Here is a 288,358-nt window from a genome sequence, read left to right as displayed (position 1 = left end):
AGGCTCAGACTGTGGTGGAGGACCTCCTCCTGGCCTGCTCTATGGTGTACAGGCTCAGACTGTGGTGGAGGACCTCCTCCTGGCCTGCTCTATGGTGTACAGGCTCAGGCTGACAGACTGTGGTGGAGGACCTCCTCTATGGTGTACAGGCTGGCTCAGACTGTGGTGGAAGACCTCCTCCTGGCCTGCTCTATGGTGTACAGGCTCAGACTGTGGTGGAGGACCTCCTCCTGGCCAGCTCTATGGTGTACAGGCTCAGACTGTGGTGGAGAACCTCCTCCTGGCCTGCTCTATGGTGTGCAGGCTCAGACTGTGGTGGAGGACCTCCTCCTGGCCTGCTCTATGGTGTACAGGCTCAGACTGTGGTGGAGGACCTCCTCCTGGCCTGCTCTATGGTGTACAGGCTCAGGCTGACAGACTGTGGTGGAGGACCTCCTCTATGGTGTACAGGCTGGCTCAGACTGTGGTGGAAGACCTCCTCCTGGCCTGCTCTATGGTGTACAGGCTCAGGCTGACAGACTGTGGTGGAGGACCTCCTCTATGGTGTACAGGCTGGCTCAGACTGTGGTGGAAGACCTCCTCCTGGCCTGCTCTATGGTGTACAGGCTCAGACTGTGGTGGAGGACCTCCTCCTGGCCAGCTCTATGGTGTACAGGCTCAGACTGTGGTGGAGGACCTCCTCCTGGCCTCCTCTATGGTGTACAGGCTCAGACTGTGGTGGAGGACCTCCTCTATGGTGTGCAGGCTCAGACTGTGGTGGAGGACCTCCTCCTGGCCAGCTCTATGGTGTACAGGCTCAGACTGTGGTGGAGGACCTCCTCCTGGCCTCCTCTATGGTGTACAGGCTCAGACTGTGGTGGAGGACCTCCTCCTGGCCTGCTCTATGGTGTACAGGCTCAGACTGTGGTGGAGGACCTCCTCCTGGCCTGCTCTATGGTGTACAGGCTCAGACTGTGGTGGAGGACCTCCTCCTGGCCTCCTCTATGGTGTACAGGCTCAGACTGTGGTGGAGGGCCTCCTCTATGGTGTACAGGCTCAGACTGTGGTGGAGGACCTCCTCCTGGCCTCCTCTATGGTGTACAGGCTCAGACTGTGGTGGAGGACCTCCTCTATGGTGTGCAGGCTCAGACTATGGTGGACCTCCTCCTGGCCAGCTCTATGGTGTACAGGCTCAGACTGTGGTGGAGGACCTCCTCCTGGCCTCCTCTATGGTGTACAGGCTCAGACTGTGGTGGAGGACCTCCTCCTGGCCTGCTCTATGGTGTACAGGCTCAGACTGTGGTGGAGGACCTCCTCCTGGCCTGCTCTATGGTGTACAGGCTCAGACTGTGGTGGAGGACCTCCTCCTGGCCTCCTCTATGGTGTACAGGCTCAGACTGTGGTGGAGGGCCTCCTCTATGGTGTACAGGCTCAGACTGTGGTGGAGGACCTCCTCCTGGCCTGCTCTATGGTGTACAGGCTCAGACTGTGGTGGAGGACCTCCTCCTGGCCTCCTCTATGGTGTACAGGCTCAGACTGTGGTGGAGGACCTCCTCCTGGCCTGCTCTATGGTGTACAGGCTCAGACTGTGGTGGAGGACCTCCTCCTGGCCTGCTCTATGGTGTACAGGCTCAGACTGTGGTGGAGGACCTCCTCCTGGCCTCCTCTATGGTGTACAGGCTCAGACTGTGGTGGAGGACCTCCTCCTGGCCTGCTCTATGGTGTACAGGCTCAGACTGTGGTGGAGGACCTCCTCCTGGCCTGCTCTATGGTGTACAGGCTCAGACTGTGGTGGAGGACCTCCTCCTGGCCTCCTCTATGGTGTACAGGCTCAGACTGTGGTGGAGGGCCTCCTCCTGGCCTCCTCTATGGTGTACAGGCTCAGACTGTGGTGGAGGACCTCCTCCTGGCCAGCTCTATGGTGTACAGGCTCAGACTGTGGTGGAGGACCTCCTCCTGGCCTCCTCTATGGTGTACAGGCTCAGACTGTGGTGGAGGACCTCCTCCTGGCCTCCTCTATGGTGTACAGGCTCAGACTGTGGTGGAGGACCTCCTCCTGGCCTGCTCTATGGTGTACAGGCTCAGACTGTGGTGGAGGACCTCCTCTATGGTGTACAGGCTCAGACTGTGGTGGAGGACCTCCTCCTGGCCTCCTCTATGGTGTACAGGCTCAGACTGTGGTGGAGGACCTCCTCCTGGCCTCCTCTATGGTGTACAGGCTCAGACTGTGGTGGAGGACCTCCTCCTGGCCTCCTCTATGGTGTACAGGCTCAGACTGTGGTGGAGGACCTCCTCCTGGCCTCCTCTATGGTGTACAGGCTCAGACTGTGGTGGAGGACCTCCTCCTGGCCTGCTCTATGGTGTACAGGCTCAGACTGTGGTGGAGGACCTCCTCCTGGCCTCCTCTATGGTGTACAGGCTCAGACTGTGGTGGAGGACCTCCTCCTGGCCTCCTCTATGGTGTACAGGCTCAGACTGTGGTGGAGGACCTCCTCCTGGCCTGCTCTATGGTGTACAGGCTCAGACTGTGGTGGAGGACCTCCTCCTGGCCTCCTCTATGGTGTACAGGCTCAGACTGTGGTGGAAGACCTCCTCCTGGCCTCCTCTATGGTGTACAGGCTCAGACTGTGGTGGAGGACCTCCTCCTGGCCTGCTCTATGGTGTACAGGCTCAGACTGTGGTGGAGGACCTCCTCCTGGCCTCCTCTATGGTGTACAGGCTCAGACTGTGGTGGAGGACCTCCTCCTGGCCTTGCTGTTCTGCCTCCTGTAATGGCTGAGACAGACAATTGCTGTTTTGATTAACAATGAAGTGAAATGAGCGCGTACAGTCACGTGGCCTGAGCGCAATTTACTGCCCAAGTGTCGCGATATTTGGACGATTCCATGACCTGCTTGTAACAATAGTGGTCGCGCATTCATGTTCGCCCCCACGATACTCTGTGCAACCAGCGTGTGTATCAGCGTCTGCAGCAGACAAGCAGTCAGTACGTGCCGGTATCGGCGGAGGGATAGGCGCGGTGGATACCCCCGAGAGTGACCGGACCGGCGGCGGAATGGACAGGAAACGCTGGGAGTGCTCGGCTCTGCCACAAGGCTGGAAAAAGGAAGAGGTGACCCGCAGGTCAGGCTTGTCCGCTGGCAAGAGCGATGTCTACTATTATAGGTTGGTTTGCTTTGCTCTAGCGGGGATACACGCCGTTGTAGTGACACGGCCAGCAGTGAGAACAGCCCCGACACGGCGGCGCCCCCAGGTGGCGCTGCACGTTACTGCACCGCGCCGTGGCGAGAGGCGGCCGCCGCTAGGGCTTTGTCTGTGTGTCTGTCCTCTGTAACTTGTGCGCTGTCTGCGCGGAGGGGAGAGGACACCAGCACAATGTACGGCCAGGACAGGAGGCTGTTCTCACACTGCGGTTAGCCTCCATGTGTATGACCCCAAAGCCAGGATTCAGACGGCACCAGCGACTGCGTTATTCCGTGCAGCCCTGCCGCGTGTGGCCTCCAGTGGGGCCGGCGGGGAGGCCACGGGAGGTTACGGTTGTGTGTGATGGCTCCTTCGCTGCTTCCATCTGAATCCATTCATTGTTTTAGGAGGGGAGAGTAGGGGTCCTGGGAGTGCGGTGAGACCCCATAGTGACAGAGGGGAGTGAGGAGATCAGGGGTCCTGGGAGTGCGGTGAGACCCCATAGTGACAGAGGGGAGTGAGGAGAGTAGGGGTCCTGGGAGTGCGGTGAGACCCCATAGTGACAGAGGGGAGTGAGGAGAGTAGGGGTCCTGGGAGTGCGGTGAGACCCCATAGTGACAGAGGGGAGTGAGGGGAGCAGGGGTCCTGGGAGTGCGGTAAGACCCCATAGTGATGGAGGGGAGCAGGGGTCCTGGGAGTGTGGTGAGACCCCATAGTGATGGAGGGGAGCCAGGGGTCCTGGGAGTGTGGTGAGACCCCATAGTGATGGAGGGGAGCAGGGGTCCTGGGAGTGCGGTAAGACCCCATAGTGATGGAGGGGAGCAGGGGTCCTGGGAGTGCGGTGAGACCCCATAGTGACAGAGGGGAGTGAGGAGAGTAGGGGTCCTGGGAGTGCGGTGAGACCCCATAGTGACAGAGGGGAGTGAGGAGAGCAGGGGTCCTGGGAGTGCGGTAAGACCCCCATAGTGACGGAGGGGAGCAGGGGTCCTGGGAGTGCGGTAAGACCCCATAGTGATGGAGGGGAGTGAGGGGAGCAGGGGTCCTGGGAGTGCGGTGAGACCCCATAGTGACGGAGGGGAGCAGGGGTCCTGGGAGTGCGGTAAGACCCCATAGTGATGGAGGGGAGTGAGGGGAGCAGGGGTCCTGGGAGTGCGGTAAGACCCCATAGTGATGGAGGGGAGCAGGGGTCCTGGGAGTGCGGTAAGACCCCATAGTGATGGAGGGGAGCAGGGGTCCTGGGAGTGTGGTGAGACCCCATAGTGATGGAGGGGAGTGAGGAGAGCAGGGGTCCTGGGAGTGTGGTGAGACCCCATAGTGATGGAGGGGAGTGAGGGGAGCAGGGGTCCTGGGAGTGTGGTGAGACCCCATAGTGATGGAGGGGAGTGAGGGGAGCAGGGGTCCTGGGAGTGTGGTGAGACCCCATAGTGACAGAGGGGAGTGAGGAGAGTAGGGGTCCTGGGAGTGTGGTGAGACCCCATAGTGATGGAGGGGAGTGAGGAGAGCAGGGGTCCTGGGAGTGTGGTGAGACCCCATAGTGATGGAGGGGAGTGAGGGGAGCAGGGGTCCTGGGAGTGTGGTGAGACCCCATAGTGACAGAGGGGAGTGAGGAGAGTAGGGGTCCTGGGAGTGTGGTGAGACCCCATAGTGATGGAGGGGAGTGAGGAGAGCAGGGGTCCTGGGAGTGTGGTGAGACCCCATAGTGATGGAGGGGAGTGAGGGGAGCAGGGGTCCTGGGAGTGTGGTGAGACCCCATAGTGACAGAGGGGAGTGAGGGGAGCAGGGGTCCTGGGAGTGCGGTAAGACCCCATAGTGATGGAGGGGAGTGAGGGGAGCAGGGGTCCTGGGAGTGCGGTGAGACCCCATAGTGACGGAGGGGAGTGAGGGGAGCAGGGGTCCTGGGAGTGCGGTAAGACCCCATAGTGATGGAGGGGAGTGAGGGGAGCAGGGGTCCTGGGAGTGCGGTAAGACCCCATAGTGATGGAGGGGAGCAGGGGTCCTGGGAGTGCGGTAAGACCTCATAGTGATGGAGGGGAGTGAGGGGAGCAGGGGTCCTGGGAGTGTGGTGAGACCCCATAGTGATGGAGGGGAGTGAGGAGAGCAGGGGTCCTGGGAGTGTGGTGAGACCCCATAGTGATGGAGGGGAGCAGGGGTCCTGGGAGTGTGGTGAGACCCCATAGTGACAGAGGGGAGTGAGGAGAGTAGGGGTCCTGGGAGTGTGGGGAGACCCCATAGTGACGGGTGAGGAGAGCAGGGGTCCTGGGAGTGTGGTGAGACCCCATAGTGATGGAGGAGGGTGAGGAGAGTAGGGGTCCTGGGAGTGCGGTGAGACCCCATAGTGACAGAGGGGAGTGAGGAGAGCAGGGGTCCTGGGAGTGTGGTGAGACCCCATAGTGATGGAGGGGAGTGAGGGGAGCAGGGGTCCTGGGAGTGCGGTAAGACCCCATAGTGATGGAGGGGAGCAGGGGTCCTGGGAGTGCGGTAAGACCCCATAGTGATAGAGGGGAGTGAGGGGAGCAGGGGTCCTGGGAGTGTGGGGAGACCCCATAGTGACCGGTGAGGAGAGCAGGGGTCCTGGGAGTGTGGTGAGACCCCATAGTGATGGAGGAGGGTGAGGAGAGTAGGGGTCCTGGGAGTGCGGTGAGACCCCATAGTGATGGAGCAGGGTGAGGAGAGCAGGGGTCCTGGGAATGCGGCGAGACCCCATAGTGATGGAGGAGTGTGAGGAGAGGAGGGGTCTTGGGAGTGCGGTGAGACCCCATAGTGATGAAGGGGAGTGAGGAGAGCAGGGGTCCTGGAAGTGCGGTGAGACCCCATAGTGATGGAGGGGAGTGAGGAGAGCAGGGGTCCTGGGAGTGTGGTGAGACCCCATAGTGACGGAGGGGAGTGAGGAGAGGGGGGGTCCTGGAAGTGTGGTGAGACCCCATAGTGACAGAGAGGTGTGAGGAGAGCAAGGGTCCTGGGAGTGCGGTGAGACCCCATAGTGATGGAGGAGGGTGAGGAGAGCAGGGGTCCTGGTAATGCGGTGAGACCCCATAGTGACAAAGGGGTGTGAGGAGAGCAGAGGTCCTGGGAGTGCGGTGATACCCCATAGTGATGGAGGAGGGTGAGGAGAGCAGGGGTCCTGGGAATGCGGTGAGACCCCATAGTGACAGAGGGGTGTGAGGAGAGCAGAGGTCCTGGGAGTGCGGTGAGACCCCATAGTGATGGAGGAGGGTGAGGAGAGCAGGGGTCCTGGGAATGCGGTGAGACCCCATAGTGACAGAGGGGAGTGAGGAGAGCGGGGGTCCTAGGACTGCGGTGAGATCTCATAGTGACGGAGGGGAGTGAGGAGAGCAGGGGTCCTGGGAGTGCGGTGAGACCCGATAGTGGCGGAGGGGAGTGAGGAGAGCAGGGGTCCTGGGAGTGCAGTGAGACCCCATAGTGACGGAGTGGAGTGAGGAGAGCAGGGGTCCTAGGAGTGCGGTGAGACCCGATAGTGGCGGAGGGGAGTGAGGAGAGCGGGGGTCCTGGGAGTGCGGTGAGACCCCATAGTGACGGAGTGGAGTGAGGAGAGCAGGGGTCCTAGGAGTGCGGTGAGACCCGATAGTGGCGGAGGGGAGTGAGGAGAGCGGGGGTCCTGGGAGTGCGGTGAGACCCCATAGTGACGGAGTGGAGTGAGGAGAGCAGGGGTCCTAGGAGTGCGGTGAGACCTCATAGTGACCAGGCTCCATCTCCTGGTCTGCCCAGTGTCTGGGACGCTCCTATATCCCCCCGACTCTGAGAGTGGTTTCTGTGACACATTGTACTTTATATTAGTGGTAATCTTAAGACAGTATAATTATAACTAATGTTTATTTGTGATAAAATTGGAAATTTCACAAAAAAAATATGGCCTTAAAATTGAGCAATCCCAAACAGTGAATTTTTAGACCCCATACTGTCATCTCACACAATAGAGGTGGTCTGCTGCCCTTTCCATCGATTTACACCTTCTGAATAAGTATTTTTGTAAATACCTGTTGTTGCCACATGTGGCGCTATCATAGCTCCTCGCACAGTCCGCGTCTCATGACCTCGGCTGAAGCGTCACGTTAATTTCTGGATTTCCTGGATTCACCTAGGCGGGACCCAGTCGCACGCACCCCCAATTGGCTGGGCTGTGGGGGTGTTTCTCACCTCTGCTTTCCTTGGCCGCAAGCGCACACTGGATATTGGGTGAAACCTTGTTTTTCATTATTTGTCAAGGAAATTTATATAACATTTTTTGATGAATCTTCAGTTTTGAAGTTTAACAAAAATCTACATTTTTTTTTATTTTTTTTTATTTTACACTAAAATGTTGCTTACAATCTAAGGCTTCTTTCACACTAGCGTCGGGCTCGGCCCGTCGCTGTGCGTAGGGCCGACGTTCCCGACGATAGCGTTGTCCCCGCCGCACAACGGGGGCAGCGGATGCATTTTTCCAGCGCATCCGCTGCCCCATTGTGAGGTGGGGGCGGAGTTCCGGCCGCGCATGCGCGGTCGGAAAAAGCGGACCGTCGTGAGCAAAAAACGTTACATGTAGTGTTTTTTGCTCCTGACGGTCCGCCACTGCACGACGCATCCGTCGTGCGACGTGTGGCAATCCGTCACAATGCGTCGCTTAATGTTAATGGTGAAAAAACGCATCCTGCAAACACTTTTGCAGGATGCGTTTTTTCGGCAAAACGACGCATTGTGACGGAATGCAGTTAACGCCAGTGTGAAAGTAGCCTAACAGGTGACCTTAGCTTGCAGATCAGGGGGCAATTTCTCACCTCAGGTTGCCATGGCAACCATCTGAACCACATGACTGCAGGGTGCCGATGAGATTAGAGGGGGACACCTCTGTTAAATATTTTCTATTGACGCCAGAATGTATGATGGAATCAGATGATCATGATCGGTCATGGTCGATGCAGCAGGATGTCCGCTTTAGTATACAACGGACACCCACTATATTGTCACCTGTAGGGGGCATTCTCTTATTCCTAAGGCCAGCAAAAAGGCATGATGTGCATTCTGGTGCCACCTTGTGGACCTGTGCTTTTAAAGGGGTTCTCCAGACTGTTGAATACTGACATATGATGCACACACTGTTGGGGTATGTGCCGACGATCCGGAAGTGGCAGCACTTTGGATGCGGTGCATGTTCGCTGCATCCAAAGAGCTGCCGTCTATTGATCGCAGGTGACTCCGCATGTGATCACTGAAACGTGCAGATTTTCCGCATCCAATACATTGTATGGGTGAAATCTCTCTTGTATGGGTGAAATTGCCATTCTGCAGTCTGGAGATGCGCCGCATGTCTATTTCTGCTGGTGAGCCTCAGGCTTTTGAGGACACATAGTGGGCATCGGATTTCTTAAAACCCCATCCACTATGCTGTAACATCTGGCCGCTGCACAAGTACACAGGGTCCCACCCGCAGCATTTACTGATCGTGTGCACATAGCCTTGGGATTTCACTGTATTTCAAGCAGGCAAGTATGTGCAAACAAGGAGTGATATGCCGACTAGATGCCTGCACGTCTGCCATGGAGCCATGTACCGCTGTGGGAGGCTGTATGTAGAAGGAGGCTGAGGAGCCATGTACCGCTGTATGTAGAAGGGGGCTGAGGAGCCATGTACCGCTGCGGGAGGCTGTATGTGGAAGGGGGCTGAGGAGCCATGTACCACTGCGGGAGGCTGTATGTGGAAGGGGGCTGAGGAGCCATGTACCGCTGTATGTAGAAGGGGGCTGAGGAGCCATGTACCGCTGTGGGAGGCTGTATGTAGAAGGGGGCTGAGGAGCCATGTACCGCTGTGGGAGGCTGTATGTGGAAGGGGGCTGAGGAGCCATGTACCGCTGTGGGAGGCTGTATGTGGAAGGGGGCTGAGGAGCCATGTACCGCTGTGGGAGGCTGTATGTGGAAGGGGGCTGAGGAGCCATGTACCGCTGTGGGAGGCTGTATGTGGAAGGGGGCTGAGAAGCCATGTACCGCTGTGGGAGGCTGTATGTAGAAGGGGGCTGAGGAGCCATGTACCGCTGTGGGAGGCTGTATGTAGAAGGGGGCTGAGGAGCCATGTACCGCTGTGGGAGGCTGTATGTGGAAGGGGGCTGAGGAGCCATGTACCGCTGTATGTAGAAGGAGGCTGAGGAGCCATGTACCGCTGTATGTAGAAGGGGGCTGAGGAGCCATGTACCGCTGTATGTGGAAGGGGGCTGAGGAGCCATGTACCGCTGTGGGAGGCTGTATGTGGAAGGGGGCTGAGGAGCCATGTACCGCTGCGGGAGGCTGTATGTGGAAGGATGCTGAGGAGCCATGTACCGCTGCGGGAGGCTGTATGTGGAAGGGGGCTGAGGAGCCATGTACCGTTGCGGGAGGCTGTATGTGGAAGGGGGTTGAGGAGCCATGTACCGCTGCGGGAGGCTGTATGTGGAAGGATGCTGAGGAGCCATGTACCGCTGCGGGAGGCTGTATGTGGAAGGGGGCTGAGGAGCCATGTACCGTTGCGGGAGGCTGTATGTGGAAGGGGGTTGAGGAGCCATGTACCGCTGCGGGAGGCTGTATGTGGAAGGGGGCTGAGGAGCCATGTACCGATGCGGGAGGCTGTATGTGGAAGGGGGCTGAGGAGCCATGTACCGCTGCGGGAGGCTGTATGTGGAAGGGGGCTGAGGAGCCATGTACCGCTGCGGGAGGCTGTATGTGGAAGGATGCTTAGGAGCCATGTACCGCTGCGGGAGGCTGTATGTGGAAGGGGGCTGAGGAGCCATGTACCGCTGTGGGAGGCTGTATGTGGAAGGGGGCTGAGGAATCATGTACCGCTGTGGGAGGATGTATGTGGAAGGGGGCTGAGGAGCCATGTATCGCTGCGGGAGGCTGTATGTGGAAGGGGGTTGAGGAGCCATGTACCGCTGCGGGAGGCTGTATGTGGAAGGGGGCTGAGGAGCCATGTATCACTGCGGGAGGCTGTATGTGGAAGGGGGTTGAGGAGCCATGTACCGCTGTGGGAGGCTGTATGTGGAAGGGGGCTGAGGAGCCATGTACCGCTGTGGGAGGCTGTATGTGGAAGGAGGCTGAGAAGCCATGTACCGCTGTGGGAGGCTGTATGTAGAAGGGGGCTGAGGAGCCATGTACCGCTGTGGGAGGCTGTATGTGGAAGGGGGCTGAGGAGCCATGTACCGCTGTATGTAGAAGGAGGCTGAGGAGCCATGTACCGCTGTAAGTAGAAGGGGGCTGAGGAGCCATGCACCGCTGTATGTAGAAGGGGGCTGAGGAGCCATGTACCGCTGCGGGAGGCTGTATGTGGAAGGGGGCTGAGGAGCCATGTACCACTGCGGGAGGCTGTATGTGGAAGGGGGCTGAGGAGCCATGTACCGCTGTGGGAGGCTGTATGTAGAAGGGGGTTGAGGAGCCATGTATCGCTGCGGGAGGCTGTATGTAGAAGGGGGCTGAGGAGCCATGTATCGCTGCGGGAGGCTGTATGTAGAAGGGGGCTGAGGAGCCATGTATCGCTGCGGGAGGCTGTATGTAGAAGGGGGCTGAGGAGCCATGTACCGCTGTGGGAGGCTGTATGTAGAAGGGGGCTGAGGAGCCATGTATCGCTGCGGGAGGCTGTATGTAGAAGGGGGCTGAGGAGCCATGTACCGCTGCGGGAGGCTGTATGTAGAAGGGGGCTGAGGAGCCATGTATTGCTGTGGGAGGCTGTATGTGGAAGGGGACACTCATTTTGAATGCATCTTCCCACCTTCTTGTTTTCCCTCTATCTCCACCCCATCCTCCTCTTTGACCGTTTTGGCTCGATATCGCCAGATAGAGAACAAGTAGGTGGGAAAGTGCAGAAGTGGGAAAATACCAATCGACATTCTCTCCCGTTGCAGGCCTCAGTTACAGAAGAACTGTGATACCAAAACGCTCGCAGCCTGTGCTGGTGACAGCAGGTGAGTATTCCAGGTTTTGTTATTTTTACCCTAGTCATGTTAATAATAATGTTCTTATTTAGACTAGATCACCCATTTATCCAAATAATTAACTTTGGCGGCTCTCCATGTATGATGGGGTCCTCCCTCACTAAATTCTCTGCAAATTGGATGCCATCTTCATGGCAGATATTACTATTGATATAGAAGAGACATCAAAACAAACATGTTGTGCCTACAGACTGAGAGACACCCATACATTTGTGAATGGATTCCGTTTACGGCCCACCATGACCTTTTATATGACCTCTGGGCAGATTCCCAGTGACTGACCTATTCTAGCTAGCAGTTGCATTTTGACAGCTGCCGGCCCTTTAATTTATTATCTTGTGAGGACTCACATGTAGCATTCACTACAGAATGCTGCAGCACGTGCAATGGAAGGGTACGTTGGTCGGAAAATACTGTGGGAGGAGTTGTCGCACAAAGTGTGACTGTCCCACAAAAGAGAACATGTAGGTGGGAAAGTGCAGTGAACAGTCATTCTGTGCTGACAACACCTTTAGGCTATGTGCACACGTTCAGGATTTATTGCAGAAAATTCCTGAGAAAAACCTGAAATTTTCTGCAAAAAATCTGCATGCGTTTTTTTGCGCATTTTTACCCCGGTTTTGGTGTGTGTTTTTTCCAGACATTTCCCAATGCATTATATAGTGGGAAATCTGCAAAAAACCCACAAAAGTAATGAACATGCTGCGTTTTTTTCGCGGGAAAAAAAAATGCATCATGTGCACAAAAATTGCGGAATTCATTCTAAATTATGGGATGCTTAATGTATGCTTTTTTGCGGTTTTATAGCGAAAAAACACGAAAAATCAGCAACGTGTGCACACAGCCCACAATGAGTTTTTGGTGAGTTTTTTTTTTTTTTTTAAGCTGCTTAGCTTTGAAAATATGTAGGTAACTTACTTTATTTAACTCCTTTCTGACATGTGCCATGATAAAATACGCACATGTCAGTTACCCATGTTTGGTGCGGGCTCCGACACTGAGCCCGCTCCTTTCCGGGCACATGGCAGCTGATCTATACAGCCTGCGCAGGGGATCAATTCAGACAGTACACATACAAGGGCGGACACTGAGCGTGTAACAGCGCGATCGCACAACGTATGCCTGGGATTACAGCACCGACCAGCTCAGTGTGATGCTGATGGGAGGGGGGTGACAGTATAACTGAGGAGGCAGGGATTTCTTCCAAGCACCTCACGGAAGAAATCATTAATAAATTATACATCAATTTCTCAATGTGTACAGCACATCTATTAGACATACAGGCAATACTTGTTTAACTATTCAGTTACCTGTGTGCCCATAGTAATAGCTCAAAATCGTCCAGGTGGTGACAGATTCCTTTTAATGGATGGAAAAGAATGAGGCAGAAAATCTGCATCATCAAAAAGAGAACCTGGCAGCTCAATTTTGTAAAGTAAAGACATGACTGTATTGGTGCTGTAATACTGATTACATTGATACCTTTGGTGATGAAATCAGATTTTTTTTTTTGGTTCTTGTAAATCAGCATTTCCAGTTTTCTGCTAGTTAGATTTCGGTGCACAGGGGTCGGACTGTGCACTGGGTCTCTTCCTCCTGGTCTATGATTCCCCGGCCCCTCCAGTTCACTGTTCATTCACAGAGTGGAGGCAGGTGGGGGGCTGGGGAATAGACAGGGAGGAGAAGACTCAGTGCACAGTCCGACCCCTGTGCACCGAAATCTAACTAGCAGATAACTTCAAATAGTGATGAAAGAAGAACCACAGAGTCTATTTCTTCACCAAACGTGTGAATGTAATTGGTATTACAGCCATGTCTTTACTTTACATTCCAAACTGGCGCTGATAGGTTCTCTTTAAGTAACAGAACTGTAGAGTGAGGTATTTGAGTACTGTGAAATTACCAGGCAGCTGAGGCTGAGCCTTTCTTCCAGCTAGTCTCCTTTGGGCTTGGACTTTTGTCTCTCATCTGAGTTGCCACCTAAAAGTATAAAGATAAACCTCTGATCTGAAAATAAAATTTGCAATTTAAAACGGTCTTCCTTCTAAGATTAGAAAAGAAAAGATGGCTGACGTTAAAGGGATTATATTTCAAGAAATAGTCAACTCTAGCCTCCTTTTCTTAATGTACTTCCCTACTACCTCCTATGCTCCAAAAGAAGAAAGTTAGGTGTGGAATAAGTCAGATTGAGTCTCGAAACGATACCAATATCAAGACTGACAAACAGAAATCAGGTGTGCACAGGTGCTTACTAAGAGTAGCCATCTCTACATAACTAACAAATAAAGCAGCACTCTAGCGCTACAGCATGAATACATAAAATATAATACGAAATGTGAATAGGAAAAATTGAGAACACTTAGCCCACATATTGATCAAGAAATCTCAATTTTTCCTATTTTCTAGAGAAGTAATGCAATTCAAATGTTGTATATTTCATGGATTCATGCTGTAGCGCTAGAGAGTGCTACTTTATTTTATTAGAAAGGATTCCTTACCTGAAGAGATTTTAGAAGCCGGGGACTGAAGGGAAATCTGTCATTAGTCGTTCTGCCCAATCCATGGGCAATGTGAATCAGATACAGACTGTGCGATTGCTGCCTTCTTGGGACTGTTACAGAATATACATGCTTTGAAAAGCTTTCCTCAGAAACCTTTTCCAGAAACTTTCCTCATTCTAGTCATCCCAAACTTGGTCACTTGGTATCCTGCAATTGAGCGGCGGCCAGTGTCTGATTCATACCGCCCGTGGTTTGGATATCATGAATCTGATGAACGTTTCCCCTTAAAGGGAGTCTATCATCACAGAATGACTGTTCAAACCAAATACAAGTACTTGGTGCGCACTTTCCCCCCCTTTCTTTGATTGACAGCTGTAGCTTCAAGAAGCCAGAGAAGAGTGGAGGTAGATGGAAAACAAGCAGGTGGTAAAGTGTATTTAAATGTTTGTCCACGGCAAGGGTTGACCAAGCACTCTACTTGGTTTAAACAGTCATTCTATGTTGACAGTCCCTTTAATTTTGTCCATGGTTGTTCAGTAAGAGAAGTACTACATTTCTTCAGAAAACATGAAAGAATTGCTTAGCTCAGTAAAAATCACTATGGATGTAGAAGTGATGTTCACCGTTGGAGTTAACCTAAATTGAGTAATGGAGCTTAGTCTGAGTTGACTTAAGACCTAAAAGTGAAGTTGCGCTCTGTAGTGCTAAGGCATGTAAATATGAAATGTATAACATATGAATAGCATTGCTGCTCTAGATAAAAAGACAAAAATGGAGATACTTAGCACATAATTTGGCCAATTCATGCATGCCCATCAGACAACGACAAGGTGGTTTACTGGGAACCAGTATAGTGTGAACACCTCTTAGGCTAAAGTCTGAATTTATGGATACCATAGGTAGAATCTTGCTGCAGTTAGAACCGCCACAGACTGTCCATATTTACATGCCTCAGCACTACAGAGTGCAACTTTATTTTTTTATGTTTAGAGATGGCTACTTATAGTTCGCACCTATTCACACCAGTTTTCTGATTTGGATGTGCCAGTAAGTCTCTTGTTATTTGACTTAAGACAACTAATGAATGTGGAAGGCAAAATATCAGATTTTTACCCGAGTGTCAGAAGAGATTTTTCCAAAGCACGAATCTTTTAAAATCCATCAGGGTAGGACTCAAAATCAATTTTGTAACCAACCTCCAAGCAATGTTAAGAAGATCACCTCCATTCTCAAGCACAGTTCCCTAATCTCTGGCATTCAGAAACTCCTGGCCCTAGGCATTCTCTACAGACTAATCTAAACCGGAATCTTGACATTACTCTTGTCTCTTGTTTGTGAAAAAAAACGGGGAACTTCCAGAATAATAAGTCTTCAACCACGGAACCTGTTCTTTGTTCAAGACTGAGTACGTAAATGTCACAATTACCTACGCGGGACTCCGACCCCGTGTATTTGTCAATGTGTTTTGAAGTTACAAGCTTTATCAGGACTAAACCACACCATGGTTGTCCTGAAGGAGTCTGACTTTGAAACACGTTGACAGGCTAAATTCACACTAGGAGTTTTTGCAGCGGTTTTTGATTTATTTATTTTTTTTATGCAAATTTTCAGCTGCATTTTACAGGACCAGCCAAGGCTAAAGGTACCGTCACATTAAGCGACGCTGCAGCGATAGCGACAGCGATGCCGATCGCTGCAGCGTCGCTGTTTGGTCGCTGGAGAGCTGTCACACAGACCGCTCTCCAGCGACCAACGATGCCGAGGTCCCCGGGTAACCAGGGTAAGCATCGGGTTGCTAAGCGCAGGGCCGCGCTTAGTAACCCGATGTTTACCCTGGTTACCAGCGTAAAAGTTAAAAAAACAAACAGCACATACTCACCAGCGCGTCCCCCAGCCTCTGCTTCCTGACACTGACTGAGCTCCGGCCCTAACAGCACAGCGGTGACGTCACCGCTGTGCTTTCACTTTCAGTTTAGGGCCGGCGCTCAGTCAGTGTCAGGAAGCAGAGGCTGGGGGACGCGCCGGTGAGTATGTGCTGTTTGTTTTTTTAACTTTTACGCTGGTAACCAGGGTAAACATCGGGATACTAAGCGCGGCCCTGCGCTTAGTAACCCGATGTTTACCCTGGTTACCAGTGTAAAATATCGCTGGTATCCTTGCTTTTGCTGTCAAACACGGCGATACACGGCGACCTAGCGACCAAATAAAGTGCAGACCTTCTAGCAGCGACCAGCAATTTCACAGCGGGATCCAGATCGCTGCTGCGTGTCAAATACAGCGATATCGCTATCCAGGTCGCTGCAACGTCACGGATCGCTGGCGATATCGCCTAGTGTGACGGTACCTTAAATTTCAGAAATCTCATACACACACTTTTTTTTTTTTTTTTGTCATCAGGACTTTGTGCTTTGCATGGTTTTTAATTACAATTTGGCAATGAATGCAACTGATCCTTAACTTTAAGATGGCTAAAAATTTACTTTTAATAAACTATTTAATAAGATAAGATTGTCTGTTTGCATGTTTTTTTGCACAATTGATCATGTCACTTTTTCAGTGTTTTTCACCCATTGAACTGAATGGATGGTAAAAAAAAAAAAAACACTGCAAAGACACAGGTATCAGGTCTTGCTGCGTATTTTGTGCCAAAACCTGATTCTATAGAATAGTACTAAGCACTAAACTTTAGCAGCATGCTGAAGAGACAAATCTAGGATGCCAAAACTGCAGCAAGAAAGAACAAGGAAAACATGCTTTTTTGCTGCAGGAAAAAAAACGCTGAAAAAACTTCTAATGTGAACTTACCCTTACCCAGTTTTGAATATCCTTTGGTTCCTGGATCCTTGGAAGTTCAGCCGCGGCAGTATGTTGAATCCTCGTGCATGCCTCAGCAGGTGATACTAGACGCCATATTTGGGTTGTCACACATACGACCCCATCAGGTGAGCATGTAATACTTGGGTAAGACCCTATTCATTTGCTGCGTTCTTTTATAGCATTAGATCGGTGTGAAGTGACAGGTGGATGGAAGCTCTGCGAATCTACGGTACCTTTCAGGATCCCTGGTGTAGCATTTGATTAGCGGCACTGGTGCGATCTCAACATTGCATTGTGACACAGATGACGTGGCGCCAGCCCAAGCAATGAAAAGTTACATCGGGGATCGTGGAAGGTAAGAGATGTGCAGCACTCCTGTCCAGCGGTCACAGAATACTGATCTGGCCGATGGACCAGTGTCCTGTGAATTGACCAGCTCAACTCTACTTGTTTTGGCATGTCCCCTTTTGGTGATGTTGATTTGAGGAACTAGATTTCTACGTATTGGTAATTCATTTTCTAGGCACCCTCCACCACAGCATGGATATTCCCTCTGCTCGGGATGTTTTCCGTGAGGTCAGATGCTTTAATACTTATTTAGAAATACACTAACGTGGGGAGAGTGTATGTAAACTGTTTAGCACATATTCATAAAGACTGGCATTTTGTACACCAATCTTTAACGAGGGACGTGCAGGAATAAGGTGCGACAACTTCTAGAGGTGCAGTGATTCAGCCCATCTTATCAGTGGCATGTGTCTGTCTGCAGATATATTACTTCTGTCAGGGGCACATTTCTGGCACAAGAAACGCTGTCCCTTACCTTGAGTTTGACTGACAGATGTAGTCATGCCATGTGCCTCCCCAAATTCTGGCAGAGCTCTTTGAAACTGGCGGGAAAATGCCAAAAATACTTGGGAAAGTAATCAGTTTCTTAATCGGTGTCATGTCATGAGCCATCAGAGCTCCAGTAGCCATAAGTTCTCCACTGCCTGCTCATAAGTTAGGGTCCATGAACACATTACCGTACATGGTGGGTCCTCTATCCAGAACAGGTGAATGAAACGAAGCTGGCTTCTGCTGCTAAGCAGCCATGTAACGCGACAGGCTTAGGTTAGGCACCCAATGGAAATGGATGCATAATTCAGTTATCAAGCTGCACATTTAGATGGTAGAAATGAACGTGACTGAACTATGTCGCACTGTGACTGACAGAACTTATTCAGTAAACGTGACTGAACTATGTCGCACTGTGACTGACAGAACTTGTTCAGTAAACGTGACTGAACTATGTCGCACTGTGACTGACAGAACTTGTTCAGTAAACGTGACTGAACTATGTCGCACTGTGACTGACAGAACTTGTTCAGTAAATGTCAGAAGGGCTCACAGTCGTGCTCACATTTTCATTAGAAGCCAATTTATCTTTTACTATATTTCTTGGAGTACCCGTGGAAAAATCCACACAAACACAAGAGCATGTTTCCCTTAGTTGGATTTAAATCCAGGAACCCAGTGCTGCAAGGCAATAGTGCTAACACGCATTCACATTAACAAAAAACTGCACTACTTTAATCCCCATAGTTACTCCCTTAGGTTAGTTATAAAAGCTATTAAATTGATTTGTGGGTCAGTTTAAAAAATTCAAGGGTTGTGGCCTAAACATAAACATTACAGGGGACATGGATGGGGAGAAAATACCAATCAGGCATTCTCTCCCGTTGCAGGCCTCAGTTACAGAAGAACTGTGATACCAACAAGCTCGCTGCCTGTGCTGGTGACAGCAGGTGAGTATTCCAGGTTTTGTTATTTTTACCCTAGTCATGCTCCTGGTAATGTTCTTATTTGGACTAGATCACCTATTCAAATAAATAACTATAGCTGATCTCCATGTAGGAGGGGGTCCTCCCTCACTAAATTATCTGCAAATTGGATGCCATCTTCATGAGATACTACTATTGATAGCAGAGACATCAAAACAAACATCTTGTGCCTGCAGACTGAGAGACACCCATACATTTGTGAATGGCTTCCATGTACCACCCACCATGACCTTTTATATGACCTCCAGGCAGATTCTCGGTGACCAAAGTGTTATAGCTAGCAGTTGCATTTTGATAGCTGCCGACCCTTTAATTTATTACTCTGTGAGGACTCACATGTAACATTCACTCCAGAACACTGCGGCTCATGCAATGGATGGGTACGTTGGTCCGAAATAACCATGGGAGGAGTTGGCACACAATGTGTGACCGTCCCACAAAAGACTGCAGCAGAGTCTCCAGTGATGTCTACGCCCCGGCCCAGTGTCTCCAGTGATGTCTACGCCCCGGCCCAGTGTCTCCAGTGATGTCTATGCCCCGGCCCAGTGTCTCCAGTGATGTCTATGCCCCGGCCCAGTGTCTCCAGTGATGTCTATGCCCCGGCCCAGTGTCTCCAGTGATGTCTATGCCCCGGCCCAGTGTCTCCAGTGATGTCTATGCCCCGGCCCAGTGTCTCCAGTGATGTCTATGCCCCGGCCCAGTGTCTCCAGTGATGTCTATGCCCCGGCCCAGTGTCTCCAGTGATGTCTATGCCCCGGCCCAGTGTCTCCAGTGATGTCTATGCCCCGGCCCAGTGTCTCCAGTGATGTCTATGCCCCGGCCCAGTGTCTCCAGTGATGTCTATGCCCCGGCCCAGTGTCTCCAGTGATGTCTATGCCCCGGCCCAGTGTCTCCAGTGATGTCTATGCCCCGGCCCAGTGTCTCCAGTGATGTCTATGCCCCGGCCCAGTGTCTCCAGCGATGTCTATGCCCCGGCCCAGTGTCTCCAGCGATGTCTATGCCCCGGCCCAGTGTCTCCAGCGTTGTCTTCCCCCCCACCCGTGTCTCCAGTGTTGTCTATGCTCCCCGCCCTGTCACATGTCACACCTAAGAGTAGCAGCTCCAGCCATCACCTTAGGGGATATTTAATTACCAGTAAAAGTTTGACCAAATATATAACACGATCATAATCAAGTTGATACCCCAGATCAGGACCCCAAAAGGAAGAAATATCCAAATGGCCCTTTGCAGAAAAAAGGTTCCCCATCCTTGCCCTGTAGGTTGTAATTAGCAACAGGTATCTGTCGGAGCTAGACAATATTTATTTGTGCTAGTTATTTTACTACTATGTTTATTTACCCTGTCTGGACCACTGTTTCCAACACTGACTTATTAATCTCATTTTTACAATTCATGATCATGTTTTGTAATTGCATCATATGAATTTTGAGATGTCATAATTATATTGTAGTCTCTGGAGATGCTGCCGCCTATGCAAATCCATTTTTAATGTTTACTCAGTAAGCCATAATTGTACACATTTGTCTGCCCTTGAATTTGTAGGAGTTAGTATTGGAATTATCCATGCAACTCTCTTCTTATTCCATTATGTCTCTTTGTAAATGGGTTTTCCACTGTATCGATGGCCTATTCTTAGGAAAAGCCAGAAGTAACAGACAGTGGGGGGGCAACACCCAATACCCTCACCAATCTTCTGCAGGTTACAAGCTATGGCAGTGGCCATATGTAGACTGCGATTAGTGCAGAATACCCCTGCACCCCACCATCTGTTGTTGAAGACATGTCCAATCGGTAGTTCATTACACAGGTCAACAAAAAAAATTTTTTTTTCTGGTGTCCAAAATATTTTAATGAATTTGGGGTATTTTTGGGGTGCTGATTCTGAATATGCTATCAGTTTTGCCAGATTGGCTCAAGTTTTTGACATTTTTGGTATCTTATTTATAGCACTTGTTGGTAAATGCGACGCATCATCTCATTAATTTCTTTGGATTAGTACTTGAACTGAGCAGTTCTCAATATAGTTTTGTGTTAATTAGTGTTCTAAAAGTTTGTTCATAGCTTGATTTTTGCACTAACTTTATGTTGTTGTCTGTTTTCCAGTGAAAAGCATGAACTCATCAAGAAGAAGTTGTCTTAACGATCCAGACTCATTCTGTTACATTTGTGGTGAATACACACTGCCAAAACATAGAAGAAACATAACAGACTTGGTAAAAAAAAGTGTATTTTGCCTATTTTGGGGTTATGCTTGGGGACCAAGACAAGTTTTGGGCACCACACATAGTGTGCAAAGCATGTATCGAATTATTACGAAAATGGCGCAAAGGACAAAGAAAAAGCTTCAAATTTGGTGTTCCAATGGTGTGGAGAGAGCCAAAAAATCATCATGATGACTGTTATTTCTGTGCAGTGCAAGTGCAAGGATTCAATAAGCATAAGAAATGAAAATGGGAGTAACATGGAATCTGCAAGAAGGCCTGTCCCTCATTGTGAAGATGTGCCTGTACCTGTGTTTACCATAAATAACAGTCATCATGATGATTTTTTGGCTCTCTCCACACCATTGGAACACCAAATTTGAAGCTTTTTCTTTGTCCTTTGCTCCATTTTCGTAATAATTCGATACATGCTTTGCACACTATGTGTGGTGCCCAAAACTTGTCTTGGTCCCCAAGCATAACCCCAAAATAGGCAAAATACACTTTTTTTACGAAGTCTGTTATGTTTCTTCTATGTTTTGGCAGTGTGTATTCACCACAAATGTAACAGAATGAGTCTGGATCGTTAAGACAACTTCTTCTTGATGAGTTCATGCTTTTCACTGGAAAACAGACAACAACATAAAGTTAGTGCAAAAATCAAGCTATGAACAAACTTTTAGAACACTAATTAACACAAAACTATATTGAGAACTGCTCAGTTCAAGTACTAATCCAAAGAAATTAATGAGATGATGTGTCGCATTTACCAACAAGTGCTATAAATAAGATACCAAAAATCTCTAAAACTTGAGCCAATCTGGCAAAACTGATGACATATTCAGAATCAGCACCCCAAAAATACCCTAAATTCGATGAAATATCTTTGGCACCAAAAATGCTGTTGACCAGTGTTATTGGTGTAGTGGAAAACCACTTTAAGGCTACGGTCACACGATTAGTATTTCACATCAGTATTTGTAAGCCAAAACCAGGAGTGGGTGATAAATGCAGAAGTGGTGACGTGTTTCTATTATACTTTCCCTTTGATTGTTCCACTCCTGATTTTGGCTTACAAATACTGATGTAAAATACTAGTGTGACTATAGCCTAAAACTGAGAAATTATAAATTCTTCTGTATGTGTTCCAAGAGACCATACGTTTACCCCTTTCTTTTCCTTTTCACCAGTGTCTTCCTGTAAAGGAAACCAGTACATCTTAAATGGCAGACTGCTTAATATCTCTAGCCCCTCTCCCCAAAATGAAGCAGACTAAAGCTGAATTGAGACGTGTGCAGACAGCAATGAACGGACTGGCTGCAATCACCTGGATTGTGCCCCACTGCTGTCTGAATTTGACCTTACAGAAGTACTCCTGTCTATAGTTTATTTAATGTGTGTATACGTGCATGTAAGTACGAGTGTAATAATATACTCACCTACAAACCTGGTCAAAATTGTTGGTACCCCTCGTTTAATGACTCAAAAACCCACAATGGTCACAGAAATAACTTGAATCTGACAAAACTAATAATAAGGGTAAGGTTCCACGTTCCGGATTGCCGGCGCTTTGGACGGAGAAAACTCGCGCCGCCCCTTTCTATACGCGTGGTGATTCCGGATGTGTTCATTGCACACATCTGGAATCTCCACACCCCATTCATAGAGCCCTGTGATTTACCTTGCGTCGCCGCAAGGTAAACAGACATGCTGCGTTCTAAAAAGACGCGCCGCATGTCCGGTAACGCAGGGCCGCCGGGTGCGTGTTCGCACGCATAGTGGAGACGGGATTTAAAAAAAAAAAATCCCCTCCACTGTGCTGTAACATCTGGACGCTGTGGATTGAACGCTGCGGTTGTACGCAGCGTTCAATTCGCAGCTAATCCGGATGTAATCCAGACAGTGGACACGCACCCTAATGCTGTGTGCACACGTTCAGGGTTTTTTTCGCTATAAAACGCGAAAAAAACCACATACATTAAGCATCCTATTATTAGAATGCAATTTGCAATTTTTGTGCCCATGTTGCGTTTTTTTCCGCTGTGGAATCGCATTCCGGAAAAAAAACGCAGCATGTTCATTCTTTGTGTGGAATCGTGGCAATTCCGCACACATAGGAATGCATTGATCCACTTACTTTCCGCATGTGGCTATGCCCACCATGCGGGAAGTAAGCGGATCATGTGCGGTTGGTACCCAGGGTGGAGGAGAGGAGACTCTCCTCCATGGACTGGGCACCGTATAATTGTTAAAAAAAAAAAAAAAAATTAAAATAATCATGATATTCTCACCTTCCGTCGTCCCTAGCAGCGTTCACGCTCCTCGCAATGCTTCCGTTCCCAGGGATGCTTTGTGGCAATGACCTGTGATGACGTAGCGGTCTCGCAAGACCGCTATGTCATCTGAGGTCATTGCCGCTAGGCATTATTAGGAACGGGAGCATTGCGAGGAGCGGGAATGCTACGAGGGACGCCGGAAGGTGAGAATATCATGATTTATTATTTTTTTTAATTATTTTTAAAAGATCTTTTTACTATTGATGCTGCATAGGCAGCGTCAATAGTAAAAAGTTGGTCACACCTATCAAACACTGTGTTTGACAAGTGTGAACAACCTGTCAATCAGTTTTGCAAGCAATGCTACAGATCGCTTGGAAAACGCTGGCATTCTGCAAGCTAATTACGCTTGTAAAATGCTAGTGTTTAGTGGGAAAACGCTTGCCAATTCCGCATGAGTTTTACACGCAGCACAGTTGCGGAATTGCCGTGGAAATTTCCGCGGCAATTCCGGACGTGTGCACATAGCCTAAAAGATCTGTGAAAATGAACAAATGACAGACCTTGCTTTTCAACCATGCTTCCACAGAATTTAAAAAAAATATAAATAAAACTCAAATGTGACAAAAGGGACATGTTAAATCAAGTTGTGTCCACTAACTAGTATCACAGGTGTCTACAATCTTGGAATTAGTGAGTGGACCTGTATATAGGGCTACAGATACTGTGCTGTTTGGTGACATGGTGTGTATCACACTCAACATGGACCAGAGGAAGCGAAGGAAAGGGTTGTCTCAAGAGATTAGAAAGAAAATTATAGACAAACATTTTACGGATAAAAGTTATAAGACCATCTCCAAGCAGCTTGATGTTCCTGTGACTACAGTTGCACATATTATTCATGGGACTGTAGCCAACCTCCCTGAACGTGGCCGCTGTAGGAAAATTGATGACAAATCAAAGAGATGGATAATAAAATGGTAACAAAAGAACCCAGAAAAACATCTAAATTAAAGGTGAACTTCAAGCTCAAGGATCATCCGTGTCAGATCGCACCATCCGTCACTGTATGAGCCAAAGTGGACTTCATGGTAGATGACCAAGGAGGACGCCATTGTTGGGAAAAATATCATAAAAAAGCCAGACTGGAATTTGCCAAACTGGTTGTTGACAAGCCACAAAGCTTCTGGGAGAATGTCTTATGGACAGATGAGACAAAAATTGAACTTTTTGGCAAGGCACTATATTCACAGACTGAAAAATGAAGCATATCAAGAAAAGAACACTGTCCCTACTGTGAGACATGGAGGAGTCTCTGTTGTGTTCTGGTGGGTGATGCTTTGCTGCATCTGGCACTATCAGGGGATTCTGTGCTGCCCAGTGTCAGAAAGTTTGGTCTCAGTAGCAGATCATGGGTCTTGCAACAGGATAATAACCCAAAACACTCAGCTAAAAACACCCAAGAATGGCTAAGAGGAAAACATTGGACTATTCTGAAGTGGCCTTCTATGAGCCTTGACCTAAATCCTATTGAGCATCTTTGGAAAGAGCTGAAACATGCCATCTGGAAAAAGCAACCTTCAAGCACGAGACAACTGGAGTAGTTTGCTCTTGAGGAGTAGGCCAAAATACTGTCGAGAGGTGCAGAAGTCTCATTGACAGTTACAGGAATCGTTTGATAGCAGCGATTGCCTCAAAAGGTTGTGCAACAAAATATTAAGGGTACCAACATTTCTGTCCAGACCTATTTCATGAGTTTTATTTTTTTTTATTTTTTTTTTTTAATTCTGTGGAAGCTTGGTTGAAAAGCAATGTCAGACTTCCATTTGTTCATTTTTCATTGATTTATTTATTTATTTTTATTTATTATTTTTGTCAGATTCAAGTTATTTCTGTGACCATTGTGGGTTTTTCTGTCATTAAGCGAGGGGTACCAGCAATTTTGATCACGTGTTCTTCTCTTCGCGGTGACGTCACCACAATTGCGACTAGGCGTCTGTCTCTATGCGTGAGCCGAAGGTCTCTTACAATGACAGCCTATAAGGCCTTGTTGTGATGCTCCATAGGCTTGCATTATACAAGTCATTTTCGGGTCACACAGCGCCCAGTGTGACCCGGAGGAATCTGCAGAGCAGTGACGTAAATCGGAAGAGAGCTCTAAATACCAGAGAGAGCAGCAGTAGAACAGTATATTAATACACTCCTACTACACTCATAGTGTAAATTCACCCTTAGTTAAGAACACATGTCTGCTGATAGCTTGTCTCTATTGGACATTGAAACCAAAAGCAATGAACTGGAATATGCAGCGTTCACACTGGCCACTAAGCCGACAAAATCCAAGACAAAACCCAAATTAGTATATAACTACAGCAGTAAATAGCAATAGTGCATGAAAATATAGGGTACTTGGTTAACATAATTTTGATAAAAAATACGGTAAAGCCATCCCACCACGTCACGGTGACTGTATTCTCGATGGTCCTAACCTCTAATGTTAAAACCTCAACATGTGTCTAATGACGTATGTGTGAATAAGGGCTGAGAAGGACCGCGGCCCCCGACTAATGGACACCCAGCAGTGGGGAGCTTTTTAAATGTAATGTCCAGCTCAAAGTAAAGGAAGGTTATGCCCCTATTTGCACAGTGTTCAACAACTGATTTAGGATGTATTGGGCATTGCCTGCTATTTGGGAAGCCCCTATTCGCATTAGATAGGCATCAAGTGGGTGAGTTAGGCTGACTTTTCTCTAAGGGGACCCGAAGACAGCTGGCTGCAGAGAGTGCTTATTCCGTCACCCCAGAATGTATTTCAGGATTTTATGGAAAATCGGACCGGGATCTAAGAAGTATCGTTTCTCCTTGCGGAGAGTGACATGCCAAGATGAGGAGACTTAAAGCCGCAATGCTCCTCTGGTAAATATGCAAATTGTCTCTTCAGAGAGGAAGAAGACTAGAACTCTAGTGCCAACTATTGGAAGTAGCAATCCTAAAAGTTGACCTTTTAACTAGCCTTGTCACACAACTAAGGATAAAAGCCAAACCAGATTTGCAGACACTGTGTTTCGGGGTACTGCCTCTCATCAGATCCTGGTCAGACACGTCTTATATCCAAACCAGATCTCACTCTTTGCACTGACGAGGGGCAGTACCCCAAAACAGTGTCAGCAAATTGAGATTCTGGTTTGGCTTTTATCCTTACTTGTGTGACAAGACTAGTTAAAGGGTCAACACTGACTGGTAGAATTGCTACTTCCAATAGGTGGCACTAGAGTTCTGGTCCTCTTACACTCTGAAGAGACAATTTGCATGGAAAATCTGACACACAGTAGGGGCAAGTTTAACTTCTTTTTACTAACTTTTTCATTTCTAGCTTTTATGTTCCCTTTTACAATAATTAATTGAAGTCAAACTAGGAAAACGATTTTCAGTCTTGCCTTCATTTTCAGCCCAAGTGGTAAGAAGTTCCGTAGTAAGCCACAACTGGCACGATACCTTGGAAACTCCATGGACCTAAGCACATTTGACTTTCGGACTGGGAAAATGCTGATGAGCAAAATCAACAAGAACCGCCAACGTTTGCGATACGATGGACTAAATCAGGCTAAGGTAATTTAGTTAAATCTTAGGAGTACCAATTTGAAATCAAAGTATTTGCTACCTAATTATTATTATTATTTATTGTTATAGCGCCATTTATTCCATGGCGCTTTACATGTGAAGAGGGGTATACATAATAAAAACAAGTACAATAATCTTGAACAATACAAGTCATAACTGGTACAGGAGGAGTGAGGACCCTGCCCGCGAAGGCTCAAAATCTACAAGGGATGGGTGAGAATACAGTAGGTGAGGATAGAGCTGGTCATGCAGCGGTTTGGTCGATCGGTGGTTACTGCAGGTTGTAGGCTTGTCGGAAGAGGTGGGTCTTCAGGTTCTTTAAGATTTCGATGGTAGGCGAGAGTCTAGAGGGTTCCAGAGTAGGGGTGATACGCGAGAGAAATCTTTTAAACGATTGTGGGAAGAGGAGATAAGAGGGGAGTAGAGAAGGAGATCTTGTGAGGATCGGAGGTTGCGTGTAGGTAAGTACCGGGAGACGAGGTCACAGATGTATGGAGGAAACAGGTTGTGGATGGCTTTTACGTCACGATTAGCGTTTTGTACTGGAGTCTCTGGGCAATGGGGAGCCAGTGAAGGGATTGACAGAGGGGAGAGGCCGGGGAATAGCGGGGGGACAGGTGGATTAGTCGGGCAGCAGAGTTTAGAATAGATTGGAGGGGTGCGAGAGTGTTCGAGGGGGGGCCACAGAGCAGGAGGTTGCAGTAGTCAATGCGAGAGATGATGAAGGCATGGACTAGGGTTTTTGCAGATTCTTGGTTGAGGAATGAACGGATTCGTGAAATATTTTTGAGTTGAAGTCAGCAGGAAGTGGAAAGGGCTTGGATATGTGGTTTGAAGGAGAGATCAGCGTCAAGGATTACCCCGAGGCAGCGAGCTTGTGGGACTGGGGAGAGTGGGCAGCCATTTACTGTAATGGTTAGGTTCGTTGGGGGGGGTCGCGTGAGATGGGGAAAGATGATGAATTCTGTTTTGTCCATGTTAAGTTTCAGAAATCTAGCGGAGAAGAAGGATGAAATAGTGGACAGACATTGAGGGATTCTGGTTAGTAGGGAGGTGATATCTGGTCCAGAGATGTAGATCTGTGTGGCATCAGCATAGAGGTGATACTGAAAGCCATGAGATTCTATGAGCTGTCCCAGGCCAAAGGTGTAAATGGAGAAGAGCAGGGGCCCAAGGACTGAACCTTGTGGGACTCCGACAGATAGGGGGCGAGGTGAGGAGGTGGTGTGTGAGTGGGAGATGCTGAATGTCCGGTCTGTTAGGTATGATGAGATCCAGGATAGGGCCAAGTCTGTGATGCCAAGAGATGAGAGGGTCTGTAATAAAAGGAAATGGTCCACTGTGTCAAAGGCAGCCAACAGGTCGAGGAGGAGGAGGACAGAGTAGTGTCGCTTGCTCTTGGCGGTTAAGAGGTCGTTGGTGACCTTAGTTAGGGCAGTTTCAGTGGAATGGTGTGACCGGAAGCCAGATTGTAAGCGGTCAAAGAGGGAGCAAGAAGAGAGATGGGAGGACAGTTCAAGGTAAACGTGGTGTTCCAGTAGCTTGGAGGCATAAGGGAGAAGTGATATAGGGCGATGGCTAGATACAGAGGATGGGTCAAGAGAGGGCTTTTTGAGGATAGGTGTGATGGAGGCATGTTTAAAGCTTGAGGGGAAAACACCAGTTGTTAGTGATAGGTTGAAGAGATGGGTTAGGGTTGGGATGAAGACTGTGGTGAGGTTTGGGATGAGGTGGGATGGGAGCGGGTCAAATGCACAGGTGGTGAGATGCGATCTTGAGAGTAGAGTGGAGAGTTGATCTTCTGTAATGGTGGAGAAGTTGGGTTTGGAGGTGGAGGGCTGGGAAGTCGGGAGGAAGGGCTCTGGGGGTTGTTGACCAAAACTGTCTCTGATGCTATCAATCTTCTGCTTGAAAAATGAGGCAAAGTCTTCAGCAGAGATAAGTGGGGAGGGAGGAGGTGCTGGGGGACGGAGGAGAGAATTGAAGGTGTTGAATAACTGTTTAGGGTTGTGAGACAGGGAGGATATGAGAGATGAGAAGTAGGTTTGTTTAGCTGTGGCGAGTGTGGTCTTGAAAGTAGTGAGGGACTGTTTGAATACGATGAAGTGCTCGTTGGAGTGGGATCTTTTCCATCTGCGCTCAGCAGCCCTGGAAGCTCGCCTCAGTTCTTTAGTCAGGCTGGTGTGCCAGGGCTGTCTGTTGATTTTGCGAGCTTTGGTATGTGTAAGTGGGGCAGCAGATTCCAAAGCTACAGCTATTGTGGTGTTATATAGAGCGGCAGCGTCATCCGCATTGTGTATAGAGCTTATGTCTGTGAGAGGGAGGAGGGATTCAGAGAATGAATGTAGGTCAAGATGTTTAATATTTCTGCGAGGGTGTGAAAGTTTGTGGGGTGGGGATTGTAGACATGGAGTGGAGAGAGATGAGAATGTGAGAAGGTTGTGGTCAGAGAGTGGAAGAGGTGAGTTAGAGGTTAGATAGGGAGCAGAGGCGGGTGAAGATGAGGTCCAGTGTGTGACCATCTTTGTGAGTGGCTGCAGAAGACCATTGAGTGAGGCCGAAGGAGGAAGTGAGAGATAGAAGTTTAGTGGCAGCTGAGAGGGAAGTGTCAATGGGGATGTTGAAATCGCCCATGATGATAGTGGGGATATCCGCAGAAAGGAAATGAAGTAGCCAGGTGGTGAAGTGGTCAAAGAAGGTGGTGGCTGGCCCTGGGGGGCGGTAAATGGCAGACAGTTGGAGGGGGAGTAGATGCGCACAGAGTGCACCTCAAAGGAAGGGAGGGTAACAGAGGGTGGCAGTGGGATTGGGGTGAAGGAGGAGTTATCTGACAGGAGAAAACCAACTCCTCCGCCATGCTTGCTGCTGGGGCGGGGTGTGTGAGAAAGGTGGAAGCCACCATAAGAGAGTGCAGCAGGGGAGGCTGTGTCAGAAGGGGTGAGCCAAGTTTTGGTGATGGCGAGGAAGGAAAGTTTGGTAGTAACAAAAAGATCATGGATGTAGGAAAGCTTGTTACAGACAGAGCGAGCGTTCCACAGAGCTCCTGTTAGTGGGACAGGGGAAGCGGTGGCTGGGCAAATGGGTATAAGGTTAGAGAGGTTACGGAAGTTTGTGATGGAGCGTGGATGGGAGGTAGAAATTACTGTGGGAATATGGTGAGGAGGACCAGGATTTGGAGAGATATCACCAGCAGTGAGAAGGAGCAGAGATAGTGTTAGCAGGTGGGAGCAGGAGAGGGCATGAGGGGGCTGCCTGTGCTTTGAGACAGAGGATTGTATGTTAAGGAACAGTTCTGAGGAGGAGGTGAGATGGATGGGGAGGATTGAAGAGGAGATGAACAGTTCCTTACTTGGTGTGGGGATTGGGGGAGGTAGCAGAAAGTGAAGGATTATAGGGGTAAAAGTGAAAACAAACTGAAACATTGTTAATTTTCGTTAAGTCCAAGTTGGGAGGTTTCACTGGGGGCATGTACTCCTTCTTGTATGATGCTGACCAATCATAAGAAGGCAGCATCACAGCAGAACAATACCACTTCCCCCACAATAGCTCAGGGCAGGTTTTTCAATGTCTTGAGATGTACTGGTCTAACATCCTACGTCAGTGAATGTGGGGGGAGGGGCAGTGCAGCAGAGTTTACCTGCGTCACACTATAAACCCTTCTGGCACAGACATTTCTGCTTTACTGCCCCCATCACGACCACGGTCTGTCCAAAGCTGAGAGCACTAAGGTGGCAATGGCACATGTTTGTAATCCCTCTGCAGTGAGATCAGAACAGGGTGTCATTTCAGCTCACACAGGAGTCCAGAACAAGTGGGTTGCTCCTGAGATCTAATGACAGCCTGATCTCACTGCGAGTGTGATTACGGACGCCTGAGTGTTGGGGCCTGCTTATGATTGGTCAGCGTCATACAGGAAGAACATTATGAAAAATTTGGTGAAAACTCCTCTTAGAACAGGAGGCCTGTATACACAGAGCAGAACCACTGGAAAAAAGTGAAACTTAACTGTTCCATTTACTTCTTAATCATTTTGTTTTTGTAGGGCAAGCCTGATCTGAACACCGCACTTCCAGTTAGACAGACTGCCTCCATCTTCAAGCAACCAGTCACCAAAGTGACAAACCACCCTACTAACAAAGTGAAAAGTGACCCCCAGAAAGCAGTTGACCAGCCACGTCAGGTAGCAAATTACATAATGGATTTAAAACCCCTTTTGAGGAGTACACCTTTCCAGGACTAAACTTTTACTTCTTTATCCTTATAAATAGCTTTTTTGGGAAAAGAAATTAAGTGGCTTAAATGCTTTTGACATAGCTGAGGAACTTGTGAAAACTATGGACTTGCCAAAAGGACTTCAGGGTAAGTGCTTTTTTCTTACACTGTTCTTTTGTAGACACTTTATTCGGTACGTTTGTTCTTTTCTATCTATGCCATCTATAAAGGATCCAGCTCTGTTTTTAGATACCCTGATTTCTGATTTCCTTCTTCAATACAAAAAGTGAAACTCGCATATTATAGTCATGACAAACCGTGATCTATTTCAAGTGTTTATTTCTGTTAATGTTGATAATTATGGCTTATAGCCAATGAAAACCCAAACGTCATTATCTCAGTAAATTAGAATAATTAACAAAAAACACTGCAAAGGCTTCCTAAGCGTTTAAAAAGGCCCCTTAGTCTGTTTCAGTAGGCTCCACAATCATGGGGAAGACTGCTGATTTGACAGATGTCCAGAAGGTAGTCATTGACACACTCCACAAGGAGGGTAACCCAAAAAAGGTATTTTCTAAGAGTGCTATATCCAAGCATATTAACCCCTTCATGACCTTGCCCTTCTTTGTTTTTGCATTTTTTTCACTCACCTTCTTCCCAGAGCCATAACTTTTTTTATTTTCCAACAATATGGCCATGTTAGGGCTTGTGTTTTTGCGGGGCAAGTTGTACTTCTGAACTACACCTTTGGTTTTACCGTATCTTGTACTCAAAAATGGGAAAAATTTCCAAGTGCTGTGAAATTTGCAAAAAAGTGCAATTCCACAAGTTTTTTGGGATTTTTTTTTACCATGTTCACTGAATGCTAAAACTGATCTGCCTTTTTATGATTTTCCAGATCATTGCGAGTTCATAGACACCAAACATGTCTTAAGTAGGGTTGAGCAAAACGGATCGGTCATTTTCATAAGTCGCCGACTTTTGGCAAAGTCGGCGTCTCATGAAACCCGACCCGATCCCAGCGTGGGGTCGGCCATGCGGTACGCGATCTTGGCGCCAAAGTCGCGTTTTGAATGACGCCTTCCCCGCCATTTTTTCAGCCAATTAATTGTGGGCAGCGTGATGACATAGGTTCAGCCATATTACCGTGAGAGAGAGAGAGAGAGAGAGAGATTCACACGATCCGACTTTTGAGAAGGTTCGATCCGAAAAAAGCAAAAGTCGCTCAACCCTAGTCTTAAGTTCTTTTTCATTTGTCGTGAAAAAAAATCCAAACTTTAAAAAAAAATAGCGCCATTTTCCGAGACCCGTAGCATCTCCATTTTTCGTGATCTCAGGTTGGGTGAGGCCTTTTTTTTCCGTGACGAACTGACGTTTTAATTGATACCATTTTAGTGCAGATACGATATTTTCATTGCCTGTTATTGCATTTTAATGCAGTGTCGCGGCGACCAATAAAAAGAAAACGTAATTCTGACGTTTTAACTTTTTTTTTCTCGTTACACAGTATAGCGGTTGGGTTAATGTAAAAAAAAAAAATATATATATATATATATATAATTTATTGATCAGGCGATTCTGAACCCGGTGATACCAAATATATGTATGTTTTGATTTTATTTTTTTCTTTAATTTTGATTGGGGCAAAAGGGGTGGGTGATTTAAACTTTTTTTTAATATATTTTTTAAAAAACATATTTATTTTTTTTACTTTTGCCATGCTTCAATAGTCTCCATGGGAGACTAGAAGCTGCCATAACCCGATCAGCTCTGCTACATACAGGCGATGATCAGATCCCCTGTATGTAGCAGAATACCTCACTTGCTATGAGCGCCGACCACCGGGCGGCACTCACAGCAAGCCGGCAGTGACCACCATAGAGGTCACGAGGAAACCTATGGCTGTCTTGGTGACCCGTGATCACGTGACGGGGTTCACCGATGGCCAGAAGTGCACGTTAAATGCCGCTGTCAGTTTGACAGCAGCATTTAACTGGTTAATAGCCGCAGGTGGATTCCACCCGCGGCTGTTCCGGGCACATGTCAGCTGTTCAAAACCGCTGATGTGCTGGAAAAGATGTGAGCTCAGCGCCAGAGCCCACATCAAAGGGAGATAAGCGACATGCGCTTGTGCGAAGGGGTTCATGGAAAGTTTAATGTAAAGAAAAAGTGTGGTAGAAAAAGGTGTACAAGCAACCTGGATAACCACAGCCTTGAAAGGATTAAGAAAAAGCCATTCAAAAATATGGGGGAGATTCACAAGGAGTGGACTGCTGCTAGAGCCATTGCTTCAAGAGTCACCACACAGACGTATTCAGGACATGGGCTACAAGTGTCGCATTCCTTGTGTCAACCCACTCATGACCAAGGGACAACGCCAGGAGCGCCTTAACTTGGGCCAAGGAGAAAAAGAACTGGACTGTTGCTCAGTGGTCCAAGGTGTTTTCAGATGAAAGTAAATTTTGCATTTCATTTGGAAATAAAGGTCCCAGAGTCTGGAGGAAGAGTGGAGAGACAGACAATCCAAGCTGCTTGCGGTTTAGTGTGAAGTTTCCACAATCAGTGATGGTTTCGGGAGCCATGTCATCTGCTAGTGCAGGTCCACTGTGCTTTATCAAGACCAAGGTCAGCGCAGCCATCTATCTGGAAATATTAGAGCACTTCCTGCTTCCCTCTGCTGACAATCTTTGTGGAGATGGAAATTTCATTCTCCAGCAGGACATGGCACCTGTCCACACTGTCAAAAGTACCAATACTTTTGCCAGTGTGGTTTAAAAACAGTATCACTGTGCTTGATTGGGCTGCAAACTTGCCTGACCTTAGCCCTATAGAGAATCTATGGGGTATTGTCAAGAGGAAGATGAGAGACACCAGACCCAACAATGCAGACGAGCTGAAGGCTGCTATATCAAAGCAACCTGGGCTTCCATAACACCTCAGCAGTGCAACAGGCTGATCGCCTCCTTGCCATGCCGCATTGATGCAGTAATTGATGCAAAAGGAGCCCCGACCAAGTATTGAGTGCATTTACTGAACATACATTGCAGTAGGCCAACATTTTGGATTTTAAAATAATTTTTCAAGCTGGTGTTGTAAAGTATTCTACCGTATACACTCGAGTATAAGCCGAGATTTTCAGCCCAATTTTTTGGGCTGGAAGTGACCCTCTCGGCTTATACTCAAGTCATTGTCCCAGGGGGTCGGGGGAGTGGCAGCTGTCAAATCATACTTATCTGCTCCTGGCGCGTCTCTGCACGTTCCTGCTTCTCTGGCACCTGCAGCTTCTTCCTGTGTTCAGCGGTCACGTGGTACCGCTCATTAAAGTAATGAATATGGACTCCTATTCATTACTTTAATGAGCGGTACGATGTGACCGCTGAACACAGGAAGAAGCTGCGTGCGCCGAATATCACCTGTCAGTGAGAAGCTGCCAGAGACCGCGCCTGGAGCAGGTGAGTATAATGGGGACTGGAGGGTGAGAGGGTATAATGGGGACTGGAGGGTATTGCGCGATATTCACCTGTCCGCGTTTCACCGCTGGGCGCCGCTGTGTCTTCTGCGTCGTCTGCCTGTGACTTTCAGGCAGACTTTGACAGCGGTGGGACAGGTGAATATTGCAAGTGTTGGGGGCCTGCTCAGGACAAGAGGTGAGAATGTGATTTTTTTTATTTTTGTTTTGTAATCGCAGCAGCCGGCTATGGGGCAATTGTTTCTATGGAGCATTTTATGGGGCCATAATCAACCTATGCAGCATTATATGGGGCATATTTTCTATGAAGCATCTTATGGGGCCCATCATAAACTTTATGGAACATTTTATGGGGCATGTTTTATTATGGAGCATCTTATGGGGCCATCGTGAACTGTATGCAGCATTATATGGGGCTCCTGATTCAATATGGATATTCAAAAACACGTAACCTACTGATGTCTCAATTAATTTTACTTTTATTGGTATCTATTTTTATTTTTGACATTTACCAGTAGCTGCTGCATTTCTTTCTCGCTTCATTGGGGGACACAGGTAACCATGGTGTATGCTGCTGTCACTAGGAGGCTGACACTATGCAAATAAAGAAGAAGTAACTCCTCCCCGGCAGTATACACCCTCCGACAGGCACCAGGCAACTCCGTTTTTTGCTTAGTGTCTGTAGGAGGCGGACCTGGATCTAACACCAGATCCGCATTTCTTTTACAGGGATTTGTTGTGTGTTTTTAATCATTTCCCCTTTCTTTTTCAGATACTTTCTTCAGGGTAACAGGGTGCAGTTTTTCTCACCCTGTTTTCCCCACTTTGAGCGACCGAGAGAGCAGTGTGGTATCACCCACATCGCATCCTCTCGGACCCGCTGGGCAGGACTTTGTCCCCTGTCACCCATTTGGGTGTTCAGGGTGACTCTTTCCTCGGTGGCCAGTCCTGCCCGTTTCCCCTCCTCATCCCTCTCCTCGGAGCGGGCTGAGAGGAAGACAGTGGTCACATCCAGTGACCCTCTTCCCCTGTTCAGGGGTCGACGCCGTCTTCTGCGCCGGAGAGTCGTGGCGCGGGAAGGAGGACTACTTCCAGGACCCTCTATCTACCAGGGATCCTGATGATTCCTCATCTGCAGGTAGGGAATCTTCAATCAACAAAATCCCCTCCCCTCCCCCACCAATACTCTGCCCAGCGGCGATCTCCTCTTACCATAGGGGAGCATCTACAGGGAAGTGGGCTGCATATTCGGGCGTTGAGACCACGTAGGAATGGGAGCAGGAAGGCTGGCATCTTTTCCCCCTCCTTATTCAAACTTGCAGGCTCGTTCGCCCGCCATTTCTCTCTGCCTCATGTTTTTGCTTTCTTAGCGCTTGAGCGCCCTCTGGTGGTGGCCGGAATTAGTGCGGCCGGGATGTGTAGCGTCTCCCTGCTTTTCCCTTTCTTGCCGCTTGAGCGCCCTCTTGTGGCGGTCGACGGTATAGCGGCCGGATTGCTTTCAGTTTTACAGGGGGCGTTCCTTTCTTTCCCCCCTTCGGTCCTGTGCACGCCCACAGCGTCGCACTTTCTCCGCGCTCTTTTCTCCTGCTTCCTGCTCCCTGTCAGCGTGTCAGCGTCTGCTCATCGCGAGGGACACAGGATTTCTCGGGGGAACACAGGCACCTGCGGTTACCGCTGTCTTTCACCAGGCTCAGCGCTACCTCCTACTCCACCTGGCAGTATTCTCTGGGGACAAGGTAATATTCACCTATGTCCGACCCCACCCCGGCCTTTGCCCCTACGGCCATCCATTACGCCTGCTCTCACTGTAAGAAAAAGTGGGTTTCAGGTCAGCCTTCTCCTTTCTGCCCGTCCTGCGTTCCTCCCACCATGTCAGCTCCCCTGGAAGCTTCAGGGTCCCGGGACGAGTGCACCCCCCCTCCCCCGGAGTGGGCTGTTGCTATGTCTCAATCTGTGTCCGACCTGACTAAGGTTTCTCAGTCCCTGGTCCAGACACTTGAACGCATCCCGCTTCTCTCTAATGCCACCAGTGCCACGAACGCCTCTCACGGCGATTCGCCCGCACCTGTCCTAGACTCTCACAGAGGCAGACCGGACAAAAGAGACAGAAAACGGACTTTATCTAGATCCTTCTCCAGTTCACCGGACCACATCGGGATTCCCCTATCTGCCCGTTCCCCTTCCTCACAGGCGGACCTCGGGTCTGACGTAACTTCTCAGTCGGAATCTGACTCGGATGCAGATCAGACTTCCGGAACACAAGACATGGTTGATAGCCTTATTTCAGCTATCGTTCAGACGCTTGATCTTAAGGAGGATGAGGCAAGCTCTCAGGATGTCTCCGTTGCTTTTAAACGGATTAAACGTCCCTCTAGGGTTTTCCCTAATCACAAGGAGTTTGACAACACTACCGCCACTCACTGGGAAAACCCTGGCAAGCGTTTCCCAGGCAGGAAACTGCTTGATGTGTTATACCCTTTTCACTCCGACCTGGTCTCCAAGTGGTCCGAGTCTCCTAAGGTCGACCCGCCTGTGTCCAGGCTATCCTCACGGACAGTTCTGTCTATTCCGGACGCGGCTTCCCTTAAGGACCCCTCGGACAGACAAATCGAGGCGCTAGCAAAATTAGCATTTGAGGCCTCCGGAGCCTCCCTTTGCCCTATTTTCGCCTCATCATGGGTAGCCAAGGCTGTATCAGCCTGGGCCAAGACCCTGCGCAGGGGCATTTCGGCCTCTGCTCCTGCTGAAGAACTGTCTGAATTAGCGGATCAGATTTCACTGGCAGGAAAATACCTGATGAATGCCTCCCTCGATGCAGCGGCCTGCTCTACCAGGGCTAATGGCAACATTGTCGCCATTCGCCGGATTCTTTGGTTAAAGGCGTGGAACGCTGATCCCGCATCTAAGAAATCGCTCACTGGTCTGCCCTTCCAGGGCTCCAGACTCTTCGGCTCGCAGCTAGATCAAATGATCTCGGACGCTACTGGCGGTAAGAGTACCTCCTTACCCCAGTCCAAGCCTAAACGTCTCTTCAACAGGAGGGGTCCCCAGTCCTTTCGTCCCTTTCGGTCTTTTGCCTCTTCGGGAAACCCCGTCCAGGACCGTTCCTCCTCACAAGGGGACCGTAGAAAACCACCTTTCAGGCCTCCGCCACGCTGGAGAGCCAAGAGCCACCCCGCAAAACCATCGGGATCTCGGGGCCGCAGGTTTTCTAATAAATGACGGGTCGCCCCCACCTGGAACTCCTTCCAGGGTGGGAGGCCGCCTTCTTCTATTCTCAGAGGTTTGGCTTTCAGTAGTCGACGACGCCTGGGTCAGGGAGATCGTCACGTCAGGCTACAAAATAGAGTTTTCTTCGCCCCCAGGAAGACGTTTCATGCTCTCTCGTCCTCCCAAACAGCCCTCTCATCTTCCAGGGCTTCTCCAGGCCGTCGATTCGCTCCTCGCCTCGAGAGTCGTAGTGCCGGTGCCTTTTCGCCAGCGGTTTTCCGGGTTTTATTCAAACCTGTTCGTGGTTCCAAAAAAGGACGGCTCTCTCCGTCCGATTCTGGATCTCAAACGATTGAACCGCCACCTTCGGATTCAACACTTCAAAATGGAATCTCTGCGCTCGGTGATCGCGTCCATGGAGCCGGGAGAGTTTCTGTGCTCAGTGGACATTCGGGATGCGTACCTTCACATTCCTATTTGCGTGCAGCATCAGAGGTTCCTCCGATTCGCGATCAGGGAGCATCATTACCAGTTCACTGCCCTCCCCTTCGGGCTGGCATCTGCTCCCAGGGTCTTTACGAAGGTCATGGCAGCTGTCATGGCCATCCTGCGTTCAAAAGGGATTCTGGTAATCCCATACCTCGACGATCTATTGTTCAAGGGCTCATCCCAGGGGGATTGCAGCCAGAGCCTCCATCTTACTCTGGACACCTTAGTTCGCCTAGGCTGGTTGATCAACTACCAGAAGTCTTCCTTGATTCCAACCCAGCGGCTGGAGTTCCTAGGCATGGAATTCGATACCTTTCGGGCTCAGGTCTTCCTTCCCAAGGAGAAGTTTCTTTCTCTTCGTCGGGGTGTCAGAGCGCTAAAGGGTCCGAGTCCTCTGTCCCTTCGTCTAGCCATGAGAGTTCTGGGGAGAATGGTCGCTTCTATGGAAGCGGTCCCCTATGCTCAGTTCCACTCTCGTCCCCTCCAGCTGGCTCTTCTGTCTGCCTGGGACAGGAACCCGCTTTCCCTGGACCGTCCGTTTCGCCTCTCCCCCAGGGCGAGACAGTCTCTCTCTTGGTGGACGCTGTCCACCTCCATTCTGCGCGGGAGGTCATTTTTACCCCCCCACTGGCAGGTGATTACCACCGACGCCAGTCTCCAAGGTTGGGGAGCGGTCTTTCTCCACCTCACAGCCCAGGGCCGCTGGACTGCTCGAGAGGCGTGCCTCTCGATCAACCTCTTGGAAATCAGAGCCATCTTCCTAGCCCTCATCCGCTGGGAGTCCCTCCTTTCGGGAAAGCCGGTCCGCATTCAGTCGGACAACGCCACGGCCGTGGCATACATAAATCACCAAGGGGGGACTCGCAGCAGTCAAGTCATGGCGGAAGTAGCAAAAATTTTCCGCTGGGCGGAGGGTCATGTTCCCTCTCTGTCAGCCGTCCACATCCCAGGGGTGGACAATTGGGAGGCCGACTTTCTAAGTCGCCAGGGCATCGTGGCGGGCGAGTGGTCTCTTCTTCCAGCAATCTTCAGCCAGATTTGCCAGCGGTGGGGCGTTCCAGACGTCGACTTGATGGCCTCCCGGGCAAACCACAAAGTTCCCCAGTACGTCGCCAGGTCTCGGGACCCGATGGCCGTCGGATGCGACGCTCTCGTGATCTCTTGGGCCCAGTTCCGGATGCCCTATCTGTTCCCGCCTCTCCCTCTGATCCCAAGGGTCGTAAAGAAGATCAAGTCGGAAGGGGTCCCCGTACTCTTGGTAGCTCCGCGGTCCTGAAGAACGCGGGTTTTTCTCATAGCGTCATCCAGACTATGATAAGAGCGAGGAAACCGGCCTCATCGCGTGTCTACCACAGATGTTGGAAGGCCTTTTTCCGGTGGTGTCAGGATAACAATCTGTTTCCTATGACCTTTTCCCTTCCTTCCCTTCTCAGCTTTCTTCAAACGGGCCTAGATTCGGGTCTTTCCCTTAGCACCTTGAAGGGTCAGATCTCCGCTCTATCAATTCTTTTTCAAAGAGACCTGGCTTCCCTGCCTCAGGTGAGGACCTTCATCCAGGGGGTCGCTCATATAGCTCCCCCTTACCGGTCTCCTGTTGAGCCTTGGGATCTCAACCTCGTCTTAGATGCCCTGCAGCGGCCGCCCTTTGAACCGCTTCAGGATGTTTCCTTCTCGCTTCTATCCTGGAAGGTAGCCTTTTTGATCGCCATCACCTCCATTAGAAGGGTTTCAGAGCTGGCGGCTTTATCCTGTCGTTCTCCCTTTCTGGTCCTGCATCAAGACAAGGTGGTTCTTCGTCCGGTTCCTTCCTTCTTACCGAAAGTTGTCTCATCTTTTCATATCAACGAGGACATTGTCCTCCCGTCCTTTTGCCCTTCCCCGGTTCATCCATTGGAGAAATCCCTTCACAAGCTGGATGTGGTCAGGGCTATCCGGATTTACATCGCCAGAACTGCCTCTTTTCGTCAGGCCGATCCTCTGTTCGTCGTCTCGGATGGGCGTCGAAAGGGTCTTCCGGCCTCCAAGTCCACGATTGCTCGTTGGACTCGTTCGGCGGTTTTGGAGGCATACCGCGTCCAAGACAAACAGCCTCCTTCGGGGGTGAAGGATCACTCTACCCGGGCAGTGGGAGCTTCCTGGGCAGTTCGTCACCAAGCTTCGGCCTCGCAGGTTTGCAAGGCCGCTACGTGGTCTTCCATGCACACCTTTGTCAAATTCTACGGGGTGCATACTCAGGCTTCCGCGGACGCGAGCCTGGGTAGGAGGATACTGCAGGCGGCGGCTTCTCACCGGCCAACCTGACTCCTCTTTTTCTGCAGAATACCCGCCCTAGGGACTGCTTTGGGACGTCCCATGGTTACCTGTGTCCCCCAATGAAGCGAGAAAGAAAGAGGGATTTTTGGTTCTTACCGTAAAATCTCTTTCTTGGAGCCTTCATTGGGGGACACAGCACCCTCCCTTGAAGTTGTACCGTGTTGGCTAACATGCCGTTGTTGTGGGTTGGTACATAGGTTGAGTTTTATATTGCCTGTTCCTACTACTGCTTTTGCACCAACTGAGTTGCCTGGTGCCTGTCGGAGGGTGTATACTGCCGGGGAGGAGTTACTACTTCTTTATTTGCATAGTGTCAGCCTCCTAGTGACAGCAGCATACACCATGGTTACCTGTGTCCCCCAATGAAGGCTCCAAGAAAGAGATTTTACGGTAAGAACCAAAAATCCCTCTTTTCCACCCTAGGCTTATACTCGAGTCATTAAGTTTTCCCAGTTTTTTGTGGCAAAATTAGGGGTCTCGGCTTATACTCGGGTCGGCTTATACTCGAGTATATACGGTAATTTACTGAGATAATGACTTTTGGGTTTTCATTGGCTGTAAGCCGTAATCATCAACATTAACAGAAATAAACACTTGAAATAGATCGCTCTGTTTGTAATGACTCTACATAATATATGAGATTCACTTTTTGTATTGAAGAACTGAAATAAATGAACTTTTTGATGATATTCTAATTTAGTGAGAAGCACTTGTATAATTCTAGCTGCCTACAGCCCACCGTGTGAGGTTCTCGCTCTGCTGGCATTATTGAGCTTAGCCTGACATTACGTTGCCCAGATTCAGCTGGAAGTGGCTGCACTTAGCCTACATTTTGTCTTCTAAATGCAGACCAGCTGGTGTTCAGACACCTCCATGGGTATGCCTCTATCATGAGGAAGGTGAGGGTGGCTGCAAGTATGTTACATGGTGATCATCTCTCTTAGTTGGTGGTTTTACATTGCTAATGATGGTGTTCCTGACCTTTTCTCCACTCCTAGGTGTGGGCCCTGGATGCACTGATGAAACTCTCCTTTCTGCTATTGCTAGTGCCTTACATACGAGCACCATGCCAATCACTGGGCAGTTGTCTGCTGCAGTGGAGAAGAACCCAGGAGTGTGGCTTAATACTTCTCAGCCACTTTGTAAAGCATTTATGGTGACAGATGAGGACATCAGGTAGATGTATATTTGTATACCACTACAATATGTTGTTAGAGCTATACATGGAAAAGTGCATATAGATAATCGCAATGCTATTCTATTCATGGTAAATATCCTTTTTTTTTTTCTTCACTTCTTTCTGACCTCGGACGGGATAGTACGTCCGAGGTCAGAACCCCCACTTTAATGCGGATTCCGGCGGTGAGCCCCACATCAAAGCCGGGACATGTCAGCTGTTTTGTACAGCTGACATGTGCCCGCAAAAGCGGCGGGTGGAATCGCGATTCACCCGCCGCTATTAACTAGTTAAATGCCGCTGTCAAACGCTGACAGCAGCATTTAACTAGCACTTCCCGCCATCGGGCCGGAAATGAGCGCATCGCTGACCCCGTCACATGATCGGGGGTCAGCGATGCGTCAGCATGACAACCAGAGGTCTATTGAAGACCTCTATGGTTGTTGATGCCGAATTGCTGTGAGCGCCACCCTGTGGTCATAGCAATGCAGCAATTCTACTACATAGGAGCGATCTGAGCATCGCTCCTATGTAGCAGTGCCGATCAGGCTATGCCAGCTTCTAATTGAAGCATGGCAAAAGTGAAAAAAAAAAATGTTTTTAAAAAAATATATATAAAAGCTTAAATTGCCCCCCTTTCTTGCCCCATTCAAAATAAAACAATTGTACACATATTTGCTATCGCCGAGTTCAGAATTGCCCGATCTATCAATAAAAAAAAAGGATTAACCTGATCGCTAAACGGCGTAGCGAGGAAAAATTAGAAACGCCAGAATTACGTTTTTTTTGGTCGCCGCGACATTGCATTAAAAGAACGTATCTGCACCAAAATGGTATAATTAAAAACGGCAGCTCAGCACGCAAAAAATAAGCCCTCACCCGACCCCAGATCACGAAAAATGGAGACGCTCCGGGTATCGGAAAATGGCGCAATTTTTTAGCAAAGTTGGCATTTTTTTCACCACTTAGATAAAAAAGAACCTAGACAAGTTTGGTGTCTATGAACTCGTAATGACCTGGAGAATCATAATGGCAGGTCAGTTTTAGCATTTAGTGAACCTAGCAAAAAAGCCAAACAAAAAACAAGTGTGGGATTGCACTTTTTTTGCAATTTCACCGCACTTGGAATTTTTTTCCCCATTTTCTATGGTAAAACCAATGGTGTCGTTCAAAAGTACAACTCGTCTTCCAAAAATAAGCCCCAACATGGCCATATTGACGGAAAAATAAAAAAGTTATGGCTCTGGGAAGGAGGGGAGCGAAAAAGGAAATGCACTGTGGTATATTAGTATTGCGAGTAAAGTGAAAAACATTCAAGTCCATAGAGGGACTAAAACACAATCTAAATAAAAAAACAACAAAAAACTTTCACTACAAAAAACACATCTTATGTGTAAAAACTAAAAAAAAAGTACACAATTGGTATTGTCGTGTCCATAACTACTAAAAAAAAAAAATTGCATTATTTATGCTGCAAGGTTAACAGGGAAAAAATAATAAAATCTGCTAAAAATGTAGCGCCTTCATTGTACTGACATGCAAATATGAAATAAAAAAACGATTAAGAAGTCATATAAAAAAAACATTGAGAACATCATGACTCTTAAAAAATCAAGCACTCAGATGGCTCTATAAATGTGAACTTTAGGCTTGGAAGCAAACAGAAAATGTTATAAGCCCCAAAATGTTGCCACTAAAAACTTTAACTTTTCCTTGAAAATTTTAGTATACACTTGGATGTTTTATCTGGAAAAATTAGAGGGGTTTACATTATAGAGGCACAAAAGCTAAGGTTAAAACTAACGCCTCCCAAAAACTGACCAGTGTTATTTCCTTGTAAAATGAAATGGAGGCCTTCAGTGTTGGGCTCTGTTCACATTAGGCTTTGAGCGTTCCACCAGAGAAATACACCTGGATGCCTCGTGATGTAGATCCCTAACAGGAGGCTGTAACATGCACCACTGTTTACAGTGGGATTCACCTCCATATACTGCCTCCAGGCAATACTGTCATAACCCCAGGCCATGCCCAATTTCTCACCGGGCAATTCCATGTATTCTCCAGCAGTCTGTGATTGGATGACAGTGACCAGCCTGTAGCTTATGATTCTGTTAAAAACGCTACAGCCAAGTCCTTACCTGTATCTACAAAGCCCCATTCCCTGTCCCCTCCCCCTGATTTCAGTGTACTTACAGGGGTTGTCCACTTTCAGGAAAATAAGCCCCAAATTCTGTCAAATCTAAAACTATGCAGGCACGTTTCCCCCCTGGATTCAGTGCAGGCCCTGTTTGGCTGTAACGGTAATGTCCCCGCTGTAGGCGCTCTCGAGCTCAGCTGTAGGAGCTCTGAACCTTGCGGCAGCGCACCACAGCTGAACTCTATGATCAGCTAGAACAGTACCGTATGCTATTGACATTATGTGATGTGACATTACCGCTACAGGCAAGGTGCAGGGACAGTCGGTGAGCCCAGGGATGGCGAATAACTGATGAGATCCTTTCAGATATTTTCCAGAAACTGGGGCACACTTTCCTAAAAGTGGACAACCCACTTAGGCTGGTTTCACACTTGTGTTGCTGTGACCTGTGGATGGTAGGGTACTACCTCCTTGCTTCCTCCGTGAAGCTCCACCTACTGCCTCCTGCGCGCGCGCGCGCGCGCGCGCGTGTGTGCGTGTGTGTGCGTGTGTGTGTGTGTGTGTGTGTGTGTGTGTGTGTGTGTATATATGGAGAGAGAGAGATACACACACACACACACACACACACACACACACACACACACACACACACACAGTAAGTATGTATGTATATAGATAGATATAATTTTTTTTTTGTTTTTTCCTTTACACCTCCAATTGTGGAAATGTATTTATTTTTATTCCAAGATGCATTGATTTAAAGTGTGCTTTATTTGTGGGACAACCCCTTTATGTTTGGTGCCAATTTATTGGAACCGCAAAGCTTCAGGACACTTTTGATTTCCATCCAGCAGTAGAAGTGTATTTTTTCCTCCGAATTGAGTGACTCCATAATTTTTCCCTATGCTTGGTTAAAAAAAAGTAACCATTACTGACTACCAGATTTTTTGTTCTTGATTTCATTTAGTGTTTCTTAAAGCCAGAAAGTTGCCATTTTATATGACTTTAGTTTTGTGCCATGTCTGTGATCTGCTTTTTTTCTACAAAATTAAACAACTGAATGACCATCCTCCAAGGCCGGTGATGCCATAATTTTTGCCAGGGGTTGTAGATTTGTCATGGGCCAGCTAATATGTCATTGACACTCAAATGTTTAACATTTTCCAGGAAACAGGAAGAACTTGTGCAGCAGGTGAGGAAAAAGTTGGAAGAAGCTCTTATGGCAGACATGCTAGCTCATGTAGAGGAGATATCGAAGGACGGTGGTGCACCACTTGATAAAGATCTTGATGACGACGACGACGAAGAGGAAGATGTCCGAGGACAGGAAGCAGATGATGCATGAGTGCGAGAATTCTGTTCTCTGCTTTCAATATTGTAGACATTTGTGGTCCTTTTTTATATTCTTTCTTCCCTTGGCAAACACTTCAAATGTACAAGGGGAAGATTAGTAGATCTGGAGCCACCTTCATCTTGAACTTTAGTCACTATAGGTTTCTACAGTTTTTAAATCCAAGTACATTTGGGCTTTTGTTTTTTGAGTTAAGTTACAAATGTGGGTTGTTGTTTTTTTTTTTGCCATATATAAATCTTAGATGAAGGAACAATAAACAAAAACTGAAGATGCTTCACCTTTGTTTACCCCTTAATGACCTCCAATACGTTTTTTTACTGACCTGAGATATGAGAATAGCCTCCCCATACAGGTGACAATCCAGCAGCTGTCGGCTAAACACTATAGCTGACAACTTGCTGCATCAGCCACGGTCAGTGCTGGTACTGTCCATATAGCCCCTTAGATGCTGCTGTCAATAGTGACTACATCATATAAATGGTTAACAGAGTGTGGGGGCTTCCTATATAACCTCATCGACACCCTGAGATCATGATTGTGTGGTCCTAATGTTTGCCATCGCAATTCACGGCCAAATAGCGGCCTTAGAGTCTGCCGGCTGTTGTAACCTGTTCAGAAGTTACCAACATTTAAGTGGTAAAAATACACATTTTCATTTCTGTCATGTCACTGTGTATTAATTCCTGAAAATTGCCTGAAGGGTTAATAAACTACCTGACAGCAATTTTCAATATGTCAGGGGGTGCTGTTTTTAAAATGGTATCAGTTTTGGGTGTTTTCCTATATATAATAGGACCTTCAAAGTCACTTCAAACCTGGATAGGTCCTAAAAAAATACATTTTGTAAATTTCCTTGAAAAAATGAAACCACCTAATATGCTAACATAATAAAATAACATTTCACAAACGGTGCTGATGTAAAGCAGACATGTGGGAAATATTATTTATTCTTGTTTTTCTGTGGTATGACTATCTGGTCTGGATTAAAGGGATCACCATTCAAAGTTTAAAAATTGCTATTTTTTTTAACATTTGTCAAGCTTCTGATATTTTTTATAAATAAATACAAAACATATTGACCTAAATTTACCATTATCATAAATTATAATTTACCATGAAAATGGGTTATGTTGAAGTGTTCCAGAGTTATTACCACATAAAGTGACACTGGGTAGATTTCAAGAATTTGGCCCGGTCACTAAGGGGTTAAATTGATGCAGTGTGGACCTGGCTATTCAGAAATACCTCCCCCAACAGCGAAGTGTTAGTTTTACAGTGTAAACAATTATTTTGTTTGTTTGAAGAACTAAAATTACCAACAAAAAAAAACAAAGATGGTTGTTGTGTATAAGAGAGCCTGCCTGGTGTTTTGTTGCTGGTTTATTATGTACATTAGTATTCTTCATTTCCCTTGTCAGTTGTGTGACCCTACGGTCCGGGGTCTGCACTCCTTGGACGGCGTCAAGAGTCCCAACACATGCTCAAATGATGAAGCCCCACTTAAAGTGGGAATAACCGGAACGGCAGAATCTAGGTTCTAAAGGACTCTTCAGGATTGTTATTTCATCGAGAATACAACAAATGTGTACTGAAGTTTAAATGTCAAGAGTGCTAAATACCCCGCAGCATCATGTGCCACATTCACTTGAAGAAAAACAAAAAAAACTCAAACTTAATGGGCATTTATATTGATAATTATCAATGTGTTCTTTAAAAAAAAAAAAAAAGCTTGTTTCACTATTATCTTGCCATGTAAATAGGCTGCAGATTATCCAATAAATGAACAAAATGCTGGTTCATTGGATGAAATGATCTTTTGAGCAGCGCCAAAAAATCTTTGTTCTCAGTGGTGCATCATCCTGTGTAAACAGGGCTCGCACTGTTGAGAACCATGGCAGCCTATACGCATTGAGCAATCTATTATAGATCGCTCAGTGCCTCATTGCTTACTTTCATCTGCCTGTTTTAACATTTACCAATTGACGGTTATATTGTACCTCCGGTCGATCCATGTAGTTACTCCACTGCTTCGATATTGATGGCCTATCCTTTAGGATAGACTACCAGTCCAAATAGCGCATACCTCTGCTGATATACCTAGCTAGCGCCTTTCTCCTGCAACAGAGATCAGAGCCATCTCCAAGCATTACTGATGGTATTCATGTGGTGCAGTGTCTGCCGACACTTACCATGGTGCTCCCAAGAAGGGTTTCATATTGCAAACAGAAAAACTGACCAGCACATCCAAACTGGTGTGAACAGGTGCTAGCTAACACAACAATTGTAAAAAAAAAAAAACAAAGCTGCACTCTGGAATGTTGTGAATAGTAAATCTAGAAAATAGGAACTGCATTACTGCCGTAGAAAATGGGTGCTACATTATGTACATGTGGAATTTTGGAAAATTGGAAATGCAATATTGCCGTAGGAAAATGTACACTAAAAAGAAGGTACTTGACACATAAATTGGCCAATCTACATGAGCCCAACAGCCACCGTCAAGGCGTACCTTTATAGTTGGGTCTCTGTCCTGAAAAGACGCCTCTCTTGCGACTAAAAAGCCTACAATATATGGAGCAGGAAGGAACCAGCTAATTAACCCCTTTCTGCCATTGGACGTACTATTCCGTCCATGTGGGGTGGGCCCTACTTCCCAGGGACGGAATAGTACGTCCAGAGCGATCGGCCGCGCTCACGGGGGGAGCGCGGCTGGGTGTCAGCTGACTATCGCAGCTGACATCCGGCACGGACCGCCCCCGGCACATTAACCCCCGGCACACTGCGATCAAACATGATTGCAGTGTTCCGGCGGTATAGGGAAGCATCGCGCAGGGAGGCGGCTCCCTGCGGGCTTCCCTGAGACGATTGGTACAAGGCGATGTGCTCACCTTGTACCGAGCGTCTCCTCCCTGCAGTCTCCGGATCCAAAATGGCCGCGGGGCTGCATCCGGGTCCTGCAGGGAGGTGACGTCACAGCGCCTGCTGCTGTGTGATCGCTGATCTGACACCGTGCACAGCAAAGTGTCAGATCAGCGATCTGTCACTTTACTGAGATGTCCCCCCTGGGGCAAAGTAAAAAAAGTTAAAAAAAATAAATAAATAAATTACATGTGTGGGAAAAAAAAAATTCCTAAATAATAATAATAAAAAAAATATTGTTCCAATAAATACATTCCTTTATCTAAATAACAAAAACAAAAGTACACATTTAGTATCGCCGCGTCCGTAACGACCCGTCCTATAAAACTGTCCCACTAGTTAACCCCTTCAGTGAACACCATTAAAAAAAAAAAAGGGCAAAAAACAATGCTTTATTATCATACCGCCGAACAAAAAGTGGAATGACACGCAATCAAAAAGACGGATATAAATAACCATGGTACCGTTGAAAACGTCATCTTGTCCCACAAAAAATGAGATGCCATACAGCATCATCAGCGAAAAAATAAAAAAGTTATAGTCCTCAGAATAAAGCGATGCAAAAATAATTATTTTTCTATAAAATAGTTTTTATCGTATAAAAGCGCCAAAACATAAAAACATGATATAAATGAGGTATCGCTGTAATCGTACTGACCCGAAGAATAAAACTGCTTTATCCATTTGACCAAACGCGGAACGGTATAAACCCCCCCCCCCCCCCCCCCCAAAAAAAAAAAAAAAGAAATTCATGAATAGCTGGTTTTTGGTCATTCTGCCTCACAAAAATCGGAATAAAAGGCGATCAAAAACTCACGTGCCCGAAAATGTTACCAATAAAAACGTCAACTCGTCCCGCAAAAAACAAGACCTCACATGACTCTGTGGACCAAAATATGGAAAAATTATAGCTCTCAAAATTTGGTAACGCAAAAAATGTTTTTTTGCAATAAAAAGCGTCTTTTAGTGTGTGACGGCTGCCAATCATAAAAATCCGCTAAAAAACCCGCTATAAAAGTAAATCAAACCCCCCTTCATCACCCCCTTAGTTAGGGAAGAATTAAAAAAAAGTATTTATTTCCATTTTCCCATTAGGGTTCGGGCTAGGGTTAGGGCTACAGTTAGGGTTGGGGCTAAATTTAGGGTTAGGGTTGGGGCAAAAGTTAGGTTTAGGGTTTGGATTACATTTACGGTTGGGATTAGGGTTAGGGGTGTGTCAGGGTTAGGGGTATTGTTAGGGTTACCGTTGAGATTAGGGTTAGGGGTGTGTTTGGATTAGGGTTTCAGTTATAATTGGGGGGTTTCCACTGTTTAGGCACATCAGGGGCTCTCCAAACGCGACATGGCGTCCGATCTCAATTCCAGCCAATTCTGCGTTGAAAAAGTAAAACAGTGCTCCTTCCCTTCCGAGCTCTCCCGTGTGCCCAAACGGGTTTAACCCAACATATGGGGCATCAGCGTACTCTGGACACATTGGGCAACAACTTTTGGGGTCCAATTTCTCCTCCTGTTACCCTTGGGAAAATACAAAACTGGGGGCTAAAAAATATTTTTTGTGGAAAAAAAAAAATGATTTTTTATTTTCACGGCTCTGCGTTATAAACTGTAGTGAAACACTTGGGGGTTCAAAGTTCTCACAACACATCTAGATAAGTTCCTTGGGGGGTCTAGTTTCCAATATGGGGTCACTTGTGGGGGGTTTCTACTGTTTAGTTACATCAGGGGCTCTGCAAATGCAATGTGACTCCTGCAGACCAATCCATCTAAGTCTGCATTCCAAATGGCGCTCGTTCCCTTCCGAGCTCTGCCATGCGCCCAAACGGTGGTTCCCCCCACATATGGGGTATCCGTGTACTCAGGACAAATTGGACAAAACTTTTGGGGTCCAATTTCTCCTGTTACCCTTGGTAAAATAACACAAATTGGAGCTGAATTAAATTTTTTGTGAAAAAAAGTTAAATGTTCATTTTTATTTAAGCATTCCAAAAATTCCTGTGAAGCACCTGAAGGGTTAATAAACTTCTTGAATGTGGTTTTGATCACCTTGAGGGGTGCAGTTTTTAGAATGGTGTCACACTTGGGTATTTATTTTCTATCATATAGACCCCTCAAAGTGACTTCAAATGAGATGTGGTCCCTAAAAAAAAAAAAAATGGTGTTGTAAAAATGAGAAATTGCTGGTCAACTTTTAACTCTTAACTCCCGAACGAAACAAAATTGGGGTTCCAAAATTGTGCTGATGTAAAGTAGACATGTGGGAAATGTTAGTATTTTGTGTGACACATCTCTGTGATTTAATTGCATAAAAATTCAAAGTTGGAAAATTGCGAAATTTTCAAACTTTTCGCCAAATTTCCGTGTTTTTTCACAAATAAACGCAGGTAATATCAAAGAACTTTTACCGCTATCATGAAGTACAATATGTCACGAGAAAACAATGTGAGAATCCCCGGGATCCGTTGAAGCGTTCCAGAGTTATAACCTCATAAAGGGACAGTGGTCAGAATTGTAAAAATTGGCCCGGTCATTAACGTGCAAACCACCCTTGGGGGTAAAGGGTTTAAAACCACCTAAAGCTGATGGGATAGGGTTTCATATTGGTCTTGAGTCTTGCTGTATACTAATAGTGACTACAAAGTTCAGCTGCTTGATGTCGATGTACACCTACTGTAGATTCCTTGATGGGCACTTTGAATCATGTTGCTATTAGACATGGCTACCAACGATCCTTGCGCTAGTGCTTGCCATCACGGCTCACCAAGCACCTCTCTGCTCTGCTCATGGTTTGTGTAGCGCTGCGCAGGATGTGTAATGGGTAGACATTACAGGCATCCTGTAGAAATATTCTATAGAGGATCAGTTGGCTGACATGGGCATGCGCAGTAAACTAGAGGAATGGGGTAGTGTGTGGATTGTACTGTACATGAAACCACAATTACTGTGTGATTTAGGAGACGGATAAAAAAAAAAATAGGATGAAAAGAGGAGTCTTGAAAATATAAATTTCAACCATAGTTACCATAAATTGGTAAAACAGTGTTTAGCAGGGAAAATCGGTTGTGATCCAAACTGTTAGGGATCCGTATTCCTATTATATAGTGCAGATGATTAGAAGCGCTGTACATCTGAACTTTCTGACGTGTAGGGAATCTGTCAACCGCTATTAACCTGCACATGGGGGTTGATCTGCAGGTTAGTGGCGTTCTAAAGCCGTGTGGCCGCCTCATTGACCTGCCGGCTGCCAGGAGGAAATAAAGTTTAATCCTGCCGACAGCTTCTGGATTTCAGTCATAGAGGAGCAGCTACAGTCACTGTTCCCTACATAGTAAGCGGTGGTTGTATCCCCACCCCTGCACTGGTTTGACAGCCATTTTATCACGTGTTGCAAGGATACAGTTGCCCCTCACTGTGGACTGAGCGGCAACTGAAGCCACACCTCACCTCACACCTCTATGACTGAAAGCCAGAAGCTGCTGGGAGGAATAAAGTTAATTTCCTCTCTGCTGCTGAGCTTTCAGTTCAGAGGTCGAGCATCTTTAACCTTTTCACCTCCAGGCGATTTTCAGTTGTTTTTTTCCTCCACTTCTTCCAAGAGCCATAACTTTTTTAACTTTTTTTTTTTCCATTCCAATAGCATTCCTTCTTTCATATAGTTTACTGGATAAAGGGGGAAGGGCGCCAAGTGTGGTGCAACTTCAGTTATGTTTTTGGTTTATTTACCAGGTTCACTATATGGTAATACTGACCGGGCAATATGATCCTCCAGGACCTAATCTGATTTTTTTAGATTTTGATCGGACATTACTGAACGCAGCAATACCAAATGTGAAGTTTTTATTTTTTTTAATTTTCAATGGGGCTTAGAGGGGGTGATTTGAACTTTTTTGGTTTTTTTTATATATTTTTAAACTTTTTTTTTTTTTAACTGTATTTAAGTCCCTTTAGGGGACTTGAAGCTGCGATCATCTGATTACTTGTGCTTTACATGGCAGTGCATGTGCGTGCAAGCCCGCATCAAAGGCAGGGACACAACATATGACATAAATGTATGTTATATGTCGTGAAGATGTTAACAGCCCTATTCAACGCTGTAAATTAGTAGCGGTTTTTGACATGACAGGTTCTCTTTAATCTTTGATATTATGAAACCTGGCATACTGTTTCGCCCCATGGCTTGTGTGGGCTCCAGAGTTGAGCCCATGTGATCATCTGTAATGGCTGAGATTGAAAAGGAGTATGATTCCGGTTATAAACCGCTAAGGGCATGTTCTGTTTTTTGTTTGTTTCCTTGGGTTACAAAAAAAAAACCTCTGTTTGTAAACCTATTTTAGGTGGGTGCAATCAATAGCAACAGCAGCATTTAGATGTTTAGACAGGGAGAGAACTATTAAAGTAGACTTCTAGTTCTATTGTATTTCTATTGCCTAATCTGTAGTGTATATGTGTTTAAAATACTTGCTGATCGCTGTCTTCTCCGGTTTGCAGCTCAAGGTCCTCTTCTGAATCACGTGATGAAAGCAAATGAGACTAGCCAGCTCACGCAAGGTTTTACTTGTGGACCCAAAGTTGCTTTTTCAATGCAAGTCTAAGCACACGACATTTCGGTGAGATGTCTCTCTGCAGCTCTATAAATTCTCAGCATATTCTATTCCACTAGTAAAATTCATTTCATGAAGAGAGATGTGGTACTCGCCACTTGTGGTTTCTTCATTGTGTACACCTGGTCAAAGGATGTTGGGGACCCAATACATTATGTTTTTGAATTCATGCCTTTAACCCCTTAGTGGCGGAGCCAATTTTGACCTTTAATGACCAAACCAAATTTTAGAAATCTGACCAGTAGAAAATACAAAAAAGGCTGAGGAGAAAAAATAGCGCAAGAATGCAGTCTTATCTGATTGGTAAGAACCAGGAATCATATCGCTATATGCTGACCTGATCCCAGGGTTGTATGGCAGCTGCGCAACCATGGATAATTTCACCAAAAAAGCAAATAAAACATGGAAAGTTTGTGGTCCATATCCGTGCGGCTGGCTAGTGAAGAAACGTCAAACGCCAGAGGTATTGTAGTAATAAGTTTCTTTCATTTTTCTACACGTTTCGATGAGTAACAGATTTCAGGAAATAAAAACATTTTTAATTTTATTTTTTTTCTGACCGCTGTCGCTTTACAGTAACTCTGGAACACTTGAATGGATCCCACTGAGTCTGGGATTGGTTTTTTCTTGACATTGTACTTTATGATGGTAGTAAAATTTGGTTTATGATTTGTGTATAGTTATGAAATAATCAAACTTGACAACTTGAAAATTTTGTAATTTTCAAACTTTTAAATTTTTATGCCCTTCAATCAGATGTCTATAATGCACCAAATTTCCCATTTGTTTACATCTACATCATTTTTGAAACATTATTTTTTTTGTTAGGAAGGTAAAGGGGTTAAAAGTTTAAATTTCAAATTTACAAAACCTGTTTCTTAAGGGACCTTTTCAGATTTAAATGGACTTTAAGGGGCCCATATATTGGAAACTCCCCAAAAGTGAGACCTTTTTAATAATTGCACCGCAAAATACTTGAACTGCTGTCTGGAAATTGTTTAACTTTTCAGGTGCTACACAGGAATGAAAAAATAGATATATATTTTTATCTCTAAAATCTTGCTTTAGCCCCAGATTTCTCACTTTTGCAAGAGGTATCATCAAGAAGTGGACTCCACAGTTTGTTACCCAGATTCTTAAGAGCGCAGCGATACCCCACATGTAGTCAAAAAGTTCTGGTTGGACAAACGGCCGGGCTCGGAACTGAAGGATCACAACTTGAATTTTGAAACACAAATTTGGCTCTATTTGGAAAATATTGTCATATTTGCAGAGCCCGTATGGTTCAAGAGCAACAGAAATTCCCCATAAATGTCTTTTGTAAATTATACCCGCAAATGTATTTATCAAGGGAAGTAGATAGTAGTTGATACCACCATTTCTATGCAATTGACACACGTTTGAAAAATTATAATTTTGATTTTTTTCACTGTCAACGTTCATGAATCTTTATTGCACTTTCGGAGGAACACACCTCAAATTTTTGTAGTAATTGTGAGTGTAAACGTGGTATTCTTGGTGTAGAAAGTGCGTAATTTGCTCCCAGACAATTTTACCCGGGATGCCAACCAGGGCCGGACTGGCCATCGGGCAGTTCTGGCAAATGCCAGAAGGGCCGGTGGCAGTAGTGGGCCGCTTGAGTGTGCCGCTGTCGGCACACTCCCCCCCCCTCCCCCGCTGTCAGCACACTCCCAGCCCCGCATTCAACTATACCGGCGTCATAGACACCGGTACAGTTGAATGCAATGATGGAGGAGAGAGACGCTCCCTCTCCCATCATTCCCCGCTCTGCCTGCCGCTGACACTGCGGGTGCGCGATGACGTCATATCATCGCGCACCTGCTGTGTGACCGGGCGGGCAGACTGCAGCTGCTGAGACCAGAGCCAGGAGCAGTGCAGGGCAAGAGGAAAGGTAAGTAGAGTGTTTTTTTATTATTATTATTATTATTATTGTATATCGATGAGTGATAACTGTATTGTGGGGCTATTGGGGGGGCTGCATTACATTCTATGGGGGCTGTGCTGTATTACATTCTATGAGGGCTGTGCTGTATTACATTCTATGGGGGCTGTGCTGTATTACATTCTATGGGGGCTGTGCTGTATTACATTCTATGGGGGAGGGCTGTATTACATTCTCTGGGGACTGTGCTGTATTATATTCTATGGAGGACCGAGCTGTAATGCTGGATGCAGCTGTGATTATATGTTATATAGTCGTGTTACACTCCCCTCACTTCTTGTAACCTAGAAGTGTACAAAGATATTATACAGTCACCATGTGACAAGTGGGCCTGTGTGACTTCAAATGCCAGGGCTGAATTTTAATCCCAGTCCGGCCCTGATGCCAACTATCTGGGGGCAGTTTGGTGGGTTAATTTAGTGGTCCCTACCTTCATGAATTAGAACGGTACACCTGTACCCTATTGTGCCTTTGCACATTTTGTACAATTTTACACCATATTTGGGGCGCATAGAGGGAATAAATTGGCAGAATGACAAGGACTTGTCGGCAACATTTTGCTCTGGGGCATAAGAACTTAGAAATTATTCTTTTAGAAGGGATATTAGGGGGGCGTGGCTATGTAGCTGGAGTGAGAAGACGTGCCCTGGGAGAGCTCCTATCATCCTGACAGAATCCTGCCGCTCAAACCCCCCTTAGTGTGGACCGCTTATGATTTGTGGCCCCCCTGGGTCCTGGAAGGTGCGAGGCTACTGTGGAGGGTGCTGCGGGGTCCGGAGGAGAGCCGGCGGAGCCCGCCGGAGCAGGAGACTGGTATGTGACTGCGGCCATCTTGTGAGCGTGCTCTGAGGAGGTATAGTGCGGCGCCGGTTCCTAGCACTCCCGGGACTCCCCCCTAAATCTTGGAGGCCTCTGAGAGACTGCGGTGCCGGCGATTGAATCCGGGTGCGCTGGAACTGGGGGACTGTGGATGGCAGTACCAGTGGGGCGGCGGTCACTATAAAAACGCGCACTCTGGTGAGAGGAGACGTGGCGCTGTGCATCACATCTGCAGCGTTGCCTGGGAGGTGGATACACATCCTGCAGTACATCAGGGAACGAACGGTGAGTGCCCTGGAAAATTGGGCCCCACGTTCCCTTATTTGAAGATACCTACCCAGCTAGTGCATGTGATTTGGAGGGTCTGGCACCCCTCCCCCCTGCTGCCTCTGCCGCTGCTGTGGTCTCCCCCCAGGTGCATAGAATCTGCTGAGCTCTAAGAGCTGCTGCACCTGCAACTATAAACACTCTATATATACTTGTGGTTGTCTCATAACACCACATAAATAATCTTTGCCGGCTCTGCCAATTATTTGTGACTGGAACTTGGCACTATTCCAGATTATAACCTCAACTACTCTGCTGCCTCTCATCTTTATCAAAGATGCAGCACTCCAAAGGATCAGGAACGGCTGATAAATTGAAAAAATTTGCCAGAGAGGACCCTCCGGACGGTGGGTGGACCCTCAGAAATACCCCCGCGCATGTTCAGCGTAAAGTTCGATCTTCTGATAGTAATGAGGAGGGGTAACAGGAGGAGTTAACTCTTAAACAGGCCTCTGAACAACTAATGCAGGCCATCTCCTTAACCAGATCCTCTCTTACTGAAAAGATAGAAGATGTACACACTGAGGTGGGCCGTCTGAGACTAGATATGCAGACCATGGGAGGTCGCATTGCTGAGGTGGAAACAAGAGTGTCACAGATAGAAGATACTATTACACCCATGGAGGCTAAATTGACAAAGGTGGCAGGTTCCATTAATGCCTGGAAACAAAAAGCGGATGACTTGGAGAACAGGCTGCGTCGGAACAATATTCGTATTATTGGTCTACCGGAGCGCTCGGAGGGCCAACGACCTGAGGAATTCCTGAAGAACTGGCTTAAAACTTCTTTGGAAGGCGAATTCTCCTCAACCTTCTCTGTGGAGAGGGCCCATAGGGTCCCCACGAAGCCCCTCCCCCCAGAGCTCCTCCGAGACCTTTCCTGGCACGTATTCTTAACTGTAAAGATAGAGATGCCATTCTACGTCTGGCACGGCAAAAGAGCCCTATCAAGTTCCACAACGCCACAATTTCGATTTTCCCAGACTTCTCCATGGAGCTTCAGAAACAGCGGGCACGGTTCCTGGAAATTAAGAAACAACTCAGAGATCGGAACGTCGTATACTCCATGCTTTATCCCGCCCGCTTGCGAGTTGTTCATGAGGGTTCCTCTATATTCTTCACTGATCCGGAGGAAGCGGCTGAGTGGTTACGGGTCCACGGGGTGTCCAGTATAAAGACATCCTAATATACTTGAGTGGATGATTACATAATGAAACTTTCCTTGTGGGTGCCTAACCTACCAACAATACCGAACGCTTAATTTAGCGAGGGTATCCCCGTTTTCATCTGATAATAGGAGCATGGGATTACGCTCCTACATTGTTTGGTTTTTGGTTTGTTTCTTTTTCTATGTTTGTTCTATCTGTTTTGTAGGTAAACTCGCCGCCAGTGGATCTCTCGGCCTCTATGTGCTATCCCTAAGTTCTGCCGGGACAATTATTGTTTATTATATAGTGATGAGTGAGTATAGGGTCTGAAATAATATACATGACCTGGAATGTACGCGGTATCAAATCTCCCCGGAAAAAGATTAAGGTATTCTCACAGATCAAGCGCTATCACCCACATATTGTAGCATTGGTCGAGACACATTTGACTAGAGACACGGCCCGATGTGTACAGAAACCGTGGATGCAATGGTCCATACATGCATTTCACACTAGCTACTCAAGGGGGGTCTCACTGTTAATTCACAGAGACGTTAGATGGGAGATGAGGGAGGCTAGGAGGGATTCTGAAGGTCGGTTTGTATTTGTGAATGCGCTAATCAACTCTCGTGAATACGTCATATTATGTGTTTATAACCCTCCTCCAGCTAATCTATCAGTACTTCGGATGGCAATGAGCTTTGCTTTAGGCTTTCCAGACACGAATGTCATCTGCATGGGGGATTTTAATCTGGTCATGGATGCCCGCTTGGATAGGCTGAGATTGGGCGACGACGTGGTGGGGGAACCCTTCTCTCAGACTCCATCCCAATTAGCTTCATTCATGGAGGGTAGTGGTTGGTTGGATCTATGGAGAGTGCGCCACCCAGGGGAAAAAGGCTGTACCTGTCACTCATCTACCAGACGATCCCTCTCCCGCCTAGATTATATCTTTGGATCTGAGGGGTTGGCAACATGGGTGGATGGCGTTGAGCATGGCAATAGGGGAATATCTGACCACAGCCCGGTTGTTCTTAAACTTAAATTTGGGCAATCAAATGGCGGCATAGTGTGGAAGTTGAATCCATTTTGGCTTAAGTTGATAGATTCCAATGATAGAACTGTGGACCAGTTGAGGGGTTTCATTTTATCCCACTCAGAGCCCCAGAATACTAATGTATTTTGGGATGCCCTTAAGGCATATCTAAGGGGGTGTCTATCCTCTACAATATCTTATATCAAAAGGATGACCTCACGGGAGGATGACGAGGTGGAGCAACGACTAAAAGACTCGGAGTCTGCGTATATATCTGACTCAACTAATGGCAATAGACTTGAGTGGCTAACGTCCCAGAGGCTATATGTTCAGCATAAAGACACTAAATCTAAACGTAAACTATTTTTTACGCGCCAATCCTATTTTGAATTGGGAAACCAGGCTAGCAAATTTTTGGCTTTCTTGGTACGCCAACACAATGTCTCCAACACTATATTACAGATTCGAACACCAGAAGGGTCATTAGTGTCCTCGAATGAGGAGATACTTTGCTGCTTTCATGATTATTATAAGTCGCTATATACATCTAAATGTGACTTTGATATCCCTGAGAACCTGGATTATTTATCAGATGTAACATTTGCCCTATTGACCCCAGCTCAGCGAGCCTTTATGGACGCGGAGTTTACTTTGGAGGAGATTGAAAATGCTTTGATGGATATGGCCTCTGGGAAGGCCCCTGGTCCAGATGAGTTTCCCATTGAATTATACAGGAAATATCACCATATACTGGCACCGCTCTTGTTGAAGGTGTTCCGGGGGGTGTGTGAGAGGGGTTCTATGCCTGACACATTTTACGAGGGAAACATCATTTTACTTAAAAAGGAGGTGAAAGACCCATTGGAGTGTGGATCATACAGGCCTATCTCACTGGTAAATGTAGATTATAAAATTTTTACTAAAATTCTAGCTACAAGATTTAATTCGATCATACTCGACCTTATACATCCAGACCAAACGGGTTTTATGCCGTGCAAAAATACCTCTATAAACATTAGACGGGTCCAGTCAGTAGTCCAGTATAGCTCATTGGTACCAGACAACTCCTGGGCATTGGCATCGCTGGATGCAGCCAAAGCCTTTGACTCCCTTGAATGGCCCTTCCTTTCAGCATGTTTGAAAAAAATATGGCTTCGGGGACAAATTTTTGAAGTGGGTGGGTCTATTGTATATGAAACCCAAGGCCCGTATAATTGTTAATGGCTCCATCTCTAAATCTTTCTTACTGTATAGAGGGACCCGCCAGGGGTGCCCTCTCTCCCCGGCCCTCTTCGCCCTTGCGATAGAGGCCCTGGCGATACGCATAAGGTCCTCTGTTGATATTAAAGGTATAAATATAGCTGGTCAGGTGGACACTATTGGTCTATACACTGACGACATGGTGATATTTATGGATGAGGCGGAGGTAACATTACCGCGGGTAATAGACACTATAGATAAATTTAGTAGACACTCGGGCCTATATATAAACTGGGACAAATCTGCGTTGATGCCTCTCTCCCATATTCCATTGTCCGGTCTTGGGACTCTTTCCTCCCTCCCTATTGTACCCAGTTTTAAATACTTGGGCATATATATTTCTCAGGGCAGTAGATTTGATCTACAACTTAACATACTCCCGTTGTCAGAATTAGTTAAACTTAAATTTACAACTTGGAGCAAACTTCCGTTATCTGTAGCCGGCCGCATCAAATTAATCAAGATGATATTGCTCCCCAAGCTCAGTTACTGTCTTCAACATAGTGCTGTGTTAATTCCTAAATCCTTCTTTACAAATTTGAACTCTCAAATTACATCTTTCATATGGGGGAAATCTAGGCCCAAGCTCAAGCTGTCTACGCTACAGAGATCAAAGTTAAGGGGCGGCGTTACCGGATTTTTATCTATATTATTTGGCTGGTCAGGTTAAAGCTCTTAATAAATGGATGCCTAATAATTGCCTTCCTAACTCTGAAAGCCATCTTCTTCATGCGTCTCAAACGGACTGTCCACTGAATTTTCTAGAATTGGAGAAAATTAATATCCCTCGTATGCTTCCTTTGCTTCGCCTGGCAAGGTCGGTTTGGAGGCAAGTTAAAAAAATTGTGGGATTCACGGATGTCGTGGCGGAGATGCCCCTGTGGAAAAATGGCTATTTCTCAACTTTATTGAATCACCCATCCACTGACTTCTGGATCAGGCATGGTGTCTCCTCAGTAGGTGATCTGTATGATTGGGGGGTTTTCATGCCTTTCAAGCAATTGCAAATCAAGCATGATATACAGAGATCCCAGTTTTTTCGATATTTACAGTTAAGGTCAGCCATACAATCATATATGAGACAGGCAGGTGCGGGTTGTGCTATATCCTCTCTACCCTTGATAGGAATTCTCAAATCGAAAGGTACTGGCTTTGCGGTGGATGGGGAGTACAAGTCCAACTAAGGGAACTTGGATTGAACTGGTCAACTCGATCATTCCATATGAACGCACGTTATATCAGAATAGAGGGTGCCCGGGCAAATTTGAAAAAATCTGGGGTAGGTGGAATTCTTCCCTTCTTACTTTATAGACTTGTTGTGGAGTGGGGATGTCGCGTGGAGGTCAGACGTGAGGTACGGCGGCGAATTCGTAGTTAGCGTAGATACAGTTCTAATTCAAGTGTTTTGGTTTTCTAAGTTTTTTCTATTTACATAATTTCATGTGTTACTATTGATCCAACAGCTTTAATAATTATAATATAACGTTGGTTATTGATGACAGCTGTATTTTATTTCAAGCTTAAGAATACGCAGTTTATATGTATTACATTTTATGTTCGACATTCTTGGATGCAAAATGTTTGTAACACTACTATTTTGTTGATAATAAACGAATTAAAAAAAAAGAAGGGATATTAGGGGTCTCAGTTTGGTAACGTGATCGTAGTTGGGAGCCATTTCTTTGGAGGGGGGGGGTCTTTGGAATTGTCATTAAAATGAAGGGCTGATTAGAGCTTCATAACTGGCTCGGGACATGACAGCTGCAAATACAGGGGTACTGTGGATAGATTTTCTTGCCCAGTAGGATCTGAGTGTTTTGTTTTGTTTTGTTTTTTTTTAACTAAAGCTATATTGCAGGCAAGGCCCCTCAATTTTTTTTTTATTTCAGGGACATTTGCAGGGATCCATGAGCAGGATTGAAAGGATGTTGGTTTTGGGAAATATATTGTTGGGCATATAAAGTGGTTTAGTGGGCAATCAATTGTAGGACTTCTGGGGCAACAAAAGTTTGGAAAAATTCATAGGGGGGTAAAATTGACTAATTTTATTCCATGGTGAAATGCAGGGAGACGGAAGAAGGAGCTTACCATGTTGAGAATGGAAATTTGTCCCTGAGTTCCTCCTGAGGGTGCTGTTCCACTGGTGATCACAGGAAGGTAGACGAAAAATGGGAAAAGATTCTGGCACAACCATTCAGGGATAAAATGGATTCTTTATTCAAACGTAGTTAAAACATTAAAAAGGCAAGGCCTCGTGGCTGATGCGTTTCAGGTGTATACACACACTTAGTCATAGGCTAACTGACTAGCTTGCTAGCCTATGACTGAGTGTGTATACACCTGAAACGTGTCAGGCACGAAGCCTCGCTTTTTTAATGTTTTAACTACGTTTGGATAAAGAATCCGTTTTATCCCTGGATGGTTGTGCTGGACTCTTTCCCTTTTTTCGTCAAATTTTATTCCAATGGTTGCGAGAAAAAGGGGCAATTTGAGGGGAAAATGCATTGTTGGGATACAACAATAGAGGGGTGACTGCGGAACTTGGCTCTGCCTCTGACGCTTCAGCAGTGACCACTACAATTGGGCTGTGAGATCCTGTGGAGGAAGAGGAGTCGTCACTGGCTGATAACTGTTCTGCTTCAGAAGGACACTCGGTTTCACTGCTGGAGCAAATGTTCTGTGCACCGTTGTCGTATTTTATATGAATGTCTTTCAAAATAGAAATAATAGTCTAACACTAGTAGACCAAACTACTAATAATCACTAGGGAGATGAAAAAAATACTGGGCTTTTGATCACTGTGATAGTTTGTCACAGTGATCAAAAGTCAGGGACCAATATAAAAGATCTCTGGTGCCAGTGGGAAACTCTCTGCGGGCACACCCACCATTTTGCTTTGGGAACAGGAGGAGAGACAGGGCCAGGGGATGGCGTAGCCGGTACCTTGGGAGGCCTGAGAACATAATTTCTCTCTGATATGTTATATCATGTCAGAGGAAAGAGAGATTATTTTCGAATCTGACTTGTGATTGCCGTTTTCCAGTGGATAACAGCGATCACGACAGCAGCAAAAACAAAAAACAAAAACCTGCCCTGATCTTGTTCTTCAGGGTTTCAACTTCCCCCAGTAGCTTAAACTTTGGAGATTTGCCAATGCTTGGGGCATGCTATTGACTTATTTCTCAGAGCTGTTAAAAGGCATATTGGTGATTGGTCAGGGGTTAATTTTTGGACTTTTCATGATAAAGCAAGTTATAGTTTTAAAGTTACTGCTTTCCTTGTCAAACGGTCAAAATTCATAAAACCCCAAACTGGCAGCAAGTGGTTAAAAAACAAACAAATAATTCCCATGACACTCCTCCTCTTACTAACTGTTATGTGAGGCTGATGTAATTACTTTAAATATCCATGTCCCGGAATGGTTTATAATCCTGATACTAGAATGAGCATTTGATGATCCAGCTAAAGAGTGAATGAGCTAATGAGTGACTGACTGATGGCTGCAGCATGTATAGACCAGTTTTAGATCTCGGCAACAGGGAGGAAGGTTATGGGCTACAAGTGTCGTATTCCTTGTCAAGCCACTCATGACCAATAGACAATGCCAGGAGCCTCTTGCCTGAGCCAAGGAGAAAAAGAACTGGACTGTTGCTCAGTGGACCAAGGTGTTGTTTTTAGATGAAAGTAAATGTTGCATTTAATTTGGAAATCAAGGTCCCAGAGTCTGGAGGTAGAGTGCAGAGGCACACAATCCAAGTTGCTTGAGGTCTAGTGTGAAGTTTCCATAATCAGTGATGGTTTTGGGAACCATGTCATCTGCTGGTGTAGGTCCACTGTGTTTTATCAAGACCAAAGTCAGCATAGCCATTTACTAGGAAGTTTTAGAGCACTTCATTCTTCCCCCTGCGGACAAGCCTTTTGAAGATGGAAATATCATTCTCCAGCAGGACTTGGCACCTGTCCACACTGCCAAAAGTACCAATACCTGGTTTAAAAACCGTATCACTGTGCTTGATTAGCCAGCAAACTCACCTGACCTTAACCCCAAAGAAGAGATGGGATATTGTCAAGAGGAAGATGAGACACCAGACCCAACAATGCAGATGAGCTGAAAGCTGCTATCAAAGCAACCTGGGCTTCCATAGCACCTTAGCAGTTTATGCCATGCCGCATTGAGGCAGTAATTGATGCAAAAGGAGTCCTGACCCAAGTATTGAGTGCATTTACTGAGCATACATTTCAGTAGGCCAACATTTTGGATTTTAAAATAATTTTTCAAGCTGGAGTTATAAAGTATTCTAATTTACTGAGATGACTTTTGGGTTTTCATTGGCTGTAAGCCATAATCATGGATCTTTCCCTGAACCTGTTATGTCTTAATGAGGAACTAGAGTATCTCTGAATCTGATTGTGTCTGAACCTGGACTTATTCCTGAAACTACTATATCAGAATCTGGACCTGTCTCTGAATCTATCAGTGTCTGAATTAGAATCTGCTTCCACACGTGCTGTGTCTGAATCAGTAACTTCCTCCAAAACATGCTGTGTCTGAACCTGTTCCTACCTCTTGCTGTGTCAGAAGACGTTACCTTTCCCGACCTGCTGTGTCTGAACAAGTACCATTAACATGCAATCTTTGTCTAAGCTCCGTCTGTCTAATCCAGAAGCTTCCCTACCTATCCTCCCCTACGATTCCATGCCTGTCTGTACCTGTGGATCCGTGTCTGCCTGCTCCTTCCTGTATGCCAGCCGTGTCTGTCCGCACTTGCAGTCTTGTACCTCTCCTGCCGGTGACCTTGTTCTCACAGAATCGGTTCCAATCTGCTCTGACTGAACTTGGTCCTATTCGTTCTGCTGTATCTGTTATTAAACTTGTCCTTCATATACCCAGACCTGATCCTGTACTGCTACCCTCACCTGTCCAATCTCAGTCAGCAGCTGTGATCAAGCACCTGTGCTCTTGAACCTCGTCTGTCTGTGCCTGATCCACTATCCCTTCTGATTACCAGCCGAACAACATCCATTCCTCCTGGTAACCAGTTCCTGGCCAGCCAATTACTCCAGTTTCACTCTTGCTTCCCTACCCTTCTGGGGTCAGCAGCTACAGCTCCAGGGTCTGTCCTGAAGTAGCACCTGACATCCATCTGGAGCAAAGTCTAACCACACCACCAGAGGCTCTAGTGAAGACTCATGTGTTTGCCTAGTTATACCCCTGAAGGCTCTCCCTGGACCATGGCCCAGTGCATCCATAATTCACGTGCAAGCATTGTAGACACAAAGTCTTAGGAAGTTCTTTTATCATAGCAGCTTATTCCTGAATGTCAGCGCTTGCATCACTAAGAATGGCGACGAGTGGGTATCTGGTGTCTCTCACTGCTGATAGATGGGGGTGTCTTTAACCCCTTAACGACCGCCGATACGCCTTTTAACGGCGGCCGCTAAGGGTACTTAAACCACAGCGCCGTTAATTAACGGCGCTGTGGAAAAAGTGAATAGCGCCCCCCAGAGTCGGATTTTCTCTGGGGTCTCGGTTGCCGGGAGTAGCCGAGACCCCAGAGAACATGATTCGGGGGGGGTTTTACCGACCCCCGAGTTGCGATCGCCGGTAATTAACCGTTTACCGGCGGTCGCAAAAAAAACAAAACAAAACGCGATTTGCCATTTAATTTCTCTGTCCTCCGATGTGATCGCACATCGGAGGACAGAGAAATGTGGTCCCCGATAGCCCCCAATAGCCCCCCAATACTCACCTACCTCCCCCGGTGCTCCTCGTGGCTCCCGATGGGCGCCGCCATCTTTTTCCGGGGAAATAATGGCGGGCGCATGCGCAGTGCGCCTGCCGCCCGGCACCCTGATGTTCTTTGGGGTCTCGGCTGCCGGGGGTAGCCGAGACCCCAAAGAACATGATCGGGGTCGGTTTTTACCGACCCCTGTTTTGCGATCGCCGGTAATTAACTGTTTACCGGCGACCGCAAAAAAAAAAAAAAAAAGCGATGTCATTCTCTGTCCTCTGATGTGATCGCACATCAGAGGACAGAGAAATAGGGGGATTCGGGGACCCTGTTATACTTACCGGTGTCCCTGGGTCCTCCTGCTTCTTCTGCTGGCCGCCGGCTTCTTGCTCCGGTAAGAAAATGGCGGGCGCATGCGCAGTGCGCCCGCCATGATCTGCCAGCCGACAGAAGAAAATTCTTCCTCTTTTTTTATTTTGGTCACTGTGAGATCATATCACAGTGATCAAAATAAAAAAAATAGTAAATAACCCCCCCCCCTTTATCACCCCCTTAGTAAGAAAAAAATAATAAAATAAAAAAAATGTATGAATTTCTATTTTCCAAATAGGGCTAGGGTTAGGGGTAGGGGTAGGGTTAGGATATGTGCACACATAGAATGGTTCTCTGCGGATTTTTCCGCAGCGGATTTGATAAATCCGCATGACCAAAACGCTGCGTTTTTCCTGCGGATTTATCGCGGATGTACCGCGGTTTTTGTGCGGATTCCACTGCGGTTTTACACCTGCGGTTTTCTATTATGGAGCAGGTGTAAAACCGCTGCGGAATCAGCAGAAAGAATTGACATGCTGCGGAATGTAAACCGCTGCATTTCCGTGTGGTTTTTTCCGCAGCATGGGCACAGCGTTTTATGTTTCCCATAGGTTTACATTGTACTGTAAACTCATGGGAAACTGCTGCGGACCCACAGCTGCGGAAACGCTGCGGATCCGCAGCAAAATCCGCAACATGTGCACATAGCCTTAGGGTTAGGGCTTGGGTTAGGGTTAGAGCTAGGATTAGGGTTAGAGCTAGGGTTAGGGCTAGGGTTGGGGCTAAAGTTAGGGTTAGGGTTGGGGCTAGGTTTAGGGCTAAAGTTAGGGTTTGGGCTAAAGTTAGGGTTAGGGCTAGGGTTGGGGCTAAAGTTAGGGTTAGAGTTGGGATTAGGATTTGGATTAGGGTTGGCATTAGGGTTACATTTGGGATTAGGGTTAGGTTTGGGATTAGGGTTAAGGCTAGGATTGGGATTAAGGATAGGGGTGTATTGGAATTAGGGTTAGGTTTTGAGGTTAGGGATGAGATTAGGATTAGGGGGGTGTTGGGTTTAGGGTTTTGATTAGGGTTATGGTTAGCTTTGGGATTAGGGTTAGGGGTGTTTTGGGGGTTAGGGTTGTGATTAGGATTATGGATCGGGTTGGGATTAGGGTTAGGGGTGTGTTGGGGTTAGGGTTGGAGTTAGAATTGGGGGGTTTCCACTGTTTAGGTACATCAGGGGGTCTCTAAACGCCACAGCCAATTTTGTGCTCAAAAAGTAAAATGGTGCTCCCTACCTTCTGAGCTCTGCCGTGCGCCCAAACAGTGGTTTACCCCCACATATGGGGCATCAGCGTACTCGGGATAAATTGGACAACAACTTTTGGGGTCCAATTTCTCCTGATACCCTTGTGAAAATAAAAACTTGGGGGCTAAAAAATATTTTTTTTGTGGAAAAAAAAAATATTTTTTATTTTCACAACTCTGCATTATAAACTTCTGTGAAGCACTTGGGCATTCAAAGTTCTCACCACACATCTAGATAAGTTCCTTGGGGGGTCTAGTTTCCAAAATGGGGTCACTTCTGGGGGGTCTCTACTGTTTAGGTATATCTGGGGCTCTGCAAATGCAACATAATGCCTGCAGACCATTCTATCAAAGTCTGCATTCCAAAACGGCGCTCCTTCCCTTCCAAGCTCTGCCATGCACCCAAACAGTGGTTTATCCCCCACATATGGGGTATCAGCCTACTCAGCATAAATTGCACAATAAATTTTGGGGTCCAATTTCTCCTGTTACCCTTGTGAAAGTAAAAATTTGGGGGTGAAAAGATCATTTTTGTGGAAAAAATATGATTTTTTTTATTTTCACGGCTCTACATTATAAACTTCTGTGAAGCAGTTGGGGGTTCCTAGTGCTCACCACACATCTAGATAAGCTCTTTGGGGGGTCTAGTTTCCAAAATGGAGTCACTTGTGGGGGGTTTCTACTGTTTAGGTACATCAGGATCTCTGCAAATGCAACATGACACCTGCAGACCATCCCATCAAAGTCTGCATTCCAAGCGGCGCTCCTTCCCTTCCGAGTCCTGATGGGTGCCCAAACAGTGCCCTCCCCCCACATATGGGATATCAGCATACTCAGGACAAACTGGTCAACAGATTTTGTGGTCCAATGTCTCCTGTTATCCTTGATAAAATAAAAAATTGCAGGCTAAAAAATCATTTTTGAGTGAAAAAAAAGGATTTTTTATTTTCACGGCTCTACGTTATAAACTTCCGTGAAGCACCTGGGGGTTTAAAGTGCTCACCACACATCTAGATAAGTTCCTTAAGGGGTCTAGTTTCCAAAATGGTGTCATTTGTGGGGGGTTTCCACTGTTTAGGCACATCAGGGGCTCTCCAAACGTGACATGGCATCCGATCTCAATTCCAGCCAATTCTACATTGAAAAAGTAAAACGGCACTCCTTCTCTTCCAAGCTCTGCAGTGAGCCCAAACAGTGGTTTACCCCCACATATGGGGTATCAACGTACTCAGGAGAAATTGCACAACAAATTTTGTGGTCTAATTTCTCCTGTTACCCTTGGGAAAATAAAAATTTTGGGGCAAAAAGATCATTTTTGTAGAAAAAATGTGATTTTTTTATTTTCACGGCTCTACGTTATAAACTTCCGTGAAGCACCTGGGGGATCAAAGTGCTCACCACACATCTAGTTAAGTTCCTTATGGGGTCTAGTTTCCAAAATGGTGTCACTTGTGGGGGGTTTCCACTGTTTAGGTACATCAGGGGCTCTCCAAACGCGACATGGCGTCCGATCTCAATTCCAGCCAATTCTACATTGAAAAAGTAAAACGGCACTCCTTCTCTTCCAAGCTCTGCGGTGTGCCCAAACAGTGGTTTACCCCCACATATGGGGTATTGACGTACTCAGGAGAAATTGCACAACAAATTTTGTGGTCTAATTTCTCCTGTTACCCTTGTGAAAATAAGAATTTGTGGGCGAAAATATCATTTCCAGGTCACCACCTGACAGCACCATGGAGGACGTCCTTCTTATCCATAGTGGGACAGGAAACCACGAGAGTTTAAAAGGACACTCCCCCTTCCACCCTTCAGTGTTTTTCCTGTCCCACTGTGGATGGGAACGACGAGAGTCATCCGTCTGTTCTGTGCAGACAGTGTGGATCGGGGGGGGCTCGGCCTCTTCCTTCCCACTGGAAGAATCTGCCAAGCTGATACCCGTACTATAGGGTCACTCAGCTTTAACCGGTGTAGCGCTGCTCCTGGTTTAGGGGTCGCTTCCCTCCCGGGGGGGGCTCTCGACCCTGGACGCAAGACCCCCGATGTACCTGTCAGCGTGGTGCTCTACCGGGTAGGATCCTGGATAAGCTCTTGCGGGAGTGAGGCAGCAGGTCATCCTGGAGCCGGGGAATCGGCGTGACTGCAGAGGGAGCGTGGTGCTTCCGAATCACGCTCCGGCGCGAGTCACTTCCGGTTCGCGGCTGCCGCGCTCGTCACTTCCGGGTCACGGCCGGCAGCATGGGGTCGGCGTTCGTCATCTCCTTCCAGAGGGAGGTCCGGAACATGGCGGCAACTGTGTTTAAAGGTATGTGTGGGCTGGGGGGCACGTTCGAGCGAGATGGAGGATAATCCTAAGCTTGAAGCGCCACAGGAGCCCCAGGCACATGTGAGTCACAGGCCCTGCTTCCTCACAAAATTATAGGAGAAGCCATGTGGGTCTTACCCCTTTGTTTGCATTATGTATTATAGGCCTCTGCGGTTAAGAGATCCGGGAGAGCCAAGAAATGTCCTCTTTGTGCCGTAAAACTGAAGGACTCCTGGCAGAAGTCCCTATTCGAGTCATGCACCAGTCGTATCTTGGGGGAAGAGCAGGCCTCTCTAATGTCGAACATGAGGACCATTATCAGAGAGGAGGTGCAGGCCTCAATATCTGGTCTATCGTTTCCTCAGCCCATGCAATTTGACCCCCAGGATCCACAGAGATCCAAGAAAAGGCAGAGAGAATCGGATTTGTCATCCGAGGACAGCTCTTTTGAATCTGACCTGGAGGAGGAGGAATTGAGCAGAGATCCCCCAGAGAGGGGGAAAAAATATCTGTTTTCATCTAGTGATATAGAAGAACTCTTGAGTGCTGTTAGACAGACTATGCAGGTTGAAGAACCCGCATCTACTCCGTCGGTACAGGACGAGATGTTTGGGGGGCTGCGCTCTCACACCTCAAAGGTCTTTCCTGTCAATGCTCACATTCGCTCTATGATAATAGAGGAATGGGAGGAAGCAGAAAAGTAGTTATGAATTCCTAAAGACTTCAGACTCCGCCTCCCTTTTGATCATGAAGATGTCAAGGACTGGGAGGATATCCCAAAGATTGACATTCCACTTGTGAAGGTTTCTAAAAGAACCGCCATTCCATTTGAGGACTCCTCTAACTTAAAGGAGCCGATGGATCGTAAGGCGGATGGACTCTTAAAGAGAGCCTGGGAGAGCTCGGCAGCGGTGATCCGCACGAATATAGCGGCCACGTCTGTAGCACGGGCAATGAATTTGTGGGTAGATGACTTGAAGGATCAGTTGTCGGCTAAAACCCCTAGAGAAACCATTATTAAGGCGATTCCTCTATTGAAGCTAGCAACCGGTTTTTTAGCAGATGCTACGGCAGAATCGGTTAGATTTACAGCCAGGGGTCAGTCTTTGTCGAACGCAGCCAGACGAGCCATTTGGTTGAAAAATTGGTCAGGTGACGTTCATTCCAAGAACAAGCTGTGCGCCATCCCTTTCTTAGGAGGAAGGGTCTTCGGACCTATTCTTGACGACATCCTGGAAAAAGCTTCTGATGAAAAGGAGGGATTTCCAGAGGAGAAAAAGAAAAAATACCAGCCCTTTCGCAGGCCCTATTATGGTCAGAGGTCAGACTACAGGGGTAAGGGCAAGCAAGGGAGGTGGAGCTATCAAAAAGGGGGGGGATAGGAACAGGAATAGGGACTCAGGTTCCTCAACTTCCAGAACAGAATATCGAAAGAAATGACGCCATCAGAATAGGAGGGCGACTATTGGGCTTTCGGGTGCAATGGGAGAAGATTACCAGAAGTCCTTGGGTCCGCCAGGTCATATCTCAGGGGTACAAGATAGAGTTCAGCTCTCTTCCCCCAGAAAAATATTTCGTGTCCAACGTACATCTCTCTTCTGTCTCCCCTATGTGGTCGGACATTCAGGATCTTCTGCAAATGGCAGCAATATCCCCAGTTCCTCAGGGGGAAATAGGAACAGGTCATTATTCAGGCCTTTTCTCTATAAAAAAGCCCTCTGGAGAATCCAGAACCATAATAAACCTCAAACCCCTAAACAAATATCTGGTGTACAAGAGGTTCAAAATGGAATCCATTCGCTCCACAATTCCCCTTTTAGGAAAGGATGTGGTAATGTGCACCTTAGATTTAAAGAGTGCATACTACCATGTTCCAATTTGCAGAGATCACCAAAAATATCTCAGATTTGCGATAGAAAAAGAAGGAAGGATCTACCATTACCAGTTTTGCTGCCTCCCCTTTGGGTTAGCAACAGCACCCAGAGTCTTTACGAAGATTGTCGTGGAGATAGTAGCTTATCTGAGAAATCGAGATATCACAATAGTACCCTATCTGGACGATTTCCTATTGGTAGGGGATTCTATAGGGCAGCTCAAGATCGACTGTCAGTTGGTAATCTCCACTCTGCAGAAATTAGGCTGGGTGGTGAACTGGTCAAAATCTCACCTAACACCCAAATCAAGAATAAAGTTTCTAGGAGTTATCCTAGACTCAAATATCAGGAAGTCTTTTCTTCCAGACGAGAAGCGGGTCGATATTATAAGAAGAGTTCGCCATTTTTCAAAAAGCCGAGTGTCCATCAGAGATGCAATGAGGGTCCTGGGGTTAATGACGGCCTGTATTCCTTGTGTCAACTGGAGTCAATTTCATTCCCGTCAACCGGAAGAGAGCAGTCCTTGCTTCCTGGGACAGAAGACAAGCATCTCTGGACAAGGAGTTCCGTCTTTCCCATCAAGTCAGACGATCCCTCCGATGGTGGACTGTTCCCAAGAACCTACAGGTCGGTGTACCATGGATCCTCTCTCCGGCTGTCACGGTGACCACAGACGCAAGTCAACAAGGATGGGGTGGTCAGGTCCTAGGAAGATTTTATCAAGGACAGTGGAATCCAGAGGAAAGCATGTATTCATCGAATCACAGAGAATTACACGCGGTCTGGAAGGTCCTATGTTCAGCTCAGGATCTGTTAAAAAACAAGCACCTGAAGATCTTCTTGGACAATACAACAACGGTGGCCTTCCTACGGCATCAGGGCGGTCCGAGGCATCTGAGATTACAGAATCTAGCAGACCGGATCTTCGGTTGGGCGGAGAGACTGGTTCTCTCGATTTCAGCAGTTCATCTGGAAGGTTCAAGGAACCAGGTGGCGGATTTTCTGAGCAGGAGGAAGCTGTCAGCCATAGAATGGGAGCTAAACAACGAAGTTTTCAACGAACTATGCCAGCGATGGGGAGCTCCAGAGGTGGACTTATTCGCCGCCAGAGGAAACGCAAAGGTCAAAACCTTTTACTCATTGAACCCTCGGGAAAGACCGGCAGGAGTAGACGCTCTTTCCCAATCATGGAGCAGGGGTCTCTTATATGCCTTTCCCCCTCTTGCACTTATTCCAAGGATCCTGAGGAAGATATACGAGGACAGAGCTCAAGTCATCCTAGTGGTTCCGTTGTGGCCCAAGAGGAGCTGGTTCCCCTTATTGAAGTAACTAGCAGTAGAGGAACCTATCTTCCTTCCGAAAAGAAGAGATCTACTCCTCCAGGGCCCGATTCTTCATCAAAACCCAGACAGCCTCCAATTAGCGGCTTGGATCCTGAACGCCAGATCTTGAAAGCGAAAGGTCTATCGGAAGAAGTCATCTCTGTTCTACAAGCAAGTAGGAAGCCAGTAACTTCTGCAATTTATTTAAAAATTTGGAAGAGATTCTGCAGTTTTTGTGGAGACACGATGGTTGATCTTGATCGCCCTAACATTCCCAAGATCCTTGATTTTTTGCAGCAGGGGTTTGAGAAGGGTCTTAAACCAAGTACTCTGAGGGTCCAAGTGGCAGCCCTCAGTGTATTTTATGACTCTTCCCTAGCCTCTCACCCTTGGATTGCTCGTTTTTCCAAGGCAGTCTTAAGGCTAAGGCCCTTGATCAGGAAAACCATCCCACCTTGGGATCTTAACCTGGTCCTTAATGAATTGTGCAAGGATCCTTTTGTTTTATCTGAGGATATAAACATCTCTAATCTTTCTCTCAAAACGGCGTTCCTAGTGGCCATCACGTCAGCCAAGAGACTAGGAGAACTCCAGGCCCTCTCTATTCAAAATCCCTATCTGCAAATATATGAGGATAGACTAGTTTTAAAACTTGACCCAGGCTTCCTTCCGAAGGTCGTCTCAGACTCAAATATAAATCAGGAGGTAGTACTTCCATCTTTTTGCCAGGCTCCCAAAAACGAAAAAGAAATGTTTTATCATAGCCTGGATGTTAGGGAGACCGTTCTTAAGTACTTAGAGGCGACTAGGGCCTGGAGACAGGATACTAATCTGTTCATTCTATTTGGGGGCCCAAATAGGGGGAAAAAAGCTTCAAAATCTACCATTGCTAGATGGATTAGATCCACTATTAGCCTAGCATATAAAGCACAGGGTAAGAATCCCCCAGACAACTTAAAAGCTCATTCATCTAGGGCGATAGCCGCCTCATGGGCAGAGAAAGGGGGAGCTTCGGCAGATCAGATCTGTAGAGCTGCCTCCTGGTCTAGTCTCAGTACCTTCTCTAAGCATTACAAGCTAGACGTAGTGTCATCCCAGCTAGCCTTTGGCAGGAAGGTGCTTCATGCAGTAGTCCCGCCCTAGGACCAAAAGGTCTCCTTTGGTACTTCTCCATGGTGCTGTCAGGTGGTGACCTGGAAAACGGTAATTAGACATACCGGTAATCATATTTCCAGGAATCCATCCTGACAGCACTGGTAGTTCCCTCCCTATGTTACATATAATGCATACTTATGTGAAGTAACATTTGTATAATGATTGTTTTGTTCAAATAAAATTCTCTTTTTTGCATCCATCCAGAGGTGTTACTTTGGAAAATCACTAAAGGGTGGAAGGGGGAGGGTCCTTTTAAACTCTCGTGGTTTCCTGTCCCACTATGGATAAGAAGGACGTCCTCCATGGTGCTGTCAGGATGGATTCCTGGAAATATAATTACCGGTATGTCTAATTACCGTTTTTTGTGTAAACAAATGCGATTTTTTATTTTCACGGCTCTACGTTATAAACTTCTGTGAAGCACTTGGGGGCTCAAAGTGCTCACCACACATCTAGTTAAGTTCCTTAAGGGGTCTAGTTTCCAAAATGGTGTCACTTGTGGAGCGTTTCCACTGTTTAGGCACATCAGGGGCTCTCCAAACGTGACATGGCATCCGATCTCAATTTCAGCCAATTCTGCATTGAAAAAGTCAAACGGCGCTCCTTCTCTTCCAAGCTCTGCGGTGCGCCCAAACAGTGGTTTACCCCCACATATGGGGTATCAGCGTATTCAGGAGAAATTGCACAACAAAATGTATGGTTAAATTTCTGTTTTTACACTTGTGAAAATAAAAAAATATGGTTCTGAATTAAAGTGTTTGCAAAAAAAGTTAAATGTTCATTTTTTCCTTCCACATTGTTTGAGTTCCTGTGAAGCACGTAAAGGGTTAATAAACTTCTTGAATGTGGTTTTAAGTACCTTGAGGGGTGCAGTTTTTAGAATGGTGTCACACTTTGTTATTTTCTATCATATAGACCCCTCAAAATGACTTCAAATGTGATGTGGTCCCTAAAAAAAAATGGTGTTGTAAAAATGAGAAATTGCTGGTCAAATTTTAACCCTTATAACTCCCTAACAAAAAAAAATTTTGTTTCCAAAATTGTGCTGATGTAAAGTAGACATGTCGGAAATGTTATTTATTAACTATTTTGTTTTACATATCTCTCTGATTTAAGGGCATAAAAATACAAAATTTGAAAATTGCAAAATTTTAAAAATTTTCACCATATTTCCATTTTTTTCATAAATAATCGCAAGTAATATCAAAGAAATGTTACCACTAGCATGAAGTACAACATGTCATGAAAAAACATTCTCAGAATCAGCAGGATCCGTTAAAGCGTTCCAGAGTTATAACCTCATAAAGTGACAGTGGTCAGAATTGTAAAAATTGGCTCGGTCATTAAGTACCAAATTGGCTCTGTCACTAAGGGGTTAAATCATTTGAGTATAAACATAAGGATGAATGACCTCGGGGAGATCAAAACATCCAACACCGCGGAGACACCATCACGTGTTTCTCAACGCAGTGATCCAGAACACTTGCCCCATCCCTTAAGGGAAATATGCAAATGCATGTAAAGAAGCCGTGGAGACACCATCACGTGTTTCTCAACGCAAGCAATGAATAGCCAGGTCTTTCATCCTTATGTTTATAGTCTTTTCACTAGGCACTGCTCCTAATAGCCAGTTTCCCACTCCACACTGATGAGGGGCAAATACCCCGAAACAGCTGTCTGTGGATGGATACCATGTTTTTGCATAGGTGGTTTTCCTTTATTGGATGCTGCCCTTCCCGTGGTTGTTCCTTCCCGGTGAAAGACCTGGCTATTCATTGCTTGCATTGAGAAACACGTGATGGTGTCTCTGCGGCTTCTTTACATGCATTTGCATATTTCCCTTAAGGGATGGGGGCAGTGTTCTGGATCACTGCGTTGAGAAACACGTGATGGTGTCTCCGCGGTGTTGGATGTTTTGATCTCCCTGAGGTCATTCATCCTTATATTTATAGTCTTTTCACTAGGCACTGCTCCTAATAGCCAGTTTCCTACTCCACACTGAAGAGGGGCAAATACCACGAAACAGCTGTCTGTGGATGGATACCATGTTTTGGCATAGGTGGTTTTCCTTTATTGGATGCTGCCCTTCCCGTGGTTGTTCCTTCCCGGTGAAAGACCTGGCTATTCATTGCTTGCGTTGAGAAACACGTGATGGTGTCTCTGCGGCTTCTTTACATGCATTTGCATATTTCCCTTAAGGGATGGGGGCAGTTTTCTGGATCACTGCGTTGAGAAACACGTGATGGTGTCTCCGCGGTGTTGGATGTTTTGATCTCCCCGAGGTCATTCTTCCTTATGTTTATAGTCTTTTCACTAGGCACTGCTCCTAATAGCCAGTTTCCTACTCCACACTGATGAGGGGCAAATACCCCAAAACAGCTGTCTGTGGATGGATACCATGTTTTGGCATAGGTGGTTTTCCTTTATTGGATGCTGCCCTTCCCGTGGTTGTTCCTTCCCGGTGAAAGACCTGGCTATTCATTGCTTGCGTTGAGAAACACGTGATGGTGTCTCTGCGGCTTCTTTACATGCATTTAAATCATTTGAGTACTTACAAAAGGAGTTCTCACTTCATCATTCTATATTTTCAGTATTTACAAGTAAGACACGCTTATATAATACAGACTCATATACACCCTATTATTATACATCATGATACTGTTATTAATAGGCTCGGTTTACAGGCATCTACAAGGGGACTAATTTCATTCGTGTACGGAGAGCTCCTTTCGAGGGTGCTATTAGGTCACCCGATGACTGCATTAGCAAAATGGGAACATCAAGTGGGGGGGATTTCGGTAGATCAATGGGAGTCAATAATGCAAATGATCCCTAAGTTGTCTCTCAGTGAGCCTAACCGTCTGTCTCAACTATATATCCTTTATAGGGTTTATAGGACTCCTAAGTGGCTGTTTGATTTAGGTCTAAGGCCAAATTCAAAATGTCCCAAGTGTACGCTCGATAATGCAGATATCCTACATATGTTCTGGACGTGTCCCTGTATACAAATATTCTGGATTATGGTTCTCAACTTAATATATATTGCCACAGAGCAGGATATTCCCAGAGATCCTATTGTCTGTGTGCTTGGATATGTTGAGGAGGCGGGAGGAGATGATTATTCACAAATAGCTGTTGCCAGAATGCTTTTTACTGCTAGAAAATTAATAGCATATCACTGGATCTCAGATAAAGTTCCCACGAGGAAAGAATATGTAACTAAGCTAAACCTCATACTATGCAGCGAGAAGGCCATTTATCTTAAACGGGGTAGACCGGCAGTGTTTGAGAAAATTTGGGCAGGACGGTTGAATGCTCCGGGCTTACAGTCTGTAAGTTTATTCTCGTGATACCATGTTTATATCACCCTGAAAATGATTTAGTCGTACTCCATGACTGGTGCCTTGGGATATGTGCCTTATCTATGTCTGTATTTTTCTTGTGATATATTTTATCATTGGACCAGGGTTGGGAAGGGGGAGAGCGGTTGGGAATGGGCAAAAGATTGTGGGGTATTTTGGAAAAAATTCTGTTATGTTCTGAAAACTTTAATCAAAAATATCTGATTAAAAAAAAAAATTATATGGGACCCTGCGTAACTTTTTTGGGGGCAGGTCCCCCCATTTTAGTAGCCAGCAAAAGCTGCGTACAAAACTATGAGCTGATATCAATAGCCTGGGAAGCTTTATAGGTATTACCCCCTTCCCAGGTTATAAACATCTGTCTTGAGCCATCAGCTTTCCCTCTGCTAGTTAAAAAAATTATGCAGGAGCCCACACCATTTTTTTTTTCAGAAAAATAATCTTTTAATAATTATATACATGTACAGAAAGCTGCACACACACTGTACTAATTGTATATGTCACTGACATCTTTATATCTATCTATTCTATGTGTATGTACTGTATGTAATCTATCTGTTCTTTCCTGTCGGGCACAGCTTTCATTTTACTTTATGCGGCTGCTGAATTTCTGGCTTTTTATCTATCTAATAAACATAAACACGTGTTTTGAAGTATATTTCCTTTTAATACTATGTGTAAATGACATAGAGAATTGCTCTATGTAAAAGCTCATATTAAAATTGCATTGCAATCAAATGGCAATCGTACTGCATTCAGATGTAAATCGGAAACACTCAAAGCACTTGGATTACACTCATCCGACTTTGCAGGAACAAAATAGGAGCGATTTTAAAATTGCTAGTGTGACTCAAGCCTAAAATGGATGACACTTGGACAACACCCACATCAAAGTCTGATCAGAATAATTTGTCTGTTCTTCTCATGTGTAGAAAAATCTGTTAAGTAAATGAGGCGTCAGAGTGTGAGTGTTCCACTGTCTGCCACAGGTTGTCGCTCTTCTCCTCCATTAGCCAGTTACTTCTCAAGCTATTTTCATTTTCAAGTATGTTTTCACTTTCACTTTCTCGGAGCACCGTGAAGCTCGGTTATGGTAAAGAAAACATTTAATATTTTGAAGGAAATCAAATCCCTGGACTCCATGGCAATATTCTAATACAGGGTACTCATCAACACAACTGGTATGTACATGTTGTTTTTGTCCACAGTGTGTGTCACATGTTTGCTGTATGTGTCCACAATCCGGAAGTAGCAGGGCTTTGGACGTAGCATACGTTCACTGTGTCCAAAGCGCTGCCTTCTATTTAACGCAGGTAAATTCGCATGTGGTCACTGAACCGTGCGGATTTACCAAATTCAATACATTCTATTGATGAAAATTGGCATGCTGCGGTCTGGAAAGAGAGCCGCATGTCAGTGTACGCCTGTGATACATAGTGGACATGTGATTTCTTGAAATCCCATCCACTATGCTGTCACAGCTGGCTGCTGCGGGTTTGACACTGCATAAAAACGCAGCAATTCTTGATTGTGGGCATGTATCCTAAGATCGGTGTTAAGTACATTGTACATCAGACTTGAAGCAGTGCCTGCTTGAATAAGATGCACAAAATTCATTAAGACGCGCGTGTCTCCTAATGAATGTGGCACATATTCCATCTGCCATGTTGCCACTCCCTTTTCCCAAATCTCTGGTAATTTTTCAAAAAGCTGGAGAAGCTGTTGCGTAAAACATTTGCAACGTTTTCTGTCTTTAACAAATGCATGTTGTTTGAGGAATTGGTCCAGGTCTTATATCCAGATGAGATCACGTATATACGATGCGTCATTCAGAAGTCCATGATTTTTCTCAGACGTAAAAACTTTTGGTTCTGATTTTTATCAGTGTTTGGTCTGTGTCAGTTTTTACCATCAGAGTTTTATCAATGATTCAGCGATTGTTCACTAATGGGAAAAAAACTGCAAAGCTCCATTCTATTACAATGTGAATCATGGACAGCACATAGATGACAAAGTGTATGCTCTGTGATTTTCAGGGACCCATAAACTTGTATGGATAGTTTTGATCAGTGATTCAGATCAAACATGTACATGTCTCCTTAACTTTTTGCAGACCACTCTCTCCGTGACTCACTGACGTCTGAGTTAGTAGAGCAAATTTTTCAAAATTCAGTTCCGATTACGATCGGCGGCTAATATTGTTTTTGCAGTTTTCACCGAACACAGCCAAACGTTATTGGAGTCAATGTGAGCAGAAACTACTGAATACAGAAGGTACGGAAAGTATTCAGACCCCTTTAAATTTTGCACTCTTTGTTTCATTGCAGCCATTTGGTAAATTCAAAAAAGTTAATTTTTTTCTCATTATTGTACAATCTGCACCCCATCCTGACTGAAATAAACAGAAATGTAGTAATTTTTGCAAATTTATTAAAAAAGAAAAACTGAATGTACAGTACTGTATTTATATGTGTGGTGGGCACCTTGAAGCCCCATGTGCTTCACAGAAGTTTATAATGTTGAGCCATGAAAATAATAAAAATCACATTTTCCTCACAAAAATGTTATTTTAGCACCAAATTTTGCATTTTCATAAGGGTAAGAGAAATTGCATCATACAATTTGTTGTGCAATTTCTTTTGAGTATGCCGATACCCCATATGTGGGGGAATACTACTATTGAGGCACAATGCAAAACTCAGAAGGGAAGAGGCACCACTTTGGAGTTCAGATTTTGCTGGAATGGTTTGAGGGTGCCATGTCACATTGGCAGAGCTCCTGAGTTACCAGAACAGAAACCCCTTATATGTGAACTCATTTTACAAACTACACTCCCCAATGAATTTATCTAGGGGTGCAGTGATTATATTGACACCACATGTGCCTCACAGAATTTAATACTACTGAGCGGTGAAGAAAGAATAAATTACATTTTTGCCACTACAATGTTGTTTTAGCCCCAAGTTTTTAATTTTTGTTAGGGCTAATAGGATTTTTTTTTTACAACAAACTGAGGTCTTTTTTTTCCTGAGAGCGCCATGATATATAATCGGGACATAATTTTCAGGCACAGTACAAAGCTCAGAAGGCAAGGAGCGCCAGATTTTACTGTTATTGTTTGAGGTGCCATGACACACTGGGAGAGCCCATGAGGTGCCAGAACAGCAGAATCCCCATAAGTGACCCCATTTTATAAAGTACACCTCTCAATGAATTAATCTAGGGGTGCAGTGATCATATTTACACCATGGGTGTGTCACAGAATTTTATAACATTGGGCAGTGAAGACAAAATAACTACATTTTTATAACTAAATTTAGTTTTTGCCAAAGATTTTATATTTTCACACAAGAAGTGGGTAAAATGGCACCAAACTTTGTCCCACAATTTCTACTGAACGTGGCAATACCCCATATGTTGCTGTACAGTACTACTTAGCCATGCAGAGAGACTTGGGAGGGACGGAACTCTATTTGCCTCCGGGAGTGCAGATTTTCCTAGAACAGTTTGCGGACTCCATATACAGAGCCCCTAATTGCTAGAAGAGCAGAATCCCCCCTCAATTGACCCCAATTGGGAAACTATACCCCTTGGGGAATTTATCTACAGGTGTAGTGACGATTTTCACTCCATGGGTATTTTCCAGAAACAAGCAGCAATGAATGTTGCAGAGTGAAAATTGCAAACTGCCATTGTAGTGAGCAGTACGCTGTAGTGACCAGCACGTTGCAGTCACCAGTACATTATGCCAAACCCGTGCTTCTGGAGGCATGCACCCATAAGTTAGGTGGGCTCTCATGGCTTGAAAAATGCCGAACGTGGACGCAATATGTGGTTTAGGTATACTGTGGGGCTCAGAAGGGAGGGGGGTATTTGGATTTGGGAGTAGAGAATTTGCTGAATTTCTTTTGGAGGGTGAGGAGCAATTTCGTGTTTCCAGAGCCTTTGTGCTACCAGTACAATGGAAGCCCCCTATATTTCCATTAACAGATGGTAGACCTGAATGAGGGCTTGCTTTTTTTTTGGATTGAGTTGAAACTTTTATTGGGAACATTTTACATAATGTTTGGGATCACATTTACACTGAGCACTTACATTGGGGTTTCCATCTAAATCTCCAAGTGACGTGATTCAGATGAAACCCCTGAGGGATCCATTCACTATAGTGAGGCAGCAGAGTTACTCTGGCCTCCGTCTGGCCTCTGTTCAGTGGTGTCCTTCTTTTCAGAAGTGCACAAAACTGTGGCCGACGGTACTTTTATGCAATCCTAAAAAAACGGACACCGCCGGAACACACGTCAGTTGGCGTCCACAGTGTCTCCATCTGCCTCACTATAGGGAATCTTTTACAGGGGGATTCCGTGTGAATCACGTTTTTCAGAGATTTACACGGAAACCTCGGTGCAGGCGCTCGGCACAGAATAAATGTGCGCCGAGACTTACTGTGATCTTTGGAGGCAGAATGAAAAAATCAACAGCATGTGAAGAATTGGTTTCACTTATTTTTTCCCCATTCCGTGTGCAGTATAAGTGATTAGGTGACTTTATTCTTTGGGTGCGATTACAGCAATACCAGATTTAAGCCTCTTTCACATGTCTGGGGCTCTAGTACGTGTGGTGACAGTTGTCACACGTATCGGAGACACATGCAGACGTAGATCCATTCAACTGAATGGGTCAGTGCACATGCCAGTGTGTTTTCACTGACTGTGTGTCCGTGGGCAAAACACGCTACATGTCCGTTTTTTAATATCAGCACCGGCTGCAAAACGTCCCGCACACGTGCACACGGATAACACACATGGATGTCATCCGTGTGACACGCATCAGCGCCAGGGAAGAATCGTTACAGTAAGCGCTGTTCCCTGTCGCCGGGTGCTGAACATGGCTCTCATCATTCTCCCCTGCTCTGCCAGCGATCGGCGCAAGCAGGGAAGAATGATGAGAGTTATATTTAAGTGATAAAAGAGACAGCAGGCGACGACTGATGGGACTATAACTCCCATCAGCCTACCCCTGCTTCTGCTAATAACAGTGACATCAGGAGCTGCTGATGGGGGTTTTCATCAGCCACCGCCTGCGCTATAAATAAATAAATGAAAAAAACAGTGTAGGTTCCCCTGTATTTTCTATAACCAGCCAGACAAAGCTCACAGCTGGGGCCTGCAACCCTCAGCTGTCAACTTCAACAAGGTTTGTTATCAAGAATAGAGGGGTCTCCATGCTGTTTTTTTAAATTATTTATATAAATAATTTTAAAAAACAGCATGGAGTCTCCTCCATTTTTGACAACCAACCCTGGTAAAGCATACAGCTGAGGACTGGTATTCTCAGGCTGGTAAGGGGCCACGCATACTCCCCCCCAGCCTAAAAATAGCAGCCTGCAGCTGCCCAGAAAACGCACATCTTTTAGATGTGCCAATTCTGCCACTTTGCCTGGCTCTTCCCACTTGCCCTGTAGCGGCGGCAAGTGGGGTTAATATTTGTTGGGTTGATGTCACCTTTGTATTGACATGCGACATCAAGCCCACGGCTTAGTAATGGAGATGCGTCTATAAGACACCTATCCACTATTAATCTTATATTTGTATGGTAAATAAAGACACAGTCAGAATAAAGTATTTTATTAGAAATAAAACAAAACACACACACACACACACACACATATATATATACTGAAAAAAAATAAAGGGAACACTCTAACACATCTTAGGTCTGAATCAATGAAATATTCTCATTGAATACTTTGTTCTGTACAAAGTTGAATGTGCTGACAACAAAATCACACAAAAATCATCAATGGAAATCAAATTAATTGACCAATGGAGGCCTGGATTTGGAACGATACTCAAAATCAAAGTGGAAAATCAAATTACAGGCTGGTCCAACTTCAGTGGAAATGCATCAAAACAAGGAATTGGTGCTTATTTGTGTGTGTGGCCTCCACGTGCCTGTATGACATCCATACAATTATAGAACCAGAAACACATGGGCCACTTGCACATTGAACAAGTCTGTAGGAACCTGTTCACACCACCAGAAAACTTGAAGACACAAAAGAGCACAATGAGGTCAAAAATACTCTGTTGTAAAAAAAAAAAAATAAATCACAGTAATCAGCAAGTGCTAGTCAAAAGATGAAAAGAAAACAGGGTATTTAGTTGATACGTTTTTTTGCAAAAAAATGTATACTAAGCTGCTCCACCAAATCGTCAAGGTATACCCTTATAGAGCAGTCCTAACTAATGTATAGAATCCCTATCTGATGTATTTAAAACCTGATCATCTGTATAATACCTGTATAAGCAGGGTTCAGAGAAGGACTATCCATGTGGACATGCAGGATGGAACAGCTTAAATGCAAATGACCCACAGAGGAGTGGTGGACTCCCCAGTCTTGTAGAAACAAGAGAACAATTATAGAACCAGAAACACATGGGCTACTTGCACATTGAACAAGTCTGTAGGAACCTGTTCACACCACCAGAAAACTTGAAGACACAAAAGAGCACAATGAGGTCAAAAATACTCTGTTGTAAAAAAAAAAAATGCATTTAAGCTGTTCCATCCTGCATGTCCACATGGATAGTCCTTCTCTGAACCCTGCTTATACAGGTACTATACAGATGATCAGGTTTTAAATACATCAGATAGGGATTCTATACATTAGTTAGGACTGCTCTATAAGGGTATACCTTGACGATTTGGTGGAGCAGCTTAGTATACATTTTTTTGCAAAAAAACGTATCAACTAAATACCCTGTTTTCTTTACATCTTTTGACTAGCACTTGCTGATTACTGTGATTTTTTTTTTTTTTTTTTACAACAGAGTATTTTTTACCTCATTGTGCTCTTTTGTGTCTTCAAGACATCCATACAATGCCTGGGCATGCTTCTGATGAGGCGGCAGATGGTCTCCTGAGGGATCTCCTCCAAGACCTGGATTAAAGCATCCACCAACTCCAGGACAGTCTGTGGTGCAACGTGACATTGGTGGATGGATCTAGGATGTGGGATTTTAGTGTTCCCTTTATTTTTTTGAGCGCTGTATATATATATTTGGACACACCTTGTCATTTAAAGATTTTTCTGTATTTTCATGACTATGAAAATTGTACATTCACACTGAAGGCATCAAAACTATGAATTAACACGTGGATTTATATACTTAACAAAAAAGTGTGAAACAACTGAAATTATGTCTTATATTCACCTCACCCCAAATCATCTCAATTGGGTTCAGGTCTGGTGACTGTGGAGGCCAGGGCATCTGGCGTAGCACCCCATCACTCTCCTTCTTGGTCAAATAGCCCTTAGACAGCCTAGAGGTGTGTTTGGGGTCACTGTCCTGTTGAAAAATAAATGATGGTCCAACTAGACGCAAACTGGATGGAATAGCATGCCGCTGCAAGATGCTGTGGTAGCCATGCTGGTTCAGTATGCCTTCAATTTTGAATAAATCCCCAATAGTGTCACCAACAAAGCACCCCCACACCATCACACCTCCTCCTCCATGCTTCACGGTGGGAATCCGGCATGTAGAGTCCATCCGTTCACCTTTTCTGCATCGCACAAAGACACGGTGGTTGGAACCAAAGATCTCAAATTTGGACTCATCAGACCAAAGCACAGATTTCCACAAGTCTAATGTCCCTTCCTGGTGTTCTTTAGGTCAAACAAGTCTCTTCTGCTTGTTGCCTGTCCTTAGCAGTGGTTTCCTAGCAGCTATTTTACCATGAAGGCCTGCTGCACAAAGTCTCCTCTTAACAGTTGCTGTAGAGATGTGTCTGCTGCTAGAATTCTGTGTGGCATTGACCTAGTCTCTAATCTGAGCTGTTGTTAACCTGCGATTTCTGAGGCTGGTGACTCGGATAAACTTATCTTCAGAAGCAGAGGTGACTCTTGGTCTTCCTTTCCTGAGCGGTCCTCATGTGAGCCAGTTTCTTTGTAGCGCTTGATGGTTTTTGCCACTGCACTTGGGGATACTTTCAAAGTTTTCCCAATTTTTCGGACTGACTGACCTTCATTTCTTAAAGTAATGATGACTACTTGTTTTTCTTTACTTAGCTGCTTTTTTCTTGCCATAATACAATTTCTAGAAGTCTATTCAGTAGGACTATCAGCTGTGTATCCACCAGACTTCTGCACAACACAACTGATGGTCCCAACACCATTTATAAGGCAAGAAATCCCACTTATTAAACCTGACATGGCACACCTGTGAAGTGAAAACCATTCCCGGTGACTACCTTTTGAAGCTCATCAAGAGAATGCCAAGAGTGTGCAAAGCAGTCATCAAAGCAAAAGGTGGCTTCTTTGAAGAACCTAGAATATAAGACATACCGTAATTTCAGTTGTTTCACACTTTTTTGTTTAGTATATAATTCCACATGTGTTAATTCATAGTTTTGATGCCTTCAGTGTGAATGTACAATTTTCATAGTCATGAAAACATAGAAAAATCTTTAAATGAGGTGTGTCCAAACTTTTGGTCTGTACTGTGTGTATATATATATATATATATGTATATATATATATATATATATATATATATATACACACACATATATATATATACTAGATGGTGGCCCGATTCTAACGCATCGGGTATTCTAGAATGTGCATGTCCACGTAGTATATTGCCCAGTGACGTAGTATATTGCCCAGTGACGTAGTATATTGCCCAGTTACGTAGTATATTGCACAGCCACGTACTATATTGCCCAGTGACGTAGTATATTGCCCAGTTACGTAGTATACAGCACAGAGCCACGTAGTATACAGCACAGAGCCACGTAGAATATTGCACAGCGACGTAGTATATACAGCACAGAGCCACGTAGTATATTGTCCAGCCACGTAGTATATTGCCCAGCGACGTAGTATATTGCCCAGTGACTTAGTATACAGCACAGAGCCACGTAGTATATTGCCCAGTGACGTAGTATACAGCACAGAGCCACGTAATATATAGCACAGAGCCACGTAGTATATTGCCCAGCCACGTATGTCACAGGTTAAAAAATAAAGAATAAACATATACTCACCTTCCGAGGGGCCCCTTGTAGTTCTGTCGCCTGTGTTCGGTTCAGGCAGCAGCTTCCGGTCCGAGGGTGTGATGACGTCGCGGTCACATGACCGTGACGTCACGGCAGGTCCTTCGCGCGCAGGGCCTGCGATGACGTCACGGTCACATGACTGTGACATCACGGCAGGTCCTTCTCGCGCAGGGCCTGCGATGACGTCGCGGTCACATGACCATAACGTCATGGCAGGTCCTTGTCGCACACCAACCTTAGCACCGGAACCTGCCGCTTGCATGGACCGGTCACCGGAGCGTCGGAAAGGCTGCGGAAGGCGAGTATAGTAATGATTTGTTATTTTTTTTAAATTATTTTTAACATTATATGTTTTTACTATTGAGGCTGCATAGGCAGCCTCAATAGTAAAAACTTGGTCACACAGGGTTAATAGCAGCGGTAACGGAGTGAGTTACCGCTGGCATTAACCCTGTGTGAGCCGTGACTGCGGGGAGTATGGAGCGGGCGCCGGGCAGTGACTGCAGGGGAGTAGGGAGGGACTAATCGGACTGTGCCCGTCGCTGATTGGTCGCGGCAGCCATGACAGGCAGCTGGCGAGACCAATCAGCGAATGAATATCCGTGATGGAAGTTGCCGACAGAAAGACGGAAGTACACCTTAGACAATTATATATATATATATATATATATATATATATATATGTATTTATGTGGGAATATATCTATTCTATCTATTCTAACCTGTCAGTGTGATTTTACTGTACCCCCGCATATGAATTACCAGCTTTTCAAAGGACACCGGTGCGTAAAAATCGGACAGCACTTGCATGGTGCGAGTGCTGGGTGGTTTTTTTTCTCACACCCATTGACTTCTATTGCGGGATGCGATCCGATTTCTGATTACAATCGCAGCATGCTACGATTTTTTCCAGTCCGATCGTGATCCGATCTGAGCTGGAAAAAAAACGCAGATGAAGACACAATCCTAGAATAACATTCGTCTGAATTCAATCCTATTTTTTATCGGATTGCATTTGTCTGATTTCATCGCAAGTGGGCATGAGCCCTTCCATAGATTTTTTACTTTCTGTAAACAATCTAAGTTTGATATGTGATGCCATTTTGTTGAGACCTTTAACATTTTAGTGTTCCACCCATAGAAGTATGAGGGTTTGAATAGATGACCAGAAGCACTGTCAGTACCTGAATACATTACCAGAATCGGTATCACTCTATCAATACATCATCAGTCATGTCAAAAGTGCGGCAGCCAATCAGTGAGTTTGGCTGTGCCAGTATAGATGGATATTCCTGCTTATAGCCACTTAGCTCACTGATTGACTGATGATATGACCGCTGGAGACTTCATGCTGGCCTGGGGCGATGAGTAAAGCTCTCTAAATAATACCCCAGTCAATGCCAAGCTCCACAATAACTCAAGAAAACTTGCTGCCACCACCAATTGCTTTACAGTCCGATTGAACACCTGTTAGAAATAGCATATGGATTTGGGGATGGGATGCAGTTTATAGAGCAAGAGGAACAAAGATATTACATTTTTATATATTTAATCTGAACAGTAAGCAATGTTTATAAAAATATACAAAAGATTTTAGAAAAGGGAAAAAACAATACAGCTTATACAATTGCATAAAATAAAAAGGAATAACAAGAACATTACTGAACCTGGGTCACGGAAATAGCTCAGATTCATGGAGGGAAGAACGTAGATCAATCCTACACAACAATGTACCTTCCTGTCATTGAGCAAGAATGATAATTGTCAATGGTTTGTTATTAATACAATTTACACCCATACACCTCCCCTCTGGTGACTCATAACAGGATTGAACTTCAGGAATTCATAGGATGTGTCTTAGTCTTAGAAAATTATGAGATTCCCAACAATTTTCAATATCTTTGCCCCTGGAGGGAGATATTGCCGTTCTCTTTCCTTTCATAATATTATCTGTTCATAGATAGGAGACATGGCATAGATGTTGTCATCTATCTGTCTGCTATCCATGTGGCAGACCCTGAGCATCACCCAGCAACGTGAAACCATGCTTTTTGTTTGCCATTTCATCACGTTTCTGAAAGTTTGACTTTCCTATCTATTATATTGATACAGTTCATTAAACCTCATTTCATAATTTCTATAAGGTAGACAAGGAATGTTATGTTTTATTTTTTCTTATTTCTAACTGTCGTAAATCTGCCATTCTCTGCATTCTTGCACATTCAAGCTAAGATTGGCCTCACATCTGCTAGCTATTAGGATTTTCATTAATTACCTATTTCCAAAGGAGGTGGTCAGCTGCATAGGTGTCATGAAAAGGTAACTTGTTAGATTGCAAGCTCTTGGCTAATTAAGGCCTCTTTCACATTTCCGTTTTTTGCCATTCGTCGCAATCCGTTGTTTTGGCAAAAAAATGGATCCTGCAAATGTTCCCGCAGGATGCGTTTTTTTGCCATTGACTTTAATTGACGACGGATTGCGATGGATGGACACATGTCGCATCCATCGTGCAACGGATGCGTCGTGTTTTTGCGGTCCGTCGTGACAAAAAAAGTTCAGGGAAACGTTTTTTTTGTCCGTCGGATCCGCCATTTCTGACTGCACATGCGCGGCCGGAACTCTGCCCCCTCCTCCCTGGTCTTCACAATGGGCAGCGGATGCGTCGTAAAACTGCATCCGCTGCTCACGTTGTGCAGAATTTAGCACAAGGTCCGTCGGTACATCGAGCCGACGGTTTGCGACGGCCCAGTACCGACGGAAATGTGAAAGAGGCCTAAGAAACTTCTTATAGATTTGCAATCATATCTATAACACATATATACACTGCTCAAAAAATAAAAGGAACACTAAAATACTACATCCTACCTTTCACTGAATGAAATACTCCAGTTGCAAATCTTTATTCATTACATAGGAATGCATTGAGAACAATAAAACATCATAAAAATGGTCAATGTAAACCAAAATTAATATCCCATGGAGGTATGAATTTGGAATGATGCTCAAAATCAAAGTGAAAAATCAAATTTCATGCTGATCCAACCTCAGTGGAAATGCCTCAACACAAGGAAATGATGTTCAGTAGTGTGTGGCTTCCAATTGCCTGTATGACCTCCCTACAGTGCCTGGGTATGCTCATGATAAAGTGGCAGATGTTCTCCTGAAGTATCTCCTCTCAGACCTGGATTAAAGAATCAATCAACTCCTGGACAGTCTGTGGTGCAGCGTGACGTTGGTGGACAGAATGAGACATGATGTCTCATATGTGCTCAATTGGATTCAGGTCTGGGGAATGGGCAGGCCAGTTCATAGCATCAATGCCTTCATCATGCAAGAACTGCTGACACACTTCAGCCACATGAGGCCTAGCATTGCCATGCATCAGAAGGAACCAAGGGCCCACTATATCTGCATATAGTCTCACAATGGGTCAGAGGATCTCATCCCGGTACCTAATAGCAGTCAGGCTACCTCTCGCTAGCATATGGTGGGCTGTGCGTCACTCCAAAGAAATGTCTCCCCACACCATTACTGACCCACTGCCTAATTGGTCATGTTGGAGGATGTTACAGGCAGCAGAACGTTCTCCACAGCGTTTCCAGACTCTGTCACATGTGCTCAGTGTGAACCTGCTCTCATCCATGAAGAGCATAGGGTGCCAATGTTGAATCTGCCAATCTTGGTATTCTCTGGCAAATGCCAATCGCTCTGCACGGTGTTGGGCTGTAACAAAACACACATTTGTGGATGTCGGGCCCTCATACCACCCTCATAGCAGCCACTGCTCCTCCTGTTTGTCCTTGCACAAAGGAGGAGGTAGCAGTCCTGCTGCTGGGTTGTTGCCCCCTTCCGCCCCCTCCACGTTTACTGGCCTGTCCCCTGGTATCTGCTTCATGCTCTGGACACTGTGCTAACTGACACAGCTACCCTTCTTGCCACAGCTCGCATTGATCTGACATCCTTGATGAGTTGCACTTCCTGAGCAACTTCAGTGGGTTGCAGACACCGCTTCAACCTTCTTTACAGTACCTACAAAGGTGAGAGAAATGACAAAATGCAAAAGTGACCAAAACAACAGCCAAATAGGATGAGAACAGAGAAATGGTTTGTGGTCACCCCCTGCAGAACCACTCCTTTATAGGGGTTGTCTTGCTATTTGCCTATCATTTCTACCTGTTGTCTGTTCTATTTGCAGAACAGGAGGAGCAATTGATTCACAATCAGTGTTGCTTCATAACTGGACAGGTTGATTTCACAGAAGTGTGGTTGACTTGGATTTACATTGTATTGTTGAAGTGTTCTGTTTATTCTTTTGAGCAGTGTGTATGTGTGTGTGTGTGTGTGTGTGTGTATATATATATATATATATATATATATATATATATATATATATATATATATATAAATATACAGTTGTTCTCAAAAGTTTACATACCCCAGGCAGAATTTTTACTTTATTGGCCTTTTTTCAGAGAATATGAATGATAACACCAAAACTTTTTCTCCACTCATGATTAGTGGTTGGGTGAAGCCATTCACTGACAAACTACTGTGTTTTCTCTTTTTAAATCATAATGACAACCCAAAACATCCAAATGGACTACCCCTGTTGAAGCTACATTTGGTAGCTACATGCGTTGGGTTCAAGCTCCTTACACATCTCAGTATATACTTGAATGTTCCTTTTGGTATTATCTGTAAGTATGTCATGTACAGTCTAGGAAAGACTAAGTGTAAGACGAAGAGATGAAGGGAAGGAAGCCCAACACTAGGGAAGGGATGAGTGGGGACCCCTTGGCAGATCTAAAGTCACCTATCTGCACCTATCGCTGAGGAGGAACTGAATCCCTGCCTGACCCTGGCAATAAGCCCTGCTTAGGGAAGGACGGGGTAAGACTAGTCAATTCCCACTGCAACTAAAGACAGTTGGGTTAGACAAACAAGGGGAACAATGATCTTGAGTAGACTCAGGGAGGTAACACAGACGTCCTCCAGCAGCACCAAAGAGGAAGATAGCCGACTACTGTAGCTCCAAGCCTCAACAGGGGAAAATGGAAATATCACCGGCGATTTCCAGAAGCAGACAGAAAGTCTATAAACACCCAGTCCAGGTGTGTCAATTAGAGCTAGGGGGAGGTTGCCACTGGTTCAAAGACTAGGACTAGGAAGGTGTCTGCAAAGCCAACCGCAGAGACCTTCTGCAGCCAGATGCTGTGCGACTGTCTGCAGCCTCTGATACACCCCTGACCAGGTATTCATATATTGATTGCTTTTGCACTTCACACTGACCCCTGTCCATACTAAGCCCCCCTTCACTCTGCCCCCCATTCTTCCCCTTCTCCATACTGAGCCTCCTTTTCACATTATACCCCTCATGCTGCCCCTTTCCTGTACTGAGCAACTCATATTTCCCTATCTTAATACAGAGCCCCTTATTCTGCCTCGTCTCCATGCTTCCCTTCTCTCCATAGTGAGTACCACATACTACCTCTTTATACAGAGAGCTCACTTTTCTGCCCCTTCTCTTCACTGAGACAACCACTCCAGCTCTTCTCTATATTCAGACTCCCCATGCTGACTTTTTTCATCATATTGAGTTAATGTGCTGATTAGTTGGCATTTCAGAGGATAGCATCAGGCGCACCCACTGATGAGCACCAGATGATATGCTTAGATGCAAAGGAGTGCCAATAAACAGGCACATGCACCATGCAACTTAGTTTGTACACCTGACCTGCATCGCTACAGGTCAAAACACATAATGTGCACACTGTGCCTTAGGCCCGCCATAGCTACCCTTCAACATTTGATATTCATTTGCTATGCTATGGGTGAAGTGAATGAGCCATGTGAGTAGCACTATGTGAATTCCAACCGTTGTCACAGACTGACCAAAACGTCAATAATTTTCTGGAGTTACAATAGACATTGTTTTCTTTCTCTTCATCCTTCTGAGTGCCAAGTTTTCATCTTTCCACAGCATTGATGAGACCTAGTTAGTATCCCAAATAAACATTTACATCCAGATACCTTATAAGTGACATCTTCTCTGTATCATTCATTCTTTAATTCTCAATCTTGTCTAAATGCCATTATGAATTTTCCCATCCACAGCTCTTTTCTGCATTCTCCGTCTTTTGTATCACATCCCCACATCGTGTCCTTAAAAATAAGAGTGTTATTAAAATGCTCATGAGTAAAGACATGTGCCTACACTAAGCCCTAAATAAGCCTCCTAATGTATATGGCCTCAACACTGTCCACCTTAATGAAAGATAACCACCCACTGTCCGCCATTATCAGCTATATCCGTCACACCATCTGTCCTTATGAACCATGACCTATACCATGACTGTCCCCCCTCCACTGGTTTCCCTTACACTCTCTATTGCTCCACATTGCCCCCCGTGCCAAGCTAACCTCTCTCAATACTGTCCCCTCATTTCAAGCTGCCCGATCTCCATATGCATTCCATGCCCTCTCTTCACACTATTCCCAAAAACTGCCCACGTTGTCCTCTCCAAACTGTACCCTCCTCACACTGTCCCCCTACATGTTATGATAGTCACCACAGCGCCCACACAATATGATATGCAGAACAGCTCCCACTCTGCAGTTTGATGTCCACTACAGTCCCCATTATATAGTATGATGGCCACCACAGCACTCTATACAATATTATGACTCCCCAGTCCCTGATACAGTATAATGGCCCCCATAGTACCCCACACAGTATGATATCCACCATAGCAACCCTATTTACTGTATGAAATTACCACAGTCCCCTATACTGTATAGGGTTACAGTATAATGCCCCCAAAACCCCTCATATAATATGTTCCCACACCATAGGTATAATATCCCCCGCTGATGCCCATATAATATGATGTCCCCCATTCTGTGGCCAAATAATGAGAACTTTTTTTAAAAAAAAGCTTATACTCTCTGTAAGGCACCGGTAGTAGCATCGTACGTAGTGAAGAGGCAGTGACCCACAAAGTTCCAACACAAAAGTCTCTTTAATGTGTTTCCTCACATCATTAAAGTCCAATTCACACAAATGCATATAACTTCAGTGTATATTATCAGTGTTCAGTTCACACCAGTTCATAGCAATACATATCATATGGCTTTAGATTTACAGTCCCTAAACAGGCCAGACTTCCCTTGTCCAGTTTCCCTGGGCGACCGCACGCCATAATACAGTCTCCATATACACAGCCTCATATGTTGCAGACACTACACACGCCAGCCCCCTCTGACTAGTTCCTGTGGGTGTCCTGCATCACTGTATCACAGTCTCTTACAGTCTATTTACTCACACAGCCGTACACAGTCCAGGATATCTCCGGATTGCAGCCAGGCACCATATCCACCTGTTTGCAATCGTTACACATGCTAGTCCTCTTTCTGGCACAGGACATCCACCTCCGTGTACAGGACTGTCCACATCCATATCTTTCGGGCACAGGACATCCACCTCCGGGCACAGGACTGTCCACATCCGTCTCTTTCGGGCACAGGACATCCACCTCCGGGCCAAGGACTGTCCACATCCGACTCCTTCAGGCACAGGACATCCACCTCCGGGAACAGGACTGGCCACATCCGACTCCTTCGGGCACAGGACATCCACCTCCGGGCACAGGACTGTCCACATCCGAGACCAGTACCATGGACGACTTTCATCGCTGTATACGCTGCGGGTGCCAGTCTTTTCAGCTGGCCTGTGCCTCCATGCACTCAGCCAGCGCTCTGCAGGCCTCTGCTCTGCACACCAGCACACACCAGACTGACACTGAGGTTGCACCTCACACACCTGACACACCCATACCTCTTACTGCAGGGCTTTTAACACACACAAACCTGAGGCCTTCAGCCACATGGAAAACCCAGGTCGGAAATCCGTGACTCCCATGCGCACCTATGGACTTCATCCGTCTGCATGCACAACCTGGGGAAAACACACAGCGACCCCTACCTGTGACATGAGTCACTGCCTCACATCTCCTAATCCAGGCTCCCTATCCATCGCTCCGCCATCTCCTGTTCTATCTAGTACATCAGTGGGCTGATGTCCCTAGCGTGGTGCTGTCTCCAAAAAATTAACACCACATATAACACAATGATAACTCTGATTACAGGTAATGCAGTAGATGTCACCTGTAGTCCTATGTAACACCACAGATAACACAGTGATAACTCAGTTAGAACTGAAAATGACATCTACTACATTATCTGTACTCAGCACATTGCTGTGCTCCACATTGCCCCCCGTGCCAAGCTAACCTCTCTCAATACTGTCCCCTCATTTCAAGCTGCCCGATCTCCATATGCATTCCATGCCCTCTATTCACACTATTCCCAAAAACTGCCCACCACGTTGTCCTCTCCAAACTGTACCCTCCTCACACTGTCCCCCTACATGTTATGATTGTTACCACAGCACCCACACAATATGATATGCAGAACAGCCCCCACTCTGCAGTTTGATGTCCACTACAGTCCCCATTATATAGTATGATGGCCACCACAGCACTCTATACAGTATTATGATTCCCCAGCCCCTGATACAGTATAATGGCCCTCATAGTACCCCACACAGTATGATATCCACCATAGCAACCCTATTTACTGTATGAAATTACCACAGTCCCCTATACTGTATAGAGTTACAGTATAATGCCCCCAAAACCCCTCATATAATATGTTCCCACACCATAGGTATAATATCCCCCACTGATGCCCATATAATATGATGTCCCCCATTCTGTGGCCAAATAATGAGAACTTTTTTTAAAAAAAAGCTTATTCTCTGTAAGGCACCGGTAGTAGCATCGTATGTAGTGAAGAGGCAGTGACCCACAAAGTTCCAACACAAAAGTCTCTTTAATGTGTTTCCTCACAGCATTAAAGTCCAATTCACACAAATGCATATAACTTCAGTGTATATTATCAGTGTTCAGTTCACAACAGTTCATAGCAATACATATCATATGGCTTTAGATTTACAGTCCCTAAACAGGCCAGACTTCCCTTGTCCAGTTTCCCTGGGCGACCGCACGCCATTTTACAGTCTCCATATACACAGCCTCATATGTTGCAGACACTACACACGCCAGCCCCCTCCGACTAGTTCCTGTGGTTGTCCTGTATCACAGTCTCTTACAGTCTATTTACTCACACAGCCATACACAGTCCAGGATATCCTCCGGATAGCAGCTGGGCACCATATCCACCTGTTTGCAATCGATACACATGCTAGTCCTCTTTCGGGCACAGGACATCCACCTCCGGGTACAGGACTGTCCACATCCATCTCTTTCGGGCACAGGACATCCACCTCCGGGCACAGGACTGTCCACATCCATCTCTTTCGGGCACAGGACATCCACCTCCGGGCCCAGGACTGTCCACATCCGACTCCTTCAGGCACAGGACATCCACCTCCAGGCACAGGACTGTCCACATCCGACTCCTTCGGGCATAGGACATCCACCTCCGGGCACAGGACTGTCCACATCCGAGACCAGTACCATGGATGACTTGCATCGCTGTATATGCTGCGGGTGCCAGGCTTTTCAGTTGGCCTGTGCCTCCATGCACTCAGCCAGCGCTCTGCAGGCCTGTGCTCTGCACACCAGCACACACCAGACTGACACTGAGGTTGCATCTCACACACCTGACACACCCATACCTCTTACTGCAGGGCTTTTAACACACACAAACCTGAGGCCTTCAGCCACATGGAAAACCCGAATTGGAAATTCGTGACTCCCATGCGCACCTATGGACTTCATCCGTCTGCATGCACAACCTGGGGAGAACACACAGCGACCCCTACCTGTGACATGAGTTACTGCCTCACATCTCCTAATCCAGGCTCCCCATCCATCGCTCCGCCATCTCCTGTTCTATCTAGTACATCAGTGGGCTGATGTCCCCAGCCTGGTGCTGTCTCCAAAAAATGAACACCACATATAACACAATGATAACTCTGATTACAGGTAATGCAGTAGATGTCACCTGTAGTCCTATGTAACACCATAGATAACACAGTGATAACTCAGAACTGAAAATGACATACTAATTGACTACTACATTATCTGTACTCAGAGTAAGCACTGTGTTATCTGTGGTGCTACATAGGACTGCAGGTGACATCCACTACATTATCTGTACTCAGCAGTATCACTGTGATATTTATGGTATTACACAGGACTGCAGGTGACATCTACTACATTATCTGTACTCAGCGCTATCACTGTGATATTTATGGTGTTACACAGAACTGCAGGTGACATCTACTACATTATCTCTACTATGTAACACCACAGATAATACAGATAATATAGTGATAATTGGATATGGGGATGCCTACCCTACTGTCTACATCTCGTCTCGGCCCTGAACTTATTTTTTTTTTAAACTAATTTTAAAAAGTAAGTACTTTTGTCATTTATATGTACTTAAACATTTCCTACCATTCCCTAATGTTTTTTTCATTTCAGATGACGTTTCCTTTGCGTCTCCTAGCATGCTCTCTGAAACTTCAAACAAATCATGAGGATGGGGCTGTGGTCACTTTTTTAAACCCTTACAGTAAATGAAGCCCCATATAAATACCTTTTATATGGATGCTCTTCAATTTGCAGCACTGTAAATCCTGAGGATATACCGGTACTTTTATAGAGAGTAATTTTATCAGTATTTTTATGTTCCAACAACACGGGGCATAAGCAAAGACAATATAATAGTTGAATATCCACTTTGGAAACAGTCATCTTTAGGCCAAAAGGCATATTTTGTTCTAGGAACTACAAAGTGTCAACTAAGAATAATATAGGTAAAGGTAAAGGAAAATGTTTTATGAGGTCATATTGTCCAATTTTCAATAGGATGTGCAACAAATTAATGCTTGAGATATATATATTATTATTATACATTTTTATAGCGCCATTTATTCTATGGCACTTTACATGTGAATACAGGGCAAATATAGACAAATACATTAAACATGAGCAAAAAACAAGGCACACAGGTACATAAGGAGGGAGGACCTTGCCCGCTAGGGCTCACAGTCTGCAGGGGATGGGTGAGGATACACTAGGAGAGGGTAGGGCAGATCGTGTGGCGGTTCAGTAGATTGAGGATCACTGCAGGCTGTAGGCTTGCGGAAGAGGTGAGTCTTCAGGTTCTTTTTGAAGGTTTCTATGGTAGGCGAGAATCTGATGTGTTGGGGTAGAGAGTTCCAGAGTATGGGGGAAGCACGAGAGAAGTCTTGGATACGGTTGTGTGAAGAAGAGATGAGAGGGGAGTAGAGAAGGAGGTCTTGAGATGATCGGATGTTGCGTGTAGGTAGGTACCGGGAGACCATGTCACAGATGTATGGAGGAGATAGGTTGTTGATGGCTTTGTATGTCATTGTGAGGGTTTTGAACTAGTCTCTGGGCGATACGAAGCCAGTGAAGGGCTTGGCATAGGGGAGAGGCTGGGGAATGGCAGGGAGACAGGTAGATTAGTCGGGCAGCAGAGTGTAAGATGGATTGGAGTGGTGCCAGAGTGCTAGAGGGGAGTCCAGAGAGTAGGAGGTTTCAGTAGTCAAGGCGGTAGATGATAAGGGCATGCACTAGCGTTTTTGCGGTGTCGCGGTCGAGGAATGTGCGGATCCGGGAAATATTTTTGAGTTTGAGACGGCAGGAGGAGGCAAGGGCTTGGATATTGTGGCTTGAAAGAGAGGGCAGATATATATATATATATACACTGCTCAAAAAAATAAAGGGAACACTTAAACAACAGAATATAACTCCAAGTAAATCATACTTCTGTGAAATCAAACTGTCCACTTAGGAAGCAACACTGTTTGACAATCAATTTCACATGCTGTTGTGCAAATGGAATGGACAACAGATGGAAATTATTGGCAATTATCAAGACACACTCAATAAAGGAGTGGTTCTGCAGGTGGGGACCACAGACCACATCTCAGTACCAATGCTTTCTGGCTGATGTTTTGGTCACTTTTGAATGTTTGTTGTGCTTCCACACTTGTGGAAGCATGAGACGGACTCTACAACCCACACAAGTGGCTCAGGTAGTGCAGCTCATCCAGGATGCCACATTACTGCGAGCTGTGGCAAGAAGGTTTGCTGTGTCTATCAGCGTAGTGTCCAGAGGCTGGAGGCCCTAGCAGGAGACAGACCAGTACACCAGGAGACGTGGAGGGGGCCTTAGGAGGGCAACAACCCAGTAGCAGGACCGCTACCTCAGCCTTTGTGCAAGGAGGAACAGGAGGAGCGCTGCCAGAGCCCTGCAAAATGACCTCCAGCAGGCCACAAATGTGCATGTGTCTGCACCAATGGTTAGAAACCAACTCCATGAGGATGGTCTGAGTGCCCGATGTCCACAAATGGGGGTTGTGCTCATAGCCCAACGCTATGCAGGACGATTGGCATTTGCCACAGAACAAAAGGATTGGCAAATTCACCACTGGCACACTGTGCTCTTCACCGATGAAAGCAGGTTCACACTGAGCACATGTGACAGACGTGACAGAGTCTGGAGACGCCGTGGAGAGCGATCTGCTGCCTGCAACATCCTTCAGCATGGACTGTCCACATCCGTCTCTTTTGGGCACAGGACATCCACCTCTGGGCACCGGATTGTCCACATCTGACTCCTTCGGGCACAGGACATCCTCCTCCGGGCACAGGACTGTCCACATCCGAGACCAGTACCATGGACGACTTGCATCGCTGTATATGCTGCAGGTGCCAGGCTATTCAGCTGCCCTGGGTGCCAGCTTCACTGGCCTGTGCCTCCATGCACTCAGCCAGCGCTCTGCAGGCCTCTGCTTTGCACACCAGCACACACCAGACTGGCACTGAAGTTGCACCTCAGACACCTGACACACCCATACCTCTTCTGCAGGGCTTTTAACACACACAAACCTGAGGCTTTCAGCCACATGGAAAACCCGGATCAGAAATCCGTGACTCCCATGCACACCTTTGGACTTCATCCGTCTGCATGCACAACCTGGGGAGAACACACAGCGACCACTATCTGTGACATGAGTCACTGCCTCACATCTCATAATCCAGGCTCGCCATCCATCGTTCCACTATCTCCTCTTCTATCTAGTACATCAGTGGGTTGATGTCCCCAGCGTAGCGCTGTCTCCAAAAAATTAACACCACAGATAACACAATAACTCTGATTACAGGTAATGCTGTAGATGTCACCTGTAGTTCTATGTAACACCACAGATAACACAGTTAGAACTGAAAATGACATCTACTACATTATCTGTACTCAGAGTAAGCACTGTGTTTTCTGTGGTGCTACATAGGACTGCAGGTGGCTGTTTTTTCCAGCAGGACAATGGGCCATGCCACACAGCTAGGTCAGTCAAGGTGTGGATGAAAGACCACCACATCAAATCCCTGTCATGGCCAGCCCAATCTCCAGACCTGAACCCCGTTGAAAACCTCTGGAATGTAATCAAGAGGAAGATGGATAGTCACAAGCCATCAAACAAAGAAGAACTGCTTACATTTTTGTACCAGGAGTGGCATAAGGTCACCCAAAAGCAATGTGGAAAACTGGTGGAAAGCATACCAAGACGCATGAAAGCTGTGATTAAAGGGAACCTGTCACCCCCAAAATCAAAGATGAGCTAAGCCCACCAGCATCAGGGGCTTAGCTACAGCATTCTGTAATGCTGTAGATAAGCCTCCGATGTATCCTGAAAGATGAGAAAAAGAGGTTAGATTATACTCACCTGGGGGGCGGTCTGATCCGGGACCTCCCATCTTCGTAGGATGACCTCTTCTTGTCTTCATGCTGCGGCTCCGGCGCAGGCGTACTTTGTCTGCCCTGTTGAGGGCAGAGCAAAGTACTGCAGTGCCCAGGCACCAGGCCTTTCTGACCTTTCCCGGCACCTGCACACTGCAGTACTTTGCTCTGCCCTCAACAGGGCAGACAAAGTACGCCTGAGCTGGAGCCGCAGCGTGAATACAAGAAGAGGACGTCATCGTAAGAAGATAGGAGGCCCCGGACTGGACCGCGACGCCCATCGGACCAGACCGCAGCGGGACCTCCCCTGGGTGAGAATAATCTAACCTCTTTCTCATCTCTCAGGATACATCGGGGGCTTATCTACAGCATTACAGAATGACATAGGTCATTACACTATGGGGGTCTTCTTTCCCAAATGGGGTAATTTTAGCTTTCTATTTTATTGTGAGCAACCACGGGATTTCAGCCAAAAAATATGGTCATTTTTAGGTCCTAATAGTAGGGATAGGAAAATGTTTTGTGAGGCAATTTTGAGCAATCAACAATGGTTTGTACAACATATGATCAGATTCATAACTTTTTAATATCCTATTCAATTTTTAAAATTATATTTTCATTCTTAAATTTGACATCATTAAATGTATTTTAGATCATATACAGGTTTAAAAGAAATAGCATACACCGGAATATTTGGTATCCATGTAATTAGAACAAAGAAATAAATCTAGAGGTGCAAAAAAAAGTAAATCTGGTAAATATTTGGCTGTTACAAGTGAAATTAAAGGAAACTGTGATTCGATTAAGGAAAAAATATATTTATATATATATTTATATATTTCATTATGGCACCAGAAGATAGCAGTGTTTCTCCTGAAAAACGGACACACAAAAAAGAACATATTTATGGGGATACATACAATTTATAGAAAGTTACAACTTGCTAAATAAAGACATGGTAAAATTACTATTTTTGGGGCATTAAAGGCCAGAATACAAGCAAGGGGAAATGGTTAAAAAAGTCACAATTTGTGCCATTATTTTCTTAGTTTTAAACAATACATTCTCATTTGTTTCCACCAATTACGTTTTTATACATAGAGAATGACACACTAACATGTCCTAATCTTTGCTTCTTTTTTAGAGAGCGATTTCTGGTCAGCAGACACCAATGGCACATGGAAGCCGAGCGGGTCACTACTCAGAAGAGTCACAATCGGTAAGTGCAATCCATTATAGTATAAATACATTATTTACAAATCACATAACTGATAAAGGTAGAGGTTCTCTATGACAGTGATTTTCAACCTTTTTTGAGCCGCGGCACACTTTTTATACTTAAAAAATCCCGGGGCACACCACCAACCAAAATGGCACAAAATTACACTAAAACAGTACATATTCTACATATAGTTAATAATATAGATTCTAAATGTATTTATACTCACTCAGTGTGAAACCTGGGCCTGTTTCGATAAACACAAAAGGGATATCCTGGCAGGAATGGTGGAAAGACACACACGAAGCTCTTCCTCAACAGTTCTCAGTCTCTCCCTGTTTTTAGTTTTTTTTTGTGCACATGCCCTAACCCTACCCCTAACCCTACCCCTACCCCTAACTCTACCCCTAACCCTACCCCTAACCCTAGTTCTATCCCTAGTTCTAACCCTAACCCTAGTGGAAAAAGAAAAAAATATATTTTCTTTTTTTTTATTATTGTCCCTACCTATGGGGGTGATAAGGGGGGGGTCATTTACTATTTTTTTTATTTTGATCACTGTGATAGGTTATATCTCAGTGATCAAAATATACCTGGAACGAATCCGCCAGCCGGCAGATTCGGCGGGCGCACTGCGCATGCGCCCGCCATTTTGGAAGATGGCGGCGCCCATGGAGAAGACGGACGGACACCGGGAGGCCCGGTAAGTATGGGGGGGGGGGGGATCTGAGCATGGGGGGTGGATCGGAGGATGGGGGGCTGGCATTGGAGCACGGGGGGAGTGGGCAGGAGGACGGGGGAGCGGACAGGACGACGGAGGGGAGCGGAGCACCGGACGGAGAACCGGAGAGGAGATCGGTGGTGGTGGGGGGGGGGACATAAGTGTTTCCAGCCATGGCCGATGATATTGCAACATCGGCCATGGCTGGATTGTAACATTTCACCAGTTTTTTAGGTGAAATATTACAAATCGCTCTGATTGGCAGTTTCACTTTCAACAGCCAATCAGAGCGATCGTAGCCACGAGGGGGTGAAGCCACCCCCCCTTGGGTGAAGTACCACTCCCCCTGTCCCTGCAGATCGGGTGAAATTGGAGTTAACCCTTTCACCCGATCTGCAGGGACGCGATCATTCCATGATGCCACATAGGCGTCATGGGTCGGATTGGCACCGACTTTCATGACGCCTATGGAGCGCCCCCACACCACCGCAGGGCCGAGGGGTACCCGGAGCCGGGCCTCTGGGTCTCAGTCCTGGAGTTGTCACGGTGGCTAGACCCGGTCCGTGGCCCTGTCTGTCAGTGGGGGACGTCCGGTGCAGTAAGTGGTGTTGTAACGGTGCAGTTGTGGGGTGCAGGTCGCGGTAAATAACGAGGACACCAGGTTGCAGTCTCTTTACCTCTTTACTGGAGATCTCTGAGTCCTCAGTCCAGAATACGGTTCACCAAGCTGCGCAAGTCCGGCCGGTCCAATGGCACCTCCAGAGTTCTCTTCACAGGTGGAAATCGGTGCCTTCCTTCTTAGCGCTATGTGTTGTAGTCCTTCCCTGCTGTGCTTACGGAAAGTACCCCACAACTGTTGTGTCTGTTTCTTAAGTTCCCTCACAACTCGATTAAATGATGTTCTTCTAATCGTCCGTCCCTTCCTGATGTTACAGTTAGAACGGCACCCGTTTGTCGGGTAGGCCTGGAGTTCTTCCGGGACCCTAGAGACGCCCCTCTCCCGCAATTGCCTCCCAAGACTTCATAGGTGATATGTGTTAGACAGCCCGCCTTAAACTGACTGTCCTGCCGCTGTTTAGAGTATTGCTTGAAGCTGAATGTTATAATACTCCCTCGGCGTTCCGGCCACCGGTAGTGCGCCTCAGTAGGGTGTTGCTCCGGTCTTACAGCACGACCCCTACTGGAATTCTCCTATCGCTTGATCTTGTTTCTCACTCAGCACAATCTATCTCGCTTCTAGTCCTTTCTTGGGCCCCGCCGCTTCCCGGAGCTGGCGCGGACCCGTTACGTTCTTTCCAATGCCAAGCCTCTGTCAGGATCCCACCCCTGACAGAGACCCTACTGTCTCTTCCTCCACAACACCCTCTGCCACTAGGTGTTGCTTCGTCCAATCCAGTCAGCTTTCTGATCTAACTTTCTGCCTGACCCCCAGTTTACCCACTATGGTGGGGAGTGGCCTAATGAATAGAACCCTTAGCTCCCCCCGGATGCCCGGCTGTGAAATGTATTGGTGTCTGTGATACCTGATCAGATGAACTCCTTCAGTGCCATCGGACGCACCATGGCTCCCCATAGTGGCGGAGCCACAGTACTGCAACGACCAGGACTCTGGGGCGCTGCACTTACGTGGCGTCAAAGGTCGGGAAGGGGTTAATGAGCTGTTGCTGACTTAATGATTATACACAGCATTATTGGCGGGCATTACCTTGGCGGCGGGCAAATGCGAGAGTCACTCCGCTCTCAGGATGACGCGCCGGCCTCGGTGACGTCATTAAGTCGCGCGAGCGTTCAAAGCTCGCGCATGTGTTATTCCGTGACTGCGCATCGCTGTGCATTGCCGGGGAACAAAACAAAGGGGGCACCATAGTTTGGGGAACTTTCCCCGCCGCACACCCGACCATGTGTTCCCGCCAAGTCTGTAGCGCCGACAACAGCTGGTGTGACATTTCTCCAAAAAGGTCCTGTAGACCACGGTCCTACAACGAGGGCAGCAGCGAACAGTCCTGACCTCTGCCCTGGCTCTTAGGCTGGAGTCCCGGCATTGGATTGGCTGTGTGTCGTTGTGGCCCGGCTGCGCACCCCTCGGAGCCCGCTGCGTATGCACCTTGCCTCTGTCACCGCCGGCGGAAAGCTGCCCAACGCAGCAGATCATCGCCTGTGTGTAGCATAGGCGATCGGACAACTGCAGCTTCTAGTCTACCATGGAGACTATTGAAGCATGCAAAAAGTAAAAAAAAAAAAGTTTTCAAAATATTAAAAGAAATATATATATAAAAGTTCAAATCACCCCCCTTTTGCCTCATTCAAAATAAAACAATAAAAAAAATCAATCATACATATATTTGGTATCACCACATTCAGAATCACCCAATCTATCAAACTATGAACAGAATTAATCCAGCCGGGAAATGGCGGAGCGAAAAAAATATTAAAACCCCAGAGTTACGTTTTTTTCGCTGCCGCAACATTGCATTAAAATGCAACAACGGGCGATTAAAAGATCATATCTGCACCAAAATGGTATCATTAAAAACGCCAGCTCGGCATGCAAAAAATAAGCCATCAACTGGCCACAGATCCTGAAAAATGGAGATGCTACGGGTCTCAGAAAATTACGCAATTTTTTATTTTTTTAACCCCTTCATGACCCAGCCTAATTTGACCTTAATGACCTGGCCGTTTTTTGCAATTCTGACCAGTGTCCCTTTATGAGGTAATAACTCGGGAACGCTTCAACGGATCTTAGCAGTTCTGAGACTGTTTTTTCGTGACATATTGGGCTTCATGTTAGTGGTAAATTTAGGGCGATAAATTTTGCGTTTATTTGTGAAAAAAATGGAAATTTGGCGAAAATTTTGAAAATTTTGCAATTTTCAAATTTTTAATTTTTATTCTGTTAAACCAGAGAGTTATGTGACACAAAATAGTTAATAAATAACATTTCCCACATTTCCACTTTACATCAGCACAATTTTGGAAACAATTTTTTTTTTTTACTAGGAAGTTATAAGGGTTAAAATTTGACCAGCGATTTCTCATTTTCACAACGAAATTTACAAAACCTTTTTTTTAGGGACCACCTCACATTTGAAGTCAGTTTGAGGGGTCTATATGGCTGAAAATACCCAAAAGTGACACCATTCTAAAAACTGCACTCAAGGTGCTCAAAACCACATTCAAGAAGTTTATTAACCCTTCAGGTGCTTCACAGCAGCAGAAGCAACATGGAAGTAAAAAATGAACATTTAACTTTTTAGTCACAAAAATGATCTGTTAGCAACAATTTTTTTTATTTTCCCAAGGGTAAAAAGAGAAACTGGACCCCAAAAGTTATTGTACAATTTGTCCTGAGTACGCCAATACCCCATATGTGGAGGGGAACCACTGTTTGGGCGCACGACAGGGCTCGGAAGGTAAGGAGCGCCATTTGACTTTTTCAATGAAAAATTGGCTCCAATCTTTAGCGGACACCATGTCGCGTTTGGAGAGCCCCTGTGTGCCTAAACATTGGAGCTCCCCCACATGTGATGCCATTTTGGAAACTAGCCCTCCCCTGGAACTAATCTAGATGTGCGGTGACCATTTTAAACCCCCAAGTGCTTCACAGAAGTTTATAACGCAGAGCCGTGAAAATAAAAAATCATTTTTCTTTCCTCAAAAATTATTTTTTAGCCCGCAATTTTTTATTTTCACAAGAGTAACAGGAGAAATTGTACCCCAAAAGTTTTTGTCCAGTTTGTCCTGAGTACGCTGGTACCCCATATGTGGGGGGGGAACCACTGTTTGGGCACACGTCGGGGCTCGGAAGGGAAGTAGTGACGTTTTGGAATGCAGACTTTGATGGAATGGTCTGCGGGCATCACGTTGCATTTGCAGAGCCCCTGATGTGCCTAAACAGTAGAAACCCTGCACAAGTGACCCCATTTTGGAAACTAGAGCCTCCAAGGAACTTATCTAGGTATGTGGTGAGCACTTTGAACCCCCAAGTGCTTCACAGAAGTTTATAATGCAGAGCCGTGAAAATAAAAAACAATTCTTCATTCCTCAAAAATTATGTTTTAGCAAGCAATTTTTTTATTTTTGCAAGGGTAACAGGAGAAATTAGACCCCAATAGTTGTTGCCCAGTTTGTCCTGAGTATGCTGGTACCCCATATGTGGGGGTAAACCACTGTTTGGGCGCACGTCGGGGCTCGGAAGGGAGGGAGCACCATTTGACTTTTTGAACGCAAGATTAGCTGGAATCAATGGTGGTGCCATGTTGCGTTTGGAGACCCCTGATGTGCCTAAACAGTGGAAACCCCTCAATTCTAACTCCAACACTAACCCCAACACACCCTTAACCCTAATCCCAACTCTAGCCATAACCCAATCACAACCCTAACCCCAACACACCCCTAACCACAACCCCAACCCCAACACACCCCTGACCCTAATCCCAACCCTAATCCCATCCCTAACCACAACCCTAACCCCAACACACCCCTAACCATAACCCAAATCACAAGCCTAATCTTAACCCTATTTCCAACCCTAGCCCTAATTCCAACCCTAACTCTAATTCCAACCCTAACCCTAAGGCTATGTGCCCACGTTGCGGATTCGTGTGTGATTTTTCCGCACCATTTTTGAAAAATCCGCAGCTAAAAGGCACTGCGTTTTACTTGCGGATTTACCGCGGATTTCCAGTGTTTTTTGTGTGGATTTCACCTGCGGATTCCTATTCAGGAACAGGTGTAAAACATTGCAGAATCCGCACAAAGAATTGACATGCTGCGGAAAATACAACGCACTGTTTCCGCACGGTATTTTCCACACCATGGGCACAGCGGATTTGGTTTTCCATAGGTTTACATGGTACTGTAAACCTGATGGAAAACTGCTACGAATCCGCAGCGGCCAATCCGCTGCGGATCCGCAGCCAAATCTGCACCATGTGCACATAGCCTAATTCTAACCCTAACCCTAGTTCTAAACCTAATTCTAACCCTAACCATAACCCTAACCCTAGCCCTAACCCTAGTTCTAACCCTAACCCTAGTTCTAACCCTAACCCTAGTGGAAAAATAAAAGTAAATATAATTTCTTTATTTTATTATTGTCCCTACCTATGGGGGTGATAAGGGGGGGTTCATCTACTATTTTTTTTATTTTGATCACTGTGATAGGTTTTATCACAGTGATCAAAATGTACCTGGAACGAATCTACCGGCCGGCAGATTTGGCGGGCGCATGCGCCCGCCATTTTGGAAAATTGCGGCGCCCATGGATCAGATGAACGGACATCGGGAGGCCTCGGTAAGTATGAGGAGGGGGGATCGGAGCACGGAGGGTGGGATCGGAGCACGGGGGGAGCAGACAGGAGGACGGGGGAGCGGACAGGCGGACGGAGGGGAGCGGAGCACCGGACGGAGGACTGAGGAGGAGATCAGTGGCGGTGGGGGGGTTAGATCAGGGTTTCCAGCCATGGCCGATGATATTGCAGCATCGGCCATGGCTGGATTTTAATATTTCACCAGTTTTCATAGGTGAAATATTACAAATCGCTCTGATTGGCTGTCTCACTTTCAACAGCCAATCAGAGCGATCGTAGCCACTGGGGGTGAAGCCACCCCCCTGGGCTGAAGTACCACTCCCCCTGTCCCTGCAGATCGGGTGAAATTGGAGTTAACCCTTTCACCCAATCTGCAGGGACGCGATCCCTCCATGACGCCACATAGGCGTCACAGGTCGGATTGGCACCGACTTTCATGATGACTATGTGGCGTCACAGGTCGGGAAGGGGTTAAAAAACTTTGGATTTTTTTTCACCACTTAGATAAAAAAGAACCTAGACATGTTTGGTGTCTATGAACTTGTAATGACCTGGGGAATGGCAGGCCAGTTTTAGCATTTGGTGAACATGGTAAAAAAAAAAAAAAAACAGTTGTGGAATTGCACTTTTTTTGCAATTTCATCAAACTTGGAATTTTTTTTCTTGTTATAAGTACAAGACATGGTAAAACCAATGGTGTCGTTTAAAAGTCCAACTCGTCCCGCAAAAAACAAGCCCTCACATGGCCATATTGACGGAAAATAAAAAAGTTATGGCTCTGGGAAGGAGGGGAGACAAAACAGAAACGCAAAAATGAAAAAGGGCTCTGTCATGAAGGGGCTGATATCTTGAATACTGCATAATAATTGTAATAATCTGCACTTTGAAGGAAACGTCCAGACTGCGATGTGGGCTCCAACAGACTTCCAGGTTGCAGTAGGAATAACGGTGTGGACAGCCATGCCCACATGAGCACTAGGATTAGACAACAGCAAGGCAGAGAAGCTGCCTAACGATCCAGGGGGACAGACCCATAGACGTGTATTGGCTTTTTTCATAAAAGGGGAAGACAGACATGTCTCCATGAGTTTTGTGCAAACACACGGTCCGTGAAAAAACAAGGACGTGTGAACAACCCCATAGACTATAATAAGCATGTGCTATGTCCGTGAAAAAAACGGATAGAACACGTTCTGCAACACGGATTTGTGATTGAAGCCTAAAGGGAAGACCATGTATCCTGCAATCTGATGTAATGAGTGCCCTGGCTCAACCCAATCTGGTTTGGGGTCACGTGATGTGCTGTATCGTGTGCTTTCATCGCAGTTTACCTGTGCCTATAGAACGTCCCATCATATGATTTGTTCGGTAACCTGGCCTCTTCTGGCGCTCTTTATCTGCCATAGTATTATTCCTATGAAGCCCAGCCCATAGTAATTTTACAATGCACTGCAATTCTATATCAGTGCTGCATATCGTATAGATAATCAAGTGATTTGAGGATCAAGTCCCATTAGGGGACTAAAAAAGGACAAAGTAAAACAAAAACAATTTAAATATAAAAATTAGAAAAATATGGAACACCTTAAATAATAAAATGACATATTTGGTATTTCCTCTTGTATAAAATATTAACCTATTGATCCAATACAGTGAAAACCAAAATGAGGGAAAAAAATAGAAATGCCCAAATTTGTGTTTTTTGGGTCGCTGAACTTCCCTTCTAAAAAATATGCAATGAAAAGCAATCAAAATATCGTGTGTGCCCAAAGTGGTATCAATAAAATCAGGACTTCAGCCCGCAAAAATAAGGTCCATCAATGGTAAAATAAAAAATTATAGGTCAGAAAATTGCAACACAGCAAACCAATTTTTTTAAATCTGATATATAAAAACCTTAAGTTTCATATCATTGTAATCATACTGATTTTGAGAACTCTGTTTATTATTATTATTATTATTATTATTATTATTATTTATTGTTATAGTACCATTTATTCCATGGCGCTTTACATGTGAGGAGGGGTATACATAATAAAAACAAGTACAATAATCTTAAACAATACAAGTCATAACTGGTACAGGAGGAGAGAGGACCCTGCCCGCGAGGGCTCACAATCTACAAGGGATGGGTGAGGATACAATAGGTGAGGATAGAGCTGGTCATGCAGCGGTTTGGTCGATCGGTGGTTACTGCAGGTTGTAGGCTTGTCGGAAGAGGTGGGTCTTCAGGCTCTTTTTGAAGGTTTCGATGGTAGGCGAGAGTCTGATGTGTTGTGGTAGAGGGTTCCAGAGTAGGGGTGATACGCGAGAGAAATCTTGTATACGATTGTGGGAAGAGGAGATAAGAGGGGAGTAGAGAAGGAGATCTTGTGAGGATCGGAGGTTGCGTGTAGGTAAGTACCGGGAGACGAGGTCACAGATGTATGGAGGAGACAGGTTGTGGATGGCTTTGTACGTCATGGTTAGGGTTTTGTACTGGAGTCTCTGGGCAATGGGGAGCCAGTGAAGGGATTGACAGAGGGGAGAGGCCGGGGAATAGCGGGGGACAGGTGGATTAGTCGGGCAGCAGAGTTTAGAATAGATTGGAGGGGTGCGAGAGTGTTAGAGGGGAGGTCACAGAGCAGGAGGTTGCAGTAGTCAAGGCGAGAGATGATGAGGGCATGGACTAGGGTTTTTGCAGAGTTTCCAAGTCACTCCTTGAAAAAGTTAAAGGCGAAATGTATGTCGGAGCTCTGGGTCCCTTTTCACTCTGGTCAACTACTCTTTTGGTATATGGTATGCTTGCATCTGACAGTTACATCTAACTATCAGCACTTTATCCCATTGAGCTATATGGTGTGTAATAATACTGTATATATAATAAAAATGTGTTTGTAGTATGTACAGTGGCTATGGAAAGTATTCAGACCCCTTTAAATGTTTCACTCTTTGTTTCATTTCAGCCATTTGGTAAATTTAAAAAAGTTCATTTTTTTTCCTCATTAATGTACACTCTGCACCCCATCTTGACTGAAAAAAACAGAAATGTAATTTTTTTGCATATTTATTAAAAAAGAAAAACTGAAATATCATATGGTCATAAGTATTCAGACCCTTTGCTCAGACACTCATATTTAAGTCACATGCTGGTCCAAAAATTAGAGGCAGCACACCACAGGTATTTAAAGTTTTGAAGGTGCTAAATTTTAATAGCACATTACGACGATGTTTCGGCTCATGGAGAGCCTTTCTGAAGCCAAGTCACATGCTGTCCATTTCTTTATGATCCTCCTTGAGATTTTTCTACTCCTTCATTGGAGTTCACCTGTGTTTAATTAAACTGATAGGACTTGATTTGGAAAGGCACACACCTGTCTATATAACACCTCACAGCTCACAGTGCATGTCAGACCAAATGAGAATCATGAGGTCAAAGGAACTGGCCAAGGAGCTCAGAGACAGAATTGTGGCAAGGCACAGATCTGGCCAAGGTTACAACAGAATTTCTGCAGTACTCAAGGTTCCTAAGAGCACATTGGCCTCCATAATCCTTAAATGGAAGACATTTGGGACGACCAGAAGTCTTCCTAGACTTGGCCGTCCAGCCAAACTGAGAAATTATGGGAGAAGAGCCTTGGTGAAAGAGGTAAAGAAGAACCCCAAGATCACTGTGGCTGAGCTCCAGAGATGCAGTAGGAGACTTTGTGGAGAAAATTCCGCAAAGTCAACTATCACTGCAGCCCTCCACCAGTCGGGCTTTTTTGGCAGAGTGGCCCAACAGAAGCCTCTCCTCAGTACAAGACATATGAAAGCCCGCATAGAGTTTGCTAAAAAACACCCAAAGGACTCTCAGACTATGAGAATTAAGATTCTCTGGTCTGATGAGACACAGATAGACCTTTTGGCAATAATTCTAAGCAGTATGTGTGGAGAAAAACAGGCACTGCTCATCACCTGCCCAATACAATCCCAACAGTAAAACATGGTCACCTTCCAACAAGGCAATGACCCTAAGTACACAGCTAAAATAACAAAGGAGTGGCTTCAGAACAACGCTGTGACAATTCTTGACTGGCCCAGCCAGAGCCCTGACCAAAACCCAATTGAGCATCTCTGTAGAGACCTGAAAATGGCTGTCCACCAACATTCACCATCCAATCTGACGGAACTGGAGAGGATCTGCAAGGAAGAATGGCGGAGGATCCCCAAATCCAGGTGTGAAAAACTTGTTGCATCATTCCCAAGAAGACTCATGGCTGTACTAGCTCAAAAGGGTGCTTCTACTCAAAACTGAGCAAAGGATCTGAATACTTATGACTATGTGATATTTCAGTTTCTCTTTTTTAATAAATTTGCAAACATTTCTACAATTCTGTTTTTTTTCAGTCAAAATGGGGTGCAGAGTGTACATTAATGAGGAAAAAATGAACTTTTTTGAATTTACCAAATGGCTGCAATGAAACAAAGAGTGAAAAATTTAAAGGGGTCTGAATACTTTCCTTACCCACTGTATGTGGTCAATACAAAGGACTGGCACATGACTTATTCCTCCCAAAGACCTTACAAAAGACCAAACAAGGTACTTAACAGAGCAGGCAGACTGTGGAATGACCTGCTGCAAGAGGTAGTAATGACAGACACTATGACAGCTTTTAAAAAATGGCTGGATGATGTCCTCATAACAAATGGCATTGTAGGATGCAGATAATGTAGTGTAGTGTATACCCAAATAGAAAAAAGGCCTGCTCACCAATAGTTGAAGACAGGTGTACAAACTCCATCCTGATGAGACGTGAATAACGAAAATGAAGTAGTGTTTCATCAGCTGACATGTGCCCCTAATAGCCGCTGGTGGAATCGCGATCCACCGTGGCTGTTAACATGATAAAGGTCGCTGTCAATCTCTGACAGTGACATTTTATATGATCACGCTGGAAGCCCCACCCATTGGCACCTGTGTCACATGATTGCGGGTCGCCTATATGTCAGCATGACAGGCTGGGGTTCGGCAGGAGACCCCTGTTGTCAGGCTGTAGCCCTGCTCTGTGTAGTACAAGGGATCAGATGATCGCAGCTTCTAGTCTCCCATGGAAACTAATGAAACAAGTGAAAAGTTTAAAAAAAAAGTTTTTAAAAATTAACAAAAAACCAAATGTTTAAATGACACCTCATTCTCCCTATTAAAAATAAAACAATTTAAAAAAAATACACGTTTGGTATCGCCGCATTCAGAATCACACGATCTATCAATATATAAAAAGAATTAATCGGTAACTGGCGTAACGGGAAAAAAAGTAAAAATAGCAGAATTAAAATTTTTTTTGGTTGACGCAATATTGGGTTAAAATGCAATAACGGGCGATCGAAAGATCGTATCTACACCAAAATGGTATCAATAAAGACGACAGCTTGTGTTACAGCTGGGGCTAGGGTTGTGTTGGGCTTAGGGTTATGTTGGGGTTAGGGTTGTGTTGCGGATACGGTTGTGTTGGGGTTATGGTTGGGGTGTTGAGGTTAGGATGGTGATGGAGTTGGGGTTAGGGTTGTGGTTAGGGTTGGGATTAGGGTTAGGATTGGGATTAGGGTCAGGGGTACAGCTGTCTTAGGGTTGGAGTTTGAATTGGGGAGTTTCCACTCTTTAGGTACATCAGGGGGTCTACAAATGCGACATGGCGCCCACCATTGATTCCAGCCAATTTTGCATTCAAAAAGTCAAACGGTGCTCCCTCCCTTCTGAGCACTGCTATGCACCTAAACAGTGGCTTGCCCCCACATACGGGGTATCGGCGTACAATGGAGAAATTGCACAACAAATTTTGTGGTCCATTTTCTCCTGATACCCTTGTGAAAATAAAAAAGTTTGGGTCTAAAGTATATTTTTTGTGAAAAAAGTCAAATGTTCATTTTTTCCTTCCACATTGATTGACATCTCGTGAAGCACCTGAAGGGTTAATAATCTTCTTGAATGTGGTTTTGCACACCTTGAGGGGTGTAGTTTTTAGAATGGTGTCACTTTTGGGTATTTTCTGTCACATTGACCCCCCCAAACTCACTTCAAATGTGATGTGGTCCCTAAAAAAATGGCTTTGTACATTTTGTTGGAAAAATGACAAGATCACTGGTCAACTTTTAACTTTTTTTATGACTTCCTAACAAAAATAAAATTATGTTTCCAAAATTATGCTAATGTAAAGGAGACATGCGGGAAATGTTATTTATTAACGATTTTGTGCGATATGACTCTCTGATTTAAGGGTACAAAAATAAAAATTTTGAAAATTGCTACATTGCTAAATTTCCATTTTTTCATAAATAAACGTAAGTCATATCGAAGAAACCACAAGCATGAAGTACAATATGTAACAAAAAATAGTCTCAGAATCAGTGGGATCTGTTGAAGCGTTCCAGAGCTATAACTTCATAAAGTGACAGTGGTCAGAAATGTAAAAATTGGCATTAAGGACAAAATTGGCTCTATCACTAAGGGTTAATCTTGAAAAAACTCCTTGGCAACTCATTATCCAGTATCTTCTCACTTAAAACTTTTACAGTGCACGAAAATATTAAGTAACATTAAGTAAATTTAAAACAAACACTTCTTAGATGTAACAATTATTGTAAATGTCACTCTCTCAGCCTCATCTGAACAATTGCAAATAACCAAATCTTGAAAGTGTGAAAATTCCACACTATTAGGACTAGTTCACCGTATTTTTGTATGAGTGCTGTCCGTGAAAAAAATTTTGTATGGGTGCTGTCCGTGAAAAAAACGGACAGTACTCTGACCAATGCTTCCAATGGGGCAGTACAAATGACCGATTTATGTTTCACTGACTGAATCTGCATGTGAAAAACATAAATGGCAGAATGCACTAATATCTCTCGTAAATTGGATGAGACTCACTGTTGGAACCCAAAATGATCAGTTTCAATAATACCTGTAATATAAATGACTGAGCTTAGAATTTGATTGACAAACTCTGTATAGCCCTAAAGATCATCAAAGAGCTAAGTAAAAGAGATAGACCATGTGTTTCATTGTCATTTATTATTTTGACCTCATAGTTCGGTTTTTTTCTTTTTTGCTAATGATCTTTTTCATGTAGATTGAAACGTCACCACAGAGGGCAGAATAACCTTAAAATTTGTTGTGCAATACCCCATATATGGTTGAAAACTACTTTTGAGGCCCAGTGCAAAGCTCAGAAGGGAAGGAGCGTCATATTACAGTGCAGATTTTGCTTCACTGGTTTGAGGGTGCCATTTCACATAAGCAGAGACCCTGAGGTGCCAAAACAGCAAAACCTCCCATAAGTGACCTTTTGTTTTATGAGTAACATTGAGGCCCCCTATATTTCTTTTAACAGATGACGAACCTGAGTGAGGACTTGTTTTTTTTTTTTGTGGATTGAGTTGAAGCTTTTATTGGGAACATTTTACATAACATACACGATCACATTTATCTGGCGCTCAACACTGAGCACTTACTTTGGGGTTTCCATCTAAATCTTCGAGTGACGTGACCATTCACTATAATGAAGCATCAGTGTTACTCTGGACTCCGTTGGGCCTCTGTTCAGTGTTGTCCTTCTTTTCAGAAGTGCCCAAAATTGTATTCGACTGCTCTTTTGTGCTCACCTAAAAAGATGGACACCGCCCGATCACAGGTCCTATGGTGTCCACAGTACCTCCATTTGCCTCATTATAGGTAATAAATGTGAGCTGAGCCTAAGGGTACGTGTCCACGATCAGGATGGCCGGCGGTTTCGTCGGAGAGGCAAACCAGCTCGGCGCTAAGCCCCGCCCCCTTCTGGGACACGATGATGCCGGATGTGTTCATTGTACACATCCGGGATCATCGCACCCCATGCATAGGTCCCTGTGTTATTCCTTGCGGCGGCGCAGCATCGCCGCAAGGAACACGGACATGCTGCGATCTTAAAAGACGCGCAGCATGTCCGGAGTCGCAGGGCCGACGGATGCGTGATTCCACGCATAGTGGACACGGGATTTCATTAAATCCCCTCCACTATGCTGGAACATCTGGACGCTGCGTGTTTGACGCTGCAGCCCCACGCAGCGTCAAACACGCAGCGTTTCCTGAACGTGGACACGTACCCTTACTGCGATCTTTGGGAGGCACAATGAGCAAATCAACAGCAGGTGAAGAATTGGTTTTATTTATTTATTACGCTGTTCCTTGTGTGGTATAAGTGATTACAGAACTTTATTCTTTGAGTTGGTGCGATTATAGAGATACCAGATTTATATTGGGTTTTTATATTTGGGTGCTGTGACACACTAAAAGACGTGTTTTATTGCAAAAACTCGTTTTTGCATTGCCATATTTAGACAGCTGTAATTTTTACATATTTCAGCCAACAGAGTCATGTGAAAGCTTTTTTTTGCGAGACGAGTTGACATTTTCATTGGCACCATTTTCGGGCTCATTACATTTTTGGTCGCTTTCTAGTCTGATTTTTGGGTGGTAGAATGAACAAAAACCAGCAATTCAGGAATTGTTTTCTGTTTGTTTTTTTTTAATATCGTTTTGCATGTAGTAAAATTAATAAGGCAGCTTTATTCTTTGTTTGCTGTTCTAATAACTGAATCAGTGTTTCCTTCTTTTATTCAGATGAATAAAGCACTACCTTTCAGTGAGGAAGAAACTGGAAGTAAGTGTACAATTTATTTTTTTATAAAAATTGTGATCAAAATATTATATGATTTATGCAGTGTGATATTTCCTGTAAAACACATTTAATCCATTATAATTTCTGTTCATTAAACTATACCAAAAAGGAAAACCTTCGGTAGTAGGATTTTGGTAAACCTATCTTTAAGTTTGAGTAAAGACACATAGAACAGAGATAAATATAAATGGGAGCATTTGAGAATAAATTGACTTTTATACCTGTAAAATTGTGTGTATGGTAGTAATCAATCCAAACAATAGATCTTGCCACATGTGGCCTTTGCGGTTCATTTTTACCAAATCCTACTGCTGCTCTAATTTTTCTGCATATGTTAATGTTTACAAAAATAGTACCAAAAATAAGTGTACTACTGTACTTGAAAATTTTGCCCCCCAAGCGCAGTTTGTTTGAAAAAAAAACCTCCCTTGGTCGAGCGCTTAGTGTCCACCGCTGCTCTTGGTCTCTGTGATTGTCTGCAGTACTTACCAATGTCACATCAACAGTGCTACAGCCAATCAGTGAGCTCAGCAGCTATGTGCGAATAGACTGCAAGAGCCACTCAACTCACTGATTGAGGTTTATTATGCTGTGGGTTCTGGATAGACCTCAGAGCATAATAAATGTGTTTTACCAACAATTCGATTAGCACTGAATAAATTCAAATTTCGATGATAAATTAGAGAAAATCTGGCAAATTCTAATTTCTGCAGATCCTTACTGCAAAATTGGAGCATACTGTGTAATGAAAAAAAATTAAATTCATACTTCACTATTGAGTAGAAAATTCTGGTTGCAGTGGGTTCTTCCTGAAACTGTAGCTGTAGACCAGCTTTCCCACACAAGAAAACACTTTTTATAATTCTCCATGACGTATGCTAGTCTGCATGGTGCGCTCTGATGGGTGTCACTGGTCTGTGCGCCTTGCCTCCTCTATCCTTGCAATCGCCGACCCTCTTGCTTTGATTGTTATGCCGAATATCTTCTACATCATCCACACAGTATGTTACACCTGTGCAACTCCTGCTCCCTCTTTAATCAAGGCAGGAGAGACGGCGATGTTGGGGACAGACAAAGCACTGAGCACAGTCTCTTTGGACCGGACCGTGCCAACTATTATACTGAATAGGATGGGAGGAATATAATGGCCAATTTCTTAGATATGAGGGGGAGTTGTGCATTTATGAACTGGTTGCTGGAGTGCTGTCCAAGACAACTTAAAGTTGGTGAATATAGTTTATGACACTTTTAGTGTTTGGTCAGTATTTTACCTCAGTATCTGTAAGCCAGTGACATCACTGGTCTCTGCACACCGGGTATTCTGACAACACGCTTTGTTGCCGGCTTGTTACAGCTGATCTGAACTGGCAACTGAGCGCGCATGTCATTGTGCACATCACACAGTGAGTATCGCACAGGGAGTAGCACAGCCCCTGAAACAAGCGTCACAGATGATGCTTCATTTCAAGGAGGGGGCAGGGGCTGCGGCAGTGACCTAGCCTCTTCCCCCTGATGTCGCTGTGTTTCAGGGAAGGGATGGGCTGTGGCAGTGACCACAACCTCTGCCCCTGATGACGCTTCATTTCGAGGAGGGAACACGAGCTGCGGCAGTGACCACAGAATCTGCCCCCTGATGATGCTTCACTTCAGGGAGAGGACAGGGGCTGCAGCAGTGACTGCAGCCTCTGCCCCCTGACGACGCTTCACTTCAGGGAGATGGCTGGGGCTGCAGCAGTGATCACAACCTCTGCCCCTGATGACGCTTCATTTCAAGGAGGGAACACGAGCTGCGGCAGTGACCACAGAATCTGCCCCCTGACGATGCTTCACTTCAGGGAGAGGGCAGGGGCTGCAGCCTCTTCCCCCTGATGACGATTTGTCTCAGGGAGGGGGCAGGGGCTGCAGCAGTGACCACAGCCTCTTCCCCCTGATGACGCTTCGTCTCAGGGAGCTGGCAGGGGCTGCAGCAGTGACTGCAGCCTCTTTCCCCTGATGACGCTTTGTTTCAGGAAGGTGACAGGGGCTGCAGGGGAAACAGTTGCCCTCTTGGCCTACACCCTCAGAATACGCCCTGCATTAGTTATGCTATTTTAGTGGTTCAGATTGTACTCCTTAGCAATTCTTTAAATATATGCGGTAGTTGCAGACCTGATCTTTCAAGCAAAACTGGGTACTTGGTAGTATAGGACATGAGTTGCTACCCTTTTTACTGATGGTAGCGTTCCTGTACCACTAGTTCTCTCCTCAGCTACTTAAAGTCATTTTATGTGTGTCCTAGGACTGAGCTTTACTATCCATTCACTTTGCATGTAAATTTCCAGTAGGTCTTAATGGTCAAGCAAGCGGAATCAATGTACCTGAAGAAATCTTGGAGGCACAAGGAGCCATCCATGCAAATTGTGTTCGAGTCATTGTGAAATTTGGAAACCTTGAACAACAAAAGGTAAAGTGAGCTAGATAGTTTCTGTTATTATTTAAGGGCTTGTTCACACGTAGAGGTTTTGCGTTTATTGAGATGTTGTGCACTTTTTAAAAAAGCTTTAGTATGCCAATTCTTTTAATGCCTTTTAGGCCGATTACACACAAGCACATAAAAAAATTGTCGGTTTCATCCAGAAAACTTAATGCAGACTTACTATTGAATTTTTCTGGAGATTGTTCTTTTCCTATAGATAACAATCTGCATGTGAATGAGTCTCAAGGCTTCCTTCACTCATAAGTTCTTTCAAAGTGTGTTTATTCGGAGTTCTTAAAAACCTCATATATTTCATGTATTTAACATTTTAGCATGCCTTAACGCATTGACTCCCATTAAAACAAAATTAAAAAACAAACAAAATAATAACACTTGGTGTGCAATTGAAAATTGTATGGTGCTTCATTATTTCTGTTCTGCTTAAATAAGGGACTATCGACACTGTGCTACTATATTACTGCTTGTTAGGGCTCGTTCACACAACTGTATTTTCGGTCCAAGTGCAGTCCGTGGAAAAAGCGCAACACTCTCAGACCATTGTTATTCAGTGGTATTGTGCATATCAGCAATTTTTTTTTCACTGACGGAATCTGTGTGGGAAAAAAATCACAGCATGCACTAGTATCTTCTGCAAATAGGATGAGACTCACCCATTCGGATCTATTCAGATGCCATATGGACCATCGGTATACGGACCACCGGAATACGGACCATCAGTATACGGACCATCAGTATACGGATCATCAGTATATGGACCATCATTATACAGACCACCAGTATACGCACCATCAGTATACGGACCACCGGAATACAGACCATCAGTATACAGACCATCAGTATACGAACCATCAGTATACGCACCATCAGTATATGGACTATCAGTATACGAACCATCAGTATACGAACCATCAGTATACGGACCATCAGTATACGAACCATCAGTATACGGACCATCAGTATACGGACCATCAGTGTACAGACCATCAGTATACAGACCACCAGTATACGCACCATCAGTATACGGACCATCAGTATATGGACCATCAGTATACAGACCATCAGTATAATGACCATCAGTATACGGACCATCAGTATACGCACCATCAGTATACGCACCATCAGTATACAGACCATCAGTATACGGGCCATCAGTATACGGACCATCAGTATACGATCCATCAGTATACGGACCATCAGTATACGGACCATCAGTATACGATCCATCAGTATACGGATCATCAGTGTACAGACCATCAGTATACAGACCATCAGTATACAGGCCATCAATATACAGGCCATCAGTATATGGACCACCAGTATATGGACCATCAGTATACGGACCATCAGTATACGAACCACCAGTATATGGACCATCAGTATATGAACATCAGTATGACATCCGATTATTACAGATACATTACAATTCTGTAACATAGGAAACTGTAAATGGTCCTGGAAATGATTAATAGCTGCAGGGTAAAAAACAGATTGTATAAGGATAGCACACGGATGACAAGTGAGAAAAAAAGCGTCCCACTGGTCTGGATCAACCATTGAATGATTTTTTTACGCTTGTGTGATTTCCTCAGTACATACAGTATAACATTATGTGTTGTAGATAATTTATTTAAAAAAATGTATAATTGGTGGAGAAAGGTTGATCTTGATGGACCGAGGTCTTTTTTCAACTATGTAACTGTGTATTGGTGATTGTATTCTCTCCAAGAGAGTAGTAGGATTTGTAGATGCTCACCTTACTAACACTTTTGTTGTCCATGTTAATATTACCATGCTTGACACTAACATTAGACCTGTTGTCAGTGGCTACATTTTGTTTATTGAGGATAGATTTGTTCTTCTGAAAACCAACCCTTCATACATATAAAAGCGATAGTCGTTTGCGAGGTACTCATCTCTCGCGCCCTGGCATGTTACATGAAGGTGGCGGTCCTTGCTGAGTGTATGGACTTGTGCTGTGGGAGCGCTACACCCTTGCAGGTCGCATGTAACCGATGTTGTTGGTTTGCCAAGACCAGATGTTTGACAATTTAATGAGGAAGACCAGAAGTCTAAAATAAACTTGTTACTCAACGATGACTTGGGGGATTATATACAGTAGATAGCAGTTACACAACTTGAAGAATGTTTCCTTTACAATACGGAGCATTTTCCACACATAGTTTCAATTACTTCCTCTTTACTTGGTTATCCTTTATTTTCAACGTTCCTCTTTACTTCACCACAACCCAGCTCAGTACTACAGTCCAGTTAGTAAGAGTCCTATTCTCAATCCGCAGCACCGCGTCTTCTTTCCCCTCTAGGGAACTCTATTGCCAGTACTTATCTTCTCTGTCTCTGACTCTCTGGACCTCCCGCCCAGGGCACTCTGTTCATCTTGCATACTCTGTCCCATCTCGGCCCAATACTTCTGTGAGTTATAAACTCGGGGTCATACTGCTAGGTGTCCTGACCAAGGACCCATCTCCAATCGATCACTCTGTTCTTTCGGTCACTTCTCTCTTGCTCTCTGCAAGGATCTTGCTATCCTCTGTCTCCTCTCTCGTTAGGAACAGCCACATCATGCAGCACTGCTCACATCAGACCTTGGGTCTTCTTTCTATGCACTCTGGGCCTATTCTAACTTTCTGACAGGAAACTGTCTTTGTCCCTTTAACTTAGTCCCTTCCACTCTGGGCTAGTCCCAAACATTAACTCTCACTTTCCCTACTGTCAAACATCACACATCATTAACACCATTAACGTATAGCATAATTCACATTGCACAGTACGATAACACTATTGTTCTTTAATGTCAGCAATATGTTCATTTCCTTACACATATATAACAGTATATAAAAAAAGAAGCCTTCAAGGTTTATTGTTATTGCACATCACAAATAATCTTACTTGAAGATGGGAACATATTTTCTTAATCAGGGAACAGATTTTAAACTTCATAATCACAGAGACTTTGTATGTGCTTCTTTTATTTGAAGAGAAAACAGAGAAATTTGCATCCACCTTGTGGGCAATTTATGTATAAGGTCTCATTTAAATGTCTATTTTTCACGTATTTGTTAACGTTGTGGTTTTACAGATAAATCGCGCCCATTATAATCTATGGAACTGTTCACATGTCCATGATTTTTTTTTAGGTGCGCGTGTCTGCAGCAAAAATTGTCTTGGGTACATATCTCCCCCTTGGGGCCATTTCTCCATCCTACAAAATAGCCTCTTTAACCTTATATATTTGTTATATAATACTTTACAGACTTCATCAACACTGTCCCCATCAGGGTTTAAAATTTGAATTTCCAAGAAGTATGTTTTTAGAGTGTGGGAGTCAACTGGAATATCTGGGAGAAACCCAAACAGGTTCCTTGCAGATGTTGTCCTTGGTGGGATTTGAACCCAGGGCCACAGAGCTGCAATGCTAACCACTGAGCCACTGTGCTGCCCTACCCACCTCTTTATTTTTTTGAGCTGCCCTCGCTTATCACTAAATGTTTAACTGTTCCATCACTCCTGCTATCATTCTCTTCCACAGCTCAGCAGACACCCTTCCATTAATTGTGACAGCTGCCTGGCACGGCTTTATTACTCGGGGCATCGGAAATTACATGCTTACTGTGCAAGGCGGGAGAAAGGAAGTCGGGTGCGCACCTTTTCTCTGCTCCGGAGAACACTGGGAACGGAAGTTACAGTGACTCTCTGGTGTATGCGCAGAACAAAATTGAAGTAAGTGCAGATAGAAAGGTGGAACAGTGCAGAGGAGCGACGGCAGGCAAAGGGATTCCTGGTCACGCACCTAACGCAACAGGCTCACAGTGAAGAGAGGGGGAGGGAGAAATGTAGAATAATGAAGCGAGGGCGCAGTCTTATCTTCTTGACCGCATACGCCCCATAGCCTTGAAGATCTAATTAACAAAGCAATAAAAGATGATTTTTACAGAATAAGGCCTCATCCATGAGGTATACAGGTGGGACTAGTTTTATCTGTCTACAACCTGTATGCCCATATTAATGGCCCAAAGGGGTGACAGATTCCCTTTTACTTACGATACTATTTGGGCACCATATGCCCCATTCATCTGAATGTTGTATAATGTAGGGCTAGGGGTTTTGGTCTATAAGTTAATGCCAATTTGTTGTATGTCATTAACAGGTTGATGGGCTTGCTTTTCCATTGCTGGCGACAAAACCATGCTTAGATTTTTTGAATATAACCAAAGAACTAAAGGTGACAGCAGGAAATCAGTTTTCTAACATTTTTTACGCTGCACTAGGAAGTAAAAGTGCACTTACAGCTGGTCACTGTATCCAACTACCTACTGCCGGAGGAAGCTATAACTTGGAGTGTAAATGTGTGATCTTCATTATTTGCAGCACGTGGAGTAAAGCAAATAACTCCCCGGAACAGGTAACATATCAATATTAATTTTATATTAATTTACCTCTATTGCTTGTTGAATTTTGTAAACCAGAATGGGAAAACAAATGCCATTTGTCACCAGGGCAATGAAAATATTAATTGAGGATTATTGATTTCAGCTCAATTACATTCATTCTGTCAAGGGGTTTCACTGCTCCATACAGTGTTATATGCATCTGGTTACTGCTCATTGGTGGAGGTGACGGGCGTCACCTCATATCTAATATAGATGACCTATCCTGAATATACAGTAGGTCATCAATATTATTGTAGTTGTGGCTAGTCATGGATTTTCTACACCCAATCCATTGCTAAATAATTTACCAGCGGAGAGAGCTAGTTGACCTGTCTTGTCACTTCTCCTTCATAAGAGTGCAGGGAATTGGTCAAAGCTCTCCCTGAACAACTAACTGTACATCATCATTATACTGTGTATATTATACTGTGGAGTACTGTGTACAGTTTTGGGCACCGGTGCTCAGGAAGGATATAATGGAACTAGAGTGAGTACAAAGGAGGGCAACAAAATTAATAAAGGGGATGGGGGAACTACAATACCCAGAGAGATTAGCAACATTAGGAGTATTTAGTCTAGAAAAAAGACGACTGAGGGGCGATCTAATAACCATGTATAAGTATATAAGGGGACAATACAAATGTCTCTCCAAGGATCTGTTTATACCAAGGAAGGTGCTGGTCACAAGGGGGCATTCTCTGCGTCTGGAGGAGAGAAGGTTTTTCCACCAACATAGAAGAGGATTTTTTACTGTTAGGGCGGTGACAATCTGGAATTCCTTGCCTGAGGAGGTGGTGATGGCGAACTCAGTCGTGGGGTTCAAGCTTGGTCTAGATGTCTTCCTGGAGCGTAACAATATTGTATCTTACAGTTATTAGGTTCTTTAGAAGGACGTAGATCTGGGGATTTATTCTGACGGAATATAGGCTGAAATGGATGGACAAATGTCTTTTTTCGGCCTTGTTAACTATGTTACTATGTAGTAGAAGTAGAAGCGTATGGTTGTATTTTATGTAGTTGTCAGTGATGAGCGAATGTGCTCGGATAAGGTGTTATCAGAGTGTCTTTGGTGTGCTTGAAAAATATGTTCAAATCCCCACGCCGGCATTCTCGCAGCTGTTCGAAATCCACAACACATGCAAGGATTTCCTGTTTGTTGGGTAATCCAAGCATGTCAAACAGCCGCAAGACATGCACCCACGCGGACTCAAACATAATATTTGAGCATGCTGATCTCCAAGTATTTTGGGCGTGCTCGGAGATTTAGTATGTGTCGCCGCAGCTGCATGATTTGCAGCTGCTAGACAGCCTGAACACATGTAGGGATTCCTTAACAAACAGGCAATCCCCACATATGTTCAGGCTGTCTGGCAGCCGCAAATCATGCAGCTGCGGTGACACAAACAAAATCTCCGAGCTCGCCCAAAATTCTCGGAGATTACCCGAGCATGCTCAGAAATCTCGAGTAACGAGCATACTCGCTCATCACTACGAGTTGTATGTTGATGCCAATGCTTACCTATATTATTGATGTATTTAGGATCTGAGAGATGGGCTCCGCAAATGTCTTAATAAATGCAGTTCTATGATGGAAGTAAAGTCGGTTGCTGTCTCAGCTGTTGGTACTGGAAAAGCCTTGAACTTTCCAAATGAATTAGCAGCCACAATAATGGGGGAAGAAATAAAGAGATTTGTCGACAACCACCCTGATACACACATAAAGGAGATCCAGATTGTGATCAAGCAGCTTCAGGAAAATGAGATGATCTACATTGTGAGTAACTTATACCCTGCATATTTAACAGCTGATAAACATGTTGATCCTTAATGTTTAGGCACACATGCAGGACATTGGTCACCCCATAAATTCTCTTAGGCTTGCGCTGTACAGTAAGGACTTATTCACAGGACCATAGAGTGGACATATTTTCTCTTCCATATTACAGCCAGAAGTCACTGAAAACTAACAGTGTCTTACGTTGTTGCAGAGTAAATATGGCTGCTGTACGGAAGGGTGAATTAGCCCTTCCAATTCATTTCCATGGGCCTAAGGCATGATCCACACAGATGACTTTGTAGCTTTTTTGGAGTGTTTTTAAAAGCATCTTTCGGTCAAAAATGATGCAGCCAGATGCTTAAAAATTCTATAGCATAATGAAAATCCTTCTTACACAGCGTCTTTGTTTTTGCCATTTGTTACAATATAAAAAAACACAAGCAAAAATTCTTAGAAAAACCACAATGAAAAATGTTTAAAACGCATGGTGGATTTTAGAAGTGTTAAAAAAGTATTCTAAAGTAATCCGTGTATAGGAGACCTAAGCACAAACCTGCTGCAAAAATACATATGTCTCTTCATTTGACTTAATTCACACATGCACTTCCGATGCAGTTTTCTTGAGGCAAAGTCAGAAATATTAGGGTTTGATCACGTGTAATATACACAATGGGTTTACCACAAAATTGCAGGTTATTACTATAGCAACATTGTGAATGAGAAAATGTGCAGCATAAATTGAGTAGTATGTCAGTTTATGATTTGGGTTTCACCCACTGTAATACAGATGCTTCTCACAAAATTAGAATATCATCAAAAAGTTAATTTATTTCAGTTTGTCAATGCAAAAAGTGAAACTCATATTTTATATAGAATCATTACAAATAGAGTGATCTATTTCATGTGTTTATTTCTGTTAATGTTGATGATTATGGCTTACAGCTTATGAAAACTCAAATGTCATTATCTCAGTAAATTAGAATACTTTATAACACCAGCTTGAAAAAAATGATTTAAAAATCCGAAATGATGGCCTATTGAAATGTATGTTCAGTAAATGCACTCAATACTTGCTGCTTTTGCATCAATGACTGCATCGCTGCGGCGTAGCATGGAGGCGATCAGCCTGTGGCACTGCTGAGATGTTATGGAAGCCCAGGTTGCTTTGATAGCAGCCTTCAGCTTCTCTACATTGAGATTTCAATTTGTGACTTTAATTTAAAGTCCACATGTTGGCAGATGGCAGATTTTTTTTAATCATTTTTTTTGCTCATAAGTCTGAGTTCTTCCTACGCAAACATCTCTGTAATGCATAAAATAATTTTTGGAATGCAAACACATACAACATAAGACTCAAAATACTTTAACTTTTAACCAAAATGGTAATCCTTCATGCATATGGGCCAATGCGGTTTGTTTGTCTGTAATTTGGATCCAATCCTGTTTTTCTTGGCTTATGAATCAAAATACTGACATGAATAAGTGACTACTGGAGCATTTTTCATTGTTTTTTTCCTTTATTTAGTTAAAATACTCCAAAGAACCACATGGAAAGAGTTTCAAAAGTTTTCAGACCTGTGAATAGAAATGAAAATCAACTAGTGATGAGCGAGTGTACTAGTTGCTCGCGTGGTCTCCGAGTATTTATGACTAGGGTTGAGCGAAACGGGTCGTTCATTTTCATAAGTCGCCGACTTTTGGCAAAGTCGGCGTCTCATGAAACCCGATCCGATCCCAGTGTGGGTCGGCCACGTGGAACGCGAACTTGGCGCCAAAGTCGCGTTTCGAATGACGCCTTCCCCGCCATTTTTTTGAGCCAATTAATTGTGGGCAGCGTGATGACATAGGTTCCGGCTCCTGCGGCATCATAGTGCTATGTTACGTTTTCGGACGTAGTAATTTCCGGAGTCAAAAAATGAGAGAGAGAGAGAGAGAGAGAGAGAGAGAGAGAGAGAGAGAGAGAGAGGGGGAGGGGGAGGGGGAGGGGGAGGGGGAGGGGGAGAGAGAGGGAGAGAGAGAGAGAGAGAGAGAGAGAGAGAGAGAGAGAGAGAGAGAGAGAGAGAGAGAGAGAGAGAGAGAGAGAGAGAGAGAGAGAGAATAAAAAAATTTTCATTGACATACATTGGGTTTCGTGTTCCGGGTCCGGAACCCGACTTTACAGTAGAATCGGCCGATTCCATACGATCCGACATCCGAGAAGGTCGGGTTTCACAAAACCCACCTCGATCCTAAAAAAGCTAAGGTCGCTCAACCCTATTTATGACTACTCGGAGATTTCGTTTTCCTTGCCGCAGCTAGATGATTTGCGGCTACTAGACAGCTTGATTACATGTGGGGATTCCCTAGCAACCAGGCAACCCCCGCATGTTCTCAGTCTGGCTAACAGCCATAAATCATCCATACTCAGAGATCACCCGAGCGTGCTCGGGAAAACTCGAGCAATGAGTATATTCGCTCATCACTAAAATCAACCAAAAAAGCACTGATGTAGAGATCTGCAATTATCTATATATTATCTATATGCATAGGACCGGAAAAAGCACCAATATCATTTCAGGTGGCTTGCAAGTCCACATAGTTAAACATTTAGTTATGCCTTGGTCTCAACTGGCTTAAAGATGTGTGCCCACAATGAGTTTTTGGTTAGTTTTTGATGCTGCATAATTTTGATGCGCAGTTCCAGCAAAGTGGATGGGATTTATAGAAATCTCATGGCCACTGTGCCTCTTTTTTACTCAGCATAACTGACCTGTGGTGCGTGTGTCAAATCCACAACATGCCACTTTCTCTTGCGGGCACTCATAGTTTTATGTGCAGATTTTTCCCACAGACTTGCGTTTTAAGGAGAATAGCCGCTGGTAAAAAAAAAAAACGCTATGCGTTACTGCTGCTGAAATGCACTATAAAATCATGTAATCTGCACATAAGTTTTTTGTCAAAGTCAAATACAAGAAAGATTAAAAAACAGAGCAGCTTTATTTAAAACAAGACATGTCAAAAAGAGACAAAGACTACAGCGTCAAAAATGGATTAAAAGTCCATGTAGAAAGACGTACTCAAAAACCCAGGGTGCAAACCTAAATCCGGGACTGTCCGCTGTATCCAGCATGGCTGTAACTAGAGATGAGCGTATCGATTCACGGGACCCCGGTCCAGCATCCAGGTCAGTGCTACCTGGAGACTGGAGTCTCTCACCTTCCGGCACAGCTTTTGATTAATGCTGGCGCAACTTCATCACATACACATCCTGAGAAAGTGATAGCATCAGCTCCTGCTTTGTCCAGATGTACGTAATTTATCCAAAGGTGGAGAGAGTGAAGTCAGCACTGATTGGATGGAGGGAATGTGTGGCATAATAACGTCACACAATCCCGGGAGAAGCAGTGCCGACACTGCTGGAACGGCGTCGGCACCGGAGGTGAGTGATATTTTATTGGGAGCAAACATAGGGATTCAAAAGGGGTTGGCTGAGTAGTGGAAAACCCCTTTAAGGTCTCTTTCAGATGTGTGTTGAGAGCTTTCACACGTACCGGAAACACCTACACACGTCGAACCATTCAAGTAAATGGGTCTGTGCACGTCAGTCTGTTTCCATAGACCGTGTGTCCATGGGCAAAATACGCTGATATGTCCATTTTTTTACCAGCAGCTGGGGCCGCAAAACGTCTCGTACACGGATGACACACAGAGATGTCATCAGTGTGACACGTACCGGCGCCTGAGAAGCAGCGGTACAGTTAGGGCTGTTCCCCAGCGCCGGGTGTTGAAGACAGCTCTCATCATTCTCCCCTGCTCTGCCGATGATTATTAGCGCGATCAGGGGAGAATGTTGAGTTATATTCAACTGATGACAGCGACCACAGGTGGCGGCTGATGGGACTATTACTCCCATCAGCCTACACCTGCTGCTGCTAATAACAGTAAGAGCAGGCGGCGGCTGATAGGAGTATTCATGAGCTGGCGCCTGCACTATAATTAAATAAATAAAAATGCCATAGGTTCCCCTGTAGTTTTGATAACCAGCCAGGCAAAACTTACAGCTGTGGGCTTCAACCGTCTGCTATCAGCGTTAGCAAGGCTGCTTATCAAGAAAAGAGGGTTTCCCATGCATTTTTTAAATTATTTAAATAAATAATAAAAACAGCTGGCTTGGGGTCCCCCCTATTTTTGACAGCCAGCCTTGCTAAAGCAGACATCTGGGGGCTGGTATTCCCAGGCTAGAAAGAGGTCACGGATATTGACCCCCCAGCCTAAAAATAGCAGCCCACAGCAACCCAGAAAAGGCACATCTATTAGATGTGCCAATTCTGGCTCTTTGCCCGGCTCTTCCGGGGTTGATGGGGTTGTGGGGTTGATGTCACCTTTGTATTGTCTGGTGACATCAAGCCCACTGCTTAGTATTGGAAAGGCATCTATAAAACACCTATCCATTACTAATCCTATAGTTATATAGTAAATAAAGTTACAGCAAGAATAAAGTATTTTATTTGAAATCAAAACAAAACACACTTTTCCATTTTTCTTTAAAAATAACAAACAGTTATACTCACCTAACACCCATTCCATTGAAGCCAATGTCTCCTGTAATAAAACAAAAATAAAAAAAACAACAGTATCCCTCACCTGTCCGATGTTCTGTACCACGCTGTAATCCACGTCTGGGGATTAATAGTTTTCCACCTGGACAGTGTCAAGAAGCGACCAGCCAGGCTGAAAACCACTGATGAATGAGCTGCTGTGAGTGCAGCGTCAGTGACTAGTGATGATGTCATAGAGGTTACCACAGGTCACTGAGGCTGTGTTCTCAGCCGGTCTGAACTGCGGTGACCTCAGTGAGTTCACCGCAGATCTTTGAGCCATTTTTTTTCTGGCAGCACAGATGATAAGGTCCAATACAAGTCTATGGGTCTGTGAAAAACAGGTACAGCACATGGATGTGCTATCCGTGTGGTATCCGTGTTTAACTTTGCAAAGTATAGAAGAAGCTTTGTAATTTTTTTTTCTTTTTTCTTCATACCGGAAAAACTCTTGATGACACACTGATGGTAAAAACTGACACACTGATGATTCTTATGGAAAACATCGACACCGGTACCAGTTTTTTTTACGTACGTGTTTTATACGACCATGTGAAAGAGGCCTTATTCTGGTCCATAAAACTTATCAGATTAGTGCATGGTGCAACTTTTTATATTTTGCCATGGGAAAATCAACCATGTGGCTTGGCACACTGTTAATAATGAGTCTGTGTGCTCTCCGTTTCAGATAAGGAGAGCACACGGCCTGATTATACGTTTATCAGAACTAGCCGTAATGGTAAGTCCATAATGAACAGCTGTGAAACGGCCTTTGTGGTTTTATTTAGTCGTGATGTAATCACTTGATTACAAAAATCAAATGATTACTTGAATTATCAAATCAAATGATTTCTGGTATAAGAAATGCCGCCACATTTGAACAATTTGATGGGCAGGCGTTGGCACTCCTTATCCTCCACAATTCTGCCCACTTTGGCAGAGCTAGACAAAAGTAATATGAAAATTCCAAAAGTCACAACACTTTTGCACAACTATTTCTATTGTGCGAAAAAATTATAATGTTGCAAAATGTTTAATGCCAGAACTCTGGCGTAAACACCTTGTTGAATCGGGGCCTATATCTTTATAAACAAATTGGAAAAGAACAATTCTATTGGATGCATCAAAAAAATTTTTATAAAATGGATGATTGTTTACTTTTGGAAGATATTCTTTTGAATGGGTTTTGGGCATGAATTTATTTTGTGGGTTAAACTTTTATATTATCGCCCAGCTTATTGAGTGTATATCATATATGCAGTTGTTCCTTATGTGGTTGTGGAACCACTGTGTGGCGGTCTAGGAAGAGCCTGGAGGGGCGTACCGAAGTGAACACCTAGTTCTTCACTAGAGCCCCTGATGGTGTGGTTACTTATACCAAGGTGGACGCCAGGTGCGACTCCAGGGCAGACCCCGGAGCCGTGACAGCTGACCCCCAAAGGGACAGGGAAGTAGGACTGGCCAGGAACTGGCTTACAGAAGGGATATTGCTGGTAAACAGATGTGGAATCAGGCATAGGCAGGACAGACACAGGAACACGAAACAGCCGCAGGTAACGGGATCACAGGTGCAGGTACACAGGTGCTGGTTCAGACGGATCAGGACCAGAACTAGGCACAGGCAGCATGGGTTTGGGTATAGGTACAGAAGTACGGACTGGAACAGGTGCTGACCGGGCAGGAAGGGTCAGGTAAATGAGACAGACAGGATCAGTTTCAGAGAGCACAGTTTCAGGGACCTTACAACTAGGTAGCAGGGTATATACTAATAATTTAAGTTGTTAAGGCACCTCCCCTTTGGGGAAGGTGCCTTAAATACCTAATATCTCCCAGCCATTGGCTAGGGACATTTTCAGAAGAACTTGGAGCCCTTTTAAGAAGCAGGGAGCGAGCGTGCGCCCTTGCATTCTCCTAGGAGACCAGCGTGCCATGTGCAGGCCCTGGGATGAGAGAGATGCTGGGGAGCATGGACAGATAAGTGAACCCACCGGTATCCCTGCACGGGAGAGGAAGGGGACACGTGCAGGGGGCGCCGGCGCCGTTCTAACAACAGTATTTTTTCATCTTTTCTAGTAACATGGGGAACCTGTCAAGGTTGCCCTTTTCCCCAATTAGGGAACCTAAGGTAATTTGACATGATAACTGTTTGCTGCATTTTGTTGCTGCATATTTTTGCTGCACAAAAAGCTGCAGCATCTTACAGTTCCAACTAAGTGGTGTGATTTAAAGTCATCTCATGCCCACTGTGCTTTTTCTATGAAGTGTAAACTGACTTGAGGTGTGTGTTTCAATTCCATAACATGTCAATTGCAGTAAATATGCACTTTATTTTTGTATTTTTGCCACTGACTTGAAATTATGAAGTATGAAATTAGGAAAATCCTAAGTAAAAAATGCCAAGCTTAAACGTAGTAAAAACTAATCCATACATGACTTTATCAATAAAGGTTTATCAAAGCTAAGTATATATCCAAAGCAAAACAGTTTAATTTAAAACATGACACACCAAAAGCATACAAAAAACGCATAGCTGAAAAAAAGTGATAAAAATGCAGGGAAAAAAATATGCAAATTGCCTCTTCAGAGAAAAAGAGGACTTAAACTCTATAGCGCCCCCTGTTGGAAGGTAGCGATCCTACAAGTCACAATCAACCCTTTAACGAGTCGTGCAATATGACTTAGGATAAAAGCCAAATCAGTATCTCAATTTTTTCTCTGAAGAGGCAATTTGCATGTTAAATTTCCCAGAGGAGCATTGCACGGCGAATAAGCCTCCTTACCTTGACAAGCCAGAGCTGGTATGTCACTCTCCACAATGGAAAAAAAAACGCACTCCAAAACATCATGAATAAAAAATGCAAGTTAACTAATCTAGTTAATGGCTGCAGAAATGCTGCAACATCAAAGGCGTACCAAATATTTATTGTGGAAACTTAGTCTTTAATCTCTCTTATTAGTTAAAATAATAAGGTGAAGGGAGCTTGCTCTGGTGATATTGCAGAAAATAAATCACTTCACACTAATTTGGCCTGATTTTTCGGATCCCATAAATTCATAGAGCGAGTGTTTGAATTAGGGATCGCTCACATTATCGTATAAAAAAAAAATCAGTCCCATTCTCATCCAGAAAAGTTGGATTCTAGTGGAATCCATATGGCTTATCTTTTGTAATGCAAGTGCAATGCAAGTGTGCGATTATTTGCTCGGCTCAGATCAGTATGCAAACGATATAAAAATGCGTTTTTAATGTCATCTTTTACATACTATATACTCTATATGTAGCGCCGGTGTCCATGCACACTACCCCTCTCCCTTAACAGGGAAGCCGACTCCTTCACCTCCGCGGCCCCCGTCCAGCACTTCCTCCTCTTTACTTGCCGATTACTGCCCGGGGTGTGCACAGGGCGCGAAGATCCCAGGCACTGTGGTTAGGTCACGCACATTCTCCCTCCTTAATGGGACCTTGCGCACCCTTCTAAAGCCAATGGCTGAGAGACACTTATTATTTAAGGCACCTGTCAGGGAGAGACTAGGTGAGCGAGAGCTAATAACCCGGGCCCCTGCAGTTTCCCTCAGACTAGGGAAATCCTGACTGACCCTCTACCTGGAGTTTACACTGAAGGTGTGCATGTCCAGGCCTCGAACCTCACCCTGTCTCCTGAGCTCAGCCCTAGGCTGAAACCTCCGCCCACCACCCAGTGAAGATGTTATTCCCCAATACCCACAGTTAACACAGACAAGGATAAAGAAAAATATACACCACGCCGCAGTCACTCAGGAATACACTATAAATGTGCAGGGCAAAATAAATACAAATATAGGAAGGAGTAAATAAGACAAAGGAAAATACACCACCAGCAACGAATCTCCAACCACCAGCTCTCCTCACCAGACCGAGATAACAACGCACAAGACAGAGTCTATAATCGGCGACGCCCAAAGATCAGGAGAACTATTTAAAGGCAGTGGGCATGGCCCAGCTTCCAATCCAAGGATTAGGTAAATTAACCCCGGAACAGCTAGATAAAATCTAGCAGATGCCAATGAGCAAATAGTGGTCAAAAGCGGAATTACCGCTGTCTGTCGGACGACCTGGTCTGAACAGCGTCCGACATGACAGTACCCCGCCTTCTACGAGGGACCCCAGGGCCCTCACGGCTAATAGGACCCGGCTTGTCTGGATGACGGCGGTGAAACAACCTGACCAGCCGGTCAGCATGAACGTCCGAGGCTGGTACCCAGAACCTCTCCTCAGGCCCATAACCACGCCAATGTACCAAGTACTGTAAAGTGCGACGCATTACACGAGAGTCAACCACCTTGGAGACTTCAAACTCCAAATTACCATCCACCAAGACTGGAGGTGGCATAGGCGCCACTTCCACAGAACCCACCACCTTCTTTAGAAGAGACCTGTGGAACACGTTGTGTATCTTATACACCGTAGGGAGCTCCAAACGGTACGCTACTGGGTTAATGACGGCGGTGACCCTAAATGGACCAATAAACCGTGGACCCAATTTAAGGGATGGTATTTTGAGTCTTATGTTTTTTGTGGATAACCACACCCAGTCATCCACACTCAGGTCCAGACCTGGCACACGCCTACTGTCAGCCGCACGTTTGTACCTAGCACCCACACTCAACAGGCACTGTTTAACTCTCCTCCAGACTGATGACAATTGTGTTCCTAACTGGTCCTCCTCTGGAACGCCGGAAGAGCCCCTCTGACTCAAGGTACAAAATTGAGGATGTAGCCCGTAAACACAAAAAAACGGAGACTCTCCAGACGACTCCTGGCGGTGATTATTGATGGCAAACTCAGCCAAAGGAAGAAAGGTAGACCACTCCTCCTGGTTATCAGAGACAAAGCAGCGTAAGTACTGTTCCAAATTTTGGTTCATACGCGCAGTCTGACCATTTGACTGAGGATGAAACGCCGAAGAATGAGATAACTTGATTCCCAGCCGTGAGCAAAACGCTCTCCAAAATTTTGCCACAAACTGAGACCCCCTATCAGACACGATGTCAGACCTCCTGCACAAATACTTGGGCCAGAGTCTTAGCGTTAGGCAACGCAGGCAAAGACACAAAGTGCGACATTTTAGAAAACCGATCAACAATCACCAAGATGACCGTGTTTCCAGCTGATGAGGGCAAATCAGTGATGAAATCCATGGAGATTTCCGTCCATGGCTTACTAGGTACCTCAAGAGGAAGTAGTGTGCCAACAGGACGGGAGCGGGGCGTCTTAGCCCTAGCGCACGTGGTACAAGCTGACACGTATGAGACCACGTCCTGTCAGATCTTGGGCCACCAAAACCGACGTGACACCAACTCCAAGGTTCCTCTAACCCCTGGGTGACCAGCCAGGACAGCATCATGATGCTCCGCCAAAACCTTTAGGCGGAGATGAAGCGGTACAAAAGATTTGTTGACGGGAAGCTCAGATGGTACCTCCTCCTGAGCCTCGGCAATCTCAGCCTCAACCTCGGTAGTGAGAGCCGAAACCACAACACCCTTTTGGAGGATGGGTACTGGATCTTCCCGAGGTTCTCCCCCCGGAAAACACCTGGACAGAGCATCCGCCTTTGTGTTTTTAGACCCCGGTCTGTAAGTGACCACAAAATTGAACCGCGTGAAAAACAATGCCCAGCGAGCCTGCCTGGGGGACAGACGCTTGGCAGACTCCAAATACAGCAGATTCTTATGATCGGTAATAACAGTTACCTGATGTACCGACCCCTCCAAGAAGTGTCGCCATTCCTCAAAGGCCAACTTGATTGCCAACAACTCCCTGTTGCCGATATCGTAGTTACGTTCGGCGGACGACAGTTTCTTGGAGAAATAGGCGCACGGACGCAAACCACTCAAAGATGAGCCTTGAGATAGTACCGCCCCCACACCAACCTCAGACGCATCGACTTCCACAACAAAGGGTTTAGATACGTCTGGCTGCACAAGAATGGGGGCGGAAACAAAACTGTTCTTAAGAAATTCAAATGCGCGCACAGCAGCCTCAGGCCAAACGGAGAAATTGGTACCCTTTTTAGTCATGTCAGTTAGCGGTTTAGCAATGATGGAAAAATCCTTGATAAATTTCCTATAATAGTTAGAAAACCCAAGGAACCGCTGAAGTGCTTTCAGGTTATCAGGACGTTCCCAACGCAGCACCGCCTGCATCTTAGCGGCGTCCATTTTAAAACCAGAAGCAGACACAATATAACCCAAGAAAGGCAACTCTTGAACAGAAAATACACATTTTTCAAGTTTAGCATACAGCTTATTCTCTCTGAGAAGCTGTAACACCTGCCTGACAAGATCTAAATGAGTATCACGGTCGCAAGAATATATGAGAATGTCATCTAGGTACACGATAACGAATTTCCCCAAAACATGCGAGAACACATCATTGATGAAATGTTGGAACACTGCAGGTGCGTTAGTCAACCCAAACGGCATCACCAAATTTTCAAAATGACCCTCAGGGGTATTAAAAGCCGTCTTCCACTCATCACCTTGACGGACTCTTATGAGGTTGTACGCCCCCCTGAGGTCAAGCTTGGTAAACCACTTAGCACCTGCCACCTGGTTGAACAAATCTGGTATCAGAGGCATAGGGTATGGATCACGAACCGTAATCTGGTTCAACTCCCTGAAATCCAAACACGGGCGTAATCCGCCATCTTTCTTCTTCACGAAGAAGAACCCTGCTGCCACCGGCGAGGATGATGGCCTGATGTGCCCTTTGCTCAAGCTTTCAGCAATGTAATCTTTTAACGCTTGTCTCTCCGGACCGGAGATGTTAAACATCCTTGCTTTAGGCAATTTGGCCCCTGGTTTAAACCTGATAGAACAGTTATAAGGACTATGTGGCGGCAACTCTGAACAACCCTTCTCAGAGAACACATCCACAAAATCCTGAAGTGACTCTGGAACGCTTGAAGTCACTGCAGCCACACATGTGGCCAGGCAATTCTCCTGGCAGAACTCGCTCCACCGAATTATGTCCTGAGTTTTCCAGTCAATTACATACATTGTGCATAGACAACAGAGGAAAACCCAAAACCACCTGAGCAGGAAGATTCCTGAGCACCTTACATGTAACCCGCTCGGAATGTAGAACTCCAATGTGGAGTTTCACCTCAGCCACAAATTCAGTAATCTCCCCCTGAGAGAGAGGAGCAGCATTGATGGTGACCACGCGGATAGGATGAGACAGTTTTTCAATCCTAAAACCTGCTGTGCGCGCAAACTCCTCATCAAATGAGATTTTTGGCTGAACCACTATCCACAAAAACATTAATTGGCAGCTCACTGCCAGCAACAAAAACCTTAGCAGGGAGCATGCACTGAGAAACCACCATGGAGGATATACATAAGCTCAGACTGGTCTCCTCCACACCCTCTGAGCTTAGAAGTTTTCCGCTGTTGCATTTTTCTTAGGCAGCAGAGGACAGATGTTAATAAAATGACCCGTTTTTACCACAGTAAAAACAGGCTCCCTGCTTCCTGAGCTCAGGGACTGGACGCTTCACGTGTGACACCCCTGCAATTTGCATAGGCTCCGTGGGCTCACCTGCAGCAACCTCATGTGAACCTAAACCCTCTCCCATAGGCGGTGTCTCATGCTCCCCCTGACGCAAACGGCGATCTATGCGGACAACCAGACTCATGGCGGAATCTAGAGAAGCTGGAGTCTCGTACATCAGAAGGGCTTTTTTAACCCTTCCAGAAATCTCATGTATAAACTGACTCCACAATGCTGGATCATTCCATTGTGTATCGATCGCCCAGCGTCGAAATTCAGAACAGTAATCCTCTGCAACTTGCTCCCCCTGGCGAATAGAGCGTATCTTAGATTCTGCTAGAGCCATTTTGTCAGGTTCATCGTAGATTTTCCCAAGACAGGAAAAAAAACTCTCCACAGAGTCAAATGCAGCAGAATCAGAGGGTAAAGAAAACACCCATGCTTGGGGATCCCCACTCAACAATGACAACACCAGGCCCACACGCTGATCCTCATTACCTGAAGATATCGGGCGCATACGGAAATATAGTTTGCAAGCTTCACGAAAAGAAACAAATTTACTGCGTTCCCCAGCAAATTTTTCAGGCAAAGGAAATTTAGGCTCAGCAACTCTTCCTGTCGCTCCAGCTTGCACATTAGACACTGCTAGTCCCTGTTGCTGCCCCCCTTAACTCCATGACCTGTAGGGACAGCGCCTCCAACTGGCGGGTTATGGAAGTCATGGGATCCATGACAAAACACAAAAAAAAAGAAACCCCTTTTTGTCAGGGAGAGACTACGTGAGCGAGAGCTAATAACCCGGGCCCCTGCAGTTTCCCTCAGACTAGGGAAATCCTGACTGACCCTCTACCTGGAGTTTACACTGAAGGTGTGCATGTCCAGGCCTCGAACCTCACCCTGTCTCCTGAGCTCAGCCCTAGGCTGAAACCTTCGCCCACCACCCAGTGAAGAGGTAATACACCAATAACCACAGTTAGCACAGACAAGGATAAAGGAAAATATACACCACGCCGCAGTCACTCAGGAATACACTATAAATGTGCAAGGCAAAATAAATACAAATATAGGAAGGAGTAAATAAGACAAAGGAAAATACACCACCAGCAACGAATCTCCAACCACCAGCTCTCCTCAGCAGACCGAGATAACAACGCACAAGACAGAAGCTATAATCGGCGACGCCCAAAGATCAGGAGAACTATTTAAAGGCAGTGGGCATGGCCCAGCTTCCAATCCAAGGATTAGGTAAATTAACCCCGGAACAGCTAGATAAAATCTAGCAGATGCCAATGAGCAAATAGTGGTCAAAAGCGGAATTACCGCTGTCTGTCGGACGACCTGGTCTGAACAGCATCCGACATGACAGCACCTCCTCCAGTGTCATTAACATTGCCTAAAACCTCCAAGAAAATTATATTTTAGGTAAATGTTCACACATTTGATGGCCTGTTTAGAGAAATGTCTTGGAGGGCCAATCAGCCAAGACTTAAACTTTAAATATTTTGTTTGATTGGGATCAGTGTGGATTGGCGATGCCTGAGATTTTTTTCTTATTTCATTGTTTGTCATCTTTAATCTCTGTTATTCTATGGGAAATCTGCTGCTGTTAGGAACTACTTAGAACTTCTTGTTATATGGGATGGAAATGCAACATATTTCAGTTGTAGAATCTGTCATTTTCTCTGTGACTCCTCTATGTGCGATATACTCTTTTCATCTTGTTTATAACATTCGGAGTTGAGTTAAGAATGATTATAATATTTCTGATGGCTTTTCATTTACTACTTTTTAACATAATCTTAATTTAAAGGAGATTATTAATATAGGTCTATTTTTTGGGGAAAATAAGGGACTGTTTAGGCTGGGACAGATACTTTGTGGAAGAGCTGTGTTTGGCTTTAATGAATTACTATGAAAGTTTAACCCGAGTAGCAAGGACTTCATTATTTTAAAATTGTGGATGCATCTAAAACAAAAAAAAAATCAGGTATACCTTGTCATCCAAGACATCGCTCCACCAACTGAGATAATTGAGTGTTTGGTTTTTTTTTCATCTAAGTGTCTTATTACAAATTGTATAAATCTCTTTTGAAAAATAAGCTGGAGATCCTTTCAATATGTTTTCTAATTGGGCCACTGATGACAGCTCTACTGGAGACTCAATCCATAAGGCCATACATTCTTGAGGCGCAGTCAGACGGCCATATAACATGGACGATGATCACATCACTGTCCTCAGCCAAGTGTGACAGCATGTATTTCTATGCAGCAGTCCGCTCGTTTCAGCAAAGCCGACTGCCAGTCCGAGGCTGTCTGACTGCGCCCTTAAAGTAATCAAAGAAGTCTTCTTTAGTGCTACTCATACAATTTCTCAATTTTACATTCTCCATAGATTGTATTATAGTCCTTGGAATTTAATAAATTCTATTTAAATTGATGTTCAAATTGTACAAAATGTGGTTGGAATGAAACCAATGATTTGCATATATTCTCGTATTGCACTGAAATTATACTATTTCGGTAGCAATGAGTCTCCCTTGTTAACAGATTATTAAGCTATATTCTTTTTAATCCTATTACCTGCACATTAGGAGATATTCTTGTCTTGGGACACCATAAATGTATCAGATGGGCTATGTCTATATTATTATTTTAGGTTAAATATTCTGTATCAGATATTAAGAAGTTGGTATATGTTACACAATCTAAGATTCAACTAGGCAAATCTGGGATCCTTAGTTTCAAGAGTATATAAGACGTGAAGACTGGATATAGTGGTAAATCTGTGATTATTTGGGTTGTTTATACTAATATGTAACGTATTTGTGTATGATTGATGTAATTATTCCAGATTATGTTGACGAAGACAGAATTGTATGTATTTTATTGTTATATTTCTTCTATAGTAAATTGTTATACTATTCAAGAAAAAAAAAATCCCTAAAAAAACTATTTATCATTGTAAACCAGAGAAAAAATATAACAGCACAATAAGCTGTTGTCGGAGTGGTGACTACACAATGTCCAATACTGTACATTGCTTTATATTGCAGGCCTATAGAGAAACACTTCTAGCAATGGACTTAGGACAGCGAATCCATCTGTGCAATGAAAATGGAGGTGATGTTTTACCAGTCATTGTCCTATTATTATGTGTCCTATGCTATTTGTAGTCTGTGTTTGGCTTCGGATTATCTCCTCGCCCAGATATCCTCTGTCGGTGAAGAATCAGACAATCCTGCTGGAAATGACAAATTTGGACCATTTTAACCTAGTATGTAAAGGGCCAGCATTATTTTGGGTTGCAAACTGGGCAGTTACCCAGGACTCCCATCCTCAAAGGGACCCTAGCTACTGGGTTGACAATCATCTGCAAAATTAGACCAGATTTTTTCTTCCATACATAAAAAAACATAGTCCACAATTTTTTTTTATACTTGCCTAAAGTACCTATTGCGAATGTGCCTAAACTAACATGCGCTGCGTTCGCAGAGAGCGGCAACGGAAAAAAGAGCACCATGCTCCAATCAGTGAAGAGAGAGGTAGAGTCATGTGACCACTTTTCTGCAGTCTGTGAGGGTGAGGGGTGTACACTCACCCAATCCTAGCTGAGCACGCTCTCCTTCAGTTTTATCCAGTTGGTCAGCAGCAACTGCAGCAAGACACAGAGGGTGGTCCTGTCCTAGACAGTGTGTCTTTCTCTTGTCTGCCTCTGACTGGGAGAGGCCATACACAGCCATGGAACAGCAACTAGCGTCAAAGCACTTAATGATATGTGTATCAAAAGCACAGAGGGTGGCATGTAGATAACATAAAACACAAGCATATGGAGTGACAGGCTGATAACAGAGAACACAAGCAAGGGAAGGATGGGGACAGGTATGAGGATCATGAAGCAGGTTGTCCCATGCAGCTGACCAGTGTCACGACGGACTGTGACATGGCCTGTGGTAGTTGCCCCACTGCTCCTGAGGTATCGGATACAGAGGAACGTGTTACCCACAGCCTGTCCTGGTGGTGGGAAAGTGTTATCCGCAGTCTGTCAGGGTGGTGGTGGGAAAGTGTTATCCACAGCCTGTTAGGATGGTGGGAAGGTAATATCCACAGTCTGTCAGGGTGAGGGGAAAGGGTTATGCACGGCTTGTCAGTCTAATGGGAAAGTGTTGTTATCCCCCGGGAAGACAGCCTACATAGCCACTGTCACCCACAGTCAGAGTGCCCAGAACGAAGGTAGCACTTTGCCCTCTGTACCCTCATCATCTAGCGGGATAACAGGACCGGTTACTGAACCAGAGCAGGTCCCAGAAGGTTCCTGTGAGATTGGGTCCTTAACGTAGCTTCTGGCTACCTCTAGCCGGGACTTTCAGACTGCACTACTCATAGATGCCAGTCTTGAGGCACTGAGTGACCTCACGGAGAAGCCCATCTCTGAATCCAAGAAGAAGAGGTTATTGTGTCATCCAGAGATCCATAAGGTGGGCTTGGGAGACAATCTGTAAATCAGTCTCCCATTCCACCTACAAAAGGGGGAGGTGTCATAGAGAAAAATGAAAATACATAAAGACATCACCAGAGAGGGGACATATCACCCTCCCATTGAACATATGGGATTAATTGTGGCTGGGGAAAAGATAAACTAATTATAATTGGAAAAATGAGAGATGGCTGACACTTCCATCTCCATTGAAGTAGAGGCCTCCTGTTGTGACCAGATAATTACAACAAGATATATGCTCTGGGAAAAAGACAATAAGACTGAGATTCATTTACGTGAAGCTTCTGGCTACCTCTAGGGGGGCTGGGGGGAGGGGGGTTTGTGATTCCTTAGTTGATGTAAAAAGACATAAAGCTTTCAAGTAGTCTTGAAAGCTTACAGTTTGTAGCCATCTTGTCAGTTAGCCATTAAAAGGTATCAACTACTGAGGACTCTCAATTTTTAATATTTTTCTATCTACTGGCTGAGACGGTACAAAGATATATATCCTTCCTGTATCAAAATATTGGGAATCAATGCACCAAAAACATACAAATCAACAGCATCTTTTATGGCACAGAGAGGAGGCATAGCCTCCACTTTTCTTGAACTGTTAACATAAAAAACACAACATTTACATTTATGTGGAAACATGGTCTTATAAGTATCACCTATCATTTTGATTAGATAATTAGATTGCTCCAAATATGTTTACATGCATCCATTACAAGTTATGTTATGCAAAATTTGAGATAAACTCCACATGAAACACATATATCCTTTACATTAGCATTTTGCCATAAATTCATTCCTATGACATTGTTTTTTCACTGAAAAATCTGAAAGTAGCCTTTGATTTTTTATTTTGGTACTCTTCCTTTTATTTCTAACACATGAGAACTGAATGTGTTACAGGTCATTTTCTAAGGATAAACCCTGGAGAGTACACACAAAAGAGCGCGGGCCGCGTCACCGTGTCTGTGGTGTATGATAACATTGTGGAGCAGGCAACAGATGCCATAGTCAACTCCACCAACTTCACCACTTGGGGTCCGAACTGTAAGTACGGTATATATGATTTATCTTGTGGAACGTAAATACATTGATTGATAAAAAAAAAAAAACTTCTACTTCCTGTAATATGTAAAATAATTGGTCTCCATTTAAATGGATAAATTAAATGAATGAAGCACAGGAAGAAAGAAAGAAAATATTACTAATTTCTGATATTTTGACCCTATTAATGGTTTTAAGTCAATAAACCTTGAAATGTAAAATAAAATGTGTGTAGAAGCCATATTGAAGCGATGTAAAACTCTAATTTAAGAAAAATCTGCATTTGATAGTACATTGGATCTCATGATCATCGCATTAACAATACATTCATTTGAACTATAGGGGTTTTCTTCTGTGGGATATATGAGAGCAGTCATTGTGAATAAATTGCTTAAGGACCAGCTCTTAAAACTGCAGTAAAAAGATTTTTTTGGCCACTGAAAGTTGATCCAAACTACTCATTTTACCTGCAGTGCCACTAAAGGGGAAATGCAGTATTTCTATTCAGACTGGTAAGCCAATGAGAAAGGCAGTATTTGTCGTGGTGATGGTAAACCGTAGTGCGAGTGTTAGACCTGTCACTAGAGGAATTTACATGGGCTATTGTTCATCCACTCAGAATCAGAAAAAGGCCATACACATTTAAATATCTCATTCACCGTCTGTAGTACTTAAAATATTTTAATATTGGTCACAGAGACCCTGACATGGCTCTAATAACTTGAAACACACTTGCTATTGCAGACTATGCTTTCTCTTGTATATATCCACTTGTATCTTTCTGATCTCTACTATGGTAGTTTTCTTTGCAGATATAACTTGGCAGCTATTTGAAAAGTTTAACATCTCTGTAAATGTTTTTCATGCTAGTATTTCCCTGAACTTACCTTCATTACTGATCAGTAATAGTGATGTCATGACTCTGTTGTCGGGTGACTCAGGAGCCGCTTCCCTGTTCATAACACTATGAGGCGCCCTAGCTCGCCCTGTTTCCAGGTTACTTCTGAAGGTGAAGATGCCGGGGCCACATACCTTGCCTTATCTCCTGAATCCGCCCTCCTTCTGTACCCTTCCCCCTATCCAGGGAAGAGGGGACTAGCAGTGCACTGCAGTACACCAACCAGACGAACAAGGCAACACAAATAAGAGAAATGGAAAATAGCAGGCATACAAATATACACTCACAAAAACAGGAATTCACCGAGGAGTGGAGGATAGGGTAAAACCAAAATAAGAGAAGAAAGCAAATTATCACACTCAATAAACCAAGCAACAGTCACCGATAAATCCGCCAAACACCTTCTCTTATAACCACCAACTACTATCCTCCCAGCCATGCAGCATAAGCTATCTCTGATGATGTGTGTCTGCCAGGACCCAGATTATATGGGGGTTAGGAGTGGCTAATAGTGCTCAACATACTCTCAACATGGCAGATTAACCCCTTTACTGCCAAAAGAAATTTGCACCGTTTAACCCCTTTCTGCCATCAGACATACTATTCCGTCCATGTACCTGCGCCCTAATTCCCATGTACGGAATAGTACGTCACATGCGATCAGCCAAGCTCACGGGGGAAGCGCGGTTGATCGTGGCCGGGTGTCAGCTGATTATCACAGCTGACACCCGGTACTAACTGCCAGGAGCGGTCATGGACCACTCCTGGCACTTTAACCCCCGGAACACTGCGATCAAACAAGATTGCAGCATTCTGGTGGCATAGAGAAGCATCGCGCAGGGAGGGGGCTCCCTGTGTGCTTCCCTCAGACCTTCAGAACAACACAATGTGAAGGTTCTTCCTGCCTGTAGACCCCCGGATCCAAGATGGCCTCGGAGTCCTTCCAGGTCCTGCAGGGAGGTGACTTCTTAGTGCCTGCTGAGAGCAGGCATCGGGAAGCCTCCTTCACTTCCTGTCAGATCACTGATCTGACACTGTGCTGTGCAAAGTGTCAGATCAGCGATCTGATTTTATACAGTGATGTCCCACCCTGGGACAATGTAAAAACGTAAAAAAAAATATTATACTGTGTAAAAATATTGTTCCATTAATATTTTAATAAATTAAAATAAAAACAATAAAAGTACACATATTTAGTATCGCCACGTCCGTAACGACCCGACCTATAAAACTGACCCACTAGTTAACCCCTTTAGTGAACCCCATAAAAAAAAAACAAGGTAAAAAAAAAACTTTAGCACCATATCGCTGAATAACACACGATCAAAAAGACGGATATAAATAAACATGGTACCGCTAAAAGTGTCATCTTGTCCTGCAAAAAACGAGCTGCCATAAAGCGTCATCAGAGAAAAAATAAAAAAGTTATAGCTCTCAGAATAAAGCGATGCAAAAATAATTATTTTTTATATAAAATAATTGTTATTGTATAAAAGCGCCAAAGCATAAAAAAAGATATAAATGAAGTATCGCTGTAATCATACTGACCCGAAAAATAAACTGCCTTATCAATTTTAGCACACATGGGACCCCCCCCCAAAAGAAATTCATGAATTGTGGATGTTTGTTCTTTCTGCCTCCCAAAAATCGTAATAAAAAGCAATCAAAAAATGTCACTCTCCTAAAAATTGTACCAATAAAAACGTCAACTCGTCTCGCAAAAAACAAAACCTCACATGACTCGGTGGGTCAAGATATGGAAAAATTATACCTCTCAAACTGTGGTGATGCAAAAACTATTTTTTGCAATAAAAAGCGTCTTTTAGCTGCCAAACATAAAAACCCGCTATAAAAACCTGATTTAAATAGTAAATCAAACCCCCTTTAACACCCTCTTAGTTAGGGAAAAATAATAAAATAAAAAAAGTATTTATTTCCATTTTCCCATTAGGGTTAGGGGTAAAGTTAGGGTTAGGGTTGGGGCTAATGTTAGGTTAGGGTCGGGGCTAAAGTTAGGGTTAAGGTTTGGATTAGGGTTAGGGTTGGGATTACATTTACTGTTGGGATTAGGGTTAGGGTTGGTATTAAGGTCAGGAGTGTCAGTCAGGGTTAGGGTTATGGTTAGAATTGGGATTAGGGTTAGTGGTGTGTTGGGGTTAGGGGTGCTTTGGGCTTAGGGTTGTGGTTAGGGTTGTGATTAGGGTTAGGGGTGTGTTGGGGTTAGGGGTGTGGTTATGGTTGTAAGTAGGGTTAGGGGTGTGGTTAGGGTTATGGATAGGGTTGGGGTTAGGGTTGGAGTTAGAATTGAGGAGTTTCCACTGTTTAGGCACATCAGGGGCTCTCCAAACACAACATGGCGTCCAATCTCAATTCCAGCCAATTCTGCATTGAAAAAGTCAAACGGTGCTCCTTCCTTTCCAGTGGTTTACCCCCACATATGGGGTATCAGCGTACTCAGGCCAAATTGGACAACAACTTTCGTGGTCCAATTTCTCCTGTGGGGGCTAAAAAATCATTTTTGTGGGAAAAAATGATTTTTATTTTCACGGCTCTGCGTTATAAACTTTATTGAAACACTTGATGGTTTAAAATTTTCACAACACATCTAGATAAGTTCCTTGGGGGTCTATTTTTCAAAATGATGTCACTTGTGGGGGGTTTCTACTGTTTAGGCACATCAGTGGCTCTGCAAACTCAACATGACGCCCACAGACCATTCCATCAAAGTCTGCATTCCAAAACGTCACTACTTCCCTTCCGAGCCCCGACGTGTGCCCAAACAGTAGTTTTTTCCCACATATGGCGTATCAGCGTACTCAGGACAATTTGGACAACAAGTTTTGTGGTCCAATTTCTCCTGTTACCCTTGTAAAAATACAAAATTGGGGCTAAAAATTCATTTTTGCAGAAAAAAAATGATTTTTTTTTCACGGCTCTGCGTTACAAACTTTAGTGAAACACTTGGGGGTTCCAAGTTCTCACAACACATCTAGATAAGTTTCTTGGGGGGTCTAGTTTCCAATATGAGTTCACTTGTGGGGGGTTTCTATAATTTAAGGTACAACTGTGGCTCTGCAAACGCAACGTGACGCCCGCAGACCTTTCCATGAAAGTCTACATTCCAAAACGGCGCTCCTTCCCTTCCGAGCTCCTTCCCTTTGGGCTCTGCCATGTGCCCAAATGGTGGTCCCCCCCACATATGGGGTATCAGCGTACTCAGGACAAATTGCACAACAACTTCTGGGGTCCAATTTCTTCAGATACCCTTGGAAAAATAAAAAATTGCGGTCTAAAAGATCATTTTTGTGGAAAAAAATGTGTTTTATTTTCACGGCTCTACATTATATACTTCTGTGAAGCATTTGGGAGTTCAAAGTGCTCACCACACATCTAGATAAGTTCCTTAGGGGGTCTACTTTCCAAAATGTTGTCACTTGTGGGGAGTTTCTACTGTTTAGGCATATCAGGAGCTCTCCAAACGTGACATGGCGTCCGATCTCAATTCCAGCAAATTTTGCATTGAAAAGTCAAATGACGCTTCCTCCCTTCCGAGCTCTGCCATGCACCCAAACAGTGGTTTATCCCCACATATGGGGTATCAGCGTACTCAGGACAAATTGCACAACAACTTTTGGGGTCCAATTTCTCCTGTTACCCTTGGTAAAATAAAACAAATTGGATCTGAAGTACATTTTTTGCGAAAAAAAGTTAAATGTTAATTTTTTTTAAACATTCCAAAAATTCCTCTGAAACACCTGAAGGGTTGATAAACTTCCTGAATGTGGTTTTGAGCACCTTGAGGGGTGTAGTTTTTAGAATGGTGTCACTTATGGGTATATTCGATCATATAGACCCCTCAAAATGACTGCAAATGTGATGTGGTCCCTAAAAAAAATGGTGTTGTAAAAATGAGAAATCGCTGGTCAACTTTTAACCCTTATAACTCCCTTAGAAAAAAAATGTTGGTTCCAAAATTATGCTGATGTAAAGTAGACATGTGGGAAATGTTACTTATTAAGCATTTTGTATGACATATCTCTGTGATTTAAGGGCATGAAAATTCAATGTTGGGATCCGTTGAAGTGTTCCAGAGTTATAACCTCATAAAGGGACAGTGTTCAGAATTGTAAAAATTGGCCTGGTCATTAACATGCAAATGGAGCGCCCCCCACACCACCGCAGGGCCGAGGGGATACCCGGAGCCGGGCCTCTAGTTCTCAGTCTCGGGGTTGTCACGGTGGCTAGACCCGGTCCGTGGCCCTGTCCGTCAGTGGGGGACGTCCGGTGCAATAAGTGGTAGTAATGGTAGCGATGGAGCGGTACGGTTGTGGGGTGTAAGTCGCGGTAAATAACGAGGACACCAGGTTGCAGTCTCTTTACCTCTTTACTGGAGATCTCTGAGTCCTCAGTCCGGAACACGGTTCACCAGGCTACGCAAGGCCGGCCGGTCCAATGGCACCTCCAGAGTTCTCCTCTCAGGTGGAAATCTGTGCCTTCCTTCTAGCGCTATGTGTTGTAGTCCTTCCCTGCTGTGCTCACGGAAAGTAACCCCACAACGGTTGTGTCTGTTTCTTAAGTTCCCTCACAACTCGATTTGATGTTCCTCTGTAATCCACCCCTTCCCTGTATTCAGGTTGGAATGGCACCCGTTTGTCAGGTAGGCCTGGAGTTCTTCCGGGACCCTAGAGTCGCCCCTCTCCCGCAATTGCCCCCCAAGACTTCATAGGTGATATGTGGTAGACAGCCCGCCTGAGACCGACTGTCCTGCCGCTGTTTGGAGTATGGCTTGAAGCTGTATTCTAATCCACTCCCTCGGCGTTCCGGCCACCGGTATTGCGCCTCAGCAGGGTGCTGCCTCTTTCAGCACAACCCCTGCTGGTATTCTCCTTCTGCTTGATCTCGTTTCTCACTCAGCACAATCTATCTCGCTTCTAGTCCTTTCTTGAGTCCCGCCGCTTCCAGGAGCCTGCGCGGACCCGTTACGTTCTTTCAATGCCAAGCCTCTGCCAGGATCCCACCCCTGGCAGAGACCCTACAGTCTCTCCCTTCACAACACCCCCTGCCACAGGGTGTTGCTCCGTTCAATCCCGTCAGCGTTCTCTCTAACTTCCTGCCTGACCCCCAGTTTACCCACTATGGTGGGGAGTGGCCTAATGAATAGCACCCTTAGCTCCCCCCGGAGGCCCTGCTGTGAAACATATTGGTGTCTGTGATACCTGATTGGAGGAACTCCTTCGGTGCCATCGAACGTACCATGGCTCCCCTTAGCGGCGAAGCCACAGCACTGCAACGACCAGAACTCTGGGGCGCTGCACTCCCCCCTGGTTAAACACAGTACTCCGGGACTGGGAAGAAAAACAACAATACAGATTAGCAAAAAGACATACAATTTTGTTGAGTGCAAAACGATAAGTATACTTGAACAAGCTTCCCTTTATGGGAGGTGAGGACACTTTTAACGTTACAAACATGGTCAACATTATAAATTACAGGCTATGCATAACTCCTGTTACCCAACCGGGTATTCTACTTAGTGCAAATTCTGGAACAATAAATTAACATTGCCTTTAAGAAACATACACTCTTAGTTTACCAAAGGCCTTCCTATAATCACATTACAGGGTAAGGTAACTTCACATTCTCCTACTTTGAACCTGCAGGACCGCCTGTCCCTATGGCACCAGACCTACTGCCTCTCCTTTCTTTTACAGGACCGCCCCGTTCAGCCAGGGCCTACTGCCTTTCACTACTATACATAGTATAGACATAACATTCCTTTCGTTTAAAGAACTCTGAGCCCGCTCTACTCGGCTCCTTTAAGGACTCACTCTCTAACCCCTACGGGTTCGCCTTCTGTCCTTAGTAACAAAGTAACTTTCTATGGGGACGCAGGGTTGACCTTCTATCCTCACCTTCATCATTACTTCCTTACTTTCAGCTATGCAGATCTCTATCTCTACCCCTACGGGCTCTCTGCATCTTTTCTTTCTGCAAAACATTATTTAGATTTCACATTTCAACAAATTCAACACATATAACTTAGCATGTAAAACAGTTACATTTCTTTTTCAAGCTTCATTATCACATCACTGTTCTGCAACAGTATCTTTCTCAAGTTCAATTTCACACATCCCCTTTAAGAGGGGACCAAGTCTTTCTGAGGTAGCTCGTCTTCTCAGCCTACCAGCCCACGCAAAGGTTCCGGTATGGTATCTTCGCAAAGTGTCTTTAACTAGAACCGGTAGGAAAGGTATCTTCACAAAGTGTCTTTGGCTCAAACCAATAGGGCAAATATCTTCGCAAAGTGTCTTTGGCTAAAACCAGTAGGGAGCACCTTTAAGAAGGTGCAAACTATTTACAAAAGAAAGTTCGAATCATGCACAGTCCATGATTTCTGCAGTTCTTTAAACTTGTGCAAAATTTTAGAAAAACTCAGAACAAACACAGGGATCCCGGGTCAACAAAGGGATCCATTAACCCTGGACAGGTTTAGCAGCAACTTAAAAGAACAAACAGTAACTATTTACATTTTCACAGAGCGAAATCTTACTCTTCTTTCAGAAGTTTCCATGAGGCGCCACCTGGCAGGCGGACCCCTGCAATTCAGGTTTCAGGTCCACTCCCACTGCTAGATACACCCCATGGGTTCGGGTCTGTTGCACGACCAGGTCGTGCGCGACGATCAAGGTCTGTGTCCCCACTTCTCTCTGTGCTGGTACGTCCGGAGCCTCGGTCACTCGAAGGGGCACCTCCTTAGGCACGACGGTGGTGGCGGCGATCGGGTGGCAGATCGCAAGTTCTGTGGTCAGGCAGGTGGGGCCGACCAGGGTGGGTACAGATCGGTCACACGGCGGCACTTTGGCCACAGGGGCTGGTTTCTCTTTCTTGTAGACGTTCAGAGCGAACCACCCCTTTTCCCCAAGATGCCGGGTGTAGGTAACACTGTCTCTCGGATAGAGGTCCCGATCGGGGTGACCCTCTCTAAGGTGTGACTCGACATCCCGTCGGTTAACAAAGACCTCCGCGTATAGCCCCGGTTCTTTAATGAAGCCCCAGCCTCCTTGGAGTTTAAAGACGGTGATGATGCCCTGCCTGCGCGGGGCCTGGTGAGTGGTGGGGTCCTTACGGGCCCGGTCCTTGACCGCCAAATCCTTTTGATGGTAGGCCTCCCGTTTAGCCTGATGTGTTTCCTCTTCCTCTCGCCACCGCTGTTCTAGCTGGATCTGGTATTCTTCCCAGCTTAGGGCCTGTACCATTTCTCCCTTCTGGGTCTCCACCCCGGGGAACCCCATAAGATTGGATCCAGGGTTCACCCAGCGGCACACCGTGCGCTCCGCGCTGACCTCACACGGCAAGGGAGTAGGGGTGATTGGGGCTCGCATACGGTGTTCCATGCCCGTGGCTTCCTCCCATGGTAACAGGCGCTGAAGTCTATGGGTCCCCGGGAGAGGTGGTGCTGCTACGGGACCCACTAACACACCCTCTGCTGGTGGGGCAGGATCGGCGGACTCACCCACTGGTACGATTCCACTTTCCGCAACAGGTCCCGCTGGTTCTTCCGATGTCCGGGAATCCACTGCCGGTCCCACCTGATGCGGGGCCTGGACTCTTACGTGCAGTTGGAGGAGCTGGTTATATAAATCCTCCATCTCGGCTCTCAGGAATTTGGTGTTATCCACGGAGGACAGGCTGCTGGGCTCAGCCGGGTAGTCAGGGGAGACTTCCACTTCAACCCCGCTGTCGGGTTCGGAGCTGCTGGCCATAGCGTCCTCCACGTGGGTCGCTTCCTGGTCTTTTTCCCGCTCTCTCCTGCGTGAGCAGTTTCGTTTTCTCTGCCTCCGCCCCCCATTAAGGATTAGGAGGCGGATCTCTGCTGCTGACGGACACGTCCTCACTGCACAGAAATATTTAGACTGGGCGGCCATTATTCTTCGCGCTCTCCAGCTCGTCTACGCCCACTCCACGCCCCTCTTCTCTTCCTGCGCTTTCCTCAGCGCTGCAATGGCGGCGGATTTTGGCGGCAACTGGCGCAGCACAGTCTTTGTAATAAAGTACAGTCCAAGCACAACAAATCACAGTCTCTAGGCACACATGACCTGATTCTTCAGGCTTAAGTAGATCCTGTTCGTGACGCCAAGTTTGGAGCGCCCCCCACACCACCGCAGGGCCGAGGGGATACCCGGAGCCGGGCCTCTAGTTCTCAGTCTCGGGGTTGTCACGGTGGCTAGACCCGGTCCGTGGCCCTGTCCGTCAGTGGGGGACGTCCGGTGCAATAAGTGGTAGTAATGGTAGCGATGGAGCGGTACGGTTGTGGGGTGTAAGTCGCGGTAAATAACGAGGACACCAGGTTGCAGTCTCTTTACCTCTTTACTGGAGATCTCTGAGTCCTCAGTCCGGAACACGGTTCACCAGGCTACGCAAGGCCGGCCGGTCCAATGGCACCTCCAGAGTTCTCCTCTCAGGTGGAAATCTGTGCCTTCCTTCTAGCGCTATGTGTTGTAGTCCTTCCCTGCTGTGCTCACGGAAAGTAACCCCACAACGGTTGTGTCTGTTTCTTAAGTTCCCTCACAACTCGATTTGATGTTCCTCTGTAATCCACCCCTTCCCTGTATTCAGGTTGGAATGGCACCCGTTTGTCAGGTAGGCCTGGAGTTCTTCCGGGACCCTAGAGTCGCCCCTCTCCCGCAATTGCCCCCCAAGACTTCATAGGTGATATGTGGTAGACAGCCTGCCTGAGACCGACTGTCCTGCCGCTGTTTGGAGTATGGCTTGAAGCTGTATTCTAATCCACTCCCTCGGCGTTCCGGCCACCGGTATTGCGCCTCAGCAGGGTGCTGCCTCTTTCAGCACAACCCCTGCTGGTATTCTCCTTCTGCTTGATCTCGTTTCTCACTCAGCACAATCTATCTCGCTTCTAGTCCTTTCTTGAGTCCCGCCGCTTCCAGGAGCCTGCGCGGACCCGTTACGTTCTTTCAATGCCAAGCCTCTGCCAGGATCCCACCCCTGGCAGAGACCCTACAGTCTCTCCCTTCACAACACCCCCTGCCACAGGGTGTTGCTCCGTTCAATCCCGTCAGCGTTCTCTCTAACTTCCTGCCTGACCCCCAGTTTACCCACTATGGTGGGGAGTGGCCTAATGAATAGCACCCTTAGCTCCCCCCGGAGGCCCTGCTGTGAAACATATTGGTGTCTGTGATACCTGATTGGAGGAACTCCTTCGGTGCCATCGAACGTACCATGGCTCCCCTTAGCGGCGAAGCCACAGCACTGCAACGACCAGAACTCTGGGGCGCTGCACAAACCACCCTTGGGGGTAAAGGGGTTAAAAAGATGAAGTGCTTCTATTCAGCCCAAGAGTAGGAGGATTAGGTGATGTGGTCTTCTGGCTCCTCTCTGTTGCGGTAACCCCATGAGTCCAATATGAATCACTGCAGCTGCATGTCTCTCGGCTGTTCAACAGCCTCAAGACATGCATTGATTGCCTGTTTGTTAGGCAGCCACAACACATGTAGCAATTGCCTATCAGCCATGAGACATGCAGCTGCAGGGACTCAAACATATTTTTTTTATTGATAACATTTTGATCACTTGTTTTAGCATGTTTTGTGGTATTGGAGTGGGCAAAAACACTTTATCTTGGCGTTCTTGAAGTTTTTACAGATCAGGTTAATAATTTTTATATCTTGATAGATTGGACTTTTTTGATTGCAGCAATACCACATATGTGTATTTTTTTATTTTTAATGGGGGATTTGCGCTTTTTATGTTTTTTCATTTTTTAAAAAACTTTGTTTTTTTACTTTTCACTGTATTGGTTAGTTTCCTTGTGGCACTTTAACCTGAGATCGTCTGATCACTTGTACTACAGTGGGTACGGAAAGTATACAGACCCCTTTTAATTTTTCACTCTTTGTTTCATTGCAGCCATTTTGTACATTCAAAAAAGTTCATTTTTTTCTCATTAATGTACACTCCCGATTTTGAGACTCTGTCCCGCTGTCCCGGCTGGGATCTTACTTTTCCCGTACTGTACATTGTACATATATTATGTAACTGTGACAGTCAAATTCTGCTATTGAGAGACTACCACTCCCAGCATTCTATGTGGCATTCTCTGGTGTATGCTGGGAGCTGTAGTGCGCACACCCCCAGACCTCTGACATGCGTGCACACAGCCCAGGAGCAGCTCCTGCCCATCAGCCGGCAGACCTTGGGTGACGACATGGTCACATGGTGATGGCGGCTCGAGGAAGGAACGAGTGCTGCTGGGACTTGTAGTTCCGTCTTTGGCTGGATGCGATGACTCCTGTTATAATGTAGACACAGGGGCAGAATGGAGACACAGAGGCAGGATGGGAGACACGGATGCTGGATGGGAGACACGGGGCAGAATGTAGACACCCAGGATGGGAGATGGGCAAGATTGGAGACATGGGGCAGGATTGGAGACATGGGGCAGGATTGGAGACATGGGGCAGGATGGGAGACATGGGGGCAAATGGAAACAAGGGGCAGAATGGAGACACGGAGGCAGGATGGGAGACATGGGGCAGAATGGAGACAAGGAGCAGGATTGGAGACACAGGGCAGAATGGAGACACGGCAGAATGGAGACACAGAGGCAGGATGGGAGACACGGGGCAGAATGGAGACACGGCAGAATGGAGACACGGCAGAATGTAGACACGGGGGCAGGATGGGAGACACAGAGGCAGGATGGGAGACACGGGGGCAGGATGGGAGACACGGGGGCAGGATGGGAGACGAGCAGGATTGGAGACACGAGGGCAGGTTGGGAGACACTGGGGCAGGATGGGAGACATTGGGGCAGGATGGGAGACACGGGGGCAGGATGAGAGACATGGGGCAGGATGGGAGACACGGGGCAGGATGGGAGATGGGCAGGATTGGAGACATGGGGGCCGGATGGGAGACACGGAGGCAGGATGGGAGACACTGGGGCAGGATGGAGACACGGGGCGGGATGGGAGATGGGCAGGATTGGAGACAAGGGGCAGGATGGGAGACACGGAGGCAGGATGGGAGACACGGGGGCAGGATGGGAGACACTGGGGCAGGATGGAAGACACTAGGACAGGATGGAAGACGGGCAGGATTGGAGACACATGGGGCAGGTTGGAAACATGGTGCAGGATGGAGACAGATAGGGCAGAAATAAGGGGGAGGATGGAGACAGATGGTGCAGGATCATGGGGAAGGATGGATACGATGGAAACAGATGGGGCAGGATCATGGGACAGATGGGGCAGAATCATGGGGCACGATGGAGACAGATGGTGCAGGATCATGGAGCAGGATGGATACAATGGAGACAGATGGGGCAGGATTGTGGGACAGATGGGCAGGATGTGGAGATCATATGGGGCAGGATGGGACATCACATGGGGGCAGGATAAGAGAACATATGGCTGGAGCCAGGAATGAGACACATGGGGGCCAGGATGGGGGATATTATTACCATAGGGGCTAAGTAAGGGATATTATTACTGCAGTGATGTATTTATTTTATTTTTTGAGGATACTGTTTTAAATGGGAGAGGCGATCCTGTTACTGTGCAGAACAACACTGTCAACTTTTTGTCTTCATCTGGTGTAGTTATTATGTGGTGATATGATGTTGTCCGGCCATGGTGTGGCAGTATTTGTTCCTTGTATGTGCTATTATTTGGTCACCATGTGGTGGTAATATGTGGTCTGGACATGATGTGGTGGTATTTGTTCCTTGTATGTGCTATTATTTGGTCACTATGTGGTGGTAATATGGTGTCTGGTCATGGTGCGGTGGTATTTGTCTCCTGTATGTGATATTATTGGTAATTTTAAAAATTGAAAAATAAATAAAAATATACCTAAATTGTATTGGATATTTCAACAAATGTTTAATAGGTTTGAGTAGAGTAGAGTAGGGCCCGGCCAAAAGAGTCTACCTTGTCGTGGTGGCGGCTTAAAAAATATTTTGACTGTAGACAGTTCGAGGGGTGGAGCATGGGCGGAGTCTCAAGGGGGCCCTGAAAATTTTGCCAGTATGGGGCTCCAAAACTCCTAGTGGCAGCCCTGAACAAAGGTATGCTGGGGCTTACCATTCTCTGCTGCTTGATTTATAATATCTCTTAAAACATCTATTAACTGGGGCTTGTGGTTCTCTTCCTAATTGTAATGTCCTCCAATACATAGCAAGGGAAGTAAAGTAACAGTGGGGGCAGTGTTACCCATAGCAACCTATCAGCACACTGCTTTAATTTCCGAAAGCACATTTGACTAATGAGAGCTGAAATCTGGTTGGTTGCAGCTACTTTCTCTTTGCTGCAGTTTTGCTGTCTCTCTGGGCCTGGACTTATTTTTCTGGCTCCTTGCTGTAATGTCCATGGTTATCCCTTCATGCCTGGGGCTACACGGTGACTTTGACAGCCAGGGCTGACATCAGGAATTTCAGGGCCCCATATTGGCAACATTTTGGGCCCCTTAAGACTCTGGCCAGGCTCCATCCCAGCTCTGCCTCCACCCCTTGAACCTTTCACAGTCCTACCACCATACCTCCTAACCATCCCAAATCCAGAGGGACAGTCCCAACTTTGAGACTCTGTCCCACTGTCCCGGCCAGGATCTTTCTTTTCCCGCACTGCACTATCATCTTTCTATCCTATCTTCTATTTACCTATCCTATCATCTATCGCAAATGCAATATAACGCAATGCTGCAGATTTGTACAAATCTGTAGCATGATGTTATAGTGCATTTGTTTGATAAACGGACATAAAAACACTACAGTCAGCGTTTGCATGGGCATTTCAACAAACGCATACTTGCAAACGCATGCCTATTTTGGTATGCGTTTGGATGCGTTTGTTGAATTCAAGCTATGGAGGCGTTAATGTCTCCATTACATTGCGTTTTTGCTGCTGTCAAACGGATGCATTATACGGACAGCAGAAATGCAATGTGAACCTACCCTTAAAGTGACAGGTATTATCTCCTCTAAGGACAAAAATAGCACAAACATAGCACAAATAATAATGTGATCTTGGTTAATTGGGGTTATCTATCCAGGACCTTTGTATTTTTTTTCTTAAGGGGCTAAGACTTCACAGGCAAGTAGTTAACTACCTGCCTGTTCTGCCCGGTGCTGATTTATGGTCACAGACGCTCCTGCCGGTCATTCTGCTTAATTTGACCTCACTGTTGAGAGAGGTGAGGGTAATGCTTCTCATGATTTCAGTAGATATGCAGAACAATAAGTCATCTATTCTCTAATTCCTCCCATTAACCAATAGCACAATATTGCTAAAGATATTTTATCTAATAGAGTGGATCTGTTATGTATCTTGCTGCTTTTACATTCTAATTTAAAACAAATATTATATTTATATTATATATATATATATATATATATTAAGTTTGCATTAATACTTTAATTCATTACTTGTAAATAAATTATTTTTTTTCTGTTTATAGTTATTGTTTCTGAAACAATGTGATCAGCAGTGCTAAATGGGTGTGGTTGGGGCGTGGATATGGGTGTGACTAGTTGTGAAATGGGTGTGGACAATAATTTGCCGCAAACTTCGTCCTTCTTTCCCTTCTTTAAAAGTTGGGAGGTATGGAGGGGTGGTGCACCTCCGTGTTCACCTCGATGCAGTGAGCTGACTGACCCAGGAAGTAGTGGCGTCGCAACCTCCGGGGTCAGAGCGGTCCCTGCATCTGAGGTGCTGCAGCGTCTGTGCATGTGAGGAGTACACAAGAGCAGGTGAGCGCTCATAGAGCTGAAGATGGGGGGGAAGCTGGTGACTGGAGGTTGTGCTGTATACTGGTGAGAGGAGGCTGGTGACGGGGAGGCTGTTCTGTATACTGGTGAGAAGAGGCTGGTGATAGGGGAGGCTGTGCTGTATACTGGTGAGAGGAGGCTGGTCACAGGAGGCTGTGCTGTATACTGGTGAGAAGAGGCTGGTGATAGGGGAGGCTGTGCTGTATACTGGTGAGAGGAGGCTGGTCACAGGGGAGGCTGTGCTGTATACTGGTGAGAGGAGACTGGTGACGGGAGGCTGTGCTGTATACTGGTGAGAGGAGGCTGGTGCTGTATACTGGGGAACAGGGGAGGTTGGAGCTGCTATATCCTGATGAGAGGAGGCTGGAGCTGCTATATACTGGTGAACAGGGGAGGCTGGTGCTATATCCTGGGGAACAGGGGAGGCTGGTGTTGCTGCATACTGGTGAACAGGGGAGGCTGGTGCTGCTATATACTGGTGAATAGGGGAGGCTGGCGCTGCCATATACTGGTGAACAGGGAGGCGCGAGCTGCTATATACTGGTGAACAGAGGAGGCTGGTGCTGCTATAAACTGGTGAACAGGGGAGGCTCTATCTGCTATATACTGGAGAACAGGGGAGGCTGGTGCTATGCAGGTTTGGGATTTGGGGGAGGCTGACGCTTTAGAATGGGGATTAGGGGGCATATTCGTATAGAATAGTTTTTATTGGTGCTATAAAGTTAAATCTACTTTATTTAATATGCAAATGAGGGTGTTTCGCAGCAGTCTCGTATTTGTATAAGGAAATCTGTCACTCCCCAGGACATATAGGACCTATTAATATGGGCATACAGGTAACAAAAATGTTTCACTAGTGCTACCTGTATGCCTCATATTAATGGTCTTGTTGCCGAGAAATCTTATATTCTCTCTTTATGTTAATGATTTCTTCCAGGCTCCGGGACGTGCAGTGCTGTAAGAAATCGCTGCCTCCTGTCTTCATTATAAGGCTTGCCTCCCATCAGCGCCAGTTACGGCCCCGAAATCCCACATCTGCACCCTGCACTCCCTCAGGAATACATATCTCATCCTCCTTTCTGTGGGCACTGCATTCAGGGATCTTCTACGCAGGCGTCAGCAACTTCCGATCCAGAGACCTCCGGTGTGCGTGCCGATAAGGTGCTCTCCCCACTTTCTCCCTGCATAGTAATCACCATGTTCCTAGTGATGACTATGCAGGGAGGAAGTAGGAAGAGCACATTTATTGGTGTGCACATCGGCGGTCACAGCGACTTGCCTGAGCAGAAGATCAATGAATGCAGTTCCCATAGAAGGGAGGAAGAGGTTCAGATTGTGGTGACTCGCAGGGCACAGGATTACGGAGCCATAACTGACGTGTAAGGAAATGGGAAAGCCAAACAGAGGGACATGTCACCTATACCAAGAACCAGGGCTAAAGTTGTATCCGGTACCTATGGGAAAGATGACAACCCATTGGGCCTTATCCTTTGCATCTGCCTGTAAATACAGTACAGACTGCCATTCACAAAGTAAAAGTTTGTTTTTTATGAACCACAAGTCCCCTGGGTTATTTGCTGCCCTGGTTCCAGAAGAAGGATTCTTGGAGTCAGAAGAGGCCTGCAGGCCAGAAGTAAGTGGAAAGCACAACATACTCAGCAGCACATCGGGACTGGGACACACCTTGTCTGTAAGGATGCCAGAGCGTATGGGGACCGAAGCTCACCCACGACTACCTCGCTTTGGCATCTTCCACAAGCATTGGCCATAACAGACATTACAACATTCGGTTGTGATTTGGTCCAAAGAAATGCCACTACTGCCTACCGTAGTCTCACGCAGGGCTGGACCGGAACTGAAATTCAGCCGTGGCATCTGAAAGTACATAGACCCACTCGCTATGTGGGGAACGTGAAATATGTTTGTGCACTTGTGGCTGATCAGAATGTAAAGTGCATTGATGAGTGATGGTTGGGAGGAAAGGACATTTTTGCATTGCAAAAGATAATGATCTTTATGACACAATTAAAAATCAATCAAGTACCACCACATAGTATTTATGCCCCCATTGTACTCAAAAACAGGAATAGATCCCCCTGTGTTCCTTCACATAGTAAAAGTGCCCTCTCTGTGCTTCACACCATATTACTAGTTCCACCCTTGTGCGATCTTCATAGATTCTACTAGGCAGCTGCAATCTGACCGATCAGTGAGAGGGCACTGGGTTTCTCTAAAGCGAGATAGATTGCTGCTTCACCTCAATAAAAATTATACCTACGCTACTTTTCTCATGACTGACACATCAGATCTCTACAACATATCATTTGTAATGGGGGACAAGACTATACAGTCATACTATGAACCCCAGAAGTGGAATGGCTTTATGCTGACAGGTTCCCTTTAAGTTACATTATTCTCCCCAATGGAATTTGGGGTGCGGGTAATTGGGATTGCAGATGAGGTATGGGTGGCTTGGTTGCATGTACTTTTGATGTGAGTTTTCATTGATCGCACCATCCATCAACCAAGAATGTAAAAATATACTGTACAACTTAATTTGTGTCAAACAATACATTATATGCTGGTTGCTCCGATTATCTGTTCCATCCTAACGAACTTATATAACTGTTGATTACAGAGGTTATCAGCTTGGTTCATATTACTTATCTTATGTATCTTCGTTCACTCCCACAGCCGTAGCTAGAAGCATATTTACAGCAGCTGGAGCTGACATTGTTAGGAAAGTCCAAAGAGGTAGGTATGCTACTGAGCGCGCCATGTTATTTCTAATTAAATTATTTACTGCAGCTTTGATATAAGAATACTCCAATTATAATCAAGAAAATCAATCATAATTGTGTTTAAATGAGAATGAGTGAGAATGGGTGAGACGATGAAAAAAATAACCCTGACCAAACCCCCTATTTTTAGGCCATCAGGCAGTTATTGCTGCAGCTTGTGAGAATTTTCGGTGTACCTCTACCAATAGTTGTGAAAATTAATACACCTTAATTAATTAAATTAAAAAATAATAAACCAATTTTCTCCATCTTTAGTATTCATCTTTGTTCCTTGGATAATTCCATCATAAAAACGTCTCATCATGTTTCTGTTCCAATTTCAGGTCATAACTCTGGAGAGAAGTTGGTAATGACTACAGCGGGTCCTCTGCCGTGTACATGGATTCTGCACTGTAACTGTAATAGTAACCTAAAAAGCATCTCTCCTCTAATGAAAGAAATCCTAGACAAATGTGAACACATGGGACTGAACTCTGTGGCTATGCCGGCTTTTGGGACAGGTAAGATTGCTTTTTGACTATGCACATTGAGGTGGCATTGATGGTGTTCCTTCTTTTCCTTATGCTTTGCAGTCCTGTACAGCTTATGTAATTCTTCTACAGCGCTGCCAGGGGAAATAAAGCATTAAAACTGGCACATAGACATGCATGTTCTCTGTAATTCATGGACATCGGGGGTCGTTCAGGGAAAGAGGTGCTACTTGTAGCCACTCTTCAATCTTTGGCTTAGAAATAAGGACCCAGAATCATATTGCATACATTTCACAGTTATACATCACACTGTTCTGAATTTTTACATAAATCTGAAAAATCCAAGGCACATGCGTTCCTTTTGTATGTGGCTTGTAAAAGGCCTTTTGTGGCCGAAACATCCCTTTTTTTTGTATCCTCTACATGCTGTATCATAATAGAGAACTTTCTGGAGGAGACCATCAGATTTAGTAACTTGGCAATATCGTTGGGAGTTGCACCAAGACTGCACAGACTTGCTGCATGGGACTATAGCATTTTGATCTGAATTTTACCATAGTAGTCACCAATGCTTTTCCAATATTGGGGAATCATGCAAATGGCAAGACTTAAAATAGTCAAAAAAAATATTTTCCTTGACCAAGTTAGAGGAATGTCTTCATCTGTGATACTTTATACCCATCAACTGTTGTTGGGCCGCTATCTTTTCTCTGGTTTTAGCATTTGTCACCTTAAGCGAAAAGAAAAATGGCATTGCTCCCCAATATGAACAGATAAGACCTTTCTATAGTGCTATATATTGGTGTCTAATAGGTGTATGACACCAAAGATTGGCCAAAGGAATGCAACATTAATCAGACACAAAGATCTTGACAGCAACCAACAATTTCATCCAATGACTTGCCTTCGTTATCTCTGATTGATGTTGGATGAAGCTTTATTTATGGCCTGAACAGACTAGAGTAACCTCACCTGCAGAACATTTTTGTACAATAATTTGCTAGATACAAATGGGAAAGGATGCATTAGCCAGCCCTGCAATAATCAGGAAGGTGACCACAGAGATGGGTCATAATAATAATAATAAAAATAATCTTTATTTATATAGCGCCAACATATTCCGCAGCGCTTTACAGTTTAACAGTTTCAAACACAACAGTCATAGGTAACAATGTTAACAATACAATAATAAAGCAAAATAAAACGACCCTGCTCGTGAGAGCTTACAATCTACAATGAGGTGGGGAGATACAAAGTACAGGTGTGTATTTACAATGATGGTCCAGCCATCTTCAGGGGGTGGGGGGTAGATGGAGATAGTGAATGGGCTACACACACAAACATAAAATGACTTTGATTAGTTAATGTGGTAGGCCGCTCTGAACAAATGTGTTTTGAGCGAGCGCCTAAAACTATGCAAGTTGTGGATGGTCCTAATATCTTGGGGTAGAGCATTTCAGAGGATTGGCGCAGCACGGGAGAAGTCTTGGAGTCGGGAGTGGGAGGTACAGATTAGTGCAGAGGTTAGTCGAAAGTCGTTTGCAGAGCGCAGCGGTCGGTTAGGCCGATAGACAGAACTGAGGGAGGAGATGTAAGGGGGTGCCGCACTGTGGAGAGCTTTGTGGGTGAGAACAAGAACTTTGAATTGTATCCTGTAATGAATGGGCAGCCAGTGTAACGACTGGCGGGTCATGCCACCTTATGGCAGATGCTGCCATGTAGGTCATCTACTCCCTCTGTGTCAAGAGTCATTTGAAACTCTACCATGATGTGATTTTTATTTCTTTATTTTTGTCGTTACAGGTGAATGCAAGTTACGTCCTGAGGCTGTAGCCAATGAAATGATGAAAGGCATCTTACCTGTTGTAAAGAATCCAAATCTCACATGCCTGTCCTGTGTGCGGCTCATTACATACAAGCCGTATATTTACCATACTTTCTGTGCTGAGCTCAGAAAACATTTCATCTGATGGATGAATAAAGTTTCATTTGTATGGGTGAGTAAAAACAAACCGTTCATACTACCATAGCCATCTCAAGAATGGACCCCCGTCTTGAATGGAGTAGAGGTGCACATGCTAGACCTTAACGTCACTCATTGTCTATGGGAAATAGCAGAACACTGTATCCTATAGACAATGAAAGAAGTGTAGACTGAGCACGTGCACAACCATTCAAGCTAGGGCCCTGCTCCTATTGTACTGCTGGGAATCCCAAAGGTTAGACCCTCAGCAATTAGTGGTCTGAAAAAGTTAGAATTACAAGATATTTTTGCTACAAAGAAAAACATTAAAGGGTTATTACTAATTTAAAAAATCTATCTAAAATCATTTTAATGAGGTGGGAGTAGATAAGATTTTTTTTCAATTAAATCATGAAGTTTTTTTTTCTTGGAAGACAACTCAAGTGAGCCCAGCAATAAGATGATTGTCCTGGGCTGGGCTTTAGTATCCTCCAAAGATGAGCTGTTGTCAATCCACCATGTACTTCCTCACCAGGAACAATGTAGTATTATCAACCATGTGATGGACAGGTTAGGACTGTGACACTAATTGCATGCAGGAACTGAACAAGCAGTGTTCATCTTCCTTGCTGGCTGGCCCTCTACATAACAATGGAAACCTTGTATGTAACAGAATCTTTCGAGAATCATAAATCTTGGTGGAGTCATCATTTTTATGTGAGAATCAATATTTGTTATATTAATAATGAAAACAATTATTTTAGTTTTTTTTGGGAAATTATATGGGAAGAAGTGATTGTATGTGATTTCTTTTTACAGGTTCATTATTTAAGAAATCCCTCACCATGTTCGTGCCAGGACTAATAAACCATATCGTTGGTGGAACTCAAGACTCATCAGGTTGCGTCAGCTATGAGAAAGTCTGCACTGACCGAACCTTGTCATACACAGTTGTCTCTCATGGGCAGGGGACAGAAAACTGAATTCAACATTTTAAGTTTTGTGATGTTTAATATCTTTCCACCATTGCCTTTTGTAAGTTTCTGATTTACACATGTTGGAAGTAAGGGAACTATATACCATACAGGCTAAATTCATAGCCCACCACAAGAAAGAAACGAACAGCGTGGTCAAGACTACGAAAAGCCAGGAGACCATTATCTAAACATATGTGCCTCTAAGTATTCCATATTTGTATTACTGGCATTCGATATTTTTTTTACTTCTGATGTAGGAGTTTGACCAGGTACAAATGTGCACACAGGCTCTCCATGCATGTGTTGTGACTGTGAGACAGCCGCGACACATGCACCTAATCAGGCGGCGCGCTCCAGGTTCCCTCTGCAGCTTATTCGGTAAGCGCTATAGCTTGCCGAATAAGGAGGGAGCCGAACATATTCATTCATCTCTACATAACCCTCAACAAAAACTAAACATATGTGTTGTATTTTCGGAGACTTGCAGTGTATTTAGCTGAAGCAAAAAATCATGTTCTGTAAACTACTAAATCCCCTCTATTCTCTTAATTTTGGGTTAAATAACTAAACATCAGCCAAAACCCCACAGGTTGAGGAAATTTACAATGATAAAATACACGACTGCCAGTAGTGAAAGGCAACCTGTCGGCATATTTTTACATATAGAAGTAGTGGAATGGTTTTAAGTATTTTCCCAAAACAAAATTAATATTTTCCTTGTAGAGCTCCAATGTGCCAGTCATAAGAAATCTTTTGTAGAAACCATATGTAAATCAGTCTGGAAGTGCACTCGGGGCATGTCAATGCACTTGGAAGAAGCAGTTCTAATGTCTTGGCATGCTTCTAGTGCCCATCCAGCCATATATATGGCTTCCTATAGTAGGGATGTGATTTCAGACTGACGTTGCATATGCTAGTCAATGAATAAGTCTCATCTTTCTCCAATGGCCCCGTCACTTAAGATGCACAAGCCACTTAATAAATTGAATGCATTGTACAAGTGTCATGACCCTTTGTCAGAGAAGCACTCAAGTAAAGGACTGGATTACATTTCAGACAAAAGTTATGCCACCATAACTTTCCAGGAACTAGATGGGTCACTGTGGCCATGCCCTGTTACGTCATTGCGCCGCCACTTTTTTGAGGCGCTGACCTAACCTGGTGGAAACCGCACAAAAATGTTGCGATTTATTGAGGTGTTTTACACTAGAACAATGGTGAGAACAGGTTAATGAGAAATACATAGTAACATAGTTAGTAAGGCCGAAAAAAGACATTTGTCCATCCAGTTCAGCCTATATTCCATCATAATAAATCCCCAGATCTACATCCTTCTACAGAACCTAATAATTGTATGATACAATATTGTTCTGCTCCAGGAAGACATCCAGGCCTCTCTTGAACCCCTCGACTGAGTTCGCCATCACCACCTCCTCAGGCAAGCAATTCCAGATTCTCACTGCCCTAACAGTAAAGAATCCTCTTCTATGTTGGTGGAAAAACCTTCTCTCCTCCAGACGCAAAGAATGCCCCCTTGTGCCCGTCACCTTCCTTGGTATAAACAGATCCTCAGCGAGATATTTGTATTGTCCCCTTATATACTTATACATGGTTATTAAATCGCCCCTCAGTCGTCTTTTTTCTAGACTAAATAATCCTAATTTCGCTAATCTATCTGGGTATTGTAGTTCTCCCATCCCCTTTATTAATTTTGTTGCCCTCCTTTGTACTCTCTCTAGTTCCATTATATCCTTCCTGAGCACCGGTGCCCAAAACTGGACACAGTACTCCATGTGCGGTCTAACTAGGGATTTGTACAGAGGCAGTATAATGCTCTCATCATGTGTATCCAGACCTCTTTTAATGCTCCCCATGATCCTGTTTGCCTTGGCAGCTGCTGCCTGGCACTGGCTGCTCCAGGTAAGTTTATCATTAACTAGGATCCCCAAGTCCTTCTCCCTGTCAGATTTACCCAGTGGTTTCCCGTTCAGTGTGTAATGGTGATATTGATTCCTTCTTCCCATGTGTATAACCTTACATTTATGATTGTTAAACCTCATCTGCCACCTTTCAGCCCAAGTTTCCAACTTATCCAGATCCATCTGTAGCAGAATACCATCTTCTCTTGTATTAACTGCTTTACATAGTTTTGTATCATCTGCAAATATCAATATTTTACTGTGTAAACCTTCTACCAGATCATTAATGAATATGTTGAAGAGAACAGGTCCCAATACCGACCCCTGCGGTACCCCACTGGTCACAGCGACCCAGTTGGAGACTATACCATTTATAACCACCCTCTCCTTTCTATAACTAAGCCAGTTACTAACCCATTTACACACATTTTCCCCCAGACCAAGCATTCTCATTTTGTGTACCAACCTCTTGTGTGGCACGGTATCAAACGCTTTGGAAAAATCGAGATATACCTCGTCCAATGACTCACCGTGGTCCAGCCTATAGCTTACCTCTTCATAAAAACTGATTAGATTGGTTTGACAGGAGCGATTTCTCATAAACCAATGCTGATATGGAGTTAAACAGTTATTCTCATTGAGATAATCCAGAATAACATCCTTCAAAAACCCTTCAAATATTTTACCAACAGTAGAGGTTAGACTTACTGGCCTATAATTTCCAGGTTCACTTTTAGAGCCCTTTTTGAATATTGGCACCACATTTGCTATGCGCCAGTCCTGCGGAACAGACCCCGTCGCTATAGAGTCCCTAAAAATAAGAAATAATGGTTTATCTATTACATTACTTAGTTCTCTTAGTACTCGTGGGTGTATGCCATCCGGGCCCAGAGATTTATCTATTTTAATCTTATTTAGCCGGTTTCGCACCTCTTCTTGGGTTAGATTGGTGACCCTTAATATAGGGTTTTCATTGTTTCTTGGGATTTCACTTAGCATTTCATTTTCCACCGTGAATACCGTGGAGAAGAAGGTGTTTAATATGTTAGCTTTTTCCTCGTCATCTACAACCATTCTTTCCTCACTATTTTTTAAGGGGCCTACATTTTCAGTTTTTATTCTTTTACTATTGATATAGTTGAAGAACAGTTTGGGATTAGTTTTACTCTCCTTAGCAATGTGCTTCTCTGTTTCCTTTTTGGCAGCTTTAATTAGTTTTTTAGATAAAGTATTTTTCTCCCTATAGTTTTTTAGAGCTTCAATGGTGCCGTCCTGCTTTAGTAGTGCAAATGCTTTCTTTTTACTGTTAATTGCCTGTCTTACTTCTTTGTTTAGCCACATTGGGTTTTTCCTATTTCTAGTCCTTTTATTCCCACAAGGTATAAACCGCTTACAGTGCCTATTTAGGATGTTCTTAAACATTTTCCATTTATTATCTGTATTCTTATTTCTGAGGATATTGTCCCAGTCTACCAGATTAAGGGCATCTCTAAGCTGGTCAAACCTTGCCTTCCTAAAGTTCAGTGTTTTTGTGACTCCCTGACAAGTCCCCCTAGTGAAAGACAGGTGAAACTGTACAATATTGTGGTCGCTATTTCCTAGATGCCTGACCACCTGCAGATTTGTTATTCTGTCAGGTCTATTAGATAGTATTAGGTCTAAAAGTGCTGCTCCTCTGGTTGGATTCTGCACCAATTGTGAAAGATAATTTTTCTTGGTTATTAGCAGAAACCTGTTGCCTTTATGGCAGTGGTTCTCAACCTTTCTAATGCCGTGACCCCGCAATACAGTTCCTCATGTTGCGGTGACCCCCAACCCAAAAAAATAATTTTGGTGGCTACTTTAAAACTGTAATTTTATTAGTTATGATTCGGAATGTAAATATCTGATATGCATTATGTATTCTCATTGCTACAAATCAAACATAATAAATAATCACAAAAACAATTATATGTTGAGAAATATTTATTACGAATTCCAATAAATAACATTTCACCATGGCATACCATGGGTTTAAATATAACAGTAAACAACAGTGCAATATTTTGCTACAGTATGCTGCCAAATTCAGTGAGATGGTTGTGGTTGCTTCTTGCTTACCAATTCAGAAATTCTTGGGGCAGTCTTTGCAAGGGCACAGCGAAGATCATTTTCCACAACAAGTCTACTTCGGTATTTAGACTTGATTACCAGCAATCTGGAAAACCCTGTTTCGCAAAGATATGTTGTTGGAAAAGGAAGAAGAAGGCGCAGCACAGTCTCAGACAGAATAGGATATAACTGTAAACTCTTAATCCAGAATTTTGTCAGTGGCATTGTAGAGAAATCTGTTCTCGCTGCATCATTGTTAATTAGGTCGATGAACTCTTCTTGCGCTGTCTCCGGAACATCTTCAACTTTCACTGTGAATGGACTTCTGGCAAGTGCAAATGGGGTGTCAGGTAGATTAGGAAAGTATGATGAAATTTCCTCTGAAAACATGTGCAAATGTTCTTTCACAGAAGATATCATCATAATTTTGTTGTCTGGCTCAATGTCATGTTCCTCAAAGAAGGCAGATAATGTAGGAAACATGTAAAAAAAATTTTTATCCAATTTATCTTTCCAAAGCTGAAGTTTCATTTGGAATGATCTCATTTTTTCAGACAAATCGAGGCACGTTGCATTTGGTCCTTGCAGTGATAAATTTAAGTCATTCAAGATGACAAAGATGTCCACCAAGTAAGCTATTTTCTGCAGCTCAGTTTTATCGCTAAACAATGCTTCGAATTGCGGTCTTGCTTTCTGATTAAAAAACGTTTTCAGTTCCTCACGAAGCTCAAAGACACGTTTTAAAACTTTTCCTCTTGACAACCATCTGACTTCAGTGTGAAATAACAGAGCATTGTTTGGCGCATCTAGATCGTTGCACAGTTGGCAAAACAGCCGACTGTTTAAGGCGCTCGACTTAACAAAATTGACACATGTTATGACGCTTTTCATTACTTCTTGTAAATCTTGCGGCAGTGTCTTAGTCGCTAATATTTGGCGATGTATCATACAGTGTGTTCCGATTGCTTTTGGCGATTCATTTTGTACCAAACGCTGAAATCCTGAGCGACATCCTAGCATAGCAGGAGCACCATCTGTGCATACACCGCAAACCTTTTCCCAGGAGATGTTATGCGCTTTTAGAAAAGAACCAACTGCATCAAAAATATCATGTGCAGTTGTTGTTGTTTCAAGCGGTTTGCAAAAAAGAAACTCATCTTTAAAGTCGCCATCATTAATATACCTTGCGTAAACCAACAACTGTGCACAGTTTGCCACGTCTGTAGATTCGTCAAGCTGGATACTGAATATTGGTAGTGGTGCAGATTTAATTTCCTGGATCACCTGATCAAGAATATCAGCAGACATGTCCTCTATTCTTCTGCGGACAGTGTCATTAGATAAGGAAATCGCATTCAATTTCTGAACATATTCATTTCCAATTATCACTCGAACTATGTCTTTTGCAGCTGGCAACAGTAAATCCTCACCAATGGTGTGAGGTTTCATAGCTCTGGCAATTCTGAGTGCCACCAAATATGACGCTTCAACAGCTGCTACATTGTGTTTATGGTACTGGCCACCAGTGTCAAATCTAGATTTCTTGAGTCCATCAGCTTTGCTTCTAAAATAGCTGATATCCTTGCTAGCAAAGAGTGGATGCTTGCTATCAAAATGCCGTTTTAGTTTGTTCGGCTTCATAGATTCAGCTGAGAGAACTTCAGTACAAATAACACATTGTGGTTTCTCAATTCCTGCTGAAATTATGGAGGTAAAACCATACTGCAAGAAATCCTCAGTGTATTTTCTTTTCTTAATATTCTTTTCTACACGATTCATTGTCATGAGACGGTTTCCTAAAAAAAAAATAAAAGATGGTCGCGTCTAAAGAGCTTGTTAGTTTCCTATTATTTACTATTCCCTGTGTTGTTTTCTATTACACACCTGTTACTATGACCAGGGGGCCGTATTCACATGCTTAAAGCGCACCTGTCACCCCCTTTGACCCTATGAAGCTGCTGCCATTACCTTGTGGGTGCAGTGAATAGCATCCTTATACATCTTTTCTTATCTTCTTCATCCTCAGGAATGCTCAGAAATTCATCTTTATAATCTTCTTGGCAGCTCCACAATCCATAACATCGCATTACGTGTGTCCGGCGCCGGACACACGTAATGCGATGTTATGGATTGTGGAGCGTCCCCCCCCCTTAATTAGACATCCTTCCTTATTACAGGGATAATTCTCCATTTGTCACTTCTTTTAGGTTTCCTATAGCTGGGTCAGCAAGCTCCATCCCTCAGCTCCTGGGCACATTTTTCATAGAAAGCCTCCCTCCAGAGTCCAGATTCATCCAGTTCCCCCCTAGCCCACAGTCAGTGCATAAGGGTATGTTCACACGTTCCTGATTTCAATCCTTTTTTTTCAGGACTAAAAACCGCAGCTCTTGGCAGAAAACGCAGGTGCGTTTTTGGTGCGTTTTTGATGCATTTTTTGATGCGGTTTTTAGTGCGGTTTTTTATGCAGTTTTCTCTGCAGATTGTCTTGTGTTTGACACAAATAAAGCTTTAACTGCAGTGGGGGAAAAAAAAAAAAGAAATTATGTCATTTCCTTGTCCAACCCTTTTCTTCTTCCATCCTCCATTTTGGGACTAAACACCAAAATGAGTGGACGTGTTTTGAATGACAGCGCTCCGCAGAGTGCTGAGCGTAGGCCAGATCACAGCCCGCGGATCCAGCTCTATCCAGCTATTAAGTGCCACGTATTTCAGTGCCACGTATCACGTATTTCAGTGCCACGTATTTAAATGCCACGTATTTCAGGGCCACGTATTTCAGGGCCACGTATTTAAGTGCCACGTATCACGTATTTCAGTGCCACGTATTTCAGTGCCACGTATTTAAGTGCCACGTATTTCAGTGCCACGTATCACGTATTTAAGTGCCACATATTTCAGTGCCACGTATTTCAGTGCCACGTATCATGTATTTCAGTGCCACGTATTTCAGTGCCACGTATTTCAGTGCCACGTATTTCAGTGCCACGTATCACGTATTTCAGGGCCACGTATTTCAGTGCCACGTATTTAAGTGCCACGTATCACGTATTTCAGTGCCACGTATTTCAGTGCCACGTATTTAAGTGCCACGTATCACGTATTTCAGTGCCACGTATTTCAGTGCCACGTATTTAAGTGCCACGTATTTCAGTGCCACGTATCACGTATTTAAGTGCCACGTATTTCAGTGCCACGTATTTAAGTGCCACGTATTTCAGTGCCACGTATTTCAGTGCCACGTATTTCAGTGCCACGTATCACGTATTTAAGTGCCACGTATTTCAGTGCCACGTATTTCAGTGCCACGTATCACGTATTTCAGTGCCACGTATTTCAGTGCCACGTATTTCAGTGCCACATATTTAAGTGCCACATATTTAAGTGCCACATATTTAAGTGCCACGTATCACGTATTTAAGTGCCACGTATTTCAGTGCCACGTATTTCAGTGCCACGTATTTCAGTGCCACGTATCACATATTTAAGTGACACGTATCACGTATTTAAGTGACACGTATCACGTATTTAATTGCCACGTATTTAAGTGCCACGTATCACGTATCCCACGAAGATCTTCCATGGAGAACAGACACATCCAGAGATATGTCTGCTCTCCACGGCTGCAGCAACACACTGACAGGAGCCATAGTTCCTGTCGGTGTGTCACTGCGCATGCGCGAGCGAGTTTACCGGCGGTCATTGACCCCGGCACTCTCGCTTAACGGCAGTGCTGCGTGGGAAAGTTCAACGCAGCTGTACTGCCGTTAACCGAGACGCCGGAGCCATTGAACTCCGGAACAGTACGCGATACACTGCTAGGAGCTTTGCTCCTGGCAGTGTATCGCCGGAGAGCAGGGGATCGGCGTGGGACACTCGTTTTATGGATTCTGCGGACAGGGAGTATGAATTTTATTTTTTATTTTGTGATTTTTTCCTTGAGGATCGAGGGCTTCGCCTACAAGTGTGCTGTTGGTGAGTATATACTCTGTGTTATATGTTGTATGTACTGTGTGTCATGTATGTGTATTGTGTGTAGGTGTTTTGTGTAACTTTACAACTGTGCTAAGTCGCCGGACACAGGGACAACTCTCCCATCCTAATACCGGATGGGAGTAGTAGTCCCATACGGCGACTTAGCACAATGGTGGCACTAGCGTCGCATGGGGACACGCACGCACACACACACACACAGACACACACACATACACACACACACATACCAAATCAATCAAACGGCCGACACGATCCCCATGCGACGGTATGCCTCCATGTGTCTCCGCCCAAGCACTTCCGGCCGCTTCCCCGCACTGCACCACAAACCGCAATAAAACCTGCAGATATATTTTTGATCTGCGGGTTTTACTGCGGGTTTGACCTCACAATGGAGGTCTATGGGTGCAGAACCGCTGCTGTTTCGGGCAAAGAAGTGACATGCTCCTTCTTTTTTCCCGCAGCTATTCAGCGCGGCTTTTTTTTTTAAATTCAGGATCATGTGCACAGTGGTTCCTGTTTTCCATAGGGTACATTGTACTGTACCCTGCATGGAAAAAAGCTGCGGAACCGCAGCGGCGAAACCGCTGCGGTTCCGCGGTAAAAAACGCACTGTGTGAACATGGCCTAAAAGTATAAAATAGGACATTCTGCTTTAAATGACCAGTTATTGAGCCACAACAATAACTGGTAGGTTCCCAATGTCTGGGAGTCTTACTTGTTACTCCGGAGGGGATGGGGGAGGTGTCTGTCCGGGGGCACACTGTAACACAGTGATGGCGGCGGATCACTGCTGGGTACCGAACGGCTCCTTTATGGCGTGCTCTTCCGCAGCCCTTCAAGCCGATTACCGATGCCGGCAGCCGCGTTCTTCCTGCATCCCTGGATTCCGTTGCCTGGTTGCCAGATACGTGCCACAGATCCCGGCTCTGTCCTGGCTGCACCAAACAAGAAGGGGGGACGTCGGAAGTTGGTATCTCCCTAGATCCGATGCGCGATCGATTCATTTTCCTGCGGGGATCCCAAAGCTATGCCGGAAGTAAAGCTAGCAGTCCAGGCATACGGGGGAAGGTGGACGGGGAGGTGAGAGAGGTGGCGACCCCTGTGTTTTGGTCGTTCGACCCCCCTCGGGGTCGCGACCCCCAGGTTGAGAACCGCTGCTTTATGGGGTTCACAGGTTTCTGTTTCCCAGTTAATATCCGGGTAGTTAAAGTCCCCCATAACCAGGACCTCATAATGGGTTGCAGCTTCATCTGTCTGCTTTAGAAGTAGACTTTCCATGATTTCTGTTATATTTGGGGGTTTGTAACAGACCCCAATGAGAATTTTGTTACCATTTTTCCCTCCATGAATTTCGACCCATATGGACTCGACATCCTCATTCCCTTCGCTAATATCCTCCCTTAAAGTGGACTTTAGACAAGACTTTACATAGAGACAAACCTCTCCTCCTCGCCGATTTTTACGATCCTTTCTAAACAGACTGTAACCCTGTAAGTTAACTGCCCAGTCATAGCTTTCATCTAACCATGTCTCGGTTATTCCCACTATGTCAAAGTTACCTGTAGATATTTCTGCTTCTAGTTCTTCCATCTTGTTTGTCAGGCTTCTGGCGTTTGCAAGCATGCAGTTTAGAGGATTTTGTTTTGTTCCAATCTCCTCGCTGTGGATTGTTTTAGAAATGTTCTTACCTCCCTTCTGAGTATGTTTTCCTGGGTCTTCTTTGTTCGAGTCTAATGTTTTTCTTCCCGTCCCCTCTTCTTCTAGTTTAACGCTCTCCTGATGAGTGTAGCGAGTCTTCTGGCGAATGTGTGTTTCCCAGGTTTGTTGAGGTGTAGTCCGTCTTTGGTGAGGAGTCCATCGTACAAGTAATTCACACCGTGGTCCAGGAATCCGAATCCTTGTTGTCTGCAGCATCGTCTTAGCCAGTTGTTCGCATCAAGGATCCTGTTCCATCACCTGGTGCCATGCCCGTCTACTGGAAGGATAGAAGAAAAAACTACCTGTGCATCCAGTTCCTTTACTTTCTTCCCCAACTCTTCAAAGTCCTTGCAGATTGTCGGTAGGTCCTTCCTTGCCGTGTCATTGGTGCCAACAAGTATCAGAAGAAATGGGTGGACGTCCTTGGAGCTGAAGAGCTTTGGTATCCTATCGGTCACATCCTTGATCATCGCACCTGGAAGGCAGCATACTTCTCTTGCGGTTATGTCCGGTCTGCAGATGGCTGCTTCTGTGCCTCTCAGTAGTGAGTCTCCCACCACCACCACTCTTCGTTGCTTCTTGGCTGTACTTTTTGCTGTCACTTGTTGCTGTGTGCCCTTTTCTTTTTTGCTTGCTGGTAGTGATTCATCCTTAGGTGTGCCATCTTCATCCTCTACAAAGATTTGATATCGGTTCTTCAGTTGTGTGGTTGGTGATTTCTCCATGGTCGTCTTGCTTCTTTTGGTCACATGCTTCCACTCATCTGCTTTTGGAGATTCTCTGACACTTTTTTCACCTTCTGTGACCAGTAGAGATGCTTCTGTTCTGTCTAGGAAGTCTTCATTCTCTTTGATGAGTTTCAAAGTTGCTATTCTTTCTTCCAGACCCCGCACCTTTTCTTCTAAAAGGGCCACTAGTCTACACTTCTGACAGGTGAAATTGGATTCTTCTTCTGGTCGATCTGTGAACATGTAGCACATGCTGCAGCTCACCATGTAGGTTGTCACATCTGCCATGTTGCTCCTAGATCCTGCTGACTTGCTGTGTGTTTTCCTTCTTGTGTAATTTACTCAGCCAAGCTTTCTTGCAATAATGTCCTACAGGCAAAAATTTGGTGATGCTTTCCAAGCAGCTGGTCCCGGCTGTACCCAACGATCTTCTTGCTGAGGGAGACTCTTCGCTTTTCCCAGAAGGCACCTGGAATATGCAAATTATCCTCCTCAAGCTTGAATCCCTGGTTGAAGAAGAAAACGTGGAAGAAAACAGAAGAATAGCTACAATTTTAAAGGCTCAGCCAATGATCAGCTCCAGGATGATCAAAGACAGTGTCAAGTTACCTGTGAGGACTGAGACAGTTAAGGCCCCGTCACACATAGCGATTTACCAACGATCACGACCAGCGATACGACCTGGCCGTGATCGTTGGTAAGTCGCTGTGTGGTCGCTGGGGAGCTGTCACACAGACAGCTCTCTCCAGCGACCAACGATCAGGGGAACGACTTCGGCATCGTTGAAACTGTCTTCAACGATGCCGAAGTCCCCCTGCAGCACCTGGGTAACCAGGGTAAACATCGGGTTACTAAGCGCAGGGCCGCTTAGTAACCCGATGTTTACCCTGGTTACCAAAAAAAACAAACAGTACATACTCACCATCTGATGTCCGTCAGGTCCCTTGCCGTCTGCTTCCCGCTCTGACTGAGTGCCGCCGTACAGTGAGAGCAGAGCGCAGCGGTGACGTCACCGCTGTGCTGTACTTTCACTTTGCGGTGCTCAGTCAGTGTGGGAAGCAGACGGCAAGGGACCTGACGGACATCAGATGGTGAGTATGTACTGTTTGTTTTTTTTTACATTTACGCTGGTAACCAGGGTAAACATCGGGTTACTAAGTGCGGCCCTGCGCTTAGTAACCCGATGTTTACCCTGGTTACCAGTGAAGACATCGCTGGATCGGTGTCACACACACTGATTCAGCGATGTCAGCGGGACCTCAACGACCAAAAAACGGCCCAGGCCATTCCGACACGACCAGCGATCTCACAGCAGGGGCCTGGTCGCTGGTACGTGTCACACATAGCGAGATCGCTACTGAGGTCGCTGTTGCGTCACAAAACTTGTGACTCAGCAGCGATCTCGCTAGCGATCTCGCTATGTGAGACGGGGCCTTTAGAAGAGACTGTGTAAAGCTAATCTTTTAGCAAGAAGTCCCTGCGCTAAAAAAAAGACATGTACTGAAGCAGATACAATTTGCCAAAGAGCACTTCATCTGGCCTAAAGAGAAGTGGAGAAACATTTTGTGGACTGATGAAAGTAAACTTGTTATTTTGGGCCCAAGGGCCACGGACAGTTCGTCAGACGACCCCCAAACTCTGTATTCAAGCCACAGTACACTCTGAAGACAGTGAAGCATGGTGGTGCAAGCATCAGGATATGGGCATGTTTCTCTTACTATGGTGCCGGACCTATTTACCATATACCAGGGATCATGGACCAGTTTGCATATATTAAAATACTTGAAGAGGTCATGCGGCCTTACGCTGAAGAATATATGCCCTTGAAATGGGTGTTTCAACAAGACAACGACCCTAAACACACCAGTAAACGAGCAACATCTTGGTTCCAATCCAACTAAGTTGAGGTCATGGAAAGGCTAGCCCAATCCTCGGACCTTAATCCGACAGAACACTTGTGGGGTGACATAAAAAAATTCCGTTTCTGAGGCAAAGCCAACAAATGCCAAAAAATGTGGGATGTAGTCCAAGTATCCTAGGCTGGAATAACAGTTGACATATGCCAGAAGATGGATGACTCTATGCAACACAGATGTGAAGCAGTTCTAAAAAAACTGTGGGTACATAACTAAATTTTAGGTTAGTGATTCACAGGAATGCTAAATTGTCATAAGAAATAGAACACATTGTGAGTTTGTAGAGACAAATGCAGACACTGCTATTTTTTAGAACAGCCCAATGGTCATTTTTTATCTTCTGTAAAGTAATTAAAAATTATATACATTTCTGTTCATGTTTTGAATTAGAAAACATTGTGCAATGTTCTCAGTGCATGGAAATAAAAACTAGTATATAGACTTTGTGATTAACTCATGTTTTTGAACACACTGCTATTATTTTGAACACTACTGCATTCCATTCTTAGCATGGTACAACTAAGTTTTAATGAGAACCCAGTGAGTTAAAAATATCTACTCAAATTGCATGGCATCAATTATAGGTAAGCTAGAATAGCCCTAGAAAACAAAAAGACCAGTAATTCTGAAAATCACCTAATGTTTCGTGGGTCAATGGGATATAGATTAAAAGAGCCTTTTCCTGATGCTTTAAGTCAGGGTGGGGAACCTCCGGGATGTGGGCCATCCATGACCTTCTGTTCGGCCCCCGGGCAGATTCCCGGTGACCGCAGTAGCTGTGCCGGCAGCTGTGTTTTGATGGTCGCCGACTCTTTAATTTCTTCTTGCTCTGTGAGCAAGCAGTGTTCACTACTGGACGCTGAGGTGCACGCAATGAATGATTACATCCTAACACCAGTATTGGGATCCGGACTTTGCAGGCGGATTGGTGCGGCCCCCAAAAGAAGTCCTAAATAAAGTTGAACAAATTTTTCAATATTCGCATTACGATCGCCAGCGAATATTGTATTTGCAATATTCGCCGAACACAGCCAAATGCCATTGGAGTAGAGATGAGTAAATATGGTTCCCCAGCCCTGCTTAAGCTTTCCCAGTACAGCTGGGTTCAGTGAGCGGGGGAAGAACGAGCGCAAGCCTGTGGAAATCCCATTTTGTTCTCAAAGTACACAGACCCCATAAGGGGTGTCGCTATGCTTAAAAGGGAATCTGTCCTCAGGTTTCTGCTTCTCCATCTGAGAGCAGCATGATATAGGGACAGAGATCCAAATTCCAGCGATGTGTCACTTCCTAGTCTGCTCAGTGCTTCATCTGTTACCCATATGCTTTCTGAATGCTGAGCTCTGTATAACCCACCCACACGACTGACCACTTTGTGTATACCACCAGTCCAGCGCTCTACTGCCGGCTTCTATTCTATTAATCTAAGCAGACAACAGAGTGGATGCTGCGCTCGTCGCACAGGGCACTGAGGGAGACAGCGCAGGTTGGGGGGCTGAGACACTCGGGGACAGCTTCATGTCAGGGAGGGGGCAGGGGCTGTGACAGTGATAGCAGCCTCTGCCCCACTGATGATTATTCCTTTTAGTATACCAGCATGTGTTAGGATACTCAAACAAATTGTCATCAGACAGGAAATAGGGGGAAAAAATACAAAAGCAGTTAGTGTAGCTAGGAAACGGTAGGGAATTTCCAAAGCGAGTATGTTAGAAAATAGCTCAGATTCTTGGATTAATTAGATAGGGTGTTGGGAGAAAAATGCGTTGCCTCCTGACCACCCCTTTGAGTTTCAGGTTTCTGCACTTAGTGCAGGTATGGTGTGACCTCCCTTTCTTGGAGCTGGACAACACGTTTATATAGCTTCCCTTTTGCTGGGTATCCATATGTGGGACCCGGTCCCGCTCGACCACTATTCACGCTGACGTCACTGACACATGGAAACATGTTTTTAAATATTAGAGGTTAGGACCATCCCGATTTGGGTACACCTTGTTTTGTTGCTGGTGGGATGGCTTTTATGCTTGCTTTTTTTTTTTTAAATCAAAAAGGTATTTTTCTTTGCTAAATACCCAATATTATTTATATGCACTATTGCTTTTACTTATTTACTTACAGCAGGGTATAGGTTTATTTTGTTTCTAGCTTAGGTTTTGTCTGTTTAATGGCCAGTGTGAACATGTGCTAATATTTTTCATGCATACCAACTTCTACTCCAGTTAATTTTTTCCGTTAAAGGCAATCTGTCACCCCTGGGACGTGTATAAACTATTAATAAGGGCATACAGGTAGGACTAGTGTAACATTTCTATCACCTGTATGCCCATATTAATAGGTTATACACCTCCCAGGGGGTGACACACTCCCTTTCAGTTTATGTAGCTTGTGCCTTCCATAGCCAGCACAAGGAGCCTTGCTTAGGTCAGAAAAGATCCACGACCATGTTTTGAGGCTACTACCCCTTAAAACGCAAAGAAAAGTGTAACGCTGCACAGATAATGTAACAGATAACAGTCCTATATAATGCCATACATAACACAGCGATAACGCTCCAAGGACTGATAATCATATACAGGCAGGGTGGGTGGCCCTTCTGAGGTGACTGATGGAGCCGCGCAGGAGAGGTCCCCAGGGAGAAGGGAGGAGGAGATAGGCATCTCAGGGACATACATGGCACAGGCTCCAAGTCCTCTTGGCTAACTGAAGTTCACTTTGGAGCGGCAACGTCATTATGGAGTACTCCTAGGTGTCACAATGTGAATCACTTGTATGAATGGTATGACTAGCAACAGCAAATAGACTGGGGGCTACACAACATCTTGGGTCATGGTCAAAGTCAGAATGTAGCCCCAGTTTTCAAAACAGCACGACCTGAACAGAGTCATGACACGGCACGTATCAAGTGCGCAAGCCCCTGGTATACCTTTATGTATTATAAATGGGCATTTATATAGTACAGTACATATTTTAATATACCTGTTCCTGTGAAGTGAGGATAGGCTCAGAGACCAGTCCACTCTCCATTCATCACAGCAGTGATGACAGGGGGCAGCAGTGCCTGTGATCCTGGAGTTCCTAGCTCAAGGGTCTGTGTGGTGTGTGGATGAGACACCTGATCCTGCACTGACAAAGATACTTCTTGGATCCCGGTCAGATGCCTCTCACTCAGCCACACCAGATCTCCACTTTGCACTGACGAGGGGCAGTACCCCGAAACACAGTGTCTGCAAATTGAGATTCTGGTTTGGCTTTTATCCCAAGTTATGTGACAAGGCTCGTTAAAGGGTCGACATTGACTGTTAGGATTGCTACTTCCAATAGGTGGCACTAGAGTTCTAGTCCTCTTCCTCTCTGAAGAGACAATTTGCATATTTCCCAGAGGAGCATTGCAGCTTTAAGTGTCCTCACTTCGACATGCTTAAAGGGAACCTGTTACCCCCAAAATCGATGGTGAGGTAAGCTCACCGTCATCAGGGGCTTATCTACAGCATTCTGTAATGCTGTAGATAAGCCCCCGATGTTACCTGAAAGAGGAGAAAAAGAGGTTATAATATACTCACCTGGGCGGTCCCGCTGCTGGTCCGCGGTCAAATGGGAGTCTCAGGTCCGCTCCGGCGCCTCCCATCTTCATTCCATGACGTCCTCTTCTGGTCTCCGCGGCTTCGGCGCAGGCGTACTTTGTCCTGTTGAGGGCAGAGCAAAGTACTGCAGTGCGCAGGCGCCCGGCCTCTGACCTTAACGGCGCCTGCACACTGCAGTACTTTGCTCTGCCCTCAACAGGACAAAGTACGCCTGCGCTGGAGTAGCGGCGCGAAGACCAGAAGAGGACATCATGGAATGAATATGGGAGGCGCCGTACCGGACCTTGAGACGCCCATCGCAGCGGGATCGCCCATGGGTGAGTATAATCTAACGTGTTTTTCTCATCTTTCAGGATACATCGGGGGCTTATCTACAGCATTACAGAATGCTGTAGATAAGCCCCTGATGACGGTGAGCTTACCTCACCATCGATTTTGGGGGTGACAGGTTCGCTTTAACATGTCACTCTCCGCAAGGAGAAACGATACTTCTTGGATCCCGGTCAGACGCCTCTCACTCAGCCAAACCAGATCTCCACTTTGCACTGACGAGGGGCAGTACCCCGAAACACAGTGTCTGCAAATTGAAATTCTGATTTGGCTTTTATCCTAAGTCATGTGACAAGGCTCGTTAAAGGGTATACATTGACTGTTAGGATTGCTACTTCCAATAGGTGGCACTAGAGTTCTAGTCCTCATCCTCTCTGAAGAGACAACCTGCACTGACAAAACAGCCCTGAGAATTGGATAACTTAAACACTGCTTGTAATCTCACTGTGCTGCCTCCTGTCGTAAATCTGACAGGCAGCAGTTAGAATTCTCAAGCCGTTCTTGAGCTCCTGTTCTGGAAGGCAAAGAGCCTACGCTTCAAGATTCTGCAGGACAGTTAGAATGGATGGAGGCCCTGATGTCTCTTCCTTTGTTCCAGCCCTGTTTGTACATATGCACAGGCTGGCAATAGTAGCAGAGAGTGGGAGAAGAGCTACACGGGATAGAGATGCGTGCCACTGAAAAAGCAGTCTGTGTGTGTGCACAGAGCTTGTGTAACATAAAATTGTGAAAAATACAGCCTTAGGGTATGTTCCCAGGTGATACAGCATAGTGGATGGGATTTCAAGAAATCCCATGCCGACTATGCATTCAGAGATGCTCGCGGCTCACCTGCGTAAATAGACATGTGGCGCGTCTTTCCATACCGCAGCATGTCTATTTATGTTGCTGAGACGTTCCATCTCCACAGAGCTAATTACCCATAGAGTTTAATTAGATGCGGTAAAACCGCATTATCTTCTTAGTCACAAGCAAATTAAGTGCAGGAACCCAGCTTACTACGCATATGTACTAATTTAAATAATGTCTTACCTTGTTTCAGCCGGAAGTTCACATACACTGCAGTTCTCGCGATGAGCTGACCGCGAGAACTGCAGTGCACGTGACCCAACTATCTCCGGTCATCAGCTTAAAGCTCCGCTGTATCTAGATGTCAGGCTGAGTGGTGGGCATAATGCCACCGTTCAGCCAAAAGCATCCAGATGCAGCAGAGCTGGACTCGTCATGGGACAGGATGTATATCTGCTCGGCGGACAGGTAAGGATATTGTTGCTTTTTTATTTTAATTCTTACAGGAGATCGAGGGCTTCGGTGGAATAGGCGATGCAGTAGTATGGTTTAATTAAGAATATTAAAGGAGTGTGTCATTATTTCAATTAAAATACTTTATTCTGGGTGTGCCTTTATTTACCATATATCTATAGGATTAGTAATGGATAGGTGTCTTATAGATGCCTCTCCGTTACTAAGCCGTGGGCTTGATGTCACCTGACAATACAAAGGTGACATCAACCCCACAAATATTACTCCACTTGCCACTGCTACAGGGTAAGTGGGAAGAGCAGGATAAAGTACGACAATTAGCGCATCTTTGGATGTGCCAATAGTGGGGCAACTGCGGGCTGCTATTTTTAGACTGGTGAGGGCCAAAATCCATGGGCCTCGTCAGCCTAAAAATACCAGGCCGCAGCTGTTTGCGTTTTCCTTGGCTGGTTAACAAAAATAAGGGGAACCCCATGTTATTTTTTTTGGAGGGGATCCCACTATTTTTGCTAATCATTCAAGGTAAGCAGACTGCTGCGGCCTGGTATTATCAGGCTGGTAAGGTTCATGGACATTGGATCCTTACTAGCCTGAAATACCAGTCGCAGTAGTCAGCTTTACTCTGGCTGGTTAACATATATAGGAGGACCCCACGCTATTTTTTTTCAATTATTATTAAAAATGAGGGGACCTCTCTCTATGCTTTCCTCCACTTGCTGTGTCATGTAATTCCGGCTGTGTCACAAGATTCACCTTATTTAAATTAGTACACATGTGTAGTAAGCTGCGTTCCAGCACTTAATGCGCATGTGACTAGGAAGATAATGCGGTTTTACCGCATCTAATGAAAGTCTATGGGTAATTTACGCAGCAGACTGAGTGTCTCCGCTACATAAATACACATGCTGTGGTCTGGAAAGACGAGCCGCATGTCAGTCTCTGCGGGTGAGCCGTAGGCATTGGTGCACACACAGTGAGAATGGGATTTCTTGAAATCCCACCCATTATGCTGTAATAGCTGGACGCTGCAGGTTGAATGCTGCAGATGTACACAGCGTCCAACCCGCAGCGTTTACTGTACTTGGGAACATACCCCAATATATCTGCAAACAGGAAATCCCTTTTTTTTTTTTTTTCCTTCCCAGAAGCCGACTTTCAATTAGCTTTATTTCAAGTGACAAAGAAAATCGCATGCAATGAAAAAACGCATAGAAAATGCATGTAAAAAATGTATAAAAAATGCAGGTGACCTGCCAGTGACATCAGATGCAGATTTGGTCCAGATTTCACCTGCGTCAAATCCTGAGCAAATACTGAGCCATTCCTGATAGTGTGCACATACACTTAGAGATCTGGACCAAATCAACGTGCCCATCAGCGACTCTGTCCAGTGTTAATGCGCTGAGATAGCAGAACGCCACAAGCCACACAGTAAGAGCATATGAGACATGTGGCTCGCGAGCCATAGGTAGGTAACCCCTGGTCTATAGTATATGGCATTTGTGTCAGTTAAGGAAAAGACACCAGCAATAAAACACAACAGAAACACTGATTTGATTAAGACCATTTAGTGACCAGCAGATCCACTCAATTTCTGCAAGTAGTTTTGTTTATTTGTAAAACTAAATAATATAAAAGCAGACATGGCTGCAGGGACAAGAGCAGATGTATTCATTTTTATATTAACAGTCCATTATACAATCAACATTTACAAGTAGGAAAATAAATCTTGTTATCTGTCATCTTCGGTAACGATACCTCTTAAAGTGGAACCACAACTGGAAAATACCATTGGAAAATTGGCAGCGAAAACCATGTCGGTGAGAATATTCCCACTCTCTGTTCACAATTTTGAAAGCAATATCCTCATATGGTGGTCCTGCATGAAATCGAAGAATTGCAAAGTCCTTATTGTCTTGGCAAGCCTCAAGAAAGTACTCAGGAGTTGATCGTTTGTCAATCAGGTCAGGGTAGAAAATATTAAACTTATAGCCTTGCACAATTTTTGGAGGAGGATTGTCAAAGTCATAGTGAGTCTGGTTATACTTATTCCATTCAAAGCCCGTATGCACACGGTTAAAAAAGCGAGGTTTTCGAGGCCTGTATTTGTCTGCCCACAGATAAGCTTTGCTTGTGACTGGAATTTCCACACTAAACTGAGCTTCATCACCATCCATGCCTTCTTTTGCCTTTCGGATAAAGATGTCCTCAGGGCTCTCACTGGCATCTCCTGGAAACAGCAAAGGTATTCCAAATTAGTGAGGCACTGACATGCCAGTAGTATACAAGTTTCATACACACAAATAGTATACACCTAACGGAACCTAAAGTATTTGTACTTCGGCTTCATATAGCCACAAGGATGATGTTCTACAACCCATTCCCATCTCAAAAAAGTATGCCACATTTCTGAGATGAGTGTTCTCAGCACTTGATAAATCTCCAGGGCTTCTCTTGAAGTTTAATACTAAATACAACATTACTGATGTCTTACATGTCCACCTCCGCCTTACCTGTCACCTGCATTTGCTGTCTGCACAACACCAGTCTCTGTTGGTCTTCCTCAAAGTCAACTACATGTGCATCAAAGGGCAACTCCTGGTTGGTCAGCAGCTTGGGACTGTATCTGCCGGCATCGTAATCATTCAGACTCTGTTGTATAAGGTCTTCTTCCATGAGGACAGACTCTCCACCTTCATCTTTACCTTCTTCATCTGCTGCCTCTTTAGATTCCTCAGGTGCTGCAGCTTCAGTGGATGAGCCAGGTTGCTCTGGCAAAGGTTCCTCCCTAATTTGTCTTTAATTTAATAGATTGGAGAACAAGAAATTGCAAAAATTAGTGAGATTATTGAGATGTGAAATAAATTTAAAAATAGATTAAGCCAATCACACAAATCTCACATCTGTACCTCCATATTTCGATTATTAAGGCTTTAAGAAGATGCAAATCTCGTCCTAAACAAGTGCTCACTTTCAACCTAGTCAAGTGGTACAAGCCGGTAACTATTATCAGAAATATTTTATAGCAAATATTTAAAAAAGGGCAGTCCAATATTAATTAAAAAAAATGACATCAAAGTAGTAGATGTGATAAAACAACAAAATACCTATTACCTGGCAGATCCATTGCATCCTGCTAATCCCACAGGGATGACATACTAATGACAAGCATGTGACTGCTGCAGCCAACTATTCGCCTGGACCTCCATCGTTGCTTTGTGGTCAGCATGTCATCAATGCAGGACAATGAACAATTGAGGATTTCCAAAAACCTGAATGACCCCTTTAACTAAATAGCAACACTACTTTATGGCTTTACCTTTCATCAGGGGAAACTGGTTCCTGTTTTATGATTGGAAACAGAGGTTCACTCTCTACCCCTTGTTCTTGCTTAAGCTTGAATAGCTTTTGACGTAAAACATCCTGGTGACGTTCTCGAAGCCTGTGAGGGAAACAAACATGTATCGCACTGTAGTAAGCAAAAAAGAAGACTGTAGGACAGACAAATGGAAACTGTTCAAGAGAAACACTGGAGAGGAACCCAACCGTTACAAGCTTACGATCTATAAGGAACATGGAAAGGTCAGAGCAGGTGTTACACAGGTGGCGGTCATGCTGAAATAGCAAGATGGAGCAACCATGAGAGACGTTTTGTATGTGTAAGAAAATCACAGTACTCTAACAATGGCAACTTTAACCCCACCCAACGTGGCATGTAGGGGGCCAACTGTAAACTAGAAAAGGTATATAGCTAAGGGTTCTAAATTGGATCCTCTGACAAAAGGGACAAAGGAAGGCAGAAGAGGAGAGGAGTTAGTCTGCTGGCGTCAGAGCTTGCACGAACATTTGGAAGTCTACAGTAGGTGAGGGGCAAGTGAACGGTACCCTCCTAAACAATGTACTGGCGCATACAACGACAATGGGATGTTTAACCCCAGCCAGCCTGTTTAACTCACAGCCAGTTATGGCTTTTTTACCAGACCACACTTCCAGGAGCCATAATTATGTTTTTTTTCCCAACATAGTCCTATGTGGGCTTGTTTTTTTTTTTTTTTTTTAGGAATAAGGTATATACAACTTTATGGGAAAGAATAGGCACAGAACAATTTTGCCACATTTTTTTAATTTTAATTTTTGTTATTCATCGTGCTGGATAAAATGTTAAAGAGAACCTGTCACATGAAAAATATACTATTAACCTGCAGATATTGGTTTAATCTGGTGGTTAATAGCATTGTTAACCTGCTCGGTGCTGGCACTTACACCCCCACATCTTATGCCGCTAGGCAAAAATATACAGTGTGTCCGTAAAGTCATGGTGCACTTTTGACCAGTCACAGGATCTATTTATAGTTTACATTTTGGCACCCTCTCTCTGGCCCAATCATGAGACCTGACCATGAGGAGAGATAACAAGAACCAATCAAACAACACAAACTCATTTAAGCTGTTGCTGAGCCCCCAGTCTGATTAACCCCTTATAAACTGAACTCTGATTAATACACTGCCAGGTCTGTGACATCATGCAACCACAAGCTTATGCCAGCAGTGTGGTTTTCCATGCCAGATGTGGACAGTACAGAGGAAAGTTCAGTGTGCTCTGTGGCTCGCTAAATTCGAATCCATGACCAAAGTGCTATGTGAATATCGGCGAGTTTATAATGAAGCGCCACCACATAGGAATAAGAACACTTGGTGGGAAAAGCAGTTGAAGTTTGGTGGAGAAACCCCGTTCTGGTAGGCCATCAGTCAGTGATGAGTCTGTAGAGGCTATATGGGATAGCTACCTAAAGAGCCCTAAAAAATCTGCGCGTGCGTGTGCTCGACAATTACACCTCAGCAAGACTACAGTAATCATAAGGTGTTAAAGAAACACTGGTTTACGGGGTACAAGTTGCGGTTGTTGCACGCTATCATACCAGCGGATAGACCCAAACGATGCTACAGATATGCTTCATGAGATCGACAATGATGCAAGATTTTGCAGAAGATTCTGTTTAGCGATGAGGTGACCTTCCATATCTGTGCACATGTTCATCAGTAACGTCCGAATATGGGCTGCTGAACATCCTCATGCCTACATTGAGTACGAACGCAACACCCCTATAGTGAACGTGTGGTGTGGCCTGATGCATGATAAGGTGATCGGTATGAAACTGGGAGAGTTTTTCTTTTATTTGGAGCAGATTTCACATTTTTATCTTTTTTTTGTTGCTTTCCAGTGACTGGTCAAAAGTGCACCATGACTTTATGGTCACACTGTATATAATGAAGTTCTTAGTTTAACATTCTGATCAGACTGTATGAAGCCCACTGCCACGTCACACCTCGTAGTGGGTCCTACCACCCTAACGGAGCGGAGCTGTGCGCCGACCACCGCCGCAGCGGCAATGCACCGGCAGGGAAGACGGCCTTGTGCCTCACAGCACCCATGCTGCAAGACTGAGCCCCTATGACTCCAGACCGCGCCGCCCCACCAGCACAAAGCCACAGCAACAATGGCCACCACACAGCACCCACAAAAAATGAAAGGAGCATTGAAACTCACCTTCCTCAAGCTCTTCAGTGAGAGCACAAATGAGCTTGACCCATTTCTTTGCAGCCTCCAGCTAATTTAAAATCACATGTGCCAAATGGGAGGAGTGCACAGCCAAAGAAAAAAGAAAAAAAAAAAAAAGAAAAAAAAAAGGACATGCAATATGTTGAAAAAAAGAATGGACAGCACCTCCAAAAATCATACATTGATCTAATTTTATTCCTCCCGGCAGCATTCGTGTTTCAGTCACGGAAGCGGCGCTGATGCTGTAACCGCGCCCCTGACCCAGACTGACACTGGCTCTGCATTAGGACCAGGGGTGCGGTTACAGCTGACGCTCTCTATACACAGAGCAGTGACTGAACCTGTGTTGGCGCCGCCCCCGTGACCGAAACCTGAAAGCTACTGAGAGCAATAAAGTTTATTTCCTCCTTGCAGCGGTGGTTTAGGTGCTGGGTAGCTTCAGAATGCCATTAACCCCTTCACCCCGATGTCTGTTTTCACCTTCCTGACCGGACCAATTTTTTCAATTCTGACCACGGTGACTGAGGTAATAGCGCTTCACGCTGTTTTTTTGTGGCATATTGTACTTCACGATAGTGGTAAAATTTGTTCTATACGGCTTGCGTGTTTGTTAGGAAAAAAAAAAAAAAAAAATGGAAACTTGGGGGAAATTTAAAAAATGTTGCAATTTTCAAACTTAAACCAGAGTCATATCACACAATTTGTTACACCATTTTTTTTTTTTATAGGAAGTTATAAGGGTTCAAAGTTGACCAGCGATTTCGCATTTATACAACAAAAATTTACAAAATCATTTTTTAGGGACCACCTCACATTTGAAGTGACTTTGAGGAGCCTATATGACAGAAAATACATTAAAGTGACTCCAATCTAAAAGCTGCAACCCGTCAAGATGCCTAAAACCACATTCACGTCATTTATTAACTCTTCAGTGCTTCACAAGAACTGAAGTAATGTGAAAGGAAAAAAATGAACATGTAAAATTTGTGGAAAAAAGTTAATTCAGATCATTTTTTTTGTTTTCACAAGTGTAACAGGAGAAATGGACCCCAAAATTTGTTGTGCAATTTCTCCTGAGCATGCCGATACCCCATATGTGGGGGGAAATGACTGTTTGGGCACACGGCAGGGCTTGGAAGGGAAGGAGCGTCATTTAACTTCTGGAGAGCAAAATTGGCTGGAATCATTAGCGGACGTTATGTCACGTGTGGAGAGCCCCTGATGTGCCTAAATAGTGGAAACCCCCACAAGTGACCCCATTTTGGAAATTAGATCCCCTCAGGGAACTTATCTAGATGTGTAGTGAGCACCTTGAACCCCCAGGTGCTTCACAGAAGTTTATAACGCAGAGCCGTGAAAATAATAATTAAAAAACATATATCACATTTTTCCCCACAAACAAAGTTATTTTAGCTCCAAGTTTATTTTATTCTCACAAGGTAACAGGAGAAAATGGACCCATAAATTTGTTGTGCAATTTCTCCAGCGTATACAGATACCCCATATTGGAGTTCAGATTTTGCTGCACTTGTTTGAGGGTGACATGTCACATTGGCATTGCCCCTGAGGTGCCAGAACAGCAGAATCCCCCACTAAGAGGCCCAATTTATCAAACTATACCTCTCAATGAATCTAGGGGTGCAGTGATCATATTGACACCACAGGTGTGTCACAAAATTACGTTTTTTACCACCAAAATTTTGTTTTAGCCACAGATTTTACACTTTCACACAGGGGAATGGGTAAAAACGGCACCAAAATTCGTCCCACAATTTCTGCTGAATGACATTTTTTGATCGCTTTCTATTCCTATTTTTGGGAGGCAGAATGAACAAAAACCAGCAATTCAGGAATTTTTTTTTATTCTGTGCAGCATGTGGCAAAATTGATAAGGAGGCTTTATTTTTAGGGTCAGTATGATTAAAGCGATACCCCATTTATATATTTTTTTTATGTTTTGGCACTTTTACATAATAAAAACTATTTTACAGAAAAAAATTATTTTTGCATCGCTTTATACTGAAATCTATAACTTTTTTATTTTTCCACTGACTGAGCTGAATGGCAGCTTGTTTTTTGCGGGATACGATAACATTTACAGCTATACTATTTTAATATTTACATTCATCCTTTTGAACGTTTTTTATTTCACTTTTTGTTCGGCGGTATGATGAAAAAGCATAGTTTTCTGCCTCTTTATTTTATGTTAACTGAAGGGGTTAACTAGTGTGACAGATTTACAGGTTGTGTCGTTCCGAATGTGCCGATACCAAATATGTGTACTTTGTTTATTTTTGTTTTTACATAAATAAATGTATTTGTTGGATTAATATTTTTACTCTGCAATGCAGGGCATTAGATCTGTGCATCACTGGCAGGGAGGAGCCGTGTCAGCTCGTGCTCTGAGCTTTAGCTTAGGATACTTTCAGACTAGTTTCGTGCACTGCACGTCGCTATGCGTCGTTTTGTAGAAAAAACGCATCCTGCAAAAGTGCTTGCAGGATGCGTTTTTTTCGCCACAGACTTGCATTAGCGACGCAGTGCGACGCATTGCCACACGTCGCAAACGTCGTGCGACGATTGCGTTGGTCTGTCACCACCAAAAAACGTTGCATGTACCGTTTTTTGGTGCGTCATTCCCGTCTGTTCCGACCGCGCATGCACGGCCGGAACTCTGCCCCCGCCTCCCCGCACCTCACAATGGGGCAGCGGATGCGTTGAAAAACAGCATCCGCTGCCCCCGTTGTGCGGCGCATTCACTGCTAGCGTCGGTACGTCGCAACGATGCAAATTCGTCATGCGTCGTACGACGCTAGTGTGAAAGTAGCCTTACAGACCACCATCCCTGGGTGAGCCCGTGGCCATATTTCGGCCCAGGGTCACGATGGAGATCATCAGCGTTGTGCCGATGGGAGCAGAGGGGGAGCTCCCACCTTCTGCGATACCCATCAATGTCACTATTGACATCAGAAGGGTTAAATGCCTGTGATCGGGTGCTTTAAGGTGTCAACTGACACCCTCATTTGATTGCGGCGTCGCTCAGCGTGAGCCCGCGTGATTGTCATGCAGTATATAAACAATGGTTTTTCGGAAACGCAGCTCGTGAACGGGTTAACAACAAACATTTTTCCAAGTTATTTTGTGTTTTCATTTTATTATTTTAATACTTAAAAACACATTTTTATTTCTCTTCCTACAGTGCTTACCAGTCCTGGGTCCTTGGACATATAATCCTTGGATCTCATGAATAATACACTGTAGAATTCTGTTCTATAATGTGTGTTATCAAGTGATTGGCTGAGTGATATAGAAGACAGTGTAAGGCCAGAGCAACCATCTGCACCCTACGATCATTCTGTAAGGGTGGCGAAGGGCTAACAAAGTGATCGATCACTATTGAGAGCTTTATCTAAGAGGTTTAAGTGATGGGATCAGAGCTTTCTTTGGTCTTGGCACACGTAGCGGACGCCAGGATGTGTATAACAGCTGGCACCTGCTGTGGATGGCACAAGCACAACTGTACGCCCAATAGTGGGAAGTCACCTGCAATCTGGACTTTGTCACATCCACTTGCAGGAAACGGTAGATTGCAATGGACAAAAGCTGACCAGCTCAGTTTTGCTTATGATCGTTATCAGGAATGTAAGACAATTGCAAGATGCAGACAATCTTTCCTTACCTAGCTCTGGCCATGTAAGCACGAAGCTGCTGGAGCAGGCTCTCCCAGTAACCGATGTCAAGATTTGGCCCACCTGCTTTTATCTTGCTCTCAATCCCTTGAGATATGACCTGTAGCTGGCTGTAGGTCTTTCCTTTAAATACAGCTTGCACATCAGTGCTGACGGAGGCATTTACCCCCTCCCGTCTCTCTCCTGAAAGTAAAAAATAAATAAAGTTTTAAATCAATGATTTTGATTCAATCTTGATTTCGTCTTTCTTCTTTTCTAACGAGGGAGGGTGTGACCTTAGGATACAACCCTCTTTACCAAGGTGTGCAGGGAGCACGTTTTCTTGAAGTTGCTATGATATTGGGGCGTTACCACAAAACCTTCAACCATTTTGTTGCAGTCAACAGGGTCACAAAAATGCGAGAAAAAAAAAATGCACATCAATTGCCAAAGATTTGAAAGGAATCAAATGTGAAGTGACTAGGAACCCATTATCCTCCAGTGCTCATACTCCAGAGCTGTAACCTCCTTGGCCAGATGTACAAGGTGCTCAGAGACATGGCCGACCACCACTGAACAAGGCACAAAAGCTGAAATGAAAACAGATTTTTTCAAATGCTTCATGGACTGATGAGAAGAGAATGACTCTTGACGGACCAGATAGATGTACCCATGGCACAGACCTCCACTTCAACTCAGACGCCAGCAATGCGGAAGTGAAGTACTGCTATGGGCTGGCATTATGAAATACGAGTTAGTTGGCCATTTTCAGGTTGCAATTGGACTCAAAAACATCTCCCAAAACTACTGACAGTTTTTAGTACACACTTTCTTCAAGCAGTGGTACAGGAAAAGTCTGCATCTTTCAAGGAAACTTTGATTTGTCTACTGGACAATGCTCCAACTGCATGCATCGAAGTACTCCACTGCTTGACTAGCCTTAAAAGATGAAAGAATAATGACATGGCCCCCTCCTCACCTGACCTAAACCCTATTGAGAACTTGTGGGCCCTTATTAAATGGGAGATTTATAGTGAAGGAAAACCGTACACTTCTCTGAACAGCATTCTTGGGAGGCTGTGGTTGGTGCTACCCAAAGGTTGATTTACTTTATTGTAAGAGCAGTGAGACTATGGAAATCTGCCACATAATACTGTAATGCAGCGGTCCCCAACCTGTAGCTCGGGAGCCACATGTGGCTCGCGGTCCCATGAACTGTGGCTCGCGGCTGTCTGCCAACTTGGTGCATTAGCTCAAGATTTAGTAAACTGGTATGAAGAGCACATCTCAAAATGGTGAGCTTTGTGAGTAGGCCTGCAGAGAAGAGCAGATCTGGGTACACATCTACTGGTCTTGGGGGTTTAGAGATAATTTAAGTATGGTTTGCAGGAGACAGGATGATACTACCGGTCAGAGGAGGTGCTTGAAGCTGGATGTGACTGTGTTGGGAGTGCGTGATGGGAGAATGCTGAATGTGGTGGGAACCCCTGGAGCTTGGTATACTGCTTCAGGGTGATTTGTGTGGAAAATCTTTGGTTATCATTATACCCGTAATAGGGGCTTTGGTTGCCACTACTGTGAGGGGGACAGGAGCTGGATGTGGCTCGCGACCCTCTTGCAGAGCTGAATGTGGCTCTCAAGGTCAGAAAGGCTGGGGACCACTGCTGTAATGGTTGATTCCCTACAAAAGTACAAGGAGGACTTTGATGCCTTTCTTGAAACATATAATAGCACGTTATGGGTACTACATTCTGTGATGTGGCGTTGATCCAGGGAACTAGTCTGACATATGTAGAGTTGGGAAGGAATTTTTTGCCTAATATGGGGCAATTGGCATCTGGATCATGGGTTTTTTGCTTTCCTCTAGTTCATCAAGTTCAGCCTAATCTGCATCATGTTGGACTAATGTCAAACATAAAAATATGAAAATAAATGAAAAATGACATTCATGTAAAATGCTGTTCAGCTTCAAATTTTTCATTTTCATAAGTTGTAATAAGAGAAAATGCACCTAGAAATGTGTACAGCAATTTCTACTGATCAATTCAATACCTGGCATGTGGTTGTAATCTACCATTTGGGCACACGGTATGGCACAAAGAAAGTAGCACTATTTGACATTTGGAGAGTAATTTTTGTCTGGAACTGATTGTGGACGCCATGTCGCATTTATAGAGCCCCAAAAGCATTGAAACAGCAGATACTCCCCGCAACTGACCCCATTTAGGAAAATACACCCCTTGGTGATCAAAAACTATTGTTTGGGCCAAGCAATGCCCTCTTTGTGAAGGGAGTCTCTGTTCAATATCATACCAGCAGCAGAGAGAGAAAGATATGATAAATGGGAATAAAAACTAACTTACTGATAACTAGAAATAGGCCCGATGCGATCGCATTGGGAGTGCGGTGAAATTAACATCTGTGTATGCTTAGTGGTGCTGACAGGAGCAGCGGACATGTCTCACACCGTTTGCGCTTTCCAACATATCTTACAGTTGTGGATGTTCCTGCGCCTGTGTGGGAATAGCGGAGATGTGTATGTCACTCGCACTGGCGCAAGTGACACTGCCACGGTGCCTTGTGGAATTTGGGGACAGCGGCCGCAAGTCCCAACTGATAAATATATATGTATGTTCGCCTAGCTTTTAACTGAAGGGGCAGCAATGATAAGCAACAGCATATTTTTATTTATTTTTTTAAACACATTTATGACAGGTCTTTGTACTACAACTCCCAGCATGTCCTGTGCTGCGCAGCTGTCAGGTCTGCATTGAGGGCGGCAGGACGCGGCCGGGTCGCACTCACCTCCTCGCTGGGGCTGGCCACACATTTCTTCTTCAGCCGCCCCCAGTTCATCAGGTTGCCCGTGTGCAGGTGCAGGGTGGCCGCTCCGTCCAGCAGGGTCCTGGCTGCACCGCTATCGGTGCCCATGTTCTGGGTGTGTGTGTTTCCTCTGCCGCCGTGCACTCACTGTGCAAAACTCCGCCTGAACTCTCTATGTAGCGTGACTGCTGCGGCACAATGACTGGGCAGCCGTCCAGCTCTGTGCGAAAAGTGCTGTGTAACCGTGTCTGCCCGCCAGCACCGCCACTACATGTGCTCCGCACTGCCTGCTACAAGCTGTCCGTGTACAACAGCACCATCTGCTACCCGGGAGTGCACACTGCCAGGGAGCCTTATGGGATTCGGGGACAGCGGCCGGAAATGCCAACTAATGATTATATATATATAGATTATTAAAAGAAACTAAGCATCTCATTGTTGAAGGAAGACCATCCTGTTCCTACTGGATGACCTTCCTTCAGCAATTGCACAGGGTGATATCGAACCATTTACTATATGGCACAGGCCCCATTGGGCATTTTTGTTATGGGAATGTTTTTTCACCCTCTTGCTCGTTACAGTGGGATTTGTTTTTGTCATGTGTCTTATTAGGCATAATTCCTATTTAATTAATTATCAAAGATAGGTTTTATTCCTATTTATCCTCATCTCTCTGCTGTTGGTAGGAAACCTATTGTTTTTACATGCAGCAGGGCTCGGAAAGGAGGAAATGCTATTTGGCTTCTGATGAGCACATTTGCCTGGGATAGTCTGTGGGCGCCACTTTCACAACCTTCAATGAGACTGAAAAAGCAGTAAACACCCAAAGTAACCCCATTTTGGAAATTACTAGTGATGAGCGAGTGTACTCGTTACTCGGGTTTTCCCCGAGTATTTGCTAGTGTTCACAGATTTAGTTTTTGTCACCTCAGCTGAATGATTTACAGCTACTAGACAGGCTGAACACGTGGGAATTCCCTAGCAACCAGGCAACCCCCACATGTACTCAGGCTGGCCAGTAGCTGTAAATCATTCAGCTGAGGTGACAAAAACTAAGTCTCCGAACAGTAACAAATACTCGGGAAAACCCGAGTAACGAGTACACTCACTCATCACTAGAAATTACACAACTCAATAAATTCATCTATAGATGTGCTGAGCATTTTAAACACTCAGGTGCTTCACAAAATTTTATATTGCTTTGTTGTGGAAACAAAAAATTCCTTTTTTTTTTCCACTAAAATGTTGTTTTAGCACTAAATGTTCCATTTTCTTAAGAAGGAATAGTAGGAAATGGACCCAAAAAGCAAAACCCAACATGTGGTCGGAAACTATTTGGCTTTTGGAGCACACATTTGACAGTAATAGTTCGTGGTCGCCACTAGCAGAGTCCACAATGCACTAGAAAGTCCCCAAAGTGACCCCATGTGGAAACTAAACCCCTCATGAAATTCATCTAGGGTGTAATGACCATTTTTATTCCAAAAAGTGTTTCCAGTTTTCTTTACTACTGAGGGTTGTGAAAATGAAAAATTAATTTTTTACCAAGGCTAGTAAGAACAAGGAGAAGAAAAAAAGGACTCAATGTATTACTCTATTTCTCCCAAATGTGGCAATACCCTACATACAGTCATACACTATTATGTGGGCGCATTGCAGGGCTCATAAAAAAAGAAGCACCACAAAGCGTTTCCTGGAGTAGTATGTGGGCACTACTCTGTCAAAACACCAAAAATCCACACAAAGTGGTTCTTTTCGCAAACTGAACTCTTATCTACAGATGTAGTGACTATTTTGACCCCACTAGCATTTTCCAAAAATAGTGCGAAGTGAATGTTGCAGAGTGAAAATTGTAAACATGTCATTTTATTGCCCAATATATAGTGCTCGGCTTGTGCTTCTGAAAACATGCACTCCATAAATTGCAGAACGGGTTGTCCAGGACTTTGCAACTGATGACTGATCTTAATACGCAATCTGATGGGTCCGCCACCAATCAGCTGAAAACTGCTCTGACAATGGCCCGAACTAAGCGATGGACGGGCAGAGCACAACAACCGGGTACATTGCTGCCAATAACCGCACAACAATCACTACAATGGGAGATAAAGCGCAGTGCTCTGCTGATGCCACCAAGTAATGTATGGGGCTGCTTTGTTACACCTGTATATCGCTAAGTTCTGGCTGCTGCCAAAAGTCACAGCTTCAGACATATTTCTATGTGGCCGCCACGCTTGGGTCAGGATAGCCGCAGCCAGTCCGTGCTCCGACCTATTTGCACAGACTGCTGAATAGAGATGAGTGAATGTGTTCGGGTTCCCTCTTATTTGCCAAGTTAGAGCGCTTACCGAATAAGCTGCAGAGGGAACCCGGATACCTGGAGCGCTGCGGCTGACCAGCTGATCGGTTCCACAGCAGCATGTGTCGCGGCTGTGTCCCTGGCACAGCACATGCATGGAGAGCCTGTTTGTTAGGCACAGCTGCGACACATGCCGCTGCGGCGCCGATCAGCAGGCGCGATCCTGGAAGTCGGGTTCCCTCTTCAGCCTGCCGAATAACAGGGAACCCGAACAAATTCACTCATCTCTACGGCTCAACAAGCCCTTGGCTGGGTTACAACAGGGTAATTTTTCCTGTTCTGCTTGTGATCCAGCAAAATCATGGTGCTGTATGTATATGGCCGTTTGGGCTAATGCATTTCTCCCTGCACCGTCCATGTATGGCGGATGTCGAGAAGGGGTTAATGAGCTAAAAACAATATAAGGAATTTTTCAGAGTAGAAGACGCCTTTTTTAACAAGAAACACTCTTGGTAAAAGTATTTGCGTCTTATAATCAGGAGGAAGCTTCCTGTGATGGAGGATAACGTAGACACTGCATCCTCCCAATCACAGAGAGCTGCCCTCTCTCCTGGAGGCTACCGGAAACGATCGGTGGCTGCAGGACCTTCTGCATGAGTAATTCCAGGAACTTTCAGGTCATGTGACTGATCACATGACTTGAAAGGTGCTTGATTTAATCAAGTGGAAGGTCCTGCAACTGCTCTGCTGCAGGAGCCTCTGTACAGATGCCGATCAGGAAGTGCAAGATGCGGTACCGTATAGTGTGTTTGTGTCTACACATGCGCATGTAGCAGAGCCGGAATGTCTACACATGCGCATGTAGCAGAGCCGGAATGTCTACACATGCGCATGTAGCAGAGCCGGAATGTCTACACATGCGCATGTAGCAGAGCCGGTATGTCTACACATGCGCATGTAGCAGAGCCTGTATGTCTACACATGCGCATGTAGCAGAGCTGGAATGTCTACACATGCGCATGTAACAGAGCCTATATGTCTACACATGCACATGTAGCAGGGCCGGTATGTCTACACATGCGCATGTAGCAGAGCCGGTATGTCTACACATGCGCATGTAGCAGAGCCGGAATGTCTACACATGCGCATGTAGCAGAGCTGGAATGTCTACACATGCGCATGTAGCAGAGCCGATATGTCTACACATGCGCATGTAGCACAGCCTGTATTTCTACACATGCGCATATAGCACAGCCCGTATGTCTACACGTGCGCATGAAGCAGAGCCGGTACGTCTACACGTGCACATGCAGCAGAGCCGGTACGTACACACGTGCGCATGTAGCAGAGCCATGTGTCTACCCATGCGCATGCAGCAGAGCCGGTACGTCTACACATGCACATGTAGCAGAGTCATGTGTCTACCCATGCGCATGTAGCAGAGCTGTGTCTATATATACACATGTAGCAGAGCTGTGAGTCTATATATGCACATGTAGTAGAGCTGTGAGTTATGTATATGTGCATATGTAGCAGACCTGTGTTGTGTGTATAACACTGCAGACAGATGCTAAATCTATTCTTATTACCTCCCTATTCTACCCTAGGACATTAAAATTAGTGATAATGACCCTTCCACTTTACATCACCAGGGAAGTTTTAATTAAAAGGAAAAATTATTTTCCTATTTTCTGCAGTCTAAACCAGGATGCGTCTTAGAGTAAGGCACGCCTTATTAGTACAAAAAAAATATGATAAATGAATCATGTAACACAAATTGCCCTTACCTGGTCCCTTGCCAGACGACTCTAGCTTGCGCAGTTTAGAAATTTCATCCTCTGTGATTGTGGTCATGTCTCTCCAAAAGTCCACATTCTTTCCCTGCTCCAACTCCATGTAGATCTAGAAAGTCAACATATAGTAAGTAATAAATATTTACATTTTTCTGTCTAAATGTAAATTAACCCAGCCTTGCCTGTACTAAGATACAAAAAACAACTCACCTGAATGTCTTCCAGCAAGTCCTCAAGATCAGAGGCTGTGAGTCCAGTTAGGAAAGTGTAAGGTTCATGCATTTCAACAGCCAAATCATCATCTTCAGCACTGATGTACTTGGCCAGCAGATCTATGGGTTTTGCACGCCCATCCCTAATGCGTATTTTAGATCTGTTTTTGAAAGATAGAAATAAGAAATCCATTAACCCCTTCGTGACCAGGCCAAATTTTTACAATTCTGACCACTGTCACTTTATGAGGTTATAACTCTGGAATGCTTTAACAAATCCCACTGACTGTTTTTTCGTGACATATTGTACTTCATATAAAACAAAATCCCTTATGAAATCATAGGGACAAGGAGGCATAAACACTGAAGTACTTAAAATATATCTTTAATTATAACAATAAAAAAACAACATTCTGCAAGGGAAATTTCTATGTTTACATACAGCCAGGAGCAACAACCGAAGCCAAGTGGATGTGGTATCGGGCAGCACTTGCGCTCAATACTAGCCATCATATTGCCATTTTTTTTTTACTTTTGAAAAACCCCTAATTCTAATCCCAACCACAAAGAACAGATACAAATTCAAAAAAAAAATTTTTTTTTAATTTTTTCTAACTAAGAGCGTGACAAAGGGGATTTGGTTTTCTATTTTTTTTTTTTTTATTTTGATTACTGATTGAACCTATCACAGTGATTAAAAGGAAATAATCTGAATTTCCTATTGTTGCCCGGTACCGGACGGCAGATCCCGGCATTCGCATTGTGTCCCCCATTTTTTTTCCATGAAGATGACAAGGAGGGCCGGAGCAGGAGGGGGCATAGGGAATGGCCGAGATACTAGGTGGCTCTAGAACCCCATTTCTTTCTTCTCTGATATGTTAGATCATATCAGAGGAAAGAGAATTGTATTTTAAAAAATTGGATTTTTTTTTTTTCATGTGATAGGGGACCATAAAAACCGTCCCTCATGTGAAAATCTCCAGGGTCTCAACTATCAGATGAGACCCTTGAGATTTTCCGATGCTGGGGGGCGCTATACCCTTATTTCTCAGAGCCGTTAAAAAGTGGCGCTGAGGAATAAGTACCCTTAACTGCCAGTGTGAAAAGGCGTATCGGTGGTCGTTAAGGGGTTACATCATGTTATTTAGTGACAAATGCCGCAGTTCAGGTTAGAATGTAGGATGTTGAGAAATGCTAATGTATCATTAACCTCAGTTGGTACCCACCGCAGTTTTGCCTGATGAAGATGAAAGTTGTCTTCTTGCTCCTCCCAGGTCTTAAAGTGTTCGGCCTCCTTTTCTCGTTGCAGCATCTCCAGTTCTTGTTCTCGCATGGCTTTTTCTCTCTCCCTTTCTAACCTTAGTTGCTTAACCTTCATAAAAGAAATAATATTTATTATAACAGCCCAAGAAACAGACACAGACACTCCAGACTGATGGGTAATTCTGGGGGAAAAAATGAAAGTCAAAGTGAATTGGTCAGTGGAATTTCACCCGTCCAACAATTTATATGCACATGTAGCTCTTTCAAAGACAAGTCCACCAACATCTTTATAAGGCCAGTCCATTCCACCATTACTGAGAAATCAGTGTTTATATTGATAAGTAAACAAGGCTGAAGATCTGAAGCCTCTATCCTTTCTAGTTCCATTTCCCATCCATCGCCTATTCCTCCTCCTACATGACTGACAGCCTCTATGCTATGTGATTTCAGGCAAAGGAGCCATCAGTCAAGCAGGAAGAGGCAGATATGGGCAGGGAATAGACCTGGAGTGACACAGGAGTCAGGTATACAATCTCATTTACATATCAATACAAACCATGATTTCTCAGTAATGGGGAAGCAGACTGGCCACGCAAAGGTATTGATGGACTTGTCTCTGTAGACCTGCATGCAGATTTAAATAGTGTGGGGGCTGTAATCCTGCCTGAAGGTTGCTTTTAACCCCTTCACGACCTTGGACAAACCTGCGTCATGGAAGGGAGTGACTTCTAGATCTTGGACGTACTAGGTACGTCACGTTTAAAATGAAAACCCACGACCGCAGTCGTGGTGATCACATTAAGGTGCCTGCTGTTTCTAACAGCAGGGCACCTGGGCTCGTCGTCAAGGAACGGTTTTGTCGGCCCTCACCCCCTGCAACTACAATCGAAGGAATTCAGCCAATCACAGCATTTTCAGAAACACTGATGTCTAGCCTATGATCGGTGCTGTAACAGCAAGGATCATAGGTTGGAGCCTAGCAAAGCCAGCATCACCAGGCCCAGCTCTGATTGTACGATCATCATAATCCGATAGCACCAATCAAAGTGCACAGACACAATGTGACCTCAGAATGACGGCCCTGCACTTCCTCATTCTAGCTATGGACATGTGCAGAGCAGTCATAGTGCTGTTCTGTCCCACTGTTCTGGGCCTTGTGGTGCCACAGACATTTTGAAGCCTGTGCCATCACTGCTGGTGTGGCTGCTGCTTCTCCAGAAAGAAAACGTTCCCGATCCTTTCCTGAACCTTGATTTTACTAATCCCCCCCACCCACTTTCTGCCACCGAGCACTGATCAGTGACGGAAATCACTGATCAGCACTTATACTTGCCGTTTTTCAGGACTTTCTCCCCTCCCCCCCCCATTTTTTTTCTCCCCTCCCCCTCTTTGCACCCTCTCCATGCGTGCGTCTTGCAGCTGCTGATCAGACACACATCAGTGATTGACACAAGTGCCCGCTTTTGGCCAGGACTTTTTTTTTGTCCTGCCTATTTTTTTGCCCCCCTTTTTGAACCACATCCGCTCGTGCAACAGCTGTTGAGAGATGGTCGGTGACGCACATCACTGATCAGCCTCAATTTGTTTTTGTGGGGAAAAAAGAATTGAATGACTACATTGTGTGCAGAATTATTAGGCAAGTTGTATTTTAGAGGATTATTTTATTATTGATCAACAACTATGTTCTCAATCAACCCAAAAGACTCAAATATCAAAGCTTAATATTTTTGGAAGTTGGAGTGGGTTTTTTTAGATTTGGCCATCTTAGGAGGATATCTGTTTGTGCAGGTAACTATTACTGTGCAGAATTATTAGGCAACTTAATAAAAACCAAATATATTCCCATCTCACTTGTTTATTTTCAACAGGTAAACCAATATCACTGCACACAATTTAGAAATAAACATTTCTGACATGCAAAAACAAAACCCCAAAAAATTAGTGACCAATATAGCCACCTTTGTTTATGGTGACATTCAACAGCCTTCCATCCATAGATTCTGTCAGTTGCTTGATCTGTTTACGATCAACATTGCATGCAGCAGCCACCACAGCCTCCAGACACTGTTCCGAGAGGTGTACTGTTTTCCCTCCCTATAGATCTCACATTTTATGAGGGACCACAGGTTCTCTATGGGGGTCAGATCAGGTGAACAAGGGAGCCATGTCATTATTTTTTCTTGGGACCTTTACTGGCCAGCCACGCTGTGCAGTAGATGGAGGCATGTGATGGAGCATTGTCCTGCATGAAAATCATGTTTTTCTTCAACGATTCCGACTTCTTCCTGTACCACTGCTTGAAGTCGTCTTCCAGAAACTAGCAGTAGGTCTGGGAGTTGAGCTTCACTCCATCCTCAACCGAAAAGGTCCCCCAAGTTCATCTTTGATGATACCAGCCCATGCCACCCCACCTCCACCTTGCTGGAGTCTGACTCAGAGTGGAGCTCTCTGCCCTTTGCTGATCCAGCCTCTGGCCCATCAAGAGTCACACTCATTTCATCAGTCCATAAAACCTTGGAAAAGTCAGTCTTAAGCAAAAACGTCAAGACTGGGCCAAGAAATATCTTATGTTTCTTGTTCAAAGGTGGTCGTTTTTCAGCCTTCCTTGCCTTGGCCTTGTCCCTGAGTATCGCACACCTTGTGCTTTTTGTTACTCCAATAACGTTGCAGCTCTGAAATATGGCAAAACTGGTGGCAAATGGCATCTTGGGAGCTTCATGCTTGATTTTCCTCAATTCATGGGCAGTTATTTTGCGCCTTTTTTGCCCAACACGCTTCTTGCGACCCTGTTGGCTATTTGCCATGAAACACTTGATTGTTCGATGATCACGCTTCAAAAGTTTGGCAATTTCAAGACTGCTGCATCCCTCTGCAAGACATCTCACAATTTTGGACTTTTCAGAGCCCGTCAAAGTTCAGCGTTACATCCTGACACTGAAGAGAGCAGACGTGTCTGTCTGCTCTCTGCTGGATAAGGACAATAAGGCGCCATGCTAGTGGCAGCCCATTGCAGCAGGAATAGTTTTAGTTTTATTTAGGAATTATTTTTGTTATGCGTGAACCTTTTTTCTTTCTGAACCTCAGTTTTTGGAACTCTAAGGAACCTTTTCCCCAGTACCTTCTCCTTCTGAACTTGGATCCGCTGGAAGGCTTCCCTTGGATTTATGCTGAACCCTTGGATTTCCCCTTGGATGTTTGCTTCTAAACCTTGGATCCTCCGATTTGTTTCCCCTGGATGCATACTGCTACCCTCTGCTTCTGGATGTATGCTTCTGAACCTGGGTTCCTTTGAAATGTTTCCCTTGGATGTTTGCTACTACCCACAGCTATCTGGATTTACAGTGCATTTGTGATCACCTTGCAACTTAGGTCTGGTTTTTATATGCACCTACGGTCGGGTGGCCACTACCTGCCTGGGAATTGGCACAGCTATGTCTGGAGGCGTGCACTGTATGCCACCCTGCACGGACATGCTTGGTGCGACTAATATGGCCAAGGTTTTGATGGATGTCTCAAAGTCTGTTCCTAAACGTGTTGCTTACTCAAAGGGCCGACTTCTGGAGCTGCGCAGGCTAATGTCTTCTCCTGCAGTGGGTAGACCACGTGTCCCTAGTGAGGTAAGGCGACCTTCAGAGGCTGCAGAGTGGGCAAAAAACTAAAGGCAAGGCGAAGACGGTTTAAACCTGTAGTTCCGTCCATCATCATGGGGAATGTTCAATCACTGGGAAATAAGTCGGATGAACTGTTGGCATTAATACGGACCCAGAGGGATTACAAGGAATGCAGTTTGATGTGTTTTACTGAAACATGGTTATGCGGCGAGATCCCTGACTCGAGTGTTTCAGTACCAGGATTTCACATGGTCCGGGCTGATAGAGACACTATGAAGAGCGGCAAAAAAAAGGGCGGAGGAGTTATACTCTACATAAACAATGGATGGTGCAACCAGGGGCATGTGACAGTGAGGGAGCGCCATTGTTGTCCGAACATTGAACTGCTAGCTGTTGGCCTCAGACCTTACTATATTCCTAGAGAATTTTCACTTGGTACTGCAATAGGTACATACCACCAACTGCAAACCATGAGGCTGCAGGTGAAGTGCTGTCAGGAGTCATTGCTCGGCTCCAGATGAAACACCCCAACTCGCTTACTGTAATCTCTGGGGATTTTAATCGGGCTAAAATTTCAACTGCTCTACCTAAATTCTATCAATTTGTTAAATGTACAACAAGTGACAACATTATTTTGGACTTACTCTATGCGAATGTCAAGAATGCTTATTCATCGTCTACCCTGCCGCCCTTGGGGAAATCTGATCACAATCTTATACTATTGTCACCAGTCTACCAACCTGTTGTTAGAAAACAGCCTGCTACAATTAAAACAGTTAAGGCCCCGTCACACATAGCGATTTACCAACGATCATGACCAGCGATACGACCTGGCCGTGATCGTTGGTAAGTCGCTGTGTGGTCGCTGGGGAGCTGTCACACAGACAGCTCTCTCCAGCGACCAACGATCAGGGGAACGACTTCGGCATCGTTGAAACTGTCTTCAACGATGCCGAAGTCCCCCTGCAGCACCCGGGTAACCATCGGGTTACTAAGCGCAGGGCCGCGCTTAGTAACCCGATGTTTACCCTGGTTACCAAAAAAAACAAACAGTACATACTCACCATCTGATGTCCGTCAGGTCCCTTGCCGTCTGCTTCCTGCTCTGACTGAGTGCCGCCGTACAGTGAGAGCAGAGCGCAGCGGTGACGTCACTGCTGTGCTGCGCTCTCACTGTACGGCCAGATCTCAGTCAGAGCAGGAAGCAGACGGCAAGGGACCTGACGGACATCAGATGGTGAGTATGTACTGTTTGTTTTTCTTTACATTTACGCTGGTAACCAGGGTAAACATCGGGTTACTAAGCGCGGCCCTGCGCTTAGTAACCCAATGTTTACCCTGGTTACCAGTGAAGACATCGCTGGATCGGTGTCACACACACCGATTCAGCGATGTCAGCGGGACCTCAACGACCAAAAAAAGGTCCAGGCCATTCCGACACGACCAGCGATCTCACAGCAGGGGCCTGATCGCTGGTACGTGTCACACATAGCGAGATCGCTACTGAGGTCGCTGTTGCGTCACAAAACTTGTGACTCAGCAGCGATCTCGCTAGCGATCTCGCTATGTGAGACGGGGCCTTTAGAATGTGGAATCCAACAAATGAACAGGCTTTGCAGGATTGCTTTCATCTTAAGGTACCGTCACACTAGGCGATATCGCCAGCGATCCGTGACGTTGCAGCGTCCTAGGTAGCGATATCGCTGTATTTGACACGCAGCAGCGATCTGGATCCCGCTGTGAAATTGCTGGTCGCTGCTAGAAGGTCTGCACTTTATTTGGTCGCTAGGTCGCCGTGTATCGCCGTGTTTGACAGCAAAAGCGACGATACCAGCGATATTTTACACTGGTAACCAGGGTAAACATCGGGTTACTAAGCGCAGGGCCGCGCTTAGTAACCCGATGTTTACCCTGGTTACCAGCGTAAAAGTAAAAAAAACAAACAGCACATACTTACATGCGTCCCCCAGCGTCTGCTTCCTGATACTGACTGAGCTCCGGCCCTAAAGTGAAAGTGAAAGCAACAGCGGTGACGTCACCGCTGTGCTGTTAGGGCCGGAGCTCAGTCAGTGTCAGGAAGCAGACGCCGGGGGACGCAGGTGAGCATGTACTGTTTGTTTTTTTTACTTTTACTCTGGTAACCAGGGTAAACATCGGGTTACTAAGCGCGGCCCTGCGCTTAGCAACCCGATGTTTACCCTGGTTACCCGGGGACCTCGGCATCGCTGGTCGCTGGAGAGCGGTCTGTGTGACAGCTCTCCAGCGACCAAACAGCGACGCTGCAGCGATCGACATCGCTGTCGCTATCGCTGCAGCGTCGCTTAGTGTGACGGTACCCTTACAGACTGGGATGTGCTGCTTGGGACAATGGATGAGTATACAAATGTTAATGAAGTGGTTAACTTCTGCATTGATATGCTGGTGCCGGCTAAAAAGATTAGGTGTTTTGCAAACAACAAGCCATGGATAACAAAGGAATTGAAGCATTTGCTCAACAGGATAAAAAAGGCATTTAAATTAGGCGACAAAGAGGAAATTAAAATGATACAGCATGAATTGAAGTATAAAATAAAGGAGGCCCAGAAAGCCTTCAGAATTAAACTTGAAAAGAAACTGTCCCACAATAATACCAGGGAGGTTTGGTCAGGAATGAAATTACTGACTGGGCTTAAGGCAAGGTCTGATCACGGAGGAGGAAAACTGGACAAGGCTAATGAGATGAACGAGTATTTCAATAGATTTAGCAGTACATGTGTACTGCCAACTGGAAGTGGAGGGGAATTGGGTGCAAATTCTGCAACATCGATATTGGAGGAGGAGCAGACTAATTTTAGAGTATCCGAAAATGATGTGAGGAGGCAGTTTAAGTCACTTAACATTGGTAAAGCAGCAGGACCAGATGGACTCAGCTCACGTGTCCTTAAAGTTTGTGCAGACCAGCTGTGTACTGTCTTTACACTCCTATTTAATGGAAGTCTACAAACACAGAGGGTACCTGTGTTATGGAAAACTTCCTGTCTGGTGCCGGTACCCAAGACTTCTTCTCCTGCAACCCTAAATGACTATCGTCCTGTAGCCTTAACATCTCACGCTATGAAGGCCTTGGAAAGATTAGTGCTTGCTCACTTAAGACCGAGGGTTAACGCTTTTATTGATCCCCTTCAGTTTGCTTACCGACATAGATTGGGGGTGGATGATGCTATTCTTTCTCGGTTACATAGCGTACACTCATTTCTGGAGACTGACGGAACCATGGTGCGAGCGATGTTCTTTGATTTCTCGAGTGCATTTAATTCCCTGCAGCCACCTTTACTACACAAAAAGATGACTGATATGAAGGTGGAGGTGGGGATGAGAAATTGGATAACTGACTACCTATCAGATTGGCCACAGTTTGTACAGATGGGAGCAGTTGTGTCAAGCAGATTATTGAACAGTGTAGGTGCCCCCCAGGGAACGGTGCTTGCGCCCTTTCTTTTCACACTGTATACATCAGACTTTCAGTATAAATCTGATCTTTGCCACCTTCAAAAATTTTCAGATGACTCCGTGATTGTGCGATGTATTAGGGGAGATCGGGGGGGATGAGGAATATAGAAGGGTGGTGTTGAATTTTGTGGATTGGTGCAATGGTAACTATCTACAACTAAATGTTAAGAAAACCAAGGAGTTGGTGGCCAACTATAGCAGGATTAAGTTGGAATGCTTACCGATCACTATTGCTGGTCAGGAGGTAGAGCAGATGGAGAGTTATAAATATTTGGGGGCCCATTTGGACAGCAAACTGGACTGGAGATGCAACTCAGAGACTGTCTACAAGAAGGGGATGAGCAGATTGTATTTCCTAAGGAAACTGAGGTCTTTTAATGTGTGCAGCAAAATGTTAGAAATGTTCTACCAGTCTGTGGTGGCAAGTGCCATCTTTTTTGCAATCACATGCTGGGGTAATAGTGTGCGGGCCTCTGATGCTAATAAGCTGAATAAGCTTATCAAAAAGGCAAGCTCTGCTGTCGGCTGCAATCTGGACTCTTTTGAGGAGGTAGTGGAGAGAAGAACTCTGAAAAAGTGTATGGCAATTATGAACAATAATGCACATCCACTATATGAGCTATTCATGAGACAGAAGAGCACCTTCAGTAACCGGCTAATACTTCTAAGGTGTAAGAAGGAAAAATATAGGAAATCGTTTGTGCCAACTGCTATGGGGATGTACAACAATAACATTAGGGTTAAATCATCAAGGTGAATGTCTACTTTATTCCTTCTACTTTTCAGTTCACCCGCGGTGTATGTCCTATTCTAATGTATAATGTTCTTCTGTCAACAAACTGTCATGTCAATTAAGTAATTCATTTTATGATTCTTATGATGTAAGTTGTGCTGCTGTGATACTATAATTTCCCACGGGATCAATAAAGTGTATCGTATCGTATCGTATCGTAAATCTTTCTTCTGACCCATTTTGCCAAAGGAAAGGAAGCTACCTAATAATTAAGCACACCTTATATAGGGTGTTGATGTCATTAGACAACACCTCTCCTCATTACAGAGATGCACATCACCTGATTTACTTAATTGGTAGTTGGCTCTCAGGCCTGAACAGCTTGGAGTAGGACAACATGTATAAAAAGGATCATGTGATCATGCCTAATAATTCTGCACACAGTGTACATTAGGGACAGTAAAAATATGCTGTAGTAATCAGCGTCTACTACAGTATTTTTTTTACTGAATATAGTCAGTGTAGTGAAAATATGTATTTGTATGGATGTATGACCGGCAATACCGTAAATTAGCATCAGTTTTTAGGCTTCAGCTCTTCACAAAGGTCATAACTAGTGATGACTGAGTATACTCGTTGCTCGGGTTTTCCCGAGCACGCTCGGGTGATCTCCGAATTTTTGTTGGTGCTCGGAGATTTAGGTTTCGTCTCGCCTCAGCTGATTTACGGCTGCTGGACAGCCTGAATACATGTGGGGATTCCCTAACAGGCATTCCTCGCATGTATTCAGCCTGTCTAGCAGCGTAAATCATGCAGCTGAGGCGAGAAAAAAAACGAAATCTCCGAGCACTAACAAATGCTCGGAGATCACCCGAGCAACGAGTATACTCGCTCATCACTAGTCATAACCTATGTTATCTTGACCCCATTTCCCACTTTCTGATGCCTTTGAAGGAAGATGCCAAATGGGACCTAGTGCAGCCTGACACTTTCTATTTACCATGGGAAAGAAAGGTTACGTCAAAGAGCATTTAGACAGGAAAAAAAATGTATTCATTGGGAAGTAGCCATGGTCCACTCACAAACCAGGAATCAGAATATTAACATGACAGGCTGGTCTAAAAATCTGATCTCCAGGCTAAGCCTGTAACTTGGGCTCTACACACAAAGTTATTCACAGATTGAGGGCATCCAAGCTGATGTGATCCATTTCATACTCCCTCCCTCCTCAAGGAACAGAATATCAGACTGCAAAGTTTAGAATCTTCTAAGGGGTACTTCCGTCTGTGTCACGGAAATCCCGCGTCGCTGATTGGTTCTCCAGTCAGTGCTCCCTCCCTACTCCCCTCCAGTCAGCGCCAGTGTGTCGCCCCATCCCGGACCAACTTTTTACTATTGATGCTGCCTATGCAGCATCAATAGTAAAAAGATATAATTTAAAAAATAATAATAATAAAAAAAAATTGTGCTATTCTCACGTTCCGACGCCCACCGATGCGCGATGCTCCCGCCAGCAGCAGACACCGATGCACGAGACCGCTAAGTCATCTAGGTAATTTCGCAATGCATCACTGGGAACGGAAGCTGGCGGCAGCATCGCGCGCATCATCGCTGAACGCCGGAAGGTGAGTATATAACTTTTCTTTTTTCATTTTTTTTTTTTTTTTTAACAGGGATATGGTGCCCACACTGCTATATATTACGTGAGCTGTGTTATATACTACGTGGGCTGTCTGTGTTACGGGGGCTGTGCTATATACTACGTGGGCTGTGCTATATACTACGTGGGCTGTGCTATATACTACGTGGGCTGTGCTATATACTACGTGGGCTGTGCTATATACTACGTGGGCTGTGCTATATACTACGTGGGCTGTGCTATATACTACGTGGGCTGTGCTATATACTACGTGGGCTGTGCTATATACTACGTGGGCTGTGCTATATACTACGTGGGCTGTGCTATATACTACGTGGCTGTGCTAAGCGCGACGTACATACATACATATGCTAGAATACCCGATGCGTTAGAATCGGGCTACCATCTAGTATTTAATAACTTTTGTATATTTGTATGTCACTTTATTTCCATATGTTTTATACCCTTTTATTCTAAGCACTGTACCTTTTCTATTAAAGCTTAAAAGACTTAAATAAGTTTGAACCTTGTATGCTCCAAAAGAATCCATAGCCTTAGAGTGTATGATCCTGGCAGACATTAGTAGTAGTACTTCCGGTACTACTCGTGTGTTCGGTGAGTGGTGGCAGCGTGTGAGAAGCAGGGTAGCGTGGTCTGTGTCAGGGTGTGATTTATGCTCCCAGAGGTTGAATGCTGGATTGAGTAGATTAACCCTTGCAAGGGCAACCCCTAGTCAGAAGCAGAGAAGCGGGTACCTGACAAATTGGTGGCAGCACTGGGATAGAATTTCTATTAGAGAATTAGTGCATGGTTTACGCAATGATTCACTGTACTAAACAATTGGTATCCTTGCGAGGAGTGCACCAGTTCTACAAGGTTCAACTTAGACATACTTGCAAACAGTTTCCAGTCCCAGTTTTTCTTTTCTTTGGCAAAAGGGTAATCATTGATATGGCAGCCCTGTACAAGCAGAGCAAGGAGGCTCCAATCGCCCTCTGAGCAGAGAGGAATAGAGACCGCCAACAAATCCAAGGAACTGCTGATACGCGCCTTGGTCGAGCAGGCCAGAGCAAAATACTGAAGCACCTGGCCAAAGAAAGAGTCCACCTCAGAGCGGCCCAGCAATGCCAGTTCTTGCAACGGAGATACCTTCTGGAAGTGTCAGTAATGCGAGTGCTGAGAAGCATATAAAATTACAAATGGCCTTACAACAGCTGGGAACAAGTGATCCCAATCTGCACCTGCAGCTTATTCTACAGTATCGAGAGGCTGCAGAACGCCGGGACTGGGATGAGACAAAGGCTGAATAAAGCCGGGAGGAGAGAGATTTTAAGCTTCAGATGGCTCAAATAGAGAGGGGTAACAGTCCTCAACTAACCCCCTCCCAGGATATAAATCCAAGAAGACCATGTTTGGAAAACATCTCTGTGATGGAGAAGAATATGGACACTTCCTTTCCTTCGGGGGTTTGAAAAAAAATGAGGTCGTAACTCTGGAACGCTTCAACAAATCCCGTTGATTCTGAGATTGTTTATTGTGACATATTGAATTTTATGATAGTGGTAAAATTTCTTTATAGTTCTCTGAAGGTACTGATGCCACCACAGCACATCAAGTTAGGCCTCATCAAGCCATTTTTCACGGCTCTTGACAAGGAGTCAGCAGCTTTCAAGAACCTTCAAAATCTCTTTCCAAAGCTGTTGGAGGCAAAGGTCAAGGCTGGTATCTTCGTGGGCCTGTCGGACCGCAGATCATGAAGATCATAGAATGTGACAAGTTTGCCAAGCTGCTGAACAGGACGGAGAAAGCAGCTTGTACCAGTTTCGTTGCAGTGGTTCATGGCTTCCTGGGTAATCACAAGGCTGAAACCTATGTGCAGTTGGTTCAGACTCTCAGAAAGAATTACGCCATAATGGGATGCAGAATGTCTCTCAAAGTCCATATCATTGACGCTCATCTTCACAAGTTCAAGGAGAACATGGGAGCTTACTCAGAGGAGCAAGACGAGCGCTTTCATCAAGATATATTGGTCGTTACCAAGGACAGTATAACAAAAACATGATGGGGGACTACATTTGTGGGCTTTTTCGAGAAAACAATTTGCAGTACACTCGCAAATCTAGAAAAAAAATGCTTTTTTCTGGATCTTTTTGAGTGATTTTTGACTGCCTTTGTCTATTTACCATGCAAGTGTTGTTTTTATCAGACTGCATGAACGAAAATATAATTTCCTTTTTTTGCCACAAATGCAAAATTTTTCTGGCATGTGGTCTTAAAATCAAAGCTTGTGCTGAATGTAGTTGTTTTTCCATAGTCTTTAAACATAAGCAGTTGAAATTTTACACTTGGAAGCCAGGAACAAAAATTGTGTTAGGCTGGTTTCACACTTGCGTTTTGATCTGCAGCGTTTTTGCCCAAAAAAACGCATGCGTTTTTTTGTGCATGCGTTTTGCCGCGTTTGTCAACGCATGCGTTTTTTATCTGCTTGCGTTTGATTGCAGAAATGCAACATGTAGTAATTTCTAGAGGCTTTTTTTGCGGCAAAAAAACATATTGCTGTCTATGTAAACGCATGCGTTTTTAAGCACATGCGTTTGTTTGCGTTAAAAACGCATGCGTTTTTATAGAAAAAAACCAAAACACACACTGAAAAGCCACCCCCCACCATCAAGGTGATAAAGGGATCCAAACCCTAACCCTAACCCTAGGGATCCTAACCCTACCCCTAACCCTAACCCCACGCCTAACCCTAGGGATCCTAACCCTAACCCTAGCTATTTCCATTTATAGTGGGTTTTTCTTGTTGATTTTGATGATTGGCAGCTGTCACACACTTCTCAGCATGCGTTTAAAAAACGCAAACGCAGGAAAAACGCATGTAAACGCGGCAAAACGCCGCGTTTTTTTTACAGCATGCAAAAACGCATGCGTCTAAAAAACGCAGCGTTTGCATGCGTTTTTTCACCACCTGCGTTTTTTTTTAAAAAACGTTGCAGATCAAAACGCAAGTGTGAAACCAGCCTGACATAGTGTAATTGGCGGATGCCATGTCGTGTCTGGAGAGCTCCTGATGTGCTTAAACAGTGGAAACCCCCCACAAGTGACACCATTTTGGAAACTAGACCCCTTAGGAAACTTATCTAGATGTGTATGGAGCACCTTGAACCCACAGGTGCTTCATAGAAGTTTATAACGTTAACCCGTAGAGGGGGGGGGGAAATCAAACTTTTCCTAGATAAATCTTTTTTAGCTCAAATTTTGCATTTTCATTACGGTAACAAGACAAATTGCTCCATACAATTTGTTGTGCAATTTCTCCTGAGTAAGCTGATACCCAATATGTGGAGGAATACTACAGCAGAGCTCGGAAGGGAAGGAGCGTCATTTGACTTTTTGAATGCAAACTTTGATGGAATAATTGGCGGACACCATGTCACATTTGAAGAGCCCCTGACGTGCCAAACAGTGGAACCCCCCCACAAATGACACTATCTTGGAAACTAGGAGCTTATCTACATGTGCCCTGAGAACCTTGAACCACCCGGGTTTATAACGTTAAGCTGTGAAAACAAACAAACAAACAACAAACATAAAAAACGTTTTTAGCTACAAATTTTGTATTTTCACAAGGGTAAAAGGAGAAATGGACCCCAAAGTTTCTTGTGCAGTTTCTCCTGAGTTCACTAATACCCCATATGTGGTCAAAAACTACTTTTGAAGCACAGTGCAAAGCTAAGAAGGGAAGTAGCGCCATATTAGAGTGCAGACTTTGCTGCACTGGTTTGAGGGTGCCATGTTACATTGGCAGAACCCCTAAGGTACCAGAACAGCAGAATCCCCTATAAGTGCCCTCTTTTACCAATTAAACCGCTCAATGAATTAATCTAAGGGTGCAGTGCTTATATTGACATCACAGGTGTGTCACTTTTATACCATTGGGCAATGAAGAAAAAATAATTTACATTTTTACCACCAAGATTGTGTGTTAGCCCTAAGTTTTACATTTTCCCACTGGGAAATGAGTAAAATTGCACCAGAATTTGTCCCACAATTTCTACGGAACGTGGCAATACTCCATATGTGGCTTTACAGTACTACTTTGCCATAGAGACACTCGGGAGGGATGGAGCGCCATTTGCCTCCTGGACCACAGATTTTCCTAGAATAGTTTGCAGATTCCATATAAAGAGCCCCTACGTGCTAGAAAAGCAGAATCCCTCCTCAAGTGACCCCAATCTGGAAATTATACCCCTTTGGGAACTTATCTACAGGTGTAGTGACGATTTTGACTCCATGGGTGTTTTCCAGAAACAAGCAGCACTGGATGTTGCTGAGTGAAAATTGCTAACTGCCGTTATAGTGACCAGTACGATGTAGTGCCTGTACATTATGCCAAACCCGTGCTTCTTGAGACACAGACCTGTAAATTAGGGGGGCTCTCATCGCTACAGAAATACCAAACGTGGGCGCTAAACGTGTTTTAGGCACACGGGCTCAGAAGGCACGGGGGGCATTTGGAATTGGGGAGCGGAGAATTTGCTGAATTTCTTTTGGGGAGCGAGGAGCCATTTCGCTTTTCCATCACCTTTGTGCTACCAGTAACGTGAAAGCCCCCAATATTTCCGTTAACAGATGACAGACCTGAGTGGGGACTTGCTTTTTCTGTGGATTAAGTTGAAGCTTTTATTGGAAACATTTTACATAATGTTTGGGATCACATTTATCCAGCGCGCTACTGATATAGAAGGGTTAATATTTTGCGTTTAAGCCCTTTCTGCCATTGGATGTACTATTCCATCTATGTGGGGTGGGCATTACTTCCCAAGGACGGAATAGTATGTCCAGTGCGATCGGCCACGCTCACGGGGGGAGCGTGGCCGGGTGTCAGCTGACTATTGCAGCTGACATCCGGCACTATGTGCCAGGAGCGGTCACGGACCGCCCCCGGCACACTGTGATCAAACATGATCGCAGTGTTTTGGCGGTACAGGGAAGCATCGCGCAGGGAGGGGGCTCCCTGCGTGCTTCCCTGAGACCTTCGGAGCAACGCGATGTGATCGCGTTGCTGCAAGGGTCTCTTACCTCCTCCTCCCTGCAGGCCCGGATCCAAAATGGCCGCGGGGCTGCATCCGGGTCCTGCAGTGAGGTGGCTTACCAGCGCCTGCTCAGAGCAGGTGCCGGGAAGCCTCCCTGCTGTGCATGTCAGATCGCTGATCTGACACAGTGCACAGCAAAGTGTCAGATCAGCGATCTGTCACTTTACTGTGATGTCCGCCCCTGGGGCAAAGTAGAAAAGTAAAAAAAAACAACAAAAAAAAAAAATTACATGTATGAAAAAAAAAACAAAAAAAACCCCCCTAAATAAATTTAAAAAAATTGTTCCAATACATTCCTTTATCTAAATTAAAAAAAACAATAAAAGTAAACATTTAGTATCGCCGCGTCCGTAACGACCCGACCTATAAAACTGTCCCACTAGTTAACCCCTTCAGTGAACACCGTAAAAAAAAAAACACACTTTATCATACCGCCGAACAAAAAGTGGAATAGCACGCAATCAAAAAGACGGATATAAATAACCATGGTACCGCTGAAAACGTCATCTTGTCCCGCAAAAAACGAGCCACCATACAGCATCATCAGCAAAAAAATAAAGTTATAGTCCTCAGAATAAAGCGATGCAAAAATAATTTTTTTCTATAAAATAATTTTTTTATGTTTTGGCACTTTTATACGATAAAAACTATGTAAATAAGGTATCGCTGTAATCGTACTGACCCAAAGAATAAAACTGCTTTATCCATTTTACCAAACGTGGAACTGTATAAACATCCCCCCCCCCAAGAAAATCATGAATAGCTGGTTTTTGGTCTTTCTGCCTCACAAAAATCGGAATAAAAAGCGATCAAAAAATGTCACATGCCCAAAAATGGTACCAATAAAAACGTCAACTCGTCCCGCAAAAAACAAGACCTCACATGACTCTGTGGACCAAAATATGGAAAAATTATAGGTCTCAAAATGTGGTAACACAAAAATTATTTTTTGCAATAAAAAGCGTCTTTTAGTGTGTGACAGCTGCCAATCATAAAAATCCGCTAAAAAACCCGCTATAAAAGTAAATCAAACCCCCCATCATCACCCCCTTCGTTAGGGAAACATAAATTTAAAAAAAAAAAAATTGATTTATTTCCATTTTCCCATTAGGGCTAGGGTTAGGGTTGGGGTTAGGGCTAGGGTTGGGGCCAAAGTTAGGGTTGGGGCTAAAGTTAGGGTTTGGATTACATTTACGGTTGGGATTAGGGTTAGGGGTGTGTCAGGGGTTGTGGTTAGGGTTACGGTTGGGATTAGGGTTAGGGGTGTGTTTGGGATAGGGTTTCAGTTAGAATTGGGGGTTTCCACTGTTTAGGCACATCAGGGCTCTAGAAACGCGACATGGCGTCCGATCTCAATTCCAGCCAATTCTGCGTTGAAAAAGTAAAACAGTGCTCCTTCCCTTCCGAGCTCTCCCGGGCGCCAAAACAGGGGTTTACCCCAACATATGGGGTATCAGCATACTCAGGACAAATTGGACAACAACAATTGGGGTCCAATGTCTCTTGTTACCCTTGGGAAAATAAAAATTTTGGGGGGGCTAAAAAAAACATTTTTGTGGGAAAAAAATTAATTTTTATTTTCACGACTGCGTTATAAACTGTAGTGAAACACTTGGGGGTTCAAAGCTGTCAAAACACATCTAGATAAGTTCCTTAGGGGGTCTACTTTCCAAAATGGTGTCACTCGTGGGGGGTTTCAATGTTTAGTTACATCAGGGGCTCTGCAAATGCAATGTGACGCCTGCAGACCAATCCATCTAAGTCTGCATTCCAAATGGCGCTCCTTCCCTTCCGAGCTCTCCCATGCGCCCAAACGGTGGTTCCCCCCACATATGGGGTATCAGCGTACTTAGGAAAAATTGGACAACAACTTTTGGGGTCCAATTTCTTCTCTTACCCTTGGGAAAATAAAATATTGGGGGCTAAAAATAATTTTTGTGGGAAAATTTTTATTTTTACGGCTCTACATTATAAACTTCTGTGAAGCACTTGGTGGGTCAAAGTGCTCACCACACATCTAGATAAGTTCCTTAGGGGGTCTAGTTTCCAAAATGGTGTCACTTGTGAGGGGTTTTAATGATTAGGCACATCAGGGGCTCTCCAAACGCAACATGGCGTCCCTTCTCAATTCCTGTCAATTTTGCATTGAAAAGTCAAACGGCACTCCTTCCCTTCCGAGCTCTCCCTTGCGCCCAAACAGTGGTTTACCCCCACATATGGGGTATCCGCGTACTCAGGACAAATTGTACAACAACTTTTGGAGTCCATTTTCTCCTGTTAGGCTAGGTTCACATTGCGTTAGGGCAATCCGTTTAGCGCATAGCGCTAACGCAATGTCACTTTAGGGATTGCGTTTGCCGATCCCGCTAGTGCAGATGCCCGATCTGCGCTAGCAAGGAACGGACCTCGGACGCTGCAAGCAGCGTCCGAGGTCCGTCCGAAAATAACGGGACATCGCTAGCGTGTGCCGAAAATGGCACGCGCTAGCGATGCGTTGGCGACCCGTTAGCACATTGCTGTCAATGGGTGCGCTAACGGACCCGTTACATGGTGCTAATTGCGACAATTTCGCCATGTAACGGAGTCTGCTAGCGGACACCCATTAACGCAATGTGAACCTAGCCTTACCCTTGGTAAAATAAAACAAACTGGAGCTGAAGTACATTTTTTGTGAAAAAAAGTTATGTTATTTATTCTTTTTTTTTTTTTAAAACATTCAAAAAATTCCTGTGAAACACCTGAAGGGTTAATAAATTTCTGGAATGCGGTTTTGAGCACCTTGAGGGGTGCAGTTTTTAGAATGGTGTCACACTTAGTTATTTTTTATCATATAGACCCCTCAAAATGACTTCAAATGTGATGTGGTCCCTAAAAAAAATGGTGTTGTAAAAATGAGAAATTGCTGGTCAACTTTTAACCCTTATAACTCCCTATCAAAAAAAATTTTTGGTTCCAAAATTGTGCTGGTGTAAAGTAGACATGTGGGAAATGTTACTTATTAAGTATTTTGTGTGACATATCTCTGTGATTTAAGGGCATAAAAATTCAAAGTTGGAAAATTGCGAAATTTTCAAATTTTTTGCCAAATTTCCATTTTTTCACAAATAAACGCAGGTAATATCAAATAAATTTTACCAATAACATGAAGCCCAATATGTCACAAGAAAACAGTGTCAGAATCACTGGGATCCGTTGAAGCATTCCAGAGTTATAACCTCATAAAGGGACAGTGGTCAGAATTTTAAAAATCGGCTCGGTCATTAACGTGCAAACCACCATTGGGGGTAAAGGGGTTAATAGCTAGAATTTGCTAGAATTTGTTCTTATGATGCACTAATCTTGTAGTCTCCGATTGAAGGATTATACACTTCTTATCTTATGTTTTCAATGGTCGACAAACAGCATGTTCTGGGTACATGGTAAATAAAGGTCAGCATGACCCAGGGTAACGGGGGAGGGGGTACATGAGCTACATTTGCTGTAAATGGTATAAAATACTGCATCTTGCTCCATTAAATCATATAAAGTGACTTGCTCGAAAGCTGTGTGCAGTTTCCTTTTTCTCCAAGCGTGCTGGTCAATGAAGGGTGTAACTTCACAATTTGACCTCACTGGTGATCTGGCTATCTGACTCTGGGTCAGAACAGAAACAGCTACAACACTACTTTGAGCACTTACTTTGGGGTTTCTATCTAAAACTCAGAGACATGATTCAGATGAAACCCCAGAGGGATCCATTCACTATAATGAGGCAGGAGATTTACTCTGGACTCCATCTGGCCTCTGTTCAGCGGTCTCCTTTTTTGAGAAGTGCACAAAACTGTGGCCAACGGCACTTTAATGCAATCCTAAAAAGACAGACACCACCGGATCACAGGTCCTATGGCATCCACAGTGCCACATTATAGGGAATTTTCGTTGGGGGTTCTGTCTGAATCACGTATTTCAAAGATTTACAAGGAAACTCCGATGTAAGCACAGCGCAGGATAAATGTGCGCCCAGCCTTACTGAGATCTTTGGGAGGCAGAATGATAAAATGAACAGCAGGTGAAGAATTGGTTTTATTTATTTCTTACGCCGTTCGTTGTGCAGTATAAGTGATTAGGCAAGTTTATTCTTCGTAGTCGTTGCAATTACAGCGATATCAGATTTATATCGGGTTTTTATGTTAGGCTGCTGTCACACACTAAAAGATGCTTTTTATTGTACATTACCATATTTTGAGCGCTATCATTTCTTTCACATTTCGGCCGACAGTCATGAGGGCTTGTTTTTTTGCGGGACGAGCTGACGTTTTTATTAGTACCATTTCCGGGAACATGACATATTTTGATCGCTTTCTATTCTCTATGGGAGAGAGAAAGAACAAAAACCAGCAATTCAGGAATTGCTTTTTGTTTTTTTGGGCGCCCAGCAGGCGCTCACAAGCCACCTGCCCTGCAGGACCTGGAAGGACCTTGCGGCCATCTTGGGGCGGGGGACTCTATGGAGACCAACTAACATAGAAAAAACTCAGAAAAAATACATACCAAGAGATACAGCCTTCCTAATACCCTGTCTGATGACAAATGCACACTTAGCAGGATGCAGCATTTGTCATCAGACAGGGTATTAGGAAGGCTGTATCTCTTGGTATGTATTTTGACTCTATGGAGACCATCAGGCAACGCGATCGCATTGCGTTGTCCTGATGGAAGCACGATGGGAACCCTCTCCCTGTGCAATGCCCCTCTGTGTCGCTGATCATGGGCGTTGCTGAGGGGTGTAAGCTGACACCCGCACGCGATTGCCGCGGCGCTGAGCGTGAGGCCACGCTGTAGTAGTACTACTGTTTGCGGGAATGCATCTGCCGCAGAGCAGTACAGCGCATGTCGGGAAGGAGTTAAAAGTACAATGTCTCTTGGAGGAAGGAAGGGCAAAAAAAGAAGCGCAAAGAAAAAAAAAAATTGCCCAGTACTTAGAGGGTTAAAGAAAACAAATATAAATATTTTTTAATATACATGTTAACCTAACCTTTTGCAGCTCTAAGCGGTTATCTTCCTGGATTAGTTTGTTCCGATCTTTCAAATCTTTTTCATTGAGGTGTCCAATTCCTTTCTTCTCCAGCGCCTATAAAAACACAAGAGCTTTGATGAGATAAGACTATATACTGTTATACAACACATATATTTAATTATGGAGTAATCTAACCTTGCTCCAGATAAAAGTGCCCAGCAGGTTATTATCTCCAAATGGGTTGTCTGTATTGGTGTACCCCATGTACTCCTCACCCCAGCCCATCTTCTCTCGCTTCTTGCGTTCTTTCGCTTCCTTCTTGGCTAGCCGCCTGGCTCGCTTTTCTTCTGGAGCCTCCATTGCCTTCATCATCTCTCTTTTTGCCTTCTTCTCCTCTTTTAGTTTCAACTGTTCTTGCAGGCTCAGGCCAGAGTCGGATAAATCACTAGGGCTCTGTGATCTAGCAGGAGATGAAGACGAGACAGAAGACATGCTGCACCTTGACCTTGATTTTCGCGCCCTGCTGTTCTCATCCTCTGATGAAGATTTTTGTTTCTTATCTTTCTCTTTGCTTCTTTTTCTAACTTTCCTTTCACCAGAAATAGACCTTAAATACATTCATAAAGGAATTATTAGAAAAAGCATTAATACTCTCAGAAAGGCATTATTAAATACATTATGCTTCTAAAGGGTATCAGCACGACTTCACCCCCAAACTAATGGGCATGTAAGTCTTTCAAAGACAAGTGCAGCAATATTGTTACATGGCCAGTCCGCTCGTACCTGAGAAATCAGCGTGTCTATTGATATGCAAATGGCTACGGTAGATCTGAAGCCTCTGTCACTCCAGCTCTATTCCTCATCCAGAGCTGCCTCCTCCTCGACTGACGGCTCATTTGCCTGAAATCACATCATAGAGGCTGTCAGTCAAGCAGGAGGAGAAGGCAGTGTTTGGGTCAGGGAATAGAACTGGAGTGACAGAGGCTTCATATCTACCATAGCCATTTACATATGAATACAAACACTGATTTCTTAGTAATTGTGAAATGGACTGGCCATGTAAAGGTATTGCTGGAGTTGTCTTTGAAAGTGCTATATGTACATATAAATAGTTTGGAGTGCAAAGTCATGCTGACAAATTGTCTTTAAGGGATTGATTACACAACAAAACGGTGGACAGAACACGGTTCCACAAGGCTGCTGCGATTCTTCCACCATTTCCCAGTGTACAATCACTTTATCTTGCAGGAAAAAAGCCATTTTACCTGTAAAACCATAGCAATATTATCATGGGGTTTTGCAAGTGAAAAAGCAGTCTCCTTGCAAGATTAAGTGATTTTAATGTTTCCCTGCACAAAGACGGCAGCGGCATAGGGCTGTGGTTAAAAGTCGCAGCATGACAGCTGCGTGTGACTGCAGAATGAGAGTTGCAATTACTTAATAGTTATGATAAGACGATTACGCTCTACGTCTGTAATTGTCACATTGCTCAGTGGCCTGATTTCTGGGGTAGTTTGTCCCCCACTATTCTCTTTGCAGCGCTGGGGTCCTGGGTTCAAATCCCACCAAGGACAACATCTGCAAGGAGTTTGTATGTTCTCCCTGTGTTTGTGGGGATTTCCTCTGGGTTCTCCGGTTTCCTCCCACACTCCAAAGACATACTGATAGGGAATCTAGATTGTGAGCCCCAATGGGGACAGTGATGATAATGTCTGTAAAGCGCAGTGGAATTAATGGAGCCATATAAGTGAGTAAAATAAATAAAAAATAAAAAGTGTATGTATCTTTTTTGATTTTGATATTTAGTTTTTCAAATATTTTTTTCTGATGCTCTAGACAGAATGTATATTTATACTTGTTATCGATCCTAAATATTACCATTAGTCCCTGTTTGGCGTAACTTTAACACCAAAGCCCGTTTTTACCTACTGACCAGGCCAGCGTGTCCTGGATTCATGGCTGAGCGGTTACATCATGCCACTGCTCAGCCATGTAATCTAGCAGATGTAATGTAGCAGAGCTGGACTTCTTCATGGGACAAATGGATTGTAGTCGGAGAGGAAAGGAATATTTATTTTATTATGTTAATTTTTACAGTAATCTACTATATAATTGTCTAAGGGGTACTTCCGTCTGTCTTTCTGTCCCGGAAATCCCACGTCGCTGATTGGTCGCAGCCGCCAGGCCGCGACCAATCAGCGACGGGCACAGTCTGGCTGAGAATTAGTCCCTCCCTACTTCGGTCCAGTCAGTGCCCGGCGCCCGCTCCATACTCCCCTCCAGTCAGCGCTGACACAGGGTTAATGGCAGCGTTAACGGACCGCGTTATGCCGCGGGTAATGCACTCCGTTAACGCTGCTATTAACCCTGTGTGACCAACTTTTTACTATTGATGCTGCCTATGCAGCATGAACAACGGCGGGTGAGTATATAACCTTTTTTTATTTTTTTTAACAGGGATATGGTGCCCACACTGCTATATACTGCGTGGGCCGCGCTCTATACTGCATGGGCCGCGCTCTATACTGCGTGGGCCGTGTCTTATACTGCGTGGGCCGCGCTCTATACTGCGTGGGCCGTGTCTTATACTGCGTGGGCCGCGCTCTATACTGCGTGGGCCGTGTCTTATACTGCATGGGCCGCGCTCTATACTGCGTGGGCCGTGTCTTATACTGCGTGGGCCGCGCTCTATACTGCGTGGGCCGTGTCTTATACTGCGTGGGCCGCGCTCTATACTGCGTGGGCCGTGTCTTATACTGCGTGGGCCGCGCTCTATACTGCGTGGGCCGTGTCTTATACTGCGTGGGCCGCGCTCTATACTGCGTGGGCAGTGTCTTATACTGCGTGGGCTGTGTCATATACTGCGTGCCTGCTATATACTTCATGGCTCCTATATACTACGTGGCCTGTGCTATATACTATGTGGCTGCTATATACATACATACACTAGAATACCCGATGCGATAGAATCGGGCCACCATCTAGTAAATGAATAAATGGGGGAAAAAAAAAAAAAAGAGGGTGGGTGGGTTTAGGTTTATTTCATATAAAAGGAGTTTTTTTTTTTGTTTTTTTTCAATTGAAGGACTTTATTCTTCCTGTGTATTTTTCACCATATGACTGTGGGGTTAGTAATGGGGTCGTCTTATAGACGCCTCTCCATTATTAACCCCTGGGCTTGACCTCAGTGGCCATAAAACAGCTGACATCAACCCCAACTCCATTACCTCACTTAACACCACACCAAGGCAAGTGGGAAGAGCGAGGATAAGCGCCAGATTTAGCGCATCCCCCTTCGTAAACTAACTAGTAAAGGCTAAGCAAACAGCGGTTACTAAATAGCCAGGGAAACTTTTGGGATATTGTCCCCTTTCCCAGATTAGTTAGATCAACCCAGCCGTGGGCTTTCCCTCTGCTGGTTATCAAGATTACGCTTAAGACTGCTCCAGTGGGCGCAAAATACAAATCCCATCATTGTCACCTGGCCGCGCTGAGCTCAGGGAGACCAGGCGACAAGGATCCGAGCTGTCCTCAGAACCCGGTGCCTGGGAACAGAGCGAACTGTACTCCTTTTCCCAGGCATCCGTGTGACATCAGTGTGCATGACCTTTTGCGGCCCATAATGCTCATAATAAACATTTGAATGGGTCTGTGTGTATAAGTGTCTCCGGTGAAGGAGTCCTAAGTCTGAGACTTTTTTTTAGTGATACATTGTACATTATGTTAGCTGTAAATTTATGTTGATACAATTTGCATTTATTTTTGAAAATATTGGATATTTGATGAAAATTTAGAAAAGGTCACAATTTTCAAACTCTGAAGATTAATGCCCTCAAAACAGGTAGTGATAGCACAAAGTAGTTAATAAATAACATTTACCACGTCTACTTTACATAAACATCACTTTTGAAACAAGTTAGAGGTGTTAAACCTTTAGCAATTTTTAAGTTAGGGCCTATGTCAGAAAACTCCCAAAGGTGAAACCTTTAAGAATTAAGGCACAGTGTAAGGAAAAAAAATGACAATTTTTTTTTTTCCATAAAAATGCTGCTTTAGCCCCAAAATTTTCATTTTTCACAAAAATCATAGAAAATGAATCTCACAAAAACTGACTTTTCGAGCACAAATATGGCTAGAAAATAAAGCAGATGCCATTTCATATTTGTATCACATACTAGGTGCCGAAAAAGAATCCGCCCCACCAACTGACATCATTTTGGAAACTAAACCCCTCAAAGAATCTAAGGGAGCGATGAGCATTTTGATTCCATGGGTACTTCATGCAATTTTATGACATTGGTTCTCGAAAATGAAACATTAATAGTTTTGCACAAAAAGTTTCTTTAGCCCCAAATTTTAATTTTCGCAAAAGTAAGATAATACGGCCCCCAAAATTTGTTGTGCAATTACTCCAGAGTATGTCAACACCCCATACGTGGCAGTAAACTACTGTTCAGGTATGATAGATGCTACTGGCAAGGCGGCAACTTTTTTTTCTCACTAGCAAGATGGCCCCCCTGTACAGTAGCAGCAATCTGAACGCTGATACTGCGCAGGCACGGCCGGCACCATTATTAAGCCCTTAACGGCCGCCAATATGCCTTTTAACTGCGGTAGTTAAGGGTACTTAAACCACAGCGCCGTTAATTAACGGTGCAGTGGAAAAAGTCTATAGCGCCCCCCAGAGTTGGATTTTCGCCGGGGTCTCGGCTGCTGGGGGTAGCTGAGACCCCAGAGAACATGATTCGGGTCGTTTTCACCGACCCCTGGGTTGCGAATGTCGGTATTGCTTCCCCTCCCCGATGGGCACCGCCATCTTCTCCCGGGAAGAAAATGGTGGGCGCATGCGCAGTGCACAAACCTGGCAGACCTCGGGGTCTCGGTTGCTGGGGGTAGCCGAGACCCCAGGAAATATGATTCGGGTCGGTTTATACTGACCCCGGTTTTGCGATGTGCCATTTAATTTCTCTCTCCTCTGATGTGATCACACATCAGAGGAGAAAAAATAGGGTCCCTTCCCCCCCCCGGTACCTCCCAATGCTCCTCGACCCTCCTGCTTCCCTCATCTTCATCTGGGAAGAAAATCGCGGGTGCATGCGCAGTGCGCCCGCCGATATGTGCCGGCAGGCACACGGTAACAATAGGAAGTTTTTTCTATTGGTTCACTTTCTTCACTGTAATAGACCGTATCACAGTTAAAAGAATAAACAAAATAGTAAATACCGCCCCCTTTATCATCCCCTTTGTTAGGTAAAAATAATAGAATTAAGAAAATGTATTTATTTCCACTTTCCCATTAGGGTTAGAGTTGGGCTAAAGTTAGGGTTAGGGTTGGGGCTAAAGTTAGGGTTAGAGTTGGGATTAGGGTTTGGATTAAAGTTAGGGTTATGGTCAGGGTTGGGATTAGGGTTAAAGGTGTATTGGGATTAGGGTTAGGTTTGTGGTTAGGGTTGGGATTAGGGTTAGGGGTGTGTTGGGGTTAGGGTTGGAGTTAGAATTGAGGGGTTTCCACTGTTTAGGTACATCAGGGGGTCTCCAAACGTGACATGGCTCCACCACTGATTCCAGCTAATTTTGCGTGGAAAAAGTCAAATTGTGCTCCCTCCCTTCTGAGCTCTGCCGTGCGCCCAAACAGTGGTTTATCACCATATATGGAGCTTCAACATACTCAGGACAAATTGGACAACAACTTTTGGGTTCCAGTTTCTCATGTTACCCTTGGGAAAATAAGAAAAAAATTTGGATCAGAAGTAATTTTTTTGTGAAAAAAAGTTAAATGTTCCCTCTTTTTTTTTAAACATTCCAAAAATTCCTGTGAAGCACACGAAGGGTTAATAAACTTCTTGAATCTTGGTTTGAGCACCTTGAGAGGTGCAGTTTTTAGAATGGTGGCATTTTGGGGTATTTTCTAGCATATAGACCCCTCAGGGTATGTGCACACGTAGATAGAACCTCTGCGGATTTTTCCGCACCTGTTTTGAGAAATCCGCACTGCATTTACCTGCGGATTTAATGCGGTTTTTACCTGCGGTTTTACAACTGCGGATTCCTATTATGGAGCAGGTGTAAACCGCTGCGGAATCCGCACAAAGAATTGACATGCTGCAGAATAAACACAGTGTTTCCACGCGTTTTTTCCGCAGCATGTGCACTGCAGATTTTGTTTTCCATAGGTTTACATGGTACTGTAAACTCATGGAAAATAGCTGCAAATCCGTAGCGTCAAAACTGCTGCGGATCCACAGCAAAATCTGCAACGTGTGAACAAACTCAAAATGACTTCAAATGTTATGTGGTCCCTAAAAAAACAAAAAAAAAAAACAAAAAAAAATGGTGTTGTAAAAATGAGAAATCACTGGTCAATTTTTAACCCTTATAACTCCCTATCAAAAAAATTTTTGGTTCCAAAATTGTGCTGATGTAAGTAGACATGTGGGAAATGTTACTTATTAAGCATTTTGTGTGACATATCTCTGTGATTTAAGGGCATGAAAATTCAAAATGGAAAATTGCCAAATTTTCGTCAAATTTCTGGTTTTTATTTATTTATTTTTTTAAATGAACTGAAGTCATATCAAAGACATTTTACCACTATCATGAAGTACAATATGTCACAAGAAAATGTCAGAATCACTGGGATTCATTGAAGCGTTCCAGAGTTATAACCTTATAAAGGGACAGTGGTCAGAATTGTAAAAATTGGCCTGGTCACCCTTGGAGGTAAATGGGTTAAAGAAAACACATCTCCATTCCAACATAGAGTGGGTTTTTCAGTGTATGAGATGTAATCACACTTTTCTGCTGTGCTCAGCCCAGGGCTGTGTAGTCAGTAAGCCAAACCTCAGACTCCTCCATTTCCCTGACTTCTGACTGCAGAGCACTGGTCACTACTGAGCATGTACATAAAGTGCAGCACAGATTCGTCCCAACTAAAAGCGGAGATCCTTAGATCAGGAACAGAACAGATACTACTAGGACATTTCAGAACTTTCCCAAATTCTAAAAAAATATTCAGCACACTGTACAGAACTACTGTACCCAAATTATATATATTTTAGGAGTCAGTCCATGATTTCACTTTAGTCAGATGTGACATCATTTGAAGTGACATCTTTTAAGTGTATCATCAGAAATATGCCAGAAATAGTCCAGGAATCGGTCAGACGGTAAGACTTATCACAGTATTCAAATTTAACTTGCTTCTCCTTTCCTCCCCTGCTATTTAACCATACTCACATTTGCCCTCACTATTTTCACTCCACTAATCCTCACCCCTATCCTTCTCACACTATGAGAAACTACCGCAATCCCTCACTGTTAAAACCTGTGCAACTGACCCCCACCCCCCTGCTTCCTCTCTCTGGGGCACTTTGGAATGCCCGCTCTGTCTGCAACATGCTCCACGTGATCCACGTTCTCTTTACTTCCCGCAACCTTTCCTTCCTGGCCCTCACTGAGACCTGGCTGACGCCCCCTGACACGGCCTCCCCTGCTGCACTGAGTTACGGTGGCCTCCACTTTACCTACACTGCTCACTCTGGCAACAGACATGGCGGAGGAGTGGGTTTCCTTTTTTCTAAAAACTGCTACTTCAACCCTATCCAACCCCCCTTCTTTTGATGTTCACTGCCCGTATCTACTCTCCCTCTAATCTCCAAATGGCTGTCATATACCGACCACCGGGCTCAGCCACTGCCTTCATTGACCAATTCTCCACCTGGCTTCTTCACTTTCTCTCTGCTGACATCCCCACCATCATAATTGGTGACTTTAATATCCCTACTGACACCCGCCAACCAGCAGCCTTCAAGCTCCTGGCCCTTACCTCATCCTTTGGACTTACTCAGTGGTCCTCCACAGCCACCCACACAGACGGACATACGCTAGACCTCATCTTCACCCGCCTCTGTTCCTTATCTAATCTCACAACCTCTCCCTTCCCCCTATCTGACCACCATCTACTCACCTTCTCTTCCTTGTCCTCCTCACCTGCCCCCCACGTCCAGCCAGTACCACATCCTCGCAAAAACCGTGCACAGCTAGACATTCAGACTCTCTTCTACCCCTGTCCTCCATATCTTCACTCCACGACACGGATAGCGCCACCGCTTTCTATAACTCCACCCTCACATCAGCCATAGACTCAGTCGCCCCTCTCATGCATGGCACAGTGCAACAAATCAATAGGCAACCCTGGCATAACAACCTCACCAAAAAACTCTGACAAGCATCCAGGGTCGCGGAGCGGCGTTGGAAAAAAAACGCGCCTGCCAGACGACTTCACCGCTTTCAAACAAGCTACACTTGCCTTCCAACTAGCCCTCATTTCTGCTAAACAGACCTATTTCACTAACCTTGTATCTTCACTATCCTACAACCCAAAACAACTGTTCAGCACATTTAACTCTCTCCTCTGCCCGCCACCTCCAACTCCCCTCATCTCTTCTGAGGACTTAGCCACCTACTTCAAAAACAAGATCGACCAAACAAGGCAAACCTTTACTGTTCCATCACCCCAACCACTCCATATGCCAGACCTCTGCCCTTCCCCAATAACTTCCCTCTCCAACATCACTGAAGGAGAACTTACTCGCCTCCTTTCCAAATCACACTTCACCACCTGTGCACTTGAACCCATCCCTTCCCACCTGCTCCCCAACCTCACTAACACACTCATTCCAGCCCTAACCCATCTCTTCAACCTATCGCTATCTTCTGGTACTTTCCCCTCTGCCTTCAAACATGCCACCATCACACCCATCCTCAAAAAATCTAACCTTGACCCAACTGCTATGCCCAGCTATCGCCCCATATCACTGCTTCCATTTGCTTCCAAACTCCTTAAGCAGCATGTCCATGGTCAACTTTCCTCCCACCTCTCATCTAACTCTCTCCTTGACAACCTCCAATCTGGCTTCCGCCCCCACCACTCCACCGAAACTGCTCTGACCAAAATTACTAATGACTTACAGCCAAAGCTAACAGACAGTTCTCCATCCTCCTCCTTCTCGACCTGTCCTCTGCTTTCGACACAATCGACCACTGCCTACTGCTACAGATTCTTTCTTCCCTCGGCATCAAAGGCCTTGCCCTGTCCTGGATTGCCTCATACCTTTCCGACCGCACATTTAGCGTTTCCCACTCCCACACTACCTCTTCACCCCGCCCCCTCTCTGTTGGAGTCCCTCAAGGCTCTGTCCTAGGGCCTCTACTTTTTTCCCCATCTATACCCTTGGTCTAGGACAACTCAAAGTCCCATGGCTTCCAGTACCACCTATATGCGGACGACACTCAGATCTACCTCTCTGGCTCAGATGTGACCTCTCCTGTCCAGAATCCCGGAGTGTCTGTCAGCCATATCCTCCTTCTTCACCTCTCGCTTCCTAAAACTCAATGTAGACAAAACCGAACTCATCATCTTTCCCCCATCTCACGTATCCTCCCTAACTGATCTATCTATTATGGTAAATGGCATCACGCTCTTTCTCACACCTGAAATCCGCTGCCTCGGGGTAACTCTCGATTCTGCCCTGTCCTTCAAACCGCACGTCCAAACTCTTGCCACCTCCTGTCGCCTTCAACTCAAAAATATTGCCAGAATCCGTCCTTTCCTCAGCCCACACTCTACTAAAACTCTTCTGCATGCCCTCATCATCTCCCGCCTCGATTACTGAAACACCCTCCTCTGTAGCCTCCCCGCTAACTCCCTTGCACCGCTCCAGTCTGTCCTCAACTCTGCTGCTCGGCTAATCCACCTCTCTCCTCCCCTGATTCACCCTTCTGCAAATCCCTCTACTGGCTCCCAATTCCCCAACGAATCCAGTTCAAACCACTAACACTGAACTACAAAGCCATCCACAACCTGTCCCCTCCCTATATCTCTGAACTAATCTCCCACTATCTTCCCTCATGTAATCTTCGATCCTCCCAAGATCTCCTACTCTCCTCCACTTATTCGTTCCTCACACAACCGCCTCCAAGATTTCTCCCGAATATCCCCCATCCTCTGGAATTCCACGCCTCAACACGTCCGATTATCCACCACCCTCGGATCCTTCAGTCGGAACCTGATAACCCATCTCTTCAGGAAAGCCTACAATAACCATTCTGCCGCCTCACCAACCACCCGAGCTGCCGCCTCACCAACCACCCGAGCCAGGGCCGGCTCCAGGTTTTTAAGGGCCCCGGGCGAAAGAGTCTCAGTGGGCCCCCCCCTTTAACACATACCACGATTCATGATCCCATATAACACAGTCATGTAGTATATAACACAGCCCACATAGTATATAACACAGCCACGTAGCATATAACAGCCATGTAGTATATAACAGCCCATGTAGCGTATAACACAGCCACGTAGTATATAGCACAGCCCACATAGCATGTAACAGCCCATATAGTATATAGCACAGCCACATATATAACACAGCCCACGTAGTATATAGAACAGCCCACGTAGCATATAACAGCCCACGTAGTATATAACATAGCCCACGTAGTATATAGAACAGCCACGTAGTATACAGCACAGCCCACGTAGCATATAACAGCCCATATAGTATATAGCACAGCCCACGTAGTATATAACACACCCATGTAGTATATAGCACAGACAGGTGGGCCCCCCTGCCTCACAGAGGCCCTATAGCGGCTGCGTGACGTGCCGCTAGCTGAGGGCCCCTGGGGGAGCGGCCTGCCTGCCCCTAATGCCGGCCCTGAATGGGCCCCCCTGTCTCGCCAGGGCCCCGGCACTTGCCCGGGTACGCCGGGTGCTGACGCCGGCCCTGACCCGAGCCACTGCCACGTCACCAACCACCCGAGCTGCTGCCTCACCACCACCAGTGCTGCAGCACACCGACCTCCTGTCTCTTCCCCATTATCCCGAAGAATGTAAGTAAGCAAGGACAGGGTCCTCTTCCCTCTGTACCAGTCTGTCATTGTAAATTTGTTTACTGTTAACGATATCTATAACCCTCTATGTAACCCCTTTTCACATGTAAAGCACCATGGAATTAATGGTGCTATATAAATAATAATATTATACCAACTTCGACTCCACCAAAATGGACACCGACTCCGTTTACACGACTCCACAGCCCTGGTGCTCAGGCAATGTGTAACCACCCAGCAATGAAATCAGGCTGTCATTACATCTCATATTGGAGTAGCCTGCCTGTTCTAGTATACTGTGCGAGATAGGACATCCTGCACTCATCTCATTGCAGAGGATTATCAGTTGAGCATAACAGACATACAGTAAGTGTGATTACTGATACTCGTCTGGATAGGCAGTGTGGGGGAGGTGAACTGCGTCAAAGCTCACTGTGCTGGGAGAGGAGGAAAGCTGATAGAAGGGTTTGTAATTTGACACATCTAAACTCAGCTGTGCTGCCCCTTCCCCTCACAGGGACCTTCTCTAAGGTTTTGTGCACACATAGTGGATTTTGCTGCGGATCCACAGCAGTTTTCCATGAGTTTACAGTACCATGTAAACCTATGGAAAAAAGAAACCGCGCTGCCCATGCTGCGGTAAAAAACGCGCGGAAACGCAGAGGTTTACATTCCGCAGCATGTCAATTCTTTGTGCAGATTCCGCAGCGGTTTACACCTGCTCCATAATAGGAATCCGCAGTTGTAAAACCGCAGGTGGAATCCGCACAAAATCCGCGGTAAATCTGCAGGTAAAACACAGTACCTTTTACCTGCGAATTTCTCAAGTCCGCAGCAGAAAAAAACTCAAAAATATGTGTGCACATAGCCTTAAAGGTGTCATCCGTGCTGTCAAATCATGCAGCTTAGACTGGGAGATCAGAGCGGTCAGTCATACACAAACTGGGAGACCTGGTTTAAGCTATGGTGTGTGGGGTCTACTGTATAGCTCAGGGGTCCCCAAACTTTTTACACAGGGGGCCAGTTCACTGACCCTCAGACCGTTGGAGGGCCGGACTATAAAAAAAAAAAACTGTGAAAATCCCTATGTACACTACACATATCTCATTTTAAAGTAAAAAAACATACAGGGAACAAATACAATATTCAAAATACATAATACATAAAGCTGTGCCATATAAAATGCTCTGCACCGTTCATTATTGCCCCATAGATGCTCCTTATAAAGCTGTGCCATATATAATGCTCTGTACCGTTCAGTATGGCCCCATAGATGCTCCACATAAAGCTGTGCCATATAGAATGCTCTGCACCGTTCAGTATGGCCCCATAGATGCTCCTTATAAAGCTGTGGAAATTTATTAAATGATAACCCAAATTAGTATTTATCGGAAAACTAAACAAGAACTAATTTAAACAATATCTTTATTTCAAAACTAGGATAAACAAACCAACACAACCCCTTAAAAAACCCTTCTATATGAGACAGGGTTAACTAACTGGCCTGCATGTACGTGGGCAGAGAGGGGTGGGATACCTGTCTGAGATCTGACACCTACACGTCCCTAGGGTACCGCCTACCTATCTGCGGAGGTTGGCACCCTCTTGGACGCAATATGGCGCCCCCGCTCCTTGACGGCTGACCCTCAATGCCCTATGGATCCCTAGTAAACAATTGTTCGTGGACACATAACACTTGCCCACACCTAGGGCCCAAACTTAACAAAACAGATGCCAGATGAGATTTTCACCAAAGTGCCACAATGACAAGCAATCACACTGCCTCTCAAGGCTCAGTTGGATAACATATGGCACACCTAGCCGTCTGCTCCAAGCCTCCTTCACTGGCTATTACACCCTTATGTGTCCCTGCCCGGACTGCCCTGCCTGACAGCGGAGGTTGGCACCCTCTTGAACGCAAAGTGGCGCCCCCGCTCCTCGGCGGCTGTCCCTTGGATGCCCTAGACAAGTCCCTACAGACAATTGAACCTGCTAAAGGAAAGTGCCTATGGGGCTATACTAGTGGGCTACAATATAAGCATAAGGCAGTATCAACAAAAAATGCACAGTGAGTCAGACCCAGTATCCATATGACATATATCGACTCGGTTTGTGAATTTATCACAAAAAACAAAGGAGATACAATACTCTCTATATACTAAAGGCACATAAATACAATATCAATATTAGCTTGGAGTGTATACATGGTGAAAAAATCAAAGAAATAAATAGTTAAAAATCTGGTGCACTTATCTGCGCCCAGATCTCGCCTCTACGCGTTTCCCCCCCATGATATGGTTCCTCAGGAGGCACATGGGAAAAAGAACCGTGTGTTACAACATCGGTGATATGCTGTGCCTGGTTGCAACCAACCAGCAGGGGCGCCACTTTGCGTTCAAGAGGGTGCCAACCTCCGCTGTCAGGCAGGGCAGTCCGGGCAGGGACACATAAGGGTGTAATAGCCAGTGAAGGAGGCTTAGAGCAGACGGCTAGGTGTGCCATATGTTATCCAACTGAGCCTTGAGAGGCAATGTGATTGCTTGTCATTGTGGCACTTTGGTGAAAATCTCATCTGGCATCTGTTTTGTTAAGTTTGGGCCCTAGGTGTGGGCAAGTGTGAGGTGTCCACGAACAATTGTTTAATAGGGATCCTGTTATGGTTCTCAATGGCAAGAGAACATAGCCCAGCAAACATAAGAACTAGCTCTTGGAAGGATGGAAACTAAACTGACCATGAACTAAACCTGCCGCACAACTAACAGTAGCCGGGTAGCGTAGCCTGCGTTTTATCCCTAGACGCCCAGCGCCAGCCGGAGGACTAACTAATCCTGGCAGAGGAAAATATAGTCCTGGCTCACCTCTAGAGAAATTTCCCCGAAAGGCAGACAGAGGCCCCCACAAATATTGGCGGTGATATTAGATGAAATGACAAACGTAGTATGAAAATAGGTTTAGCAAAATTGAGGTCCGCTTACTAGATAGCAGGAAGACAGAAAGGGCACTTTCATGGTCAGCTGAAAACCCTATCAAAACACCATCCTGAAATTACTTTAAGACTCTAGTATTAACTCATAACATTAGAGTGGCAATTTCAGATCACAAGAGCTTTCCAGACACAGAAACGAAACTACAGCTGTGAACTGGAACAAAATGCAAAAACAAACAAGGACTAAAGTCCAACTTAGCTGGAAGTTGTCTAGCAGCAGGAACATGCACAGAAAGGCTTCTGATTACAATGTTGACCGGCATGGAAGTGACAGAGGAGCAAGGCTAAATAGCGACTCCCACATCCTGATGGAAACAGGTGAACAGAGAGGATGATGCACACCAGTTCAATTCCACCAGTGGCCACCGGGGGAGCCCAAAATCCAATTTCACAACAGGATCCATAGGGCATTGAGGGTCAGCCGTCGAGGAGCGGGGGCGCCATATTGCGTCCAAGAGGGTGCCAACCTCCGCAGATAGGTAGGGGGTACCCTAGGGACGTGTAGGTGTCAGATCTCAGACAGGTATCCCACCCCTCTCTGCCCACGTACATGCAGGCCAGTTAGTTAACCCTGTCTCATATAGAAGGGTTTTTTAAGGGGTTGTGTTGGTTTGTTTATCCTAGTTTTGAAATAAAGATATTGTTTAAATTAGTTCTTGTTTAGTTTTCTTATAAAGCTGTGCCATATATAATGCTGCTGCAATTAAAAAAAAAAAAAAAATGACATACTCACCTCTCATGCTGCCCGCAGCTCCTCAGCGTACCGTCTCGGCGTCTCTCCGCACTGACTGTTCAGGCAGAGGGCGGCGCGCACACTAGTACGTCATCGCGCCCTCTGACCTGCACAGTCACTGCAAGAGGACGGGAAGACAGAGCGGCGCCCGGCGTGTGGAACGCGGACAGGTAAATATGACATACTTACCTGCTCCGGCGCGGTCCCTGGCTCCTTATCCCGGACAGCTGGTCTCCGGGTGCCGCAGCCTCTTCCTCTGTCAGCGGTCACCGTTACCGCTCATTAGAGAAATGAATATGCGGCTCCACCCCTATGGGAGTGGAGTCCATATTCATAACTTTAATGAGCGGTCCCACGTGACCGCTGAACAGGGGAAGAGCTGCGGCACCAAAGACCGTGGGACGGGCAGGGGGAGCGCCGGGACTAGGTGAGTATGCGACAGTCCTCTCTCCCCCTCACCTGCCGACCCCACCGCCGATCATGACTCGAGTATAAGCCGAGAGGGGCACTTTCAGACCAAAAATTTGGGCTGAAAATCTCGGCTTATACTCGAGTATATACGGTATACATTACCTAGCAGTGCACTGTAGCGTAGCCGCTCCCACGCTGCCAGCGCTCCTCGCTGTTCGTCTGTCAGGCCTAGATGCGCACGTCGCGCGTCACTACGTGCGAATCTAGGTCTGGAGTCTCAGTCTGGAAGATGAGCGCCGAACTCTTGCTTCTGCATAGCGCCGGGCGCTCAGAACCGAGAGGAACATGTGAATTGCGGCGGGGGCTGGGTAAAAGGCCTCCGGGGGCCGGATGCGGCCCGCGGGCTGTAGTTTGGGGACCCCTGGTATAGCTGCTTGTTTGTGATTGGACAGCATTCTATAAGGAGATGTACACACACCCCAGTGAAAACTTTTTTTGTTAGCTCATTAGGTGCCAAATGTTATGATTGCTAATATCACTGCAATAGAGAAGCAAAAAAAAAAAAAAAAAAAAAAAAAAGTCATGAAACATTTTCTGAAAGATCCTCTTTACAATTTTGTGACAACCACTTTAAATTCATTACAGACCTGTAGTAGAGGCCGAGACTTCTATGGGTGTCTTATTGAAGCTCCATACAATATGGAGCTGTAATACAACCACATGGAACAGACCCTAAGGGTGTTCAAACTATTCTTGTCATTCATGCTCCTTACCTGGATTTCCTACGCCCTTTATTTTTCCTTCCTGAATTACTGCGATTTCTGGAATGGTCTCTGGATTTCTTTTTCTCCCGCTTTTCTTCACTTTTGGAACGGGCACGATGATGTATTTTTTTAAAGCTTCCCTGACTGCTGGAACGGGAACAGTCCTTATTTAGCTTGGAGCTTTTCTCACTGCTGGAATGGGTATGGTGCCTCCTTCTCCCTCGGCTTTCCTGACTACTGGATCGTCTATAATGCCTGATTACTCTCTGGACTTCCTGACTACTAGAAAGTGCACAGTTCCTCCTCTTTTCTGAGCTTTCCTGACTGCTGGAGCGAGTGGGATTCCTCCTCCCTTGGATTTCCTGACTGCTGGAACGAGCTGGGCTCCTCTTTCTCCCTCGGCCTTCCTGACTGCTGGAACGAGCTGGGCTCCTCTTTTTCCCTCGAACTTCCTGACTGCTGGAACGAGCTGGGCTCCTCTTTCTCCCTCGGACTTCCTGACTGCTGGAACGAGCTGGGCTCCTCTTTCTCCCTCGGACTTCCTGACTGCTGGAACAAGCTGGGCTTCTCCTTCTCCCTCGGACTTCCTGACTGCTGGAACAAGCTGGGCTTCTCCTTCTCCCTCGGACTTCCTGACTGCTGGAACGAGCTGGGCTTCTTCTCCCTCGGACTTCCTGACTGCTGGAACGAGCTGGGCTTCTCCTTCTCCCTCGGACTTCCTGACTGCTGGAACGAGCTGGGCTGCTCCTTCTCCCTCGGACTTCCTGACTGCTGGAACGAGCTGGGCTTCTTCTCCCTCTGACTTCCTGACTGCTGGAACGACCTGGGCTTCTCCTTCTCCCTCTGACTTCCTGACTGCTGGAATGACCTGGGCTTCTCCTTCTCCCTCTGACTTCCTGACTGCTGGAACGACCTGGGCTTCTTCTCCCTCGGACTTCCTGACTGCTGGAACGAGCTGGGCTTCTTCTCCCTCGGACTTCCTGACTGCTGGAACGAGCTGGGCTTCTTCTCCCTCGGACTTCCTGACTGCTGGAACGAGCTGGGCTTCTTCTCCCTCGGACTTCCTGACTGCTGGAACGAGCTGGGCTTCTCCTTCTCCCTCGGACTTCCTGACTGCTGGAACGAGCTGGGCTTCTCCTTCTCCCTCGGACTTCCTGACTGCTGGAACGAGCTGGGCTTCTTCTCCCTCGGACTTCCTGACTGCTGGAACGAGCTGGGCTTCTCCTTCTCCCTCGGACTTCCTGACTGCTGGAACGAGCTGGGCTTCTCTTTCTCCCTCGGACTTCCCGACTGCTGGAACGAGCTGGGCTTCTTCTCCCTCGGACTTCCCGACTGCTGGAACGAGCTGGGCTTCTTCTCCCTCGGACTTCTCGACTGCTGGAACGAGCTGGGCTTCTTCTCCCTCGGACTTCCCGACTGCTGGAACGAGCTGGGCTTCTTCTCCCTCGGACTTCCCGACTGCTGGAACGAGCTGGGCTTCTTCTCCCTCGGACTTCCCGACTGCTGGAACGAGCTGGGCTTCTTCTCCCTCGGACTTCCCGACTGCTGGAACGAGCTGGGCTTCTCCTTCTCCCTCGGACTTCCCGACTGCTGGAACGAGCTGGGCTCCTCCTCCTCTCTGTGCTTTCTTGACTGCTGGAGCGAGGGGAGCTCCTTCTTTGTGGGCTTTCCTGATTATTGGAGAGCGCATGGTTCCGTCTTCTCCATGGGTTTTCCTGACTGCTGGAGTGAGAACGATTTCTCCTCTTTCCCAGACTTTCCTGACTGCTTGAGCGATAGTGGTTTCTCCTCCTTCCTGGACCTTTCTGATGATTAGACACTTCTTGGTTCTTCTTCTCAGGACTTTCCCGACTGCTAGAATTTGAGCGGTTTCTCCTCTTTCCCGGTTGTTGCTGACTCCTTAGTCTGGAACTTTCCTCACTGCTGGAATGGGCATGATGCTTCTTTCCCATGGAGCTTTTCAGGCTCCTGTGCCCAGCAGGATGCCCGCTGTCATGGCTGCCCTTACTGCTGTGGTTGTGGCCCCTGGCCTTTCTGCCTGTGCCCGGACTGCTGGGCCGCTCCCGACCGCTCTCCTCGCTGGCAGAACTACTGTGAGACTCGTCCTCAGAATCAGACAGCTCAGCGTTTCGGCTGCGACGCCACTTGTCAAAGCGCCGCCTTCGCACCGGAGAGCGGGATCCCTGCGGCATGAAGGCTGACTGTCCGGACCGGTTACTGAGTATCGCTGCCGTGCACGTCTCTGAGCGGGGGCTCTGTGGTCCCGACGGGCGCAGATATCAGCAGTGAACCACAGGAGCCTTGGCTGCCCTGCGCAGCGGCCCGGAAGTGCTCGGGTCCTCTCTACTTACTTTTCCGGTGCGACGCTGGAGAAGGCGGCCCTCATCACTTGTACCGCAGGTCCTCGGAGACAGACTTCCGCAGGGCCCGGAAGTGGCGGAATCGCTAGGATAGAGGCTAAATCCAAGTCGGCTAAAGGACCTCTGCTGATGTCACACCCATGTGACCGGAAGGGGCGGCGCCTCTTCCTCCATACATAGAGCAGACAGAACAGACACGAGGAAGCTGTGGATGTCATGTCGGGATTTCGTGCAGGATTTGGAGTGTTTTGTGCAGGATTTGCCTCTTCCTCCATAGAGCAGATAGAACGGTTGTGACTAAATCCAAGTCGGCTAAAGGACCTGGTCCCTCTGCCGACTGGGAAATAGCCGGCTCAGTATAGAGAAAGCTAAATCCCAGTCGGCTAAAGGCCCAGGTCCTTCTGTGCACTGGGATTTCGCTTTCTCACCCAGAGTCGGCTATTTCCCAGTCGGCAGAGGGACCAGGTCCTTTAGCCGACTTGGATTTCGCCTGTTCTATATAAGAATGCTAAATCCCAGCAGATAGAAGGACCCTTATTGTATATAGATAGATATGAATACTGTCATGTGATTTTTTTTGCAGTAATATTGAGCCGCAGACTAGATATGACATCTGATTACACATTTATTTATATGTGACAATTATACACACGAATTTTCCCCTTAATCCCAGTGTGTACAATATTCTGGTGATCATTTTTGTAGATCACACAACCACAGATTTTTTTCCATGCATGCACCTAGGAGTGTTTTAACCCTCGGGCGATTTTCCGTTTTTTAAAATTTTGTTTCATTCCCATAACTTATTTTTCCATCCACATCGCCATTGGGATTTTTTTTTTTATTTTGGCGGGACGTTCTTATTGATACCATTTTGGCGTAGCTACCATGTTTTGATCACCTCTTATTTCATTTTATTGCAATGTTGCGGCGACCAAAAAAAACTTAATTATGGCGTTTCAAGTTTTTTTCTCGTTATGCCATTTACCGATCAGATTATTTTATATTTTGATTGGTCAGACCTTTCTGAACACGTCAAGTCCCAATTTTTTTTTTTTTTTTTTCAATGGAGCTAAACCGATATTTTTTTTTCTTATATTTTTATGATATATGAAGTAACTTGTAGATCACACAACCACAGATTTTTTCCATGCATGCACCTAGGAGTGATTTAACTCTCCAGCGATTTTCATTTTTTTTACATTTTTTTTCCTTCCCATAACTTATTTTTCCATCCACATCACCTTTGGGAATTTTTTTTATTTTGGCGGGACGTTCTTATTGATGCCATTTTGGCGCGGATACCATGTTTTGATCACCTCTTATTTCATTTTATTGCAATGTTGCGGCGACCAAAAAAAAGTAATTATGGCGTTTCTAGTTTTTTTCTCGTTATGCCGTTTACCAATCAGATTATTTTACATTTTGATTGGTCAGACCTTTCTGATCACGTCAATTCCAAATTTTTTTTTTTTTTTTTTTAAATGGAGCAAAAGTGATATTTTTTTTTCTGATATTTTTATGATATATGATGTAACTGCATCATGCGTTGTGAAGGGGTCAATACTATAATTATTGTCCAAATGGACCTGGTCCTTCTGCCGACTTGGAAATAGCCGGCTCAGTATAGAGAAAGCTAAATCCCAGTCGGCTAAAGGCCCAGGTCCTTCTGTGCACTGGGATTTAGCTTTCTCACACAGAGTCGGCTATTTCCCAGTTGGCAGAGGGACCAGGTCCTTTAGCCGACTTGGATTTAGCCTGCTCTATATAAGAATGCTAAATCCCAGTAGATAGAAGGACCCTCATTGTATATAGATATATATGAATCCTGTCATGTGATTTTTTTTGCAGTAATATTGAGCCGCAGACTAGATATGACATCTGATTACATATTTATTTATATGTAAAAATTATAAGCAAGAATTTTCCCCTTAATCCCAGTGTGTACAATATTCTGCGCCAATCTCATCTGCGTCCCGTTTTATTTACTGGTGATCATTTTTGTAGCTCACACAACCACAGATTTTTTCCATGCATGCACCTAGGAGTGTTTTATCCCTCGGGCGATTTTCCGTTTTTTTTAAAAAAATTTCCTTCCCATAACTTATTTGGTTATTACCGTTGGGAATTTTTTTTATTTTGGCGGGACGTTCTTATTGATGCCACTTTGGCGCGGATACCATGTTTTGATCACCTCTTATTTCATTTTATTGCAATGTTGCGGCGACCCAAAAAAAGTCATTATGGAGTTTCTAGTTTTTATCTCGTTATGCCGTTTACCGATCAGATTATTTTACATTTTGATTGGTCAGACCTTTCTGAACACGTCAATTCCACATTTTTTTTCTTTTAAATGGAGCAAAAGCGATATTTCTTTTTCTGATATTTTTATGATATATGATGTAACTGCATCATGCGTTGTGAAGGGGTCAATACTATAAATATTGGCCAAATGGACCAGGTCCTTCTGCCGACTTGGATTTAGCCACAACCATCATGCTAGTAGTTCGGTAAATGCTAGACTGTATGGGCTCCTTCCAGGTGTGACGTCATTTCCGGGGGCGTGTCATATCGGGAGGGGGCGTGTTCTGAGCTCACATCATGGGCGTATTCTCTATTTAGTAAGGCGGCAAAGGAAAGCAGTATGGTAGCTTGTGGACGCCATGGAGGTTATTGGTTTCAGGGTGAAAAATGCTACTTGCTGATCGCTATTGGGGGGAGGCCCTGTGGTGGTCGACCTACTTGTCTGTGTGGGGGGGCGACCTGTTGCAGGTTACTGTGGGGGACCCCTGCGGTGGGATTTTGGGGGGTTCTGCTGGCTATTGTGGGGGGACCCCTGCGGTGGGATTTTGGGGGGTTCTGCTGCTGCTGGCGGCTATTGTGGGGGGACCCCTGCGGTGGGATTTTGGGGGGTTCTGCTGCTGCTGGCGGCTATTGTGGGGGGACCCCTGCGGTGGGATTTTGGGGGGTTCTGCTGCTGCTGGCGGCTATTGTGGGGGGACCCCTGCGGTGGGATTTTGGGGGGTGCTGCTGCTGGCTATTGTGGGGGGACCCCTGCGGTGGGATTTTGGGGGGTGCTGCTGCTGGCGGCTATTGTGGGGGGACCCCTGCGGTGGGATTTTGGGGGGGTGCTGCTGCTGCTGGCTATTGTGGGGGGACCCCTGCGGTGGGATTTTGGGGGGTGCTGCTGCTGGCGGCTATTGTGGGGGGACCCCTGCGGTGGGATTTTGGGGGGGTGCTGCTGCTGGCGGCTATTGTGGGGGGACCCCTGCGGTGGGATTTTGGGGGGTGCTGCTGCTGGCGGCTATTGTGGGGGGACCCCTGCGGTGGGATTTTGGGGGGGTGCTGCTGCTGGCGGCTATTGTGGGGGGACCCCTGCGGTGGGATTTTGGGGGGGTGCTGCTGCTGGCGGCTATTGTGGGGGGGCCCCTGCGGTGGAATTTTGGGGGGGTGCTGCTGCTGGCGGCTATTGTGGGGGGACCCCTGCGGTGGGATTTTGGGGGGGGGTGCTGCTGCTGGCCGCTATTGTGGGGGGACCCCTGCGGTGGGATTTTGGGGGGTGCTGCTGCTGGCGGCTATTGTGGGGGGACCCCTGCGGTGGGATTTTGGGGGGGTGCTGCTGCTGGCGGCTATTGTGGGGGGACCCCTGCGGTGGGATTTTGAGGGGGGTGCTGCTGCTGGCGGCTATTGTGGGGGGACCCCTGCGGTGGGATTTTGGAGGGTGCTGCTGCTGGCGGCTATTGTGGGGGGACCCCTGCGGTGGGATTTTGGGGGGGTGCTGCTGGCGGCTATTGTGGGGGGACCCCTGCGGTGGGATTTTGGGGGGGTGCTGCTGCTGGCGGCTATTGTGGGGGGACCCCTGCGGTGGGATTTTGGGGGGGTGCTGCTGCTGGTGGCTATTGTGGGGGGACCCCTGCGGTGGGATTTTGGGGGGGGTGCTGCTGCTGGCGGCTATTGTGGGGGGACCCCTGTGGTGGGATTTTGGGGGGGTGCTGCTGCTGGCGGCTATTGTGGGATTTTGTGGAAGGGGGGACTGCTGCTGGCTGTTGTGGTGGACCCGTGTGGTAGGCGACCTGCCTGTGTGAGGGGGGCGACCTGCTGCAGGATATTGGGGGACCCCTGACCTGCTTGTGGGGGGGCGACCTGCTGCAGGCTATTGGGGGTGATCCATTTTAGTGGGGGGCGACCTGCTGCTGGCTATTGGGGGGACCCTTGTGGTGGGGTTTGAGGGCGACATGCTTATGGTCGGATTTTGGGAGGGCGTGACCTGCTGTCTATTGGGGGGACCCTTGTGGTTTGATGTGGGGGGCGACCTGCTTGTGGGGGGGAGACCTGCTGAAAGCTATTGGGGGACCCCTGTGGTGGGATGTGGGGAGGCGACCTGCATGTGAGGGGTGACCTGCTGCAGGCTATTGGGGGGACCCCTGTGGTGAGATTTGAGGGTGACCTGCTTGTGGGGTGCGACCTGCTTGTCGTGGAATGTGGGGTGCGACCTGCTTGTCGTGGAATGTGGGGAGGCGACCTGCTTGTCGCGGAATGTGGGGTGCGACCTGCTTGTCGTGGAATGTGGGGAAAATTGGGAAAACTTTGAAAGTGTCCCCAAGTGCAGTGACAAAAACCATCAAGCGCTACAAAGAAACTGGCTCACATGAGGACCGCCCCAGGAAAGGAAGACCAAGAGTCACCTCTGCTTCTGAGCATTTTTATCCGAGTCACCAGCCTCAGAAATTGCAGGTTAACAGCAGCTCAGATTAGAGACCAGGTCAATGCCACACAGAGTTCTAGCAGCAGACACATCTCTACAACAACTGTTAAGAGAAGACTTTGTGCAGCAGGCCTTCATGGTAAAATAGCTGCTAGGAAACCACTGCTAAGGACAGGCAACAAGCAGAAGAGACTTGTTTGGGCTAAAGAACACAAGGAATGGACATTAGACCAGTGGAAATCTGTGCTTTGGTCTGATGAGTTCAAATTTGAGATCTTTTGTTCCAACCACCGTGTCTTTGTGCAACACAGAAAAGGTGAACGGATGGACTCTACATGCCTGGTTCCCACCGTGAAACATGGAGGAGGAGGTGTGATGGTGTGGGGGTGCTTTGCTGGTGACACTGTTGGGGATTTATTCAAAATTGAAGGCATACTGAACCAGCATAGCTACCACAGCATCTTGTAGCGGCATGCTATTTGCATTTAGTTGGACCATCATTTATTTTTCAACAGGACAATGACCCCAAACACACCTCCAGGCTGTATAAGGGCTATTTGACCAAGAAGGAGAGTGATGGGGTGCTACGCCAGATGACCTGGCCTCCACAGTCACCAGACCTGAACCCAATCGAGATGGTTTGGGGTGAGCTGGACCTCAGAGTGAAGGCAAAAGGGCCAACAAGTGCTAAGAATCTCTGGGAACTCCTTCAAGATTGTTGGAAGACCATTCCTGGTGACTACCTCTTGAAGCCCATCAAGAGAATGCCAAGAGTGTGCAAAGCAGTCATCAAAGCAAAAGGTGGATACTTTGAAGAACCTAGAATATAAGACATATTTTCAGTTGTCTCACACTTTTTTTGTTGCAGAATAGCCGATAGTTAATTTGTCAGCTTCTGTCAAATCATTGCAGAAGCTGACAGGATAGGAGACATAGTTTCCATACAGTATACCATTGCAGAACGGTTAGACTTATATAGGTCAGTGACTAATACGGTTAGTAGTGCGTGCGTGTGTGTGCGCGTGTGTGTGTGTGTGTGTGTGTGTGTGTGTGTGTGTAAAATTTGGGACCTGTATGTATTTAATAAAAATGTTTTCACTGAAAAAAATGGCGTGGGCTCCCGCACAATTTTCTGTGTCACAGAGGGAAAGCCAGTGACTGAGGACAGATATTATAGCCTAGAGAGGGACCATGGTTATTGCCACCCCAGAAAAGGTGCATCTGTAAGATGCACCAATTCTGGCGCTCGGCCTCTGTCTTCTCACTGCCCTGTAGCAGTGGCATATGGGGTAAATGGGTTAATGTCACCTTTGTATTGTAAGGTGACATTAGGCCAGCTTAGTAATGGAGAGATGTCTGATAGATGCCTCTCCATTACTAACCTGTGGGCTTGATGTTACTTGACAATAAAAAGGTGACATCAACAGCACAAATATGAACCCCACTGCTACAGGGAAGAATGAGGCTAAGTGCCCGAATTGGCACATCTATAAGATGCGCCATTTCTGGGATGGCTGAGAGCTGATGGTTTTTAGCCTGTGGGGCTGCCAATATCCACGGCCTCTTCACAGGCTATTAATATCAGCCTACAGCTGTCTGCCTAGCCTTTACTGGTTGGATTTTATAGGGGGACCCCATATCAATATTTTTGTGTCCCCCTGTAAAATAGCCAGTAAAGGCTAAGCAAACAGCTGTGAGCTGATATTAATAGCCTGGGAACCTTTATGGTTATTGGCTCCTTTCCAGAATATTATCATCAGCTGTCAGCTTTCCCTCTGCTGGTTATGAAAATTATGCGGGAGCCCATGCAGGTTTTATTTTTTGAAAAATAAACATATTGCATTTCACGCAGGTTTCTTAGATGATTTTTATACTCCTAAATGGGTGTGTGTGTGTCTTTAGTTAATATTAATGGGGGTATCTCGTGAAGAGGTTGAATAAGGAAAATACATCACAATTCCTTTCTTTTATTTATTTACTTATTTTTTAATATATCTTTATTTAGCGCTCTGGATTTACAGAAACGCATCAAATCCGCATAAAAAAGTACAGAATTTCCACTGCGTTTTCTGCTAAGAGATGCAGTAACCATGCAGAAATTTCCTCAAGCAAATCTGCAACGTGCGCACATAGCCTTAGGGTATGTGCACACGTCAGGATTTCTTGCAGAAATTTCCTGAAGAAAACTGGAAATTTTCTGCAAGAAATCCGCATTTTTTTTTTTGCGTTTTTTCGCGTTTTTTTTTAGCATTTTGCAAGCGTAATTAGCTTGCAGAATGCTAAAGTTTTCCAAGTGATCTGTAGCATCGCTTGGAAAACTGATTGACAGGTTGGTCACACTAGTGTTTGACAAGTGTGACCAACTTTTTACTATAGATGCAGCCTATGCAGCATCAATAGTAAAAGATAGAATGTTTAAAAATAATTAAAAAAATGGTTATACTCACCTGCAGACAGCCGATCTCCTCAGCGGCTTCCGTTCCTATAGATGGTGTGTGTGCAGGACCTTCGATGACGTCGCGGTCACGTGACCTCGACGTCATCGCGGTCATGTGACCGCGACGTCATCGCAGGTCCTTCACATACACCATCTATAGGAACGGAAGCGGCAGCATGCACCGCTGAGAGGCGGGAAGACTCCGGGGGCCATCGAAGGTGAGTATATGACTATTTTTTATTTTAATTCTTTTAAAAAAAATTATGCCCAGTCCGGGGAGGAGAGTCTCCTCTCCTCCACCCTAGGTACCAACCGCACATGATCTGCTTACTTCCCGCATGGTGGGCATAGCCACATGCGGAAAGTAAGCAGATCAATGCATTCCTAGGTGTGCGGAATCCCCGCAATTCCGCAAATTGAATGAACATGTTGCTTTTTTTTCCGCGATGCGTTTTTTTGCGGAAAAAAATGCAACATTTGCACAAGAAATGCGGAATACACTGAAAATAATGGGAGGCATATGTAAGCTTTTTTTTGTGTTTTTATCACGTTTTTATAGCGAAAAAAACGCGAAAAATACTGAGCGTGTGCACATGGCCTTAACCATTTAGGTACTTAAGTCACTTGACAGCAGCATTTAAGGGGTTTAAACAGCCAAGGTCAGTGCCAACACTGATTGTGGCTGATGCAGAATTTTGTCAGCTATATTGTACAGCCAACAGCTGCAGGATTGCCACCTGTCTGGGGATGCTATTCTCTTACATCTCAGATCAGTAAAAAGGTGTATTGGTCATTAAGGAGTTAAAGGGACCAAGTTTTCCCCGTTAAAAAAAAAATAAAATAATTGAAATGCTGTGCATGCAGCGTGTAAGTACACATTCACACTGGCCTCTGAACAGAAAAAAAAACAGACTGAAAAATGATTGAATACCCTGCAGTAAATAAATAGCTTAGTGCATGAAAATAATATAGGGTATTTTATTTAAAAAAAAAAAAAAAAGCAGAAGCCATCCCACCACTTCACGGTGACCGTAATTTGGACAGTCCTAAGTCTAAAATTAAAAACATTACTATTTTGTCATGTGACATGCATGTGGATAAGGGATGAGAAGGATTGGGCCCACCTACTGGACACCGCAATGGGAAACTACATCAATATACACTGCTCAAAAAACTAAAGGGAACACTTAAACAACACAATATAACTCCAAGTACATTAAACGTCTGTGAAATCAAACTGTCCACTTAGGAAGCAACACTGTTTGACAATCAATTTCACATGCTGCTGTGCAAATGGAATAGACAACAGATGGAAACTAGATGGGTATTTCCTGAAGGAACTACAGATAGTGCTTTGGAATGGTGCCCGGGCTGCCCCTGCAAGACTTTCACACTTGGGTGCCCCTCAGGCGCTGGTTTGGTAGTTGTAGCCCCTCAGGGTTGAGGCTTGGTGGGCCGGGTCACTCTGGGTCCCATTTGGTGGGCCGGGTCACTCTGGGTCCCATTTGGTGGGCCGGGTCACTCTGGGTCCCATTTGGTGGGCCGGGTCACTCTGGGTCCCATTTGGTGGGCCGGGTCACTCTGGGTCCCATTTGGTGGGCCGGGTCACTCTGGGTCCCATTTGGTGGGCCGGGTCACTCTGGGTCCCATTTGGTGGGCCGGGTCACTCTGGGTCCCATTTGGTGGGCCGGGTCACTCTGGGTCCCATTTGGTGGGCCGGGTCACTCTGGGTCCCATTTGGTGGGCCGGGTCACTCTGGGTCCCATTTGGTGGGCCGGGTCACTCTGGGTCCCATTTGGTGGGCCGGGTCACTCTGGGTCCCATTTGGTGGGCCGGGTCACTCTGGGTCCCATTTGGTGGGCCGGGTCACTCTGGGTCCCATTTGGTGGGCCGGGTCACTCTGGGTCCCATTTGGTGGGCCGGGTCACTCTGGGGCCGATTTGGTGGCCCGGGTCACTCTGGGGCCGATTTGGTGGCCCGGGTCACTCTGGGGCCGATTTGGTGGCCCGGGTCACTCTGGGGCCGATTTGGTGGCCCGGGTCACTCTGGGTCCGATTTGGCGGCCCGGGTCACTCTGGGTCCGATTTGGCGGCCCGGGTCACTCTGGGTCCGATTTGGCGGCCCGGGTCACTCTGGGTCCGATTTGGCGGCCCGGGTCACTCTGGGTCCGATTTGGCGGCCCGGGTCACTCTGGGTCCGATTTGGCGGCCCGGGTCACTCTGGGTCCGATTTGGCGGCCCGGGTCACTCTGGGTCCGATTTGGCGGCCCGGGTCACTCTGGGTCCGATTTGGCGGCCCGGGTCACTCTGGGTCCGATTTGGCGGCCCGGGTCACTCTGGGTCCGATTTGGCGGCCCGGGTCACTCTGGGTCCGATTTGGCGGGCGGCGCCACTCTGGGTCCGACTTGACGGGCGGCGCCACTCTGGGTCCGATTTGGCGGGCGGGGGCACTCTGGGTCCGATTTGGCGGGCGGGGGCACTCTGGGTCCGATTTGGCAAGCGGGGGCACTCTGGTCCGATTTGGTGGGCTGGGTCCGATTTGGTGAGCGGGGCAATAATGATAAGACTACAGATAGTGCTTTGTAATTGTGCTGTACTGTCACTTTAAGAGCTGATATTATCTGACAAAACTTGTGACCTGGTGGGCTGGTAGAGTTTATAGGCGTTGGCATAGTAACTGGGTCTCACTGCGCATATCAATGAGGTAATCAGCCAGGTGGCAGTTATTTTTAGAAATTGCCTCAGAAATCAGGCCCATTATAAACGTATTGGAAAATTTCCCTATTGAAATGCATTGAGACACTTTTTTCAAACGCAAATTGCGCCAAAACTACAAATCCGATCGACACGAAAAATACTTAGCACACCTCTCAGGAATGCTGGCTTCGAAATGACACCTCACTGGAGTCTGTGAGTTTAGCGGTTCGGGCCGCATTACGTGCGGACTGAATAATAATAATAAGAACTAGATGGGTATTTCCTGAAGGAACTACAGATAGTGCTTTGGAATGGTGCCCGGGTTGCCCCAGCAAGACTTTCACACTTGGGTGCCCCTCAGGCGCTGGTTTGGTAGTTGTAGCCACTCTGGGTCCGATTTGGCGGGCGGCGCCACTCTGGGTCCGATTTGGCGGGCGGCGCCACTCTGAATCCGATTTGGCGGGCGGCGCCACTCTGGGTTCGATTTGGCGGGCGGCGCCACTCTGGGTCCGATTCGGCGGGCGGCGCCACTCCGGGTCCGATTTGGCGGGCGGCGCCACTCTGGGTCCGATTTGGCGGGCGGCGCCACTCTGGGTCCGATTTGGCGGGCGGCGCCACTCGGTCCGATTTGGCGGGGGGCGGCGCCACTCTGGGTCCGATTTGGCGGGCGGCGCCACTCCGGGTCCGATTTGGCGGGCGGCGCCACTCTGGCGGGCGGCACCACTCCGGGTCCGATTTGGCGGGCGGAGCCACTCTGGGTCCGATTTGGTGGGCGGCGCCACTCCGGGTCCGATTTGGCGGGCGGCGCCACTCCGGGTCTGATTTGGCGGGCGGCGCCACTCCGGGTCCGATTTGGCGGGCGGCGCCACTCCGGGTCCGATTTGGCGGGCGGCGCCACTCCGGGTCCGATTTGGCGGGCGGCGCCACTCTGGCGGGCGGCACCACTCCGGGTCCGATTTGGCGGGCGGAGCCACTTCGGGTCCGATTTGGCGGGCGGCGCCACTCCGGGTCCGATTTGGCGGGCGGCGCCACTCCGGGTCTGATTTGGCGGGCGGCGCCACTCCGGGTCCGATTTGGCGGGCGGCGCCACTCCGGGTCCGATTTGGCGGGCGGCGCCACTCCGGGTCCGATTTGGCGGGCGGCGCCACTCTGGGTCCGATTTGGCGGGCGGCGCCACTCTGGGTCCGATTTGGCGGGCGGCGCCACTCTGAATCCGATTTGGCGGGCGGCGCCACTCCGGGTCCGATTTGGCGGGCGGCGCCACTCCGGGTCCGATTTGGCGGGCGGCGCCACTCCGGGTCCGATTTGGCGGGCGGCGCCACTCCGGGTCCGATTTGGCGGGCGGCGCCACTCCGGGTCCGATTTGGCGTTCGGCGCCACTCTGGGTCCGATTTGGCGGGCGGCGCCACTCTGGGTCCGATTTGGCGGGCGGCGCCACTCTGGGTCCGATTTGGCGGGCGGCGCCACTCTGGGTCCGATTTGGCGGGCGGCGCCACTCTGGGTCCGATTTGGCGGGCGGCGCCACTCTGGGTCCGATTTGGCGGGCGGCGCCACTCTGGGTCCGATTTGGCGGACGGCGCCACTCTGGGTCCGATTTGGCGGACGGCGCCACTCTGGGTCCGATTTGGCGGGCGGCGTCACTCTGGGTCCGATTTGGCGGGCGGCGCCACTCTGGGTCCGATTTGGCGGGCGGCGCCACTCTGGGTCCGATTTGGCGGGCGGCGCCACTCTGGGTCCGATTTGGCGGGCGGCGCCACTCTGGGTCCGATTTGGCGGGCGGCGCCACTCTGGGTCCGATTTGGCGGGTGGCGCCACCCTGGGTCCGGGTGTTGGCTGCTGCTGTGTGGAAGGAGCTCCTGGGAAGGGAGATTTTTTCACCTGGGACTCTTTGGCTGCCCCTTCCCAGGAAGCAGAGACTGTTCCTGGGACTGAGCTTCGGGGCTGAGCCCCTGGCTCCCACCCCCCGGTGCAAGCCGGCTGGGGGTGGGAGGCCTTGCATACCACCAGAGGCCCCTTGTGTCATTCAGCCAGTCCCAGGATCATGGGAAAAAATAGTAAGAACTCGGGGGGCCGCAGGCCCCAGAAGACCGGGGCCCCTAATGCCGAGACCGTGGCGGTTCCTCCTCCTGGAGGAGAGGCGGCCAGTAGAGGTGTGGCGGTGGGCCCCCTGATATGGAGCTCTAAGGTGGCAGGGGAGCCGATCATTAACTACGGCTCCCGGATACACGCGCACCTCTACGAATACGGGGAGGCCGCCAAGAAGCTGAGGCTACTCCGGGAGGAGTTGAAGGGAGCCAGGGCAACTGCAAAGTGCCGGCTCCCTGCCTCAAGAAGAGCTGAGGTCTCCGCCACAGTGGAGAGGCTGAAGGGGTCCATAATGTCCCTAGAAGACCGGAGGGCACAGATCCTGGCGGGAAGCGGCCCCTTCGAGGAGAAGTTGCGCAATGATGACCGGTTTAGGGCCATGACTGGTGGGTCTTCTGAGGGGTCAGGAGACCCCTACCAGGTGGAGGAAGAGAAGGAGGAGGAAGATGGCGGTCCATCTGCGCCATACCCACCTGAAGGCCTGGGGAGTAACAGCACCCAGGTATCATATAGCGGGATAGCCCCTGAGCAAGTGGCCCTCCCGCCAGACTCCAGTAACTCGGAGGAAAGCGGGAGCGAGGGGGAGGATGGTGGTGGTACCAGCAGTCAGGGGGGCTGCCTCATCCTGCAGCAAGTGCGGCAGATCGAGTCCCCAGCACGGTTTGGCGAGCTGTTGTTTGGGGACGAGGTCTGCGAGGATGGGGCAACCGGGAGGGGGAAAAAAGGGAAGAAGGCGAAAAAGGAGTCCGTTGTAGAGAAATTGGTCTACGTCCCCCTTTCCGGGGCTCCCCTGTCCCGTTGTGCGGAACCCGCTACCCACCCCGGCTCGGGCCCTGTTGTGGGTCCGCAGCGAGGGAGCGGGGAGAGGAAAGTCTGCCCGGATCGGAATGCCATGCCTGGTGGTGGTAGCTCTGATTCGGGCAGTGATATGGAGTGCGGTGCCGGCGGAGCCGGTGGTAGTGTTTGTGGTGGAGGTGCTCGGGCCAAGTCCTCTGTGGCAGGGGGGGCTGGCCCGGCACCTGGTGTACAGGCAGCCGGGGCCGCATCTCCGGCGGCGAGAGCTGGGGTGTCCGGGTCCCCCACATGCGGATCCACTCATAAGGCTGGATCTTTTTCGGGGACCCGGGGACCAGGAAAGGGCGCGACTAAGTCTAAGTTTAAGGCACAGTGCAAGGTACTGGTCGCTCCCCTGGCGGTGTCCGTGGCCAGGTCGGGGACCCCCGTGCGCAGAGCCAGTGATGGGTCTGTGCCGAGGGCCCTGCCGCCGCTGGACGCCGAGGGGGAGTGGCCTGTGCTGAGGGGGTCAGCGGTGGTGGCGGCTGGTGCGGGAGCTATGCCCCTTGGCGTCAGTACCGTGGGGGGCCCTGGGCGAACCCCAGGGTCTCCGATGCGGGTGGCATCGGGGGGCGTGGCTTCCCCGGCTGCGGCCCCAGTTGTCCCCTCCATGCCTGTGGCCCGTGAGGGGGGCGTGGCTTCCCCTAGTGTTGCCCAGCCCGCCGTGGTTGTGGCATGCGGGGGGGTGTGCCCTCCTCGGCTGTTGTCCCACCCGCCGCTGTGGTTGCGGCCGGCGGGGGGGCACGGCCTCGGTGGTCGCGGGACCCCCCCGCTGTGATCGCGGGCGGTGGTGGGGGCGTGGCCTGTGCGGCTGCGGCCCCGTCCGCCGGTGCTGTGGCCGGCGGAGGGGGCGTGGCCTCGGCGGGTCTGCCGCGGATGGCTCCGCCCACCGCGAATACGATAGCAAAAGCCAGCAAGGGGGTGCCGGGGTCCCCTGCCCACTTACCGACATCTGGTGGTGCGGGGGCTCCGGTGCTCCAGAAGACGCAGGCGCCGAGTTCTCGTGTGGAGCAGGGTTCGGAGGCAGTGTCCGGCCCTGCTCCAGGAAATAGTAAAGGCAAAGAAAAAAAAACTGCTCAGGAAGATCAGAACTCAGGAGGTGCTGCTGCTCCTGAGTCCAGGCAGGAAATGCAGTCTGGTCTGGGCTCAGAGGCTCTTAAAGGGGCAGTGGCACTCCTGGGCAAAGCAAGTGGCAGTGTGGCACAAAGCACTGTGAAGCAGTCGGGGCCCCCAGCAGGTGGAAAAGTAAATAAAAAAAACAACAATGTAAATAAAAATAACACCCGTATGAATGTGGCCGGGGCGAATGAGGATATGAATGATGGTATGGATGGTGTGCTGTGCGGTGGTGAGGGTGCGAATGGCGGTACAAATGTTGCAGGTGTGAATGGTGTGGGTGTCAGTGGCGCGGTGGTGGGTGGGGGGGAGGCTGGTCTATCTGCCCCCCCAGCCGCCCCTCCCCCCCTTTCTTTTTCGGCGGTGGTGGCTGGGGCTCCAGGGGGGTCGAGGGGTGCTCAGGGGGTTCCTCGAGGGGTCTCCTCGCCTCTGGGTTCCGGGGACGGCGTTTTGCAGCGCCGTTTCCTGGAGGCCCTAAAAAACGGAGAGAGGTCAATCATGGTAGAGGGAAGAGAGGTGGACCTGTCTTTCTGGCTGGAGAGACACGGCCTAGCCGCCTTCCAAGATAGAAGGGAGGGGGAAACCGTATGGTCCCTCCCGACAGCCGGGCAGGGGGTGGCGAGGAGGAATGTAGTCCGTCTTCGCTGGAGGGGCAGTGAAGCTTGCCCACCCAGGAGTAGGGTGGTAGAGCTCCTCCTGAAGATGGGCTTTGGGGCGGTTTACATCTTTGCCCTAATTCATCCTGCGGCCACCCTCTTCTTCGACATCAGTTTCGTGCGGCCGGAGGGGCTTGAGCTCTTCTGGTCAAATTACGAGCTGGTGAAGGGGGAGCCCGGCTGGCGAGACTTCGCTGTACAAGCGGTGTCTCGCCAAAATGGCGTGAAGAAAGTGACCGTGGTGACCTGTAACGAGTCACTTTCTGGGGTGGACATCTTGACGTGGCTTTCCCGCTATGGGGAAGTCACGGACGTCCCCCCAAAAAACCGGGACGAATTTGGCATTTGGTCAGGGGGCTGGACCTTCATGATGAAGTTGAAGGTCTCAGGGGGTACTGTCACCCACATCCCTTCCTCGGCGTTCATAGGAAGGGACCGGATCCTGGTCTTCTACCAGGGGCAGCCGAAGGTCTGTCACAGGTGCGGTGATCCCCGCCACTTCAGCGCAAGCTGCAAGGTGCAGAAATGTGCCTTATGTGGCGGGGTAGGCCATCTCGCTGCATCCTGTAAGGATATTCGGTGTAACCTGTGTGGTGATCTGGGTCACCCGTACAGCCGCTGCCCTCGCTCTTTCTCCAATGCTGCTGCTGGCCGGGTGGGGGGAGGCCATGAGGGGGAAACCTCTGGCGGTTCAACCTCTGCCGTGGTAGGCGGTGGTAGCGGGGGAGGGGCTGAGGGGCCAGTGAGGAGAGACAAAGCCCGAGGTCAAGCTCGAGGTCCTGCCTACCAGAGGAGGCAGGTGGTGCGCCATGAGGATGGGGGGCAGGGAGAGCCTCAGGCAACTGGGGTAATGTCTGCTCCCCCCTCTGGGGCATCGGCTGTTGTCGCTGAGGCCCCGGGGGAGGCAGAAGTGTGCGAGGAGATCAGGAGGATGGAGAGGGAGGACAACAGGGCTGACTCCGACAACTCCTCCCAGTATGAAAGTGTGGATGAGGAGGTCACGGATCAGCCGACATTAAAACAGGGTGGTAACAAAAACCGTACCAAAAAAAGGGGGAAGAAGAAAAAGAAGGTTGCTAAGCCTTCTGGTCCTTCGCCCCCTCCCCTGACCGTGGGTGTGCCAACGGAAGGGCTCACCGGCTCCCCTCTGATTGCCCTCTCCAACCGGTTCCAAGCCCTTGAGGACTCTGCTGAGTCGGAGGTCGAGGGTGAGGGGCCAGGGGCGGCACCTGGGGGGCTTTCGGGGGGCGGCGCAGTCTGTCCTCCGGAGGACGTTGTTTCCTCTGGGGGGGGGGACTGACCCGGAACCTAGAGGCGAGGACACCAATAAAATGGATACCTCATCCTCTTTAAAGAGGAAAAATACATCAGATCCAGTCCCTCCTTCGGGGGGGAAAAGTAAAGAGGATGGGGTGGGGAAGAGGAAGGCCGTCTAACTTAATCACCCATGATGGCGGAACTCACCCCGTTGACTCTGGCGTCGATTAATGTCGCCAGCATAAAGTCTGATGCGGCTAGATTTGCGGCCTTCGATTTTTTCACCCGAATTGAGGCTGAAATTTTGTTTTTGCAGGAGACCAGACTAACAGACATGGGGGTCATCCACAAAGCTAAAAAGGAGTGGAGGTGTGGGCCCTCATACTGGTCTCTTGCGGCCGAGCCGTATAGCGGGGTGGCGGTCCTCTTTAAGACCGCTGAGGTGGCATGCCGACGGGTTATTGAGATAGAAATGGGGAGGTGCCTGGTCTTAGACGTCTTCATGAGGGGACAGGAGCTTCGGCTCATAAACATCTATGGTCCACAATCTAAGTGGGACCGTAAATGTCTCTTCATGAAGATCAAGCCCTTTCTTTTTACGAGCCGACAGGTGGTCTTCGGTGGGGATTTTAACACCATTACGAGATCCCGTGATAGGGGGGGTCCCGGAGGCCGCCTGGCTTATGATAGCATAGCCCTAAATAGTCTAGCTAGTGAAGCTCGCCTGGTGGATGTCCACATTCAGCACACCCCAGGTCACGGGGGTTTCACCTTTCATAGAGGTAGCAGTAGGTCTAGAATAGACAGGTTTTTTTTTAAGGAGGACGCCATCTTTTCCGCAGTGTCCGCCGTTGAGGTGGAGTTCTCCGATCACTGTTTAATTTTCTTTTCTCTGTTACTGTTAATGTTACAGAGACCCCCCGGATGGGAAGAGGGCTGTGGAAGCTGAATTCATCCCTTCTGGAAGAGGCGGAGGTGAGACAATCCTTTGAGGCTTTTCTTCAGAGCCAGGTACCGCTTTTGGATCTCTGTAGTACTAAGTCTGAGTGGTGGGAGATCTTCAAGAAAAGGGTGGCGGGGTTCTTCCGTCAGCTCTCGAGCCTCAGAAGTCTGAACAGGCATCGCTTGTATCAAGACCTGAGGAGGAAACTCGAGCAGCTCGTCTCGACTGGAGGTGACCGAGAGGAAATCTCCAGAGTGAAATCTTTGCTCAAGGGGTGTCAGTATGATAGGCACGCATCTTTAGTTTTTGAGAGGGACTTCGGAAAGTACCGCTCGGCCAACCCTTACAGAAACTGTAAGATGTCAGTGAATTGTAAGGTGGTGACAGGACTGATCGACAGTACGGGTTCCCTGAACAGATCCAAATCAGGGATCCTGGAGGTGGTTAGGTCCTTTTACTCACGCCTCTTGAGGAAGAGGGATCTGGATCGAGATGGGATGTCGGCTTTCCTGGCTGAAACTGTTCCTGAGCCAGGAGATGACCCCTCTCTTCATGTTTTGGCCGAGGTAATCAGGGAAGAGGAAGTGAGACTGGCCATTGATGGGCTCCGGCCCAAAAAATCGCCAGGTCCGGATGGCTTAACATCCGAGTTTTACAAGACTTTTAGGGACTCCTTGGTCCCCCTCTTGACTGAGGTGTTTAATGAGTGCCTCTCCTCGGGTGCTCTTCCCAGTTCAATGAGGAAGTCGGCCCTGATTATCTTGTCAAAGGGTAAGGACCCATCCCGTATCGAGAATTGGCGTCCCATAGCGCTCCTCGATACTGACCGAAAGATTCTGGCAAAGGTGTTGTTTAATCGGCTGGTGAAGTTTGCACCCCGGCTCCTTTCGGGGGCTCAGCACTGTTCTGTTCCAGGCCGCAGTACTTTTAGTGCTGTGCTCGGTGTCCGAGAGGCAGTGGAGCAGGGCATTGCGGGTTGCTGGAAGGGGTACTTGCTGTCCTTAGATCAGGCAAAGGCTTTTGACCGGGTGGATCATGAGTACCTCTGGTCTGTCCTTCTGAGGTATGGTCTGCCGGGGAGGTTTATCAATTGGTTAAAGACCTTGTATGAGGGGGCTGAGACTTTCCCGCTCGTGAACGGTTGGGTTGGTCACCCTTTTGAGGTGAGCTCCGGGGTCCGTCAGGGCTGTCCTCTGAGCCCACTTTTATACGTGTTCGCGATCGATCCCTTCTTAAGGAGGGTAGATCGTGTACCGTTGGTGGGAGTCGGGATGGACCGGGCGGAGCCGGGGGCCACTCTGAGGGTGGTAGCGTACGCCGACGACGTCTCCCTTTTTGTATCCTCGAGAGAGGAGGCGGATTGGGTCATGTCTGAGGTCGTGTGCTACTCGGAGGCTTCCAGGTCCATGATCAACCGGGAAAGGTGCGAGAGTCTCTGGCTGGGAGGGGGAGATCCAAGTTTTGATCTCCCGGACACCCTTCCAGGGCCCCAGTCCTCCGCTAAGATCTTAGGCATCAATTTTGGCCCAGGGGACTATCCCCAACAAAATTGGGAAGGCAGGCTCAAGATTGCCGCCCAGAAGGTGGACCAGTGGAAGGGTTGGTCTTTAACCCTGAGGGAAAGGGTCAGCTTGGCCAAGGGTTATTTGCTTCCTTTGTTAATTTACTTGGGCAGTGTCTGCATCTTGCCGGAATCTCTCAGGACGCGGGTCTATAGCCTGTTCTTCCAACTGTTATGGGGGAACAGGCTTAACCTAATCAAGAGGGAGGTCACGTACCGCACGAGGAGACTAGGTGGGTTGGGTATGGTCAACCCAGTGGTGTTCTTAGTGAACACCTTTCTTAAGACCAACATTGCCAACCTCTGGACAGAGAGGGCTCCTCCGTGGGTATTCTCCTGCAAGGGATGGTTTCGGCCTTTCTTCCAGGAATGGGAGACAGGAGGGCAGGTGAAGGACCTACGAACATCACATGGACATCTCCCGGCTTATGCTACCCCGGCTCTGAAGGTGATCCGCCGGTGGGGTCTGGGAATGTGGGAAATCAGGACCATGTCGAGGAAATCCCTTGACAGTAGGGTCCTGTTGACCCATTTCCAGAAGCCCCTGGTGCTCAGAGATTGCCCAGGCCGGGATCTGGAGGGGGGGCTCGGGTTGTTAAATTCTTCACGGATCCCCTCGAAGTTTTGGGACTTGACCTGGCGCTGCTTCCATGGGAGGCTGTATGTGAGGGACAATCTGAAGTACAGGAACTCTGATGATCGAGGTTGTCCTCGTGAAGAGTGTGGCGACATGCTGGAAAGCATGGAGCACTTCCTCCTTCAGTGTCCCTTTAATACAGGGGTCTATAACCGGGTGGGTGCTTCCATAGGCTGGCCTAGGCTGGCATCCCTTTCCTATCCGGAGTGGGCTTATGGGGCATTCAGATCCCTTGGTGGCCGAGATCGGGGCACTTTATTTCTAGTTAGTGTAGTTGTTAGGTTCTACACCTGGAATGCACGGTGCCTAGTTTCAACGCAGCATAAAACCCTCCCCCGGGATGAGGTGGTTAGTAAAATCTTGGGTGACCTGGGTAAGGTGCGCTCTTTGGAGTTTGGGAGGCTGGGTGTGAGGAGGGCCTCTTGGCTTTGGAGGGGTCTCTCCTTTTAATACGTACCCGAGGGAAAGCTTGGTTTGAGTGATTAGGGAAAATCTTCCTAGGATTTCAGGAGGCCGGGTATGAAGAGGGCCTCTTCACTTTGGAGGGGTCTCTCTTCTTACTCTAGGGACAGACTGTTTGTGTAATTGGGATAGGGAAAGATAAGGTGGTGTGGGGTGTTGAGGGACAGTTATTTAGGGATAGATAGGGACAGGGAGGGACAGTTTTAGGGATAGGTAGATAGTTAGCATTGTTAAGTTAGGTAGAGTAGGGTTTAGGTAGGGGCAGGTAGGGATAGTTAGGGTCAGCTTTTTGAGGGACAGTCTTAGTTGAGTAGGGACAGGGTGTTTGTGTTGGTGTTAGGGACAGGGCCTCTTCAGACTCCTTTTTCCCGGTGGTGGGCTGGTGTGTGGCACGATTAGCTTTTTGTTTTGTTTTGGAAAAATTAATGGATATTGGGCTTACAGGCGCCGAGCTTGGGCCTTACAGGTGTGTTTATTGCATTGAAGTTGTAATGTTGTAATGTTATTGTAATGTTGTTGTAATTTCTGGTTTGTAGGTTATTATTTGTAGTAGTTATTGTTATTATATATTTTTGTTATATATTTTTTTTTATTGCAGTATGTTCAGGTGTGTTTTTTGGGGAAAATGTAGTTAGTATGATGTGGGTGGGGATAGTTTAGGTTGGGAGGGGGGGGGGTGATGGGAGGGGTTTAAAATTCTTTGAAAAAGAGGGCATATGGACCCAAAAATTAAAAAGTGGGCATGAAGAAAGAGGCTCTCTCATGGACCCGGAAAAAAAAGAATAGTGTGTTTTAGGGCATGAACTTGCATGGACCTGTGGTGGCATTAAAGGCATGAACTGACATGGACCTAAGGGTGTGGGGAAAAAAAAATAAAAAAAATAAATAAAAAAAAAGTGTGTAAAATATAAAAAAAAAAAAAAAAATTTTTTGAGTGTTAAGTTTTGTATGGCCAGGTGGGCCTTTTCTTTTCTTTTTCTTTTTTTTTGGTTTTCTTATGTATGTATGTATGTATATATATATATATATATATATATATATATATATATATATATATATATATATATATATATATATATATATATATATATATATATATATATATATATAGTGAGGGTGTGAGGCGGCGCCACTCCGGGTCCGATTTGGCGGGCGGAGCCACTCCGGGTCCGATTTGGCGAGCGGCGCCACTCCGGGTCCGATTTGGCGGGCGGCGCCACTCTGGGTCCGATTTGGCGGGCGGCGCCACTCTGGGTCCGATTTGGCGGGCGGCGCCACTCTGGGTCCGATTTGGCGGGCGGCGCCACTCTGGGTCCGATTCGGCGAGCGGCGCCACTCTGGCGGGCGGCGCCACTCTGGGTCCGATGTGGTGGGCGGCGCCACTCGGTCCGATTTGGCAGGCGGCGCCACTCTGGGTCCGATTCGGCGGGCGGCGCCACTCTGGCGGGTGGCGCCACTCTGGGTCCGATTTGGCGGGCGGTGCCACTCTGGGTCCGATTCGGCGGGCGGCGCCACTCCGAATCCGATTCAGCGGGCGGCGCCACTCTGGCGGGCGGCGCCACTCTGGGTCCGATTTGGCGGGCGGCGCCACTCTGGGTCCGATTTGGCGGGCGGCGCCACTCTGGGTCCGATTTGGCGGGCGGTGCCACTCCTGGTCCGATTTGGCGGGCGGCGCCACTCCGGGTCCGATTTGGCGGGCGGTGCCACTCTGGGTCCGATTTGGCGGGCGGCGCCACTCTAGGTCCGATTTGGCGTTCGGCGCCACTCTGTGTCCGATTTGGTGGGCGGCGCCACTCTGGGTCCGATTTGGCGGGCGGCGCCACTCTGGGTCCGATTTGGCGGGCGGCGCCACTCTGGGTCCGATTTGGCGGGCGGCGCCACTCTGGGTCCGATTTGGCGGGCGGCGCCACTCTGGGTCCGATTTGGCGGGCGGCGCCACTCTGGGTCCGATTTGGCGGGTGGCGCCACTCTGGGTACGATTTGGTGAGCGGGGCAATAATTATAATAAGACTACAGATAGTGCTTTGAAATTGTGCTGTGCTATCACTTTAAGAGCTGATATTATCTGGCAAAACTGCTGGTGTGGTCATGTACAGTTCGCAGGCGTTGGCATAGTAACTGGGCCTGACTGCGCATATCAATGAGCTAATCAGCCAGGTGGCAAGTGGCAGGTGCATTTCAAATTGCCTCAGAAACCCGGCCATTATAACCTATGGGAAAATTTCCCTATTGAAATGCATTACAATGAGGGGAAAAAACATTTTCAAACGCAAATTGCGCCAAAACTACAAATCCGATCGACACGAAAAATACTTAGCACACCTCTTGGGGACGCTGGCTTCGAAATGACACCTCACTGGAGTCTGTGAGTGAAGCGGTTCGGGCCGCATTACGTGCGGACTGAATAATAATAATAAGAACTAGATGGGCATTTCCTGAAGGAACTACAGATAGTGCTTTGGAATGGTGCCCGGGCTGCCCCTGCAAGACTTTCACACTTGGGTGCCCCTCAGGCACTGACTTGGTAGTTGTAGCCCCTAAAGGGGTGAGGCCACTCTGGGTCCGATTTGGTGGGCGGGGTCACTCTGGGACCAATTTGGTGGGCGGGGTCACTCTGGGACCGATTTGGCGGGCGGCGCCACTCTGGGTCCGATTTGGCGGGCGGCGCCACTCTGGGTCCGATTTGGCGGGCGGCGCCACTCTGGGTCCGATTTGGCGGGCGGCACCACTCTGGGTCCGATTTGGCGGGCGGCGCCACTCTGGGTCCGATTTGGCGGGCGGCGCCACTCTGGGTCCGATTTGGCGGGCGGCGACACTCTGGGTCCGATTTGGCGGGCGGCGCCACTCCGGGTCCGATTTGGCGGGCGGCGCCACTCTGGGTCCGATTTGGCGGGCGGCGCCACTCTGGGTCCGATTTGGCGGCCCGGGTCACTCTGGGTCCGATTTGGCGGCCCGGGTCACTCTGGGTCTGATTTGGCGGCCCGGGTCACTCTGGGTCCGATTTGGCGGCCCGGGTCACTCTGGGTCCGATTTGGCGGGCCGGGTCACTCTGGGTCCGATTTGGCGGGCCGGGTCACTCTGGGTCCGATTTGGCGGGCCGGGTCACTCTAGATCCGATTTGGCGGGCCGGGTCACTCTGGGTCCGATTTGGCGGGCCGGGTCACTCTGGGTCCGATTTGGCGGGCGGCGCCACTCTGGGTCCGATTTGGCGGGCGGCGCCACTCTGGGTCCGATTTGGCGGGCGGCGCCACTCTGGGTCCGATTTGGCGGGCGGCACCACTCTGGGTCCGATTTGGCGGGCGGCGCCACTCTGGGTCCGATTTGGCGGGCGGCGCCACTCTGGGTCCGATTTGGCGGGCGGCGACACTCTGGGTCCGATTTGGCGGGCGGCGCCACTCCGGGTCCGATTTGGCGGGCGGCGCCACTCTGGGTCCGATTTGGCGGGCGGCGCCACTCTGGGTCCGATTTGGCGGCCCGGGTCACTCTGGGTCCGATTTGACGGCCCGGGTCACTCTGGGTCTGATTTGGCGGCCCGGGTCACTCTGGGTCCGATTTGGCGGCCCGGGTCACTCTGGGTCCGATTTGGCGGGCCGGGTCACTCTGGGTCCGATTTGGCGGGCCGGGTCACTCTGGGTCCGATTTGGCGGGCCGGGTCACTCTAGATCCGATTTGGCGGGCCGAGTCACTCTGGGTCCGATTTGGCGGGCCGGGTCACTCTGGGTCCGATTTGGTGGCCCGGGCCACTCTGGGTCCGATTTGGCGGCCCGTGCCACTCTGGGTCCGATTTGGCGGCCCGGGCTACTGTGGGTCCGATTTGGTGGCCCGGGTCACTCTGGGTCCGATTTGGTGGCCCGGGTCACTGTGGGTCCGATTTGGTGGCCCGGGTCACTCTGGGTCCGATTTGGTGGCCCGGGTCACTCTGGGTCCGATTTGGTGGCCCGGGTCACTCTGGGTTTGATTTGGTGGCCCGGGTCACTCTGGGTTTGATTTGGTGGCCCGGGTCACTCTGGGTCCGATTTGGTGGGCCGGGTCACTCTGGGTCCGATTTGGTGGGCCGGGTCACTCTGGGTCCGATTTGGTGGGCCGGGTCACTCTGGGTCCGATTTGGTGGGCCGGGTCACTCTGGGTCCGATTTGGTGGGCCGGGTCACTCTGGGTCCGATTTGGTGGGCCGGGTCACTCTGGGTCCGATTTGGTGGGCCGGGTCACTCTGGGTCCGATTTGGTGGGCCGGGTCACTCTGGGTCCGATTTGGTGGGCCGGGTCACTCTGGGTCCGATTTGGTGGGCCGGGTCACTCTGGGTCCGATTTGGTGGGCCGGGTCACTCTGGGTCCGGTTTGGTGGGCCGGGTCACTCTGGGTCCGATTTGGTGGGCCGGGTCACTCTGGGTCCCATTTGGTGGGCCGATCACTCTGGGTCCGATTTGGTGGGCCGGGTCACTCTGGGTCCGATTTGGTGGGCCGGGTCACTCTGGGTCCGATTTGGTGGGCCGGGTCACTCTCACTGACAGCAGGATAAGGGAATGGCTGATAACAGAGAATAGACTGACAGCAGGACAAGGGAATGGCTGATAACAGAGAGAATAGACTGACAGCAAGACAGGGGAATTGCTGATAACAGAGAGAAATAGACTGACAGCAGGACGGGGAATGGCTGATAACAGAGAGAATAGACTGACAGCAGGACAGGGGAATGGCTGATAACAGAGAATAGACTGACAGCAGGACGGGGAATGGCTGATAACAGAGAGAATAGACTGACAGCAGGACAGGGGAATGGCTGATAACAGAGAGAAATAGACTGACAGCAGTACAGGGAATGGCTGATAACAGAGAGAAATAGACTGACAGCAGGACGGGGAATGGCTGATAACAGAGAGAATAGACTGACAGCAGGACAGGGGAATGGCTGATAACAGAGAGAATAGACTGACAGCAGGACGGGGAATGGCTGATAACAGAGAGAATAGACTGACAGCAGGACAGGGGAATGGCTGATAACAGAGAGAAATAGACTGACAGCAGTACGGGGAATGGCTGATAAGAGAGAGAAATAGATGGGTATTTCCTGAAGGAACTACATATAGTGCTTTGGAATGGTGCCCGGGCTGCCCCAGCAAGACTTTCACACTTGGGTGCCCCTCAGGCGCTGGTTTGGTAGTTGTAGCCACTCTGGGTCCGATTTGGTGGGTGGGGCCCCTCAGGGGCCGATTTGGTGGGCGCTGTATACTGCGGGGCTCTGCGCTGTATACTGCGGGGCTCTGCGCTGTATACTGCGGGGCTCTGCGCTGTATACTGCGGGGCTCTGCGCTGTATACTGCGGGGCTCTGCGCTGTATACTGCGGGGCTCTGCGCTGTATACTGCGGGGCTCTGCGCTGTATACTGCGGGGCTCTGCGCTGTATACTGCGGGGCTCTGCGCTGTATGCTGCGCGGCTCTGCGCTGTATGCTGCGGGGCTCTGCGCTGTATGCTGCGGGGCTCTGCGCTGTATGCTGCGGGGATCTGCGCTGTATGCTGCACGGCTCCGCGCTGTATGCTGCACGGCTCTGCGCTGTATAATGCGCGTCTCTGCGCTGTATACTGCGCGGCTCTGCGCTGTATACTGCGCGGCTCTGCGCTGTAAACTGCGGGGCTCTGCGCTGTATACTGCGCGGCTCTGCGCTGTATGCTGCGCGGCTCCGCGCTGTATGCTGCGCGGCTCCGCGCTGTATGCTGCGCGGCTCCGTGCTGTATAATGCGCGGCTCCGCGCTGTATACTGCGCGGCTCTGCGCTGTATACTGCGCGGCTCCGCGCTGTATACTGCGCGGCTCTGCGCTGTATACTGCGCGGCTCTGCGCTGTATACTGCGGGGCTCTGCGCTGTATACTGCGGGGCTCTGCGCTGTATACTGCGGGGCTCTGCGCTGTATACTGCGGGGCTCTGCGCTGTATACTGCGGGGCTCTGCGCTGTATACTGCGGGGCTCTGCGCTGTATGCTGCGCGGCTCTGCGCTGTATGCTGCGGGGCTCTGCGCTGTATGCTGCGGGGATCTGCGCTGTATGCTGCACGGCTCCGCGCTGTATGCTGCACGGCTCTGCGCTGTATAATGCGCGTCTTTGCGCTGTATACTGCGCGGCTCTGCGCTGTATACTGCGCGGCTCTGCGCTGTAAACTGCGGGGCTCTGCGCTGTATACTGCGCGGCTCTGCGCTGTATGCTGCGCGGCTCCGCGCTGTATGCTGCGCGGCTCCGCGCTGTATGCTGCGCGGCTCCGTGCTGTATAATGCGCGGCTCCGCGCTGTATACTGCGCGGCTCTGCGCTGTATACTGCGCAGCTCTGCGCTGTATACTGCGGGGCTCTGCGCTGTATACTGCGGGGCTCTGCGCTGTATACTGCGGGGCTCTGCGCTGTATACTGCGGGGATCTGCGCTGTATGCTGCGCGGCTCTGCGCTGTATGCTGCGGGGCTCTGCGCTGTATGCTGCGGGGATCTGCGCTGTATGCTGCACGGCTCCGCGCTGTATGCTGCACGGCTCTGCGCTGTATAATGCGCGTCTCTGCGCTGTATACTGCGCGGCTCTGCGCTGTATACTGCGCGGCTCTGCGCTGTAAACTGCGGGGCTCTGCGCTGTATACTGCGCGGCTCTGCACTGTATGCTGCGCGGCTCCGCGCTGTATGCTGCGCGGCTCCACGCTGTATGCTGCGCGGCTCCGTGCTGTATAATGCGCGGCTCCGCGCTGTATACTGCGCGGCTCTGCGCTGTATACTGCGCAGCTCTGCGCTGTATACTGCGGGGCTCTGCGCTGTATACTGCGGGGCTCTGCGCTGTATACTGCGGGGCTCTGCGCTGTGTACTGTAATAATAATAAGACTACAGAAAGTGCTTTGAACTTGTGCTGTGCTATCACTTTAAGAGCTGATATTATCTGGCAAAACTGTGCTGGTGTGGTCATGTACAGTTCGCAGGCGTTGGCATAGTAACTGGGCCTGACTGCGCATATCAATGAGCTAATCAGCCAGGTGGCAAGTGGCAGGTACATTTCAAATTGCCTCAGAAACCCGGCCATTATAACCTATGGGAAAATTTCCCTATTGAAATGCATTACAATGAGGGGAAAAAACATTTTCAAACGCAAATTGCGCCAAAACTACAAATCCGATCGACACGAAAAATACTTAGCACACCTCTTGGGGACGCTGGCTTCGAAATGACACCTCACTGGAGTCTGTGAGTGAAGCGGTTCGGGCCGCATTACGTGCGGATTGAATAATAATAATAATAATAAGAACTAGATGGGTATTTCCTGAAGGAACTACAGATAGTGCTTTGGAATGGTGCCCGGGCTGCCCCAGCAATACTTTCACACTTGGGTGCCCCTCAGGCGCTGGTTTGGTAGTTGTAGCCACTCTGGGTCTGATTTGGCGGGCGGGGCCACTCTGGGTCCGATTTGGTTGCCCGGGTCACTCTGGGTCCGATTTGGTGGCCCGGGTCACTCTGGGTCCGATTTGGTGGCCCGGGTCACTCTGGGTCCGATTTGGTGGCCCGGGTCACTCTGGGTCCGATTTGGTGGCCCGGGTCACTCTGGGTCCGATTTGGTGGCCCGGGTCACTCTGGGTCCGATTTGGTGGCCCGGGTCACTCTGGGTCCGATTTGGTGGCCCGGGTCACTCTGGGTCCGATTTGGTGGCCCGGGTCACTCTGGGTCCGATTTGGTGGCCCGGGTCACTCTGGGTCCGATTTGGTGGCCCGGGTCACTCTGGGTCCGATTTGGTGGCCCGGGTCACTCTGGGTCCGATTTGGTGGCCCGGGTCACTCTGGGTCCGATTTGGTGGCCCGGGTCACTCTGGGTCCGATTTGGTGGCCCGGGTCACTCTGGGTCCGATTTGGTGGCCCGGGTCACTCTGGGTCCGATTTGGTGGCCCGGGTCACTCTGGGTCCGATTTGGTGGCCCGGGTCACTCTGGGTCCGATTTGGTGGCCCGGGTCACTCTGGGTCCGATTTGGTGGCCCGGGTCACTCTGGGTCCGATTTGGTGGCCCGGGTCACTCTGGGTCCGATTTGGTGGCCCGGGTCACTCTGGGTCCGGTTTGGTGGCCCGGGTCACTCTGGGTCCGGTTTGGTGGCCCGGGTCACTCTGGGTCCGGTTTGGTGGCCCGGGTCACTCTGGGTCCGGTTTGGTGGCCCGGGTCACTCTGGGTCCGGTTTGGTGGCCCGGGTCACTCTGGGTCCGGTTTGGTGGCCCGGGCCACTCTGGGTCCGATTCGGTGGGCGGAGCCACTCTGGGTCCGATTTGGTGGGCGGGGCACCTTAGGGACCAATTTGGTGGGTGGGGTCACTCGGTCCGATTTGGTGGGCTGGGCACCTCAGGGTCTGATTTGGTGGGCTGGGCACCTCAGGGTCCGATTTGGTGGGCGGGGTCACTCTGGGTCCGATTTGGTGGGCGGGGTCACTCTGGGCCCGATTTGGTGGAAGGGGTCACTCTGGGTCCGATTTGGTGGAAGGGGTCACTCTGGGTCTGATTTGGTGGAAGGGGTCACTCTGGGTCCGATTTGGTGGGCGGAGCCACTCTGGGTCCGATTTGGTGGGCGGGGTCACTCTGGGTCTGATTTAGGGGGCGGGGTCACTCTGGGTCCGATTTGGTGGGCCGGGCCCCTCGGGGTCCGATTTGGTGGGCCGGGCCTCTCGGGTTCCGAATTGGTGAGCGGGGTAATCTACTATCTAATTATCTAAGGGCACTTCCGTCTTTCTGTCTCACAACACCGCTACGTCATCATCTCGTGAGACCGCAATGCACTCTTGGGACCGGAGCGCGCAACAAGCATCGGGTACCGGCCACTCCAGGTGCAACAAGCATCGTGTACCGGCCGCTCTAGGAGGTGCAACAACCATCAGATACCGGCCGCTCCAGGAGGTGAGTATGTAACTTTTTTATTTTAATTCTTTTTTTTTTTAACAGGGATATGCAGTATACTATGTGACTGGACAATATACTACGTGACTGGGCAGTATAACTACGTGGCTCTGCGCTGTATACTGCGTGGCTCTGTGCTGTATACTGCGTGGCTCTGCGCTGTATACTACGCGGCTCTGCGCTGTATACTACGCGGCTCTGCGCTGTATACTGCGTGGCTCTGCGCTGTGTACTGCGCGGCTCTGCGCTGTGTACTGCACGGCTCTGCGCTGTGTACTGCGCGGCTCTGCACTGTGTACTGCGCGTTCTGCGCTGTATACTGCGCGGCTCTGCGCTGTATACTGCGCAGCTCTGCGCAGCTCTGCGCTTTGTACTGCGCGGCTCTGCGCTATATACTGCGTGGCTCTTCGCTGTATACTACGCGGCTCTGCGCTGTGTACTGCGCGGCTCTGCGCTGTGTACTGCGCGTGTCCGTGCTGTGTACTGCGCGTGTCTGCGCTGTATACTGCGGGGCTCTGCACTGTATACTGCGGGGCTCTGCGCTGTATACTACGCGGCTCAGCGCTGTATACTGCACGGCTCTGCGCTGCATACTGCGTGGCTCTACGCTGCGTACTGCGCGGCTCTGCGCTGTATACTGGGTGGCTCTGCGCTGTGTACTGCGCGGCTCTGTGCTGTGTACTGTGCGGCTCTGCAGTGTACTGCGCGGCTCTGCGCTGTGTACTGCGCGGCTCTGCGCTGTGTACTGCGCGGCTCTGCGCTTTATACTGTGCGGCTCTGCGCTCTGTACTGCGCGGCTCTGCGCTGTGTACTGCGCAGCTCTGCGCTGTATACTGCGCGGCTCTGCGCTGTGTACTGCGCGGCTCTGCGCTGTGTACTGCGCGGCTCTGCGCTGTGTACTGCTCGGCTCTGCGCTGTGTACTGCGCGGCTCTGCGCTGTGTACTGCGTGGCTCTGCGCTGTGTACTGCGCGGCTCTGCGCTGTGTACTGCGCGGCTCTGCGCTGTGTACTGCGCGGCTCTGCGCGGTATACTGCGCGGCTCTGCGCTTTATACTGTGCGGCTCTGCGCTCTGTACTGCACGGCTCTGCGCTGTCTACTGCGCGGCTCTGCGCTGTGTACTGCTCGGCTCTGCGCTGTGTACTGCGCGGCTCTCCGCTTTATACTGCGCGGCTCTGCACTTTATACTGCGCGGCTTTGCGCTGTGTACTGCATGGCTCTGCGCTGTGTACTGCGCGGCTCTGCGCTGTGTACTGCACGGCTCTGCGCTGTGTACTGCACGGCTCTGCGCTTTATACTGCGCGGCTCTGCGCTGTGTACTGCACGGCTCTGCGCTGTGTACTGCGCGGCTCTGCGCTGTGTACTGCATGGCTCTGCGCTTTATACTGCGCGGCTCTGCGCTGTGTACTGCACGGCTCTGCGCTGTGTACTGCGCGGCTCTGCGCTGTGTACTGCGCGGCTCTGCGCTTTATACTGCGCGGCTCTGCGCTTTATACTGCGCGGCTCTGCGCTGTGTACTGCGCGGCTCTGCGCTGTGTACTGCGCGGCTCTGCGCTGTGTACTGCACGGCTCTGCGCTTTATACTGCGCGGCTCTGCGCTGTGTACTGCACGGCTCTGCGCTGTGTACTGCGCGGCTCTGCGCTGTGTACTGCACGGCTCTGCGCTTTAAACTGCGCGGCTCTGCGCTGTGTACTGCACGGCTCTGCGCTGTGTACTGTGCGGCTCTGCGCTGTGTACTGCGCAGCTCTGCGCTTTATACTGCGCGGCTCTGCGCTGTGTACTGCGCGGCTCTGCGCTGTGTACTGCGCGGCTCTGCGCTGTGTACTGCACGGCTCTGCGCTTTATACTGCGCGGCTCTGCGCTGTGTACTGCACGGCTCTGCGCTGTGTACTGCGCGGCTCTGCGCTGTGTACTGCACGGCTCTGCGCTTTATACTGCGCGGCTCTGCGCTGTGTACTGCGCGGCTCTGCGCTGTGTACTGCGCGGCTCTGCGCTGTGTACTGCGCGGCTCTGCGCTGTGTACTGCGCGGCTCTGCGCTTTATACTGCGCGGCTCTGCGCTGTGTACTGCGCGGCTCTGCGCTGTGTACTGCGCGGCTCTGCGCTGTGTACTGCGCGGCTCTGCGCTGTGTACTGCACGGCTCTGCGCTTTATACTGCGCGGCTCTGCGCTGTGTACTGCACGGCTCTGCGCTGTGTACTGCGCGGCTCTGCGCTGTGTACTGCACGGCTCTGCGCTTTATACTGCGCGGCTCTGCGCTGTGTACTGCGCGGCTCTGCGCTGTGTACTGCGCGGCTCTGCGCTGTGTACTGCGCGGCTCTGCGCTGTGTACTGCGCGGCTCTGCGCTTTATACTGCGCGGCTCTGCGCTGTGTACTGCGCGGCTCTGCGCTGTGTACTGCGCGGCTCTGCGCTGTGTACTGCGCGGCTCTGCGCTGTGTACTGCGCGGCTCTGCGCTGTGTACTGCGCGGCTCTGCGCTGTGTACTGCGCGGCTCTGCGCTGTGTACTGCGCGGCTCTGCGCGGTATACTGCGCGGCTCTGCGCTTTATACTGTGTGGCTCTGCGCTCTGTACTGCACGGCTCTGCGCTGTCTACTGCGCGGCTCTGCGCTGTGTACTGCTCGGCTCTGCGCTGTGTACTGCGCGGCTCTCCGCTTTATACTGCGCGGCTCTGCGCTTTATACTGCGCGGCTTTGCGCTGTGTACTGCATGGCTCTGCGCTGTGTACTGCGCGGCTCTGCGCTGTGTACTGCACGGCTCTGCGCTGTGTACTGCACGGCTCTGCGCTTTATACTGCACGGCTCTGCGCTTTATACTGCGCGGCTCTGCGCTGTGTACTGCACGGCTCTGCGCTGTGTACTGCGCGGCTCTGCGCTGTGTACTGCACGGCTCTGCGCTTTATACTGCGCGGCTCTGCGCTGTGTACTGCACGGCTCTGCGCTGTGTACTGCGCGGCTCTGCGCTTTATACTGCGCGGCTCTGCGCTTTATACTGCGCGGCTCTGCGCTGTGTACTGCGCGGCTCTGCGCTGTGTACTGCGCGGCTCTGCGCTGTGTACTGCACGGCTCTGCGCTTTATACTGCGCGGCTCTGCGCTGTGTACTGCACGGCTCTGCGCTGTGTACTGCGCGGCTCTGCGCTGTGTACTGCACGGCTCTGCGCTTTAAACTGCGCGGCTCTGCGCTGTGTACTGCACGGCTCTGCGCTGTGTACTGCGCGGCTCTGCGCTGTGTACTGCGCGTCTCTGCGCTTTATACTGCGCGGCTCTGCGCTGTGTACTGCGCGGCTCTGCGCTGTGTACTGCGCGGCTCTGCACTGTGTACTGCACGGCTCTGCGCTTTATACTGCGCGGCTCTGCGCTGTGTACTGCGCGGCTCTGCGCTGTGTACTGCGCGGCTCTGCGCTGTGTACTGCACGGCTCTGCGCTTTATACTGCGCGGCTCTGCGCTGTGTACTGCACGGCTCTGCGCTGTGTACTGCGCGGCTCTGCGCTGTGTACTGCGCGGCTCTGCGCTTTATACTGCGCGGCTCTGCGCTGTGTACTGCGCGGCTCTGCGCTGTGTACTGCGCGGCTCTGCGCTGTGTACTGCACGGCTCTGCACTGTATACTGCGTGGCTGTGCAATATACTATGTGGACATGCATATTCTAGAATACCCGATGAGTTAGAATCGGGCCACAGTCTAATAATCATAAGACTACGGATAGTGGTTTGGAATTGTGCTGTACTGTCACTTTAAGAGCTGATATTATCTGACAAAACTTGTGACCTGGTGAGCTGATGTAGATTTCATAGGAGTTGGCATAGTAACTGTGTCTGACTGCGCATATCAATGAGCTAATCAGCCAGGTGGCAGTTATTTTTAGAAATTGCCTCAGAAACCAGCCCATTATAAACGTATGGGACAATTTCTCCATTGAAACGCATTGAAAGACTTTTTTCAAACACAAATTGCGCAAAAACTACAAATCCGATCGACACGAAAAATACTTAGCACACCTCTCAGGAACGCTGGCTTCGAAATGACACCTCACTGGAGTCTGTGAGTTTAGCGGTTCGGGCCGCATTACGTGCGGACTGAATAATAAGAATAAGAAGAAGTTTACCACGGTGGAATAACAGTATAGTGCTTTGTTCCAAAGCACTATAATAAGAAGAAGTTATCCACGATGGAATAACAGTATAGTGCTTTGTTCCAAAGCACTATAATAAGAAGTTTACCACGGTGGAAAAACAGTATAGTGCTTTGTTCCAAAGCACTATAATTATTGGCAATTATCAAGACACACACACAATAAAGGAGTGGTTCTGCAGGTGGGGACCACAGACCACATCTCGGTACCAATGCTTTCTGGCTGATGTTTTGGTCACTTTTGAATGTTGGTTGTGCTTTCACATTTGTGGTAGCATGAGATGGACTCTACAACCCACACAAGTGGCTCAGGTAGTGCAGCTCATCAAGGATGGCACATCATTGCGAGCTGTGGCAAGAAGGTTTGCTGTGTCTGTCAGCATAGTGTCCAGATGCTGGAGGCGCTACCAGGAGACGTGGAGGGGGCCATAGGAGGGCAACAACCCAGCAGCAGGACTGCTACCTCAGCCTTTGTGCAAGGAGGAACAGGAGGAGCACTGCCAGAGCCCCGCAAAATGACCTCCAGCAGGCCACAAATGTACATGCGTCTGCACAAACAGTTAGAAACCGACTCCATGAGGATGATCTGAGTGTCTGACCACAGATGGGAGTTGTGCTCACAGCCTAAGGCTAGGGTCACATTGCGTTATGTGACCGCGTTTAACGGACTACGTTACACCGTGGCATAACGCGGTGTTAACGTAGTCCGTTAACGCCGCCATAGCCTGTAATGGTGAGCGCGTCGCTAGCGCCCGCCCACATTGGGCGTGCGCTAGCGATGTCGCGTCATTTGAGTGACGGACCTCGGACGCTGCTTGCAGCGTCCGCGGCGTGCCCGAGGTCCGTTCCTCGCTAGTGCAGATCGGGGATCTGCGCTAGCGGGGACACCGAACGCAACGCGGACCCTAGGGAAGCATTGCGTTAGCGCAACCCGCTAGCGCTATGCGCTAAACGGATTGCCCTAACGCAATGTGAACCTAGCCTTACACCGTGCAGGATGCTTCGCATTTGCCACAGAGCACCAGGATTGGCAAATTCACTACCGGCGCCCTGTGCTCTTCACAGATGAAAGGAGCACATGTGACAGACGTGACAGAGTCTGGAGACACCGTGGAGAGAGATCTGCCTGCAACATCCTTTAGCATGACCGGTTTGGCAGTGGGTCAGTAATGGTGTGGGGTGGCATTTCTTTGGAGGGCTGCACAGCCCTCCTTGTGCTTACAAGAGGTAGCCTGACTGCCATTAAGTACCGAGATGAGATCCTCAGACCCCTTGTGAGACCATATGCTGGTGCACTGGGCCCTGGGTTTCTTCTGATGCATGACAAAGCCAGACCTCATGTGGCTGGAGTGTGTCAGCAGTTCCTGCAAGATGAAGGCATTGATGCTAAGGACTGGCCTGCCCGTCCACTAGCCCTGAATCCTATCACGCACATCTGGAACATCATGTCTTGCTCCATCCACCAATGTCACGTTGCACCACAGACTGGCCAGGAGTTGGCGGATGCTTTATTCCAGGTCTGAGAGGACATCCCTCAGGATAACATCCATCATCTCATTAGGAGCATGCCCAGGCATTGTAGGGAGATCATGCATGCAGGTGGAGGCCAAACACACTACTGAGCATCATTTCCTTGTCTTGAGGCATTTCCACTGAAGTTGGATCAGCCTATAACTTCATTTTCCACTTTGATTTTGAGCATTATTCCAACTCCAGACCTCCGTGCTATATTAGTGGTGATTTACGTTGTTGTTTTTTAGGTTTTATTGTTCTCAACACATTCCACTATGTAATGAATAAAGATTTACAACTGGAATATTTCATTCAGTGATATCTAGGATGTGGGATTTTAGGACTGTCCCAATTAGGTTCACCATGAAGTGGTGGGATTGCTTTTGCAATTTTTTTTTAATAAAAAAAAAGTGTTAACTAAGTACTCTATATTTTCTTGCACTATAGCCGTTTACTTACTACAGGGTATTAAATCATTGTTTCTGTCCCCCCCCATATAAAGTATGACCACCATCTATATGCACTTATATACAGTATTCTAGAATGCTGTGTGTATATAGTATGACCACTATCTATATGCCCTTATATACAGCATTCTAGAATGCTGTGTATTGTAAAGCTGTAGTAGCATCGTATGCAGTGAAGAAGCAGTGACCCACAAATTCAAACACAAAAGTCTCTTTTAATGTGTTTCTTCACAGCATTAAAGTCCAGTTCACATAAATGCATATAACTTCAGTGACCAGTTTACACCAGTTCAATGCAATACATTTCACGTGGCTTTAGATTTGCGGTCCCTAAACAGGCCAGACTTCCCTTGTCCAGTTTCCCTGGGCGACCGCACGCCATCTCAGACTCTATACGTTTGCATACACACAGCCTCATATGTTGCAGACACTACTCACGCCAGCCCTCCTCTGACTAGTTCCAGTGGGTGTCCTGCATCGCTGTATCACAGTCTCTGTACTCACTCAGCGCACTGCACTCTTTATCCTCTGGAGTGCAGCTGGGTACACATAAGACAAAGTCTCTTACAGACTCTTTACTCACACAGTCGTACACAGTTCAGGATATCCTCCGGATAGCAGCCGGGCACCATATCCACCTGTTTGCAATCGTTGCACATGCTAGTCCTCTTTTGGGCACAGGACATCCACCTCCGGGCACAGAACATCCACCTCCGGGCACAGGTCTGTCCACATCCGACTCCTACGGGCACAGGACAACCACCTCCGGGCACAGGACTGTCCACCTCCGGGCACAGGACTGTCCACCTCCGAGACCAGTACCATGGACGACTTGCATCTCCGTGTACGCTGCGGGTGCCAGGCTATTCAGCTGCCCTGGGTGCTGGCTCTGCTGGCCTCCATGCACTCTGCAGACCAGCACACACCAGTCTGACACTGACGTGCACCTCACACACCTGGCCTCACCTGGCCAGACGCCTGACACGGCCTGCACGGCCTGACACACCCATACCCCTTACTGCAGGGCTTTTAAACACACAAACCTGTGGCCTTCAGCCACCTGGAAAACCCGGACTGGAAATCCGTGACTCTCATGCACACCTATGGACTTCATCCGTCTGCATGCACATTCTGGGGAGAACAAACAGCGCCCCCTAGCTGTATCAGAGGCCACAGCCTCACATATCCTCCCCCCCTGTTCATACCTTTGGGGTTGAACACTTGTTACCCCATATGGGCGCGAGATAATAAGGCATCCGTATGACCCTGTGACATCCCCGCCCAAAACAACGTTTTCAGTTTCTCCTGCCAAAACCTCTAGGGGAAGCCTATCGGGATTACACTCTGACCCTAATTTGGCGACCCCTATGGCAGGTATCTCAATATTTTCAGGTTCTACGCCAAAAACAGTACATAAACACATTCTCTGCTGCAACTGCAGCGCCTCTAGCTGTTGCTGCCAGAACTGCAGCTCCTGCTGCGCAGACTTCGTGGACCCGCCGATCCACAGCAAATCTTCGTAACCCCACCGAGTTACCGCCAGAAGCTTTCAATCTTCATGGCCCCGCCGAGCCACAGCAAGACAGTCTTGAGAAAAAAAAAATTCCAGCTGACTTTGCACAATGCTATGCAGCACGCTTTGGGGTATGCCTCAGTTCACACTGCCCGCATTCTCCACCATATGTAAAGCTGTAGTAGCATCGTATGCAGTGAAGAAGCAGTGACCCACAAATTCAAACACAAAAGTCTCTTTTAATGTGTTTCTTCACAGCATTAAAGTCCAGTTCACATAAATGCATATAACTTCAGTGACCAGTTTACACCAGTTCAATACAATACATTTCACATGGCTTTAGATTTGCGGTCCCTAAACAGGCCAGACTTCCCTTGTCCAGTTTCCCTGGGCGACCGCACGCCATCTCAGACTCTATACGTTTCCATACACACAGCCTCATATGTTGCAGACACTACTCACGCCAGCCCTCCTCTGACTAGTTCCCGTGGGTGTCCTGCATCGCTGTATCACAGTCTCTGTATCACAGTCTCTGTACTCTCCCAGTGCACTGCACTCTTTATCCTCTGGAGTGCAGCTGGGTACACATAAGACAAAGTCTCTTACAGACTCTTTACTCACACAGTCGTACACAGTTCAGGATATCCTCCGGATAGCAGCCGGGCACCATATCCACCTGTTTGCAATCGTTGCACATGCTAGTCTTCTTTCGGGCACAGGACATCCACCTCCGGGCACAGACCATCCACCTCCGGGCACAGGTCTGTCCACATCCGACTCCTACGGGCACAGGACAACCACCTCCGGGCACAGGACTGTCCACCTCCGAGACCAGTACCATGGACGACTTGCATCTCTGTGTACGCTGCGGGTGCCAGCCTATTCAGCTGCCCTGGGTGCTGGCTCTGCTGGCCTCCATGCACTCTGCAGACCAGCACACACCAGTCTGACACTGACGTGCACCTCACACACCTGGCCTCACCTGGCCAGACGCCTGACACGGCCTGACACAGCCTGCACGGCCTGACACACCCATACCCCTTACTGCAGGGCTTTTAAACACACACAAACCTGTGGCCTTCAGCCACCTGGAAAACCCGGACTGGAAATCCGTGACTCTCATGCACACCTATGGACTTCATCCGTCTGCATGCACATTCTGGGGAGAACAAACAGCGCCCCCTAGCTGTATCAGAGGCCACAGCCTCATAGTATATATAGTAGGCCCACTGCCTGTATACCCTTATATACAGCATTTTCTAAAGCACAACCACTATCTGTATGCCCTTAAGAGAGTGGCATAGTAGACTTGCCTAGCCCCATCCAATGGGCTTCGCTAGTCTTAATCCGGTGCCTTCTCTTCTATCACCATCCTTCTTTCTTTGAGTCGATGACGTGTCCTATGTCATCCACACGGAGTCTTCCATCGCGCTCCTGTGCAAGCACACTTCTTTCTGCCCTTTGCAGTACTTTGCTTTGTGCTCGGCAGAGAAGTGTTCCTGCACAGAAGCGTGATGAGGGAGGTTGTGTGGATGATGTAGAAGACATCATCCACGGGAAGGACTGCGCCGGATGAAGACCAGCGCCAAACATAACACTGAACCGCCCCTTAGGTGAGTATAAGAAGTTATTTACATTATGCACATTGGCTTAGGGACATACTGTATATACTCGAATAGAAGCTGACCCCCCTAATTTTGCCACAAAAAACTGGGAACATTTTTTGACTCGAGTATAAGCCTAGGGTGGAAAATGCAGCAGCTACCGGTAAATGTCAAAAATAAAAATAGATACCAATAAAAGTAAAATTAATTGAGACATCAGTAGGTTAAGTGTTTTTGAATATCCATATTGAATCAGGAGCCCCATATAATGCTCCATACAGTTCATGATGGCCCCATAAGATGCTCCATACAAAATACGCCCCATAAGATGCTCCATATTAAAATATGCCCCATATAATGCTGCACAAATGTTAATGGCCCCATGAGATGCTCCATAGAAACTTTTGCCCCATACAATGCTGCATAAAGGTTGATGACCCCATAAGATGCTCCATAGATTATGACCTATAAAATGCTCCATAGATTATGCCCCATGAGATGCTCCACAGATTATGCCCCATGAGATGCTCCACACATTATGCCCCATACAATGCTCCACACATTATGCCCCATATGCTATTGCTGCGATTAAAATAAAAAAATCACATACTCATCTCTCTTCGCTCAGGCCCCCGGCACTTGCGATAGTCATCTTCCACCGCTGCGCGCTGCTCTGTCTTCCATCCTCTGCTCTGACTGTTCAGGCAGAGGGCGGTGCGCACACTAACTATGTCATCGCACCCTCTGACCTGAACAGTCACAGCCAGAGGACGGAAGACAGAGCGGCCCGCAGCGGTGGAACGGGGAGAGGTGAATATCGCGCAATGCTCACCTCCCCCGTCATACTCACCTGCTCCCGGCGCGGTCCCTGGCAGCTTCTAACTGTCAGATGGTCTCCGGGAGCCAGCAGCATCTTCCTATGTTCAGCAGTCACGTACCGCTCATTAAAGTAATGAATATGCGTCCATATTCATTACTTTAATGAGCGGTACCACGTGACCGCTGAACACAGGAAGAGCTGCCCGGAGACCATCGGACATGCAGGGACCACGCCAGGAGCAGGTGAGTATGTGACAGCCGCCCTCCCCCGCTGACCCCCCCCCCCCCCCCCCCCCGACGACAATGACTCGAGTATAAGCCAAGAGGGTCACTTTCAGCCCAAAAAAGTGGGCTGAAAATTTTGGCTTATACTCGAGTGTATACGGTATGTACAGCACTCTAGAAGGGTGTGTATAAGGGCATATAGGTGCTGGTGGTACTACATATGGGGAAAACCTGGTGACAGGTTCCCTTTAAGAAACCTATGGAACTAGGTTAAAATTAGCATTTTTTTGGATGGTGAAAAACTTGTAATTTAAATATTGATGATGGCTGAACTGCAGGTGGTCTGTGTCGCTTCATAAGTTTAAGGCCGGGGTCACACTTGCGTAGAATACGGACGAGCGCTATGTGAGAAAACATCGCATGGCACTCGGACCAGTGTTAATCTATGGGGCAGATCACATCTGTGATTATTTTTTCATGCCGAATCAGCATACGAGAACAATCAAAGCATATATACCTGACAGGGGCCCATACATTCTGATATCATCAGTAATATATACCTGACAGGGGCCCATACATTCTGATACCATCACTAATATATACCTGACAGGAGCCCGTACATTCTGATATCATCACTATTGTAATATATACCTCACAGAGGCCCATACATTCTGATATCATCACTAATATACACCTGACAGGAGCCTGTACAGTCTATACCTACAGTAATATATACCTGACAGGAGCCTGTACCGTCTGTATCTACAATACTATATACCTGACAGGAGCCTGTACAGTCTGTATCTACAATAATATATACCTGACAGGAGCCCATACAGTCTGTATCTACAATTATATATACCTGGAAGGAGCCCGTACAGTCTATATCTACAATAATATATACCTGACAGGAGCCCGTACAGTCTGTATCTACAATTATATATACCTGGAAGGAGCCTGTACAGTCTGTATCTACAATTATATATACCTGGAAGGAGCCTGTACAGTTTAGTGTCTTCACCAGTGAGCCGGCTAGACTGTATGGGCAGCAGTCAGGACCTGGCAGGAGCCCATATATTCTGCTGGCTTTAATAATTTATACCTTGAAGGAGCACATACATTCTAGTGTCATGTATGGGCTGCAGTCAGGGCCAGGCAGCAGCCCATAAAGTCTGCTATCTTCAAGAATATATACCTGGAAGGAGCCCATACAGTCTAGCATCTTCAGTACTGAGCCGGCTACACTGTATGAGCTGCAGTCAGGAAATTAGGAAGGAGCCCATACACTCTAGCATCTTCAGTAGTGAGCCAGCTACACTGTATGGGCTGCAGTCAGGACCTGGAGGGAGCCCATACAGTCTAGCATCTTCAGTAGTGAGCAGGCTAGACTGTATGGGCTTAAGTCAGGTGACCTGGAAGGAGCCCATACAGTCTAGCATCTTCAGTAGTGAGCCGGCTAGACTGGGCTGCAGTCAGGACCTGGAAGGAGCCCATACAGTCTAGGCTCAACCCTAGTAGTTCCTGGGTTGCGTCTAGTTCGGAGTTGATTTTTTGTGGTCCTCAAAAAATCAACTCCATTCTAGCTGATTCACTAGTGTCTAGATCGGAGTTGATTTTTCGAGGCCTCTTTTTATCAACTCCACTCTAGACGGCTCACTACTAGATCGGAGTGGATATTTTGTGGTCCTCATTCCAGCCACTCCACTCTAGATGGTTCACTGGTGATGAGGTGACTAGGTTGGAGTTGAATTTTTGAGGCCTCACTGCAGTCACATGTTTTTGATGACCTCATTTTAGCCTCTCCACTGAAGCTGATTCACTGGTGAGGTGACTAGATCGGAGTGGATTTTTTGATGATTTTGCTGCAGCTTCTCCATTCTTGACAGTTCAGTTTCTACAGTGACGTTCCTCAAAAAATCAGCTCCAATGTTCAGAATGGAGCTGATTCCATGAGCCTCATAGACTGCAATGTAGTGGAATTGGAATGTATGCACACACATTGTGTGTGTTTGTGTGTGTATGTGTATATATATATATATATATATATATATATATATATATATATATATATATATATATATATATATATATATATATATATATATATATATATATATATATATATACACTCACCGGCCACTTTATTAGGTACACCATGCTAGTAACGGGTTGGACCCCTTTTGCCTTCAGAACTGCCTCAATTCTTCGTGGCATAGATTCAACAAGGTGCTGGAAGCATTCCTCAGAGATTTTGGTCCATATTGACATGATGGCATCACACAGTTGCCGCAGATTTGTCGGCTGCACATCCCAAAGATGCTCCATACAAGGCAGGATGGATCCATGCTTTCATGTTGTTTACGCCAAATTCTGACCCTACCATCCGAATGTCGCAGCAGAAATCGAGACTCATCAGACCAAGCAACGTTTTTCCAATCTTCTACTGTCCAATTTCGATGAGCTTGTACAAATTGTAGCCTCAGTTTCCTGTTCTTAGCTGAAAGGAGTGGTACCCGGTGTGGTCTTCTGCTGCTGTAGCCCATCTGCCTCAAAGTTCGACGCACTGTGCGTTCAGAGATGCTCTTAGGCCTACCTTGGTTGTAACGGGTGGCGATTTGAGTCACTGTTGCCTTTCTATCAGCTCGAACAAGTCTGCCCATTCTCCTCTGACCTCTGGCATCAACAAGGCATTTCCGCCCACAGAACTGCCGCTCACTGGATTTTTTTTCTTTTTCGGACCATTCTCTGTAAACTCTAGAGATGGTTGTGCGTGAAAATCCCAGTAGATCAGCAGTTTCTGAAATACTCAGCCCAGCCCTTCTGGCACCAACAACCATGCCACGTTCAAAGGCACTCAAATCACCTTTCTTCCCCATACTGATGCTCGGTTTGAACTGCAGGAGATTGTCTTGACCATGTCTACATGCCTAAATGCACTGAGTTGCCGCCATGTGATTGGCTGATTAGAAATTAAGTGTTAACAAGAAGTTGGACAGGTGTACCTAATAAAGTGGCCAGTGAGTGTGTATATATATATATATATATATATATATATATATATATATATATATATATATATATATATAAATCAGCTTTATAATTGTAATAATTTAATATTTTTATTTTTTAGAGACTTGCTTAAACTGTTATATTTGTTATGTATTTCCAAAGGGCAATTTTTTTTTCATGATTAATTAAAGTTGCATTTTATTATTGCTTTTTATACTATAAATAATTACACATAGCTGATTATTGTTTTTTGCCTGAATTTTACTTTTACTGTATTACCACCAGTCCTGGCCGCAGCACCGACATTGGACGAGTGGACGGAGCCTCATGGGGAAAAACGTAACAGAGCGCATCAACAGAGTCCTCATAATTTACAATATTGGATCGGAGTGGATTTTTTGAGGACCTCATTTTAGCAACTCCATTCTAGCTGGTTTATTAGTGAGCCGTCTAGATCGGAGTGGATTTTGTGAGGATCTCCCTGTAGCCTCCAATCTGTACAGTTTGGTACTGAGGTGACTGGAATCGAGTTTTTCAAAGAGTGAGCTGAGCTTCGCAGAGAGAAACATAACATAGCGCAGCAACAGAGTCCTCATAATTAACAACATTGGATCGTAGTGGATTTTTTGAGGACCTCATTTTAGCAACTCCATTCTAGCTGATTCACCATTGAGCCACATTACATTTTTTACATTCCCATTTGGACAACTTTGTTAAAAAAATGGTGCTGTAATCAAAGAGCAAGGAGAAAGATTTCATCAGGATATTAAGGAGATGGAACGTAAAAATGATGGGGAACAACTGCTGGAGGCTTCACAGAGGAAATACGCAGCCTTCTATTAGGGAAAGATGGAAGGTGAACATGATGGGGGACGACTGCTGGACACCTCACAGAGAATATCTGCAGCCTTCTATTACAGAAAGATAGAAGGTGAACATGATCGCCGACGGCTGCTGGACATCTCACAGACAAGATCTGCAGCCTTCTATCACACAAAGATGGAAGGTGAACATGATGGGGACGACTGCTGGAGGCTTCACAGAGAAGATCGGCAGCCTTTTATAAGAGAAAGATGGTGAACATGATGGAGGATGACTGCTGGAGGCTTCACAGAGAAGATTCACAGACTTCTATAAGAGAAAGATGGAAGTTGAAGGGGTCCAGTACTGGACGCTTCACAGAGACAATCCACAGCCTTGTATAAGACAAAAGGGAGCGAGAGAAGCTTTGAAGGGAATAATGGCAAGAATTAACTTTCAATAATGTTGCCCAATTAATGTTGAACACATTTTTATATATAATAGTCTACATTTGTGGGTACAATAAAGAGGTCTCTTATACATATAGCTTGTACGCAATTTTGTGTGCATTTTTTAGGGGGACAAAATCCATACTTTATGTTAATTTTTTTGGGGGGGAGTGGAGAGGCATGCATATTCATGACCATAATGAGCGGGGCCACATGATTGCTCGGCTGGAAGAGATGCTGGTGCCGTAGGTAGGTGAGTATAATGTGTGCTGGAAGCCGGCAGCTGCGGCTAGGACTGTGCGCTATTGCAGCAGCTGCACAGGCTTTAGCCACAGCCTCCGGCTCCTGCCTCTGTGACCCGTTTCTCCCCCTCCCCCGCCATCTTTCTGGGACAATGACTCGTGTATAAGCCAAAGGGGGCATTTTTAGCACAAAAAAAGTGCTGAAAAACTCAGCGTATACGCGAGTATATACAGTATATAGATCTGACAGTTATCTAATATGTTTGTGGGTCTTAGGCCATTGTCACACCTTCAGCATTTGGTCAGTATTTTACCTCAGTATTTAGAAGCCAAAGCCAGGAGAAGAACAATCAGAGGAAAAGTATGACAGTGTCGTGATACATGATAGCCCCTTCCAAGAAGAGCTAATTTGGTTCAAATTAAATAGATACGGTGCATCGGAGGCAAGAAAATAACACACAGCCAATGTCTGTCAGTGTACTATCGTCTGGTTCTCAGAAGCCCTGTCACAAGTCTTTATTACAACTACAGAGATAAAGAAAGTGGGAATAGCTTCTTACATTACATTATCTAAGTCAGAAAGTATTTTAGTTGGGAAAAACAAGGTTGTAAATTATGGATTATGACAAATTTCCTTTCAAAGTAGTTGTACCCAGCTTTCTATGCCTTCTGTAACAAAGAAAGCTTAAAACACAGACACCTTTAGATCCGAGATAACGCCCTGTGTTATTGCTTTTAAGAATAACACTGATAAAGCTATTACTAAAATACAAAATTATCACAGATATATAGGTAGAATTAATTGTCTAAAATAATCAAAGCAAAGAATAAATATTTACCATAACAATATAAACACGTCATCATTTCTGTATTTTTCACCCACTCCAGGTTTTGGCTCACAAATACTGATTGTGACCATATACTGAACATGTGACCATAGCCTTAAAGGTATGTAGAAAGAAAGGGAAAGTGTAATGCAACTGCAAGGCAATTGCAAGCAACCTACACCAGGGGGCATAGGTGAGGGGAAAAATGTAGCACCTACCATGTAGCACCATGGTGCAAAGCGAGGGGCATCCCCAGGAGGTGACGAAGTAGTCAGACAGGCCGGTCAGCAACAAACAGGAAAATGAAGTACCAGAGGTCTCAGCAAAGCACGAGGTCAGAGACATGGCAGAAATCGGAACCAGATGGGAGCACGGGATCCAAGACATGAGACAAATGACGTAGTCAGGGTACGAGCCAGAGAGTCAAAGCCAGATGGGAAACGTAGTAACAGAGATGGAAAGCAGGAGGCGGGTGTAATACTATTGTAGGAACTCGAGGATTCTGGTAGCATGGGGCAATGAACAGACTGAGACAAGTTTCTCAAGTGCAAATAGTGTATTTGTATCACAGCAATAACACCCAAAACAATAAACTGATTACCCGCAGTGACCTGCAATGAAACAAGTCCTTGAAACATATACAGCAAATCGGCAGAGTTCTTAAGGCAGAGTCCTCGGCAAGGTGATCAAAAGGTGAGTGTGACAGGTGACGTGGTGCAGATCCAAAACACTGTCGGTGCAGAAAGTGTCAAATCCAGGTATGTAGTAAACACAGGGAAGTCCAGAACAAGTCCACAGGTCAATCCCAGGTGTGGCATGAACACAGGTAAGTCCAGAAACTAGTTCTCAAGTTGATCTCAGTTGTGGCATAAACACGGGTAAGTCCAGAAACAAGTACACATTAAAGTATTATACTGGTGTAGATTCCAGCAGCTCCCACCGGGGGAGTAAATGAAGGATTAAGTAGCAAAACACAGTCCAGCAACATGGTTCAGAACCAGAGTTCTTACCAGGAGGAGTGAACCAAGGGTTAAGTTCCAAAGTCAACAGACTTAGAGATTGTAGCTTACATACGCAGAGAATGTCCAGAGCCACAGGTAGAAGCACAGTAGAACAAGCAGCTAAGCTGAAGGGGAACGAAAGCAGAATACTCCAGCAAGGAAGCTGACACCTGAGCCTGGTTTTAAACAAACGAACAGGAAGTAGGGCAGACAAAAACAGCAAACTCCATCTTAACAAAGGGCAAGATCATTCACAAGGTGACTTGGAAAACCCGGAATACTAACAGCGGGGTCCAAAATACAAGCAGAGTCATACACTGTAGGAAACCACCAAACGCACACTAAGTCAGAGACAGGGAAAGGGTCAGGCACAAGTATGGGTAATCAGAGGCAGAAGGTTCACAAGGGTATATGGGTTAGCTGCTCAAGCCAAGAACTGGAACTATCACTGAAACAAGCTACCAGGAGTGGCACCAATAAATAGCCACCCACAAACCAAAGAGAGGCAGAAAAGGTTAAACCCACCATAACCAGGCCAGAAAAGAAAAAGCAAGAAGCAAACCCCAACCTGGATCATGACAGAAAGAAACAGATCAACCGGGGCTGATGGAGGCAATGTGGTGAGCATACTCACCTATGGAGGGTGTGCGAGGCAGTCACAACTCTGGAGGGAAGTGAATAGGAGTCTCCTGCAAGATGCTGCTCCCCACACTGGATCTATCGTGAGATCCAGAAGCAATCACATGAAAGTGGAAAAGGAACCCGTGGTTGGAACGAGCACCTCAAAGCGAAGCATAATTCCACTAGCTCTATTAAAAAGTTTTTTATCACACACCATCACTAATGGAATTCTACTTGACGCCACAGTCCTCATTGCAACCATGGGTTTTTCTTCCACTCTCATGTGTGCAGCCCTAAAGGGACTCTGTCTGCACAGAATGACTGTTGAAACCAAGCACAGGTTCTCAATGCAGCAGCCTTGGTGTAGCCAAACATTTTAGTGGACTTTCCTACCTACTTGTTTTCCCATCTATCTCCGACCTTCTCCGGTTCTATAAAAGCAGAGTTGTCAATCAAAATAGAGAGTGGGCAGAGATACAGGAAAAAAAGTAATTGGGAAAGCGTTATTAAAGGGGTTTTCCACTACTAGGACAACCCCTTCTTAAAAGAAATGTTCGGTCCCCAATCCCCCGCTGTCGGCACTCGGTCTCCTCGAGGCTATGATGCCGTCACTGTCTCTGACTTTGGACAAACTGAACATGAAAAGGAAGACAGGGATCTGCTGTTGCCCAGACTGCCTCTTCATGTTCAATTTGTCCGAAGGCTGAGACAGTGATGCCAGCCCAGACTGGGCGCCGTGAATTAGGTGTCATTCCACCGCATCACAGGCCCGGGGACCGCGAGTACCAAGACCACTGAAATGGATCCGGCACAGGAGGTGAGTATAGGTTTATGATTTTATCGGGGCAGAACATTTAGTTTAAGAAGGGGTTGTCCTAGTAGTGGACAACTCCTTTAAATGTCTGGCCCACAAGGGTGCACAGAGCACCTGTGCTCGTTTTGAATAATTATTTTGTGCTGACAAAGTCTTTTTAAAGGGGTTGTGCAGTGAAAACAAGTTATCACCTAACTATGGGACAGGTGATAACATGCTGATCTGTGAGTATGCGACCACAGGGACCTGCACCGATTGACAAAATGGGGAACATCCCCGCTACAAAATATAGTGGCTGGTTGGATGCCGACCGCTACTCCGTTCATTCTCAATGGAGCTGCTGGAAGAAGCGGAGCTCTCTGGAGCCCCATAGAGCAAGAATGGAGCTCAAACTGAGCATGTGCAGTGCTGCTCAATTCTAAGGACTCATTCACACTAGTGTATTATCGGTCACATTCTCATCCAGGAGAGTAGGATGATTGTTTCTTACTTGTCATCCATATACAAGGTTTTTTTACTCAGTAGCTTTTAATCTTTTACAGGATCATTTACATTTTCCCATATTACAGAATTGTAATTGTGGTGAAACGGGGGGTCAGCAGATGCCCAAGTCCGCTAGCCATAACCGCATGGACCAGGGATCGTTCTACCTAACGCCTGCTCTCCCGTTAACATGGGCATAATGCTACTCAGACAAAGCAGGGTGAGGGTAAAACAGTGTGGCAATAATTTATTGAACCACAAAACAGGCAGATAACAAGTAGAACAGTCCAAAAAAATACCCAAGATGGTGCACATTACAGGGTCTCACCCTTCCGGTGATCCACCGAAATAATGACAGATGTTACATCAGAGCTCCCAGGGTCAGCTACCCCACTTGTGTTACACACACAGTGAGGAGGTAACGATAAGTGTAAGAAGATGACAGTCCCTTGAGTCCATACAAGGTCCAAAGCCAGTTGACATGAGAGTCACCACCTGGCTTATCCGAACATGTCCATGGAGCCAGGCGACCAGCGCGTCCCAATCCTGGCTTTCTCCAAACATATCCACGGTTCAGCGATGGTCAATGGAGCAGATCTGTATCTTTCCAACCGGGGACGAAAACCCCAAGGTTGTTTCCTATAGAATAATAGATCAGTGTCCCTCGTGATGGTGCTATGAGTTAAAATGGCTGCTGTCCTGTCTCTGGTTCTTTGGATGTTTTTGCAGAATGTCCGGCTGTGTCGTTCTCTCAGTCTCTGAATCTCTTTATACAGAGGCATGTAACCTATTTTTAGATTTACCCAGTGTCCTTCACTCCACCCTCACAGTTAAGGAGAAGAATGATGACGACCAAGTTGCCTTGTTTGATTATGTAATCTGTTTGCATAGATTTTCCCCCTGTTTTAAAAATCAACAAACTATCTGGGTTAGACAATGTATAATTAGCATAACAAGTTCCAGAATACACATAGGACTGGCACTTCAATTTAACAATATCAGCAATGTTTCTGGTGATGACAATAGAGAAGAGATGCAGAAAAATGTAAATATAAAAATATTTTTTATTAATCAAAGATAAAAAAGATCAGAAGAGTTAAAAAAAGCAAACAATATCTCATATGAGAGACCCCACTATATCATATAATTCAAGTAAAAAATTACCTAAAACCAGGTATGCAACCACGGACAACAATATACTGTATATACATATCCAGAATATAGTTTGAGCAGATAATCCCCTATTGCAAAACTTTCATAAAGAACTTCATAGTGAAGGGGGAAAAGGCTGCACATCAAATGTATATATAATGATTATGCAGCGCCCCAGAGTCCTGGTTGCTGCAGTACTGACGCTCCGCCGCTATGGGGAGCTATGGTACGTCTGATGGCACTGAAGGAGTTCTTCTGACCAGGTATCACAGACACCAATACACTTCACAGTCTGGCCTCCAGGGGGAGCTAAGGGTGCTATGTATTAGGCCACTCCTCACAATCTGGTAAAACTGGGGGTTAGAGAGGAAGTTAGAGAGAAGCTGACTGGGAATCGAACAGGTAACACCCTGTGGCAGAGGGTGTTGCGGGGAGAGACTCAGGGGGGTCCCTGTCAGGGGTGGGATCCTGACAGAGGCCTAGCGAACAGAGAGAACGTTATGGGACCGCGCCTGCACGAGATAGCGGCGGTACCCTAAGAAAGGACAAGAAGCGAGGTATATTGTGCTGAGTGAGAAACGAGATCAACGCACAAGGAGAAATACCAGTAGGAGTCGTGATGTAAGACGAGGCAACATCCTACTGAGGCGCGTAGCCGGTGGCCGGAACGCCGAGGAAGTATTAGGCTCCAAGCAATACTTCAAACCTACGGCAGGACAGTCAGCTATAGGCGGGCTGTCTCACACAAATCACCTACGAAGACACGGGGCAACAACAGGAGAAGGGCGACACTAGGGTCCAGGAAGAGCTCCGAGCCTACCCGTCATACGGGTGCGTCCTAGCCATATCATCTGGGGGACGAAGAAGAACATCAGAATCGAGTTGTGAGGGAACACGAGAAACAGACACAACAGTTGTGGGGACTATCCCGTAAGCACAGCAGGGGAGGACCACAACACACAAGCGCTAGAAGGTAGGCACAGATTTCCACCTGCAAAGGAAACTCTGGAGGTGCCATCGGACCGGCCGGACTTGCGCAGCCTGGTTGACCGTATTCCGGACTGAGGATCCTGAAGCCTTCAGTAAAGAGGTAAAGAGACTGCAACCTGGTGTCCTCGTTATTTACTGTGACCGGCACTGCACCACACTACCACCACCATCCACACCTATTATTGGGCGCCCCTCAGCAGGGTCACGGACCGGGTCTAGCCACCGTGACAATCCCAGAGCAGAGACTCAGAGGCCCGGTACCGGGTACCCCTCGGCCCTGCGGCAGTGGGGGCGCTACAACTTGGCGTCACGAACAGGATCTACTTAAGCCTGAAGAATCAGGTCATGTGTGCCTTGGAACTGTGATTTATTGTGACTGGACTGTGACTTATTGCAAAGGCTGTGTGTTGCCACTTGCCGCTAAAAGTTCCCGCCAAAAGCCGCCGCCATTGCAGCGCCACAGGGAGCGCAGAGGAAGAAGAAGGGCGTGCCATGGGAGGAGACAACCAAAGCGGCACCAAAAGTAGCGACCGCCCCCTCCGACATCTGCTGCGAGACGACGACCTGCCCAGCAGCAGAGGAGAACCGCCCCCTGATTTCCAACGGCGGGAACGAGGTGAAGAGGGAACTCGACCTTGGAGAAATGGCGGAGCCAGGTGCATGCGTTGCCGCCGAATGCCGGACAGCGATGACGATCAGCAAGTGCCCGAGCGACGGTGAAGAGATCCCGGCTTGCCTTCACCCACCAGAGGTGGACCCACATCCACTGCAGCTGAAGGATCTGAACTCCCCGGAGCCACTGGCGGCGGAGCCGAGCCTACCTATCCTGACCACGGAGCCAGCAGGTGCGGAGCCATGGAGAGCGGAGCCACATCGAGAGGCCACCTTGGAGGAGCCGCGGTCCGGGCTGCAGCCGATTCCAGTGTCCTTGTCAGCAGAACGGATCGACATCGGTGGAATCACATCCGGCGCAGGTATGGAAGGCGCCCCTACTCCCCCGGCCGATTCTGCTCCCCCGACCGATCCTGCTCCCCTGACCGATCCCGCTCCCGCTCCTCACCCCAACAATAACTGTTTCCTCTCGGCGGGGCTGGTGGTGCTCACCCCCGACATGATGGGGAAGCTGGTACCTCCACTACCGACCACGATGGGGGAACCCATAGATGTGAGCCCAGAAGGGGTGATCCTCCAGTGGGACACCCCCTGGACCGGGCCAGAAGGAGCTCGGGAGGAAGGCCTCACCCTTGCTGTGCTCACCTGGGAACAATATAAACAATGCCTGATCCTACATTGGAAAAACCGAAAAGACACAGAACAAACTAATGCGCCAAAAGTACAACGCCCGAAGCCTGCGTGCGGCAGGGAAGACGTGGTAAAGCGGGGAACTGTGCTGGCCTTTCACCCAAAGCGGAGTTGGGGCTCCATACAGGAACCGGGACTACCGACTGACGTCTTCGTTACCAGTTATAACGTGAAGACTCCCTGCTGCGACCAATATGGTGACCCACTATTGCAAAGGGGGGATCAGGTGACCTACACCCGCCACCGGAGTGCGCAAGGATGGTGCGATCGGAACGTCCAGCGATGTGGGCCTGAGGGGGTGTTACCTGTTGCCCCGATCATGACCGGTCCGGGCTTGACAGATCTTGTTACTATCGCTACTGTACGCCTTGTCGCGGCTACCGAGTTTGTAGCCAGGGTTAGCCTTCGAATCCAGACACCGGGTGACCTGACTGCACCCGAGAGACCAACCATTGACACTGACACTACATCAGCCGCAGACCAGGGGCCGAAGCCTGAACGGTCGAGGTGCCCACTATCGGCTGATGTCTTGTAACTTACTATGAAGCTCTAGATGCCTTATAAAATGTAAATAGTTAACTGTTTGTCCTCTTGCTGCTATGACCCGATCAAGGTAACTCTTAAAGGGATCCCTTTGTTTACCCGGGATCCCTTCTTCTGCTTTTTGTTTTTGTTTCCTGTTTTATCATTGTTGAAAGAACTGCTGGATCATGAACACTGCATGACTACAAACTCCTTGTAAATAGTTTGCACCTTCTTAAAGGTGCCCTCTACTGGTTTTATAAAAGAAAGGACTCTTTGCGAAGAAACTGTTCCTGGAAGCAGTACCGGAGTCCTTGCTGCGTACGGACTTGCAGCTTGAGAAGTTGCACTACCTCATAGAGACTTGGTCCCCTCTTAAAGGGAACGTTCACCCATAGCACTTAAAGTATAATGATGCCTTAAGAGAAATAGTGATAATGCTTACATGTAAAGTTATATGTAGTCAGACAGTTGATAGTAAGAAATGTTTAATGATGTGTCAGAGAATGAGGACAGGAAGTGAACCCACACGGGGTTAATCGGTGAGTCCTCCTAGGAGCCATACAGAGATGGCTCAGAGATCTTGAACTGAGAGATGGATGATACGTTCTATACTGTGTATAGTAGCAGAGAGGCAGTAGGCCCGGGCAGAAAGGGGCGGTCCTGCAACAGAACGAGAGGCAGTAGGCCTGGGGCAGATAGACAGGCGGTCCTGCAGATGTAAAGATGGAAAGTGAAGAAAAAGTTGATTAGCCTTATAATGTTTTATAAGAAGGTCTTTAGTGGATTTAGCGTGTACGTCCTTAAAGGCAATGTTAAATTATTGTTCAGAAATTTGCACTAAGTAGAATACCCGGGTGGGTAAGAAAAGTTATTTATAGTATGTTATTTAACCCCTTAGTGACGGAGCCAAATTTTTGAAATCTGACCAGTATCAATTTATGTGGTAATAACTCTGGAACACTTCAACAAATCCCAGTGATTTTGAGATTGTTTTTTCATGACACATTATACTTTATGATAATGGTAAATTTAGGTTGATATGTTTTGTGTTTATTTATAAAAAATATGAGAAATTTGAGAAAAATGTTAAAAAATTAGCAATTTTCAAAATTTGAATGATTATCCCTTTAATCAAGATAGTCATACCATAGCAAAACATTAATAAATAACATTTCCCACATGTCGGCTTTACATCAGCACCATTTATAAGATATTCTTTTATTTTGTTAGCATTTTAGGAGGTTTAAAAATGTAGCAGTAATTTTTCATTTTTTCAAGGAAATTTACAAAATTTATTTTTTTAGGAACCTGTCCATGTTTGAAGTGCCTTTAGGGGTCCCACATATTGGGAAACCCCCAAAAGTGATACCATTTTAGAAACAGCACCCCCTGACATATTGAAAACTGCTGTCAGGTAGTTTATTAACCCTTCAGGTGCTTTTCAGGAATTAATGCAATGTGGCATGACAGAAATGAAAATGTGTATTTTTGCCACCTAAATGCTGCTAACTTCTGAACAGATTACTACAGCCGGCAGACTCTAAGGCCGCTATTTGGTCATGAATTGCCATGGCAAACATCAGGACCACAAAATCATGATCTGAGGGCTCCAATTGGGATAAAGAGGAAGGCCGCACCCTCTGTTAACCATTTATAATGAAGTAGTCACTATTGACAGCAGCATCTAAGGGGTTAAACAGATTTGGATGGTGCAAACACTGATCATGGCTTATACAGCAATTTGTCAGCTATAGTGGACAGTGGACAGCTGCTGGATTGTCACCTGTATGGGGATGCTATTTCCTAATATCTCAGGTCAGTTAAAAGACGTATTAGCGGTCATTAAGGTTAAAGTATTTAACCATGTTTGTAACGTTCAAGTGTCCTCACCTCCCATAAAGGGAAGCTCTGTTCAAATTTACTTATTGTTATTGCATTTCAAAAATTGTATGTCTTTTTGCTGACATGTATTGTTGTTTTCTTCCCAGTCCAGGAGTACTGAGTTTAACCGGGGGGGGGAGTGCAGCGCCCCAGAGTCCTGGTTGCTGCAGTACTGACGCTCCGCCACTATGGGGAGCTATGGTACGTCTGATGGCACTGAAGGAGTTCTTCTGACCAGGTATCACAGACACCAATACACTTCACAGTCTGGCCTCCAGGGGGAGCTAAGGGTGCTATGTATTAGGCCACTCCTCACAATCTGGTAAAACTGGGGGTTAGAGAGGAAGTTAGAGAGAAGCTGACTGGGAATCGAACAGGTAACACCCTGTGGCAGAGGGTGTTGCGGGGAGAGACTCAGGGGGGTCCCTGTCAGGGGTGGGATCCTGACAGAGGCCTAGCGAACAGAGAGAACGTTATGGGACCGCGCCTGCATGAGATAGCGGCGGTACCCTAAGAAAGGACAAGAAGCGAGGTATATTGTGCTGAGTGAGAAACGAGATCAACGCACAAGGAGAAATACCAGTAGGAGTCGTGCTGTAAGACGAGGCAACATCCTACTGAGGCGCGTAGCCGGTGGCCGGAACGCCGAGGAAGTATTAGGCTCCAAGCAATACTTCAAACCTACGGCAGGACAGTCAGCTATAGGCGGGCTGTCTCACACAAATCACCTAC

General features: G+C 46.5%; 4 protein-coding genes across 20 annotated transcripts; 2 read left to right on the top strand and 2 right to left on the bottom strand.

The window, feature by feature from the left end:
- Positions 1-2,614: 2,614 nt before the first annotated feature.
- Positions 2,615-44,990, top strand: MBD3 (methyl-CpG binding domain protein 3). Of its 12 annotated transcripts, none has more exons than XM_077272029.1 (8): positions 2,704-3,102; positions 11,024-11,083; positions 18,159-18,218; positions 26,181-26,340; positions 30,395-30,532; positions 30,621-30,711; positions 41,044-41,221; positions 44,527-44,990. In XM_077272029.1, the coding sequence occupies exons 1-8, from the start codon at positions 3,035-3,037 to the stop codon at positions 44,702-44,704; spliced, it is 933 nt and encodes a 310-aa protein (XP_077128144.1). In that variant the 5' UTR covers positions 2,704-3,034; the 3' UTR covers positions 44,705-44,990. The 12 variants fall into 12 exon arrangements, with proteins under 12 accessions (XP_077128213.1, XP_077128196.1, XP_077128144.1 ...); XM_077272021.1 differs by having other exon boundaries at positions 2,704-3,144; XM_077272075.1 differs by lacking the exon at positions 2,704-3,102 and adding an exon at positions 3,340-3,356.
- A 32,182-nt stretch (positions 44,991-77,172) lies between these two features.
- LOC143784124 (protein mono-ADP-ribosyltransferase PARP14-like) lies at positions 77,173-173,413 on the top strand. 6 transcript variants are annotated; one of them, XM_077271988.1, is made up of 15 exons: positions 77,173-77,309; positions 100,130-100,204; positions 114,855-114,894; positions 117,234-117,355; positions 121,554-121,808; positions 123,377-123,610; positions 138,775-138,841; positions 141,111-141,254; positions 158,627-158,686; positions 159,057-159,233; positions 161,007-161,200; positions 161,986-164,063; positions 171,911-172,388; positions 172,729-172,839; positions 172,948-173,413. In XM_077271988.1, exons 2-11 carry the CDS (start codon positions 100,157-100,159, stop codon positions 161,171-161,173), a joined length of 1,314 nt encoding a protein of 437 aa, XP_077128103.1. In that variant the 5' UTR covers positions 77,173-77,309; positions 100,130-100,156; the 3' UTR covers positions 161,174-161,200; positions 161,986-164,063; positions 171,911-172,388; positions 172,729-172,839; positions 172,948-173,413. The 6 variants fall into 6 exon arrangements, with proteins under 6 accessions (XP_077128103.1, XP_077128092.1, XP_077128089.1 ...); XM_077271977.1 differs by having other exon boundaries at positions 172,729-173,413; XM_077271974.1 differs by having other exon boundaries at positions 171,911-172,839.
- LOC143767255 (zinc finger BED domain-containing protein 5-like) lies at positions 165,904-168,830 on the bottom strand. The gene has a single exon (XM_077255500.1). The coding sequence runs from the start codon at positions 167,936-167,938 to the stop codon at positions 166,130-166,132; it is 1,809 nt and encodes a 602-aa protein (XP_077111615.1). The 5' UTR covers positions 167,939-168,830; the 3' UTR covers positions 165,904-166,129.
- Positions 173,414-181,243: 7,830 nt separating the features above from the next.
- On the bottom strand, positions 181,244-234,987 carry CACTIN (cactin, spliceosome C complex subunit). The gene is made up of 10 exons (XM_077271957.1): positions 232,632-234,987; positions 217,034-217,445; positions 216,857-216,952; positions 197,238-197,383; positions 196,010-196,172; positions 195,794-195,908; positions 188,896-189,088; positions 182,976-183,098; positions 182,170-182,453; positions 181,244-181,886 (listed from the first exon to the last, which is right to left on the bottom strand). Exons 1-10 carry the CDS (start codon positions 234,812-234,814, stop codon positions 181,396-181,398), a joined length of 4,206 nt encoding a protein of 1,401 aa, XP_077128072.1. The 5' UTR covers positions 234,815-234,987; the 3' UTR covers positions 181,244-181,395.
- Between the last annotated feature and the right edge of the window lie 53,371 nt (positions 234,988-288,358).

This window comes from Ranitomeya variabilis, chromosome 1 (assembly GCF_051348905.1).
Source record: "Ranitomeya variabilis isolate aRanVar5 chromosome 1, aRanVar5.hap1, whole genome shotgun sequence".
Taxonomy (NCBI): Eukaryota; Metazoa; Chordata; class Amphibia; order Anura; family Dendrobatidae; genus Ranitomeya; species Ranitomeya variabilis.
This window is presented reverse-complemented; position numbering and strand designations above follow the sequence as displayed.

Excerpts from the sequence above, each read along its gene's own strand:
- MBD3 (XM_077272021.1), top strand. The coding sequence starts at position 3,035 with ATGGACAGGAAACGCTGGGAGTGCTCGGCTCTGCCACAAGGCTGGAAA. Across the intron at positions 30,712-41,043 it reads CTTGCCAAAAGGACTTCAGG|GTGTGGGCCCTGGATGCACT; the intron begins GTAAGTGCTTTT and ends CTCCACTCCTAG. Across the intron at positions 41,222-44,526 it reads GTGACAGATGAGGACATCAG|GAAACAGGAAGAACTTGTGC; the intron begins GTAGATGTATAT and ends AACATTTTCCAG.
- LOC143784124 (XM_077271988.1), top strand. The coding sequence starts at position 100,157 with ATGGCACATGGAAGCCGAGCGGGTCACTACTCAGAAGAGTCACAATCG. Across the intron at positions 117,356-121,553 it reads GAAACCTTGAACAACAAAAG|GTTGATGGGCTTGCTTTTCC; the intron begins GTAAAGTGAGCT and ends TGTCATTAACAG. Across the intron at positions 123,611-138,774 it reads AAAATGAGATGATCTACATT|GCCTATAGAGAAACACTTCT; the intron begins GTGAGTAACTTA and ends TTTATATTGCAG.
- LOC143767255 (XM_077255500.1), bottom strand. The coding sequence starts at position 167,938 with ATGACAATGAATCGTGTAGAAAAGAATATTAAGAAAAGAAAATACACT.
- CACTIN (XM_077271957.1), bottom strand. The coding sequence starts at position 234,814 with ATGCCGCAGGGATCCCGCTCTCCGGTGCGAAGGCGGCGCTTTGACAAG. Across the intron at positions 196,173-197,237 it reads CTTCATCAGGCAAAACTGCG|ATCTAAAATACGCATTAGGG; the intron begins GTGGGTACCAAC and ends TTTCAAAAACAG. Across the intron at positions 183,099-188,895 it reads GCTTACATGGCCAGAGCTAG|GCTTCGAGAACGTCACCAGG; the intron begins GTAAGGAAAGAT and ends TTTCCCTCACAG.